This window comes from Anastrepha obliqua, chromosome 3 (genome assembly GCF_027943255.1).
Source record: "Anastrepha obliqua isolate idAnaObli1 chromosome 3, idAnaObli1_1.0, whole genome shotgun sequence".
NCBI classification, from domain to species: Eukaryota; Metazoa; Arthropoda; class Insecta; order Diptera; family Tephritidae; genus Anastrepha; species Anastrepha obliqua.
In genome coordinates, this window is record NC_072894.1 from 94,534,736 (window position 1) to 94,823,093 (window position 288,358).

A 288,358-nucleotide genomic window follows, 5' to 3' on the forward strand; every position below is an offset into this window, starting at 1 on the left:
ATGCTATTTATCAGACCCGCGTTAGTTATTCTTAGATCAGGCGAGCTGCTGCAATTGCTCACTACCCTGGTGGGGGCGCCGTCGTTCACAGTGCTGCCGGTTCTACGTTACCGGAATGACTCGGGTTTTTCCCGACCAAGGGCTGCTGCCCCCCAGCATAACTCTCATTGTCTATAAGTCTGTTTAATTCCAAAATTTAACAGCCAGCCGAAATTAAATTGTATTAAAATGAGTGTGGGTACATAAAGCTCAGTAGAGATCACACCGTACGTCCTTATCGATAGTAATACCATTTCAAGAAATGATATACACCTGGGTAATTATGGTCAGGACAAGTATATATATATATATATAGTAGGCAGAGGCGAGGTGGCAGTACACATCTGAATATCTGTCGATTGTTTCTATACAAAACTAGGCGAGAAGATAGTGCATTTTAGCTACGTTCACGCCATTTTATTCCACCTCCTCTGCAGAGAAGGAACATTCGCACAGCGATCAACCTTCCCCAGCACAAGAAAAGTTTTATGCTCAATGTTATCTTTAGGACCTCAAGCAAAATGTGAATCCATGGAGTTTTGTTTGTCAGAACTTTGAAAATCAACCGTTAAGCACTAATGAAATATTTATTGTTGCACTTCATGTGGAATACATTGAACATCTAATGCAAATGTTTATTTATAAAGGAAACTTACAATACATATACAGAGGACAAAAGAGGCTTCTAAAATTCTTTTCATTATGAAACATTTTTAAATACTTTTACGATAGAGAAATTCTTGGAAAACGTCAATTCAGAAATGAAAAGGATTTAACATAAACGTGCTACTCGTATATAAACAAAAAATATTCTTATATCCTTTTATTAGTTTTTCATTATTAATTTCTATAGAACTTGTTTTGTTATCGTCCTTTTTAATTCTTACATATTTATTTATACATCACGTGAATTTATCAATGCTTAACATCAAATACATTTTTATCTTTTATTAGTTTTATTCCAAAAAATGTATATATCTCACAATGACTGTGAATGCTCGTACCTAAACACTAGTTCCTACTACTGGATCTGCATAGCAAAATAATATTAAATTAGAAATTGCAACTTTCTATCCATTAAATCTATAAAATTTTCATACATTGTATTATGTACGTGAAGTATTGAAATAGATTATATTTCTGTTCTCATCTGAAAATATATTTTCATATAAATAAACAAATTTTCTCAGTGTATATTTGTTAATAAACATATATTGTTATCGGTTTCTAAAACCTTTTCGAGCTTTGTAATTTCACAAATTCTATCGAACAAAGCGCAAATATATGCATGTATGTATAATATAAACAGTATGTGCAGTTCGAAAGCATTGAAAATTGCATTTTACCGTTCAAAATGTATATTCCCCATACATTTAGACCAAATTCACATGTTACTAAACGAATTTGTGTGAGGAAAGAATACATATTACAATACCCTTGCGTATAAATCATTTACGTCTTAATGAAATTATTTACATAGTTTTCGTTTCCGGCGCACGCGGTACTACTTGGACTTTTTCCCCGTAACCGCATGCCGTTTCTGTTGAATTTTATCTTTGAGATTTTTTATTAGACTTTCAATGTCTTCCACATTGTACGCATATATAAGTTTGCATTGTTTAGCTTGGATGTTGCCATTGTTCAGGTTCTTCAATGCATGTTGCAAACAATACACATTTCCTTCCTCCGTTTTAATCATTGAGATGTACAAATTAGCTCGGCATAAGTCACACTCATTTTCAATAGATTTATGTGGTGGTTGCTGTTTTTTCGCCTTGGTACCTTTTTCATTGGCCACCTTCTCTGTAGATGTTACACCAGCAGCCTAAATTGAAACGAAATAGTGTAAATATTTGCAATATTATCAATTTATCATTAGCACATCCTAACAAACCTTAAGTTGTTCCCGAGCGGCCAATTCTTTTTCATATACCTCTTGCAGCATAGGAAGCATTTGTTGCAAGGTGTCAGATGTTACACGTTGATCATATCCCAAAGCAAAGAGCAACTGCTCTAAGGAGAACATGGCTGGTTCGCAGCTATCATGGATGTCCTTAAAAATTTTAAATATAATTATGAAATAAGAAAATCGAATGTGCTTTTTAAGTGCTTACTCTAAAGTCTTCTTTTGCCAGATCCAACCAGGATGTAGTCGCGAAATAAACGCTTTCAGAAACTACATAGCCAGTAGCCAAGCTAGAAGTGTAGGCACGAGGAAACACAACAATAAATTCGCCTGGCTTCTGTTCTATGCGACATAGCGACACTCCGCGATCAGTGAGCATGTGCGGTGGAACCATAACCGTGTCACAAGGCAGCCAAATAGTTTTATTTTGGCAATGTGTGGGAATGAGTGAAGTAAGTGCTGATCGGAAGTTAGCGCTCTGGTCGTCTGGAATGCCGTACCACAGTTTTGAGGCACCTGTGTGTAAGTACTCAATCCACGAGAGCCCGTGGGGATCGCGGTACCAGCAGCAAGCAGAAAACAGCATACCAACATGCAGAGTGGGTACAGTTACACCCATTACAGGGCCAAGCGAACGCAATACCGATCCTGGATTATTTGTGAGCACTTTAAGGTTCCATGGATGGCGCGCATAATTCGATCCTTTGCCCTTTGGACCAGGACTGGGGAAACCATAGCCCCAGCCGGAAGAATCGATAGAACCAGAGTGCACGCAAACGTGACTGTCACGTACAGCAACGTGACGCCAAAACTCAGCCTCTACCTCATTAACAATGGGTTCGGTATTCTTAAACCACAGAGCCATAGTATTGCGTGCAATGCGATAAAATTGACTAAGCGGCATACTGCGCCCTTTCACAATGCACTCCATTGACACACCATCCACCTCCTCCTCCGACTCCTCATCATCTTCCGAAGATACATCATCTTCCTCATTGGACACACTTTCAGTGTTTACAAATCGATCGGCATTTCGTCGAGCACGAGCTTCACGTTTCGCCCAATCTGCTTCAACCTCATCGAATAGCTTTTGACGCTCAGCCGGCGATAAGGTGTCGTAAGGAAGCAAGTACTTGCAGTATATATCATCAAGTTTCGTTACACGATCCTGTGCCAACTTCGGAATGCACATTTCTTCGGCAACGCGTGCCCATTTCTTTTTTTCTATCACCTCCTTTAAGCCACCTAGCTCTTGCACGGTATGATATAGGCGCGGTAGATCAACTTCCATACCTCCAATCCATGGTGGGTGATTCATCACTATGCTTTGCGTTGCTAGATATTTTTTAATTGCACTTAGCTCCTTGGCACTTGGACCCCAGCGATGGAGCATCTTATGTACGTATTGATTGTAAGCTGTGAAACGCATTTCATCCGATATACGGCATTCAGGTTTGAATGTTGGAGGAGGAATTATTTTGCAAATGCCGAATCGCGCTGCAATGGGAGTGATACGTTCAATAAAATCTATAGGGTCTGCGAATTCCTTTTCTGTTGGTCGGAAAATAGGCGCCTCTACCATCTGGGTGGGATCGTCGTGACGCGGGAAAGCGGTGTTATTTGACATTTTGATGGGTGTGTCATCCTTGAATTTCTTATTTGCACCATGAGCTGATGGACCGGGACCTGCCCCGCCCATTCGTGATTTTGCCGAACCTGAAAAAAGTGAAGAGTTCGAGTTGACACGGACTAATCCACTTCCCGCACTTGCGCTTGCAGCTGCTGCCGATGTTGATGGCTGATTTGTAGCATCTGCACCTCCTTTGAATCTTGGCTGGACAGTGCCGATTGGTACATTTTTCAAACTATTTGATGAAGATTTATCCACGTTTGATGTCGCTGTTGATGCTACAGCTGGGATTGCAGTATTGGATTTTTCACCTTTTTTTGAAATTTCTTCACCAGAGATATTTGCTCCCGATGTCGTGGACGACAATAGCGTTTGCGAAGTTGGTATCAAAGTTTTCATAATGTCGGATACATTCATAGACTCTGGTAGTGGTTTTGAATTTGAGCCCATTTGAGCTTTAGTCACCAATGTTGCGTGCATTATAACCTTTTGGTTTGGGCCGTCAGGACCCTCTCTACCTAACTTTACAGCGACACCTTGGATGCCTCCTTCGCCATCTCCACCGGTCCCAACACCTTGCAAAGGAATATAAAATGTATGGCCCTCAGAATCGGAATCGACGTCATTATTTACGATCTCTTGCTTCTTGACGCCTTTGGTTGACTTGGCAGAGGATGTTTTGCTGCTAACACCGGGTTTTTCAGAATCCAAACTTACTTTCACAAGTTTACAATTTTCTGATGGGCTCAGAGTTAAGGACACAGAACTGTTTTGTGATTTAGCAGCTGTTTCTTTGTTAACTTTCTCATTACTAGATGCAGCTACAGCGCGTTTCTTTCCCGGTGAAGCTTTACTAGTTGGAGTGTTTGGAACAGACTCTTCATTTTGCGAATCTCGCCCGCTTTGTCGTCTAAATGCTGGCGTTGAATGTATTTTCGTACCCTCCGCTTCATCATCATCTTTATCGAAAGAATAAATTGATTTCTCATTATCTGCGGAAAATGCACCGTATGAAAAGGGCGCCGATTTCTTGTGACTTGTCGTTGTTGTTTCTTTTAATTCAATTTGTTTTGGTTGGTTTTTCTGATTGTAAACAGGAGTTCGCTTTGGCGTTTTTGTAGTCGCCGAACTACTGATCGAAAGAGTATTCAATGCAGGTTTAACTAGAGTGACATTTTTCTCATCTGACGCAGGTATCACCGTTGTAGTTGTAGTGTTCTTTTTTCGATTTTGCTTCGGCGTTGGAGGAACGTCTGTAGATAATGGAGGAGTAGATGCAGGCAATTCCGGCTGTGCCAGCTTACCAACAGCAGTTATTTTGTGGACCGCACTGGAGGTCGTTGGAGCGTCTTTTTCCTTTTCAACTTTATTTTGCTTATTGTCCTTACCTGTAGTTTCGCTAATATTTTTTTCTTCTTTGAATTTTTTAACAGCAGTATTTTTTTTGTCTGTTTTTTCGGAACGTGTTGCCTTAGCGGGGGTTGCGGTCTCGCTTATTATGTTTGCATTTGAATTTGTTTTTACGTTTTTCTTTTGTGTTAGATTTATAGCTTGGCCACTTGTTCTATCATTATCAGATGGCATGTCCAATGGATTAACTGTATCCATTATTTTGCCATCATCCTTTCGGTTACCTGTTGCAATTACTGGCGTTGCCTTTAGAGAAGGACCTTTAGCAGACCAAGCACTTTCACTCTTACCTAAATCACGTGTGGCCTTCGATGATGAACTGAAAGAAGTACTTTCCTTGTCATCGCGCGTAGGTGGCGGTGTAGTAGCGAATAGATTTGGGCGTAAATTGTCGTCATAATCGTCGTCCAAATCATCTTGAATCTCATCCGGATTTGAGGAACACTCAATCAACCACTTTTGTATTTGTTCATGTGTCATGTTAACTTTCGCTTTACGCCGCTCTTTACTCGATAATTGGTCACCAATATAGCCTTCCGTGGGCACAACGGGTCCCAATACTGGTTTATGAATTGAACCGCACTTTCCCAAAGTACACTTTGTGTTGTCCGGTCCTGAACTTTGAGCTAAACTAACGCTAGCTATGCCAAATACCTTCCCAGATTCCTCTTTACTGGGCATCAGACTTGCTGTAAGAATGCTCCCAATTTCGTCTTTCAACGGATCTGCGGATGCAGCTGCTTGTCCAGCTGTAGCCGAGGTGGTTACACTGGTCGTTGCGGTAATTGCCACTGATGCGCCTGTACCGGGAATTGCCATTTTCGACGACAAAGATGAGCCGCCAAGTCCACCTTTCGCAACTGAAGATAATTCAAATTTTACTGGAGATGGTGAGGGAAAATTGTTTGTACGGGGTAAGGTTGTGCGATCAAATTTCGGTGTTAGAAAAGTTGGGTTTATTTTAGGCGACGGATATGCTTCAATTGGTGGTGGATAAGTTGTTGGTGCGGCTGGATATTTTAATGGTGACTGCGGTGGAAGGGGCACCTGCAAATGTGGTGGTAGTGTAGTACTACCTATGGGAGTTGGTGCTGTAGGAGACTTCGCCGTTGGAAATGGATGAGCAGCTGGGCGTACATGTGGTGCGTGGTAGTGCGGCGAAGCTGGTGGCATATATGATGGTGTTTTGTTGAAACTGGAATTCATTGTTAAATTAACATTTGGAGATGGAGGTGTAGCCGAAGGTATTGCATAAGTTGCCGGTACATTTAATATTTTGGATGTTGGAACTGGGGACTTCTTTTCAATTGTTTTAAACGGACTAGGTATCTGTGGAGTTGTACTCTGTGGCATTGCTGCATTTATCGGGGAAGCGCTGGCAACTGGTGTTGATGAATTGAGAGGAGGAGTAGAAATGGGTTTACTCGTTATTGGCAACATCATCAACTGATTTGGTGGCAGAATGTTTTGAGATGTACTGTCACATTTCCTTGAGTCTGAGTGGTCAGAATCTTTATCATTCGATTTTATATTAGCCTTAATTGCCAAAGGCTCGTCGTCGGAATCACTGAAATTTTTCTCGAGTTTGCGTTTAGTTTCGTTTACCTCTTTGTTCAACAAAAAATCCTCGTCGTCAGAATCAGCTTTACTGAGATCCGATTTCTGTTTATTACTTGGTGCACTTTCTACTGCCGTTGTTGATACTTTCGTAATTGCCCCCTTCTTCACAAGCATTCCTTCAATTTCTCGTTTAACCGGTGCTTGTTTATTTTGTTTGGGTGGGCGTCCGCGTCTTGCAGTCATTGGTTTTTCAACAGGAACTGTTAGTTCTGTTGATACTGGCTTTGGGGAGTCTCCTTTAAAGACAGGCCCACTGTTTCCAGCACTTGTACCAACCCCTGTTGCTGCATTCTTTTTTAATTCGTTTTCCATTTTTTCCATTTCTTTAACGTTTGGTCGGTCGGGAAAACTGTTCAATGATAAATCATCATCTTCATCTTCAGCCAGCTGAAGTTTATGCCCGATTATACCCATATAGATAGCAGCTGCCTCCTTTGTTTTTCGCGATGGCCGTTGAAATCTTGCTTGTGCACTTGTGGTGGTCTCATTTTCTTCTTCACCATTTACTGCGGAGATATCTGACTTAGATTTTTTGTTTATTAATTGGCGTGCAGGTGACTGTTTTTTCGGAGATGTTGGTGATACTCCTTTTTCTACCTCTGCCTCTATCTCCACCCCTTCATCCATTTTCTTTTTTGCTGTTCTGCCTCTGCCTCTACCTTTACTTTTAATAATTACTTGCTGTTTATCTTCGGGCGCTTCCTTTTCATTGCCATTGGAAATTGAAATTGCTTCAACTTCACCTTTTACTGCATCGATTTCCCCAGAAGCATATATTTGCTGTTCTGCCTTTAACTCCGTAGTTAGTTTCTGTGGAGTTATCTTTCTTGCTAACTTTCCTACACGGCCAACTTTCTTAGGTGTTCCCTTAGCGCCCTTTTTAAGTTTCATAGACTTTGCCAATGGCTGTTCGTCATCTGACGAAAAATCAAAGACATTTAACCTATCTTTATTTTGAGCATTCAAATCCTCACCTTCCTTTTTTTTACCTTTCTTGGTATTTTTGTTTGCGAGCTGCATTTTAGGAATATCTGCATTCTCAATTTTCGGATCATCCTCTACAGCTTTTTCACCTTCAGCATCTTCTGTGTGAATCACTTTTACAGGTTCAAAAAACGCACGCTGTCTTGTCATACGTCCTGACGGTTCAGGTGATGGTATAAATATTGGTGACTCTTTTTGTCTGGGTCTTTTTATTGATATTTTTTCTTTCGCCTTTGGCTTCTCATCTGGCTTCTGTGTTGTTTTAGTGGATTCTTTGGAATTCATTTCTTTTAATTCCTCTGGTACATCTTCTGTCGTAACATCTTTTCCTTTTTTGGTAGCTGAAGGTGGCCTGCCCTTTCGTGAACGACACGTTTCGCTTTCCTTCGAAGGTGTTTCCGATTTACGCTCCTGTATGGTGGGTGTTTTCGATTTTTTCCCATCTCCTTTTCGCACCAAAAATGACTCTTTTTCTTGTTCTTCCACCTTAGACGCATCATCTTTTGCAGAATAAAATTCATCGCACTCCTCATTTTCGTGCTCAGTTATTTGTTGAGTGTCCTTTGCAACACCACGATTTGATCGTCTCTTTGTATCCGGAGAATTATTGCACTTATCAGCGTCCGACGAATTGACGGGTTGTCGATCTGCTGGAGGACGACTACGACGATTACCCCCAGGAACTACTTCTGCACGTTTTCTTACAGCAAATGATTTAACATTATTATCAGCAATATCAGGTTTACTTTCTTGTTTGGTAGAAACTGCTGAGACTGGTTCATCTGCTTTGGTTTCCGTATTTTCGGATGCTGCTACTGCGGTTGATGTTGCATGTTTGGATGTCGAGGGCTTTGGTTCTTCCTTTTTTGATATGCTGCCCTTCGGTCGGCCTTTCTTGCCTTTTTTACCACCTTTGGCTGGTTTGGAGGCGGGTTTTTTGACTTTGCCCTCCGCTTCATTTGTCTTTCCTTGATTCAAAAAGTCTAAATGTGCTGGCAATGCAGGTGTTCCCCGAAAACATAAAAACGTTAGAAAGTCTTCCGTTTTTGGACGCTTGTTTGGTAAAATTTCAGTTGGAGGCTCACGGCTCTCTGAAGATGTGCTCGGTCCGGTATTTGAAGATGAAGATGCTGCAATTACAGAGCTGTATGACGATGTTGGTGCATTTTGGCCTTGGGCAAACTTCCGTTGGGCTTGAACTTTGGTCCTGTACAAGAAAGAAAAAAAATATACATAGGTTATTAAGAGGTATAGCACTATTTATTAATTTTAAAATAATAAAATTATCGACAACAACAGCTATTGCATATTTAGGTCCGTTTGTTTTGTCTACTGTCTATTAAAAAAAAAAAGAAGAAACTTATGCCATTGCTGTAGCGAAGTGGAATTTAAACAAAGATATGTGATTGGCTTTTGTATTAAATTTTGTAAATACTTTAGGGCATCCCTTAAAAAAACTTTAAAATGCTGAATATTTTTAATCCCATACACAAAATTATGATTGACACAAGCGAGTCAATTCTTAGTAATGGAGAAAGAACAGGTAGTTCACAGAATTACACCCAGGAAACATCGAAACACTACGAGATCTCCTAAAAAAAATTAAAGTAGTAGTAAGTTATCGATTCCTTAGACAACTATGAATCGCTTCTTGAGGGAGTCTTTAGGTCTGAGTAAGCTCAGTTCAAGAATTGTGCTTCACAAGCTGATAATGCACTATCTCATCGGCCAGGACCACTATCCTAAACAACTGCCCTGAAAAGGACATACGAGGGTCGTTTGAAAAGCCTGTGCAAATTCAGAGAGATGGCTCTAGTGACGCGTTAGTTTGATCAGTTAGTAGCATTTGCTGGAAGAACACACACAAAGTTACAGCCAGATCGGTATATTTCATTGTGTTTGGCATTCCTTTGAATCGAGGAAGGCGAATGATTTTGCTTTTCCATCACGACATCGCACCAATTCACGCCTTAGCAGTTGTGGTCGCAAAATTAATGGAAATAGAGTTCCAACTCGTTTGACATTCCCCCTATTCTCCAGAATTGGCTCCTTCGGACTATTTGAAATTTGAATAAATGGCTGGCGGAAAAAGATTTTATTCAAACGAGGAAAAATTCTTATTTGGAAAGGATCAATAAACTAGAACAGCGTTGGTCGAAGTTTATAAGCCTTAAAGGAGATTATGTCGAAAAATATAAAAGGTTTACCCTAAACAATTACAGCGCACGCTCGATAACGTGAACGCTCTAAAGCGTGAACACCCCAAAACGTGAACAGACATTTTTGTGCATTGACTACTCTAAAACGTGTACAAACCCAAAAAGCTCTAATAACATGAACAATAAACGTTATAATTATTTGAATGTAGTTTATATTGATCTCAAGTAATTCTGAAATTGGGGAGTCCCCTAATTATAAAATAGGCATTTTATTCATAATTGCATGTAAGGAGTAAAAAATCAAGTGATTTTAAAATGCGTAAACAACACGTTTTGTGGACCTGGAAATATTAGAAAAACACTGCGTTCTTCAGAGTTGCCCGAAATGGAGAGAGCTCTTTATCGTAGGTTTATCCAAATGCGAGATAAAAACTGGCCAGTAAGTGCTCTAATGTTGAAAGAAAAGGCAAAAACACTGCATGCTAAACTAAAAAAAAATGAAGCAAACGTCTTCTCTAGTGATGGATGGGTCCAAGGATTCAAGAAGAGGTACGGTATTCGTCTTCTTAAAATATGAGGCGAAAAACTGTCTTCGCAACCTCAGCTAGTGGATCCGTTTAAAGAAAAACTTAAAGCTAAAATGGCCGAATTGGAGTTGTGCAACGATCAGTTATATAATTCTGATGAGCCGGGGTTATTCTGGAGATTGGAGAAGAGAGCCCCAAGGTTAAAGTCTGAGAAGCAGCGTATCACGTTTTTATGCTGTTCAAACGCCACTGAATCAGACAAGCTTAAGCTTTTGGTAATTGGAAAGGCGAAGAATCCACGCTGCTTTAAAAACTTTCAGTGTCCCAACAACTATAAGAGCTCAAATCCGCCTGGATGACGTCGGCTATTTTCAAGCAACGGTTTCAGGAGTCATTTGATCCACAGGTGAATATTCCTTTTAAGTTTTGTCCGATTTTTAAGGTTAACTGGTTGTTGTTTAAGATTATATCGTTTTTTTTAAAGGAGAAAGCCTTACCAATTAAAGCTCGTTTCCACGACAGTCTGTTCTACGTTACCGAAACGACCCGGATTTATATCCGGTCAAGGACTGTCACTCCAGCAGCATTCCCCGTATGTAAGTATGGGGAATGTTTATGCTGTTACAACAACAACAACCAATTAAAGCTCTCCTTCTAATCGACAACGCTCCTTCTCACCCAAATGAGGCTGAACTGACAACGGAGAATGGGCAAATTTCGGCAATGTTTATGCCACCAAACGTTACTCCCCTTATTCAACCGATGAATCAGAATGCAATAAAAATCACTAAGTTGCATTACAGAAATAGCCTTCTAGCTTCAATAGCAGCAACAAAGTCTGATTTGCTTGAGTCGTTAAAAAAAAATTAACTTAAAAACAGCTATAAATCTTTTGGATACGGCTTGGTTTCGTGTTGGTGAAGCAACATTAGCTAAGTGCTGGAACAGTATTTTAAATATTGCTGTAAGCAATGATGATCCCAAAGATCCATTGGCGGTTTTAAAAGAAAAATGGGAAGCTGAACTTCGCACCTTGATGAGCAACACCATCGATCTCCTTAGTAGTTTAAATCCTGAGGTTCGTTCGTGTTCGCAGATATGCTCAAAGATATGTATGTGGTTATTGAAGAAACTTTTTTTTTAATATTAAAAATTTCAGATTGAATTCGCGTTACCAGCCATTCATGAATGGAACGAAGATATCGAGGAGGACAATGCAGATGACGATCATCAACGAGAGGACGAATCAGATGATGACAGCGTATCAGACCAACTGGAGAAAATGAATCCGACTGAAACAGTTGAAATTTCCAGCAAGGCGTTAATATGGGCTGGTCATGAAGACATCGATCAAAATGATATGAGTGTGCTAAGACGGTTAAGGAAGAAAGCTGTACTTCAAGTTTTAGAAAAACAGAAGATACAAAATAGATTACTGATTTTTTTAAATAAAACCATGTTATGACTTAATTTTCAATTAATATGTAGCGAAAACAAGAATAAAATGTGAGTTTAAAAATTCTCACACTCCCTTACAAAAGGTCGCATTTAAGAATGGCGAAGAAAATAAAAAAATTAATTAGTAAAAATGGTATCTATAAATGGTACAAAAGGATATTGCCAGTTCGGAAGTTTCGCTAATATGACACTATTATATTACCTAAGGTTATAACTCTAAAGAAAGTAAATATTTCATAGAAGGAACGGACCTATTCATAAATTTCGTTGACTAAAAACAAGCTGTGAACATAGCTACGCCTTACTTTACTATGATTTGCCCACGTAAGTTTAGAGTTTTGACCCCCAAGCCGCTATTAATCTTACATTCCTAACTATTTGACAAACTACCTCGGGCACGAAACACCAAATGATAGAAAATGTTGTTTGTAATAGCGGTCGCTCCTCGACAGGCAACGGCAAACCTCCGAGTGTATTTCTGACATGAAAAAAACTCTTCATGAGAAACCACCTGTCATCCGGAGGCTGTGATTAATTACATATTGCTAACTGAGCTCTTGTTGGTAACTTATGTATTTCTAAAGTAACCAAGTACTTCCCCAACCTATATTCGAAAGGCATCGGGCTCAAATTGTCAAAACGTCCATCTTTCACGTCCATTGCCCCAAAACGATGCTCTATGATACCCTGATGTCAGGATGTTTTCCATATTGTTTTGGTTATCGACTTACCGAGCAAGTTCTTATGCTTAAAAACCCTTTTGAAAATAAAATGAAAGGCTTTTATTATTGAACCATAATGAAACATGAATTTCCTCAATACTGAATATATTAAAATGGTTAAATGTCAAACCATTAATTTTTTCTCATAAAATGAAATTTACTTTTAATGTTAAGAACGGCGCTCTCCCGAAATATTTGAGTCATAATTCTTGTTATAGTAGCTCCACACAATTATTTAAAAGATAGGGATCATTTTAAGGGGGAGCCTCATGTAGAAGCCTCAAAAAATCCATTTTTTCTTTCGATAATCTGAAAATATAGTATCTTAAGAATATACTGTGAAATTTGCATGCCGAAATTCTCAATATTATAGCTTCTACACACCATTAACTACGTAGATAGCGGCCCGCACGCTCCTGTACCTCAAACTTTAAACTCAATTATCTCGAAACGACTTTTTAAAAACTACTCGTGTTATAACTCAAAAAGTTATCGACCGATGTGTTTGAAGTTTGGTGAGGCCTTTCTGTACATTACTATCGGAAGGATAAACCTAAAATTTCAGATATTTCGCGTTGATAATTTACTTACTTTACTTTAAAAATGCCAATAAAATAGCCCTAAATTCTAATTTTTTTTCAAAGGCTTATTTTATAATTAATTGTATACTTGTCTTTTAATTTTATAGTTTCATCCTTTCCGTTAATATGTTATAAAAAAACAACCAGTTTAATTTTTTTGTTTCAGATCGACCCTTTTTGGGTGTTTAGTCGAGCTCCTCCTCCTATTTGTGGCGTGCGCCTTGATGTTGTTCCGCAAATGCAGTTTCAAGCCGACTCCGAACGGCATATATTTTTATGAGGAGCTTTTCCATGGCATAGGGGCGACCGCTATTAGAAAAATGTTTTTCTTAATTTGGGTGTTTCACCGAGATTCGAACCTACGTTCTCTCTGTGAATTCCGAATGGTAGTCATACACCAACCCATTCGGCTAGGCGGCCGCCAAGATCGATAGATAGAAGTTTCCACGACAGTCGGTTCTACGTTACCGAAACGACCCGGATTTACATCCGGCCAAGGACTGTCCCTTCAGCAACATTCCCCGTATGTAAGCATGGGGAATGTTTATGCTGCTACAACAACAACAACAATTAAGAGTAATAAATAGAGCAGTTTGGGACCTCGCGCCGTAGGCAGCCGACAAGAAATGATCCTGAGCCGCCATTTTGGAAAAAAATGAAACAAATTTTTTTTGTACACTCGAAAGGGTAAATAAAGTTGTGTTAAAGCTTCAAAATAATATAATTATTTCATCATCTTTAAAAATATGTTTAAAAAATGACCGATTTTGAGGCTTCTGCATGAAGCTCCCCCCTTAAGCTTCGTTATTGCCAAACAGAAAATGTGGAGCAAGATCTGAATTAAAAAGATTTGAAAGTGTATAATCTAGACTGCTAGTAGATATAAATGTAACAACTAGATGGCACTCGTTTTATTGCATTCATCTCTTTTTCAGTTAGTACTAACCTTAAAAGGACAGCTTTTAAGATTTTATGATATTCTATTCATTAGTTCGAGAGTTATTGTGTTAAGAGCGACGCTATTTTTGTTATTTTCAAAACAATAGATCAACAAGAATTTCGTGTTTTAATTTTACACTGCTTCTTGATGAGGAAAATACCATTCAAGCGAATCAATGGCTTGAAAAGTGTTATGGGCACTCCGCTCCATTAGAAACGACAATAAAACGTGGTCGTAGAGATACCGAAGATGAGGCGGTAACACCAGAAAACATCAAAAAGATCCACACAATCGTTTTGAATGATCGCAAAGTGAAGTTGCGTGAGTTAGCTTACATGAGAAATCTCTGTTGAAAGAGGATGCCACGTTTGCTCACCTTTGACAAAAACAAGAACGTGTTGATGGTTCTTGATGTTGGCAAAACTACATGTATTGAACTTCGAATTGCTCCCACATTCACCGTATTCGCCAGATATGGTTCCCAACGACTACTAGCTGTCGCAGACTTAAACAAAATTGCTCGCCGGTAAGAAATTTCTCTCGAATAAAGAGGTTATCCCTGAAACTGAGGCCTATTTTGAGGAAAAAGATAAATCGTTCTACAAAATTAGCATTTATTCTTGATGGAAACTACGTTGACGAATAAAGTAAGTCTTGAACAAAAACAAAAAAAAAACGGTTTGTTTTTTGTTAGGTCCAGAACTTTTCAGCCCATGTGTTATAAAAGGTGGCCAGATTGGGCGTAGTTTTTCCAATAGGGGTTTTTTTGACAGATCACGCGTGAGAACTGTTAAACTAATATATATTTTTTTCAGTATTGATTGACATTTTATCTTGGAAAGACTCAACAGCTTTTACAAATCGTACGGTGTATTATATTACGAAAATCGACGCTTTGTGAAATGTGTTCATCGCGTGCCCAGGCCAGTTTATGGTGTTCAGCGGTGAGGCCCAATTTTGATTTAATGGCTACGTTAATAAGAAAAATTGCCATATTTGGGCTGAAGTGCAATACGAAGTCATTCAAGAAGAGCCATTACGTCCATTGAAAACAACCGTTTGGTGCGGCCTAAGGGCTGGAGGAAAGATCGGCCAATATTTCTCCAAAGACGAGGCTGACGCCAATGTACCTGTGAGTGGCGAAAGCTATCGCCCCATAATAAATGACTTTTTGATGCCGAAAATTGAAGCTCGTGATCTACACAACATTTGTATTTGTTTTCTACAAGATGACACTACTTGCCATCGTCTCGGGCCGGGGGATTGGTCACTAAGATCGTGTGATATCACACCTTTGGGCATTTATTTGTGGGGATATATAAAGTCTAAATGCCTCGTGGATAAAACAGCCTCGATTGAGGCATTTTAAGCCAACATTACTACTAAAGTTATTCACGACATACCGACTAAAGTCCTCCAACGAGTCATTCATAATTGATGATTGCGGATAAACGAAATACGGCGTAGTGGCGACCAACATTCGAAAATAAATGTCAAGAATGGTTCTAATAAACATTGCCCAATCAATTTGAATTTTTGTTGCTTTATTTCAAATTAAAAAATTTATCACCCTCTATATATAGATTGAAAATTTTAATTTACTTAATTTGTTTTTAAGTCTTAAAAAGGCGTTAATAAATACAAATATATAATATTATATAATCAAAATAATATGAAGATAAAGGGGTATAATTGCTTCATATAGACTATTATATATTTAAATGCATAATTCAATGGTAATCGTTACTGAAATTAAGTTATAACTAAAATTTTGAAATTTTTAGTATACAAAAATTCGGAAATATTGAACAATCTATGTTAATATGCAGAAAGAAATTATAAAAGAAAGTACAATCCAATTCTACGCTTTAAAAATTTAAAAGGTCATTTAATTTATTCTTGTGTCGTTAGTTCTTTACTAAGTACCTTCCTATAACATTTATGTAGTTGTTGGCGAGCTTTTAATAACAGAAGACACAGTGGTAGATTTAGATTTGTCTAAGTTAGGGAAGATTTAGTGTCTAACACGACAATCTCCAATGCGGCCATTTTTCTTTCGGAAAGTTAATACTATTTATAGAGTATAGTTAATTTGGCGCGGCCACCGCTGCCGAGAGAGTTTGTGTGTGTCTTCGATTCGGTAGAACTCGGGTTCGAAACCCACAATGGGCATGAAACAGCAAGTGCAAGAAAAGAGTATTAGCTATTCGGAAGGCAGTATTAATACATTTAATAATTTTGAAGAAACGAAAAGCAAATCATTGCTGATTATAGTTATTATTGAATATATAGTAATTTCTGTTAGCTCATAAGCCCATCAATTATTTTATTTAGTATAAAAAATATAATATAAAATAAACATCTAGATCGTATTTTTGAAACCATAGGGATTATATCAATCGTTTAAATTTCTCGGACTATCCCACCACTAATTTACACCTTGATATTTGGAATTTTATATCCATTACTTATTATGGAAAAATTGCCGAGGTGAAGAATGTAAAAAAGTTAAGAAGAAAATAGGCTAAAAGGGCACCATTATTAGCTTTATCAACGCTATTTGATATTTAAAATACTAAAACTATTTATCAATGCACATACTTACGATTAATTCCATTATTTCAAAAATAATATCTTTTTAAATTTATTAAACTAGTAACTTATGCCATATGTAGATCAATTTATGCATGCCCGTAAAATATATATCACTATTTCTTAAGCCATTATTATTTAAATATTCAAGGAATGACTTATGCCCTATGCCATTATATTGTATGTACATGCATATGTATACAAAATAATTCATGAACAGGTACATACACATGTACGTTATATATGTCCATCTACACATATAATATATTTGTAAATTAATCGCATTCTTTTTTTTACTATATTTGAGATAATTATCCACACACCCCTCAAAATTCTCTGTTTACCCTCTTTACATTACTAATTCGTAATAATACGTATTGATCTTCAACACCGGCCTTCTTGCAACTAAACACAATTCTTACCTTTTAGGCATTTCTGGTGACGACTCTACTGCTGTCGGTTGAGGTGGCGGTGACTCTTTGCGTTTCCGCTTGGAGTCTTTGGAGACGACCATATTTCATTCACCCCTTTCGCCTCTTCGCCCACTCCTAACTTTTCAATTCACACTTGAATTCACTTGAAAAATATCTGCGATGCTAATCAGCCGCTTCAAATATTAGTACAATCCGAGTTCTCGTTACCTTTTCTAAATAACACCTTCTTACAAGTTTTTTCAGTTTTTGTCAATTTTAATTTAATGTGTACAAATCGTATAAATTACTCCAATTTACACACACCACCACCGCAACTTCCCATTTTTTCCATTTGCAAAATTTTCATCGACGTCGTAACTAGAAAATTTAACTCCATTTTTCATTGCTTTCACTTCAAAAACTTGCTCATAGTAACTTGCATATAGTAACAAGCAGTTCACTTCAATAATTTTCAATATTTAGTACAATTTGTGCCACATTTTTGCCAGGAAAAATAATATTTCATAAATTCTTATTTTCTTCTCCGATTTGCAATCGCTTTGCGTTTTACCAATGCTTCCAAAACTGTTTGCTTTGTGTCATGGCGGACGAAATACAGAGGTGAATTTTGCAGCACTGCATTGTAGTTTAGAAGCATTTGTTGTACATGTACAAAATAAAACATCCTTTTCGCTTTCTTTGAAAGCAATGTGTTATTAAGTATATTATTACTAAATACTTTGTTATATTTCCATTTTTTTATCCATCTTCATATAGTAGAAAATAAGCGCCAAAATGCTTTTGGAAATAGACTTATCGTGACGGGCAGCATTGGAAAAGGGGTTGCTTTAGAAACATAAAATACACTTATATACTGAAACATATGTATAATAAATTATTTCGTTTGAATCGCCTTTGTCTATCCGTTTATACATCCAAATATATGCGAAACCCAATAATCAGCTGTCATATTTGTTTTGATTGCACCCTCAAAGCTGCAGTAATTTCTTCTCCTTCAAATTAAGAAGAAGTTCAATTTCCTCACTCCCATTATAATAAACATTTTTCTTGAAAAAAAAGCAATATAAATATTATTCAGAATTATGTTGAAATTATCTTTACGAACTTCAAAAACAATACAAAAATACCACAAATTTTGGTTAAGGAAATTATTTTATATAGTTTTATTTATAGAGTTACTATTTCCTTTATTGTAGAATTTATAAAAGATATATATGTTTTTATAAATTATAATGTTGTATGCCAATGTATGTGATTTACATAAAGAATTCTCAAATAAGTATCTGTTATATATCAGTGTATTTGCTATAATAATTCTATCGCTAAATAAAATATTGGAATAGTGGCAATTAAATTTGGGTGTACAAAATCGAAGCAAACAAAACTCATAATCCGATAAGAATTGCCACTCTTAAATTCTCCAAAATTATTTAAATGGAATTCCATGGTTTTCCTCAAAAAACCGTTCTCATATATACTCGTAGTCTATATAAACTCATCCTAAACAATGTATATTTAATGCTCTTGATCACCCGTGATTTCATACTTTATTTTTGTTTGGCAACGAGAAAAACACGGCAGCCCTGTTAATAGGTGCGCTGTGAATTGCATTTTTACCATTTGGCAGCTAAAAACATTGTGTGTCAAAACCCTCTGTTGAAAAGTTTTTAAGTACAACCAAAAGTCGGCTATTATTAATATAATTTTAATTGAGAAATAAAATGGCGGACGGTGCAGGCAGTTGGTGCTTAATTGAGAGTGATCCCGGGGTATTTACGGAACTGATTCGTGAATTTGGCAAGTTTATTTAGCATTGTTTTTAGATTTATTTAGTATGCTTTTTGTTCGGCTTAAAACTAAAATTAAGCAATTTTTTAGTGAAATGCAGCCTCCAAAAGTAGTGTAGAGTTATCTGGACTCGATATAGATAGGTATAGGTAATTGCACGAGTGCGGTCAAGCAATATAGTCCCGTTTTCACGGAATATTTTTCACAATTAAATAATATTAATTTATAATTTAAATGAAATAATTTTTCTTTAATTATTAAGCATAATGTTTGCTTCTTTGTAGGATGTGAAGGGGTGCAAGTAGAGGAAATTTGGAGCTTAGATCCTGACCTGTTTAAAGACCTCGAACCTATACATGGTTTGATTTTTCTATTCAAATGGGTCCCAGACGATGAACCCACTGGTTCAGTAGTGCGAGATAATCGGCTGGATAACGTATTTTTTGCAAAACAAGTTATCAATAATGCTTGCGCAACACAAGCTATTCTTAGCATTCTATTGAATTGTAATCACGAAGACATAAAGTTGGGCACAACTCTTACCGAATTCAAGGAATTTTCGCAATCCTTTGATCCTTTAAATAAAGGCTTAACCCTAAGCAATGCCCCGAAAATCCGCTCTGTTCACAATTCCTTTGCGCGGCAAACACTCTACGAACTAGACAGCAAAAATCAAAACAAAGATGATGATGTTTATCATTTTATTGGATATATACCTATAAATGGGCGTTTATATGAGCTGGATGGTTTGAAGGAGGGCCCAGTGGATTTAGGCGCTATATCATCCGATCAGAATTGGATCGACGTCGTTCGTCCTATAATTGAGAAGCGAATGCAAAAGTACAGCGAAGGAGAAATCCATTTTAATCTTATGGCGCTTGTATCTGATAGATTAAAGATTTATCAACAAAAAATAGACAAACTTTTGTCTACTGCTGACGACGCTATGGAGACCGACGATGATCGGCAGACTGAAATAGCTAAATTGCGTTCGAAAATTGAATATGAAGTCGAGAAAAGGAAACGTTATAAAGTATATAAAAATAATAGCTACAATTATACCAAACATTAATGTTTCCATTTCATTTGCAGATCGAGAACATTCGGCGTAAGCATAACTATTTACCATTTATAGTAGAATTACTGAAAATGTTGGGAGAACAAGGTCAGTTAATGCCTATCTATGAGAAGGCGAAAGAACGCGCTGTAGAGAGGGAAGCAGCCACCTCAAAAAGCAAATCTTAAACACTTGACTATTGACTACATTCACAAATCTTACGCATCGTTGTCATAGCATTTTCATTGCACTCAATACTATTAGTTATAACATTTGGTTATCTCCACTCATTTATATTCATCCCGTAAACGGATTGACTGCCATGGAAGAACAGAGGTGATTCCATTCCGGTTTGTTTAGATTTTGCAAAGGAAATAGCCGAATAAATCTAATTTGTGCTGTTGGTAAAAAAAATTGTTTTATTTAAAGTGAGCCTATCAGTAAAAATGATCGTTAATTTGGTGTTTTTAATTTATTACTCGTAATATATTTCAAATATTGGCATTGATATATATAATATATAATTTAATGTATATATAGTTAATCTTTATTACAATAAGTATACTATACAGATTTTATTCGGTTTTGTATTTATAATATGTAAGTATTGTATATAGGAATATTATGTTAATCAGTGATTTTGTCGGTTTCTAGGTTTTATTCATCCAAATTGTGGATTGACTTTCAAGGGTTTTGATTCTAGTTTGGTGTTGTATGCATATTTTGCTTTGGGTGCGAGTGTTTGATTTACTTATGTAGTCTTTGAATTTTCATTGAATATACATATCTATGTTAATATGTTTGACTGTAGAAAATTAAAAATTATAGCATTACTAGCACAATAAAACATAAGCACATCGGAAATCATTTACAACGCATTTATGTTTAAACAAAATAGATACTAGTTCACAGAATATTGACAAATTTATGTTGTTACCCTAAACAAATTTGGATTATACATATTTGCCTCTTCTTCTGAATGTATTTATTATATAATATATTCTCTTGAAGTTACAGAGGCAACCCTTATTTTCTGCAATATTTTTGATTTACTTTTAACATTTTTTTATTTATTGGTTCCTTATGATTAAATGTGAATTTTTATATTTTTTACGTACTTTTTAAGATACATATTGAATTTCTTTTACCGTTCTTTTGGTATTGTATAAGCTGTTTTTCTTAAATAGTGTTTCTATAATTAATTTTTCATTTCGCTCAATTTTTTTTGTATTTTCAAAAACAAATTTTGAAATTCGCTATCATAACTTCTAAATTTAGCACTTACGAATATTTTTTTTAATTTTGAATTAATATAATTGTTTGCATGTAATTTTGAAGACACAACAGTTTCGGGTCCAGTTCAAGGAAGTATAATTTCTTGTTATTTTGTTTAAATTTCTCTCTTTTACACCATCTTACATGCCGCCATACGTCCTTTAACCAATGTTATTGTTAAGTCTTAAAGCCATCGAGATGCGTAGTTTGTGCGGAGGATTGTTGAGCGGGAATTGTTTGCACCGGTTCACCACTTTCTCTATGAACTGTAATTGTATAAATGATTGTTTTTGTTTTGCTTGTTAACATTTCAATGATTCCTTAAATGATTCTATAGCATTTTGGAAGCACATCAAATTGGAATAGTCATGTTTGGAAAAAATTGATTTGTCTGATTAAATTGAATTGCCGAATTGGTCGAATAGTGATTTGGATTGTAAGATGGAAAGCAATTGTTTGGCGGCGGTATACCTGCAGCTTGCATGCGATTGTATAAGTTCTTCCTCTTCTTCTTTAAGATCAAATCTAAATTGTAGCCATCAGAGGTTGTTCTGTCAATTGTTATAAAATAGAATAATCAAGAGTATTAATATGTTATTACTCACATATACACACATACATATGTATGTAGATAACTTACTTTTCAATGCGATTCATTCCCAATAAATCCTTGAAGGATAGGTATATTTTGTTCAGTGTCAAACTCGGTAATCCCTGCCCCAAATATCGTACAAACTTGACCTGCTCACATTTGGGTAAACCACTCTCATGGAAGTCCAAAAAGGATCTATGATCGGAAATCTTATATTCCTGGAACAGTAAAAGGTGGACACAAAGATGACCATTAAATCATTTGTAGGTACAGTGGCGTACGTTCCAGAGGCAAATTTGTTAGTGCATGCTTAAACCTGGGTTTCAGTTAAACTATGAGTAAGTTTAAAAGCAAAATTTTGCTGGGATTAACTTAGATTAAAAATTAACCAGTTAAAGGCGCACTAAAAACTGGCCCAGGTGTATAGGCTGTAGTTAGTCGGGCTTGTGATTGTTGTATTCGCAGTTAACATTAATATTATATCTTTGTAATAATAATCAAAAACATTATAAGAGTGGAGGTAAATAATTTACCTATTAAAATTCAAAGATAAGAAGGTGTCCAAAAATTTGCGCAAGTGGCAACTTTAATAGGAAACAGGTCATTTGTTCATTCGTTGTAAATATTTTTTGATTTCTAATATCTACACTAAATACAGTACACTATATATTTCTATACTTCTGTTTTTTTTTCATTGCCACACTTTACTGCATAAGTTGAGAAAATTAAATTACGAAATCTTTAGTGAATTTCGCGAAATCTGTTTGTTATTTGGCTTCAAATAACAAATGCATTTAACAGCAGAGATACATATATTCTCATGGCAGTCGGTTCGACGTACCGGAATGACTCGGATTTTTCCTGACAAAAGGCTGCCACCCCAGTGAACTAGCCTTATCGCCACTGGGGCAGGTCCCTGCAGTAAAGTTGCTCCCAATCTCCTCAAGGCTGGCATTCAGACTAACCCTGGACCTGAAGTCTACTCCTGCTGCGTTGACCAAAGACGGCTCCACCTAGATCGTGTAGATGCAACCAGTGCACCGGGTGGTACCACCTGAAGACTTGCTCAAGCATAAGGAGTGATTCACACAGTATGAGCCACATGTTGCTTTTTTTTTTTTGTTTTTTTTTTTTTGTAGCAGCTTACTAAACCCTGTCGATGTAGTACCAGTCGTCTTCGTCTAACTCATTTAACGGTAGACCCAGGAAACGTGCTGTTGCGACAAGTTGAGAGGGGGGTGTTAGGTTAGACAGGGCTAGTTTACTGGGGCGGCAGCCCTTGGTCGGGAAAAACCCCGAGTCATTCCGGTAACGTAGAACCGACTGCCATGGGAATGGCATACTAAACATATGTTCGGCATATGAAGGCACCCCGCACGTCACTAACCACCTTTTCACATGCCCCATCAAACCCACTCATCTAACATCTCTCACCCTCTGGACCCAATCCGTCGAAGCAGCTAGTTTCCTGGGCTTACCGTTAGATGAGCTAGACGAAGACCGGTGATTACACTACACTGACAGGAGAAAGGTACTGCTACAACAACAACAACAACATCTCTTGGTCCCCCTTACAGTATATTCCATGTGTCAGACCAGAGTACCTCAGAACTTAAAATCAGTCAATGGTGGTGGCCTAGTGTTTATAGTCCATCACACTATGCAATACCGTTTTTTAATATCAAAGAGTAGCTATCCGGTCAGGTGCTGCCGAGCTCGAAATATTCAACACATATATACCACCTGTCCCCTGCTCCCCGGCTGAATATCATCCTAAATTTTGTGCGTGGGTAACTGCAGCAGCCCGCCTGGCCTAACAATTGCTAGCGCTGGCCTGATCAGGCGACCTGGCGACCTGACCATTTACCCATTATCGTCTCTATTGAAAAATCTGCTGACTTTGTTTCCGCGAACCACCGTTCCTACATTAACTTTAACAAAGCTAAATTGGCCTTCTTTGCGGAATTCACCCAGGACACCTTCGCTGCTCCTCCCATCCTCTCCAACGTGTGAATTGGTGAACGTGCATTCCGCAAGATAATCATCGTTGCAGCGGCTCGCTTCGCCCCATCCGGGAATACTTCCTAACCCAAGCAACCACTCTAGCAAACGAGCGTGACTACATACGCCAAGCTGAGCCCGGGGATCACCGAATTAGGAAATTCAATTTGAAGATTCGGCAACTGATTACCTAACATAAGCGGACCAAATGGGCGGAGCACCTGACGACCTGTAACTTCACCTTTGGTGTGAGTTATCTCTAGTCCACTGTAAGGTCCCTGTCGAACTCGACAAAGCACAACGACAGAGTTGCAATCACCTTTGGTAGTTGTCCTTTGTCGGACCCGAAGTGATGTGCGAGTTTCTTTAGCTGACAATCAATTTTGCGCCCTCCGGTCGATAGATCCAAGCCTCATGCCACCAGACCGCTGCACAAACTGCCAAACAACAGTTCGGCGCTTGCTGTCTTCAGCGATGAATATATTTTGTTTGTTAACAACGAATAAAAATATATAAGTATATTTTCTAAAGAACCAATACGCAACGTTTAATTTTTAGTCATATTTGTCTACTTTTACGGACAGAAACATTTTACTCTGTTTACACTGTGCGACAGTGATTTTATACTTTTATGGAGACCTAGTAAAACTTGTAGGTATAGTAAAACTAAGAAAAATGGTATAGGAGAAATTTCCAATACACCCCCAAAATCTCATTTTATGGCCATAAAACCGTTTTTCAGTAGGTTCATGTGAAGAATCACTCCTAACTTCGCCAATTTCCATCCGATTTCGAATTTGTTTTTTCATTCGACGCAAAATTAAATTCACTATAACAGTAGTGTACTAAAAAAAATTCTCAATAACGGATAATATCGTAAAAATTATGTCAAAGTTGAAAAAATTGAGAAAAAATAAAAAAATTCCAAATACTTCCGTCTACAGTCTCGTCAGTTGTCATTTCAGAAAAATTGTCAACACACTGTCAAAAAGGCTTGTTTTTGTTTTTTCGAACTTAAAAAAACAAATTCGAAATCGGATGGAAATTGGCGAAGTTAGGAGTGATTCTTCACATGAACCTACTGAAAAACGGTTTTATGGCCATAAAATGAGATTTTGGGGGTGTATTGGATATTTCTCCTATACCATTTTGTTAAATTTTTCTATAGCCACAAGTTGTGCTAGGTCTCCATAAAAGTATATTTAATTTTTTTTTTGTCACACAGTGTTATGTCAAGCATGCGCGGCTGGGAAATAATTAAGCAGGCAGAAAAAGTTTTTCGAAACAAAATTAAACAGTTAAAGGATTAAGACTTTTGTTTGAGATATTTTATGTAAACTAATTCAATGTGCCAGAAGTAAATATTCTTTTTATGAAGTTTCTTGAGTAATTTGCACAAAAAAACAACAAATTAAGCACTCAAAGCCCATTTTCCTAATATTTGCGATATCACTTGCTACTTGGCTGAAACTTGAAATTGAAAGGAGATTTGGTGGCTCCTAAAAACACTCAGGCTAAAGAGCCCATTGTATTTAAAGCTCTGGAAAGGGGATAAATAGTCAAGGAGGGAAGGAGAAAAGTATCAGAGAAAGAGATAGGAAAGATTAGAGACAGAGATAGAGATAGAGATAGTTAGTCCTGTGAGAATTTTCCAGATTCTTTGGCAAATCTGTAAATATACTCCAGTTTTAGAGAACGAATATTACTCAATCTCACGACATCGGAACCAAAAACTCGTAGCCGTGCTCTAGCAAAGGCAGGACACTCACAGAGAAAGTGCTCAGTGCTATCCGCCTCCTCCAAGCACGACAGGCACATTGGGTCCTCAATGATTCCAATGGTGGTCATATGCTGACCCCATCGATTGTGTCCTGTAATGATACCGACCATCAACCGAACGTCTTTCCTTTCAAATTTTAGTTTTCTGTTCGGACTTGTCACAAAACACTTTGCAGTTCTGCAGCGTTCTAGACCGGACCATCGCTCTTTATGTAGATTTCCTACATAATAGCTGATCCAATTCATGATTCCTGTGGAACTGATTCCGATTATTGGCTCTGGCCCTTGCGGGGGAAGCGCTAATACACGGTTGGCCAATTCATTTCGTTCCCTTGAACACCGGAGTGTCCTGGAACCCATATAAGCCTGTATAAGCCCACAAGCCTGTTTTGTCTGTTTGCGACAGAATTAAGCTTCTTCTTCCATTCTTGAACAATCTTTGAGGTTTGCTTCACGTTCTCAAGGGCTTTCAGTGCAGCCAGACTGCCATTGACAACTTCAATCTATTTCCCGCTTCATCTCCTCTCGATTAGCCATTCGGCTACTTTCAGGATGGCAAAAATTTTCGTTTGGAAAACAGTTGCCATTTCCCCCATAGTACATATAGTGATACTTATTACTATCGTTTAAGTACCATCCGTTGGGCCCATCGGTAAAGAAAATATCCGTCACACCTCCCTGCATGCATTCAGGATTGTTCCATTGATCACGCAATGGAAATGTGACATCAAATTTCCTTCCAAATGAAACTGTGGGTATCAGGTTGTCTTTAGGTGCCAAAAACAGTGGATACTGCTCAACTTAAAGATTTCTCTGTGTCACGAAGTTCCGTCTTCGTGCCAGAACCCATATTTATGGAGTCTACACATTGCTTTTATTGCTTCCTGTTGTATCTTAAGATCCAGGGTGAGCAAATCAAGCATAGCATTTAGGGCATCACCAGAGGTTGTAGCCATGGCACCCGTGATGCATAAACATACACTTCTTTGTAGCCTGTATAGTTCGCGGATTGTGCGTAACTGATGATTGGTCTGATAAGTGCTGTCTATATCCATAGGACACCAGGTTTTACCAAAGGCTCTACGGCATTGCTGAAAATTCCTCAATGCGCGATTCACCTTCAGTGAAACGTGTGTCTCTCAAGTCAGCTTCTTTTCCAAGATTACTCCTGGATATTTAACTTCATCGGAAAGACCAAGTGTCACACCTTTCAGTGTTGGAAGACTGAGTCTAGCCAATTTCCGTTTTCTCGTTAACAAGGCTATGGTTGTTTTGTTCGGATTAATGGAAAGACCTTGTCTCATGCACCAGCCATCGATTTTGTTCAGAATCCTCTGCACTTTCGTGCAAAGCCTCCTTAGGAATTTATCCGATGTTGGCGCACAGACATCGTCCGCATATGCTTGGACATGAAAACCGAGTTCCTGCATCTCCGCTAGTAGAGAGTCTACGACCAAGCACCACAGCAGGGGAGAAAGAACACCCCCTTGCGGACATCCTTGCTTAGCCCTGCCGGTGATTAGTTCGTCACTGTTCTCACCAGCGGTTAACAGCCTCTCAGAGAGCATAGAATATATCCATTTTACATTGGCTGGATTAACTCCGTGTCGTTCAGTAGAAGAACATACTGAGCCGAAAGTGGCGTTATCAAAAGCCCCCTCAATGTCCACGAACACGCCCATTGTGTATTCGTCAGATTCCAGCCCGACTTCAATCTTGCTAACAAGATCGGGTAAGGCTGATTCGCATGATTTTCCACTCTGGTAAGCGTGTTGATTTCTACTAAGTGGACTTCTCGGCAATACCCCCCCTCGAATATGTTTCTCCACCACTCGTTCTAGACTTTTGAACACGAACGATGTCAAACTGATTGGTCTAAAACTTTTTGCTAGGGAATAGTCGTCTTTTACTGGTTTCGGAAAAAATACTACTCTTACGCGTCGCCATTGGGATGGTATATAACCAAGTGCAAGACAGGCTGTGAAGATCTTTTTCAGGGCCTCAATTAGTCTGTCTCCTCTTTTTTTAAGTATTGCTGGATATATTCCGTCAGGTCCAGGGGACTCAAGGAAGACAAGAAAAACCTTATCGATTCTTTTGTCACTATCCGACTAGCAATATACCAGCTGTACCTAGAGGTTCCACCGTTGCCACCGTCATTGTTCATGCCACTCTCAGCTTCAGAGAGAGTTCAACTACCCGGAAAATGGGTTTCGAGTAGAGCATTAAACGTTTCCGATTTGGAAAGGGTGTATGAACCATCAGGTTTTCGAATGGAATCCAGCCTTACTGAGCGGTCTAAATGAAGAACCTTACAAAATCTCGCTGTTTCCCTCATTTCTTCGACGTTACTGCAGAAATTTCTATAGGATTCAAGTTTGGCTTGCCGTACTTTTTTCTTACATTCTCTCTGTGTAAGTCGATGATTGGCCCAGTCCTCTTCTGTTTTGGTCTTCAAGGCCTTATTAAGAAGTTTCCTGGACCGTGCACGAAGCTTCGACAGTTCAGGGTTCCACCAAGGAACCGCTTTCCCCTGTCTGCTTTGCCTGAGTGGGCACAGTTTCTCAAAGCAATTGATTAAAGTACCTTCTAATTTCTTAGTAGCATCTTCGGCCGCCGTAGCCGAATGGGTTGGTGCGTGATCTCCATTCAAAATTCACTGAGAGGTCGTTGGTTCGAATCTCGGTGAAAGCAAAATTAATAAAAATATTTTTCTAATAGCGGTCACCCCTCGGCAGGCCATGGCAAACCTCCGAGTGTATTTCTGCCATGAAAAAGCTCCTCATAAAAATATCTGCCGTTCGGAGTCGGCTTGAAACTGTAGGTCCCTCCATTTGTGGAACAACACCAAGACGCACACCACAAACAGGAGGAGGAGCTCGGCCAAACACCTAACAGAAGTGTACGCGCCAATTATTTATTTTTTTTTTTTTATCTTCAATCATTTCTACTGATTTCAGTTTTTTCAGGTTTGGTAATCGCTCTGTTACAAGCTCACCATATCTGTCCCAGTCCATATTTCGCGGATTCCTACCGGAAGGTATTGATATTGTATCAATTCCCAGTCGGAACTCGATAAGACGATGATCAGAAAGAGAGTCCTCTTCCAAAACTCGCCTTTGTACGTTTTGGATAAGTTTCTTTATGAGAGATAAGAGTTTGTTATCAATCAGCAGTTCGTTAATGTGTAGCAGGTTTGTTATCCAGCAACAAAAGTCTGGCGAATCACCATCTGACTTTATTCAAAAAGAAAAATATTTAAAATAGCAGATGTACAGAAAACCAGTAGAAAACATGCAAGTGCCACGATCAGCGTATAGTAGTTCTGGGAAATCCAGTATGAAATTGCCTATAACAAAATTCTTGAGAGCTTTGAATTATTCTCTCTCAAATAGAAACTTACAAGTTTCAATAAATGCTGATTGCCACGGTTGCATGTTAAGCAAAATACAACAGTTAAATAAAACTTTTGGTCGAAAGTTTTTTAGTAAGCATTATAATCAGTTCATAAGTTTACAATTCACATATAGTTTCCATGTGCCATAAAAATACCAACAAATATTTGCTTTCTGGCAGTATTTTGTCTGGAGGAAGATTGCTTTGGTATTCGCTATACAAACAGTGCTGTAAGGTCTCGTTTTATGCGGTAGAAACGTCCTACAGAAAAGTGAATATAAAAAATTCGCATTAAAGAAGACTTTACTTGCTTGACCCGGAGCCCGTTCTGCCCCACCCTTCTGCAGCCATCAAAGCCACGATTAGCAAACGGGTTACTCTAACCCACAAGTGAGCTTGGTAGGCTGAGAGAGGCTACAGATGAACAAAACTGATGTTACCTGTCATGTCCGACCGACTGTCGCACTTCCTCCTGTCTCTAAGCAGAGGGGAATGTAGGCGGGTGGTTGGACTGATGACGGGCCACTTTCTATGGGCAAAGCACATGGAAAAGGTGGGCAACTCAGACAGTGCACTCTCCAGCGTGTGGAGAGGAGGATGAGACGGCGGACCACTTTCAGTGGGTCTGTCCAGCCTTCGCTGTCACAAGATCTACTCAGATGTACTCAGATTTCTTCTAAAGAAAGTTAAAAAGGGAACCCGAGTGCAGTACAATGGAGTTAATTGTGGCTGAGTGCTATACTTGTTAGTCTGTCCAAAAATAAACATTATCATTAATCATTATCTCCATCTGATAATGCTTTGCACCGTTCGCAAGGTAGTTCCAACTCCTCTTCATCATCAGAATAGACTGGCAAAGGCGAAAAACTTTCACAAACTTTATTCTCGTGCTGTGTAGCTCTTTCTTTTCTGACAATACAACCGATAATTAAACTTTGCGATGATTGTCCAAGAAATTTTCATATAAAATACAAACCGCACAACTTCAAAATCGCATAAAAATAATCCGCATAAAACGAGACCTACAATATTTGGCTATTTGACATACGAAAATGAGTTCGGAACTATTATTAGTTCATACCTCTATGGTTTTTTCTCATATATTGTACACCCCGTTGCAAAATTATACAACAAAAACCATATAACGCAAAAACCATATAACAGGGTTGAAGTACAATTTTTTTTTTTTTAATTTCATTAAAACTTTCAACTTTCTGGGTATGCCCTTTTATAGCCCATTGAATTTAAGTATAACAAAATGTACATGAGTTTCATGTGACCACAAAATCTATTAACTTTTGAAAAATTTTTGATTGCTTATTGCCATTAGCTTTTACGGTTTCACGCTTCCAATTATTACTAAATGAACGGACTGCCCAAATTTAGATTGTGTACTCAGAAAACTTACAAGGAAGGTGAAATTGAGCAAGCAAAGTGACATTTCAGTTCATGCTGAATAATTTTTACTTGTAGTTTGCCTGCTAGAAAAACAGCGTAGTATCTGTGATAGCTGTTTTCAATCAAGTTTCTTTAGTAAATTGACGACGAAAAATGCTCACGGTCATCGTTCTAATACATTTCATGGCTATCGATATTTCACAAATTTCGCTGTCGAAAATGTACAAGAAGTAATCTCTTTGTTCCGATTCACTTCTTTTAAGATCAGCTCTCATAGCCTCCATGATAAAGTTTGCTGCATAAGAGTTTGCTCAACTATTGTGCTCAACTGTTTATGCTGCAGAATGTTGCATATGATCTACATACAGGGTGGCTGATGAAAGCCGCTACCAAAAAAAAATTGAATAACTTTTTTTCTTTTTAAGTTATCTGTTCCATTTTTGTTTTAATTTGCAGATTGATCTTTAAAATTTATTAAAATGGATAACTGGGACACGCAAACAAGAATTTGGATAGTCCGCCGCTATCACGCACTGGAGTCCGTAGTTTTGGTACAGAGAGAGTACAGGCGGATGTTTGGCGGCGATCCCCCGAGCAGATGGACCATAATGAGACTGGTGAATAATTTTGCTGAGCAAGGAACAGTCGCAAGAAGGCCTTATCATCGAAACCCACCAGTTCGGACGGGGGAAACGATCGCTGCTGTAGCTGCAGCTATACAAAGCAATCCAAGGGTTTCAACAAGAAGCTTATCTGCTCAACTTGGTGTCAGCCGACAATCTTTGCAAACAATAATGCACAAAGATTTAGACTTATTTCCCTACAAAATTCAAATGGTTAACAAACTGAATGCAGCAGACTTGCCGATTCGCTTGGAATTTTGCCAGAAGATCCTGCAAATGGTGGAAGAAGACCAAAACATGTTAAACTGCCTTTTCATGTCTGATGAGGCTCATTTCGATTTAAACGGCAATGTGAACAGACAAAATTGTCGAATATCCAGTATCCAGATACTCCACGAGACGGAATTGCATCCTCTTCGCGTGACAGTGTGATGTGCGGTTTCTTCACGCTGTATTGTCGGGCCTTATTTTTTTGAAGAAAATGGTCACACCGTTACGGTTACTGGAGACCGTTATTTGAAAATGCTGAAAGAATTTTTCTATCCAGAACTACGCCGAAAGAGAATTCCTTTCAACTCTGTGTGGTTTCAACAAGATGGGGCAACGTCTCACATAGCCCAGACTGTTATGACAGAGTTGCGACGAAAATTTCCCAATAAACTGATTTCAAGAAACTCCGAATTTCGTTGGCCCCCCAGGTCGCCTGACCTTACTGCACCTGACTTTTTCTTGTGAGGTTTATGTAAACAAGAAGTTTATAAAACAAAGCCAACAAATTTGGATGAACTAAAACAATCCATTCGGGCAACAATTGTGGCTATTCCTGTCGCAACTCTCAAAGCAGCAATGAACAACTTTTTACTAAGATGCCGCACTTGTGTCAACGAGCATGGGGGCATTTAAATTCAATTATTTTTAAAACTAGTTAAGCTACATTTAATAAAATTTAATGACCTTCAACTTGAAAAAAAAAATAAATGAATTCCATACACTAAAAAAAAAGTTATTTGAGTTTCTTAATGTAAATTCATCAGCCACCCTGTATTTCTCTCGCGTAAAAAATAAGGGGACGGGTGACAAGCAAAACAATGGTCTGGTAGGTCTTATTTGCCATACCTCTCGGAGATAGTTCATGTAACTTAAACTAACATGCTGCCATTATAAAAATTCCATCAGTCTTTCGCTACGTAAAATTTTGAAAGTCTTAATTAATAATCTTCATTAACGACTTCAAAAACGTAAGTATACCACTCCACTGCGAAACAGGCGTGTTTTTAGCAATAAAATATAAATATGTGTTACACTCAAATCAAATATAGGTCAAATAAATTTTTTTTTTAATTTTTTCTAAAAGCAGTGGTAAGCAAAACTGTTAACCTTCTTACTAAAAGCAACTAAATACCATTATAATATAATATTTGTTCTACCAACAATATCAACAACATTTATATACCAGAACGACGCTAGAACTCTCATTTTTTTAAACTGGTAAACAAAAAAAAAATGCATTCTTTAGCAAAAATATACCTACGTTTAATTTCATTTACAAGTATGTTTGAGAGTTTTACGCCACAGAACAATTTGGTCTGTTATGACTGAAATAGTGATGTTGCTCGAAGCAGAGTTATATCAAATAATTATTTTTTTAATCAATTTTTGATTGTCGTGTCGATCAGTGTATATTTCACGTGTTTGCAGATTAACAAAGAACAAATCAAATAATAAGGCCGTTTAAAAACTGTTCCCAATTAGACGTAATTTATACAGACTTTTTGAAAGCCTTTGACAAGGTGGGCCACTCAATACTTTTGTATAAGTTGGAATACAATGGGACTGGAGGAAATCTCTTGAAGTTCTTCGCCAGTTTCTTAAAAGGCAGGAGACTACTAGTGAAAATTGGACCCTTTGTGTCTAAAGTTATAGTCAATGCATGGTCTGGTATACCGCAAGAAACTCATTGCGGCCCTTTGCTGTTTACTATTTTTATAAATTACTTACCTAAACATTTCAAGTTTACAATGTTTAATGTTCGCGGACGATACAAATCTCTCCAATAGATAGTCAAAACTTACAGTCGGATCTCGATGCCTTTCAAAATTGGTGCTCATCAAACAATCTATTTCTGAACGTCAATAAATGTTTTATTTTAACATATACGAGTACCAGGAAGCCAAATTACTTTTCTGTTAACTACAAATTAACTGTATCCTAAGAAGAAGGTGGGAAATGAAAGATCTTGGTATTATTTTTGATACTAAACTTTGATTCACTAAAAATAATGAAAATAGATGGATATCTAAAGCATTTGCATTGGTTGGTTTCATCAGAAGAAATTCCACTGATTTTAAAAACACTCAAACGTTGAATCTCTCTATGTTGCCTTAGTGCGATTTCGCATTCATTAATATGGAACCCATACTATGAGGTTCATTCCAGAAAAATCGAAAATGTACAAAACATTTTCACAAAAATATTATCGTTTAAAATGGGCTGGCAAGATTATTCTGCCCCTTATATAAGTCGCCCTAAATTACTTGGCTTACAGTCATTAGGCGAATATACTTCTCAATAATCTTTGTCTATAATATCATTTATGGTAATATCGATTGTAAAGAGTTATTAAGCCAAATCAAAGCCATATTTCTTTTTATAGTCTAAGAAAACTAATCGTTTATTTAACATTTCTAATAATACCTCTAATTATGCATTTAATGAACTTCTTGTACGATCTGCGCGGTTGTATAACAGTTATTGTAACATCATCTATACTGTAAAGGTGAATGTCTGTACGTTGTCCGCGCATCACTACGAAACGACAACACCAAATGACGTAAAAATTTTTATACATTCATATTTTCACCCAATGAAGGTTAAAGGCATGTTTTTATGATGGAATTCCCTTCTCACAGCCCCCAGGCCCCGTCACCACTCTCATTCGGTTTGAGATAGAAAATTAATAAAAATAATTTTGCTTGATATTTTTCTGATTCGTTGTTTTGATTTTATTCAACGAGGCATAGCAACGAATGCCGGGTATTGTAATAAAGGGTGTTTTTTTTAGAGGTTAGGTTTTCAAGTTGGCACTACTTTTTTCGTAGATGGTCTTTTTGACAGCTGTCACTTGATTTATGCTCAGTTTGGTTTGCCATTTCATAATGAATAGACTTACACCTGAACAACGTTTGCAAATCGTGCAAATTTATTACGAAAATAATGGTTCGGTTCGCGCGACGCATCGAAGAAAATTTTGTTCAGCGATGAAGCTCACTTTTGGTTGAATGGGTATGTCAATAAGCAAAATTGTCACATTTGGAGTGAACATAATCCACAAGCCATTGCTGAGACGCCGTTACATCCTCAAAAAGTCACTGTTTGGTGTGCTCTATGGGCAGAGGGGATCATTGGCCCATATTTCTTTAAAAATGAAGCCGGTCATAATGTTACAGTCAATGGAGAGCGCTATAGAGCCATGATTAATGACTTTTTCGTGCCTGAATTGGACGATGTTGATGTGGACGACCTTTGGTTCCAACAAGACGGCGCTACATGCCATACAGCCAACGCAACAATCGATTTATTGAAGGAAACTTTTTGTGAGCGCATTATCTCGCGCCGTGGACCTGTGGCGTGGCCTCCAAGATCGTGCGATATAACACCGCTGGACTATTTCTTGTGGGGCTATGTGAAGTCGCTTGTCTACGCAGATAAGCCCGAGACGATTGACGTCTTGAAAGAGAATATTCGGCGCGTTATTGCTGACATACGGCCCCAATTGCTGCAAAAAGTGGTCGAAAATTGGGCCTCTCGGCTGGAATTTATTCGAGCCAGCCGCGGCGGCCACTTGCCCGAAATCATTTTTAAAACATAATGGCAAACCCTTATCTTTATAATAAAGCTAAATTCTTGGCCATAACATTAAATTATATACGTTTTATTTCATCTTGAAAACCTAACCTCTAAAAAATACACCCTTTATTATGGTTATTAATAAAAATTTATTTTCTTTGAAGTAATTGTAATTCTTTTATATATATATCCTTAATCCCTCAAAACTATTCCTACGCGAGCGGGGCCGCGGGTTAAAGCTAGTTAACTATAATGATAATATTGTGCAATTTAAGCTCAATCTGTTTACCATATTTAATTAAGTGAATTAGTCTGTAAGAACATTTTCTGTAGACTGAAATAAATAAATAAATAAATTACCCAAGACGTCGAAGAAAATGTTAGGGTTTTGAATTAGAAAAAGCATTCAACTAGAAAAATAGCTGAAAAACTAAATGTAAGTCGATAAATGGTGTTAAATGTGAAAAAAGACAAAATATTGACAGAGCTGTAAGCAATAGTGGTCGCCCTAGGAAGCTTACTGATGCAGATAATACAAGCATCTCCTTGATTATTATTGCAAAAAAAAAAAAATAGTGCACATTTTCCGCGAAGCTGTTGCTCGGCTAGAAGTTCAAGGGAGTACGGGGATAGTGCGACGTGCTTTGAATAAAATAGGTACGGTTGCCGCAGAAAAAGAGATATACAAGTATAAGTACATACATATGTATATGCGCTGGGTGAGTGGAATATCAAAGCAAGACTTCAGTTCCCTAAAGAACGGCAAAATTGGACTATAAATGGCTGGGAAAGGATTATACAGTTAGATGAGTTGAATATAAACTGGCACCAAACCGATGGTAAGGCATATTTTTGACATCCATCGCCTCCAAGAAAAACTTAAACGGTGACAGGTGAAGCAAACTGAGAAGCTAACGGCTGGAGTTTGATGAGTTCGGCCTGCTTCACGAGGAGACGAGTTGGCCCCCTATATACATACATATGTAGAATTAATAAAATCAGAAAATGTATATCCACATTCTGCAATCACATTTGCCTGACTTCCTGGACGAATGAGCCTATCCTGCTGAGGAAATTATCTTCCAGCAAGATGGCGGCGACCCGAAGCATACTGCGAAAATTGTCTTGGCTACAAAATTCAACTTATAAAAATTTTAAATGACCGACACAAAGTCCTAGTCTTAAGCGAATAGAACATCTGCGTGCATACATACCTACACACATAGCCCATAAAGTCTGCGTTTACCTTACGAGTATTTTTGTGTTGCTTAAAACTACAATATAAGTGTATTGTTCAAAACAAAAGTGATGAGATTCTTCACTTCATTATAAAATTGTGAATAGATAGAAACAGTTTTCGGAATATTGTCAAAGATATTGGGAGAACGTTTTTCTCTGTTCAACACGTATTGAAAAATTACAAGCAAACCGGGATTTTAACATCTAAGCTCAGGTGTGGGCGTCCAAGAACACTATCGATCCCAGAATTGCGCAGCATAATCAACATAGCAATGGTTAACTTTCGAATTACATAATCAAAAGCTGTCAAGTATGAGCATGAGTCAGTTGGAATTTGAATCGACGATGTATAAATAGGGGTGTTTGAACATTTTAAAAAGTAATTTGAAACAGAGTGATGAAAATTTTGGTCTAACAAGAACGTTTTGGTTCCAACAGGATAATGATCCAAAACACACCCAATGACTAAACCAACGAAGCTTCTGGATCGTTATTCGCTGCGCTGCGTCTATGTCGCCGTAAAGCTCATTGTTTCGTCACCTACGATACTCGTCGTCGCCAACATGCAATGGTCCAAATACTTCCGCAGAATCTTTCTTTCAAACACTTCACACCGTTCAAGTTTCTGCGCCATACGTTAGGACGGGCATGATGAGAGCCTTGTAAAGTGTTAGTTTTGTTCGTCGAGAGAAGACTTTACTACTCAATTGCCTACTTAGTCCAAAGTAGCACTTGTTGACAAGAGGAATTCTACGTTGGATTAGCAAAAGGTACATCCTTTTGTTCTCGTTCCCCACCAAACCTATTCGCTTTACTTCTTTATCCAATTTGGAAAAGCCCAGAGCCGGCGTTACTGGTATTGAGCAACGACATCTTACGTAGTCATATTAGTTTTGTGGGGACACCAAATTCAAACATCGCGGCATTTAGGTAACTTCTTTTCGTGCTTCGAATGCGGCCTTAAAATCGAAAAAAAATATCGTGTTTCGTTTCTTCTTTTATGAGTATTTGCCAAGACTTGGCGTATTGTGAATATCTAGTCGGTTGTAGATTTTTCAGGTCTACAGGGTTTGATTGAAAAGTAATGAGCCTTATTTTTTTAAGCAGTTTTATTAAACCTTTTGGCTTATACAACAAATATTCTTCAAAATAGGACCCTCGAGCGTCAATACACCGCTGGTAGCGGTCCTTCCACTGCAGGAAACATTTTTTAAACTCATCCGCCGGAATCGCGTTCAATTCGGCTGTCACAGTTTTTTGGATCGCCTCGATGGAGTCGAAACGCCTCCCCTTCAGCTTTCTTTTCAGGCGCGGGAACAAAGAAGAAGTTCGGCGGGGGCAGGTCTGGGCTGTAGGGAGGGTGGGTGAGCACGGGAATCTCCATCTTGGCCAATGCAGAGGTGCAGAGGAAGGTGGTGTGCGCCGGCGCATTGTCGTGATGAAGAGTTCAATTGTTGACGAGATCGGGCCGACCACGGTCGACGTGGCTTTTCAGCCGAAGGAGCACTTCTTCGTAAAATGCCGCGTTTACAGTGCTTCCTGCGCGCCTTCTTGGGTCGTGGCGACTGGCTCGTGTGCCACTCCGCACTCTCTCTCTTGCCCTCAGGATCGTACTCAAAGCACCAGGTTTCATCTCCTGTGATGCAATTGTCAAAAGTATTATCCTGTTCGTCACTTTCCAGTACTTCACGACTCTTTTCCACACGCAATTGCTTTTGTTCATCAGTCAAAACCTTTGGAACCAATTTGGCACACACTTTGCGCATTTCAAGTTTTCCGGTCACTATTTCCCGCACATTGTAATAACTTAAATTTAATTCTCCACTGATCTCACGTACACTAGAAGGACGGGCAATGTTCAAAAATTCACGAACTCGGTTCACACCTTCGTCTGTTTGCGTCGTCGAAGACCTTCCAGATCGCTGTTCGTCTTTGACGTCCTCCCGGCCTTCCTTGAACGACTTGTGCCACCGTTTTACCCGGGCACTGGACAGAGATTGGTCCCCGTAAGCCTCCTTGAGTAGCCCAATGGTTTCGGTACTCGTTTTGTTTAGCTTTACGCAAAATTTGATCGAGTAACGTTGCTCCAACGATCGCTGCATTTTCGCCACTGCAAAATCCTAACACACTTTTAAAACAGCTTTCACGCGCGGAGCGATGTTGACTGCACCGCTGTTGCCAGCGAACTGGGGCCGGTTTCTAGTGGAAGGGGAAGGGCCTACGATCATTTTCTCCCACCAGCCGATTCGGTTGATCGCTTGGCAGACGCTCCGCGCGGGAAGGCTCATTTCTTTTCAATCAAACTCTGTAAAGCCACTCTTATAAGGTCCAAACAGTTGGCTGATGGTGGGCTTCAGCCTTTCATACAATACGCTCGCTAGAAGCTTATACGCGATATTTAGAAGAAATTCCAATCGGCAGTCATGCTTTCATCCGACCATATTTTGCAGAGGAGCTATATTTGCAGGTTGCTACAATTACTTACCGTTATGCAAAAAATGAAGTGAAGAATCTCGTTATTTTGTTTGCTTTTGTAAACTAAGAATGCAATAGAGAAATAAATAAATATATGCTTTGAACTATAAATTTGTATTTGATTATATTTTTATAGTTGATTAAAAAACTTAAAAACATTTGCAAGATGAACGCAGACTTTATGGGATATGTGTATGTATGTGCGCAGTATCGCAATTCGCTATCAAACATGGAACAATTGTGGCGACACATGCAGACGGAGTGGACAAATAACCCCACTCAATTATTGAAAATTTGGTAGAAAGTATGTATGCCCAGAGGTGTCAAAGTGTTATTCCAAATAAAGGTTCATGACAAAGTATTGATATCTATACGAGATTTAGCTCTAAGCGTAAAAGTGTGAAGAATAAACTACCATTTCTTTGTTTACCAATTTAAAAAAGGAGAGTTCTAGCTATGTTTTGGCTTATAAATGCTGTTGATATTGTTTGTAGAACGTGGGAACCGGTCCATATTTTTTCTTATGTTGGTAGGACTGTAAGACAGACATCTGTCACTCTTTATCCGTTTTGATGCGTTTGAGAGATGCTGCACGTCACAAACGGCCGGAAATGTGGGCAAACAAATCTTGGATTTTGCATGATGATAACGCGCCATCGCATCGAGTCCAAATTGTGCTGGATTATTTGACCAAACACCAAGGAAATACCATCGTGCAAACACCGTATTCACCTAAGATAGCGCTGTGCGCCCTCTTTTTGTTTCCCAAGTTGGAGTTACCACTTCGTGGAAGAAGATTTCAGTCGATAAAGGAGATCAAAGAGAATGCGACGAAAGAGCTGAAGGCCATCCCTTCGCCGACCTACCAGCGGTGCATGGAGGACTGGGTTAAACGTTGGTACATGTGTGTTGCTTCCGACGTGTTGCTTCAGATAGAATAAATTAGCCTGAAATTTAACTCTGTTTTGTTTTATTTAAACATTCCCGGTACTTTCTGACCATAGGGTATAAGTATATACAAGTATGCATATACAGTATTTAGTCGCGTTCAAGAAACGTGTTGACGGTTTTGCTTCCCACTGTATGTAATCGTATGAATATGAACATATGGGTAGACATAAATATATGTGTTTATGTATATGTATACGGATATTTGGGATGCCTTCGTATGCTTCCTTCGTTTGCTCACATTGCAAAATTTGCTGAAGTTCTCGACGATTATATACTTTTCGTAAAAAGTTACTGTTTGATTACTCTGAATACCGAACTGTTTGAATATTTCCTGTTTTTTTGGCGGCAAACGCGTTATATGTGTACAGACCCCATCTTCAACTCTGTGCGTTTCATGCACATCGAAATTTTCGTAGATTATTAAATTTTCCAAAACTTTTGGCATGAGACATCTTGGTGGTAGCGATTCAAAATTACTTCCTACTCTAGAAGCACAGCTACTGTCCAGCGAACCGCTAGTATTCGGTCCAAAATCCATGCTATCGTTTGATTGCTGCTGAACCATGGTTTTTAGATCTACAAAAAAAAAAAAATTAGGACACTTAAAAGCTAGTTTTAATGAACTAGATAAATACAATAAATGAAATAGTGGAACGAGCATTTGTTTGGCAAAAAACTCTATTTTTTAATAGACTATGCAAAACATCTTACCCCAGTCGAGCATATTTCCTCGCAAGCAATGCGAGTGTGTACATATATACATACATATGTATACACATAAATACATATTCAGCACATAAACACGTATGCATGTATGTGCATACAAAAGTTCTCATAATTGATTGCATAGATAAAGAAATACGCTCTCATAGAGGCACAAGTGTGCCTGAATTTACACGGCAAGTTGGCGCGCGAAATGGATTTAGCGATCGTATTAGAGTCTCAGCGCTATGCTGCCGCGATGCCAACTATTTTTAGTTGCTGCAAGCAAGCTCGATCCGTCATAGTAATCCTCATATAAAGAAAATTATGAGAGCAAATACAAACAAAAAAAATTATAATATAAATTAAGAGACCAAAATCGCAGTTATATGTATGCACATGCACGTATTGTGCTCATGTGAGAGTAGATTTGATAAAATAAAATAATTCTATTAAGTTTATCCACCTAATTAAGTTTTGCAAATACAAGTGTTCACTTCAATGAAACGCATTTTTAGATTCAATGTTTTTTTCGACAAATAATATTTTGATTAAAAAAATTCTTATTAATCTCCTTTTGCTAATACATTTTACAAAAACAAAAAACACATGAATTCTAAACACATAAGAATAATCATTTTAGGACACACATTTAGCATGTTATTTGTATATGCATGTATAATATATAGATATGAACATGCAGTTGAAAACTTACATAAAACATGTGTACTTATGTAAAAATGCAAGTGCTTACACGGACTATACATTTTATAGCTAAGTAAATTTAAATAATCTCTTTCAACGGAATAACATGGCATATATATATGTTTATATATAGTATATTATGTGTGTATGGATGTAGTATGTATTTAACTTTATGTAGAAAAATATGTAAAAGTATAGTTAAAGTTCTAATTCTTCAAGGAGTATTGTAAAATTAATTTTATTTTAATTTTGTTCAATTACTGAGGAAAAGTCACAGAATAATATAGTTAAGTTTGATTTTTTGTCCATATACAGAGTGGCCCAGCTAACGTACGAAATTTAATTTAATTCGGTTGTAAATAAAAGATGCATACAATATTAGGTTCGCAACTAAGTTTCCCCAACTAAGGTCAATAGATGCCGCCAGCAGTGTGTGCTAGTCGATTCTAACATAACCTAAACGTCATAAACCAAGCTTAGACGTATGGTAAACAAACTGCTTCCACACATGAGTGATTTTGTTTTGGTATCATATACTTTTGGTTTTGTGAAAATGTCTGATTTTGTGCCGAATAATCGTCATTTGCGAGAAGTGTTGATTTTCCTCTTTCGTTCGAAAAAAACAGCGGCTAAAGCGCATCGAGAGCTACAAAAAGTTTATGGAGATGCTGCTTTAAGTGAAACAACGTGCCGAGATTGGTTCCGTCGCTCGGTGATTTTAATGTTGACGACCGTCCGCGTGAAGGAAGGTCAATAACCTTCGAAGACGCTGAATTGGAGCAATTGCTCAATGAGGATCCGTGTCAAACGCAAGAAGAGCTTGCTTCAGTATTAGGAGTTACCCGCCAATCCATTTCCACGCGATTGTGTGCTTTAGGAATGATTCAGAAACAGGGGACTTGGGTTCCTTATGAGTTAAAACCACGGGATGTTGAACGTCGTTTTTTCGCCTGTGAGCAACTGCTCCAGCGTCAAAAAAGGAAGGCTTTTCTTTATCGCATCGTGACAGGTGATGAAAAACGGAATGAAATGGGCAATACTTTCAATGATTCACTTGTAACCATTTTTTCAGAATAAAGTTGTATTTTCATAAAAAAAAAAACAACGAGAACTTAGTTGCGCACCTAATATATATTTTTTTATTAAAAATAGTAAACCTTGCAGCGTAGCCCATTCTGTTAAATTCGTTTTTCGGCACGTTTTTGCGAGTTTTGGCACTTACAGTGCTGAACAAAAGTTTAAAAAAGGATTAAAAGTTTCACATCATACGAACACAAAAGCGTGGAATATGGGAATATAACATAATAAAATGATTTCCTTTAAAACTGAATGAGAAACCATATAGTAGGGAAGACGTCATTGAATATTAATAGAGAAAATTATTCAAATTAAATTTTAAATAATTCGAAACATTAAAACTTTGCGATTTTTGGTTGGTCAAAAATATTCGGCAATTTGGAATAAATTGGGGGGTAAAAATACAACTCCTGAAGAAAACGAAATTATTGAAAATTTTTTTAAAGATTGAAAAAGCATTAAGGAGATATGTAAAAGTGTTTTGAGGCGCCAAAAAGCGGAAGAGCATTCAAACTTTCACTTGTCGACAAGAATTATTAGTTTTGTGGAAAAGAGCATAAAGCCAGTTCCTCACAAACAAAAAAAAAAAAAAAAAACACCAACCATTTCGGAAAGAAATATCATCGAGGTCATTTCATTCACATAGGCTTCTGAATAAAGCAGATTATAATGCAAGAATATGCCAAAGTGATCTAGCAGCCACTAAAATACAATAAAAAAAGAAGACTACTTGAATATTTTGAAGAAAAATTTAAATAAAAGTGCAACAGAATTGAGCTTAGGCAATAACTTATATTTGCATCACGACAATGATCCGAAACACGCCGCCGAAAAAGTGCGACTTTGGATATTATAAGTCGTTCCGCAAATAAAAACGCATCCCCAATCGCTTGACCTTAACTCAATCGAGGACTTATGGGACGAGCTTGAGAAAAAGGAAAGTATACTAATATATAACATCCAAAATCGACTAAAAGCTGTTATTCTAGAAGAATGGCGGAAAATACCGGCCGAAATACTACGCGTTGTTGTCAAATGTCCAATATTTTTGTCCAGACATAAAGTGAAGTGCTTCGATGTTTTCAATTATTTTAAAGATTTTTAACAAATAAAATCTACGAAACTGCTATGAAACTATTCGCTTAAAGTTTGTTTATTGTTTGGGTCTGTGGTTTTTTCGTAATCGTTTCTAGATTTTGTAAAAGCCTAACCATTAACTAAATTTACGACCCATCACGGATATTATTTTAGCTGTCAAAGTCAAAAAATCGATAGTTCAAATACTAAACGCTAGATGGACCACCCAGTACTTAACCTACGTGCACATTTGAAGGAAGATTTTAGCTTGGAAAAATAATAAAATAAAATTGGAAATAACGTAATACATATATTATATAATACATATTTTCTAATTCATATTTTACAGATTTAACGCTGCTATGGTTTTGATTAACTAATTTTCCAACTTATGCGATTACGAATTACATAAATGTTAATATCAAAATCATTTGGATAAACCTCTTGACATTGACATCGGGATGTGTAAAGGTTGCTGGTGTTGTTGTTGTTGCAGCTGATGGAAGTGACCCGGTGGAAGTTGTGGAGGAGGTGCTTGTAACAGTAACTGTGGATGTGATTGTGTTTGTGGTGTTTTTGGAAATTGTGATTGTAAAGGTTGCGGCTGTAACGGTTGTGATTGTAATGACTGTGATTGTAGCGGTTGTGGTTGTAACGGTTGTGATTGTAGCGGTTGTGGTTGTAACGGTTGTGATTGCAGCGGTTGTGGTTGTAACGGTTGTGATTGTGGCACGCATGGATTGCTTTTACTCGAAGCATTACCTAAAAATCCAAAAATTAAAAAAAAACAAGTGCATAAAAATTATAAAAATGTTCATCAAATGTGCTTATATGTGTATTATTTAGAATTTCTTTATGTACCGCGCTTTCCGACTTTTTCTGGAAAAAAAATATTATTTTATAAAATGGATGACTTTTGGGAACGAGGTTTTTCGATTCGATTTCGGATTTTTTATAATTTTAAAAATTGTCTGCAATACTCGTATTTTCGCTTTTTATGCTTGTGACAATACTATTCCTATTACACTATATTAGTTTACAGCCATTTTGCGCTATGTGTTTAATGTACGTATTTACTACTTGCTCGAGGGATACCATCTATCAATTTTTTTGTTTTTTTGAGAAAACAAAGATATATGTTGATATTTGTTATTGTATTGCATTGGACAGTGGCCTTTCGATTATGGGCTCCGAAGTCATTTACAAGACATATCGCACACATTCTTCGAAGGTGCCACAACTAAACACTTTACAAACCCGATTTTTTTTTAATATTTTACTATTCAAATCTTAATGTGCTGCAGTATATAGTAGCATCTCACAAGTAGCTCAAGCTAATTATCTGCAATGAACGGTGATCAGACTCCGCGAAAGCTCGCCCTATTGAAAGTCCCTTATATCCCTAGACTAACATATGAATTGTTGGACTTCGGCAATAATTCCAAATGTATTTTTCGAACAAGTTTCAGCCTCTAGTATGTGTGCATATCAAGAATGATAGAAACAAGATTACGCCCATCAGAGAGCTCGCGACGTCAAATTGGAAAAGAGAGAAGAGAAAAGGCGCACAACAATGTAGGAAGAAGAAATTACGATCGGCACCGCCTTATTATTATCCCCATTGTGTGTGTTGCAGCGATGTAACTATGTTACAAGGATGATAGATTACAAGGATTGGTCATTCGAAGCAAAATGGTGTGAGTAACTTCGGCTGCCACGTCACCGGGTAGTCAGCAGCAGAGTTCTACCACTCATTTCACTCGTATCCACAGACTCGTTCAATCAGAAATCGTGCAGTCGACAACGAAGTGTCATGAGTGATGGTTCCGTTGATTTTTTTCGAATATCATCAACACAATCTCAGTTTTTTCGTAATCAACCCGCTGTCATGACTCCGGTTACGTCAGTAAATTAGCAGATTCCTTGAAAATTGCAGAGCTGTTTAACGGGCCGATGGGGTGTGGCCAACCTTCTCAATTCTTTTCACCATGACTCTCTTATATTAAGAGTAATGATTGTTCGTTTAGTTGCTATGTAACAAAAAATTTGAACATTTTACATTTCCTATATTACAGTTGCCGCAAGTCTTGTTACTTTTTGGAAACAGAAAAGTATTTATGTCGAAGTGCTTTGTAGATAAACAATTATTCTCGTATTTCGTCGGGTTCAAAATCCAATAACATAGTTTCGATTCCATATGCATAGGCCTAAAATGCATTGCCTGCTTAGATATGACTTTCTTGATTTGGCTTTCGGTTTCTAATCCATTTGATTGACATTTTTCGTTCAATTTTAATTTTTATTAGATAAGCTCAGCTTTTACATGCATCTCAAAATAGAAACTGCCCATCAATATGCTTGCAGCATTACGTCATAAGTTTTGTTTGTTATACAACAATTTTCAATAATTATTGCAAATTATCCCAAACAGGCGTTCGTTAGCACTAACAAATTTGACACTAACCAAAAATTGCAAGAGCAAAGTGACAGTTCGATGCGAGAGAAGCATGGAAATATTTTCCCTAGTAGGAATTATCCATGGCGAAAATATAGGAACTAACAACAAATGATTGTAATTTATGTAAACAGATTGGTGTTTTTGAAATTTGGACTTCTGTGTGGTTTTTGGCTGCTTGCTGTGGTACTTTACAGTTTGAGATTTATAATCAAAAACGATAGCATGAGCAATTTAGCAACGGAAACTATTACCATTCCGAAATGTAAACTGGTAAACATTTAACGTCCAGTTTCATTTTTGCTTCTGTTGGTGTTCTATTTATTAAAAACAAACTAACTAACAGCACTAGCTGATTGCTCTCATTCTGTATGATTTTGTTACTGATTGCAAATATTGTGTTCGATAAAAATACCTATTTTGATATTCATGACTTTGTTTAAGCTTTTGATTTTTATTGCTATGGCTATTATTCTTATCGAACAAACCCACAACTGTCAATTCAAGTCATTTTTGCGAAGTCATAAGTGTGAGCACATTACATGTATACTTTGGTATATAGCCTAAACATTTTTTCGAGATGAATTTTTCAAGACAATGCAAGCAATCGGAATACGACCAACGCCAAAACGATTAATGTACCTTCTGCTCAAATATGAACGAGACGGTATCAATAAAACGGTCCGCGGATGACATATGGCAAAAATAAATTTTTTTTTTTTGGTAGGACTGTTATAAGCTTACATAGCGAATTTCAGCGTGATATGTCATATAGTTTGTTTTCTGTGCTACTGTAAACAAGTCAAGCTCGAGTGTGTTCTTCGAATTTAACGATGGAAATTCAAGTTGAACAAAGAATTTGTTTGAAATTTTTTTATTCCAACAAAATTTCGGCTTCAGACGCCTTAGAAATGTGGCAGACAACCTATGGGGACTCTGCTCTATCGCGTGCACGTGTTTTCCAGTGGTACAAATCGTTCAAAGAGGGCCGTACATCGGTTGGAAACTTGCCTCATGAACGTCGTCCAGCAACATCAGTAAACGACGAAAACATCGGAAAAGTAAAGGAAATTGTGCTTGAAAATCGCACAAATCGCAAAATCGGTTAACGCTGAATATTATTTAGACGTTTTAAAGCGTTTGCGCGAGAACATTCGTCTTAAAAGGAAGGAATTGTGGGACAACAAGTCATGGTTCTTGCATCACGATAATGCACCAGCTCACACATCACGTCTTGTTCGCGATTATTTGAACAAAAATAATGTTAATATCGTTCCGCAAGCACCGTATTCGCCTGATATGGCTTCATGTGACTTTTTCCTGTTTCCCAAACTCAAGTTGCCGCTCCGTGGAAAACATTTTGAGACAATTGAAGTCATAAAAGAGAATTCGAAGAACACACTCGAGCTTGACTTGTTTACAGTAGCACAGAAAACAAACTATATAACATATCACGCTGAAATTTGCCATGTAAGCTTATAACAGTCCTACCAAAAAACAAAAAATTTATTTTTGCCATATGTCATCCGCGGACCGTTTTATTGATACCGTCTCGTGCATATTTGAGTAGAAGGTACATATGTATGCCGTTTTGCATAAAAAAAACGTAAAACTTTAAGGTGGCACTCCTTGTAAATTTCATATGACACATTTTACTTTTCACTTTCTAACTCACGAGTTGGATAAAACTTTTATATTTTATTATATGTACATGTACCTATGTACATGTACAGTGTCTCTTAGCGATTTTTTTATTATTTGTAAACCAGTGTTATTAGGTAATGTTTCTATTAGGCTTTCAAAATGTCATCCCAATTAGGAATTTTAAGCAGATGGTGAATAAAAAATAAAACGCAATGATTTTAACAAACAAACATTAAATAAAAGTTAATAACTTAATGAACAAAGATTGCAGAAAAAGCTAAAAAGAATATTTTCTATTTAATATATAAGTATATGTATGTGTGCACTTCGAAATTGTATATTATATAGTATATGAGGCTAATAGATATGTGAAATTACATAGATTAAATTTATTTATGTAAATGCACATGCTTTAAAAACGTATTTATATGTACATTAAGGCGGTCCTTAATAGGGCTTCAAATCCTAATTATTTTTTTATTTTAGCAAAGACCCTCGGATTTTTCCGTCTACTTTTTATTTGAGCTATATGACAGTGTGTAACAAAATTATAGAATGTTTATCCTCAACGCAAAGATATTCCAACTTAATAAATCATCATTATAACATAAAATTTGTATAAGCAATCAAAACAGTTTTTATTTTATTTTCTTCTTTATTAATCGTACTATGTTAAACAAAAAAAAAACTCTTATCAATTCTCTTTGTTATAAACAAAATGGCGCAATTTAGATTTGATTTCTCTCATTAGGCGTTGGACATTAGTTTTGGTTACGATATCTGTCGCTCTCTGTCAATTCGTTTTAAACTGCTGCTCATTTTTAATTTCTGTTTTAGATTTTATTAATTTTCTCTCAACAATTGCCCAATATTTTTCAATGCGTCGCAATTGTGGACAGTTTAGTGAGTTGTGATCCCTTTGAACAATATTTACCATACCACTTGGTTTCCATTCCAGTTCATAGCAATGCGGTTATAATGACACGATACTAAATCGGGCCGGAGCAGAACTGAGTCCGTATGTTGTTTTATGAATGGTAGCAAACGTTTTCGCAAATACTCCTTCATATAAATTTCTTGATAGTGCCCTTGGTAATGAACGTTTTGCCTTTCATACCACACAGGCAGATGGCTTGCCAAACCAAATATTTTTCCAACATTTTTAGCTTAAAGACACCTGCAACTCATTCTCCTTTCGTTGCAGTATAAAACTCAGTGGCCTGAATCTGCTTAAAGTAAGCTTAATGTATAGTACATATGTATGTTTTATCGTCCATAACCACACAGCCATATTTATGGATGTCTTCACTGTTTAATTTTCTGCACTCTTATTTGGTTTATCATTTCGATTGGGTGCCATAATCTTTTTATATGATCGTAAACCTTCACTTTTCCGCACTTTTTGAACGTAACCTTTCCACCTATAGACTTGTTTTGCAGTATCTCGAAGTGGAAGGCATCGTCTTTTTCGAAATAATGACACCACTACAAATCCATTTTTCTTCCACTTTCAGGCTTTCGTTCAACCGACAAGGTTTCATTAAACTTTTTAACACATAACTTACCGCACTTTTCGGATTATTTAAAGTTTTTGGATGATTAAGTTTGTGCTTCTAGATTTTACGTTTTACTTATTGTACTTTCAGGCCCTCTTTTAACGTAAATCATAGAATTTTTTTCAACCAAATAAAAATGATCATAAGCCATAAAATGTCAAATTGCCTTAATAAAAACACTAGCGACATATTGTGATCCAAACAAAAAATTTGTTAATTTTTAACAGAGCAGCAGTCCCATTTCCAATACTTTCGCTCCAATTTCCGGGTTAGCTCCATAAAATATGTAGTTGCCAATAATTTTTGGGGAATGCTGGTGGGATGATACTATTTGGACGGAAATAAATCCAAGACTCTGAACCAACTCAAACAAAAATTAGACGGGCTTTTTGTGCAAAAGTTAAAGTTTGAAAATAAAGACCACCTTAGTGTAATCACAATTCACTACTACAATTCATCCTTCGAACTAACCTGCTGTAGTATTCGATAGGAATCGTTTCGTTTTGTCCAGTATATAAGGCAGATTGTAACCATCTTTTGTGTATCTGTGCGATAAAAAAATTAAATTTCAAGCATTAAAGCTGTGTCTTACATGAAGATTTATTGTTTTTAATCAAAATCATTTCATTGCTATTAATCATGTGAATACTTACATTTCTGTTCGTTTGGTGCAGAAAAGATTTTTGAAATTACTATAAATGCAAAAAAGCGTAAAGGTTGGTAGTCCTTGCCCCAAATAACGAGCAAATTTAATTTGGTCTGCCTTGTTTAAGCCACTTTGATTGAGTGAAAGAAATGGCCGATGGTCCTGAATGTCATATTCCTTGAAGAGATGAAAGAAAATAGAAATTAGGATTTAGTACTGGTACTTAAATGCGTACAGATTAACCCTAGCTTGTAAGATGTATAGCGGAGGTTTTTCATAGTAGTTTTTTCCTTCGAAAAAAAAAAAAAAAAAAAAAAAAAAAGAAAAAATCGGTTAAAAAACCAAACCTGTGATAAATATACAAATATAATGATGTAGAATTAAGATTTATATCATATTCTGTAAATTGTGCGATAACATAAATTTTGTAACGTTTTCTACTTAATAAACTCTTATCTCTATCTCTAAGGATTTAGTATATTATATTTTTGACATTATAACTATAAAATAAACTCGATAATAACACAGGCCTGCGAAATTTAACTTTTTTCAGTTTCTAGAATGGCTGTACTTGTTTCTTGTAATTTTTTATGCGCTGAAAACGAATCTGACCTTCAAAATGCTCCATCACGTCAGGATTTTTGGTAAATGAAGCCTAAAAGGTCAAAAATGGCCATTTTAGCCATTTTTGATAATTTTTTTTGGGATAGAAAATTTTTTTTTTCAATTTTCGACGAAAAGGTCGCATAGTACAACTCTTTAGCTTTAAAACCCATTTTTTTAAATTATTGTACGATTTTTTAAAAAAAAGTTATGACATTTTGAAATTAACAGTTTCAGTTACGTATACGTTGGGTATAACGTCTATTGGCGTAACTGAAACTGTTAATTTCAAAATGTCATAACTTTTTTTAAAAAAATCGTACAATAATTTTAAAAAATGGGTTTTAAAGCTAAAGAGTTGTACTATGCGACCTTTTCGTCGAAAATTGAAAAAACAAAATTTCTATCCCAAAAAAAATTATCAAAAATGGCTAAAATGGCCATTTTTTGACCTTTTAGGCTTCATTTACCAAAAATCCTGACGTGATGGAGCATTTTGAAGGTCAGATTCGTTTTCAGCGCATAAAAACCTACAAGAAACAAGTACAGCCATTCTAGAAACTCACCCTCGCAGGACTGTGTAATCATCCTATCATTGAGTCCATCGTAGTAAAGTTACCAATACAACTCTCCTGTGGACTCGAAAGAAGTGCTGCCAAACTTAAATAACAAATTTTGATACTTCGGTATTAACTGGCAAGACGTAAACAAACTAGCTTTAGCCTAAAAAATTATTTCTTTAGCGTTATTTTGCAATTATTTTCCTTTTCTTGCATATAAAATGAGTTCTATTGCATGTGGGGTAATAATATTTTTGAATGAAGAAAGGCGAAAATTTAGAATACTTCATACAGTGGAAAAAATTGAGCATTTGATTCTTTTAAAAACAATACTTGGTTGCTAAAATATATATGTATGTATGTATAGTTTCAAAAGTTTTAAATTACAGATTTGTTAAAAACTTGTAATTGAACAAATTATCCTCTATACAAATTGCTTTGTGTAGAGGATAATTCAAGTGTTGCGAATTCGTCGTCAATGAATGAGATTCATAGTGAGATTTGGTGTTAGGACTCTTTCTAGAAGGCGGCTACCAGCAAGATGTTAATAATTATGATATACTAATTGACCGGCCCCAGAGGGTCGGGGGAAAAATACATCTGCGGTAAGGCATGCCTGTCGTAAGAGGCGACTAAAATTTGGCAGGAGAGGAAGGGGTCGGCTCGAAAGACCTCACATACCCCGAGTATCTACAGGGGCAGGGCTGAAAAGCTCATCAGGATCGAGACCAGTAAGATCCTGATTACGGTATACTGGAAAATATTATTAGATCAGGAAGTTTATGGGCTGGTGAAAGTAGTATTCTATCACCTCAGTACTGGAGGGTGACACCGCACCGAAATGGCTGATAGGCTAATGCTACAATCGCCTCCGTCCCGTGAAAACTCTGGCAAGCCTTCGGGTACGTTCCTTACACGTCACCATTAAGTCGGTGGTGCAGGCTCAGTTGAGAAATCCTGACTAGTCCGTGTCCTGTCCTGTCGACCAGATGTGATGCTCGACGTTTACAATGCATGCATTACTCAAAGCATCTTCCCTAAGCTGTGGAAAATACAGAAACTGATGCTGATCAGTAAGGGTAGGAGTGACCCTGCGCAACCGTCAGCTTGGCGTCCGCTTTGCATGCTGGACAGCGCCGGGAAATTGTTTGAGAAACTCATACAGCGTAGACTTACAGAGTCTATTGAGAGAGCAGGAGGATTGTTAGCAAGGCAATACGGTTTCCGACGCGGGAAATCAACCCTTGGCGCAATAGAGGAGGTACTAAGCAGCGCTCAATGCAGACGCCACTACCCGAACTGCATCACCGTGCTGGCAACGCTTGATGTACGAAACGCCTTTAACAGCCTACGATGGACAGACATTATAAAGGCACTACGAGAAAGGTTTCGAATACCTGCATAAATGCTACGGATTTCCGAGAGCTACTTGAGCGAGCGCGATCTGCTATACGACACACCAGATGGTCAGAAAACAAAAGCGATAAGGTCTGGAGCAGCTCAAGCATATATTATTGGCCCCGATCTCTGGAATCTAAGCTACGATGCGATATTGAGCATAGAAATGCCAGAAGATACACATTTAGTCGGAGTAGATTAATGCTAAGTAGATTAATGGCAAACATCGGTGGGCCAACACAGAGCAAAAGAAACCTAAGTATGGCGGCCACAAGCTCAATTCTCCTCTACGGCAGCGAAATATGGGGAATTGTGCTAAACTGCAAAGCCAAGCGCAAAGCACTGGAGGCTGTGCAACGAACAGCGGCACTCAGAGTTGCCTCAGCCTACCGCACTGTCTCAGACGCTGCAATTTTCGATGGGCCGATGGGACACTGAACCGAACGGCAGATGGATGGCGAAACTTTTTCCATCAATTGACAAATGGGTCCAAAGGAACTTCGAAGAAGTGAATTACTTTTTAACTCAGTTCCCCTCGAGCCACGGATACTTCCGGAGTTACCTATACCGTATGGGCAAGGTAACCGATTTCAAGGTCATATACTGCGAAGCACCGAGCGATGACACTGAGCACACGTTTTTTAGTTGTGACAGATGGCTCGCGGAAAGAAATGCTCTGAGAGAGCAGATTGGCGACATCGCACCGAGCAACATAATCAGCAAAATGCTCGAACGTGGGGACAGCTGGAACGCGGTAATGAAATAGATCGAGAACGTACTACGAAAAAAAAGATTGACCTCGACACAGTGCAACAAAGTGAAGCCGCCCAGATAGAGACACAAGAAGACGAGCTTATAGCATGAAAGCTGGCTACAAATATAGCGGACCTAGACGTGGGGGAATAGAATTAGTCCTTTATGGATGTCGTTCTGGGCCCTCCCGAAGTAATATAGAAAGCAGTTCCGGGAAGGGTGTCTCCCCAGAAGGAGAGGAGAGATCGTTTTAGTGACCACACCACACGACGCAGTAGACGACGGTCGCTGTAAGTGCGAAGGCATTTTAAACCCTACACCACCCATCAAAAAAAAAATGTACTAATGGCCGATCAACATTTTGTGCAATTTTGAAACATGTTTTGAATACATGGCAGTTACAACTAACACCTATGGATTAAGCAAAATACAGTTTTTCGGGTTTAATATTATAGGTGGACGAAACACACAAAATAATTTCATCTGCGGAAGATAATATTCTGACCTATAACTGTAAAGGCTATTTCAGCATTATTTATCATACGGATAAAGAACAAATCTCCATACTCCACCGTGTGAAACTTTCAATAACAAAACACATCAATCGCATAATCAAATAATATGCAGAGTTCTCGAGTAAGCCATCCGATATGCTTAAGAACATTAAAATTCAAGTAATTTCTGTTTCTAAAGTAATTTGCAGAATAGTTACAGTGCAGTTTTACGCATTTTGTCCTATAACCAAATTAATCAAAAAATTACCTAAATATTAATGCCCTTAAGTATCTAGGACGTCTTTCACGGTAACCCTGTATAGGGTCCGGCACTTGAAGTGCAACCAACTTCAGACCGCTCGCGCAGTTGATACACGGGCATCAGCTGTCTGTTAGTTGGCTAAATGGCAGTCCAAAATCAGTAAAATCAGTAATGGATTTCATATGTAATAGTGTGATTACACTATATTTGGCTGGAACATCCCAACCAGGGATTGTTCGTGAGCTTGAGCAACTTAAAGTAAATAAAGTTTTTATTTATCGCACCATTACTCGTTACGATAATACTGGTAGCATCCCGTCATAGAGGCGGTCATCAAAAGACTGCAACGTCACTTGAAATGGTTCAAAAAGTGAAGAAGCGAGTTGAGCGAAATCCCCGACGAAGTGACAATCAAATGGCGAAAGAACTGAAAATATCTGACCATAGCATCCGCCGTATACTGAAAAATGATTTCAAAGTCAAGTCTTACAAGATCCAAAAGGTGCATGATGTCACACCAAGGCAGTAAAGAGTCAGACTTAGAGCGTTCGGATGAGAATTTGAGTAATCGATTGGCCACCAGGAGGCTACACCCAGCTCAGGTAATGGTTTGAGCCGCTGTAACCTTAGATGGGCGCTCTCCAATCGTTTTCATCGAGCTTGGCGTCAATATAAATGCGAAGTATTATCAGGAAAGTATTCTGGAGGTTGCTTTGAAGCCGTGGGCAGACAATCATTTCGGTGGCAGAACATGGACGCTTCAACAGGACTCGGCATCATCTCATAAAGTTAGAGTGAACCAAGAATGGCTAAGAAACAACGTTCCAAACTTCATAACGTCCACACAATGACTCTCCAGACGCGAATCCGATGGATTATTATCTTTGAGCCATTTTGGAAAGCAAGGTCCGAACTAAAAGGTCACACGTCTCGAGGTGCTGAAAAGAGCCATTGTTCACGAGTGGGCCAAAATATCTGCAAGTCACATTCGGGCAGCTTACGATTTGTTTCTGGACCGTAAAGTAAATTGATTCTTTTGATTTTGTAATATTTTCACACATTTTTTACGTTGAATTAAATAAAAGTAATTTTCCAAACTAAATTTATGGTCTTTTTAATTGGTTACACTTCGAATACCGCACCCTGTATATACCTGTGTTATATAATTGGCGCTCACATCCTTTGTTAGACGTTTAGCCGATCTCCTTTTCCAAAGTGTGGTGGACGGTCGTCTTGAAATTGTTCCACAAATAAACGATAAATGCAAAACAATAAATAAAATAAAATAAAATTAATATACGTCGTTTAAAAAGAAGTAGAAATCAATTTTTCCAAACAATACTGAAGACGTAAACTTAACTTATGTTACGTAAGAACTTAAAGAACTCACTTAATTTTTCCATATGTGTATCTTCTCAGATTCGTTGAGCTCAACAAATAATCGTAACAAAAATAGTGCCTACCTCATGTAACTCGATCCTAACTCTAAGCCTGGTCTCCTGCTTTCCTTCAGCTAAACAATACTTTTAACCTCTTGCGCTATTTGGACGTGTATAGCACGACCAACGAAATTTGGTTTCAAAATATAAAAGACGTGTCACGCACGTCTTCAGAGCTTTCTGAGCTTCCTGTGTAAAAAATAGCCAATCTTTTATTAAACATAATATATAAATATGATACAAGAGGTTAAAAGACACACATTTATGGTAAACATGTCTTTCATAATTGGCCTGGACTAATAATACATACAGGGTTGGCCATATTAAACTGACCCATGTGATTATTAAAAAAATATGGAAAAAGAAACATTTTTTTGTGTTTCATTGTGAAAAACATTTAATTTAGTTCAAGGAGATTCGTTTACATCACTTTTTGAATATGATATCGCGCAAGTGGTTGCCCTTAGCACGTATTTGGATATGTACAGGGTTGGCCATCTTAAACTGACCCATGTGATTATTAAAAAAATATGGAAAAAGAAACATTTTTTTGTGTTTCATTGTGAAAAACATTTAATTTAGTTCAAGGAGATTCGTTTACATCACTTTTTGAATATGATATCGCGCAAGTGGTTGCCCTTAGCACGTATTTGGATATGTACAGGGTTGGCCATCTTAAACCGACCCATGTGATTATTAAAAAAATATGGAAAAAGAAAAATTTTTTTGTGTTTCATTGTGAAAAACATTTAATTTAGTTCAAGGAGATTCGTTTACATCACTTTTTGAATATGATATCGCGCAAGTGGTCGCCCTTAGCTCGTATAGCGTAATGTGCCCGTTTTTCGGCGTTTTCCATAGTTTTGGCCAGCGTCTCGGCCGATATGGCGGCTATTTCCCGTCGGATATTGGCCTTAAGTGCGCCTAGTGTCTTTGGCTTGTTGACGTAAACCTTAGATTTCAAATTACAGTAAAAAGTTATAGGGTTACTCAATGGGTCAGTTTAATATGGCCAACCCTGTACATAGGAGAATAAGGGAAGATCCCACAGGGAAGAGTTTAATTTGCTCCGATACATACGAATTCGCATGTAAAAAAATATTCACTCAAGGGAGAGAAGTATGCATGTACAGGGTGGCTGATGAAAGCCGCTACCAAAAAAAAATTGAATAACTTTTTTTCTGTTTAAGTTATCTGTTTCATTTTTGTTTTAATTTGCAGATTAATCTTTAAAATTTATTAAAGTGGATAACTGGGACACGCAAACAAGAATTTGGATAGTCCGCCGCTATCACGCACTGGAGTCCGTAGTTTTGGTACAGAGAGAGTACAGGCGGATGTTTGGCGGCGATCCCCCGAGCAGATGGACCATAATGAGAATGGTGAATAATTTTGCTGAGCAAGGAACAGTCGCAAGAAGGCCTTATTATCGAAACCCACCAGTTCGGACGGAGGAAACGATCGCTGCTGTAGCTGCAGCTATACAAAGCAATCCAAGGGATTCAACAAGAAGCTTATCTGCTCAACTTGGTGTTAGCCGACAGTCTTTGCAAACAATAATGCACAAAGATTTAGACTTATTTCCCTACAAAATTCAAATGGTTAACAAACTGAATGCAGCAGACTTGCCGATTCGCTTGGAATTTTGCCAGAAGATCCTGCAAATGGTGGAAGAAGACCAAAACATGTTAAACTGCCTTTTCATGTCTGATGAGGTCCATTTCGATTTAAACGGCAATGTGAACAAACAAAATTGTCGAACATGGAGTACTTCTAACCCACAGATACTCCACGAGACGGAATTGCATCCTCTTCGCGTGACAGTGTGGTGTGCGGTTTCTTCACGCTGTATTGTCGGGCCTTATTTTTTTGAAGAAAATGGTCACACCGTTACGGTTACTGGAGACCGTTATTTGAAAATGCTGAAAGAATTTTTCTATCCAGAACTACGCCGAAAGAGAATTCCTTTCAACTCTGTGTGGTTTCAACAAGATGGGGCAACGTCTCACATAGCCCAGACTGTTATGACAGAGTTGCGACGAAAATTTCCCAATAAACTGATTTCAAGAAACTCCGAATTTCGTTGGCCCCCCAGGTCGCCTGACCTTACTGCACCTGACTTTTTCTTGTGGGGTTTATGTAAACAAGAAGTTTATAAAACAAAGCCAACAAATTTGGATGAACTAAAACAATCCATTCGGGCAACAATTGCGGCTATTCCTGTCGCAACTCTCAAAGCAAGTGAACAACTTTTTACTAAGATGTCGCACTTGTGTCAACGAGCATGGGGGGCATTTAAATTCAATTATTTTTAAAACTACAATAGTTAAGCTACATTTTATAAAATTTAATGACCTTCAACTTGAAAAAAAAAAATAAATGAATTCCATACACTAAAAAAAAAGTTATTTGAGTTTCTTAATGTAGCAAAATTCATCAGCCACCCTGTATTTGGATATCGAACGATTTACTTCCATCATTTTGTAACAATTAACCCTCCGTTGGGCTTCTGGGTCTGACCAGACTGGCTTTTTCGACTTTGGAAGTGAATTCAACATATTTCTATTATAGCTAACGATTTGAGCTTCCACATAGCATCCTAAAATATAATTTTCTACCAATTTATGGATATAACCTTTTAAGAAAGGTGTCCAAGGGTGGGTTAAAATTTTGACGAACTTGTGTACACAGATAAGTTAAAATTATCTGGCCAATGCCTACCCTCACTTTTCGTATATGGGAGAAAATCTTGCACTTTAGTTTACACGTTTAAAACGCAAAATTTTAAGAAAAAACAAGGAAACGTACGAATTTGCTGAGAACAAAACACGAAAATTTTACCAGTTATGCCGCGAGAAAAGAAAACCATATTAGATGTATGTACATATGTAAGTAAGCATCATTTTTTTATATCCGTAAATGTTTTGTATTATATCTGCAATTTACAATCTCTTAAGGGTAACATTGTTGGCATGTTTCGTTGAGATCTCTCAATTGTTATTCAAGAGCACAGATAACCGTGAAGTGAACAAAGCTATGTTACCACTAGTGGTGTTAGTGTGTCACAGCGGCACTACTATCTGCATTCCTTTGGCAAAACTTGAAAATCAAACTCAAAAGGACTGGTATAGAACTAGTCGTCTTTTGGGAATATTCCCCCATCTTATACATACATAATACATAAGTACATATGGCATGTGCTCATACTTAGACACAAATTCATTCACAGGTAAATAGAAATATATAACATATATATATATATCTATATATTTACATCAAGGATAGCAGTCCCGTGAGCCCGGGCTAAATTAACTCATTCAGTCGAACTGCGTAATCTCTTGACGTTTACAATTAGCTGAAACGAATTTCCCCTTTTCGCCCTGCTAAAAACTATGAGTGTGCATTATTGCCAACTTAAGAACTACGGTAGGCTTCTTACGAAACCGGATTGGAGTCAAAGCCCAGATAAATCGTACTTCTCTGTTCTTACGTACACATTTTATGCAATAATAAAATATTTTTTTTTTTGTGCGATTGCTTATGTTTTTTTATTAAGTAGAATAAATACGTTTAGAGGTTATTTCGAAGGTGGAGGTCAATATTTTTTGTTAATTTTTGTTTAATGTTTTTCTACATTAATTTTCCTTTATTATGTATGCGTTCCTGCTATATTTATAAAATGCATTCCTTTGTCTGCATTAAAAATATTTTATTTTTAAAATCAGTTTATCTTAAATTTCAATGCTTTCATTTATTGAATTTTTATTCATATTAAAAAAGTTATATTTCAAGGTGAATTTTGGAGTTAGTTTAAAATAGTCCCGAAATCCCGGTATCAAAATTACCCGCTAATGTTTACATCCCTAATGTACATACAATATAAAATTTAAATGAGTAAAAGCATTGAGTTCAAGGAAGACTGCTTACATACACACATGCGTTATGCCCAGTGCACATATCCCCTGATACTGGCGTCGTAAAATAGTTCATATATTATATAATATTATGTATACATACATATGTTTTGATAAAGCAAGGTTAGTAATATCATTTTTGTGTTTCCAACTTTGACAGATTTCAACACAGCATTACTGTCAATTTGTAGTATTTTCCTACAAATGGAACCCACCATAAAAGTGGGTTCTGAACGCTGAAAGAGTTTTGCATCACACATATAATATGCAGAGAGATAAACGAATTAAAATCAATGCTTGCGCATTTGTAGTAGTAAATTTGATTATCTTGTAATAAGTAGACGAACAAATCTGCGTTCATTCGACCGGTCCATTTAAAACAATACTTGCCATACTTGGTACCATGCGATCTGACGGCCTATATAGTATAAAATCCGACTTAAGATTCTCAGCAATTCGAATTTTGTGACTCACCAGACCATAGGAAATCTTGGTTCGTTTGTTTACTGTAGACTTTTTGTTTACTGTTCTTTTCAAAAATCGATTACCGTAAATTGATATACCACCTCGGTACTGAATATTTAAATTAAACTGCACGATTCTGATTGGATTTATGCTATGGAAACACTTCTTATGATGACGATCTGACATTTGTAGAGAGTATTTGTAGAGAAACATCAAGACGCACGCGGCATTTGAAGAAGCGACTCAGCGTAGTTATGCTAAGGACAGTGTGCGCTTTAATGTTAGTTTATTATTTAAGTACTTTTATTTTTCAATGTAGTAGAAGTAAAGTAGGTAAAAGAAATATAACAAGATTGATTGAAGTTATTTGAGAAAAATTTGCATATTTCGTTAGTTGAGCTATAACCGTCGATAATCTGAGCGAGTTAGAACGTTTGATGATACAACAAAATTTAGAGTAATTTTGTGAGGGTGAAATGAAACTTACTGATGTAAGAAAATTCTGAGCAGCAAATAGTCTGAAAGCAAGTTTTTGTTTTCTGCAACATTTTAACCCTTTAGCGAACTGATCACTGTACTCTGTTAGATACATATTCATTTATAATTAAAAAGTAACTTATCGACGTAAGCGAAAAGATTTGAGGTTTTTTATAGCACGAGTATTTTCATACTAAATTTTTGACAGCCAAATGAAATCGAAAATCTCAATTAATTGCCATGCCTGAACGCACCATTAGTCATATTAATGGCTCCCCTCACAACTTTCGTATGACTTCGCTTTGTTTAAAATAATATATAATATTTTACTTTTTTAGTTAAACTTTTAATTTTTTATGAGGTTTAGCGCTTTGTAAGTCTTACCTTCAGGTATTTTTAAGTCGAGTTATAATAAAAATGTATTCTAAATAGCATAAACTCATGACATACAATACATTTTTTGCCGTCCGCGCTATCAGAGGTTTTTCTAAAATTCAGCTTTTATTAAAATTATACATACTTTGTAGAAACAGATTTTAAATCTTCCTTATTATAAAAGAGTTTTAATTCAATCCAAAAATTCATATACTAGGTATAGGTATGCATGTATAAGTATAAAGCCGATTTTCCGAAATAAGAGAGTGTTGGGTACAAAAAAAAAAAACTGGAAAAGCTAAATGTGTCTAATATATCATATGAATTGCTGCAAAAAGATACGAAATATGTATTTCAGAAAACTTTTAATGAAGCTATTACGCTGGCAAGTTAGCAAGCAGCAAGTAGTCAGTTCGCTTTTAAAGGGTTGATTCCACGAAGTTTGTATGGGCTTGGTTGCTTTCGGATGTGTGAGATTAGGTAGGCTGAGATCACACCACCCTTGACACCCACTGTTTATATCTCTCTTTCCCGTAAATTGTAAATTTATCGTATAAGTGCATGCATACATATACGACCATATATGTATATAACCAGAGGTACTTATGTTTGAATAAATATATTCATGTATGTACATATGCACACATGCGTTCATGTGTGCACTTATGGATATGTGTGTATTTTAGGTTTTGATTATGTTAAAAATCAATAGAGCAGAGTGAGGGCAGAGTTAGGTTGGAACGACCGAGATGAGTGGGTTGAGATCGGCTTTTAGATAAAATGCATAGAATGTCTAGAGTATACGAATTCATGTAGAAATCCAAACCACATGCATACATTCATGTTATACTTGTATGTATAGAAGTACGAGAGCATATAACTAGGATAACGTATAAACATACGAGCAGAAACATACATACGTACGAAAGTCTATAGCTATTTAGGTATGTGCATATAATTTCGATAAGTTGTCTGCTTTTGTGTATCTGCGGCAAGTGAATGTGGAGTTTTATGCGTATGTAGCTGGAAAGCTCTAAAATTCTTGAGGCCTTACAGCACAAACTAACTAACCAAACAACCCACCTTCGATTTGACATGCATAGTTGGCGGAAGTTTAAGACGGTTGTGGTGGCATTAACTGCCTGCCTACAATAACTTTTCACCGACACACCTACAAATCAACATTCGCAATCGCACTCATATTTCCCGAAACTGATTTTCACTTTGTTCACGAGCACGAGTAACCCCTCACCATCTGTCTGAGCATCTCCGTTTGGTCGCCAGTGTCGTGTGTTTGGGGTGCATGTCTGCACATATGTATACATATGTAGGTGTGGCTGTGTAGATTATGTTGTGTTGCTATGGACGTGTGAACGGACGAGCAGTCAAGTGTTGATTCTATAGTTCGCAATCGCGCACAATTTCGGCTGTTGATTATGATTACTGTGCATATACGCATATAGTAACTATGGTTCATGTACATACACACATACATCTGTACGTGCTGAGATGGTCACAGGAAGAGAGAAAAAAGGAGATGGGGGCGCTATCAACGAGCAGCAGCACTCACGCGCATAGTATTTTGGTAATTTAAACCCTTTGAATATTTAAATACGCTGTAATGGGGTGACTGTGATAGCGTAATATTTTGAAACAGAAGTTTAAATGCTAAAATTCTGCATGCAATACGTAAATATACACGTTGAAAATATGTATGCATTTTCAATGCTATAAATTTATGAAACTTATGTACAGTAAAACCTGTAAAGTAGAACAACGTTATAGATTGGGCACACGAATAAATTAGCAATAATATTTTGCACCAAAGAAAAACAGACTTGTTTGTCTACGATATACAGAATGCAGAGGTGTGGCCAAAATCAGACCGTTAACCGGTTCTTAGCGATTTGTAAGGAATCAACTGGTTTACTGACGTAACCGGGTTTTTTGACAGCGGTTTGTTTACGAAAAAATTGAAATTGTGTTGGTGATATATGAAAAAAATCAACAAAACCATCAGTCATGTTACTTCGTTGCGGACTGAACAACGACTGCAATGCAGGAATAGCTTCGGAAAACAAAAAAAAATTATAGTTATTGAATGAAGGGTCTACTATAGGTTGATGAGGTACGAACGATGTGAAAATATATTTAAATAAAATAACAACGGCGTGAGATAAGAGATTGGTTCTGTCTTTCTTTTAAAGCTACATCCCATCAGTTTTGTAGGGTGTAGCACATTCTAGAAACAGACGTCTCATTTTCGCTGGCAGTTTTTCCAGCAGTCAGCATTAGCATATGTGGACGGTGACGATGTATCCTTTCTCATTTCGAAAGAAATATGATTCGACGATGCTGTCGCATCATAAGCCGCAGCTAATCTTTGTGCATGCTTCGCTGAGCACTTGAAGATTAGCATTAAGGACACTTTTGCTTGTTGATATAGCCGTTGAGCCAAAAATGGACCTCATGCGGAAAGAATCTTTGCCAAAATCCGGATTTCCGTATTTACAACTAAGTCGGAATTTTGATAACAATTTTTAAGTATTTTTTAGTAAAGTGATGGATGATAACATGGCAAATCTTACTGGAAATGTTGACAACTGAACTTCGTTCGTAACTTTTTAGTAAAATTAAATTTGTGATGGTTGCTAATTTTCAGAATCAAACAAGCTTAGAGTTATAGCTTGAAACGTTAGACGGATGGACGGAAATTTAGTTTTTTAATATATTCATATAAAAAGTGAGCGTAGTTTTTTTTAAATCTCAATAGTTTTTATGCCGGATCTGCGTCCTAAGTTTGGGTGAGTTTTATTACATAGGTACATACGTTATCGATATTTACTCAAAAATTGGTGTGGTACCGCCCATTTCGTTTTTCTTTCTTTCATTTTCTTTCATCGTTTCACTTTTACCGGATTATAGTCATTTCGATTTGTTATTACAGAAATCAGGTTTTTCTTTTTTGAAATTTACCGTGGGTGTGCATCGATTTCGTCCATTTTCAATACCTTTAACAATGGGTACCAAGTTTCATTGAAATCTACAATATTAATTTTTGCTCGAGTTATTGAGATGCAGAGATCGGCACGTAAGTAAAGTTAGTAATGAATGCTGCTTAAATATTCAATATTTTAAATCTTTCAAAAAATTTGGATAAGCATTTCAAACTTTATAATTAGAATATTCAGAAAATTTAAAGCATGCAGTTTTATAGCCCATTAAATTTCGGCGATTTTGTGAAATAGTTCAAAAATCGCGTTGTTTTTTTTAATTTTTGTCGGTGACAGGGTTGGATGTTCTCTGCCCTATAAAAGAAATATCGAGCATTTGTTATATGTAGAAAATGCACAAGGCAAGTTCACAACAAAGTTCGACACAAAGTTTGAAACTTGGATTTACATATGTAAATATATGGATTTTGTAGGAGGATTTTCAAGAAAAACTATTAAAATTAAATAAGAAATAAATAAAATGCGGATATTTGTAAAAAATATAGTTATTAAACGCGCTGCATATGGAAATGTTTGCATACTTCATATAAGAAAAGAACAAGAAAATCTCAACCCTCCCATGGTGGAGTTATAAACAAGGTGAAGTCCAAAATAAACAAGACTGGCGCAATAAAAATGTTTTTGATGGCGCCATATTTTTAATGAGTTAGAGCGTTGGAAGTTACATACCTAGCTGATTTCCAGTGAAAGCTTGGTCACATTCGGTTCAGTGGAAGCGAAGTTATTGCGTCTAAAGTGTCAGTATGTTTGTGTCATCGATACAAAAATGAGTTCAAACAAAGAGCTAATATCAAATTTTGTTTTAAAATCGGTAAAACGTTTACTGAAGCATTTGAATTGATGAAATAAGTTTGTGGCGATGATTGCCCAAAATCAGTAATCACCGAAATTGCTCGTAAATTTATCAAAAATTAACCGAAATCATCGTTGAAATTCATGGAATCGGAGTTGAGTATCTCCAAGACAAGAGTTGAATATCTCCAGACTTTTCAATTGATCATTTGGGCTTACGAAAGGTCACGTTTCATTCCACACAAGTTAACTGAGGACCAAAAATTGCTCAGAATTCAACATTCGCAAGACCTCATTGAAGAGGCGAGAAAAGACGAGAATTTTCTTTACAACATTGTAACTGGTAATGAAACGTGGTGTTTCCTACATGAACCTGAAACTATGCGACAAAGTGCCGAATGGAAGACCTCAGACGAGCCATCACTCAAAAAATCGCATTTGAAGAAGTCAAAAATTAAGTCGATGCTCATTTGTTTTTACAATTCCAAGGGAATTGTTCACAAGGAGTTCGTGCCACCGGCCAAACCGTCAAAGCAATTTTCTATCTTGGCGTTTTGAAGCATTTGTTGCATCGCATTATAGTTGTATAATTTCACATATTTAAAAGTAATGAAATTATAAACCCATGTAATAATTTTACCAACGTAAAAAATTGAGTTCCCATAGAGAGAAGCAATCACCGACGCAGATAAGGACAACTTTTGCACGTAAAGACTCTTCAGAGTTGGAAGCATTCATATTCTCAAGGACATTAGATTACCAGGTTTGGCCTTCAGTTATGGTGAAAAACGAAATTGAGCGAATAACTTCGGCTGTCACATCTCCGGGTAGAATTCTGCCCCTCATTTCACACGTATTCACACACTCGTCCAATCAGTCGTTGTTCAGACGTTATCTATGCTTCGGACGGCAACGAAGTAACATGAGCATTGGCTGGGTTAATTTTTTCGTATACCACAAACCCAATCTCTGTTTTTCCGTAAACAAATCGCTGCCATGGCGGTTACGTCAGCCAGTCGGCTGATTCCTTCAAAATCACCGAGAGCCCGGATAATGGCTTTAAGTAAAACCTAAAACCTACTAAATGGCGAAATTAGCAAAACGAATTTTGCTTTATACAAGTGATTCTTCAATATTTTACGAAGGGTGCATCCTCGTGCATCATCAAAATCATGAAATAAATATAAAGAAAATCGATAAAGTGATTACGACAAAAGCAAGGCATACGCTTAATGTCTATAATAAATAAATTTAAATTGGTCAATGTAAGAGATTTATTCAAAAAAATTATTCGATTATACCTATTGTTCTTTAAGCGCTTATTTAAAGATTTTATGCGGAAATCCTTTCTCATTTGAAAATTAGTTTTTTAGTAATAATAATTTCTCGGAAAAGTTTGTAGAGCCAGAAAATATTTCGCAATTAAACACTTGAATAATCTCCTCCAATAAATGAAAAATTAAGCTCACATACCCTAGAATGATTGACTTAGACTTTATTCACAAATAAGTGACATTTTAAAGATTTCACTGATTTTTTCAAAAAAATTCAAACAGAAAATTCAAAAAAAAAAAAAAACACTTAGCAAGTAATTAGTATTTTGCAGACAATAACAAAACTGCCGCTCCATTGCTGATCTGTTTGTAAACTTTAGTTGTCTAGTACACAAGTGTCAAAAATGATCGATTATAAATCTTCGGATAGGGTGATTAAGTTTGCCCTACCTTGTGTATGTACATGCCTTCAAAGAAGCAACACATGAATCATAAAGAATAAAGCCAACTTTATAAAATATGTATAAAGCAGCCGAATAACACAAAATTAACTGAAAAAGCTGCCTTAGTACTTCACCGCCATGAACTCTTCCACAGATTTTGTATGTACTGGATATACATAATAAAATAGAACGACTTATTTCCAGTTTTATGTAGCCAGTACATTTTCGCACAACCTGTATACACAGAAAAATTAAAATCAACTGACAACACTCATCTTCATTTATATAGGGTAGAAAATAATGTACTTCTGGGTTTATAAATAAAGATAAATATAATATAAATATATATAAAAAAATATAAATAAATAAATAAATTCTTCCAAACTAATAACGAAATTTAAAAAATTTGTCGAAAATAATTAGGAAAACCACAAATTGAAAAAATTGTTTTTCCTGATTGGAAAATTTGGAGTTCAGAACTGCTTTGCTGCCTACAAAGCTTTCTGTACTGCTAATTCGTCTTAAAGGCAACTCAAAGGTATGTACCGTCGTATTCAGTGAGGCGCGGTTTCGAAATCCATTGTGAGAATGAAACACTAAACGCCTCCTATTTGTGGCATGTGTGGTGATGTGATCGATTCGGATCATTTCCTTGTTGCAGCCAAGCTCCTGCTCTCAGAGAGTATTGCCCAACAAACCGGCATGCCCGAGCAATGGAGTAAGATTTCTCGTTCTCTACATACCGCCGCCGAAGAAGAAATCGGATTCCGGCGAGCCCGAAAAAACAGTTGGTACGACGGGGAACGTCATGATGCCGCTGAAAGAAAAGATGCTGCCTATAGAGCCACGCTGCGATCGGGCGCAACGCGAGCCATGTGGGATCGCTACAGAGAGCTAAGAAAAGAAGAGTGCGAAATAAGTGAGTGCGAGGAGCTTGAGATGCTGGCCAATAAGAACAACGCCCGAAAATTCTACCAGAAAGTTCGGCGGCTTACAGAAAGTTTCAAGACCGGAGCGTTTTCCTGTAAGAAGAAAGACGGCGATCTGGTGGCTGACTTCCAGGGCATTCTTAAATTATGGAGGGAACACTTCTCGAATCAAAGAACAACAAAGTCGTGGGCGCCGACGGACTGCCGGCTGAGCTATTCAAACATGGCGGCGAGGAACTGGTAAGGTGCATGCATTAGCTTCTATGCAAAATATGGTCGGATGAAAGCATGCCTGCCGATTGGAATTTAAGTGTGCTCTGCCCAATCCATAAGAAGGGCGATCCTGCAATTTGTGCCAATTACCGCGGGATTAGTCTTCTAAATATCGCCTATAAGGTTCTAGCGAGCGTATTGTGTGAAAGGCTGAAGCCCACCGTCAATCAACTGATTGGACCTTATCAGTGTGGCTTCAGACCTGGAAAGTCTACCATTGACCAAATGTTCACAATTCGCCAAATCTTGGAAAAGACCCATGAAAGGAGAATCGACATGCACCATCTTTTCGTCGACTTCAAAGCTGCATTGGACAGAACGAAAAGGAGTTTCCTGTATGCCGCGATGTTTGAATTTGGTATCCCCGCAAAACGAATACGGCTATGCAAGATGACGTTGCTCAACGCCAGCAGGGCCGTCAGAATTGGGAAGGACCTCTCCGAACCGTTTGAAACCAAACGAGGTTTCAGACAGGGTGACTCCCTGTCATGTGACTCCTTTAACCTGATGTTGGAGAGGATCGTACGAGCCGCAGAACTTAATCGCTCAGGCACAATTTTTTATAAGAGCGTACAATTGTTGGCGTATGCCGATGATATTGACATCATCGACCTTAACAACCGCGCTGTTAGTTCTACCTTCCCAAACTGGATAAAGAGGCAAAGCGAATGGGTCTGGTGATGAACGAGGGCAAAACGAAGTACCTCCTGTCATCAAACAAACAGTCGGCTCACTCGCGTATCGGCACCCACGTCACTGTTGACAGTTATGATTTCGAGGTTGTAAAGGACTTCGTATAATTAGGAACCAGCATTAACACCGATAACAATGTCAGCCTTGAAATCCAACGTAGAATCTCTCTTGCCAACAAATGCTACTTTGGACTAAGTAGGCAATTGAGTAGTAAAGTCCTCTCTCGACGAACAAAACTAACATTCTACAAGACTCTCATCATGCCCGTCCTAACGTATGGCGCAGAAGCGTGGACGATGACAACATCGGATGAAGCGAAGCTTGGAGTGTTTGAGGAAAAGATTATGCGTACAATTTTTGGACCTTTGCACGTTGGCAACGGCGAATATCGCAGGTGTTGGAACGATGAGCTGTATGAGCTTTATGACGACATAGACATAGAGCAGCGAATAAAGATCCAGCGGCTACGTTGGCTGGGTCATGTCGTCCGAATGGAGGGACGTTTTCTTCATTTTGGGGTTTCACGGAGATTCGAACCTATGCCTTCCGAATAGTAGCCACGCACCAAGTATTCGGCTACGGCGGCTATTAAGTTGGAGAAAAAGAAATCCATTATTTTCTAGGTATCATAGACGGGGAACAACATTATTTATTTAATTAATTTTTAATTTTTCATTGTTGACACATTTGGTCTTTAAATTTTACTCTTCACCATTGCGCAGTGCGATTACTCTGTGCTCACCAACACACTCGCAAAGCTTATTTTTCATGACTTCTGTTCTAAACGTTTGTGATACCGGGCAAAATGAATGTGCAGGACGAACTGTCATAGGAAAGATAATGACAAAAGAATAAAACGTTTTTGTTATTATTTATTTTAGAAAACCCTTAAAAAATGATATGAAATAGGTAAGGAATATCAGTCCATATTACTGCGGTAAGAGAAAGAATTGTCTGCGGTAACAGAATGGAGTATTCTATTGATTAAGGGATATGATTCCGAGCCTTCATATGCCAACTTGCCACCTGCCAACTTTTTCATTTTTTCAGAGATGAGGAGTCGCTATTCCGAATTTTTTTTTAAAAAGTTTAAAATATATTTATTAATTATAAAACTTCGCTATTTTAAGTTACAAGTAAAGAACAGCACCGTTTCCCTAAAAAAAAGAAAATTGAGGCTCGAATTAAGTAAAACTAACCTTTGGCTTTCGGTAAAAAAAAAAAAAATATTTTTTTAGAGCAAATTGTCGTCTGCAGCGCTTTGTTGTTGAAATATAAATACATATATAAATTTTCCGATAAAACAAGATTTTCAAATATATTATGAATTATAATAACCTTAGTTAAATGCGTGCTAAATTTTTCTCGAATCATATTTCAGTACAATAAGCAATTACGGTCATAAACAAAACGTAATTTTTACGGTTTTCCTGGAGGTTTAATAGGGATCCCAGAAGGTTGCGACTTTCATAGTTAGACCGGTGGTCTCATTTAGTCCAAAAGGGACACCGAGAGGCTTAGAGGATACCAATATGGTAGACGAGCAGACGACTGCAAATAAATTAGAATTATTTTTCGTACTTGCAAATGAATGAGCTGATATATCTAGTTTAGGGTTTACAAATATGTCTTTGTATTAAATATCTGGACAATAGTGAACTCTAAGTCAACGATTTTTTTTAATTCTTTCTGCTTGAAGATTTAACCGGCGGTAACAGGGTTATGATGGTGCAGCTGCGATGAGTGGGACTTTTAAAGGTGTTTTAAACTTATATATTAAAAAACTTTCGAAAGTTGTATATGCTCACTGTGACGTTGGTACAAAAATAGAGGAACCTATTCCGACTCCGAACGGTGGATGGATTTTTATGAGGAGTTTTTTCATGGCAGAAGCAATTCTAAGTTCAATTCCTGTAGTTTTGCCATTGTTTCCAATAGTCAAATACTCATGCAATATAAAGTTAACACGTTCTTTTGATGTCTTTACGATGTCAGCTAACTTACGCAACTTTACTTTTCGATCTTTGAAAACGATTTTGTGGATTTTATTGATGTTTTCTGGTGTTACCGCCTCATTTGTGCATCATCGCTCTACGACTTCGTTTGAAGTGAGCAAACCATTTTAATATAATATTATTGTTTCTGATGGAGCGGAGTCTCCATAACACTTTTCAAGTCATTGCTTCGCTTGAACGGTACTTTCCTCATCAAGAAGCAGTGTAAAATTAAAACACGAAATTCTTGTTGATCCATTGTTTTGAAAATAACAAAAGTAGCGTCAGTCTTTGCACAATAACTTACGAACTAATGAATAGAATATCATGACATTTTAACAGCTGTCTGAAAAAGAGATGAATACAGTAAAACTAGTGCCGGCCCATACTAGTGCTTTTCAGCCCATGTATTATTTCGTGCTTGTTGCCCGGTGTTTCGAACCTTGACACTTCCGAATGGTAGTTACGCCCCTACTCATTCGGCTACGGCAGCCGCTATATGTGTACATCCATCCATATACAAGGTGTGTTCAAAAAGTATCGCGAATTTTGTGTTTTTTCAAAATTTTTTTATTTATTCATAAACATCTATTTTGTCCTCTTCAAAGTAATCCCCACGAGATATTATCCACTTGTGCTAACGTTTTTTCCAATCTTCGAAGCACTTTAAAAAATCATTTTTTTTTATCTTGCTCAGCTCCTCCTTCGATGCCGTCTTTATATCGTCAATCGTAGTGTAGCGTCGTTCTTTCATGGACCTTCGGAAACAAGAAAAAGTCACAGAGGGCCAGATCTAGGGAATACGGTGGTTGCGGCATCATTAGTCTGTTGTTCTTGGCCAAAAAGTCGAGCAAAAGCAAGGGGCGTTATCGTGATGCAAGAGCCAATTTCTGTTCTTCCGCAAATCCGGGCGTTTTTGGCGGATTGCTTCGCGCAAATTGCGCATAACTTGCAGGTAATATTCCTCATTGACCCTTTTACCCTATGGCAAGAACTCATGGTGCACAACGCCCCTGCAATCGAAGAAAACAGTAAGCAAAACTTTTACATTCGACCGAACTTGGTGCTCTTTTTTTGGTCTTGGTTCGTGCGGCAGCTTCCATTGAGATGATTGAGCTTTGGTTTCCACGTCATAACCATAAACCTACGATTCGTCACTAGTTATGACCCTCTGGAGCAAATATGGGTTGTCGCGGACAGAGTCCAACATCACATTAGCAATGTTCATGCAATGCTGCTTTTGATCGAAATTGAGCAGTTTTGGTACGAATTTTGCGGCGACCCGTCTCATGCCTAAATCATTAAAAAAATCGAAAATCGAGCCAATCGATATGCCTAGGTCCTCAGCAACTTCTCTAACGGCGATTCGACGATTGGCCAATACCATTTTCTTCACTTCATCAAGTTTTTCGCCTGTTGTTGAAGTGCTCGGGCGTCCGGCACGCTTTTCGTCGTTCACATCTTCTCGGCCGTCTAAGAACATTTTGTGCCACCGATAAACGTTGCTTTGGTCCAAAGTAGCTCGTTTCGTTTTTCAGACAAAATTTGATATAGGTTCTTTGATCCATCTTTTTGAATAGGTAAAAATCGAAGATGAAAGGAGAGAAAAGTTACAGAAAAAGTGGGTAAATATGTATATACAAATTTCGAGTAGGATCGAAACTGTAGCCGCTCCACATATGAGGCAATACCAAAACATTTTCGAGATAGCAATGAAGGATACAGAAGGCCGCAGGAATGTAAACTAAATAGTATTGGTTCCAAATTCATTAGAATGCCACCAATTAAGAACCAGTGGAATTATCTGCAGGGTATCAAGAGGACAACTAACGCTCTGCTGCATATGACCATAATATGTTTAGTATATACATATATACATACGTAAAAGTATGTGTACTTAACACATACCTAATCACATTCTTATGTACATATATCAATATATACCTACGTATATATTGACATACACTATCATTCGCAACAACAGAGCGTACGTAACCATCAGTATGCACACATACATATATATAAGTATTTATTACATACATACATATCACTATTTTAAAATTATCATAAGCGTGTGTGAGTAAATTGCGTATGTTGTATATGCGTTTGTTTGCTTTCAAGCATAGTTCAAAAATTAGACTTGAAGGGCGTTCGAGAGGAGCTTAAAGGTATAGACCTGGCCAAGTGGGTGGTAGGAATGCGAATAAGACATTACGGACGCAGACGGACTGTCATTTCTCTTACTTGCTTTCACAACCAAACTGGGATTATAATAGGTGCGCATTCATACCTACATATTTACGTATGCTTATACTTATATACGATGTAAAAGCATGTGTGTGTATATGTGTGTCATTTCGGCCTTACGTCTGCCACATGAATATTTAGTTTAATTTTGGGGTTGGTTCAACACAGCAATTTATCTATTTGCCCCGTGCATGAGTACTTGGGAGCTTTTAAACAGCACACATGTACCCATGCAGCATATCAGGATTGGTGAATAGTTTGATTTGGTCACTGGGTAGCTAAATGGAAGTGCTATGCTGATAATCTATGGGTGTTAATGGGTGGTCGCGATGAGAAAGTGTGTGCTGGACGAAGGACATACGAATATGAACATCGTTGAGGGTTTAAAAATTTGTAATGATTCCTCTCACTTCAGCCTCAAAACTTTTACAAATGAGGTTACTATACAAACATACATATGTACATATATAATTACACCACTGTCCCACCCCAAAGAATACTTGCTACTTTTAAGCAACAACAATAAAAAGCCACAAACTCGTATGTGAAATAAAATAGTTTAACGTACATACATATATGCTTGTACATATGTACATATTTATATATTTCCATATATTCTACGTGAATATCATATTAGTGACTGTCGATATTATTACTACCGTTATGGAAGTGAGGTTAGGTAGAAGGTTGGAGCTCTTGTAACAGTTGTTGTTACAATTTGCATAGGAATATTTTATGTATGTATACATATGTATGTGTATTAGTAAAAATTCATATTTCACTATATGCACAGAAATATGTGCATACATCCTTGTATAAATGTTACAGCTGGTTGGGAAGTTTTGAATTTGTATGCTCAGGATGCGCGCTCACCCATACATATGTATAATATATGCATATGCACATATGTATGTATATGCATATATTAACTATTAACATGTCTACTAGAAGCCCCATAGGCCATGAAGGTACATACATATGTACATATGTTATGACTTGTATATGTTGAGAGAGTCAAGCCGAATGTTACCCATCCTATCCCTGTGCAAAACCATATTAATAAAATAAATATGTATGTATATGTGTAAATATTTTAAATTGGAAATTGTAAAAACTAGCATATCTATTTACATAGACGCTCATTTACATAGGAATATGTAGCAAGCATATATTCGATATATTAAAATTAAATAATCATATATGTGTACATATGTAAGCAAACTTGGCGCAGGTACAGTAACCACCATTAATACAGGCAAATATACATAAATATATAATACATTCATATATACATATATACATACATGTATGTATGTTTATTGCATAAATGCTGAATATATCTCTCTATAGTATAAAAATATGAATTCTTCTTATCCTTTTTCGACCGAACACAATGGCTTAAAATACCTCAACGAGATGAAAGGCTGACTGGAAAAATGCCAGAGAGACAAAGAGCGCACGAAACCTTATGAAAATATTTGTTATTTGCAGACCGTAGAAGCAGCTGAGGATACTCCAGTCCATCAGTAAAGAAGTTATTTTTGTGATTTTTCTCATGGAACCTGAAGCCAATTAGGAACATCGAGTAAAATCCATACCTACTTAACTTGCATTAGGCTTAATTAAAGTAGAGGACTATTCTCTCTTTCTTCAGTCTTCTTTTTCTACAGTTGTTTGTCGGCAATCGAATGGGTCAAGGCTTAGTTTCAATGTGTGGGTGCACCCTTGTAGGCACCCTTGTTTTCGTTGACCACTCATAGGTACTGAATCGGATGCTTTTCCACGGGGCATCATACATATGACATGACCAAACCAACTTAGTCTTTGTATTTGTATTCGTTTTACATTGGTCATGCCATTATAATTATCGCACTTCAGTCCAACTTCTCCTCGGTTTCGAAAAAAAAAATTATATATATACATATATAAGAGTTGCCACACAGGACGATTCTTTTACAATTGAAATAGCCCATAATATAAGTTTTGCCAGTTAGCCTGAACTTCATGAGTGTGCTGAGTCTCTGTAACTTAGAGGAAGCTTCAGCGGCATAAATGGGTATAATTTATGCGTACCATTGCAGGAGGGCAATGCTAAGCCTCTGTGTGTACTATTAAAACGTTTCTCATAAAAAACCATCTACTGTGTGGAGGTGGGATGAAACTCCCTCCATTTGTAGGACAATATCAAGAGACACAGCAAATAGGACCCAAAAAAGGTGTAAGCGCCAATTACATGTATGCTATTATATTTTTTATTGCTAAATATGTAGTAAGCAGATAAACAATTAGCCGAAATTTAATCATAAGCATGTAAAATAAGTGCTCACCTGACAAAACTTGATAAAGTTTTCGACGACTATTGATTTGTCTGCCAGCGTCATTTGCCCGGTAAAACGTACTCCCAGTTGCTTTAAATTCTCCTTTTTCTTCGCTGGCAATTTATTCATGTGCTGAAAGATACCTTCCTCTACTTTGTGCGATGGATGCACATCGAAGTTGTCTTTGATGGTAAAGGCAGCCAGGGGCTTGGGTGCACTAGCCGCAGAACCTGACTGCAGCATTGTAAAGTCAGAACTGCCTGTAGCAGCGCCTTCAGAAGAAGTATTCGAGTTGGAGGCATTTAGGTGCGAGTTGGGGAAGGGCAAATTCGATACCTCTAGAGAAGACTCATTCGAGTTGGAGCTATTAGTGGCCGTAATATGGTGCATATCGAAGATGGTGTGCTTTGAATCATGATCGAATACATCCAATGTAGTGGCATCGAGACTATTGGAAGCGCGCGACACGGAGGACAACAAAGCGGCTGCTTTACGTGAAGAGCGTGATTTGTGTGTCGTACTGCTATCCAAGTCGATCAAACTGGACGCCGATGATTGTGATTGACCAGCTTGCACTGTTGCATGGCTACCGGCGTCACTTTGACCTTCGCTGTTGTAATCGTTAGAGTGACGCAGGTACTTTAGGAATTCAAAGGAACCATCAAAGTGTTGTGCTGCTCCTGGGCTAGCGGCGATAGGCGTACCTGGCTGATTATTGCTATGCAACTGCGGTAGTGTGTGTGGTGTGCCGGGTGACGCGGTGACCATTGGATTTGCAGTTACGGCACTAGACCAACGTTGTGGAGTAGTGGGATAGCTTTGCGTCGCAGGTGTCGACAGCCCGTGTGGAAGGTGTGGTGTAGCGAGGTGATTCTGATGAAAGGCATTGGTAGCGAGGCTGCCGGTTGGGTGAGGCGCATGACCGCCATAAGGATGTTGAGCATGTGGATGCGAATGTGGCACATGAGAAGGATGCGTGTGATGTGTTACATGCAAATGGGAGCCATGTTGCAGCTGTTGGATGCCTGGCTGTGCCAAATTAGGAGCGGTCGCAGGCGTTATCGCTGACGCATTTGACGCTTCAGATGAATTTTGGGCACAATTACCGACGGCAGTCGTTTGGCTCGCACCGTTAAATAGTTCTCCGCCACTTTGCACCCCCGTCGTGTTGGCGCCAGCACTTACGTTATTGTTGTTGACGCTGTTACTAACACCATTGTAATACTGTTGTTGCTGTGACGCTGACGCCTGCTGAGCTGATGGTGGTGGCAGCGGTGGCGTGCTTGAACCCGCACTCGAGCCAAATACTTGAAAATCCTCGAAGGACGAAAACTTGAGTTCGCCATTGCTTAAATACTTCGCAAACTCGGATGAATCGTTGAGGGAATTAAGGAAGAAAGAACTAAAATTATTGGATATGCAAGACATCTTTTCTTATTTCAAACGAAGACACTTTACGTGTGCGTCGATACTACACGGATTTGCTCTCCTGCTCGCTTTGCAACCCTTCGCGCGTTGCTAGTCTCGTGAGTTGATGTGACGTGTTTGCACGCTGTGTGGTACTCAGTTGTTTAGTTAGTTTACAGTTGGCTTAGTATTGTATTGTTGACGTTGTGGGGGACACGAGTGTTTGGGGAATTGAACGTTTATGCGCTTTCGCGGCGGAAGAAGGAAGGTTGTGTGTTAACGTGTTAATAATACTGTTAATAATTCCACCGACCTTGACGATTTCAACAACTAAGCGTGGTAGTTGTTTCTATTTTAGTTATTGAAATTTTAAAGCTTCTTTTCATTGTAGGAAATCAATATTTCACTATTCTTCTTGTATTTGCTTTATGTAAATTTGTTTGCTTTATTTCTTTAAATTACTTAATTTCTAATTACATTATTCGATTATGAGTGTGTTTTTGTTCTTATTTTATTTTTTGTTTGACTGGTTAAATTGGTTTACAAAAATGGCACATAATTTCTGGATCTTCCTTTTTTAGGAAGCTCGTAGACTTTTTTTTTTAATTATAGACCCTTAAGGGTTTCATACGATTTTAGACTTGCCTTACACAGATCGTTTCTCTCACTCTCGTCATATATTGTCTTATTGCTTGGTAATTAATTAACTTATATTGTAACAACACTTTGCATGTTTTATGCGTATACGCAACACGTACATACATACACATGTACATACAAACACTAATACAAACACAAATACCCCATACGTCGCATTATTTCGATTTTACTTTTTGAATTAACTACACATGTATGCTTGTATATCTGATTGTGTTTTTGTTTCCTTTGCCCCGCCTTGGTCGCCTTGGTCTAGCGTTTGGTTTGAGTACACGCTTTGCTTATTCAATATTCAATTGCACTTTCTTGTGCAGATATTTCTATCCACTACTGCTGCTCTATCTATTTTCGCTCAATTTTCTTTGCTTTTCTCTGTGACTGGGTTCGGTTCGGTTTGGTTTTCTTTTAAATATTAAAAATTATGAATTTTCTTTCGACACTCTTCTCTTTACGAAAATTGCTTTGCCTCGACATTCCGACGCGCGTCAGTTGTGCATGTATGTGGCTATGCCTAGCTGCTATCGCTATTTCCACTAGACTGATGCGTCTGTTGGTCGTCCGACCGCGGCCAGGCGTGCAAGTAGCAGACAAATAGGTAAGCAGTCAGGCAGGCGAGCAGCGTGTTTTAGGCGGATTTTCACTTTAATTTTCTTAGTTTTCTTTCCGTTTGCTTGGCACTTTAGTTATTGTTTGCCTTACAACTTTGTGCTGCGTTAATGTTTCCTTTTTAATTTCTTTAAAATTTCTGTGGTGGTTGTCGTATTTTATTACATTCCTTTTTACTAGCTGTGTACAGATAACTTTTTATATTCTCGCTTTTGTAAATATTCATGCACATGTATCTATGTTATCTAGCTTTTCTTCTAATTTTGTATAGGCTGCGAGCTAGCCAAACCTGCCTATGCTTTGCATTTCTATCTCTAGATTGTCATTTAATATTTTAGCGCTCAGTGTCACAGCTGCAACTTATGTATATACATATGCATACTCCTACCGCTCCAGATAGTGGAATTGAAATTCTTCGGAAGAGTTTTATTTCCTTCAATTTCAGTAAAAATCGTCTATCAGTATTGCTACAATAGCATGTAGTTTATACTGCTGAGGTCCGTGTCACATGTATGTATGTACATAATGGATGTTGTTCGCTTTTCTTACGTTTCCCAAATAGTTACTTTCCTGCACGTTTTTATTACTTTAGCCGTTTACCTGCTAGCCACTGTCGACCTGCTATACTGCACATCTAGTATGGGTACAAGTTTTCTCTAATAATTTTGCAGTGCTTTTTTTTTCTTGTTAACCACTGAACACTGAATCAATCGAAATCGAAACGAAAAATTATTTCAAGTCACTTTTGAACTAACGTCGTCACGCACCGAACCACACCGATCTCAAACTAAATGTGAATTTGTCTGGATTTACTAAAGGAAGCAGTTAGCAATTGGCAGGCAGCGACAGTTTTGAGGATTTTGATTTCTCATTTCACACTCACTTGCTCACTCATATACGAGTTTTCTTCTACCTCCAGATCTACTCCTCTTTTTTACCGTCGGCTTCCTCTTCCTTCGTCGTGATTGCGCGTAACAGGCAGGCAGGCAAACAAGCAGTCAGGGCAGCAGGCAAGTTAACGATAGCAACACTCGCTTACGAAGTAAGACGTTTGTCTGTCCTCCTGTGTGTCTATCGGTGCTCACAATTTGATATTTGGGTAGGCGAGTCCACACACTGTATCGAATAGAAAATACACGCAAAATTCGTAGATTTTACAAGATGTTTTGTTGCGTTTTTACAGCACCATGTCGTATAGGTTGCTTATTCTGTTATCCGTACATAGCTAGGTATGTACAGATATTGTATGACTTTTACAAAATTCTGTAGTATGAGTGATTCGCAGAGTAAAGGAAAACGTGCTACGATTATGACGGAGGCAGCGATGTCGACTTTGTGCCAGGCCACCACATACTCACAGATCTCGCCGGCCGCAAAGGGGTGTTGCTCAAATAAATTTATTTTAAAATTTTAACCCTTAAACGTCGTATACCGTCATACCGGCCGTCACTGTGCTGAACAAAGACTGACACTGGGTAACGTAACGCCAATTTCAAACGCTTCGAGTATGGCATAGACAGCAAAATGTGTCCCAGCAATGTTAGCAGCTCATCGTGCTCTCACAGTAATGCTCATCGCTGTGGTGGTAGTAGTCGGTATGATTATTGCCCTCATTATTGTTTTTGGGCATGGGGCTATGTGAGAACATGTATGGTAGGTTGTTCATGGGGGGCATCAGTGCTTTGGTGGCTATCGCCTTTTTATGCTATTTGGCTCTCTGCCTTTGTCGCCGCTCTGTTGTGACTTGTTTCTGCATTTATTTCATATATTCGAATGGAGCTCAAAACAATGCCGCTCTTATTTTTCGTCCACTCTCTGTCAACATTATTAAAACATTAAGCTGCCTCTGGCGCTCGCGTTCATTCACTGTTTTGTTATGGCTTTCGTAAGGTATATGGTATATCGTTATTATTGTGATGGGTGTACGTTTTAAGTATTTTGAATAGGAATGTCCGCGGCGGTAAAGCAGAATGATTTGCCTTTTCTAAGCAGATAACAGGAAGAGAGTTGCCATTTCACCTTGTAGTATCCGAGCGCTGCAATAATACCAAGAAAAGGGCAATTTTACTTTTCAATAATTTATTTGTACGTATGTACATATATAAACTGTTTGCTAACGTGCTATTTATATTCACATTTGGGTAAGAGAATAAGATTAAAGTATATTTTATATAAGTGGGAATAAATGATATTATAAGGGGTGTTCTTTCGACTTTTTCTTTTGCCAAGTTAGAACTCATCATATAAGCTATATTCATCATGTGAATTGATTGTACACTATAAAGCAGATGCGGCTCATGTTAGAAGGACGGGTGTTCGAGTGGGTGGTCGAGGTAGCCATATAAACTATATTGTCTGTAGGCACTACATACCATACACTTTGCAAACTAAAGTATTGGTCATTTTATTGCGTGTTTAGTACTTTATTTGAAAAAGGACATAACCTTTAAAATAGTAATGCCCAAAATTTCGTATGGCCGAGCGAGTCTCATACATTGAAAAAATTATATTTCTGTGTAAATGCGTGTGATTTCATGCACATTTTTCATTCAAATCAGAGTAACCCAGTAAGAGCTTAGGATGTTTCAACATCCCTTTAAAAACTATTAGATTTATTACCTGCTCGATCTAAACAATATCTGTAGTAATGTTGTAATACAAAAGTACGACAATTACAAGTACGACAGTCATGATAGCAGTTACGACTGCTGGGTGTATCTGTTCAAATATTGTTTTTATAATTCACTTGAAACTTTTGGTGAGTAGTATACACTATACTTATGTATATATATATTCCTATGCTCGCCTATACTCGCCTGTGTAAAATAATTTCTTATGAGTGAGCATAGGCGTGCAATAATTTGGAAAATTAATGCCTACGACTTTTACAAAAACAAAACGACCAAGCGGGTATACGCTTTGGGCATTAGTGCTCTAAAAAGACCTTTAGAATATGTGCATTTATTGTTTTTCAGCAATGGCGAACGCAGTACCATCTGATAATGTTTTTTCTGGAAAAGTGTTTCTAAAAATCTTTATGTTGTCACACGGGGCGAATGGTGGCACCGTTTTGCTGAAAACACAGATTCTCCAATTTTAACTCACTCGGTACCAGTATTAAGAACTCATTAAACATAGTTTTCTACCACTCGGCAATGAAGGTTATTTAGTTTTCATTGCCGTCTTCAAAAAACCATGGTTCGGTCTATTTTAATAGATAAAATGGGTCTCATGGAGAACACGAGGAATGTCGACTGTTCTAAACTAAGTATTTGATTTGTTTGTATGTTCAGAGAGATTGAACATAAAAACAATTTTTCATGTTCTGTTAGTTTTTTAAATCTGACGCACAATAAATTTCGAAACTATCATCTGTCAAAAGCAAAAATCCATTAACCGCCAAATGAAGAAGTTTTAGTATCTCCAAATAGAGTGATACTTTTTGGGCCCGTGTAATATAGTAAATAATCTTATTTTAATTTATTATAAAAAATGTTTATTATTTATTTATTACAACACTAGTAAAGGATCTTATTTTATTAACAAAAAATATTTGTTAGTTTATTATTTGTTAGTTACAACAATAGTAAAGGACTGATTGATTAAAGAAGACTGAACAATGATGTTATCAATTCAAAGACTTTTATTAAAAGAAAATGTCATTCTTAGCATTTTCGTTATGACTGGGAACTAATTATTTTGGTAAACAATTCTAGTGAATTCTGATGAATTGTTTACTACTTTTACAAAATCATTGTTAACAACGGAAACGTAAAAAAATTGAACTTGCAAAGAAAATGGCAATGCTGTTCCACTGAATTGTTTACCAATTAAAATAAATTTAATAAGAATTATAAAAGTGCAACTTAATGAATTTTTGCGTGTGAACCAAAAAAAAAAAAAAATATGTTGGCGCGTGTACGAAAAATTAGGGAGGCGTTTATTTATTTATAAGAAAAAAATAGGGTTGTACTATATTATATTGGTTGGTGTTATTATAGAGATTAGGTGTCACTATAACATAATATCTCTTTAAATGCCATTAAAACTATATCGCTTTTGAAAGGTGGTTTTTCGAAGTTATCTACGAGAGTAAATAAAAGAAATTTGAATAGCGCATCTTGTGTAGCTTGCTGAAAAGCAAAACATATGCAATATAAACATAACAATATTTACATATGCATGTACACGAATTTTTTAGTGGGTTGGTACCAAGATTGATTAAACACCAAATTTGGACATCCGAAGCAAAATTGTTTTAGGGAATTTGACAGCACAATTATGTTTGCTCAAAATCGGTAAGTCTAATCAAAATCGGTAAGTATTTTTCCAAACTATAACCATTTTTTACACTTGAAAAGCGATGTTAGGAGCTTTAGACATTAGTGTGGTATAATCATGATAGATTGGTGCAAACGTCGTTCAAAGGTGTTTAGATGTACTTTAATTTGTCGTGTATGAGAGATTCAGTTGTATGCCGACTCCGAATATGACTATGAGAAATTAGCCCAATATTCTCAGATAAGCAGATTAGCAAATATTCTTGTCATTGCCTGTCGAGAAGCGACCGATTTATCCTATTTAATTTCTGCACTGAAGATGCAAGACCCATGAATAAGGGCCGCACGGCCTATTTACTCTGGTTGCCATCGGACTAAGCGTATTGTACCCTAATTCCCAGAAGGTCATGCCAGGTACCAAAATATATTATATCCGGATAGTAATTCTATTGCTCAGAATTGTCCTGGCTCTTGAAGATAAAGATACGGCTAAGCATTGTTTTCGCGACTTCAATAAAAGTGGTAGTAGCAGTGCAAAAGCAAGACTTACTTGGATCCAGGCACATTCATTAAAGGTGGTGGCACTAGACCAAAAAAAATATATTAAAGAATAAACTCGCTTTATTTCATTCTGTGCTGATAGCCACATGGACATAACGAAAGAAAAAAAAGCTGATTTACCCATATCACCTTTAATAGATTCGCCTTGACTTGTATTTTATTTTTGAAATTTGATGCTTTGAATGCCCAAATCAGATAATTACTTTACACGAACTCCACGAATTTCAATCAGAATATAAAGAAAAGAGATCACTTTGGCATTCAATAAAATAAAAATAAAAATCTTTTACAATTTTTTTTAATATACCACGTTTCTATATATGGATTAAAAAGTAGAAAATAATTTAATTACAATCCTAGACTTATGGAATTAGTCTTGATTTTAAAATTTTAATAATAGTCATTGTGCACAATTTAGTGATATTTGAAATGAAAAACGTGGGGCGTATGTAATAGGCTTGACTTGATATGAAAAGTGATTTATACCCTAACCCAATAGTTTAAAATCGAAATCACATTGGTAGTTGCACAGTAGACCGTTTAGGTCTAAGGCTGTGCGCGAGTTCATCTAGCTTCGAAGTTCCATGTTAGCTTTGAAGCAAAATACCATCCACCACGCAATTCTATCTTGGCTGTTTTATGTTCGAAATAAATTTGATTTTCTGGCCAGCAAAATTTTTGTAGCTATTTTAACCCGATTGCCAAGGGAAAGTTGCATTCAGATTATAACAGTATTAAGGTGTTATATAAAGCTTACGGATTATAGTCAACTTACGGTGTTATATAAAGCTTACGGATTTAACCTTCGGTACATACACTGTTGGGGTGCGAGTCACCCCACAAGATTTTTGATGGGTTTTGGTTTGTGTATTTCTAACATCTGGAAATGTACCGTTAGCTGTATTTTGGTAATGCCGATTTACTCTTCGAAATTAATGCGGTAAGTTCTCAGTAGTTGGTGCGCACCGAATTTATGCAGATCTAAAAAGAGTATTGGGTGAAATTTACCAAAGTGTGAAATTCGCGTACTTGTTTTTGCATATACTGCCAGCGTCAAAGGAAAGTGTACACCACATATTTGTAAGTTTTGACTATTTATTTATTTTGTTTTTAATTTAATTTTATAGAAAAATATAGTTCATACTACTACAAAAACCATACAATACAGCTAGCTAAATATCTGATAATACTAACTAGTTTCTTATGAATTCACTAACTAATTTTTATTAATTTGTTATTAGTACTGTTTTTTAGTTTATAAAGTTTTTTGAAGTCCAAGATAGTTTTCCGATATATTTTTTTTAGAACGCAAAGCGTATTTCTGATAAACATTTCTTATAATATTATCTTTGAATAAATAAAATTAAATAATCCATTTTAAATGTATTTTACTTAAATACTTACAAAGAAAAGTGTAAACTAAAACTTTAGTTCTGTTTGTGGAAAATGTTTATGAATTGGGATGAAACTTACCCCAGAGTGTCGCTTGCGTTAAAAAATCAGGTGTGCCTACCGAAGGTTAAAAGTGTTTTTAAGGTATTAAATGCTATAAATGATAGCAACAGAGTAAGTTGACTTAAAACTTTATCAACACAGATACAAATATACATCCATAAACATGACATTGTACACTTGTTGTAGGTGTCGATTTTTACGAGTATATACTTATTATTCTACTTACAATTGAGCTATTTTTTTTACTTTCTTTGTTTAGGCAAGCTGCAAAATATTCTTGATAAATAGTTGCAGACGATCAGATGGACGCCACATAATTCAGAACCGGACGGCCAATTGCCTTAAATGCCGCTAGCAACATTTCTTTGTTTTTGCCCTAAATAATACCGGTGATTTGAGAGCCTTGTTGTGGTTTTGGACTTTAGAGAAAATTGAGGTTTATGCGCCAAGAAGGAGTACAAACTATAAATGTTAATGTGCAGTAGCATGAGATTATTGGTAGTCGGTACTCTTGATCTCTTCCGTTCAGGTGTTGAATACGGTCGTCGAGAATTTAGTAGGCGAAAGTTGGAGATTTTTGCATGAAGAATCAAACTAGTCTGGATATATACGGTGATTTTTTAGCTATTATCTTTTTAAACAGTTGTTTTAAACAGCTGACGTTTGGTCTATAATTTAACCATGAATCGTTTACAAACGAACAACGCTTGCAAATCATTGAATTTTATTATAAAAATGCGTGTTCTGTTAAGAAAGTTTATTGCGCGCTTCTTCCATTGTATGGTCAGTTTAATCGACCCACTGAAGCGGCTATTTGAGCTATTCTGATTAAATTTAGAATCAAATTTATATTATTGGACATCAAACCACCAACACGCTTATGTAGAGTGCGAACTGAAGAAAATATCGCAGCTGTATCGGCCAGTGTTAATGATGACCATCAATTATCGATTCGTCGCCGTTCGCAGCAATTGGGCCTCTGTTACTCAACAACGTGGAAAATTTTGCGAAAGGATTTAGATGTGAAACCTTTCAAAATAGAGCTGGTGCAAGAACTGAAACCGAACGACCTACCGCAACGCAGAATGTTTGGTGAATGGGCTCTTGGAAAGTTGGTCAAAGATCCACTTTTTTATCAAAAAATTGTGTTCAGCGACGAAGCTCATTTTTGGATCAATGGGTACGTAAATAAGCAGAATCACCGATTATGGAGTGAAGATCAGCCAGAAGAAATGCAAGAGCTACCAATGAATCCAGAAAAGGTCACAGTTTGGTGCGGTTTATGAGCTGGAGGTATCATTGGACCGTACTTCTTCAAAGATGCTGCGAATCGTAACGTAACTGTGAATGGTGAGCGCTACCGTGAAATGATATCCAACGGTTTTTTGCTCAAAATGCGAGAGCTTGACTTGCATGACGTATGATTTCAGCAAGACGGTGCCACATGCCACACAGCACGCGTAACAATGGACTTGTTGAGAGGCGAGTTTGGTGAACATTTTATTTCACCGGGACCTGTCAATTGCCCACCCAGCTATGTTAAAGCTCATGTCTATTCAGACAAGCCTGCTTCAATTAACGCATTGGAAGACAACATGAAAGCATTTATATGTGAGATACCGGCCGAAACATTGGAAAGAGTATGCCAAAATTGGACTAAGCGGATGGACCAATTGAAGCGCAGTCGCGGTCAACATTTGCGTGAAATAATCTTCAAACATTAAATTATGTGGACTGTACTATCGATTTAAATAAAAATGGCATGCATTTTTCTGAATTTTACGTATGTTTTTTTGAAAAACTTTCATATAGCTCTTAAAGAATCACCCTTTATATTGGTTCACTTTTGAACACAAGCCATTGATGTCATTGCCGGACGCCAATATTGAACAGTCGTCAGCGTAAGAGATGTGGTAGTTCAGAAAGCTTCGAGATATAGGAGCTGAAAAGCAAAGAAGAAGACACACCACCCTGTGGCACCTCTTGCTTCATCTTCTTTTGTTTCGACTTTTCGGCTCGTGCATATGGCGTTAACCACTGTAGGGGTGTTGTTCTTTTTACGGAAGCCATGCTGATATGAATCTGGTCGGGAGTAGGCAACTCCCGTTGGACCCATATTTTTTTAAACCAGCATGTTAATACCATCGGGATCAATGCCTTTAGAGCTTTTGCTCTCCTGATGGCCACTTGTACCTCATCGCTGGAGAAAGCAAGGGATGAACTCTGTTGTTTGCTAGGTTGTGTAACCGTCTGGTAACACGACATTTCAATCTATCAACTGAAGGATGCAATATGAATTGTCAGCTATAAAGCGCTCGCATCGCTTCAGGTTCGACGAAATACACATGTAAAACCACCAAATATGATTGCCAAGCTATCAATGCGCTGCGTCGGACTTGACAGGGACCTTATGGTTGACTAAAGGTAAAGTTACAGGCCTTTAAGAGCCCTATCCCTTTAGTCCGCTTTTGCTGATTTACCAGGTTCGACTTGGTTTATTGCGCTGAATGTTGAATCGCCTATTTACTACGATCAACGTTGTCCCCTGTGATCGATTAGTAGGTTTAGGACCCAAGGATTGTGATGCACGTTGAAGCTACCAACTACCAATCGGTTTTCACCTGTGATAAGCGCACCAACGTCGGGGCAATATCCGGCCGATCAGCGGATGACATTAGATATTATGATATTATGATGGCGAAGATATTGCCCCGGCGGTCGATAAGAGCGTTTCGATTAATTGAGTTAATCTGGAAGGCAGTTAGCAAACACTTTTGTTTTGCTTTTAGGGGAAAAGGCTTTAACTATATCCATGTATTATTCAATTTACAGTCTAACTTTTGAAGATTTTTCGGGGCCACTGGCGACTCATTTGCTTTTTAATTCTCTTGAATCACTCTGCAGATACATTTCTGATCGAACTTTGAATGTTTTTGAACACAATAGATGTCGAAAACTTGTATATTCCAAGAAGAAACCTTCGAATTTAGACACCAGCAGAAGATTTTGTATAATTCTGATTAGAATTCAACTTTTTTCGGTAATAAAACCGGTAATTTAATATTTTTGCATACCAGGCTCGATAATAAATTCTTTGAAATGCAAACAAATTTTCTTTTTAATAGCAATCACATTTTGGCTTTGCTTTTTACAATTTCTATAATAAAACACAAACATTTTATATTCTGAAAGTAACTTCTGCTCAAATATGAACGAGACGTTATCAATAAAACGGTCCGCGGATGACATATGGCAAAAATAAATTTTTTGTTTTTTGGTAGGACTGTTATAAGCTTACATGGCAAATTTCAGCGTGATATGTCACATACAACACAAATCGCAAGGGTGTTAATAAATTGTTTTTAAAGGCAAAGAGTACAGCACAGTAGGACGTTTGAGCCCACACTAACGGGGTTAAGGCTCTTAATGCTTACTTTCGATTGATTTAAATATTCTTTTTTTTATAAATTGATATAACAAATATTTTGCGATCATAATTAACCGTTATTAATTTTATCTGATAACAGTTGCAATTTTTTATTAGGCGCCTGTATGTATGTACAATTTTGTGTATGTATATACATATATACAGGGTGGCGCACGAATCGTGCTACAAAAACAAAACGTAATAACTTTTTTCTGTGTGAGTAATCGGCTTTTTTTTTATTTTGCAGATTAGTATTTAGATTTACAAAAAATGGAGGCTTGGGATACCGAAAAGAGGATTTGGATAGTGCAGCGGTACCATGCTTTGCAGTCCATCATTTCCGTCCAAAGGGAATTTAGGCGGGAGTTTGGCGGCACTCCCCCGAGCAGATGGACCATTATGAGGCTGGTGAACATGTTTGCTGAATCTGGAAGCATCGCACGCAGACCGTACCATCAAGATCCCCATGTTCGGGACGCAGCCACAATCGCGGCTGTAGCATCGTCAATTCAGGCAAATCCAAGAGTTTCGACTCGTATCTTGTCGGCGCAAATTGGAGTTAGCAGACGGTCATTGCAGCGGATAGTTCATGATGACTTAAACTTGTTTCCGTACAAAGTTCAAATCACAAGCAAATTAAACCCTCTGGATTTGCCTATTCGCCTGGAATTTTGCCAAAAAATTATTGAAATGGCCGAAGAAGACAACAACTTCATAAATTGCTTGTTTATGTCTGATGAGGCCCATTTTGATCTAAACGGCAATGTAAACAAGCAAAATTGCCGTATATGGAGTCAATCAAATCCGCAAATACTCCATGAGATGGAACTGCACCCAGAACGAGTCACAGTGTGGTGCGCAGTTTCATCAAGGTGCATTGTCGGGCCATACTTCTTCGAAGAAAACGGTGTAACAGCGACTGTAAATGGGGACCGTTATTTAAACATGTTGAAGGAGTTTTTTTATCCAGAACTGCGGCGAAGACGTATCCCTTTTAACAGCATTTGGTTCCAGCAAGATGGAGCAACTGCACATATAGCCAGACCGGTTATGGAGGAGCTCCAACGAAAATTTAGAAATAAATTGATATCCAGAAATTCCACTTTCCGCTGGCCCCCAAGGTCACCTGACCTCACTGCACCAGATTTTTTTTTATGGGGTTATCTCAAACAAGAGGTGTATAAAACAAAACCAAGTAATTTGACTGAATTGAAGCAGTCCATCACAACAATAATTGAGGCGATCCCGACTTCAACCCTTCAGTGCGCAATGAACAATTTTCTCATCAGGTGTCGCATATGCGTGAATGAGCATGGAGGTCATTTACGTTCTCTTATTTTCAAAACTAATTAGTTACATAAAATAAAATTGAATTATCTATACAATAAAAAAACAAAAAGTTAAATACATTGATTAGAAAAAAAGTTATTACGTTTTTTTTTTGTAGCACGATTCGTGCGCCACCCTGTACATGCATACCTATTTATAAAATTATTAATGGGCTTATGTACACACCTGCGTAGGCATCTATTTATTTACATGTTTTTAAAACATGTAGGTACATAAAGTTACACACAGTTACACATATGTAATATTCAAGTAGTTAAATGCAAATAAAAGGAAGTAAATAAATTCCTTCGCACTTTCCATCCAACGCCCCATTAAGCGTTACCGTCAACCCTTGCCATATTGAGCCTCAAATTGCGGTTTTCACACATTCAAACTTTACCTTTTCCGCTTTAGTTAGATTGTTTTGTACTTCTCGATTATCTTTTATCGTCATTCATATGCACGTTTTCACCATCCATACTGGTCACTAATGTTGTTCTCATTCATTCTTATTTATTGTTCACTTAGGCAAGCATTTAAGCATATGTAATTTTTCAATTAATTTTAATTATAAACTTAATTAGGAAATATATGAAAATGTATACAAATGGGGAAAAGCTCTTTCTGTTTCACGCACTTCTGGTATATTCCAACACATGAGAGAAAGTGATGGCAGATAGCAAATAAAAATAAATACACTTTGTTTAAAATCAAAATTAATTCACACACGCCGTTGCCGTTGATGTTGTCGTCTACCGTCGTCCGACAAATCTTTAGCGCAGAGCTTCTACCGCAACTGAATGGAATTCATCCGAAAGTAAAACCAATGAGTGAAAAGAGTGGCGGCGTAGAGAAATCTGGTCTCAGTTGGCCGAATATTTTGCACCTCTCAGATACTCGTACATTGTTAAAGTCGCATGCGCTTCAGGGAGATTATTTGTGCCGGTAGCAACATTGCAATACAGAGAGAATATAGCAGAAAGAGCACTTAACAGATTGGTAAAGCGCTAGCTAGTTCTCTTTTTATAAACGGTCACATTCCATAAAAGCACAATTTTTATACCCGTGCACTTTTGCACAATGGTATAACAGTTATATGTAATAGCATTAAGGAGCCGCGATAGAAATAGACATTCGTATACATGCATACCAAAACGCTCAGAATGATGAGGGGAGTCGATTAAGCCATACCTGTCCGTCTGTGCGCACGATAACTCGAGAAAAAATTAATATATTTCAATGAAACTAGGTACACTCTTTGCTTTTTTCCTAAGGTAGTTTGATGTTGAAAATGGGTGGAAATGGTCAATAACCACACCTGCCTCCCATATAACGGTAATTTTGAAAGAAGAAATAAAGTTATATCTCTGTTATAAATATAACGAAATTACATTGTCACATCCATGACCCACACCCACTTTTTATATGGTATGTTAAGATACAATTTCGGTCCATCCGTTTGATGTTGCAAGCTATAAATCTCATCTATGACACAAGACAGCCAACCCAATTTTGTTTTTAAATGCGCAGGAATATACAAGTATAAAGTTCTGTCCGGGCGGGACTTAGACTTTCTTACTTGTTAATTCGTTTTTTTGTTTTTGTTTTTCTGGTGGATGAGGTAGGGTTCAAAATGCTTTCGCACTTACAGCGACTGTCGTCCACCTCGTCGAATGGTGTAGCCACTATAACAATCCCTCCACCTCTTCTGGGGCAAAGTCCTAGTCAAAACTCCTATATAAAAAGATGCAAAAGAGATATTCTGCATTCATATGTATTTCGAATAGTCATTCAGTATGAAATGTGCTCGCTCGGACATAAAGTAATCATGTAAAAATATTTTTTAAGAACTTTTGTTTCAATAAGTGAGTGATAAGAAAACCTCTATTTTTATTTAGTATTATTAACATTTCATCATGCAAAATCAGTGTTTATTAAAAACTGTTCACAGTAAAGTTATGATGATTACTTCTGCCTCTGTAGTTCTTGAAAAAAAAAACCAAGAAAATGTATAATCACACACTTTTCCCTCAAAAAACAGGAGAATCCAGCTGTCTTGGAATCATGCTAAACAAGTTTTTCCCTTAAAAGTGTATGAAACAATTCATGCATGAAAAAGTTTTACGAGGAGCGCGTTTCTATATCTATTCTCGATTTTACGTCAAAATGACGTCACCGATCCCAGTTGTGCTTCTCTAAAAAATTAATCGAATTGATCGACAACTGTGGCAGATAATTGACGTGTTCCATTCCATTTCAGTGCAAATACTAGATTGAAAGGATTCCGAATGAATAGATAGATCACAAGGTTTGGTCATCCGAAGTAAAATTGTAAGAATAATTTCATGCTTACTTTTCTTTATGTTGCCACAAAGAATTGTTGACTCCGTTCCACATATTCCAATCGATTCGATGTGACGTCATTATAATCGACAATTTTATCGATTTCGTACAGAAATGGGCTGAAGATCACTTAGTAATAGGGCGGTCACAATGGGTCCGTTCCGTTCGTTGTGACCACACATTTGACTGACGTGACGTATAAATCGTGCCGTGGAATGTGAAATATTGCTGCATACAAAACAGATTTTCTTGTCGTGAAAGCAAATATTGAATTTCCTTGTATATAAACAAGTTTTTAAAGAGGATTTTAATAGAATTTATGGTTGTTGTTGTTGTTGTAGCATAAACATTCCCCATACATACTTACATACGGGGAATGTTGCTGGAGTGACAGTCCTTGGCCGGATATAAATCCGGGTCGTTTCGGTAACGTAGAACCGACTGTCGTGGAAACGGTCGGAATTTATGGTAGTCGTAGACGGTGAGTGCAACCACAACTTTAAAATCGGGACGCACATTCATTTTTTAGGAGCTTTTATGAAGCCTCGCATTTTTTACATTCTTTCAAGCTTTAATCGAAAAGATAAGAATGCATTTGAATCTGCTCATTTTATTTAAATTCCATTCATTTTCTGCATTTAATTTGATATAATCGTAGTAAAAAACACCACAGATACATATGGCGTACGGCACGTATGTGGCACCTTCGACTCAAATACCTATAATATAGTTTGCAGTCAGAACGGACTCATTGTGAAGAGGTGGTTTACGTTTAGGCTTTAGAATGTGAAAATCAATTTGCCTTGGGTTTAATTGAAGAATGATAGAATAGAAGATTTCCTAAGACTTACTTTGACGTCAGAATCAAAACAATATGAATAGAAGGTAAAGAAGTGTCAAAATTCCATACAAATACAAGAATGATATAAATGAGAAACAAATTTGTGCAAATTTGTGTAAAGTTTATTAGTTTATTATGAAAATTCAATTCGGTTACCGAGAATATATGTAACCAGAAGTACCTCGAAGTTGCCTAAGTGAAAAATATATGATCCTAAATATCTAAATATAAGCGAAATGGTTTCAATTATAATTTTTATTGTGCACGCATGTGGTTAAAAAACATAATAATAAATAATAAAATCTCAATACCAATTTTGGTAAATACGTATAAGATCTTGATCGCCCTCAGAAACTAATACACCTCCTCAATTTTTTGTTCTTGAATTATTGTTACTACAACAGGCAACTGCATACTTTCCGCATTTTAAAAATCACCTTTCTCTGATTTAAAAACTCACTTCAAAAAGCGTACGCGTTTTAAATGTTTATTTCTTGTTATAGCTATCTGACTGTCAAACTTGAAGCAAGAGATGTAGTCATTATACAAAAATACAAGTAAAAACACTTTTCTTTTTCATATTTTTGACCAAGGGTGCCTAGTGTGAGTTTGACATGCAGCCAAGTGTGGGATGGCATGGGTGCTTGGTCTTTTCGTTTGAGCGTATTGCCCCGGTTGTTATACCCAATTAAAATTTTTATGGTAACATTAAAAATAATAGAATATCTATAAATGCAAAAAAATATCTTTGACTTGAAAAAGTTACAATAATAAATATTTTTAATATATTTCTTAGCTATAATGTTGCGCTTTTATTGAGAAATTTTTGAATCTTCACTTAATTTTTTAGACATTTTAATACGATTTTCTATGAAATTTAATAATTTGTATGTATATATACGCATATGTATATTTTATTTCAGCTGTAGGCCTTTTTTGACAACCAGCTAAAAGTGTTTTTACTCATGGATCTGTGCAATGTATGTAGCGAACTTTAAGGGCGCAATCTGTTATTCTATCATTCTTAGGCTCAACTTAAGTTTGGTTTGTAAAATAGGCTTATTGTCGTTAAAGTGGAAAAATGTACCATGTGGCATCATCGGGACCAGCTGATGAATCATGAAATACACACAAAAAAGGCACATGTGTTCAAAACAACGTGTGTGGGAAGCTTAGGGATTTCGACAAAACTTATCCATTTATAAATAAAAGTACAGAAATTTGGAATGAAATTCGTTATTGAGAGTATAAGCAAATCTTCTGGGCGGCTGGGTCACTTAGTACAAAATGAAACAGAGAGGCTATTTCGTACACCTATGTTATTACAAACCACTAAAGTGAGGAAGGAGGAGATTCATATGCAATATAGAATTTTAACTGATGTTTTTATGTAGGGTGGAAGCATTCCATATCTAACGCCCGAAGTATTTGAATATATTACCAAGGAGATACCAGCGTTACAGTTTTCATTATCAACAATCGATCATATGACGGATTCACTCAAATTGTTCAATGGTTCCTTCGCCAGGTATGTTGGTTATCCAGAATGTTTGTCTCTGTTGATGATTCGGAACCCGTGTGAGTTCACACCTAGCGGACATAACGATAAAGACACGGTACCGCTTTTTACAAGACGTGGGAAGGAAACGTGTACTGCAAACAGATATATGGATATTATAGAAATTATAAAACCCGATATATATCAAGGCTTTTGTGACGCAGATACAAATTTGGATAGTGCCAAAAAGCGTTTAGTAAAGTGCATCGATAGAACAGCACAGTTTATGGATATATGTTATGAGCGGCATCAAAATTCAAACATATTAGAAAAGTGCACATTATTTGGTAATTATTTTTTATTTCAGAAAAATACTGTTGCTTAATGAATTTATGTTTATAATTTTAGTACCAATTGTTGGGGGGTACAGCATGTTTGCTCGTTCAAATTCCATTAATCATGCCAAATCAAAAGGAGGCAACGCAGCCGGGGGCTATATATTTGAGGGCTTTCATAACTACGGGCTTAGTGCCACAGAGGTAGGCGCTACTGAGTTAACATCTGTGATGACACATTGTTTAAAGGAACTACCTGTTGATAAACCAAAAATGATGCCTGGAGCGTATACACCGCCAGTAATATTGGAATTAATATCCTTGGGAGTGGATATTTTTGATACATCATATGCCTACTGTGCTGCATCCAATTATAAATTGTTAACATTTAGCTTTAATTTAACAGATGCTGAAAATGCAAACATGGAGCCATTCTTGGACATAACTACAGATAGGTAGTAAAGTTTTCTTTTAAATTAAATTTAGTTACCTTATTATTTTAATATTTACAGTTTAAAAGAGGATTTTACACCAGTATTAGTGAATTGTTGCTGCTTGACCTGCAAAAAGCATACACGAGCGTACTTATATCACCTGTACAAAACAAAAGAGTTGCTCGGACCAATCTTAATTATGATGTAAAGTAGTATTAATATAAAAAGTAGTTTTAATATATATTAACTATTCTATTTTCTTATTTTCAGACATAATTTGCATCATTTGTTGCAATTTTTCAATGTTATACGTACATGCATTGGCGAGGATAAATTACCTGACCTAATACAACTTATTAAGTTACAAGGACGCGACGCTGCGGTCGATTATAGTATTAAACCAAACTCCAAAGCGATTAATATAAGTGATAAAGACAAAAATTTTGCAATTGCTAAAAACGGATTATAGTTAATTAACAATATATTATTACAAAAAAAAAAAATAATAATAATATATATTTATATGGGTACAATTTTTACTTGTACATCACATAAAAGGTTTTGAACAAAACTCTTGACTTTTAACTATGCTGATGATAAGTGGTAAGTTTCAATTTTCGGTGAGAACAATGTTTTTTTTTAAGTAAATATAATATTAAATTACCAACTTATAAACACAAGCCTGTCTGCTACCTTGGATTTGTTATTGTGCGAAATACTCGTAAATTTCCTTGTACACATTTCCAGTTTCATCTTTAATTTTTGTTATCACCTGTTGCTCCGTAAGACTTTCAAACAAATGTTCATCTGCAACAAGGGAAATAATTAAGGAAAATGTGCTTGGATACAAAGAATCGTGAATCTCATATTCTATACCTCCGACCGTCACGTAGCCGGATATTTCACAAAACCCAATATTGCAGACATTTAGGTCCTTCACGTAACAAAAGGATTTCCGTGCAAACACAAACACTTTTAAGGTGTCTTTATCTTGCTCATTTCGCGTAGGGGTTAGAAATAGGTTATGTGGAATGTTATGATCACAGAGCCATACTATAAAGTTGTAAAGCTTTTGCAATTGTACAACAAAAGCCTCGTCGTCAGTAGATTTTTTAAATATAAAGCATACGGCTTCTGTCGGCATATTTTCGCTTAAACGGTAAATATGTGTACCTTTCAAAACTTGCAATTCCTGCGAATTAGATAACATATTATTCAATTTAAACGAATTCGTTTAAGTATCTAATAACAAATGCTTTACCGCCTTGTCCACGTATAGATCTGCAGTAATGTACAAGAGATGTAAATGCAGGTGATTAACAGATGCCAATGCACCGGGACTATTGTAACCAATTCGGAATGCCTTTTTTTCGTCTGCTATGTTAAGCAAAAATGATATACTAAATTTCAAAGCTAATGGAGTAAGACACTGAGGTTGTCCTGCTGCAACATCTGGACATATCAACGTATGGAACTGAGTTAGCGGACTTTTATTGATTATTAAAGAAATGTCCGTGTTTTCATATGGTATTTTCATTATCAGTTCCAGTGGATTAATTTTTTTGAAATTAAATAGATCTTCATTAAATGTTTGTCTCAATTTGGCAATGGTCTGAGGCACACGACGAAGCCGGGTTCTTTCTGGGTTATACTGAAATCAGTCATTAGTATACCGGATATAATTGTTTTTAATACTTACTTCCATGTAAATGAAATTGTTTCCGGGCAAGAACCTAGATTTTGTAACATTTAAATTATATCCGAAAACCTTAGGTGTATTTTGTAACAATAACCATTTGTGCTTTAATTCATTCAAATATTCTGTTGCATTGGTTTTTAAAGACATATTTAATTGCAAAAATCTTTTTAAGTACGAGTGGATTACAAACAGTTTATAAATTGCCAAAAATTGTGCTTTATTTACATTTGCGAGTATACAGCTGTTCAATTAAAGCGTTGCCATACTCGTTGGGGATAGATTAATATATGAAGGAGTGGTGTTAGAATTCTGTACCGCAAAGTATCGAAAAGCTACAAATAATCATTTTGCGAGACATAAATAAAGTATTTTCTCAAATATATCGGCAATGGAGCATTATTTATTGATTTTCTCCGAATATGAATGTAACCAGAGTAGCGCTGGTAGTTAAAGTTGTAGCTGTCTACAGATGCTTGCTTGTTGCGGTGAAGCCATTCATCGACAGGAAACGGGCTGTTTCAGCAAGATCCGGATCGTTCTCATTACAGTCGGTTCTAGGTTACCGGAATGACTATAACGGCTAGAAGTCTTCCCTAAACATTTCGTCTACTTATGTGTAAGAAATTTGAAATTTGTACATACAAGGGACAATGCAAAATATTTCTGTGAGCCGCTGTATATTTTGGAAAAGAACATAATTTCGTGTAATGGCAAAACAAGATGCGCTGAACTGAGCCGCGAATCGTACTTTAGAATGCTCTGCGTAAAATAATTTATGAGAATTGTTGTTTTTCATATGAATCTTTATATGCACGTATGCTCAAGACTGTTTTCATACATATATGTACGAGTATACAAACCATAATTCAATTATTAAAGGTTTGCTCACTTGTGACATTCGATTTTTGACGCTCCTTCTAAAAGGTTGCGTTCAAGAAGACTGAAGAAAGTGCATAAAATTAAATTAATTTTGGTAAAAGTGGTAGCAAAAAAGTGTTTTTTTTTGACGTGATAACGTCTTATAATTCGATTTAGCCGGCTGCACGCACGAAAAAATGTGTCGTTACCTTGCTCATTTGCCGTTACCTTGCTCATTGTCGTTACCTTGAATGAACTGCAAGCGAAAGCGCGGAACGAACGACAAAGCAAACAAAGCAAACGAACGGCAACGTTCGACATCTTGTTCTCTCCTACTTAAGTGAGCGTATATATGTATGTATGTATATGCGCATATATACATATATAAATTCACGTATTTGTATTTGCATATGCCTTCTTATTGATTATTATTAATTTGATTTACTTGAAGAATTTAAAATAAAACCAAGTTTGTTAATAATACCTGTTGTTTTAATGTTATTATTATTAATTTTTTTATTATATATGAAGGAAAAAATGTATGGTAATATTTACTATATACCTTATAAGATATGTTGTATACTAATATATGTATATAAACATGCATATACATATACAATTTCGCGCAATTTTCAAAAAGAACAAATCTATATGCTAAGATGCATACAAGTCATATGGACATATTCCGTACGCAAGCAAATGTAAGCTAATGTGCTTGAACTGCAAGCGAGAGCGCGGAACGAACGACAAAGAGCACAATCGGCCCCCGCGTTCGGCAACGTTCGACATCTGGCTCTGTCCTACTTGAGTGAGCATACATATGTATGTATGTATATGTATGTATATGCGCATTTGTATATAAATTCACATACTTGTATTTGCATATGCCTTCTTCCTGTGTGCATGTTAATGAACCATTTCTCTGTTGAGAATAGGACGATGATAGCAAAAGTAGGAAATGAAAGGGAGTGTTTCGAGTGTAAAGTGTCTTGAAAAAGTCAAATCGATGATGTTGCCTCTTAGTGTTGTTGACTTATTAACGTCTGATGCACAATCGAAATTGAAGATATCTTTCATGAATTTGATAAATATTTCGTCATTTTCCACGTTTGTGTAAATGTAACTTGACCTATTCCATTGCAATTCCATTTACCTCCTCCTCTATATCCATACAAAATATCTATCAAACAAATAAAATTAAAATTTTGTTTTGAAAATTGCAACCATTCCATCAATATTTTCTTATGACGTTGTCACGTTAAACTATCGTCAGTAAACCGACTTTACAGACAACCTCTTTTTTACTTAAATGAAAGCAAGGTGTGAACGGCCTGAAAAATAAATGTAAATTAATATTTGAAAATAAATAACATATTTTATGGAAATTTGCAAATGTATTTCATATACGAGTATGCACATATTGATATGTATAAATAAATACACATGCCCCACAGAGTCTTCGTTCACCCTACAATAACTTTTTAGTGAATGAAACACACAGCTTGATTTTATAATTTTTATAAATTTGTATATATTTATATGTTTATTATATGTTTAAGTTTCAAAAACAAAAATAAATTTCAAGATTCCTCACATAAGTTTTTAGATAACGGTGAATAATGGCTGTAACAAGTAAATAAAGCGACCATAAAGTCTGCGTTCAGTCTTAAAATCTAATACAAAAACATGATATGCTATTTGCAAAAATTAAATCTAATATTTAGTTGGGTATCCACGTTGCTTCAGGACTTCAGTCAGCCTATTTGGCATTGAACTTAGTAGTTTCGCTGTTTCCTCTGCTGTTATCTTCCTCCATTCTGCCTGCATGACACTCCACAAAACCTCTTTACTAGTAATCACTTGCTGACGAATTCTTTTTTCCAATAGATTCCACAGATGCTCGATGGGGTTAAGATCTGGGGACTGTGGCGGTGTTTTAAGCTGTTTTGGGACGTTGTACAAGAGCCAAAGCTTAACGATCTCGCCTGTGTGCTAGTTGAAACCAAAATGTTCTTGATAAGCCGAGATTTTCTGCACGTTGTTTTAAATTCCGTTTTAGTATGTTCAAGTATCCCCATTTATCCATCGTCGAATCAATAAATTCTAACTGACCCATCCCATTTGCCGCCATGCAGCCCCAAACCATAACCCCGCCACCTCCGTGCTTAACCGTGCCAACAAGATTTTGCTTTTCAAGAGCAGTTCCAGGTTTTCGCCAAACAATTTGACTGCCTTTTATTCCAAATATACAAAATTTACTTTTGTCTGAAAATATTAGTTTTTTCCAGAACTCGGGAGGCTTATTTATGTACTCATTAGCAAACTGAATGCGTTTACGTATGTTCACAAGAGAAATGAAAGGCTTTCTTCGGGCGACTCTACCATGGTATCCAGTTTAACGTAGAACTTTTCTGGCAGTTTCAGCGCAAATACTTTTTTTTAATGTTTGATTTATGTTTTCAACTAATTTTGAGGATGTAATCCGGGGGTTAACCTTTGCCAAGTTGATTATAGAACGCTCTTCCCGGGTCGATAATTTTTTCGGACACCCTGACCCGGGCTTAGGTGTAAAAATTCCAGTTTGCCGAAAATTTGTCACAACTCGCTGAATAGAGGAATACGTTCTCCCAATAGATTTTCCAATATTTCGGACACTTTTTCCGTCTTTCCACATTTTTATAATTATTTTCCTCTCAGAAACCCTTATTTCTTTTCTCTTTCCTTCCATGTTCTTTAATTAGCTCCATTTATAAATAAAATGTTCAACTAAGCTTTGTTAACATTCAGTCGAAGTAATGCGCAATCAAAAATTAATATAAACAAGGAAAAATATCTTAAAATTATCGGTATCATTAAAACAAGCAGGCTGAACGCAGACTTTTTGGTGCCACATTTACATGTTGCTGCAACTATTTTCCCGTTATCTAAAAAGTGAAGTGGGGAAGCTTGTTTTTTTGTTTTGCCCTTGAAAGCTGGGAATGTAGTGAATAAACAAATTGTAAAGATTTCAATTTAATCATATATTCTATTTTGTTTTTAATAAATTTAAGAAGGCTATTCGGGTGAACGTAGACTTTGTGGGACATGTGTATATGGTATACATATACAGAAGCTATTAGCTATCGCCGAGTGTTATATTAAAAATAAAAGGTTTAACATAATCCAAGAATTATATTTTCTGAATAATTTTTTAAATTTACATAGATTGAGAAGTTTCGCCAATATAAAGCGAATAAGTTATCTTAGCTTTTGCTTTTGAATTATTTCATATAATTAATATTTACCATATTCGATTATTCTTGCCTGTACTCATTTAAATTATTTATTTTTACTTTTTGAATTGCGGGATGTGATCAATTACTATACTTATTGCTAAATATACCATTGTTGATAATTTATGTATTTTTAAATTGACTTTTCCCATCGGTCACGGATGGTCAAAAGTCTACCTTTCGCACGCATTGGCGCATAAAAATCCTAGGTGATGTCCTAATTTAAGTGGTATGTAAGGACGCATTTCATGTCATACTGGTCCTGGACATACCGATGCAAACCCCCGAATGAGTTATTGCTTATAAGCACATCATTTTGAAAACGAAAGAGGGATCCCAGTCTACTGGCATGCCTGCCAATCAGGCAATGCCCTATTAGGACCACAAGAAGATTTCTGATGTTCTTCCAGTTCAGTTTCCACAGTCGGTTTGTGCGGGCCGTGTTCCATTCTGGCCACGTCATTCTACTTGTTTCACAGGTCAGGGACTGGGTTCATAGCCTATTGGCAGCTCTGATAGTGTGTTTGTCTATAAACATTTTACAAGTTGGTATAGGTATGTTCGCTTTGTCTGGTTGGATCGGTAATGTGGTACCCAAACTCGCTAGTTCATCTGCTTTGCAGTTGCCTTCTATGTCTTTGTGACCCGGCACCCAGAGCAGGTTTATTACAAATTACTGTGATAGTTTTGTCAAAACGTCGATACATTCTTTTACTGTCTTCGAGTTAATATTAGGCTATTGTAAAGCTTTCAGGGCCGATGGGCTATCTGAATATATATTTATATCTCTTGTGGTGAGAACACTTTTATTTACAGTGATCCGTTAACCGGAATGAGGTGTTGGCATTCATTTCCTCAGAGTGAAGGCCTCTGCCTACTTGTTCATTTAGCTTGGAACTATCAGTATAGATTATAATATATATAAATCCGCTTCTATTGTCCATTACCCCACTGTCCCAATCTTCTCCCGTTGGGAAAGTTGTGGTAAAGGATATGTTTACATGCAGCTTTTAGAACAGGTATCCTGTGTTTTTAGCGGCCGCCGTAGCCGAATGGGTTGGTGCGTGAATACCATTCGGAATTCACAGAGAGGTCGTTGGTTCGAATCTCGGTGAAAGCAAAATTAATAAAAAGATTTTTCTAATAGCGGTCGCCCCTCGGCAGGCAATGGCAAACCTCCGAGTGTATTTCTGCCATGAAAAAGCTCCTCATAAAAATATCTGCCGTTCGGAGTCGGCTTGAAACTGTAGGTCCCTCCATTTGTGGAACAACATCAAGACGCACACCACAAATAGGAGGAGGAGCTCGGCCAAACACCTAACAGAAGTGTACGCGCCAATTATTTATTTATTTATTTTTTTTTATCCTGTGTTTTTTGGTGAACATGATTAGTTCTGTTTTATTGGGATTTACCCCAAGACCCTTCGATATAGCCTTCCGGCTTACATCGTTCAAAGCATTTTGCATTATATTGCAGATGGTATCTGGGAATTTTCCTCTTATTAATATTGCAACATCATCTGCGTAGGGCGTAGGCTACTACGTGTATCCTCCTTTCCTTTAGATTCTTTAGCAATTGATTCATTGCCAGGATCCACAGCAGAGGAGAAAGCGCCCTCTATGTCTAGGAAGGCTACCAGAGAATACTCCTTATTCTCTATTGATTTTTCTATCTCTGTAACTAGTGAATTTAGTGCTGTTTCCACATACATATATAAGTAAAGAAATAAAAGATACCACAATTTTTTATGTTAAATTTTTTTTTTATCTTTATGTGAATATTTGTGCAGCTGTGCATACGTATGTATGTATATACAAGGAATTGGAACTGAATATGGAATGAGATGAAAAATACACGAATATTTAGGCATGAATATAGAATGGCTCAGGTTCATTGTGATTCTCTTCCAGCTCTTGTTTCTTTTGGAAGTAAGGATTGTGTTTCGGATCCGAGTTTAAACTGCAAGAAAATATAAAAATACACAAATAAATAATGATATAAACTAATGCATTTTTAAGGCATGCGGCTGCTAATTTGAAGTGTTATTTTGTGCAACCTCATTGGTAAACTTACTGATAGTAGTTGATAGCTTCTTCGCACTTAACGTTGTACCACCAATCGCAAGCAAATTCCTTCTGATTGAAAATGGTGCCGTTGGTGCAAAGAAATGATGCGCCTTGATGACCCTCCCGACCGTCGTGGCAAACATGATAGGCCTGACAGCCGGTCTCAACATTTGCATACATTCCGGGAACAGCTGGTACATTGGCACAATGGAAATTCGTGTGGGGCACTTCATGGTAAATGGGATAATCCACGCCAGGTGCACCGGGTATTTTCGAAAGATCTTGTTTTTCTTCTCTGCGATGTTCTTCAGTTGGGGGATGAAACAGATGACCGTAGGTCTAAAAACGTGAATGATAAATTAATGAATAATACAAAGAAAATTAATGAATAATAAGGAATAAGTCAACGAATTTAATTGACTCGTATAATAATTGTAAAATCAATTTAATTCAAAATTAAAATCAATTTTTAACATAGTGTATATTTGCATATACAGTCTGTGTCAGCAGAAAGGAACCGCGATTATTCATGAAGTATATAAGATATATATTTAAATTTTTTTTAAATAAAAGTATGTGCAAAACTACGAATCGCAATTACTCAATAAGCTGTATAGTTTCCATCGTTGCCGAATATAACCTGACATCTTCTCGGCATGCTTTGAAGCTTTTCTGCGTAGCTCGTCGACAAAGAGGACCAGATTTTGCGTACTTGACGCACGAGTTGCTTTAAATCGTGGACTATCTTTTCGACAAGATGTGTTTTCATAACTCCCCACACATTTACAATGGGGTTGGCGTCTGGGGACTGGAAGGCCAGTCCATTACTGTGACGCCATTTTCGTGTTTTGTTGTTTCTCAATGTATTTTTTTGAGAGTTGTGGTTTTGGCGATGTGGGACGGTAGGATATGTTCGCCTCCTTCAGTCGTCGTTCGATGGTGTTGATACTCACATCTATTCCCTTTTTTAGCAAGAATTGTGTGTGCTTGACGTAGTCGCAAAGAAGGTTCCCGCTTATAAAATTTGGACGAACACTTTATCGTGCTTTTTTGTCGTCACTCGCTTCAAGCCGCCCTCGGAAAAGTCATCAACATTTTTGTACACTTTTTACCGCTGATTCCACATCACAACAAACTTTTTTGATAATTTCGGCCCTTTCGAATGCGTGCAATACCGCCTCGAAACGCTTCGTGTACTTCTCACTCATATTTGTTTTGTTGCGTTTACGGGAATGTTTCGAACGACACTAACCTGAGTTAGCACTGGCGTCGTAGCCCTTGAGGGGGACTATTACGCAGCAAAAAGCAGAGCGAAATATATCTTGAAGTTACAAGAAAAAATCGGTTCTTTTCTTCTGACACAGACTGTATATATGTACTTATATGTACAGTCACATTTGTATAAATAAATAGTTGTAAATAGTTTATATAATATATATATATAACAGGTGGCGCTAAAGTAATCCTCCTACCAGAAAATGCTATACATTTTGCGATTGGCCCCTAATGTCAGTTCTGTTTTGACATCTGTGTAGTAAACACATGCGAAATACACGTTAATAAACAATGTTACGCTACACTGCTCCAGAACGCGGAATATTGCTGACTATTTATTTGATCAATAATCGGTCGGTGACTTTGGCACAACGTGAATTTCGTCGCAGATATCCTCGCCGTCCAACGCCTACTGGTGAAACACTGCGACGTTCAGCCGCTCGCCTCGAAGAGACTGGCACAACACGAGATATTGTCAGGCGTGGCAGACCCCGGAGTAGCCGTTCTGCAGAGAATATTGCTGCTGTAGCCGAGGATGTCATGGAAGCGCCGTCGACATCGACCAGACGACGTGCCACGCAAATGGGTATCACTCGACGGTCTTTACAGCGAATTTTGGTACAAGATTTGAAGATGTTTCCGTACAAAGTCCAGACGGTGCATCAGCTGTTAGCTGCTGACCGCCAATCGCGTCTAACATACGCTCAAGCCATTCTTAATCACCACCAAGAGGAAGATGATTTTTCATCAAAAATAATCATGAGTGATGAGGCCCATTTCCATCTTAGCGGGTACGTAAATAAGCAAAATTTACGCTTCTGGGGCACTGAAAATCCGCGTGTAACCCACGAAGAGCCATAACCCCCGCTCAAAGTCACTGTATGGAGTGCTGTTTTCGCTGGAGGAGTCATCGGACCTTTTTTCTTCGAAGACGTCGCGGGCCAAACGGTTACTGTGAATGGTGAGCGCTACAGAGCAATGATCAACGAGTTATTTTTGCCGCAACTTGATGGATTGGGATTGGAAAACATGTGGTTCCAACAGGACGGTGCAACGGCACACACTGCACGGGCCACAACCGATATGCTGAAGGATGCATTTCCCGGGCGCCTAATCTCCCGTTTTGGCGATTTGCACTGGCCAGCAAGATCGCCTGATTTGACCGCTTCAGACTTCTTTTTGTGGGGCTTTTTGAAGTCGCGGGTTTATGTCAACAAGCCTCAGACTCTTGCAGCTCTTAAAGACAATATCCGTCAAGAATGTGGGGACCTATCGCCGGAAGTTTTGACCAAAGTGTTGGAAAATGCCATAAATAGGGCTCAAATGGCAATCAACTGTGGCGGCGGCCATTTACATGACATCATATTCTCGAATTGATGTAAAAAAAATTAAAAGACCAAATAAAAATAATCCACAAGAAGAATCAAAGTTTTTCATTTTTTTTTTTAAATTACAGCCAAAAAACATCGCAAGGTTACTTTTGCGCCACCTTGTACATTGTACTCGTATCTTTTCAATGGCATTGTTCAATGGTTTGAAAACTGTTTTTGGCCTTTTCTCGGACTTTATATTGTAAATATTTTTATATCGAAGATTTAATTCCACTTTAATTCTTAAAACCTTCTTGAAAGTCAAAACTGGAGGTGTTGTTGAAAAAAGTGTTTGAAGCCATGGAATATATCTTTATGTTTTAAAAGTGTAATAGCAGCGCGGGTAGCAAAATTCAAACTTAGAGTTCCGTTATAAAAAAATTTAAATGCTGTTAAAAAAGCATAACCTTGTGCAATTTGTTAGTTTTATGAGAAATTTTGAAATAAATTTTTAGTTTTTTAGAAATTTTTACAGAATGAGTTCCGCGTATGAAAAACGATTTGAAGCAGTGTTCCTATGTGCATGCCCTAAAGGTCAAAAATTGTCACGTGTATCTGCAGTAAAATATTTGAAGAGGTCGAAGACGTTCATAAATAAATGGGTGTAGGGCTATATGGAATTTAAAAGCGTTGATGACTTCCCCGGACGAGGTAAAAAAAAAAAAAACAAATACCTCTCTAAAGTAAGATCAGGGGATCATTGATTTGTTGGTGGCAAATCGTTGCATGAAGTTGAAGCAGGTTTAAGGTAGAGTGGTGTTAACGTATGCGAAGACACGTTTTGAGAACGTTTTCGTGCACAAGACCTAAAATTCCGAAACATTGGAAAATATGTGTTTCATGAATATATTTTTCTTTTGGGCGAATAGTTGCACACGTCAGTTCTGATGCATTGCTGATATTCGACAACTTCAACGAACTGTTAAGTAACCAGTTAAGGTTAATCATTATTACCGCCAGCTCTGAGGATGCTTGGAGGAGCTAGCCAACCTTGCACTTTGCAAGAAGACAATGATCTCAAGCATTGAATCCGAAGGTGTGCACAGTGGAAACAGCGAAATGGGATTGAAATTTTGGATAGGCCTTCACAGTCGCTTGATGTCAACCCTATTGAAAATGTTTGTGCAATAATTAAGCAAAAACTCGAAGGAAAAAAATATGGAGATTCAAATAGTTATCAAGGCAAATGCGACGGATTTGGAGCCGATTATCTCTACATTTTGCGTTGCACAATGTATGATTCGAAGATGTGAAGTAATTATAGCTGACGGTGGCGACTATGTATTTTAGTGAATATATAATAGATATAATATTATAGCCTATATAATGCATTTTATTAGAATCTAATTGGTCAAATAGTTTCTAACTGTAGTTGCTAACACGTGCGTCGATGCCTAGCGGAGTAATCAGTGATTGAGAAGCGAAAGCATTGCATCCTGCTTCGTCGTTGGTGTAAAAAGGCAAACTGAGAATTTGCAATTAGCCGGTACTGCATTATATTAATTGGAGTATAATTTTTTAACCCTAAATGCACCTTTGGTGCACGCATGTTTTGCATCTCGTTTGACTGTCGGCCCATACAGGCCAATGTCCTTGCTGATCAAGCCTTACATCTCTGGGCGAAACGTGTTGAGCTGCTCCGTTTCTCTTTTTGTTTTTATTCATATTTTCTATATCGCTTGTTCTTTTTACTATACTTACTGCTTTATGTAATATTTACATCAATTCTTTGCAATTTATAATCCAATTTAGATCTACCTTCTCAGATTTAATTAATTAATGTACCAACAATGCCACAGAATACAATATACCCCACCCATATGCCACTTACACTCCGTAACCAGGAAGGGCCGTTCAACGGTAAGGTATTATTTTCTACGCATCATATCTTCTTGCAAGTACAATTAAAGTAGAATTTATTCTGCGAAATTCGTTATCAGAGTAACAAGTTTATTGTCTCTCCAAGCCACTTTAGCTATACTAACACCCATTATGACTACCTGTTCCACAGATGAACAGCCTACTTCTTTTTTTAAACATTTTTTCATCAGGTGGTTTGTAGTACGATTTTTTCTTATGATGCGTAAAGTTGAAATTCCAGGAATAGTCATCTCACACCAGACGAACTATCATGTTAGATGAAATACCTAATTGAAGCTCTCCATCTGCGCATATATTCTTTTATTTTTATTTGTAATTGGCGCGTATAGGTTGGTGCGGGACTACCATTCGGAAGTGCACGTGAATTTACTTTTGCAAAATCGTTTTTACTAATTTCACCATTTTGGCTGGTGCTTTTTACCTAAAGCCAATAAATTGCTTTTAACTCGTAGTTGGATCTTTTATGTTTGTGTGAATAAAATTGTTTAACCATCATCATTTCCTCTAACCCCTCTGTATCAAGGTCGATTTTTTGCTAAATTCATAATTCATGTTTTCCACCATTCCCTATCTCCTTCAAAACGATGTGGCGCCTTGATGTTTTAGGCCTTACACTTTTTCGGCAGCCTTGGGGATTCCAGTCAAGTGCATAGCGACAGATTTTCCCGGGAGGTTTCCGTAAAGTATGCCTAATCCAACACCATTTTCGCCTTTTTATGATTGTGGCGCCTGGTTCGATGTTACAGCGTTGGTAAAATGACGAGTTAGGCATAGTGTTGATCCAGTAAATTTTGAGAATACGTCGCGTTTCTCTACTTATAAAGGCTACTTATATAGGTCGTTAAGTTTTCCTTGCATATCACAGTGATTCGTTGAGAATAAAGTTATATATGTTATCAGCATAATCGGAACCTTCGAGGTGCTCCGGGAAAGTCCAAAAAAAGTGTAGGCGACATTAGGCAGCCTTGTTTGACGTCTGTGTTGCTGTTGCTTGGGTGGCATTTTAAAGTCTGCAAGAGATCGATGCAAGATCGATCGGCTTTAAAGCAAGTTTCCTGCTTGCGAACAACTGCATCTAGTGCTTGATTGCTGCGATTGAGGATTATTATTGACAAAAATTGTTTACGTTGGCATAATTATTCCATGAATGTAGACTATTTTTCTACAAATAATTTAACATTTGCTGTAAAATCTTTGTTTATTTTTAGTGCTTGTTTTTCAGTATTAAATATAAGCCCAATCCAAGGATGATAGAATGCAAGGTTGCGTCTTCCCCATTCGCTGTGTTGTCAGGTTTCCTGAATAAACCAACAAAGGGAAGGGGAATTACTTGTTTCTGAAGAGGAAGAGTGGGCGAAAACAATGAAACTACCAAAAACAAAAAAATTATACACACACACGTTCCGGCGTCATCTGCATAAAAACGAGAAAAAATTGCATTTGGAGGTTTTGTATTAATTTGTTAATTGTATAAATGTTAATGTGAATGTTGTTAATTATATTAATTTGTTTGTGCTTTCACAATTTAACGGCACTTCGTTTTCAATAGTTTGTTCAGTTTAAATTTGAAAAAATCACAATATTACCAAGCCATTCACTGAGTTTTCACAAACATGCACAATAATTTCTCCTACTTTGGTTTGTTTTGGCCGTTTCTTTTGTATTGGAAAGGCGGCAGCCTTGTCAAAATTCGGAAATATAAAGTAACTGTTTTGGGAAGACACCACCTTCAGTATTCAATTCGTCTTGAGCCTAATCCAAAAGGTTTGTTAGCTCATATCTAATTTGAATAAAAAAATTATTACCTATGCTTAAAAGCTATTATTATTATTATCACTATGAGGGCATTTAACACTGCGACCTGAACAATGAATTCCTAATGGATTCAGAGTATTTCTCTTTGGCTTTTGGCTTAATTCTTTTTCATAGGGTGGAATAAAAGTAATATGTAATAATAATTATTTATTTAAAAAAAAATTCAAGTAATCACCACTTTAATAGCCAAAAATGGTAAGCATATTTTATACTTCTGCACTTTACCCCTTTTAGAAAATCTAAGAGGCACACACTATCGATATTACTCTCTCTTATTACTTTACCTGTATAATTCCACCATTTGTTAAACTACCTTCCAAAAATTATTGTATCATGCTTCTTTATCTACATATATTGTACCAAAAATGTTGGTGAAATTCATTTATGAAATTGTTAAAGCTCAGAAAAATGGACTCGGTCAAGAATTAATGTTCTAGAGAAATAAGAATGATAACTAGCAAAGCCACTGAGCTTTATGAATTCTCTACGAAGACGGAATTCTTTCTATTTAATTTTCCCCTCCGGAGTGCCATATATGTATGTGTAAGTATATATGTAGTAGTATTTGCCTAGGACGCCTACGGCACATGGCTTAAGCTTTTTCATTCCATAAACACACTCGGAGGTTTGCCATTGTCCACTTTTTCTATCAATTGGTGTTTCATGCCCGGGGGTTTCGAACCTGTACACTTGCCAAAGAACGATGCTATTAAAAACCCTTTTTTGGAGTTTCATGGGTTTCTCAACCATTGAGTGGCTTGGGTATGCTTTAAAATAAGGAAATTGGATGTTGTGCGAATTGGAGTTGAACGAAGTATGCTCACGTATTAATGATCGATCAAAGCAGGAAAGAGTTTATACCGTATTGTAGTTTGCGATAAGAAAAAATGAACATTAATATTGACGGCAAACATTCAAATCTCGAAATTCATGCTATGTGCATATGTTGTTAGGCAATATATTATACGAGTATGTATGTAAGGCTATTTATTGCACCTTATGTCTTCCACATGTTCCAAACGATGTCGCATGGTTCGCTTTAACGGCATGTCCGTAGATTAGTTTGGATCACTTCAATGTTTGCACTTCGGCCTCATGATCTTTTGTACCCTCCACTCGTTACAGTGCCGCATTCAGATCCAGTTCCCTCATTAAACTCCGTTCTTACGAAAATACTAAAATTTGGATCAACTGTGAACCAGTTCTATGCATTAGGAATATGCAGAATCTGTGTTCTATAGAGAGATAAGAAAAAGATGTGGCTAGCTAGCTTTGCTCACAGCAGGCCCGTGCGCACGGGGGGGATTTACAGGGTTCAAACATGATATGAATCGATATGAAAAAAAAGCTATTTGTCTTTACTCAAATAGTAATAAATGTATAGTATATGTTCAATTACTTCTATAAAATCTGATAATAGCTAATGACATAGATCGATTAGATGTACAGAATAAAGCATGAGAACATTGATGAGTTATTATAAAGCATATTGTAATAAATTAGTTTCAATCTTTTTTTTCATTATTATTTATCCTTATCACCAACCAATGATTCATCATATCCAAAACTGTGACTTTAGTGTGTACTGTGTCATAAATTTATAAACACAAAGAAAGTTATATCAGACTGCAACAAAAGCTGGAACCCCCCATAAATCTGAGGGTCTGCGCACGGGCCTGGCTCACAGTAAAGCTTCAAACTTGTATTTGTAAACTCAATACATAAACAAGGTGGAGCAAAATTTATTACTCCATCGAAATGGCGTTGATTGTCAATCATATTTGACACTTATGAGCTAGACAGCTCAATATACAAACAGATAAGCAATGGAGTGTTATACGGTCCAAATAAAGGTTTTCGTCACTCAAATTATTTTTTTATTTAGCAAAAAAGTTATTCAAACACAAACTTATGATTAATTTTGCATCATTTAAAAAAATTATATAATTTTGATTTACATTTATTTTGCAATACACATAAATATTTGCATTTATGATTTGCAATGTTTGCTACTACTTTTTCGTTTTCATCTCAAATCTTCTATGTAAACTATTTTCCAATATTTAATTACAGTTTAACTCTACACTTTCGCTTTTGATTATCGCTTAGTATGGAGAAATTCGCGTGCCATATTCTCATATGAATTGCATAAGCGTTTGCAAAAGAAAGAGCTCAAACGTGTGCCCCCCGATGTTAGTAAATAGGCATCTAGACGATCCATTTGCCCCATTCACTATTTCACTATTTGGTGGTCACTTGGCCAGGCATTTGCAGTTGATTTTGCAGACCGGTTCCGCTGCACTGCACAACATATGTATGTATTTTCCGAATCGTTGTAATTATCCACATATCGACGAAAAATTCAAATACATATTTTTAGATCTTTCTGCATGCGTTACGCCACATCGAAATGGTTCGCTTTTTTAAACCGCTTAATTTTTGGGTCAAAAGTGAACGCTACCTTTGCTGGCCATTTAACAAGCTTAACTCACATATGTTCACATAGGTACATACTTATGCCAGTGCACTTGTAAGTTATTGATTGACATATTAACCGCAAAGGCGAAGTGTATTGAAGTGAGCTACTAACTTTTTAAGCAAGTATTGTTTGGTAACTCGAAAATATGTATATGTATACCATAAGTATTTTCATGTAAATATGTTGATTGAATTATTATCTTAAATATGTATGTATGTATATTACTATTTACCTCCACTTGCACCGCTATTGAAGCCGCAATACAAACAAGCGCAAGAAGTAAGCTGCTGCACAATGCCACACTTTTCGTATTCATCTTGAAAATATATATTTTGTTAATATTTGCAAAGAGTTTAAATTTGTTTGATCACGCCTAATTAGGGTTTCTTATAGTATGTTTTAAAATTCCCACCGTCTTCGAGTAGCTTTAAATTGGTACTGATTGATAATATTTATAACTCCTCTAGTTGTGGCTCCAATTGAAGAAAAACTCAGCGAATAAAGTTTGTAAGTTCAGTAGTCATTGCAGTAAAAATCCGTTAGAGACACAAATATTTGCAGAGCATAAATATGTGTGAGTGTGAAAGCTTCGCAACTTTAAGTCACCTTTTAACGTGCAGCTTCAGTGCATGTAACACCCATACATATACAGTCGACGTAAAGCTTTATTTGATAAGCTCCTTGCTATAGAGCGAAATACACTACACAAGCGGCTGATCAAACCTATTTTTCCTCATTTCCACTTACAAGCAGGGCTCGTTCAACACAAAATTTTAGTTTACTTCCGGTGAGGGGTGACACAATAGCGGCTGTACCACGACATTCGCTATTTTTCTTTCACTAAATTTTTACTTCAAATTGTGTTAAAAAGAGCGTTAAGCTGCTATTAGTAGTGTACAATGCCATGACCGTAACCATAACCATAGCCGCAACATTGCAGCATTCGTCGGTTAGTCATGCCGTAACCATAAATTGCTGATATTGAAGTAGAACTAATGACAACATTTGTATTTTGCATCAAAAGACGGATTAATTTTCCACTAAGTCAATCAATATTTCGTCGTTAATTTCTAATATTTAAATTTTTATCGCAAATGTCAAAACAAAAGTAAAGTACAGTAGATTCTGTTTTTATGCGGTATATACCTTCCGCAAGAAACAGCATAAAAAAAGCTACCAGTTCTATAGTAAAACTATAGATACGTTTCAAAAGTGCTAAGAACCGCATAAATTTGAAATAATGTAATAAAATCGCATAAAAAAGGGTACTAGTCCCATACTATAACTATAGATACGTTCCATAGACCGCATGAATCTGAAATAATTAAATAAAATCGCATAAACAAAAAATTGTATTTTTGAAAATTATATCTTTATTTAAGAAACGTCAGAATCGAAAAATAAATTTACATCGTCAGAAATAGAATCAGACAATACCCGCATTTTGCGCATTCGTTTAGGATTTGGCGTAAAATCACTTCCGTCACTTGAGGAAATGTACACGTCTGATCAGGATGGTGATGCAGGCGGTTCCATACTTGTAGGGTTAGCATTTCTGATGTAATCTGTGATGAGTTTTTGCTTAGCTGGTTTAGAATCTTGTTTATATGTACAATTCCCGATAGGTTGACATGCATTTTTTAATTTTTTAAAAAAACCGCACTATTTCAAAACTGCATAAAAAACCGCATAAAAACAGAATCTACTGTATTTCACAGCTATTTACGGTTACGGAGGAAAACCAAAATTCAGTAGATACATATAGTATGGCTATAGTTAAGGTTATGGCATTATGGTGCGGCACCTAACACAAGGACTGAAAAGTCCCATGCCTAAGATATAGATGGTACGAGTTGTATTGTATTCACCTCTTTTTCAGTTAGTACTTACCTTAGAAAGACAGCTGTTAAAATTTCATGATATTCTATTCATTAGTTTTGTTATTTTCAAAACAATTGATAAACAAGAATTTCGTGTTTTAATTTCAGACTGCTTCTTGATGGGGGAAAATACTGTTCAAGCAAAGTAATGGCTTGAAAAGTGTTATGGGGACTCCGCTCCATCAGAAACAACAATACAACGACGGTTTGCAGACCTCAAACGTGGTCGTAGAGGCATGGATGATGCACAACGCAGTGGATGCCCAAATGAGGCAATAACACCAGAAAATATCAAAAAAATCTACAAAATTGTTTTGAATTATCGAAAAGTTAAGTTGCGTGAGTTAGCTGACATCGTAATGACATCAAAAGAACGTTTTGACTTGCTTGCCGATAATAAATTTTGCTCGAGTGAAGAGGTTATCGTTGAAACGGAGGCAAGAGATAAATCGTTCTACAAAAGTGGTACTGAAATGTTTCAGCGGTGCTGGAAGATTGCGTTGTTCTTGACGGAAATTACGTTGATGAATAAATCTAATTTTGACCAAAAAAACGTGTTTTATTTGTTAGACCCGGGACTTCAGCACCTGTATTATAATTGTTTACAGTGATGCTCATATGTTTGATCAAAACAGCTGATTGCTATGGATAAGGTAGGGCATCACTAATTGCAGCTTTGGTGAGCCTTGGAGTAATTTTCGAACAAAAAAAATTTAATAACCATATCAATTATATAACGTGATTGTCCTACTCTGTACTAGGTTTCGTAATGTCTCCAAATTGTCTGCTCGGTATACCTTTAAGATTTTCTTTACATCATTTATCTTATTGCATCATCTTTTGGCCACATCATATAATAAATACGCTGTTTTTATATGAAGATCATCAATTCGCCAACTATGGGATTAAACTTATTTCTTAAATACGTTCTTATTCGCTATATTGCTTACCTTACTTTAAATCTTTTGGAATAATAAAAATTAGGCACCTCCGATTTGCTACTTCTCTGCTCGCTCTCTCTTTCGGCCATTCGCTACTTGCTAACGCTTGGTGAAAAGAAGAGGCCTAATGAATATATATACATATAGTATATATATATATATACATACATATAGGTATTTATATAATATTTACTTGTATGTCTGGCCCCGTTTCTCATCCCATGGCCTTTTTGATGTTGTTCTGTCAAGGTTATAATAGAGTTTATGTAAGCCAATAACTTATGAGAATGATATACCGAAATTTTATCAAATTCTTGATAGTGCGCCTGCAGGTATGCGGCGACATTTTATACATAATATTAACTTCCAGAAAGATTTTACTGCACTTATTATTATTTCCATTGCATTTGTGGATGCCTGTGAGAATGCGTGCACATTAGAGGTTTCAACCCCGGCAACCTGGCATCTCGATTTTTTTAACGAATATCCCGGAATAGTTGATACGAACTCGCGAATAAAATTATTTTTATTTTTTTAACAAAATATTGGAAAGGTTTGGAATAAAAGCTTATTGAAACAAAAATTTTTTTAACAAAATATTGGAAAGGTTTGGAATAAAAGCTTATTGAAACAAAAAATTTTTGTCGCACAGAAACCCAGTGTGCGTGTGCTACATTGCCAACATTCAACCAATTTTATCTAACCTTCTATAGCTTTTCCGAGAACGCTACACAAATCCGGAAACCCAATGAATGCTGCAAAATTATAAAGGGTGATCAATTTAGAGGTATCGGATTTTAAATTGAAATAAAACAACGAAAATTCAAATTGTTGGGCAATCTTTATTATTTTTGTGTAAAACCATTCCATGACATTTATTTTTTTAAGATAATCCCTTTCAAATGTTGGCCGCAACTGCGCCGTAATTCGGTCATCCAATTTTGAGTGACTCGCTGGAGGAATTAGTGTATATCGGACTGTTTATCCAGTTGAATTTTTAAATAGCCTAAAGGTTTCAAGACTACAATCACATTAAAAACCAAATCACATTAAAAATTCGAACTCCGAATATTTCTATTATAAGAAATTAAAACTTCAAAGGTGCCATTGATTTGGGTATTATTGAAGCAACTATTTTGAATTGATAGCGCCAATTTTAATTCTCGGAATTCCAATTATTCCAACAACTTACCAATTCAAATTCAAGCGACTTAAAATTTCCGATTAGTTCGTGTTTTTCAGCGAAAATTAATAAGTCACAAGGGCAGCCTTTTAAAAAGGCGTTCGGGATCTGCATCTGAGTGCTTCCCCACGGCCAATTATACGTTGGTTATTCCAAAGTAACTCAGACAATTTATAAGCTACCGATAATAAAACTAAGAATATAGTGTACAGAGAGCGCAAGGTGAGTTCATAAAAATTGATGGCACTAGACCAACAACAACGTTTTGCACATTAGAATGTCTTGGCAAAAGAAAGTAGAAAAGAAAAAGAAAAGCACGAATTTTATTGAACAACTGACATGCAGTTGGAGGTAGCAGCATTTGGCGACACTGCGAATGGAACGGCTCTTCGTTATTTCATTTTGTGCTGACATTCTAATGTGCACGGCGAAAGAAACAACAAATACAAATCCGCTGCTACTGACACCATCCTTAATAGATTCTTCTTGTAGAAACTCTTCAAAAAAATATAAAGAATAGAAATTGTTTGCCTTTTGTCTCAAGAATTTATTGTGGGAAATTGTTTTGCCATAAAAAGTTCCCCACAAAAAACCATTTGCCGTAAGCAGTCGGCTTAAAATTGTATGCTCCTCCATTTGTATGTAAGCATCACGACGTACACCACCAATAGTAAGGAGGAGGTCGGCCAAACACTCAATAAAGGATGAACGCCAATTAAATAAAGGATTTTCCAATAAGAGATGTTATTTTGATATTCAAAGAAAAATGCTATTTCTTAATATAAATGATCGAATGTTTATTTCATTATAAAGAGGAAGGTATGCCGTTAATAGTGGAAAATAACATCAAGCAAGTGACCACCACGACCACGCTTAATGGACAATATCCTTTTCATGAAATTTTCTATAACCGAATTGCAAAGTGGCTGCTCTATGTCCCCGATAGCCTCACAAATTCCATTTTAGAGGTCTTGAATCGACCCTGGGCTGTTGACGTAGACCTTCTCCCTCACGTGACCCCAAAGAAAAAAGTCACAAGGTGTTAAATCACAAGATCTCGGTAGCCAATTGTTATCACCTCTTCGAGAGTTAACACGGTCCGGAAACTTTTCTCGTAAAAGATCAATAGTTTCGTTGCTTGTGTGGCCGTAGCGCCGCCCTGTTGAAAATAAACGTTGTCCAGATCAATACCATCCAATTCCGGCCATAAAAAATCGTTAATCACATCTAATCTAAATAGCACCTCTTATTGGAAAACCTTTTTTATGTTTCTATAAGTGTTTTAATTAATATATTTCACTTTATATGGCGGTGAAGCCGCGGGCACAAGCTAGTAATTTTATAAAATGGCTTTGATGAAAATTTGTCCATTTGACCATTAAATCAATGGATCTTCCTTGAATTATACCCAGTTCAATGCAAGGGAAAGTGAAAATATACTATTTACCAGGGCATATCAAGCGAGCGTTGATATAACTTCAACTCGAGTATAATCAGATTTCATGTACTTACACAGCTTTGTAGCTCTTTAGGCCGAGTTCATACAGCGCAACCTTTGCTGCTTCAATTAATAACTTGTGGAAGATGGGAGGACGGTCAACATGCTTTGTGCTCTCTTGCTTCTCAAATTTGTTGTTGGCTGTAAACTAAAACCATTGCAAACAACGGAGTTGCCGTGTGTGAAAAAGAGAATTCGCAAAGTTTAAGCAACAAAAGTTTCCCTGCATGAATGGGCCTATGTTTCAATCATACAATTTTTTACATTCTATTCGGGTTGGCGTAATAAAAGTGGGAGTAAATCTAAATTTGAAATATTTCATTTCATTGGTATCTGCATTTGTTATCTAGTTTTTGGATAAGCGTATTTTTAGTAATGAGCATACCTACATACATATGTGAGTCCACCTAACCTTACCTGCGCTGTTATTTGAATACTAGTTTTCATTCATTCAGCTAAACTTGATTGACGGAGACTGCAGCATCTCATCAGCGTACCTACGCGTATAAACAAAAGGCCGCTGTAAGCAATTGGTTTCACCCCTTTTAAGATTTCGTTGCCAATCACAAGCCACAGTTCTTTTTTATTTATAATTCATTTATTATTTTTAACACAAAACATTATCATTAATCTAAATAAGAGGGTCATATTACTTGTATAATGAAAAAAATAAAATAAATTGGTTTTTATTATATTAATGAAACTGTTAACTATGCATCGGCTATTAGCATTCATACCCATGTACAAGCATACATACGTATGAACCATTATATACAAAATGCTGTGGCATGCATGCATACATACATATGTTTATGCATATATGTATGTATGTAGTATAGGTAGGTGTACGAGATTATTTACTTATATATAATAGTACTGCTGTTATTACAGTTTAAGTGGAGAGCTTCGTAAAAACTCTTAGATTTTATGTTTGGAACTGAAGATTGCATCTCCACCTTTGATGGCCGCACTATTTTCATGCAAATTGAAATTGTTAAAAAGCTCATCAAAGTCACTGAATAGCTAAAATAAAAGTTAAAGTTTGCTAAGTCACATGACGTAAGTCACATTAGCTGCAGGCAGTAATAACTCACATATGCAGAAGCGCTCACGTCAGGCACATAATAATCCACTTTGCTTCCGCTCCCTGGCAACGCTGCTGAAGATGTAGGCGCTATAGGAGTGTTAATAATGTTGAAATTTTGATATGATTGCGTCCTAAATGGATTGCTGTGGCCTTTCTTCTGTCTGGGTGTTATATCCAGGTATTCCGCTGAAAAATTAAATTATTATGGCAGTGAAAATGTAGTGTGAGTCAAGTTTAGGGGTACGTGTGATGAAATACTTTTCTTTTTGGGCTGTAACTTGACTTGATTGAGTTGTGTGTTATGCAATTGCAGTTGTCTGTATGTAGGGTAGGCAGTTTTTGATGGCGATGCATCATTTAATCGCCCGTGTATTTGCGGATAAAGATAGGTGGTTTCAATGGACGGTGTGTCATGGTGGCGATATCTGCCTTCGCTGGGAGTGTAACGGCCGTCTGAGCTGAGTGCTATTTGGAATACCACTCTGGGGTTTTTGTTGTAATATTGATACACCTTTGGGTAATGAAATAATATTATACATTAGGTAAAAATTACATACATAAACAATATAATTTTTTTAATTTTTTCAAAATTTAAATTTGTTGGAGTTTGCTGTTGCCACTCAAAAAGGGCGTAAGCACCAATTAATTAAAAAAGGAGCAACACTATTTTTTCAGAGAGTCAGGTTTGTCAATAAAAATTAAACATAAGGCTGTTGGCTTTACCTTTTTTATTCCAACACGAGGGGAGCATACTATTTTTATAAAAAATGTGAATGATTAGTAATTTGAATATTGCATTCAATCCCAGTAATACAGGGTCCGCCATATAACTTAACGGAGTTAAAAATGCTATAAAAAAGAAACTACTCAATATTTTTCCAAACTGTTTTTTTTATTTTGAAGCACAATCCTTCCGGTTAATGATGGAATACAACTTCATTCATATGGCTGCCTCGGCTAGCCATGCACCATCCCATACGATCGGTCCAATTTTTCAACACATTTTCAATTTATGCGACTGTATTTCAGCTATGACATCGCGTATGTTGGTCTTCAGTGCATCAATTGTTGCTGGTTTGTTGGCATAACACTGGTCTTTGACGGCACCCCAAAGATAATAATCCAACGGCGTCAAATCGCAGCTCCGAGGCGGCCAAACGAGGCGGTAACGCACATACGCTTCATTCGGTGCTTTTCTTCCTCCCTTTGCCGTACGTAATTTTCGTACACATTCTGCAACATTACCATGATTTTCAAAGTAATGTCGCAATATTTCCCAGCATTTTCGTTCAGCGGAGAATAAAACTAATTTTTTGTCAAATCAGATGACGGCTAAGTGTTACCATTCTTCAAATAATACCTAGTTCAAATCCGTAACGATAGATGGCGGACCCTATATATTGCCTGTCTTCGTGCGATAAATCTAAATTGAGCTAATGAGCACTTAAGATAGTCTCTCAAATTAAATTAAAAGATTTTTTAAACTTATTTTTAGCTTTTTTGCTGACAATATTTAATTTAGCAATTTTTACATGCATACATATGTCGATATGTACTCGTATGTATCTATGCTTACATGCCTCAAATTTCTGGAGCTTTTGATTTAGTAATCGCAATCTCAATTGTGAAAAATAAATCCGTATGTATGATATGTATGTACTTTTCATTCAGAACATACTTTTTTTCGTTTTTTGGCAGCTTCAAGTGACTAAACTGTTAGCTAAAAGATATTATGAAGTTTAGATGTGTTTACTTGTGGATTGCGTTGCTCTGTTACGACTCCATCTGGTACAGAGATGCCTTCCTTCTGTAAGCGATTCAAGAAAAGACGATCAGTTTCGAATGCTGTATCTGGAATTTTACCACCCGCGTGAGGTAACACCTGCTCACGGTATATTTGCCTTTTCTGAAAATAGAAAATTTCAAATTCATTTATTTTCATTTTGTATCTCAACAATATTTGTATCATACAAAAAATTACACACATTTTGTGAAATTTTGCCTATTCCTTTCCATGTGTTCTGCAGCTGTATGGCATATTAAAAACCATTTTAACGCGATTTTTTTTACAGTATATTCAGGTGGACAGTTCATCGGTGGACAGTTCAGCGAAGAACAAACAAAACATGTTTTTGGCTCTAGTATAGGTATAATATGAGGGTTTGTATTTCTACAGGGTGGGCCATGTAAAATTTGCTTTTTGAATCGGCTATAAAAAAAAAATAATAATCAATATTTTTCCAAACTTTTTTTTTATTTTGAAGATTGAACATTGTCATTTGTGAATGAAAAATAATATCGTTCAAATGACTGCCTCGACTGGCTTTACAGTAGGCCATTCGATCAACCCAATTTTTAAGCACATTTTCGATTGTTTGGGCTCCAATTTCATGAATGGCAACTTCGATTTCGTGTTTTAAAGCATCAATCGTCTCTGGATGTTTCGCATAGCATTTGTTCTTAATGGCTCCCCACAAAAAATAGTCCAACGGGCTTAAATCACAGCTCCGAGGCGGCCAATTGATATCGGAATATCGGCTGATTATTCGGTTTTCAAAAACGGTAGCCAAAAACTCGTTGAGCATGTCACGGTAATGCTCGCCATTTACTGGATCCGCGGCTCCTCGCTTATTTTCGAAAAAAATGGCCCGATGATGCCGCTAGACCAAAAACCGCACCAAAGAGTAACTCGTTGTGGATGCATTTGCTTCTCTACAGTAACATGTGGATTTTCTGAGCCCCAAATCCGACAATTTTGCTTAGTGACGTAGCCACCGATGTGAAAATCAGAAAAGAAGAACAAGACTCACCACTTTGGAAATAAGTTTTCAATATTTCCCAATTTTGTTCAAGCGTATAGCGTCCCATTTCGTAAATGTTAAACCTTTAAGTAAATTATTTGACATGTCATTTGTGTTACCATTCTCAAAAAAATAGGTGGTTCAAAAAGCAAACGCTATATGGCCCAGCCTGTATTTCTGGCTTTGGGCACTTCTAGTATTAACAAGCGCCATCTGACTTTCCCATTGGAAAGTATGACATGTTTTCCCACAAACGCAGTAAAAACGTTTTGATGTGCGAGCCATATTAGTGTTATTTACAGTGGTTGTAAAAATTATCTCGGCAAAAAATTTTAATTTTCGTGCGATTATTTTTCACAGTGTTCCTCGTGGAATCGACAAAAATTCATCAATGAATCATTATACGGCGAGCAATCACCATCCTTTGGCCCCGTAAAAAACTGTTACACTGTGTTTTTTTTGGTGGCTGTTTTTAGTGCACCGACGATTCCTGGTAAGATCATTCAAAATCAGTTCTTGTGCCACAAAATATCGTCATGCTACATACCGTGAGATTGAGGCATTCTCCGGCATTAGTATGACGAGCAACAATAAGATTTCGCAAGATCACCTTGTAGTGAAAGAGGTGTGTTAGCGTTGGATTCCACACTATGTAAAAACGCCCTGGAAAAACGACTTCGAAAATTGATTCAAACAAATTCAAAAGTGTATTAATCCTCATGGAGAATATTTTGAAAAACAGTAAAACCCTTTTCAACCAGCAAACTCATTTTTCCATTTTTAGGCCAGAAATATAATTAGCAACCCTTATATTAATGTAAAATAATTGATAAATGATTTGTTAATTGTTTTGAAACACATTTGTTTCTAGAAATACTCATTTAAAATATCGCAATTATGTGAATTGCGGCGAAATATATTCGAGATTCGATTTTTTACAGCATTTGATTGAGAGAGTAAAAAGATTCGAATTAAATTTTTTACAAAGCACAGTTTGACGGATCTCATTTGTAAGATGGTTAAAATGGCACTTCAGAATTGAAATGAATACAAGATGTGTATATATTCTCTGAAAAAGGAGGGCATATCTACTATAATAAGACATATGTATCTACTAGCAGATATTAGCAAGCTACACTGTGGCATCCTAGGAACTTTTATTTCTAGCCTTACTATGCCGCTGTTGTTAGCGGCAGCCACTTCAACCTAAATTAAATTGATATCTCTTCTACCCACCTATTAATACTGAACGTTTTGATATTGGAAATCTACCTATGCATAAACGCTTATGACATCATCTATACAAATACATAGTTAAACGTAAAACGAATTTTAAATGCATTTTACGGCACATAATTTTATGAATGTCGGTACAAGGCTATCGGTTTGCGATTCATTCTTGTTGATGTCATTCAGCGTTTCTTCGGTGGTTTTATGAGAAGCTTCTTCATGATAATTCAGAGTGTGCCATCTACCGAATTGGTCGCCATTGGAAACGAAATTCATATGATTTTAACAGTGATACGTCACGCGTAAGTAAACTTAGCTACCGCGGACACATCAAAATAAATTGCATGAGTGTAGTGAATTTGGTGATGGACCATAACAATTTTTTACTGCTAATTTCTTTAGTTTTATAGTCTAACAGCGGCGTTACCAGTTTTCGTGTTTTGTTCACGTAATTTGTGTGAAGCTCTGATTTTCTTCTTCTGTTCGAAAAAAAACTGCTGCTGAGGCTTAATTATTTCTCTTATACATACATATCGCACTTGTTACGTTAAAGCGTAACAACTCAAAAAGAAAAAGAAAAGAGTAACCACTCAAAAATTTGTTATTTTAGCGCAACTACTAAACAAATAAGAATGAAACAGCCGTTATATTGTTTTTAATGATATTTTCGTGCAATTACATATTTTTTTCCTTGTAATACCTATATTATTAATATTTACGGAAACAGTTTTTCGTCTCTACTGAAAATGTTCAGATTTTCGTTAAAGCGTAACAAGTGCGATATATTTACAGTGCGACTGCCGTTCTGTCATGTTGCAATTGTACAAGCATATTCGTCATTAATTTCAACTCTTTTACCAGAGAATGTTAATGCAGAGAATGTTGCATTAACATTCTCTGCTTTTACTTTCCGGCAAAGTGTGAAAATTTTCAAACATGCATGCAACTCATGCGGGTGTGAATCGCGCAATTACCGGCAATGCTAAAAATCACCAATGCCAACAAAAGCAAAGCTCCACCAGATAGTTGTGTGCTATTACGTGCATCCTGTTTTAGAGCTTCCAATGATTTTTTATGTGCCATCGTACATTCATTCCAAATAATGATTTAGCAATTTTGTAGTACTTTTCCCATTCCTGAGTCTTATCTGATTAATTTGAAGGTCAAGTGTACGTAGTTTTATATTTCTAAACCGAATAAATGTGGATCAAATCGACCCAAATTTGGGGAATTCGTTTTAGAGGTATGGTTCCTTCGGCAAAGTTTCTTATTTTGATCCCTAGAATACGATTTTCACAGAGCAATGAGCGATTTTTAAATCGACCCGCCCTAATATATATATTTGTTTAGAACGTCGAGATATTGAAAATTGTTCAGCAACACCTTGCGCTTCTTAACAGAACATTCAGTTTTTGTTCTGCCAGTCTATTGATCTGGGCAACGTTTATTTTCAACAAGACGGCGCTATGTGCCATACAAGCAACGAAACCATTAATCTTTTACGGGAAAAGTTTCCGGACCGTGTTATCTCCCAAAGAGATGATCACAATTGGCCGCCGAGATATTGTGATTTCACACATTGTGACTTTTTTTTTGGGGGGCCACGTGAAGGAGAAGGTCTACGCCAACAGCCCAGGGTCGATTCAAGACCTCAAAAATGGAATTTGTGAGGCTATCGAGGACATAGCGCAGCCACTTTGCAATTCGGTTATGGAAAATTTCATGAGGATATTGTCCAGTAAGCGTGGTCGTGGTGGTCATTTGGCTCATTTTCCACTATTAACGTCGTACCTTCTTTATAATGAAAGAAACACCCGATCATTTATATTAGAAAATAGCATTTTTCTTTGGATATCAAAATAACACCTCTGTTTGGAAAACCCTATATCAAAGCTGATTTAAAAAAAGGTACCGTCTAGGAATTATTCACTACTGGTTTCTAGGCGTCACTTTTCAAATATCCTTTCTTCACATATTCTTCAAAAAGCGCAACAGTCGTTTTTTATAGGTAATTAGAAATATCAGGTGCGGCCAAGCCTTTTATCGCCTTAATGTTTCCTACCACCAGCAGTGACCGCATCAAATATTTTCACGAATTTATTCGCACATGAACGAAGCCGTTATTTCTAAAGGTTTAGATATGAAACATATCGTTAATATGACATGAAGAAGTAGGGTGGAGCGAGACATGGAAATTATTTTACTTCATATAACACATGGCGACATTTTTAAACAATTCATAATCATAACTGTAATTTTGACAAAGCTAATACGAATAAGTTATGAAAGGTATTAAAATGTATACACATAAAGAAATCTGAAAGAAGCACATCTGCGGCAGCACTGATTGTACCTATACATATCACATAAATTAAAAATCAAAAGAATTCCATCTCATGTCATCGCATAATCAATTGCATGCAAGCTTCACGTTCTCACTATGTACTAGGTTGTTCAATATGTTTGCCGTTCGATAAAAAAACACAATTTTATGGTTTAAAATGCACTTTATTAGTCGGTATAGTATTCTTGAGTATCAATACTCTTGTTCCAATGAGATTCCAATTTATGAATTCCGTCGCTCAAATGTGAATCTGGAATGGCTGCAAAATATGCTTCTATTATGACCTCATCACTTGATGAAAAACACTTTCCACGTGTGCATTTTTTAGGTCTGGGAGCGGATGAAAGTCGCAAGGGGCCAAATCTGGTGAATACGGTGGATGCTGAAACAATTCGAGCCTTAATTCATGGATTTCAGCCATTGTCAAAATGTTGTTGTGACATGGTGCATTGCCTTGATTGAAAATACTTTTTTTTTGGGTCTTTTTCAGGAATTTTTTCATTCAGCTGGTCTAAAAGGTTACAATAATATTCAGAATTCATTGTTTTACCAGTTTACAAGTAATCCACAAACAAAATCTCTTTCGCATCCGAAAAACCTGTTGCTAAGACTTTCTTGGCCGATTTTCTGGACCGAACTCGTTTCGGAGCGGAAGAACCAGGTTCACAGCACTCTTTAGCCTCTTATTTTGATTTAGGATCGTGGTGATAGGCACAAGTCTCATCCATAGTGATGAATCGATGCTCAAGATCCCAATTATCCATTCAAAAACGCTCTAAATGTTGTTGAGAAAGTCGCATTCGAATGTGTTTTTGTTCCATTAACGAATGCAACATCCATTTTGTACACTGCTTTCTGAAACCCAATACCTCAGTAAAAGTATTGCTTACACTGCCCAATGAGTTGCCTAAGGCTAAATCTCTTTCAGTCACTCAACGATTTTCCAATACGATATCCTGTATTTTTTCTGCGATTTCTGGTGTTATTGCTATTTTTGGACGTCCTCGACGGGGATCGTAATCAAGGTTTGTACGACCACGTTTAAATTCTGCAACTCTTATTTCTACTGTACTTTTTCTTCATTTTGAATCTCGGTGAAAGATCAAAATGAAGAAAAAGTTTTTTTCTCCTAGCGGTCGCTCCTCGACAGGCAATGGCAAACCTCCAAGTGTATTTCTGCCATGAAAAAGCTTCTATAAAAAATATCTGCCGTTCCGAGTCGGCTTGAAACTGTAGGTCCATTTGTGGAATAACATCAAGACGCACACCACAAACAGGAGGAGGAGCTCGGCCAAACACCATAAAAGTCCTTATACACTTTCAACATTCGTTCATAAATTTCCTTTGTTTTTAAATCTTACAATCATCGCACGATATGTACTTGATTTTTTCCATTGTAGAAAATATAGTGACACGTCGATACTAAATGGCTTTTAAACAACGAATGAATTTGCAGATTGAAATGAAACTTCACATACGTTCATATGAAGAGCGTACCAACATAACAAAATAAAAACAACCTAGGGCTTTCTTAACACACCGCAAAACTTATTGAACAACCTAGTACTCATAAAGGTTCTCACGTCAAGCTACGTAGCTACTTAGCATACGCGTAATCAACCATTAATTCACTGCTCCATGTCTGCGTCACTGTAAAACTTATACAGCTCATACAATTCCATTATCTGCAATACTCGCCGCCGTAATCAATACGAATGAATGGAGCACTGACTTTTCGACAGCCTCTTCATATGTAATTCTTCATGCCTAAGGTATTTCATGCTTAGTCAAACTGGCATCTTCATAAACAATATCATATACTTGCTTAATGATTTCTGTTGTTGTTAAACTTTAGACGCCCACGATATGCAATTCTGTGAATACATATTGAAATAAGTGTCGCTTTCAATGCTTTTAAAACAACCTGTGCATGTAGAGAATAGTCAGCCAGTGGCTAAATTATAGTGGATGGACGACAAGGCTTAACAAATTTAATAACTGCCTGAGAAATGAGAAACAGTTATAAATGATTTCTCTTACTCCAGCCTTAAGAAACTTAGAAAGCTGTTGATTTCGAATTCTTACGCAAATTGAGAACGGTGAGAGAACCATGATACCCATGATTAATTTCTTTTTAATTCATTAAGCATTGAAAAATTTGTATGAGATATTAATTTTTTGTATAAATTTATTTAAAAACTGCATATATATACTATTATGTTTTAAAATTATTAGGTCCACTCTAATTATTTATTTATTTACATTAGATCTACAGTACAATGAACTTTACAGACTGAATTAAAAATAAGAACTAAACGAGAAATGCACAATTAAATATAAAACTAGTTTAGGAATTAAATTAAGAATCTTAATGAAATCCGATTTAGTCAAAGAAAAGTCTAGTTGATGTGAATCTGTGAATGCATTAAATTCCCGAAGAACTCGAGAAATCGAGAAATCGATATGTTTACCATAAATGTGTGTCTTTCAAAAGAATTGTAATATTAGGGAGAAAAGGAGACCAGGTTTAGAGTTAGAATCGAGGTAGGTGGTAAAAAACAGGAATTACTGTTTGTTAAGAGCATTTATTGAGCTCAATGAAACTGTGAAGGAAAACATGGGAAAAATTGCGTGCGCTTATTTATTTTTCATGAGACTGCATATGAAAGCTGATTTGACAGCTTGAGCAAACATTTATAAGTTCTCTCATAAATTAAGTTAAGTTTACGTCTACAGTCATTATGCTATTAAACGAATACCGAAAATCTTATATAAAATTAAACTAATATATTTCGGAGGCTATCAATTCAATTTATAATTAAATCGCATTATGTTGAAAATATTAAAATTTTTATAATATTTCATTTATGATACTCAATTATATTAAATACATCATCACCTCCTTCTTATTTGCAAATGTTGTTGCATGCAACTTAGGATCAATAAATATGATCAGAGTATCGGATCGAGCATTCGTCAATAGTACCTCGTCAGTATATATATATTCGTTTTAGAGGTATGGTTCCTTCGGCAAAGTTTCTTATTTTGATCCCTAGAATATGATTTTCACAGAGCAATGGGCGATTTTTTGCCTCTCCACAAATCGACCCGGCCTAATATATAGGTATATATATATAATTGGCGCGTACACTTGTATTTTGTGTTTGGCCGAGCTCTTCCTCCTATTTGTGGCCTGCGTCTTGATGTTGTTCCACAAATGGAGGGACCTACAGTTTCAAGCCGACTCCGAACGGAAATATTTTTTATGAGGAGCTTTTTCATGGCAGAAATACACTAGACGTTTGCCATTGCATGCCAAAGGGCGACCGCTATTAGAAAAAACTTTTTCTTCATTTTGGTGCTTCACCGATATTCGAATCTACGTTCTCTCTGAAATCCGAATGGTAGTCGGCTACGGCGGCCGCCAATATTTCCTTAAAATATTCAATATTTAAGCACGACCGCATTCACCTCTCTAAATTAAATCATTTTGAAATGTTTGGGATTGTTCTTGCCAGGATATAAATCCGAGTCGTTTCGCTAACGTATAACCAACTGTCGTAGGAAATACCGGTACTCGCCAAAATTGCGTTAAGTTTTTTCAAGGGACATCTATCAATTTCTTTTTCTTAAGAAGAAATTACCAAATTGGAAATCACACACTTTAGTAAACTGCTCATCCATTCAAACTTTGCTTAGTTACTGCACGCGGGAAAAATTTAGTAAAATGTAACATGGTTCGAAAAAAAGTGGTAAGGGAGGGATAGACGGCTTTATCTCCATCTTAAAACTGAAAACGGTACCCTCCCGAGGCTTATAGTTTTTAAGTAATTTATTGTTAAAGTGGTGTAGTTTTGCGAAAAGTGAAATAAAAACGATGTTCGCAGGCAGACACGTTCAGAGTGTAAATGTGCAATATTTTTTGCTATAACTTAGAATTGTGGACAATTTTCGAAACTACTACTTTCGTCGACTAGAAAGTTTTTTTTTAATTTTTAGAATTTTTGCTTAGACATTTTTTTTGCGTAAGAGGCCTTCGGCCGCATTTCAAAAAATAACCCTCATTAGTTCAACTCCGACTACACAATCCACAATATTTTTGCATATAACTCCTTTCCACATTAAAACCACTTTTCCACATTTCCACATAATAAACGCGTGATACGGACACAACATAAACGTAATATTAACTTTGGGTATCACCCTTGCAATAGCTCACTAAAGATAATTATACTGAAAATATTTAGAACTTTTTAATTCACCTAATAGCTCTACAATTTGACTTACTTTCGGAATTCGATCTACAGCAACTGCAATGGTTACAAGCAAAGTAACCAATAATGCAAGCAAATATATTTGGGACTTCCCCATATTTTCGCGAATTGCTTTTTTTTCTATATGTTCAAGCGTAGATAAATTTGAATGAGCAATTGATTGGATATTAATTTCTATGACTGAAAACAAATTGGTTTTTAAATGAAACGTTTCACTCCAAAATATTATTGAACACCTTTTGGCTTTTTGTCAATTATAAGGTACACTTAGAGGTTAAATCGTTTGTACCCACAAGAGTTTTCAAACAACAGTTAATAATAATTCAAAATTTATTTTCAACGGAAGGTGGCTTAGCTACTTCAGCTTTTGTAGCATAAAATAGCGATAAAACCCAAAAATTCTTGCATTAGACACTTGCAACTGCAACCGATGAAACCACTTATTATTTTACACCCCCTAAGCCACTCAAATGATTTTCATGCTAATTATTTTTGTAAATATATAGCCGATAATTGCGAAGTTATTAAATAGTAAGTTATTGATACTTGATGGCTGAATATAAAATCGTAAATTTATGCAGACAAATTTTTTTGTTATAATTTATGTATTTTTTTTTACAGCAGCAATAATGCAAAAACCTGAATTCAACACTTTAAAAACAATAAAAAAAACAATGTGTATGTCTTTCTAGGTGTAATTCGAGTACTTTGCAAACGGAATTCTTAAGCTCACAGCAGTGCTTGCGATTTCGTATTAAAATGATGTGTTCGCGACGACGAATTGCTACAGAATAACATTTAACAATTTATTTTGCTCGACAGCGAAGACGCGCTCAAAGTTTACATCTGCATCTGCAGCCATAGCTATTATCTAAGTGAAGCAGTTGTAGCCATGGTTATGCCTGAAGCGTGTTGGTGTTGCAGCTCATCTGATACCAAATCGTTGATGGTACGGAGGGCTTGATGACTACTTGACTAGTCATAAACACACACATACATATCTGCATATTATGTACAGGTACTTGGCTGTTTGGTTGGTAGTTGTAAAATTTGAAAGGGACGTTTCATCGGCTCAAAATAGAGTAGCCTGGGAGCAGCAGACAAACGGCGTACCAATCGCTAGACCGACCAACCGAGCTTTGGTTTGCAAGTTAGTGCAAAGTTTTATTGGTGAATGGTGCAAATTTTTCTTCGAACATTTAATTATTATCATAGCTATGTAAAACAATGAGTTCGAATGGAGTGTACGTGCCATCGCCTGTACTGCTACAAATTAACCGAACCCACACTATTGAAAACAGTACGCCCCAGCACGTCCACGTTGATTTACCAATGCGGAATCAACTATAGAAATTTAGTTTTGTATTAGATAAAATGATGTTTTCTTTCACCAAAAATCACAAGACAACACCTGAAGATATTTTGTGGTGTTCGCTAGCCTTTCAGGCAAATTATAATAATTAATCTTGTTATTTGCATTATTGAGTTGTGTAATCAGCATTTTTGATTGCTGAAGTTAACAATGCCAATCCCAGCATGAGGCATTTTTTTTACATAAATTCGCTATACCGCCAACCGCAATAGAGGTATTAGAAGCAAAGAAGGCGAAGCTTCTTTATTTTATATACAAAGAGATGCACATATATATATAGTTAAATTAATATATACAACGAATGTACTTATCCATTGCATATACATACACAAGTATACATATTTAATGCTTCAGGTCGATTTCAAATGATCTGGTTCGCTGCAATGCTTACTGTACTTGAAACTTGGTCACGAGACTACAGTGTACCACCTTCAGACTGCGCTATTATATGTATGTATAATCATTGTGACATTCAATGAGCTCCGCGTACATATAATTGTAAGAGTATGTACTAACTGGTCCATTGAAAGTGAACGTCATGGCAGTTTGTCGCTTAAGTCTTTCATAAATTTTATGAATATTGCGATAATTGCGTTTGAAGCTGTGTTCGATTACAAGAACAAAAGTATTTGTATGAAGCTGTTTCGGTAAAACTACTCAGCATTTCTAATGTTTGCAAATCATTTGATTTTCACATTTCACAGTAATTCAAATATTTTACTAAAATGACTCTCAAACTGAAAAGTTAATTTGGAAAAACATGGCAATGTTCAACTATTAGCTTAAGGGGTTACATGGGTTTCGTTGGTTCAAAAAATCGGTTTATTTTTTTTTGTGCTTATTAATTTCTACAACTTCTCAGGAATATTTTCCAAAATTTTCAAGTCGATCCGAATAATAAATTCGGAGATACAGCCTTTGGAATGTGTGCGTTACAAGCCACTTTTATTGTTACTCAGAACTTTAAACGCGTTTTTCTGGGAACCGTGTTTTCAAAGTCGGTTGTCAAATGTTCTCGAAAACTACTCAACCGATGTTGATGAAATTTTACACAGGTGTTTGAAATACAATTTACTCGTGCTTGAACGAAGAATTTTGTTTTTTTTTCAATTACAACTATTTAAAAAAAAAAAAAAATGTCAAGCAAATTTGACCGAGATTTTAATTTTTTTGCAAAAATGTCTGCCAAAATTCCAATTTTTACTTTTTTTTCTTTCCTTGGTTCAAGCACGAGTTTATGGTCTTAACTAAAGCACTTATTTTTGTTTTTTCATTTTTGATGAGCCTGTCAGGAGTTATGCTGACAACACGGACGCACCTTTTTTCGAGGGGTCACCGAAAATGACGTCACAATGGAGGAGTTTTAATTTTTTTTTTGGAAAATTTCAGAAATTATTCTTTAAATATGTATCTATAAGACAGAAAAAAGTTTGAATTAAATAAATATTTTTTTACATAGAAAAAAAATATTGAAAATAGGCCTGTTTTACTCGACGAAACCCATGTAACCCCTTAATTACAAAAGAAATGGATGAAATAGACTAAATTAGTTTCGGTTACCAAAGGCAGCATCACAGGTTCATTATACTTTTTATGATATAGCAATTTTGCTTGCTACTGCGCCTTCCTTAATCAAATTAGTGTCTACCATCTGACTTTATATCTTTTGTGCCCCCTTGAACGATTTAGAGTACCGAATATATATGTATTAATCCTACTTCCGAGAGGAACTTTAGTATGAAATCATTGGTATTCATTGTGGCGTACGTTATTAGAAGGTTTTTCTTTTGCGTTTGTGCATCAAAGCTCAAGCAAGAATGATAGAAAATAAGATTGTGTCATCTCGACGCCGTGATGTCAGAACAGAAACAAAACAAAGAATAAGCGAAAGCAAGGAAAACATCATTTATAGGCTTTTGCAATTTAGCACATCGCACATCATTTTTATTATATTGAAAATCGAAATATTCGCCGATCGACTACCGCACAAGCAACTTTTTATACAAAGATTTGTTTATTTTCCATACTCACGTCACTACTGCTGTCAAGTTTACTAAGAACGCTATTTTGTTCTTGGGATGGCACCACTTTTATACTCTCTATGCTCAAGTAAGTGTGTATGTTCTACATCGTGATGCTCAAGTGTGAGCCTTGCAGTTTCTTTCACTATTTTTCAGACTCTCACGGATCAATTTCCAGTGTATTGAAAACTTTAGCTTAGAATATCTTGTCAGAGCTAATATGATAATACTTAAGTTCTTCCTGGATAAACTCATGCAATCCTTATAGGGTTCTCGGTTAAGAGAACTCAGAAATGATTTTGAGTGCTTTTAACCAAATAGATTGTCTCAGTTTATTTCTTAAGGAGTGTGAGGATAGTGTTCTCTTGCGTAAGTCACACATGGGTCTTGGACCTATGCTTAGCAATCACATTTCCATATAAATTTGTACATTCCCATACTTAAATAATCCAAAGTTGGCACTTAATGGTGCTTTGAAATAGATTAACAGACAATATACATAATTTTTCCTTTTTCCCCGTTAATCTTGCAGCTTCTTTCGGTAACATCCTCTATTATGCAATGCCTCATCGGAATTGGGTGACAATAGATATATACTAGGGTGGTCCAAAAATGCATGGGAAAAAATTTATATTAAAATTTTTATGCTGCCGCCCCCCATAATGGTAAAGAATGAAAAATAAAAAGACCCGTATTTTTTTTTTTTAATCAGACCATATTTAATGGTACCCGCCGGGGCTTTGAAATATCCCATGTATTTTGCATGGGAAAAAAATACTTTTTCGTAGATTTCATGTAAAAACCTGGAAAATGAATATATTTTAACCGGATAACTCAGTTTCTCTTCATAATTGGTCAGGGAATAACAACCAATTATGAAATAATTAATTTTTTTGTATTAACTATTTTTTATAGAACCCCAAAAAGCCCCCATAAAACGAAAATCTAAGAAAAAATCGAAAAACAATATTTTATATTACTTTTATGAAAATAGTTAATACAAAAAAAATTAATTATTTCATAATTGGTTGTTATTCCCTGACCAATTATGAAGAGAAACTGAGTTATCCGGTTAAAATATATTCATTTTCCAGGTTTTTACATGAAATCTACGAAAAAGTATTTTTTTCCCATGCAAAATACATGGGATATTTCAAAGCCCCGGCGGCACCATTAAATATGGTCTGATTAAAAAAAAAAAAAATACGGGTCTTTTTATTTTTCATTCTTTACTATTTTGGGGGGCGGCAGCATACAAATTTTTTTGGACCACCCTAATATATACATACCATATACCTTCCTTTTTCAGAGAATACATATCTCTTAAAAGTCGTATGGGAAAGTAAGTAAAAGATGTTCCACAAAATATTATGATTCTTGAATTTTTTTCATCATTTGGACGATTATTCCCATAAAAAATACGAATTTTGCGATAAACTGTTCTTAAAGATTAACAATTTTTATAATAAGTTTCAATAATTTTAACGCATTATCAAAGATCGCATAAAAAAGGTACCGCCTAGGAGTTATTCGCTACTAACATCTAGGTGTCTCTTTTAAAATAACCTTTATTGCTCTACTTGTTGCGCTTGGTGCCTAGCAAATGAGCAGCACGTGAAGCGTAAAAGCAAATGCGTACTGAAGAGCAATCCAAAGAGATGAGCAATCCTGGTGAGCCTTGGAGGTGAAGCTTTTTTTATATGTGTTTATATTGACATATTTAATTTTTAGATTAATAAGACTGAAATATTTTTTTTCAGTGGCTATAAGTCTCCTTCCTCTAAGTCGAATGGGTTACATCGTTACTTATAAGTTTTGGCATTCTTAAAAATCGTGAATCATATTTAATGCCGAAGTGTCTCTAAATTTTTTCAAAAAATATAGTAGTACTTTCTCACTCTTTTATTTTATTAAAATCCCAACTTAAATGCTCCAAACATATATATACTACTGTGGGCAAAAAGTAAGGTAAATTTGGTTGTAAAATGAAAAATCTTTATTTATTCTTGTAAATCAATTTCATCCCCTTCAAAATAATCCTCTTTCGATGAAATACACTTATAGTATGCCAACGATTTTTCCAATCCCCGAAACATGCCAAATAGTCCATTTCCGGTACAGCCATCGGAACCTTCTTCGATTCAGCTTTTATCTTCTCAATCGACTCGAAACGCGCTCCCCGGCGTGGCCTCTTGAGTTTTGGGAATAGCCAGAAGTCACACGGAGCCAAATCAGGCGAATACGGTGGTTGTGGAACGATCTGCGTGGAATTTTTGGCGAAATGGTCACGAAGAACGAGTGCAGTGTGAGACGGTGCATTATCGTGATGCAAAAACCAAGAGTTATCGGCCCATAATTCTGATCTTTTTAGACGAATTGCTTCACGTAAACGACGCATAACGCTCAAATAATATTCCTTATTAACAGTTTGGCCAGGTGGAAGGAATTCATAGTGCACCACACCACGAAAATCGAAAAAAACTGTCATCATGACCTTTATTTTTGAACGACTTTGACGTGCTCTTTTCGGTCTGACCTCGCCTTTAGCACGGTATTCGCTTGATTCGTCGGTTGTTTCAGGGTCTCATCTCCCGTAATGATGCATTTGAGCTTGTCCCGATAGTCCGACGACTTTTTTCCAAGAAATTGAGAGTTTTCGGTACCTAAAGAGATTTGACTTTTCGTAGGCCCAAATGGTATTTCAAAATGGTTTTCACAGATCCTTCTGATATTCCGATCATATCAGTAAGGTCTTTAACAGTCAACCGACGATTTTTGAGCTCTAACTCCTTCGCTTTATCGACGTGTTGGTCATCTGTTGACGTCGATGGTCGTCCGGAGCGCTTCAAGTCATCAACACGTTCCCGACCCTCTTTGAAGTCTTTGTACCACTTATAAACATTTTTCTGTGACATGGTCGAATCACCAAATGCCTTCTGCAACATGCTAAACGTTTCCGCAGCCGAAATTTCACTCCGCTAACAAAATTTGATGGCACTTCTGTGCTAAATCAAATCAGACATTGTAAAAATCGAAAAATGCACTCTTTGGTAAACACAAGCATAAATATATTACTAATAATGACATTCACATGAAAGTTGGCCCAGATGTTATTAACAGTGCTGCCAACTCATGAAAAAAATAACTAGAGCGAAATTTTAATCCAGCAAAGTTTGACAAATAAATTCACCTTTCTTTTTGCCCACAGGTATATAGGTATATTTATTTATTTTAATTAATAATAATCTAGATATGCAATATTTCTTAAAGATTAAGAAAAATAGATGAATGCTAAACAATTATGTGTTATTTTAACAATTATTATTATATATATATATATATAATTGACGCGTACACCCGAGATTCGAACCGACGTTCTCTCTGTGAATTCCGAATGGTAGTAACGCACCAACCCATTCGGCTACGGCGGCCGATTAAAATAATTTTAATTTATGTAAAAATATAACATTTCTTACAGTTTACAGAGAAAGAATATTAGAGAATAATTACTTAGAATCTGGTTAACCAATTCATTTAGTATCATTTTCAATTAGTATTTTGTGAAAGAGAAAAAACTTTTTCTTAATTTTGATCTTTCACCGAGATCCGAACTTACGTTCTGTCTCTAAATTCCGAATGGTAGTCACGTACCAACTCATTCGGCCGCCGATTTAGAATAAGAGGCATAAAAACGCTTGCTCTATACGCTTGAAGATCTATAGAATTTGCTGTATTTGCAATCACTCAGAATATCTTTATATCATCAGCATACAACATAAAATAGCAGATTTGGTGACAGCTTCACCTCACATTAACTTTAGAGCTGGCTCTAAGCAAAAATATGACTCTAACTCGACTATGAGTAATATAAATTACACTTTTAGTTAAATTATGTATTTATATATACATTATAAATTACATATGTACCGTGAAATCGAGGTTATAATGAGCACCGGCTTAACTGAACTCCTCGATCGAGTGAACACCAAATAACTTTCATGGAGTACTCTGTAAAGCGAACAAATAATTTCTTCTGTACGGAGTAGAGTGAAAAAACATAAAGAATTTAATAAAAAACATCCTTTAACGGTCTCAGAAGCAATTACAACCTTTGATAAGGCCAACAAGTGAACCGAAGGAAACACGATTAGAACTTGATAATTGTTTCCTTTTGATACATACTTTTGAGATGAATCTGTAAAGAAACATCTTAAAGGAAAAAAGAAACAGACAAATATGAAAGACTTTTTTGGAAAAACATTATGTATTAAAAATTATATATTATATTACTAATTATGTTAAATTATAAAAATATTGAATTGAACATTATTTGATATTGATTTTAATTAAAATGCATTTATTTAATGAATGAAGTAACTTAAAGGTTGTTTAAAATCCTGATTTGAATTCTATGAACAATCTTGGATGAGTAAATCCGCCAAGCACGAATTAGTTCACCCTACTCGGATTGTACTGTATATAATTGACACGTACGTTAGGTGTTTGGCTAAGTGACTCCTACAATTTTTGGTGGCACTTGATACTATTCCACATATGCAATACCCTGTAGGTCACAGTTTTACGATTTGGTTTTAAATGGCAAGCTTTTTCATGCTTCACTATGGAGTAAAAGGAATACATATATACCTATATACATATATATGTACCTATATATATTTTTTTAATGTCACAAATGCGATCGGAGGTGTACTTTTCTATCATTTAATATTTCATGTTAATAGTTCTCTTCTAATTAAATTAGGCTCTAACTTAATTAGTGCCGGCTTACACTTCATTATGATTATGCGGCCATGATATTTTAGGTGGAAATTCAGGAGGGAATTTTTGGTCACACAGTCCGAAAATTCAGCCTGCACAACGAAACATCCGGTAACGGACAGAGGCTGATCGACTGCGCCGGGGCCCGAAACATGGTAGTCTGCAGCACCAGATTGCAGCATAAAAAGATACACCAAGCTACCTGGCTATCTCCTGATCGAAAAACGAGGAACCAGATGGATCATGTTGTGATAGATGGAAGACACGCTTCTAGTGAATTAGATGTACGTGCGATCCGAGGACCCAACATCGACGCAACAGGGTGACTCGCTGTCGTGTGACTTCTTTAGTCTGATGTTGGAGAGCATCGTACGAGCCGCAGAACTCAATCGTTCAGGCGCAATATTTTATATGAGCGTACAATTGTTGGCGTATGCCGATGATATTGACATTCACAGTTACGTTACTATTCGCAGCATCTTTGAAGCAGTCCATAAACCGTACCAAACTGTGACCTTTTCTGGATACATTGGTAGCTCTTGCAATTCTTCTGGCTGATCTTCACTCCAAAATCGACAATTCTGCTTATTTACGTACCCATTGATCCAAAAATGAGCTTCGTCGCTGAAAACATTTTTTCGTTAAAAAAGTGGATCTTTGGCCAACTTTCCAAGAGTCCATTCACCAAAAATTCTGCGTTGCGGTAGGTCGTTCATATAAAGAAGACGGCAACCATGAGTGCATTTAGGTTAAATGAAGCGGGTCGCTGGAAAGGAAAAACTTATGGTCACGCTAGTCTATTATCGCGACAAACTCAGTTAACCTCGGTGAGGACTGACTACATCGTCCCGATGGTAACGTTCCATAGGAACTTTGCCACACTCTTTCCATCTAAAAAAGAATGGAATAAGGAATTCTCTCTAAACAACTTCGATACCACAGTCTATAGAGATGGCAGTAAAATGGATTGTGGTGTCGGAGCTGGTATATATTCTCATAGACTTGGAATTGAAAAATCTGTGCGTCTCCCTAATACCAGCAGCGTCTTCCAAGCGGAAGTACTAGCAATTGGGGAAGCCTGTAGGTTACTAATCGCAGATTTCTCTTTTAAGGGCAATATCGCTATTCTTTCGGATAGCCAAGCCGCAATCCAGGCGCTGGACGCGACTATAACAACCTCTAAAGTGGTGGAGCAAAGTAGGAATAGCCTCACCAACTTGAGTGAAAACCATAGAGTAACCTTAGTTTGGGTCCCGGGACACCGAAACATAGAAGGTATAGCGCTCTTGCAGTACCAGTATTCACTCCACTAGTTGAAATCAAGAATGCAATTTCCCTAAAATACCTTCGAATTGCAGATTGTAGATGGAGAGACCAGACGAAATGCAAAATCAGCAGAACGTTATGGCCCACCTACAACCTCAAGCAATCGTCGACATTAATAAACATGAAACGACGGGACACCTGTAGACTTACGGCAGTCATAACTGGCTTCAGGTCTATCGGAGAACAAGCCGCCAAAATGGGCATCCCTCACAACACATACTGTCACAGTTGTAAACAACCGGAGAAAAAAGAAACAATCTTCCATTTCCTCTGTGAATGCCCTGCCCTATGGAGGGGCAGAATGTTAACCCTGGGCAAACCGCTGTTCGAGAGTCTCGAGCAACTGTCTGGCTTAGACGTCAACAACCTAATAAGGTTCCTAAACCGCACAGACTGGATATAGTCCTGCTGCAAATAACTGTTAAACAATTTGGTAACGAGGATGTGGCAACAAAATGGTGCGGAAGCGCTAGTTGGATTCTGGCTGAATCACCACTCTAACCAACCAACCAACCAGGTCGTTCGACTTCAATTATTGCACCAGCTGTATTTTGAAAGGCTTCACATCTAAATCCTTTCGCAAAATTTTCCACGTTGTTGAGTAACAGAGGCCCAATCGCTGCGAACGGCGACGAATCGACAATTGATTGTCATCATTAACACTGGCCGATACAGCTGCGATATTTTCTTCAGTTCGCACTCTACCTAAGCGTGTTGGTGGTTTGATGTCCAATAATGTAAATTTGGTTCTAAATTTAGTCACAATAGTTGCATGCTGCAAGTTATACCAGGTGCATAGAAGTGGAAACAAGAGACGACAAACAATGTTGATAGCTGCATTGCCTTTATCTTTTGTCTGTGATTTTATTCAAGATGTTGTGGATTGTACCTACCGTCTGGAGCGAATCTGTCGTAATACCCCATCTAGAGCATGCATCTGCATGCAAGAAGTGCACCCATCATGAACGCTCTGATAGAATTCAATACTATGTATCTGCAAAATTCAATTAAACTTCTTAATTTGTAAGCCTGTAAGACAATTTCTTTTGTTGACTAATTTGAACTTCAATAAATAAATCAATAAATTACAACTACATATGTATGTATACCTATGTATGCATGTAGTATAAAAACTATTTAATGTTAATTGATTATTTTCAATTTACCGCATTTTACTTTTTAATTATGTGGTATAATTAATAATAATTGCTTTTGCTGTCCCAAGTGGAAGCTTCGAGCCGATGTAATACTTCGCACGGTCTCTTGAGTTGTCGGAGGAGCTTTAGCGCTCATTGTTCCAAAATTGCCGAAATACGTTGTTTGCGATCCTACTTACTGACACGAGCAAGTTGTTTAAAATTAAAATTAAAGTGAAGTGTTTTGAAAGCTGGTCTTTTGTGTTGCTCTTTTCATGTACGTTTTTTTTTTCTACTTATTTATAGCGTTCATTTGTTAGCCTATTCCATCTTACGCTTACTGTTATTCAATAAAGCAAATACAAGAGTCATTTTATTTATTTATTTATTGACCTCTTGCTAATTGTACAATACTACTACACAATTATATTTACCTCTGTATCTGTATCTTCCAAAAGCAAAGAAAATTGGTGGTGTGACGGCAACTGTCATAATTGTCAAAACCTTACAATCGAATTCAATGCCAAAATAAAATGTAGATCAATGTCAAGTATATGACAAGTAACTGAATAAAATAGAAAAAAAAAATTTAAATAATTGTTTCAAGTAATATATTAACGTAGAAAGTCTCTTCCGCGCTCTTTAACTAAGATACATACTATAGCCTCTAACGAGAGTCTACTTGGACATAAGGTGACATAATATAAGCTATGAGTTGAATTAAAATTAAAAACGTGTAGACGATTATACTGCGGTGACGATTATACTCCTTCGATTCGGGTAGATAGCGAAGGCAAGGGTGCTTAACAGCGCAATGGGAGGATTTAATGCTTCCGCATTCTGCCTGTGCTACCTATGAGAAATCGGTGCACCTTCGCAAAGGAGAAGTAGGCATTTTGTTTTCGATGTAAACGAATATGAAACCATTTTTCTATGCCCTATTAAATTATGTTACTTAATAATTTTTATGCATAAAAAAGCTAAACTACAAGCTCATTGATGAGTGCGCGAATGATCGAAAGACACCGCAATCTCTATGCCTGAATGCCGCAAAAGAATTATTTTGAGTTATTACTGCTTGTAATCGTCGATTTTGATTTAATTGTCCAATAATTTTTACGCGATTTCCTTCACACTAATTACTACCCATATTACACTAATAATTAGCCATATTCAATAACTACTTCACAGATACAAATCGCTAATCAGTTGCAGTGATTTGCACTTCACAATTGAAATTTCTGCCAGAAACTGGAGTTGGAAATTCTTCAGTGCAACTTTTGTAGTCCAGCAAGCATGTTTATCTGCAAATACTTGTATCTTATAATCATAGCAACTTTTACCATAAAGTGGATTGGAAAATGTGCCAACATAGCACCACATTGGCACCTCACAACACACCATCAAACTGCCACGCTGGAAGAAGCTATAAAACAATATTTTGAAAAGAAAGCCAATGTCTTGCATGTGCGCGTTCATTTACGGCGGCCAGGACCTGCGAAATATGTGATCTTGCATCATCTAACAGATGTTTTACGGAATTCCACATATCTTACTTTTCGTATTACCATTGGCGATAAGTATCTTCGAAGTAATAAAGATTTTTTACACAATTTGTGGTACGTGGACTCCTACGAAGCATTGGAGTGAGTTTAACAACAGATATTATAAAATAATTATTGTATATCTGTGAATTTTTGACAAAATTTATTCGATTTCAGCAGTTTCGCCTTTTAAATCTGTAATAAGTGATCTTTCACTAATACAACTTGAAATTTTATTATCTGTTAATTCATTTTTTAAATTAGATATTTCATTAAAACCCTGAAGACAGGAAGTCGATTTGGCTGATTTTTCAAAAGGCCAAAGATAAGCACATAAGATCATGGACGAAAGCAGAAATACTTTAGGAGAACTAGTTTTAAAATAAGCGAAATGTATAAATTTACGCGGAAGCGTCTCTTTTAAGCGGGCACTTAAGGGGTAACACCACTGTACACGCGTAAAATAAACACGATTTTTAAAGAATTTTTTTGTATAGAAAGGAAGGTAAAACAATCACTCTGATTTGGGAAGTTATTACTTATATACTAAAATATAAAACTACAAAGTTTGTTCGAAAAATTTTACAAAATGGCGGCATTGGAGACATTTTTGTAATGTGGTTTCGCTTGAAGGAGCTCCGCGGCACGCAGCACAGAAGGTGCAAATTTTAATCTGGAACAAAGAAACATTTTTTTTCTGAATCTAGATAAGAATAGCTAGAGAAACAGGTAGGGGATTTAAAAAATATTTATTTTTGTGGAATTAGCAAGCATTTGAAGGAAAAAACTCTATTTTGGACTAAAAAAACGGCACTTAAATAATTATAACAATCGTTTAAATTAATCTATCGAAAATCCCCTACGTTGTTCTCTTAAGAAGGTTGTTATACAGACGTAGTGAAAAACCTGATTAAAAATATTTAAAATTGTTTGAGTTATGCTGCGTGCCAATTTCAGAAAACGTGTTTTGAGGTAACAGTCACTAACGCTTGGTTAAAAGCTTCAAATATTTATGAAATAAACTTCGGTAACGTATAAAACTTTTTGTTTTGTATTTTAAAAGGTTCAAAGAATTTTTTAAGCTTATAAAAAAAAATAATTTTTTTGAAATTTCTACAGTGGTGTTACCCCTTAAGGGACTGAAGTCCTTATCTTGATCTTTTTGTTGTTGTAACAGCATAAGTTTTTGGGAAATGCTGCTAAAGTGATAATCATTGCCCGGCTATAAAATAGGAATCGTGCCGTTGGCATGGAGCCGACTGTCGTGAGAAGTTTGTCACTCACGGTGTGGTGATTGACCAATTTTAAAAAAGCAGTGTGCTTCGTACTAAGTTCAATACTTCTACCAAACTTCTTTAATGTATTAGTATCTCCTCCACTATTTGCGTTAATGCATGTAAAGGCGAATGGACGGATGGACGGAAATTAAAACTTTAGTTGGTGAATATGAATTGAGTATAAAACCGAAAAAATCACTGTTTCGTGTGGATTTATGTCAAGCGGTTTCATTTGCCCTTATTTCTTCGAAGATGTGCAAGGAGCTGCGCTTTGGCTGCCATCCATAAGTGATCCACTAAAATGAGCGCCATACAGCAGAGCCGCGGCAGCTATTAAACCCCAAATTATTTTTTAAACTTAATGCCCTCGAATGCATCATGCCCCAGGTTTCGAAGAAGGCCCTATTTCTCAAACTGTTTATTAGTTAATTAATATCTGGGATTGATCGACTCCAAGGTCTACATAAAGTACATAAAGACACATGCCTGTCCCTAAAATCGATAGCTAGAAGTAAATATAGTCAGTTGACTAATTAATATAAAGTCGTACGGGTATTTCAAGAGACGTGCCTAGATGTTATTCTAAATTAAACATGTAAAAATTTAGATTATTTCAGGTTTCACTATTTTTATTCAACATACGACTCTTTCAAATTATCATTATTATTATTTTTTTATATTATCCAATTATTTATTGCGATCTGTGTAATAATATTTAACAATATTTATACTTAAAACTACGAGATATGCATGGAAAGCCACCATTCATCAATTTTTGCTTTCTAGCAGAGATCTTTTGTTGATTTCCTCTTCAATTTGTTAAAGGAAATGGGATGGGTGATGCATTTGCGGTCATCCTGAGAGTTTTCGATTGGAATCTTTGGAGTATTTCAATGTCTGAGTTAGCTGCGAGGCCGCAGAATTTTATGCCATATGTCCATACTGCTTTTAGGATAGCTGAGTACAGTGAGAGTTAATTTTTGAGGGAATTGCAATTTAGCAGCCAATAAATACTTCGAAGTTTGATTTCTAGTGCCTTGCGATTAGTAAAAATATGGGTTTTCCATGTAAGCTTGACTGATGCATTCCGAGATATTTTGTCATTTGGGGTATGATTGTGTTATTGAGTTTAACGTGTGAGCAAGTACGATATTTCGGTTGAGCGTAAATGTGACTTGAACAGATTTTGTCTCATTTAATTTTATTTTTCAATCTTAGAGCCATTCAGTTATTTCATCAAGTTCTTTTTTGAGTTTAAGAGAAGCCATATCAGGGAGTCATCTGCAAAAGATCCGACGATAGTTTCCTCTGTAAATAATTGGTAGATCGTGAGTGTAAAGCAAGTACCTGTATAAGATGCGACCCATAATACTGCCTTTCGGGCAACTAAGCTTCCGCGAGCTGAGATTGTTCTTCGTTTTGTTTTACTAAAAACTACCGATTTTTTAGGTAGGACTTAATGATCATTTTTATTTGTGCAACTTTTCATTGGGTAGGAACAAAACGAGTTAATATTGCGGTATTGCATATTTGCGTGAGAAAAGATATTCCTTCTGCTGGGAATTGTTTGAATACTTCTCCAGTGATCAGATTACATTCGGGGGTTTTCTTGGTTTTAAGCCTTTTCATCGCTTCTTTCACTTCGTTTTTTGAAATTTTTTTATGGGTGGTTCCATCTGGTGGCTGAGCTCCAGGATATCTTTAACTTTTTGAGCAGTACTTAGCGAGGATTCGATATTAAGTGGAAAATAGTATCATTACATGGCCACTATGAGCACGGCAACAGGTAAAGAACCAGTTTCTTGAAATTTTTTTACCCAACCTTTGAATTGTCGAATCATTCGGATGATTATTTCCACCAAAGTATTACGAATTTTGCGATTTGTTGTTCTTAAAGATCGATCATTTTCATAACAAGTTTCAGTAATTTTAACACGTCAAAGTCAAATACACTACTGACATCTATTTGTTACTTTTCAAAGACCTTTATAAGCGAGTAATATATCAATACTAGTGCTTTTTGACAGTTATGCACTATAATTAATTGCATATATATTCATATATAATATATATACATATATATAATTGGCGCGTACACCCTTGTTTGGGAGTTATGTGGCGTGAGTCTTGATGTTGTTCCACAAATGGAGGGACCTACAGTTTCAAGCCGACTCCGAATGGCAGATATTTTTTATGAGAAGCTTTTTCATGGCAGAAATACACTCGGAGGTTTTCCATTGCCTGCCGAGGTGCGACCGCTATTAGAAAAAACTTTTTCTTAGTTTTGGTGTTTCACCAAGATTCGAACCTACGTTCTCTCTGAATTCCAAATGGTAGTCACGCACTAACCCATTCAGCTACGGTGGCCGCATATATACATATATACATACATACACATACACATATACATTCTAAAATAATGTTATTTATGTGAATTGCCTTGATATAGTATTTGGCCAGAATAGTCCGAAGAGTTGATGTTTTATGTCGACCAATCTGTCATCTATCGGAAAAGTCACACAGTTGATTTGCATTCAACTTAGTAAGAAAGTTTTCGATGAGAGCATAACCTAACTTCACTTCTCATTAATGTGATCTTGTAAGAGTAATAGGATATCTATGAAGAAATTTGCTACCTTGTGGACTGAACAGCGAGGAATCGAACTGAAGCAGTATTTGCAAAATACCGACCGATATACCTACGAATATTCATCCACTATTGCATCGACTACTACGACTAAAAGTACTTTCACATATGCAGTAATTAGCAATAAATCCACAAAATTAATCTACCCGTTCACATATGACAGATTGCCTGCAAAATTGCCACTCAGCTGTCAATACTTTAGCGAAAGGTTTTTCTTCATAGAAATTATTTTGGTGGAATATTTCGGTGTTTTTGGTTTGGTTATTACTCGTATTAACGGTATGAAGAAAAGACAAGGAGAAGGAATAGCTAATTCAGTTGCGCAATCGGCTGCTAATAATAAACAGTTTGAGAAAATCCGGTTTAAAAAAATTATGGCAGCAATACGCATTCGAAATTCGATATTACATTTTATAATAAGTAATAAGAGGACAAACGGATTTTTTTCTGTCATATGAATGCATAGCTAATAATACCTAACAAACTTTTTATTAGAATTATGTCTACAAAACCGTTTTCTATATTATTTAGTTTTTACTTTGACGTTTCTCTTTACATTAGTAAAAATAATTATCTATAATACAGAAAACACAGACAATCTAGGATTATTTTATAATCTCAGATTTCGGGAGAGAAATTTTGTATGGATAATCTCACTTTTTATTTACGGATTGAAAGTTAAGTACGAAAAAGTAGATAATCGACTTGCCTTCTACTCAAATATGAACGAGACGTTATCAATAAAACGGTCCGCGGATGACATATGGCAAAAATAAATTTTTTGTTTTTTGGTAGGACTGTTATAAGCTTACATGGCAAATTTCAGCGTGATATGTCACATAGTTTGTTTTCTGTGCTACTGTAAACAAGTCAAGCTCGAGTGTGTTTGATAACGTCTCGTTCATATTTGAGCAGAAGGTATATGTAAACGTATTATAAAAATTTAGGTAAGCGCTCCTGAAGTTATTAATATCGGTTCAGAATTTCCATAGTTGTATTGTATACAATTGCCAAATATTGCTCCTTCGTGCATGATGAAAATGTAAAACTTTAATGCCGGTTTGATATTGCTAAATAATATAAAAAAGTAATGAATTTAAATACTGATAAATGTTTTTCCGAGAGTTTTCCATGCTACAAGAATAATAACAACAAATTTACTTGTTTTACTTAATTATTTTTTTTTCACTTCAGCGATGTTTTACCTTACAAAAAGGAACATTTCGGCAGCAGTCCAGGTGTTTATGCCATCTACTTGGTACAGCATAAGGAGACAGACATTATCAAAGATATTCGAAAGATTCTAGCAAAAATGTTTTCGCTCCATATTATCGACGTAATAGTTATAACGCTTAACATCCAAGGTGAAGGCTTTTCGGTATATTCTTTCGAGATTTTTAGCGAAAAACACTGTCGCAATGTGAAACCAGTTGTGGTAAACCATTTTATTGCTGGACATTTCAACGAATCTGACCTATTTCCAAACAAATTAAAAAATTTTCACAATTGTCCTATACGGGTTATATCAAAAAATGTGCCGCCATTTTTTTCACATCAGAAACAAAACGCTGACGGTCCCATTATACTCAAGGGCGTGGAAGCTAAACTATTGGAGACAATCGCTGAACATTTGCAATTTCGAATAGAATCATATATAGCGGAATCTTGTACGACCGGTGATGTTTACCTAAATGGCACCATGACAGGTCCATATTATCTATTGGATAATAATGAAGTTGACATACTAATGGGATACTTTTTCTGCACTGCCCAACGTGTTCTCTTTTTTGAGGAGAGTTTTTCGTATTTTTCTTCTGCCATGGTTGTCATTGTGAAGCACCATGCACCCAAACCAAATCTTATCTGGATGCTTGATCCTTTTAAACTGAACACATGGTTGGCTCTACTGACAATGACTACAGCCGCAACTATTCTCATGTATGTTGCACGTCGACGTTATCACCACGGCAATTGGTTAGACATAATTGGCAGCATATTCGGAGAGCCACGCGTTGTATTAACAACAAATAATTTGACGCGCTTGTGTATTGCACTTTGGTATAGCAGTTTAGTGATCCTAAGCAGCGTTTACCAAGCAAAATTATTTGACTCATATAACCAACCGGAACCCAATGTGCCGCGCACCTTAAATGACTTACAGGAGAATAACTTTACGTTCTTAGTGCGGAAGCATGCGGACATGAAAAACTGGCTGCCTGACCTTAAATGGCCTCAACGTCGTGTACGGTTTATCAATTCGTCGGAACACAATCTTGTATTTGAGAAATTAAAAGATTCTACCGGCAATGTGGCTACTATAAGTACTGTTGCGCAAATTCAATACTTTGAACACAAACACGAATTACGGAATGCTTTTGACCAAGTTCCCGAAACTGTACGGCTATGCGAGATTTGTGCATACTTTCAGCATCATTCGTATTTAGTCAAACCTTTCAACAATGTCATATTGATGATACGTAGTAGTGGACTGATTTCGAGATGGTACGGAAAAGATATTGCTGGTGCAAGCGGAATGTGGAATACGCAACCTAAAAGCACTCCCAAGCAACTGGATATGGAAAAATTTACAATGGTTTTTTTTCTATTCACATGCGGACAATTGTTGGCTTTTATTGTATTCGTTCTGGAAATGATAAGTGGCAAAGTCAAATGTCAAAAATAAATAGAAATAGAATATGTACATTGAATGTTTGTGTAAAATCAAATAACATAGTTATCATTTATCAATGAAGTTAGGAAAAATACATGGTTTGTTCGCTTATTAATACTCATAAAACTATGGTTGCTTATATACACACCATAATTGTAAATGAATAAAATCTATTATTGCAATTTTAAATCACATACATTTTGATTTTCAACTGATATACTTATTCTTCTCCACATATGTACAAAGTGGGTGATCTAACTTTTGAAATTCGAAGAAAGATTTTTTTCATTGCATTCATTTGTTTTTATTTGAAATCCATATGTTTAATTATTCATTATAGCAATTATGGTTAATTATGAAGCAATATTTCATTCAAAAAATCTCCACGTCTGGCCTTGCACTATGCAATGCAATGAACCTAATTTTTCTATTATATAGGTCAATATATATCGATGACTGCACCAATTTTGTTTTTGAGAACGCCAACTGTTACTGGATGATTCGCATAATATTTATCTACATTTATTAATTTTATTGACGTGATAACGTCTTATAATTCGATTTAGCCGGCTGCAATTTCGCACAATTTTCAAAAAGAACAAATCTATATGTAAAGATGCATACAAATCATACGGACATATCAAATATACGAATCTATTCCGTATGCAAGCAAATGTAAGCTAATGTGCTTGAACTACAAGCGAGAGCGCGGAACGAACGACAAAGAGCACAATCGGCCCCCGCGTTCGGCAACGTTCGACATCTGGCTCTCTCCTACTTGAGTGAGCATATATATGTATGTATATGCGCATATGTAGGTATATAAATTCACATACTTGTATTTGCATATGCCTTCTTCCTGTGTGCATGGTAATGAATCATTTCTCTGTTGAGAATAGGACGATGATAGAAAAAGTAGGAAATGAAAGGGAGTGTTTCGAGTTTAAAGTGTCTTGAAAAAGGCAAATCGATGATGGTGCCTCTTAGTGTTGTTGACTTATTAACGTCTGATGCACAATCGAAATTGAAGATATCTTTCATGAATTTGATAAGTGTTTCGTCATTTTTCACGTTTGTGTAAATGTAACTTGACCAATTCCATTTACCTCCTCCTCTATACCCATATAAAATATCTATCAAACAAATAAAATTAAAATTTTGTTTTGAAAATTGCAACCATTCCATCAATATTTTCTTATGACGTTGTCACGTTAAACTATCGTCAGTAAACCGACTTTACAGACAACCTGTTTTTTTTTGCTTTGTTTTCTTTACGAACTACCGAAAACTCAGTTCTAAGTGTTTCCCAATAATCGGGCGCCTCCGATACGTCACTTCTCTGCTCACTATGTTTGAGCTCTGCTCGCTTGGCGTACAATTTGCATGTGAAAGCAACAGTAAAGCTATCGAGCTAGATTCGCAGCTAGCAGGTATGGTTATACCTCATAAAACTTGTATAACTCATTTTTAACTAATAAATGTAATTTTAGGCAACTCTATTACAGCGCTTCCAATACATGCTTATTTATGCCAGTTGCTTCATCTATTCGCCACTTGCTTACGCTTGGCGAATCGAAATCGCCTTATGTCATTTATGAAAGCTATTTTTCAATGCCGCCTAAAATATCTATTCAACTCCTACCAGTTGCGGCACGGCTTTAGATTAAATGCCCAATTTTGCAGGCTTTGAAATGCCATAACCATAACCATATAAATCAACTATTACAATCAACCATATTAGACGACCCCTGAATGCATAATTATTGAGAACGTCAAGATATCGATGTTAATGTTGCTGTTTAGCAACACTTTGCGCTGCAGCAAAAATCATAAACAGTGACGAAGACAATAGGCCTCTTCTATTCGCCATTTTCCCGCTTGCTATCTCTATGCTCGATTAACTTGACGAAAAATTTGCATGCGAAAGCAACAACAAAGTTATCCAGTAAGATTCGCCACTAGCGAGTATGGATATAGCTCATTAGGCCGCACTGCCTTACCTTGTAAATGTGAAGTTAGTGAATACCCCATGCCTGCATGCGTTCACTTTATCGAGCGACTATCGTAAGACGAAATTTTCATTATTGCACTTCATGTTAAAATATACGAGAACTAACTAGTAGCTGCTTCTGAAATAAGCTAGAAGTGACAGCTGGTATAACCTAACCCAACCTTCTATATATGTACAATCTATACTAATATTATAAAGAGGAAAACTTTGTTTGTTTGTTTGTTTGTAACGAATAGGCTCAAAAACTACTGGACCGATTTTAAAAATTCTTTCACCATTCGAAAACTACATTATCCACGAGTAATATGGATTACATTTTATTTTGGAAAAAAATAGGGTTCCATAAGATATTTGGTTTTTTCGGACACAAACTGAAAAAAATCTTATTTATAAAATAAAGTCAACTTTTTGTGTGTGTTCGCTAATCGGCCGTGTCTGCACCGAATTAAACCAAACTTACACACATTGTTAAGAAGGTATTGAAGATGGTTTTCGTATAGTTTGGATACCTATTGGTGGATAGGGCTCGAGATATAGGTCAAAACGTGGACCCGGGTAACCTTCGGATGTGTATGTACAATATGGGTATCAAATGGAAGCTGTTGGTGAATGCTTTAGTTCAGAGTATTTCCATCCACTCCGTGACTAGGGTCTCGAAATAGAGACCAAAACGTGGACCCTAGAATGTGTTTGTACAATATGGATATCAAATGAAAGCTGTTGATAAGTGCTTTAATACGGGGTAATTTTCATACCTATTGATGACTAGGGTCTCGAAATATATGCCAAAACGTGGACCCGCCGTGTCTTTGCACCGAATTAAACCAAACTTACGCACATTGTTAAGTAAGTATTGAAAATGGGTTTCGTAAAGTTTGGTTGTAATTCGGAGCACTGGCAACGGGTACAGTGTTCTTTTGAACCAGCCATAATGTCGCTTACTTTTTTAACGCTTGGGGCGGAACTGAACTGTCAAATTGACAGTGTGAGTTACAATATGTCAATATTGCAAGTGCAACTTGTAAAAATTGTTTGTGCATTTTTTTGGAGTGGATTTTGGAACAGTGAATAATTTCTTACGAAATTTGAGAATTTAATGTGAAATCCGAATGAAATTATGTGTTCGTGCTCCAATGCTTAATAAAACATATAAATTGAAAAGAAAAATTCATGGATGATCAGGAAAAAAGACGATTGTTTCTTAGTTATTCATATGCGTTGATTTGAAATTTAAAAACAATCTTCTTTTTTCCTGATTTTCAATTTATTTTATTTTATTTTATAAAGGTTTACATAACAATAAAATTATTATACAAACTAAAAGTAGTGCAGCGCTAGCATCGGAGGCTTTCGGCTGGATTTTCAATTTATATTTTATATTTACTCAAAAACAAATAGAAAAACAAAAAATATTGTTTATGCCAAAGCGCTTGAATAAAGAAAAAAGAAATAAATAGTATGAAAACCATATATTTTCTGTTCTAAACCATATATATTCTATTTTAGTGTGCCCAGCGAAGGGGGCCGGGTTTGCTAGTATATATATATATATATATATGTAATTGGCGCTTATACCCTTTTTGGGTGTTTGACCGAACTACTCATCCTATTTGTGGCGTACGTCTTGATGTTGTTCCACCTATAGTTTTAAGCCGACTTCGAACGGCAATGGAGCTTTTTCATGGCAGAAATACCCTCAAAGGTTTACCATTGCAGAGGGGCGGCCGCTATTAGAAAAACACTTTTTCTATCATTTTTGTATTTCATGCACGGATATTCGAACCTTTGCATTTCCGAATGGTAATCACTCGCCAATCCATTCCGCTACGGTGAGTACCTTACGTTAAAAAAGCTCTGTTAAAACAGAAATGTTAAGTGCAGGCCGCGAATTTGACTGTTAAAACATATGGCTTACCGAATCTCTTGCCATCACTCTTAACTTATCACCATTTCGTAGTTTGACAGCTCACTTTTCATTTTACCGCGCCATTTATATGAGCAAATACAGCGACCCGATTTTTTTGATGGCAGTTTAAGGGGTTAGGGGTAGTCAGAATTTTCAAAAAATTGGATTGTTTTTGCACTTTCTTAAAGTATAATATATTCAAAATATTGTGTGGAAATTTGAAGTGAATCCGACAAATGCTTTGGAGTTATACAACAATTAACAAAGGGCGCTCAGGCGCTCCGGAGCGTTCGAGAGCAAGTAGCTGGCAGCAGCAAAACTTTAAATGCGTTTTTCTCAAAACAATGTTTTTAGAACTGGTGATCACTGTAACTTAAAAACCGCTTGGTAGATTTCAATAAAATGTATGCTGCTTTTGAAAAACATAAACAACTCGTGCCTGATCGAAGGATCTTTTTTTTCAAAATTTCGATTTTTTTAACTATTAATTGTCCGTTTTTTCTCGAAAATCTGAAAAATATTTTTTGAGGCCGCCATATAGTTAATTTTGGAAACAAGAGCTTCGATCAGGCACAAGATTATCTATTAATAAAACACAATTCTCTTGTCCGATTGATTTTAAATGAATCTCCAAGGACCTGTAATGATCACCGCAAGAGATTTCTGACTTGTACAATAACTTGTACAATTATTAATTCCTTTTTTTTTTGAAATTTTGCTAAAGTCCAGTTGAACCATGATGTATTAATGGTATGTTTTTATTTTTGTAAAATAAAGGAATTGACTAGCAATCGGGCTTCTGACTACCCCTAACCCCTTAAAAATGAAATGTTAAAGCAGCAAGTTGCCCACATAAGAAAATGGGACAAAGTTAAAAAAGAAATTTTACAAACCTTAAGAGACATTTAGTAGAAGGTATAGATGTGGAGTAACACTTAATTGCATACATACATACATATAAATATATGTACGAGTACTTGTGGCAACCGATTCCTTTCTGCCAATCAAATAGTTTACGTTCAGAAACGGCGCACAACGCAGTGAGCAATTTTCTAACGAAAATAATTAAACAAGCAATTGCAAATTTAAACATCCGTTTAGCATCTTCTTTATAGGCCTTTATTAAAAAATGCATCAAAAATAATATTAATTTTTTTTGGAATTTCGTTGTTTTATATACATACATATACATGCGTGTAAATACATATGCACATATGGTAGTTATGTAGTTTTGTAGACAAATGTGTGTGTCCGGTATGCAAATGTACAAATTGACCATATAAATTCAATGTCAAGTATAAATCTTCATTGACATTTAACGCATTTGCGAGTATTTATAAATGCAACCATATTCATGATAAAATTGAGCTCACACATTTTTCGCTCACTTAGAGCTGCTTGACAATGGAATTATGCATAAAAATATCTGTTTTATACTCTTTGCTCATACAACCTAAAGCAATATACCATACAAATGTACTCGTATGTACATAATATTTGTATTTAATATTTAAAAATGTTTGCTTGATTTTTATTATTATTCTTGATACAATATTTTAATAAAACGTATTCTGAGTGATTTAGAATGGATGGCTTACTGATATCTGAATACTATGTAGATAAATTTTACAAAAGCAAAAACTATAAAAATACAATCGTTTGAAGTACTACTAATTTAGTTGACTCAAAAAAACACAACTTTCAAACAATAATTGAAATTGAATAGACAACTAGATTGTACCTAGTTACATATTGGCATATCAATATACACATAACTTTGTTGATGAATGAGCTAGCAGGAAATTAAAACTAGGTGCTCTAAAATTAAAGATTTTTATATCTCTGTAATTAGGAAATAGGATGAATTATTAAACAGTTATTGGAATTGTTAACTACATTTACACACACAGTGCAATTACAAAAAGCGTTGTGGCGCTATAGCTTAGAGTATATATTTACATATATCACTAAAACAACAGTGTATGGAGAGACATATAGTTCTATTTGAATCTTAATAAAAATTTATAAAGAGGCACTTTTTTTAATACACGTTTCTGTTGCCTTTCTAATCTAAAAAAAAAACAGCTATACTTAATTTTCTCAGCTTAAACTATTCATATACATTTTATTATTTTATGTTGCATGTATGTAGAGACTCTAGAAACATAAATATGTATACATCATATACTTTTACTTAATACTAACTAAAACTTCAGTTAAATTATCCAACGGTATAGCGACAAGAGCGTGTTGAAGTGCGAATTCATATATCAAAGCGCTCTTAATGTTTCGATACTTTTGCTCAATACCTGTGAGCAGTAGTAATGTTATAAGCTTCTATGTGCTGCTTTCGCTTGCTGCATCCGTTGTTGTGTATATTTTCATAATGTCGTTTATTGCACTCATAGAACCAAAAATAAGTGCTGCGATACCGCAAAATCCAATGACCACATTTTTCCACAGAATCCAATTAAAAGCACCAAAGCCGGTATCCCAATGTGTGATGAGTTCAATGAGTACCTAAATAGATATAAATAGATATGTATTTGGTAAATTTAACACGTACAACATTTTAAGGGTATAATAAATGGATACTACGATATTAAATACGTTTGGGTAAATACTTACAGGGAATATAAGTCCTAGTATGGAGAAGCAGAAGGCACCGATTAGCCCCATGAATGGGGCAATGGTTGGCACTGAAACGGCCAATACAACGGCGGCGGTGACGAGTACGGTTCTGCAATTAAATAGACGCTCGATTTATTGTGCTCGAAATATAATTGTAGGACTAGTTTATGTGCTGAGTTGCTACACACTGCATGAATAAAATTGTATATTTCAACAACTTGAATGATGTAAACATACCTCATAACATAATTTACAAGTACGGGACGTTTTGTGCATCTATCCTTGATACTGTCCCAAACAATCTCAAGGCATACATAGAATTGCAGACCGAATGTACAGTACACAGCCAAGGCGATCAGCACTTTGACAGCTTGCGCAGGCCTAAAAGAAAATATATGTAAGTATGTCAGTACGTATGCAAGTATGCAAATGGTTGTCATCTATGTGTTGATATACAGGGTGGACCATATAGCGTTTGCTTTTTGAACCACCTATTTTTTTGAGAATTGTAACACAAATGACATGTCAAATGTGTTTATAATTTACTTAAGGGGGGGTAACGTTTTTAAATTTTTTTTTTGCATTTTTTTTATTTGATTTTTTAAATGAAGAACCTTTCAAGAATATTTTGTGAAAATTTTAGATGGATCGGAGCAAAACTTACAAAGATACAGCCATGTAAGTGTTGCTACCTACCTGGCTCAACCGCGTTTAGCGTTAGCCTTAAAGCGTTTTTCCCACAACTTACGTTTTCAAAGTCGGTGCCCCTCATAACTTTGAAACTACTGCACCGATCCTTTTGAAATTTTGAACACTTTTTCTGTAGATGTTTTACAAGGTAACGCCGAAGAGTTTTTTTCGAATTTGTTGATACTTTTGTTTTACGGTAACTAATTCACCGATTTTTTACGCGAAAATCGTGTTTTTGACTTTAACGTGTTCCCAAAAATCGAAAAAATTTTAATTTCAAAAAACCTCTCGGCGTTACCCGGAGAAAACGATTATCTAACGAAATAACTTTGGTTTTTTGATTTCAGATGATTTAACACCGAGTTATGAGGGGCACCGCAAAACAATTTTTTTTGAGATGCGTCCGAATAATTTCTGCCATTGCCGTATTTTTAAATATTTTTGGATGAAAATTTCACAAAATATTCTTCAAATGCTATAGTTTTATATAGTAAAAGATTTGACGAATAAATTTTAACTGTGTTATCAAAAAAAAATCATAAAAATGTGCCTTTTTTCCATGAATTAACGTTAGAAAATCCACACGCTCACATGCTCAAGAAGTTGTTTCCAAAAATTGAAGAGGATGACATTTGGTTTCAACAGGAGGGTGCAACTTGTCACACTGCCAAAGTTACACTCGAACTTTTGGCTACCGTTTTTGAAAACCGAATAATCAGCTGAAATTCCGATATCAATTGGCCGCCTCGGAGCTGTGATTTAAGCCCGTTGGACTATTTTTTGTGGGGAGCCGTTAAGGACAAATGCTATGGGAACCATCCAAAGACGATTGATGCTTTAAAACACGAAATCAAAGTTGCTATTCATGAAATTGGAGCCGAAACAATAGAAAATGTGCTTAAAAATTGGGTTGATCGAATGGCCTACTGTAAAGCCAGTCGTGGCAGTCATTTGAACGATATTATTTTTCATTCATAAATGACAATATTCAATCTTCAAAAAAAAACAAAAAGTTTGAAAAACTATTAATTAGTTTTTTTTATAGCCGATTCAAAAAGCAAATTTTACATGGCCCACCCTATACTTATATATATATAAATAAATATGTATTTAAAGCGTACTAGACTCACCATTCATGCACCGGTAGATTCAGTGTAATACTCTCTTCTGTACTTGTACCATAACGTAGGTAGCCGAGGAAGCCGAGTGCCATGTAGATCAAAGTAACACCAGACATGCCCTGACTTAGTACACCGCAGATGCCGAGGAAATGGCGCGGTTTTTCCATGTTATTCTCCAGCGGCATTACAACACCGATTGCCTCCATAGCGAATATGGTGATGGCAAAGAAAGCTGGCAGTGTGGAGACTTTCGCGAACTCCCTCGTCGTCACTGGCGGTAAATCACTAACTAAATAATAGAAGGTGATGCCCAATCCAAGGCCCATGAAAATATTAGCCACCATGGAGACGGGGGCAAGATACTTCAGATTTGGTATCCACGAGAGTAGAATTAAAGGAATCAACAATGCCGAGATGAGTAGGCGAAGTGAAACCTGATAACCCAACCAGTGGCCCATGACCTTCAAAAGGAACAAATTACATATGTATTACATAATTATACGAGTATTATATTAAAAATACTTTATATACAATGAAATATGTTAGTATTTGAATACATACATATGTACGTAAATAAGGCGCGTTTGCTGAAAGAGCGTCATACGTAATAAAAAATAAAAATTTAAAAACTGTCTTTCTACTTACTATTCCAATCTAAGTTAAAATAAAAGAGTTATTTCTTTCATGCAGATATTGTTATAAGATCGCGTCTTGAATTTTTTACATAAATTAAAAGAAATGCAGAAATCGCCAAAATTTTATACTCGCCCACGCTTATGCACAAGGGTATTACTATTTTTTGTATGTAAAAGCGTAAAGAAGTCGAGATAGGTATATCGCACATATGTATGTGCATACATATATGTATATACCAAAATGCTCAGAATGATGAGAGGAGTTGATTTAAGAAATCAAAAGCAAAAATTACTGTATTTCATTGAAATTCGATATACAAATTACTCTTTGTCCAATGCAGATTGATGTTGGAAATGGGCGAAATCGGTCAATAAACATAGTCATTTCCTATAAGGGTAACTTTTACAAAAGAGAAAACCCTAAAATCTATGTTATAAACGAAGCATAGCATTGAATAGAAACCAAGCCCACTCTGTATATTTTAAAACTAAATTTCCGTCCGTCCGTTTAATGTTACACGCTGTAACTCTCATTGTCTCGGAGTTTTTTGATTCCAAAAATTAATTTTCCCAAATAAAATTATACTAAAATGTGCACGGGTTCTTTTTTTACGCGGAGGAAGCATCGAAAGCCTTTACCACGTCTGCGTTGGACCTTAACTTGAACTATACCTTCTACTGTCTAAGTACCGACCCCCTCTCTTAAATCACATACTTATTTACCTACTTTTCCCATACAGTCCGTCAAAAGTTGCAGGCTTTTTAATCTTCCCACTGTTTTGTTTATTTTCATGTGCGCGGGTATACTTTATATATGTAGTTCGACCCAGACTAAGTTCAGCTCACTTACTTATTTTTTTATGATTATGATTAAGTGAATTTGAGATTATTTTAGCAAATGAGTGATATGTACGTACATATGCATGTGTATTTAAAAATACATAAATGTTATGGACTTTCGGCAAAACCTTGAATTCGACTTAACCTTTTTCTACCTGCCTTGTATTAAATTACTGGTATTTATTTCAATATTTTAAGCATTAACTATTCACAGCTGTAACTTTAGAACTCAACTGAATAAAAGCTGAAAGAAAATATAAAATTTTGTAATAAAAAATCCGAATCTAGTAACTCAAGGTAAAAACTGCTAAGTCAAATATATTGTTTCACTCAAAGTCTCCGTATATGTTAACGCAGTTAAGTACCTGTTCGAAGTTCTTGGCCACGATTACTGTGTACACGGAACAGGTACCGAAATAGGTCAAAAAGAGTCCGAAAAGTATGGAAAATTTGGCGACTGGCGCAAAGCCACGTGCCCATTTTGGCCCATTCTGGAAAGCCACCTCAGCAACTTCGGCGAAGCTCATCTGCGTGCGGCGCGATTTGTAGTAGAGTTTGTGTGCGCATTTCACCTGTAAATGTAAGTGAGCTATATAATATAATATAATATAATATAAACACATACGCATGGTGATACAAATTGATAAATATAATGATGATGATTGATGGTATAATTCAGCAATTTCTTATAATTTCTCTTTTCAATCGCAAACAGACATGTGCAACACGCATTAGCTTCGCTTCACTTTGTATTTATGTTTGTATGTGAATCTGCAATACATACCAGCACATAACTGCAGTGTGTACAGATGAATGCAGTGAAGATGGTAGCAAAAATGCCAAGCACAATGCCCGAGTACATGAACGCGATAGGCATGGACAGGATGCCAGTGCCCAAAGAGGCCTTCAGCAAATGCGTGAGTGTTTCGTTATCACTAAAAAACACAAAATAATTAATCAATGTAATGAATAATTATAGCTTGAAAATGCTATGGCACTCACGTTGTTGGATTTGGTACCTTGCGAGCCGCAAAGGGATCGAAATCTGAAGACGCCAGCGCCTGTTCGACATCTTTACGGGGCTGAATTTTATATCTGAAAAAAAAAAAAAATTAAATATTAGTAAAAGCTTTCCTTATACGATTATTAAGATATAATAAATACTAAGTAGAACTAAAACATAGCAATCAAGGTTACCACCTCTGCTCAAGCGTTGGTACTTCCGCTTTTTTCGTATCACACATTTTTTAATTGCACACAATTTAATAATACTAAACTGAATGTTTATGCTTTTATCACGAAACTCCTACTAAGTCTGCTCTACGAAAGATATCAGTTAATTCGTTGGTTGGCTATGCGCTTCTGCTTCTGTCATTTGTGATGTTGGTTCCGTTTTACCAAATCAATCACTCGAATGCAACTGCACAAGCAGAATAAAAACACACCACCTTAAGCTATTGTTTTATAGTGAAATTCAGTAGCTGCAGTTTGGGCTTCGACTTGTTTACGGTTGCGCTATGTAGTTCTTATATGTATATATGTATGTGCTTGCGGCTACGGCTTCAAAAATGCGCAACATCTGCAAGAAAATCGCGCTAATTACGCTCAACTACCGACTGACGTCGAATTGCATTGCCCACTATTGTGGAGGGTGTCGGCGGCCGATGGCGGGTTTTGTAGCAGTAACTCGCTTCAGCTCGAATTCAATATGGTCAAATACCATGATGATCAAAATGATACCATTATGTACTGACTGACGCGCGGGAAAGTGAATTCAAAACAACAATAAAGAAGAGAAACATAAAAAGACGTATATTATACACCTTTGCTGCGAATATAATTATGTTGGGTGGATAGACGCTGACGGTGGAAATTGAGAAGTTAGCGAAACATATTTGGTATTGTCTGTTCATTGGCCTTACTTGAATGACTGTTCGAATTGCATCAGCCGCTTCGCTTACAAGTGCATCTTCCAGCTTAGCTCAAATCAGCACAAAACAATTACCTTCTTGGCAACTAGAAATGCTGCAGTACAAATTTGTTATTGTGTGTGTGTTACAGAAATTGGCGCTACGTAGTTTATGAGTGATAAGAAATAAGCATACTTTTAGGAGCGCACGACAAAATAACAGTTGTTGCGAAAATGTAAGCCAGTTATCAGTATAAATAGAATCAAATCGCTAAGCGAACTCAACCCTCGAATGATATTCGTCGTAAAAATTCGCTCAGTAAAACAGAACGAAAACGAAATTCGAAATTGTTATTGTCTGTTTCGTTTACAGGGTATGCAATTTTTTATTTGATTGACTTTTAAAATACATGCATTAGCATTTTATTTTGCCACTGAGTAACAGAAGAACGCTTCACGTATTCAAATAATTAGATAGTGACAATTTTTGCTAGCCTTTTTCGAGTTTTTGAACATTGCTCACCTACGACGAATGGACTTTTCCTTAAATTACTTCTGTTGTAGCTGCAGGCCAGAAAAAGAGTTGACAGCGTCTAGCGTTTCACTGATTTTCTTTGCTATACACATTTTTGCAAGAATTCAGAGCATCAGTAATCATTGTAGGCAACAAAAATGAACTGGTTCAAGTGGTACCTGAACATGCTAACTGGTGAGAGACCTTTCCATACCCGGGGAGAATAACTCAAAGTAGCATTTCTTTCACATAACGGAATTAGCTAAAAAATATGACTTGTCAGTTTAGTTTTAAAAAAATTGTGTTTCAAAGCATGTGAGCTTAATGATTTTAACATAAATTGAGTGGGAAGTGAAGAGTTGATGGCAATATGTTAGTAGTCGTAGCATTGCTCAGAGCAAAAGATCGAGCACAAAACGGTTTTAAACTATTTGCGAAAAAATTGTACGCAAAAATAATGGATTTCTTTTTCCCCAACCTAATTTTTAAAAATTGTTCTCAAAACCGTCGGGTTATAAGTATGTAACTGCCGGGGCAATTAATATTAATCACATTTTTTAATCAGTTTTGAAATTTGGAACTAACATTATAATGTCAAAGATTTCACAGAAGCCTTAAACAATAATGTGTTGGTCGTGTGACAAATAAATTTCAGTACAAAAAAAAAATTTCAGTACATACATTTAAATATAAAAAAAAGACAAAATGGGAAAATTTGTTCCGGTATTGTTTTTCAATTTATGGGAATAGCTTCGAAATCACATCACCGATGCTGGAAAAATATTTGCCAATAACGAAGATTTTGGGGCCGATAAAAAAATATATATTTCATATCTGTTTTTATTTATATATTTTTAGAATATATGGTATATATGGCCCCTATTATGAGTTATATTCGATCTTCGATATTCGTTGGTTGTCGAAGATCGAAAATCGAATGTCAATTTGGTATTATGAGCGGTGCAGCCCTGTCGAAATTTTCGTTGTATACCGAATTTAGAGTCGAATGCAATTTTGCTTTCGATTGTGTTGCGTATTGTGGGTAAACTTGTTAAAATGTAAGTTGTTTGCGATTATTTATGGTTTTATAGTAACCAAATAATAAGTATATACTAATTTTGTTAATTTTATGCAGGTCGAAAGTCGTGAGTACCAAACAGCAATTAGAAAGGCTGGTTGCATTAATGGAAGAGAATCCACAATTCGCAAAAGGGATTTGCACCAAAGTTCAAGCAGCAAAAAAATGGGAGGAATTTACAACGGAGCTGAATTGCTTGGGACCACCAGTTAGAACGGCAGCAAAATGGATTAAGGTTAATAATGTTTTTTTTTGTGATGTTTATAGAAATACATTTTTATTTTCCCTTGGCAGGTATGGGCTGAAATACGTAGAGGAACTGAAATACATATTTTTTTCGAATGACGAATAATTGAATAAAGAAAATTTATGACAAAAATAAAACAGAAACTGTGGCGTAAAGGTTTCTAGATTTATTTTTCTATAATATTCTAAGAATTTCATTTCTTATGCTGTATTTGCTATAAAAATGTGCTTTTCTTTGTTGCAGATCAGCCTCTGTACTACTAAATTGTATCCATCTTTGGCAAATATAATTTTCCAGGACATCTATTATTTCCGATAGCACAACAGACACAGTGGGTTGAGCAAGTCCTAGCATACCTTCATTACCAATACTCAATTGGTACGATCCCTGAGCATAAAATCGCAGAACTGTGGCTAGCTTTAAAATATTTTTCTGTACTGGACAGTAGGTTCATAAACGCCTCTTTAGATGATCTAAAGTTCTTTAAAAATCTGTAAGGAAATTTCTGTAATATTAAGTACGTCAACACATTTTGAAAATTCTAAACGTACTCAGTGGAAGCCATTTCTAGGGGGTTGGATGCGCCCCTCAACTGTTTTCTACTTCTAGCTAGTTCCGCTAATCTTTCATCGTCCGATAAATCGTCGAACCACAACTCCGTTGTACTCATTTTCACAAAAAATACTTTTTTTAACTTTTAAAAATGTTGTTAGCAAAGAATTTCAATACAATCGGTTTTTCTTTTATTTTGATTTGCTGTATCAGCTGAGAAAAAATTATCTATTGTAAATGCGTCGAGCGATCGAAATTCACAATAGTCCTATTCTTCAACGAATGAGCACCATAATACCAAATGAAAATTCGTTCGATCAGCACTTTCGACTACAGTCGAAGATCGAATGTTGCTCATAATAAGGGCCTATATTTTTTTTACGATACAAATACATTTAAATATCTGAGTAGGGTATTGAATTTACCATAAAGAAGAATTTATCCGAAATATATATCCAAAAGGGTCCGCGATGAATTTGGTATAAGGTGCATAGAATTTGGAGAGAGTTTTTGTATAAAGTTCGTAGAGATATGGTATCAGTTCCCTAGTTCAACTCCTGACAAATCTACGCTTGGGAGATCATTATGAATTGAATTGTCATTAAATGTGTTTTGTTGATCAATGGATTTTGCATTTAAAAAAAATTGCATAAAAAATATTAGAAATATAATACAACAGCTCTCTAAAATAGCAGAGGTTTATAAACATCAGTGCTAGTATATATATATAAATGCATTGTTATATTATATCATTCTACTTATGAAAATAAACCGCATCGGCATGCACAGTGCTTACAATTTGATTGATGTACATCGATAATTGGATCACATGACCTTAACTTTAATCTTTTTATCCACGATTTCAAGTTTAGTATACATACGAGTATTTAATTGCTTGCAAGAGATAGTTTTCAAAGCCTAAGGAATCGTTACAATAAGTTGTAGATTACACAATGAGAGTAGTTAATTAGCTTTGCTGTCCTACGAATGACGCCAAATATGGCAAATATTTGTTTGTATGAAAACTCTTTTCGTCGCAGGTTGTCTATTGCCCGCCGAGGGTCGACGAATGTTAGAAAAACTTTTTGATATATGAATGGGATTACGCCTGCAGTTGGATTGTCATGCACAAATACACTAGACTAGGTTGGCTACTGAGTGAAAAATGACCGAGATAATAAATTGCGGTGCCTAATCATCTCAATTTCAATGATTACATCAGTCGCTGACGCTTCCACTAATACTTGTAATTATTTTAATTGCAGTTGAAGGTATTGAATTTTCATACATATGCATGTATGAATTTACTTACACACAGTTTAATCTGTTTATAGATTTTAATACTCGTAGATGCATGAAATATCCACATTCGTATGTGGATTTTTGCAAATACAATTTATTTGACTTTAATATAACATAAATAAAAAAAATAGGCTCTTAAGCCGCAGATATGAATGTTTCATAGTTTAAATAACCCATTAAAAGGTGCAGAAGGCAACTTACTGATCGATTACACTGTGCGAGAAAAATCAACTTTTTTGTTATCCAGAAAAAAATGCATAAGCAATTTAATTGTATACAATAATGCTACGTTAATTGAGTATTCCATTTTTTCATCAATTTTATTTTTGAATAAGCTTACAAGTTTCAAAGGACTACATTTTCAAGAAATTGTTTTAAGTACTTATACTCTATGATATTTATTTATTTATATTATATGTATGGGATGGATTATTTTTACAATGATTGACCTTAAGAATAGTTTACATAATTAAATCGTAGATAAAAGAATTAACAATAAAATCAAAATTAAACTTACAGCGAGGAAAAAGGAAAAAAAGATAAAAATAGTAGTTTTGAAGTAGGGATTAATTGGAATTGATTGAAATAATGAGAAATCATTTGAGTATACTCAGCAATATTCGGCAAAGTAGCGAAGCATTTTATGTGTGAAGCGAAAGCGGTCTTTTATACACCAAAGACGGACCGATAACACAAAGTATTGACGTTCAGTCACCAAACAACTGTATTTCATCGGGACTAAGCTAGGCGGCCGCCGTAGCCGAATGGGTTGGTGCGCGACTACCATTTTGAATTCACAGAGAGAACGTCGGTTCGAATCTTGGTGAAAACACGAAAATTAAAAGAAACAGAAAAACATTTTTCTAATAGCGGTCGCCCCTCGGCAGGCAATGGCAAACCTCCGAGTGTATTTCTGCCATGAAAAAGCTCCTCATAAAATATCTGCCGTTCGGAGTCGGCTTGAAATTGTAGGTCCCTCCATTTGTGGAGCAAGATCAAGACGCACACCACAAATACGAGGAGGAGCTCGGCCAAACACCCAAAAAAGGTATATGCGCCAATTATATATAAGTTTAACGAACGGCAAGATTTCAAAACCATAAGTCGATCTTTGAGGTATCTGGGTTTCTGAGTATTTATGATCTTCTGGAGTAACACTAAACATTAATGTGGATATCAAACGAAAGAGGATATATTCAGCTATTCAAAAACATTGTATGTCACTCTCGCCAGGACAAATATAGATTTTTTATATGGTTAGTTGCATATGAATATTTTATTTTATGGGAGGAAAGTCCAACTATCTTTTATCGTAAGAAGGACGAATTTAAAAAGTAAACCAAAAATTGTGTTTATTACAATAGTTACAATAGCTGTGTTGCAAGGGTCAATGATAGGGATCCGAATAAAAATTTTGCATGCAAATGAAACAACAACGAAGTGCTTCTTATAGAAATCTGGTTCACTTTATGTTCGTTTCGTGTTTCGTCATTAGTTTGGCAACACTGCCTTTTGTATTTGATTACACTGGCAAGTGAATATAAAATGAAGTAAATTAGAAAAGCTTTTATTTCAGAAATAAATTTAATGTTCAATGAAATTTTTTGCAAAAAAATTTAATCATACGCTATTAGGCACAAGCTCTTATATCGAACTGATAACATATCAATTGATTAGCTCTTGAAATGCGTCAATTTTCTGTTGAATTGTCGTTTTCTTGGAATGTCCGTTATCTTCAACGCTGTCATCCTCCAAACAGCAAATGTTGTGTAGAATAAATCCGCCTTTATTTATTTTAATGATTCGAGTCCAAATCTGTATTTTCTTTGAAATTAAGTAATCGCCTGAATTTTATTTTAAGCATCCCGAATACATTTTCGACAACAATACTTGCGGAGGAGTGCAAGAAATGGCTTATATTTTTTCTTCTTATTTATGTATATCAAATCTACCGACATCCGTAAAAATGATCCGCATCGTTCTAGTGGGAATTGATCAGTGAGTTAGATAAAACAAGGAAACATTCTCAATGTCATAGAGTGAGTATAAGTAATCAAACCTCTTTATTGAAAATTTGGTCCTTGGAAACTTTAAAGCCCATAAAAAAATTGAATTGATGAGAAAATAAAAAACTGAGTGTGCAGCATAATTATATCTATAAAATTTCTAGTGCATATGAAATTTTTCCTGGATAATTTATACTGTGACACGCTGTTACGATAAAAAATGGTGTCACTAATGTGGTAGAATATGACAATATAATGTTAGAAAAAACTCCTGGTGACGCTCAAGCATGCATGTCCTGCAGCTTATATGTGTGCGTTTCGGGTGCATGACGCTAATATCTAAAATTTTTGATTTTCATCATGCAAAAGCCGACAACAAGTATGTGTGACACGAAGCAAGTACGAGTGTCACCCGATACACACACATATAAGACTGCTGGACATGCATGCTTGAGCGTCACCAGGAGCTAAAACAGTAAAAGATGGCACTCAGGAAGAAATAAGGTCGATGTATGCATTTCTTGCCCGAATGACTGTCCTACAGAAGTGGAGCTTCAAAGCACTTAATCGTCAAATTGGTATTTTTGTTTTTTCCAAAAATCAAAAAGAGCTTCGAGGAAAAAATATTGCTGATGAGGAAGTAAGAGCGCTATTTCTGCCACTTCGAAGGTCTAGTCAAAAGGTATTTTTTAGTGTAATACAATAATATAAATAAACTTTATGAATTATCTGAGAACGAAAATATATCGAAAAGAAAAAAAACTAATACTAATAAAGGAAATAATAAAAATAAAAGAACTTGTTTACCTCACCTATTCTGCTTTTTGATACAGACATACAGGGTTGGCCATATTAAACTGACCCATGTGATTATTAAAAAAATATGGAAAAAGAAACATTTTTTTGTGTTTCATTGTGAAAAACATTTAATTTAGTTCAAGGAGATTCGTTTACATCACTTTTTGAATATGATATCGCGCAAGTGTTAAGATGTTAAGTAAAGTTAATAGACTTCAGAAAGTAGCGCGAAGTGGAAACTTTCTAAATAAATTTCTAGATTAAGAAACTATATTAAATACTTAAATAAAGACAGTTTATGAAAGATATATTAATTAAAAAAAATATTAATCTTATTAATTAAAATGAAACAGTATTTTTTATTTTTATTAACTAACTAATTATTTTGCTTTTATTTACTTTTTCCAAACATAATTTAGAGAATGTGGATATTCATAAATACTTTCATACAGAAGACGTGACTTAGCGTCATTATGAAGGTTATTAGATCTTACAGTGAAACTTTTAGATAAAATGAGTTTTACAAAGTGCAAAAAATTTTGCGCCCAAAAAAACAAATTACACAAAAAATATATTTGTTTGTTTACACAAGGTTCAATCATATGCCTTCAGCCAAGGCGAATCTATTAAAGGTGATATAAGTAGACCAGCTGATTTATTTTTTTTCTTTCGCCATGTACATTAGGAAAGGATGCCGGCACAATATGAAATAAGGAAAATCCCAACAAAATGTTTTTATTGGTCTAGTGTCATCACTTTTAATCAGTCCTCCTTTCAAATTACACACATTCTGAAAATATTTCTCCAGCACAAAATGAGCGACCTGTCATTTTGTACTCTAATCTTTAAGTTATGGATAATTGTCTGCCTAGTTGGGTCTATTATTTTTGCGAAGAAGAGAAAAAATATCAAATTTCAAAGCAACAGGGTGTTTACATAAGATGATTGCCCAGGCGATTAGTTGAAACAAAAATTGAATGATACGTTGAATGTGAAAAAGTGCCAACTTGTTGACACAAGACGAATTTTAAGGGTTAAAATACGAAATGCTAACACTTGGCATAATCTTCTTACCATTTCAAAAACTTTTCAATATTGATTTTATTCTATTTATAATGTATGCATTACATTAACAGCAATTTCAAACGACGCCACTGGCTACGATCTCATTTTCAAAATGGACTCACACATACCCATACATACTACAGAACGTATACAAACCCAGGGTCGCTCGAAGAAAAAGTTGCATAGTTCAAACTTGGTCGGGGACCAATTTTATGGAAAGCAGTTAGTTGAGAGGCTGTTTACACCAGGCGATTGTTGCTTTCAACAAAAATCGAACGTAAAATCGCTTCATGTAAAAACACTCTATAAGCAAGTTAGCGCACAAGATTTTGGTAAAAATATTTTCAACAAAATGTTGAATAAAAATATATTTATATTGATTGTTTTTCAGGAAAATATGAATACACTTTTCTGTTTCGCTTCCATATTTTTAACAACAAAATATTAATTTAAGTGTAAAAATGTCGAAAATACCAAACCATCATCAACAAAATACAAGTAAAACAACAGTTTATTACCACTGACTATATGAACGCAATTTAAACGAGGGAATGCCTATTGTAAGCGTACATTTATCCTCTAACTAACATGAATGAAGTAAATCCTATAGCGCACGGTCTAAAAATGGACTAGGAGCTATCCCGAATCTTCGCCTTAGAATCATCTTGCAGTGAGGATAATCCTCACTAAACTCTCGAGCATCGTTCGTCCATACTTTTTCAAAACTTAATATACAGCTATCGTCACCTTATGTAGTGGCTCACGCACACATAAATAAATATGTAGATCAGCGACTAGTTTTTGCAGCTGTAGTGGCGTATCGGCTTATGTTGATCAACCATCTACTATTAAAAAACTTAAACTTAAGCTCAAATTGGTAGTAATTACCAAAAAAAAAAAAAATCAACGCAATTCGGTTTTTTATTCCGGTTTTTCGTAAAACAAAATCACGTGCGCTTGTCACAAAATAAAATTGCGTGTGATAGATAAATATATATGTATATGCACAGTGCATATGACGGTCGATTTCGTGCTAACCGCTGGCCGCTCTATGACAAATAAGTAAGTAAGGTTAAATTCGGTTCGGGCCGAACTTTATATGCACGCGCACAATTTAATGAAACTTAATTGGGCTAGCTGTTAATTTTTATTTGATTCCATAGAACATAAGGGCCTGTAAAATCAGACGGGGGGACGTAAATTTAGGATTAATATAAAAAATGGGTGTTGATTTCGATGGGTGTGGTGTTCGATCTCAATAATAATTATGTTGGATCTAAATGAGATGAGTAGCAATGCGTGTACCAGGTTTGGGCGAGTTTTTGTAAGCCATTATCGAAATACACTCATTTACCCAAAAGTGTAATTTTATTTATAGCAGATGTATCATTTTCCCCCTTTTTTTAACTACCGCTATATGGAAGGTGGGCGAAGCTTATTCACCGATTTTGCCCATAAATGCGTACCTATCTTGAGCAAAGAGTAAGATGTGTACTGAATTTAGTTACGTAGTTTACGGACGGACAGACGGATAGCAATGGCTAAATCGACTTCTCTGAGCATTATGGAATATACATACATATGCACATATACATACGTCTCTATCCATTTCGATTCCTTAATACTGTTCGGCCGCCGTAGCCGAATGGGTTGGTGTGTGACTACCATTCGGAATTTACAGAGAGAACGTAGGTTCGAATCTCGGTGAAACACCAAAATTAAGAAAAACATTTTTCTAATAGCGGTCGCCCCTCGGCAGGCAATGGCAAACCTCCGATTGTATTTCTGCCATGTAAAAGCTCTTCATAAAAATATCTGCCGTTCGGAGTCGGCTTGAAACTGTAGGTCCCTCCATTTGTAGAACACTTTCAAGACGCTCACCACAAACAGGAGGAGGAGCTCGGCTAAACCCGCAGAAAGGCTGTACGCGCCAATTATACATATATATATATATAATACTGTTACATACAACCGTTATGTGCACAAAATTATAATACTCTTGGGCACAATTACAGGCGTCTTTAAAAACGTGTTGAGTTTGCAGTTGAATGTAGCAACACCTATTAAAATTTGTCGACTTTGCTTTAAAAAGTGATCGAATTCATAAAACAACACCAATTAGAAGCGCTGACATAAAAAGCAAAAAGAATGTAAAGTAATTTAATAAACCAACGCTGAAAGAGAATATTTTCAAATGCCTTAGTTGATAAAAATTAATTTAAACAAATTGCTACATTCATATTTGCATACATACTCGTATATATGCTTCAATTATGTAATTAAACTAATGAAATAAAATTACTCACTTTGTAGTGCCATCGCCGGGCAGGAATTGTTCCATTTCTTGTGGAGCTTGCTTACCACCGCTGTCCTATAGTTTAGAGAAATTCAGAAAACAATTATATGTAGACATTAAAAAATTAATAAATTTAAAAGAACTTACCGCTATGTTAACCATTTTGACGTTGTGTTGTAGTTTTACTCAAAAACTGCAGAAAACAATTTCACTACCAGGAAGTGAGTAGCCTCAATATGGGTTTTCTCTTTAAATTCGCTTCAGTTTTATTCTGTAATCAATGGAAATTTAAAATTTAAATTATTCATCATATAAATTTAAAATAAAGTGAAATCGGGATAAATTCGCAAACTCGTTACAGGTAAGTTGAAAATTGTGGTAATTCGTAAACAATAAATACAAATTTTTCGTACTAATACTTATGCAAATACTTTTAATATTTTTGATTAATTTATTATTTAATAATAGTGGAAAAGATGGCATAAGGCTCTTTATTTTACTTTCAAAAACTGTATATACGGGAAATAAATAATAATTTATCAGAGTTGCAAGTAATAAGAGAGCTCAAAATCGATAATTGTTTTGCGAACCCTAAAACCGCATTGGAAATTGATGGAAATATTACCACCCTTATTAATTTCCTAGAAAAATTATTAAAAACTAAATTTTTAGATCGCAGATAAGTCGGAAATAACGACACAATACAGAGTAATGCGTGAATGCAAAGTGGGCATCCGAAAGGTGCGGCACTTAGTTTGTTGGATGACGGGTGAAATTCACGATAGCGACGAAGACGAAATGACTAACATGCTCCCCCGTACCTCACTGCAAGAGTTCTAAAACCAACTAAACCAACCGGAAATGTAAAATAGTAAATTCGATTTTCATTAATTTATGATGGACATTTAAATCAAGTTTGATTAATCAACTGTGACTAAAAGTTACATCAAGTGTGATTTGATTACTTCATTGTTGACTACAAAGAAGCATTGGAGTGAGTAGTATAAATATAATAAATTCATAGAGGAAGATGCAAAATCACTCATATAAAAATTTGTCCCTGAACTTTGTCACATTGGCATTAAGAATATGTGATGAAGGGCTGGTAAGGCGATGTATCATCTACTTAGCACAATTAAGGCTATTGAATATTTGTTCCAAGACACGGATACATGTGTACTCTCACCAATTCATAAACAGGATGATCCCACCCTTGGCGCGAATTATCGCAATATAAACCTTCACAATATCGTTTATAATGATCATCTGCCAATTCACTAGTTCTTATCAATATGGTTTTTGAAAGGGTTTCTGTTGACCTCAAAGTCTATTTTAAAATAAAAGAGGCTATCCAAACGTACAATCTAAATTTGATATTCCTGCGAAAGTTCTGCGACCGTGGCACACGTAGATAATATTGACTTGAGAAGATAGTAGAAGGACTGAAAAATGAATAAGGTGGAATGGAACAATACGGTGGCGTGACCATGCACCCATATACATATTGTACGATAATGTTCCGGTGAAAATATACTTCGTTTCGGCATCCTTGGGAAGACAACGAAGCAAGGGCGCCCGCGTACACAACTGAAGAGCTAAGTTCAATATGCACTTTATATAAATAACTTCCGCATCTTTGTGAAAAAAAGGGGCTTTCGATGAAATTTTTTAATTACGGCCCAAACCGGCAAAATGTTGTGGATTCACAAAGAAGATATAAAATTTAAAAATTCAATTGCAACTTTCAACTAATAAAAATCTTTACTGTTTGGGTATACTTAAATATTTTACTCACTATGCCTAGACTTTACTCGTCAGATTATTAAATATGTATTGTAGTTACACATAGCACTTTATTTATTACCGCGCGCGAGCACTGAATGAGGTGGAACTAAATGTACGCGCTGAACTGAATCTCCGCTTTGAATAAGGTATGGAAATCGTTCATGTTATATTTTAGCATATTTTATTTGCAAAGATTTCTATACTTATCGAAAACGGGTAGGTATAGAAATACGTACACACGAATACAGGCCCGGCAGTTCGCGTTCACTCGGTGTGGGTAGTTCGTCTATCCAAAACTGAAACCCTCAGACAGTGAGACTAATAAATCATGAACCACGATTTCTATTTTATGTATTTTATTTTGTAGCAAAAGCTACATACATTCCTTTTGAAGCATTTGGTTACAAATGAAGAATGAGCATTTGATTTAGTACAGCATTTAAGTCCATTTTTTTCACATTTACCCTATGATCAAAAAGTACCGGGAATGTTTAAGTAAAACAAAACAGAGTTAAATTTCAGCCAAATTTATTTTATCTTCTTCATAATATGACCCGTCTGAAGCAACACACACGCGTCAACGTTTAACCAGTCCTCCATGCACCTCTGGTAGGCCAACGAAGGGACGGCCTTCAGCTCCTTCGTCACATTCTCTTTGATCTCCTCTATCAACTTGGGAAACAAAAAGAAGTCGTACGGGGCCGTATCATGTGAATACGGTGCTTGCACGATGGTATTTACTTTGTGTTTGGTCAAATAATCCAGCACAATTTGGGCTTGGTGCGATGGCGCGTTATCATCAACCCAGAGTTGGTTGCCCCTATTTCCGGCCGTTTGCGACGTACAGCATCTCTCAAACGATTCAGAACGGATAAATAGTGACAGATGTGTGTCTTACAGTCCTACCAACATAAGATAAAAATATGGACCGGTTCCCACGTGCGCGGCTCGTTTATATTCAAAATTCCCAGTACTTTTTGATCATAGTGTATCTGAGTAAACATGTAAAAATATTATGTGATATAAACGATTTTGTAACACAGTTGCCCTCAGATACATCTTAAGACGCCAAAGTGCCAAAAACTCCACTTATTCGAATATAGCGACCATGGTATCGTCATTAGCAATCGCACGAAATGCCCACATTCTGGAATAAGGTCTGCATGCTACGTACAATTTTTTAAGGTAGCCAACGACCTCTTTCACCGAATTTACTTCTTCGTTATGCGTCTTCAATAACCTCATGAGTATTTGCTTATGGCTCAGTATTTCTTAGAATCGAAGACTTTATAGAAGTTTATTTCAGTGTGGGCATCGTTGGAATCTCCCACAGCGAATCGTTAAGTTGTTTTCAAAGCAATTTTTATGCAGCACTGTTAATAGGTTTAATACTTTGAAATACTGGTTTTCATAATATTTATACCATCATAACATTCACTACCTCCTGGATCATGAAGTTACCTAATTTTAGCCAAAATTTGTTTGAGGTATGTGAAAACCCTCAAAATATAAATTAAGTGAAGATCAATCACTGAGTTAAATTGAAGTATTTTATGCTTGCTAAAAGATACCATTAAAATGTTTGCAACTAATAAAAATACTACCTACCTTTAAATCATAATTTTATTTGTATTTGCTGTGTGGATAATTACCCATCCACAAAATTCCGTGTGGATACTCATCATACGCACATTATTTGCCAAGCCTGTACATATACATATTTACTACATGTGCAAGTGTGCACTTGTACCATTAGAGCAACGCACAAGTGTCGAACTGGTGTGCTAGAAAGTGGATTTCGAACCAAGACTAGATACCGTTCCTTCCATATGTGTAAGCTTCTGATGAGCTTTACAGGGCGTAGACCTAGGAAGTGTCAATTGTCCCATGATGCATCACTTTTTTCACTTTTTCGATAGTTCGAAACTAATACTAAATTCGTTCGAGAATTAATTTCGAAAGCATATGCATATGTATGTATATACATATATGAACATATGTATGTAAGTATCGATGCTAAAGTGGCTGCTACAGTCACAATATTCGATAAAACTGAGTGTAGATAAGTGTACAATTCAGGTTCAATTCTTGGGATATATTTACAAAACAATGTTTAGTATTTTTTCTTAAATGTTTGTACACTAATTTATAACTTTAATAATGTAAATGTAAATTTTATTAGATCTTCTTTCTAGTTCGACTTAAAGCAGCAAATTACTGTATAAGAATCTGTGGTCATCACATGAGGACTCGAGCAAGGTGCCATGGTGAAAATAATTCAGAAGATGTAGCCAACATCAGACCGTTAACCGGATCTCAGTGAATTTGAAGGAATCAGCTGATTTGCTTACGTCACATGGGATATGACAACGGTTTGTTTACAATAGACGTCGGCAAAAACTGAGATTGTGTTAGTGACATTAAAAAAATCAGCGCAGATATTTCTCATGTTATTTCATTGCCGTTTGAACAATGACTGATTGATTGGACGTGTGAAATGAGCCGTCAGAATTCTGCTGTCGAAACCCCGATGGAGTGGCAGCCGAGCTTACTCCCACAATTGTTCTTCGAATAGCCAAACCTTATAATTTATCATCCTTGAAAGTATGTCGTTAGTTTGAGTTTACTTCCCGCTATTCGCTAAGAAGCGAAGTGCTTCACAATTGTCGAAATTGCCATAATTCTGAACCACAATTTTAGTTCACTTGCTCTGGTTTTTGCTGCTGGGAATAATACAGCGCATTCGCACGTTAGTATAGTTGTTAAATGCATCGCATTGAAAAGTGACAACATGAACCTCCATATTTAAATTGCCGGATTTTGCCGACAAATTAATAAAATTAAAAGTTGGATTGGACGCGTTGTTTTAATTAGTGTAAACAATTGTTTTGCGGCGTAATTTATTTTGATGGATAATGTCTACGGATAATTTAAATCTAATACATATGTATGTATATAAGTGCAAATGGAGTACTTGTCGAAGTACCATATGTAGGTATATGGACAGCTTTCATACGTATTAAGGGCGCGATGCGTACCGGCCCGACCGTTGCGATGAAGATTGAGCTCGAGCTCATACCGTTACATAGCTATGGAAGGTTTTGACAAAGAAAAAGTGATATCATCAAAGAATATGAAATCTTTGAGCCTACCCTCAGAGATGGTACCACTAGGATCGAATATTTAGGACTGGAGGACAACTACTCTGGAAAGAAAAAAAAAGAAAGAGTGTGCCCTGCACTGTTATACAGATGACTCGAAAATAACCGAAAGCATGGCCGCTAGAATATTTGGTCACAAGACGTGTCTGTCAGCGCCGATAGATAGTTTTCCATGTATCTTTCAGGCGGAAGATACCCAGCTCCATCATAGTTTTATTGAGAGAAGTGAGGTATTGTGAAGAATACAGTTCAATGACAAATCTCCGAGATCTACCATTTGAAAAAAAAACATCAACAAGCGCACCAGGAATCGGACCCCCCTACACTTATCGCAGGATGTAGGCGCCAATTATCCTCGCATACTTTACCTATATACATATGCACTAATTATACAATATATGGCAATTTTTTTTTTTTTTTTGTTGCCAATGACTACCGGCAGTATTCCCCAAACATTTACGCGGAATGCTTATACTGTTACAGCAGCAAAAACAAATCAAAAACCAATATCACGAACACTATATTATTCGTTATGAACGTCACTTTGCCAAAATTAGTTGCTGCTAAGTGATAGACTGGAGAAAAAAAAAGTTTTGATATAACATTTGACTGAATTATTATAAGTGGGCAGTGTTTTCATAGGAAAAATAGGTCAAAGAAAATAATTATTTTACTTTTTGTGTGATGACGTATAGGCGGATTTCTGAATGAGTACTCGTATTCAGCACAGTAGACCAATATTAAAGCAACATATGTATAAAATATAACATAATAAATGCCTTCTTTTCTAGATGCAATGGGGCTTTTCAATACAAACATAATATAACTCAGAGAAATGATCAAGAATCTTCACTTCTTTGAAACTTTGACTTTTTGAAAGGTTGCAACCCAAGCACATTTACCAACTAAATTTTGCTGAGAGAATGTTAATGGCGTGAATTCAACTGATTTGTTTAATATTGAACTGAATCACTTACGGGTGAGCTGTTTTCGGTATTCGGCCAGTGGGGACTCTCACTGTCATAGAAAAATTCAATAGTTAATATGTTGACACAAGTTCATCCACCTGGAAGGAAGATTATTACGATCCAATGATTACGATATGATGAACTGCTGCAACAATAACAATGCTACGATCCAAAAAAGTGCGACCGCCGATTCAGAATTTTGGTAGAAATGTTGTACGACGTTTTGACTTTACCCGATCATACAAAACTTGGTTGTTCTTTGCTGTATGTTTTGTAAAATTTAAGCTTAAGAGCACAACAATCGGTAAAGGTATCCGTTAGTAAGAAGAATCTTCCAGTTTTTGTATTTAATACACTGAAAAGTGGGAAGAAGTGCTATAACCACGTACATTTTCGTAAAAAAAAGTTTTAAGACGAACGGAAATTCAATCTACAATGTGATTTTTATCCGATCTCAATAATATTTACGGCGGTTCTAATTAAACTGGGGTGTAATGCGTGCACCAAAGTTTGAGCGATTTGTATTAAGTCGTTATCGAGATAGACCTATTTACCCAAAAGTGGGCATGGCACCGCCCGTTTTACAAAATAAAATATAATGTTTCATTCTTTTTTGAAAATTAAATTTATACATATTTAAGGTGGGCGTGTTTTTGACCGATTTTGGCCATTTTCAATACAAAAATACAATGCACAAAGTGCCAATACTTGCACCAAGTTTCATTGAAATATATTAAATTGTTCTCGAGTTATCGCTCGCACCGACGGATGGATAGACGATCTGAGAGATAGGCCTCTCAGCATTGTGAGCATGTTGGTGTACATATATACATATGTTTACATCTGTCTAGCTTTCCTTATACGGCTACATACAACCGTTATGTCAATCAAATTAAAATACCCTTGTACAAAAGTGCGCGTGGATATAAAAATGAAACCTTGGAATTTCCAATCGTCGAATCACACTGATTTAAACTATATTAATAGGGATTGGTAAAGTTTTGTCGACAAGTCAACTATTCATATAGGTAATGTATTTGCGAAATATAATAAAAAAATATTGTAGATATCTGCTCTACGAACGTGCGGGAATCGCATTAAAATTCTTATCAATTTATGTATGTGAAGGTCAAATAATAACATTAAGCGATAAGTTCCCATACGTTCGCAATTTAATTAGTTAGCACTGTCAAGGAAATGTAAACGTAATGGAACAAAGTTCAAATAAATATTTTGTATTATAAAATTGTATGCCTATATCGGCTGTTAATCTAGATTTTTCCTACTATTCATATTTTTTTGTACTTGGCGAAAAGCTTGTATTTTGCCTTGAAAGCTACTCAAATCCTTGAGTCAGATTTGAGAAATTCAATATGGCGGATACAAAATGGCGGACGTATTTTTTGAAAACTTGTTGGATACTCACCAAGTTTGATATTAGGGAGTTTTTGGTATCCAACAAGTTTTCAAAAAATATGTCCGCCATTTTGTATCCGCCATTTTGAATTTTTCAAATCTGACCCAAAATTCGTAATCAGCGACCCCAAAAACTCCCTAATATCAAACTTGGTGAGTATCCAACAATTTTTCAAAAAATATGTCCGCCATTTTGTATCCGCCATATTGAATTTCTCAAATCTGACCTCAGATTCGTAATCAGCAACCCCAAAAACCTAATAGTATCATGTCCCATCTTTATACATTATGTACTTTGTTGAAAAATGAATTTTTTCCTGAAAATAGACGATTTTTTCAATTTGTTTATCTGTAATTGTTTATAAATTCACGCAAAACAATTTTCTTAGTTTCAGTTACATTCTTTGATATATGGATTATCATATAAATAAATTTTCTCGGTCCCATTTTCATAAATATCAAATCTGTAGAGAAAAGTTGAGAAAAAAGAAGGTGGGAACCTGGCTTCCCACCATGCTCGTAAGGGTTAACGAATGCGACCAGGTGGTTTTAAGTCAATGTTAGGTGGGGAAAGCAAGTAAGTGTTTCTCGATTATCGACCTCGCTTAACGCCATTTTCCACTTGTGTTCAGCAAAAAATAGAGATCTCCATTGCTCGACAATGCATATATTTATGTAAATGTAAATGTAATGCATTGGTATGTGTATTTATATAATTAATACTTATCATTGTATGTTAATTAGGGGTGGGACTATTCGAATAAAAATTATTCGAATAATAAAATCTTTTATTCGAGAGGTATTCGTAATTCGAATAATATTTATTCGAATTTTTTATTCGTTTATTCGAATAATGCTATTCGAATATCTCACTATTCGAATACCTTACTATTCGAATACCTTACTATTCGAATACCTTACTATTCGAATACATCACTATTCGAATACTTCACTATTCGAATATTTTTGGTAAATATTTATTTAGATTAGCGGACTACTAATCGGTTTATGAACAAGTGCATGCACCATGAGGCCAATGTAATTTTTATATTTTTAAAAGCATTTTCTCCCTGATGTAAATGAATATATAGTGAGGTATTCGAATAGTAAGGTATTCGAATAATGAACTATTCGAATTATTTGAAACGAATAGTATTATTCGTTTTATTCGAATAATGTTTATTCGAATATTATTCGAAAATAATCCCACCCCTAATGTTAATAAATATTAATATTTATAATTGTATAAATATTATTCTACGCATGTACTCGTATGCACATTTTATATGTTTGTATATTTGTTTATTTGTTATTTCGTTGCATCTTTACTTAGTTTTATAGTCATTTATATATGTGCATACACCTACATAGAATCTCCGCCCGTACTCGTCAGCAGTGACAGGATTTTTTCAGAAAAGTGATTTTACGTTTTTTCGTACTTTTAATGGATATTCTCTCGCTAGTCACAAAGCACATAATGTGATAAACAGAGTTACAGCAACAACTGCAAATAATTATTACAACACATTTAATCGCATGAAATTGCACAGAATTGCGGCGGGGACGGATTTCCGCAATTTTACCACGGAAAAATATGTACGTATTTAGATACACTTCTATTTTCCTCGCCGGGTTGATGAATCAGGTCTGCTTTTCTGATCACTTAATGACAATTGTTTATATAAAAGGAAAATCAGGCCAATAATATTTATTCAATTCGCACAAGAAAACCCGAAAAATATCAATAATTAAAAAATAAATTGTTTTTTGTAACAATGAGCTTGAACGAGTTGCTGATAGAGGAAGTGCGAAAATACAAATGTATCTACGATGGATCTCTGAAAGAATACCGAAACGTGCAGACGAAAGGCCAAATTTGGGAGGAGATTTTGTACATGGTAAATGCAAGTTGTAAGTATTCTGAAGTGTTCATTGTTTTGTTCATTGTGTACATAATTAAGATGAACTTTGGTTTATTATACAATTAAAAGTTGTAACTGATAACGCGGATGTGTGAAAAAGTGTTTATGCAAAAATATCAATGGCAACATTGCGTCGCTACAACCAAACACAAACTCACACCAACCGATGTATTGTGTAAATATGTAACTAAAAGAAGGCAGTTGTTCTCTACGGGATAAGTTTTGCTCAATTTTCTGTTCTCTACGGGTTGCGGTAAGGGACTACGATTCGTCGGTTAGAGGGCGCACGATAAGACTCGTCAATGAAAAGATAAAATTTTGTATTAGGATAAAGTTCATCGAGAAAGCAGTTATCTCTGAGATTATTAGCTTAGGACTGTCTTAAAAAATATTTAAAATTAAATGCCAGAAAATGGGTATTTTAGATAGCTTTAATCAAGTAATGTTTTGGGTAGGGTTGCCACTTAATGTGAAATATGCTATTTTCATTTAATTAGTTATAAAAATTAAGATGTGATATGGTAACATATGTATGTACTTATGCACATACATACATGCATACATAAGCACAAATGAAATTTGTTGAAAATATTATAGTTTCTAATTCTAGTAAAATTTTGAACAGGAACACACCATATTTTTATTATTTATTTCGTTAGATTTCATAAATAAAAAAAGTTAACCTCAAACACACTTATTATTTATATAAATACATATGAACATTGTAAAATGGTATTTATTACATACAAGTAGAATAATCAAACGATTATTTATTTATTTGCACTATATTCGGTGGCATAGTGGATTTTAGAAATTTGATTTTCGGGTCGACTTTTTCTATTCAATTGGAAACTCTAGTTAAACCAGGTTTACTAATCGGAGTTTATATTTCAATTGAGTGTAAAATGATTTTTAATTAGTGTTCAGCGCTACGTGAAGTGCACTAACCTGTCTTTTTTTAATCTAGATAGAGCAACAGCTGATGTTTGTTTACACATTCGATTCCATTGCTTGAATACTTTTAATACAAAATAAAGCGTTATAAACAAATTTATAAAAATATGCGTGAAAATCAATAACTTTTAAACAAGTGAAGTAAGCTTTGTGCTGGATTTTATAGAATCAATTTTGTTTTTGGTTAAATAGATGTATGCATGCACAATACATGACTCTCTCTTTTTTCCTCACTTTTGTAATATAAAATATTTCGCTGATTTCAGCGTCACTATAGTCAAATTCTTGAGAGGAATTCGTTCAGTTGAACTTTTTGTCACCAAAGCCGTCTAAAGAGTTGATTGTTAAACTCAATTTAATCCAGACTGACTGGCCATTTAATCAGAATTTAAACTACATTTAAAAGGTATGTATTGGGCCCTAGGGAATATAATTTGTGCTTAGCGAGGAGTTTAGGTTATCGAACCCTTGATTTGGGAGGCGTTTTTTCAACAGGGTGATGTGGGGCGTAGAGAATACTTTGATTGAGCTGCAATGCAGGCAGTTGGGTTTGAGTTTATCAGTAAGCATCTATGAGTCAATTTTCAAGAAGACTGCATAAGATCTTAAAATCTCTTGATATCTAGGCTGGTTATTGTGCTGTATTTATAAGTTAATAAATATTTTTTATTCGTGCTTTTGTAGGATTAATTCCTTTTAATATTTTTTGGTTAAGTTCCATACTGATTGTTGATATACAGTAATGGAAAAATGTCCAAAAAGTGTATTGCAAAATGAGTTACAGTTTTATTTTAAATCTAATCACAATAAATTAAAAAAAAATCAATTCTTTAGTATTAAATAAAAGTGACGAGGAAAAAAGCAAAAACAGTACAAATTTAATTAGTACAACTATCAACACCTCCGAACTATGTATACAAAAATTTTACTACCACAGATTTTCTCTATATGTAGAACTATAAGTATTACGCATGCATGTAGCATGTATATGTAATCATTTCTATACTATCTATATATATATTATATAAATGCATTTTTATTTCGAACATGTTTGTAAAATAATGTGTATGCATAATTTAGCGGTTGGAAACCACATATGTATGTACATACATTTGTACTATTACACAATTCGCAATGCCATCGCACGAAACTCTAAGAAGCGTGCCAAGTTTAATTTGCATAAATGCACATACAGGATGGGCCATATAGCGTTTGCTTTTTGAACCACCTATTTTTTTGAGAATGGTAACACAAATGACATGTCAAATGTGTTCATAATTTACTTAAACGTTTAACATTTACGAAATGGGACGTTATACGCTTGAACAAAATTGGGAAATATTGAAAACCTATTTCCAAAGTGGTGAGTCTTCTTCTTCTTCCGCGGTTACAGTAAATGGCGAGCATTACCGTGACATGCCCAACGAGTTTTTGTTTCCAAAATGACATGGACGACATTTGGTTTCAACAGGACGGTGCAACTTGTCACACTGCCAAAGTTACACTCGAACTTTTGGCTACCGTTTTTGAAAACCGAATAATCAGCCAGTCGTGGCAGTCATTTGAACGATATTATTTTCCATTCATAAATGACAATGTTAAATCTTCAAAATAAAAAAAAAAGTTTGAAAAAATATTGATTAGTTTTTTTTTATAGCCGATTCAAAAAGCAAATTTTACATGGCCCACCCTATACATACATATCTATTTAACATCGCCATAGCCGAGTGGGTTTGTTTACTTGTTGGTTGGTTCCGAATTCGGTGCGTCCAAATATTTTCTAATAATCGCCACTTCTCGACAAGCCTTGGCAAACCTCCGAATGCATTTCTGCCATTTAAAAAGTTCTCATAAAAACCATCTCCTGCCGTTCGTTGGTGGCATATACATATGTATGACAACATCTAGACGCAGTCCACGAATTGGAGAAAATGCTCAAACAAACACCCAACAAAGGATGCATACGCAAGTACCAGAATTACTTCTATTTTTTTAGAGGCCTCTTAGAAGAAGGTGTTCGGTTGCGACAAAATAAATCATAATATATATGTATGTACTTTCTCACAAATACTAAAATACTGTGAACTTAACAGCGCTAACAGTAAGAAACAAAAAAGAAATTTGAACTGAGTGGGATCGTTCATTTGTCGCTCGATAGCAACAAAATGCAGCTCATAATAGAATTAATTCGTGCTATTTTAATGCGATGTGCGAAACATGTGAATTCATGATGTCACAAAGCTGATATGTATATGTATGTATGTTGTGTATCGCATACTACTCGTACATTACCCGCCATCTTCAACACGTTGAGGTGAAGAAGTAGAGAAGAGAAGGCAAGAGATTTGAGTGCGAGGAATTTGAATTTGCGAATTTTTGAGAGAAAATTTAAAGGGAAAAAATATCGCAGTGTTAAATAACTATAGAATTATTACTTACTGACAAGTTTTGACAATTTATTTATTTCTTATTACATTTGACTTACACTTTGTGCACATTAAAAAAAAATTAACAAATTTTTACTAAAATTTTAAATTGCAATATCAAATTTTTAGAAATATTGTGGGCATGTAGTTTTATAGTCCATCGAATTGTAGAATAATAAAGTGCATGCTTGAAGTGCTTCAAAGCTCTCCTTGATGCTTTACATTGTGTTGGGCGTTTTCTTCCAATAAAAAAAATGGAGAAAAGGCATAAGACCGCCAGCAAAAACAATTGTCAAAAACCGACGAGTTTTTTAAACCACTTTAAAAACATTATGGGCTATACTTGAATTTTTTCAATTGCTTAATAGAAATTTTTCAAAAAATTCCGATTAAAAAGTTAAAAATTTTTTAGGAATATTTCTGGACTTTTTTTTAATTTTGCACAAAATTCGAAGGAGTATATGCACATAAATTATTTGTTATGTGTTAGGTCGAATTTCTAGAGTTTAACATGGTCCTGCAAATATTGCGCCCTACAATTGCATGCCCTCTCCAAACGGTGGATGTTTCTTTTGAGAAACTTTCTCATGGCTAAGATACACTCGCGGGTTAGTCATTGCGTGCAGAGCTGCTAGCGCTATTAGAAAAATACACGTTATATTATTTGGTTTTTCATGTCCGCAGAGAGCATCGAACTCGGCACAAAACGATTGCTAGTCGCATACAAATCAACTCAACTACGTCCACCGCTACATACATATTTACATAGAATAGTATGAGCTAAAAATAGTTTTATAGCTACTGACTAATGCACTGCCGAGGAATTCGTTTGATTTGCGCTATCTTAATTTGGCACAGCAGTAAAGACGAAAAAAGAAATGAGTACAAATATGCATAGATGAATATGTTAAAAAATGAAATAGTGCCAGGAAAATAAAAATAAAAGTACAAATAAAAAACGTAAATAGTTGCCGACTTCATTCATAAAAAAGTATAAAAGCAAAATTAAATTTGTTATACGCAAAAATGTTTCTCTTGCATACATGTTTATGTGCGTAGTATGTATGTAAATAAATGTTGTATTAAATACAGGAGGTTCTGTTTTTATGCGGTAGATACGTTCCGCAAGAAACAGCATAAAAAAAACAGCATAATAAAAGATACGTTTCAAATGCTAAAACCGCATAAATCTGAAATAATGTAATAAAATCGCATAAAAAAGGGCACTAGTCCCATATTATAACTATAGATACGTTCCATAGACCTCATGAATCTGTGATGAGTTTTTGCTTAGCTGCTTTAGAATTTTGTTTATACATATGTACAATTCCCGATAGGTCGAAATGCATTTTGTAATTTAAAAAAAAACCGCACTATTTCAAAACCGCATAAAAAAAAGACGCATGAAAACAGAACCTACTGTATAAGCGTTTTAAATATAAACGCGTTAATTATAAAATAAAATTACTTTTATGGCGGTAAAACCATATCGACAATACAGTGGTAAATAGCTACCAGGTCGTCCAAAGTTAATTGGTCTTTAATTACTGATTAGATTGCAAAGGCATTCAGGTACGCGTACATTATCTTCATTCATAAATAAGCCTTATCGTATGGCAATACTTCAAAGTGTTCGTGAATGCAGCGCCAAACCTGTTTCTGCACTTATCTGGACATATTATGCATACATATACATATGTATGCGATGATAACCGAAACCGAATATATTTTTGTGTGTATACAATTCGGTACAGCTCGGGTTCGAAACCCACTGAGGCATGAAACACCAAAATATAGAAAATTTTTTTTCTAAATAATAGCGATCGCACGTCTGCAAGCAGTGGCAAAGCTACGAGTGCATTTCTGCTATGAAAAAGCTTTTCATAAAGAACCATCTGCGGTTTGGATGCGGCATAGAACTGTAGATTACTCGATTTATGCGACACAACAAGCGATGTAACGCGAACTAACGATAACTTTCGCTTCTTAGTTAAGTGCTTAGAGCAACTCGAATTGTAGGCACCTATGCTAACAGTGTTGGAAATAAATTAACGGCGAACTTTCTGATGAACATTTTTGTGGAACATTTTAACCCTCCATCTACCGTAAAAACTAAATATTCTTCAAAATTAAAAAAAAGGATCAAAATTACCCACACGGTAAAAAATATTTCCAGAAGAATGTGTACCATTAAATTTTTTTACGGACTCTTGCAGACAACTTTAACGGTAAATGAGAAGTTAGGTTCATAATTATTATACCGCATTCGTACCGTTTTGCGTTCCATTTTGGCGCGCAAAAAATGGGGAATAAATACATTTTTGTTCGTATTTCATTAAAAAAACAAACTTGTTTTCGGAGGGCCCTTTACATCTTTTGGCTACCGCTCACAATTTTCTTAACTATTTTTAAATCCATAAGTGGCAAGTAAAAACACACTTAAAATTTATTGCGGATACGTGTGTATGTATTTTATGGCATTGAGTACTTGAAATACAAGTGAAAATCAAACCATTTTGATCCACTTTCAAAATGCACTCGAAACTTATGCTACCAGTGGGATGTATTTATGGTAGATAGATTAGATTAAAATATGTCCAAAAGGGGTATTCGCAGTCGAGTGACAAAAGTATGCAATTGCATATAGCAGCTTGCCTATAATTATTAGGCACCCCATCACTTATAAAAGGTCCGCCATATAACTTTACTAAAAACTATAAACTACTCAATATTTTTCCAACCTGTTTTTTTTTTTTTTGAAGTACAATCCTTCCGGTTAATGATGGAACACAACTTCATCCAATTGGACTTTGTACGGCGTCATACCAAGGTCTTTACGCAAAATTCGTCTCAATGATCCGAAATGTCCAATTGTTGAGAACGACGGTGAACTGATGTTCCTGGTGATTCACGAACACTCTCGGCCACAGAAGCAATATTTTCGGGTGTACGCACGGTTTTTGGTCGGTCACGCGTTGGTTTGTCAATAAGCAACCCAGTTTCTCTTACTTTTTTCGCAAAGTAACTCACATACGCTTCATTCGGTGCTTTTCTTCTTCCCATTGCCGTACGTAATTTTCGTACAAATTCTGCAACATTACCATGATTTTCAAAGTAATGTCGCAATATTTCCCAGCGTTCTTTGAGCGTATACACAACCATTTTCGTTCAGCGGAAGAATAAAACTAATTTTCTGTCAAATCAGATGACAGCTAAGTGTTACCATTCTTCGAAAAATACCTAGTTCAAATCCGTAACGATAGATGGCGGCCCCTATATATGACTTGTAGACATAATTTTACAAGCTATTTATTTGTTTCTTATTTAATGTTTTTTATTTGGATTTAATGTTTTTTTCACTTGGATTTATTTGGTTTTTGTGTGAGAATGAAAAATTTTTCATTAAAAAATTGTTAAAAAGAAATAAGAATAAAATAAATGGTTAGAACTTGTCAATAAGCCCCTGTACTATTGTATAGTTATTGAACGCACTGCAGATTTAAATTACTTATATTTTGGTGGTTTTGTGAGCGACCTTCATTAAATTGCCGTTGTAAAATCATTGGAAATAAACTTTTTATTAAGTTTTTCTCTGTTTTCACGCCTTCAAGCAGTGATTGATAACGATGGTGGACCTACTAAATAAAAGAAAGCGAAATAATTTATTTTTTGTAAATTTATGAATAAATATGAATTCCGAAAAAAACTAGGTAAATGAACAGTTTTTCAATTATTGTATACTTTCTGGTAAATAAGAAAATATGCTGCTGTATATAGATTTAAGTTCTTTACTGTATATACATATTAGTATTATAGGTATAAATATGTGTGTAGGTATATACATACTTATATGTTCATTTTGTGTTGCTGAGTTTTTTTCTACGAATTAATTCAGTTGATTCAAATGCCAAACAGAGGTGCTAATCATACCATTCATGTACATTTGTATATGCATGCAATGGATTTTTGGTATTGCTAATTTGTCATACTATGGCACATGAAAATGCGTGTATTTTGTTGGTGTATATCATATGTAATACTATGATAATTTGCTATGCAATGGTGCAGACCATTTGCACCGAATTGCGAGTACCACTATGGATTGTGATCAGACACATGAACAAACACCTGACCAAAAACATCAACATGACTCGTTGACTATTATTGTAATGGTAGCGTTTCGATTGTTGATGATGACATCAAAAATTATCAAAATTAATCACTAGTATGTAAGTACATTCATTTTTTTTAACTTTCTCATGCCAGAAATTAATTAATTAATCGCCAGAACATAAGCTTGATTATGTATATATGCAATATTTTACTTAAAACCATACATTCTCATAAAATATTAATTTTACTGGCAACTATTTTCTATATACACACATACACACATACATATACATATTTGATAGCGGTTAAAAGGCATCATACATACATATGTATACCCGCAAAAAGTAATCATTTATCTTTTGTGTTTTTGAAAGGTTAATGACTGTCAACAGCATTTGAATAAATTGACGATTTTTGGACATCAGCCCTGCAGGAAAACTGATTTCTTACTAAATGATTATCTTATTATTCAATGCGACAATAGTAACCCAAGTGCTTGAAGGACGTTCATATTTTGTAAACACGCACTATGTTACAAGAAACGTGATACATTTATTAAACTTTTGTAATTTGTTGGAAATAAAATTATTTAAATTCAATTGCTACATGTAAACGTGCATATGTTACATAATCACGGCTAATTTATTGTTGTAACAGCATACGTTTTTGTGGAATGCTGCTGATGTAACAGTTCGATCGATTTGGTTAATTTTTTTCTTATGTTCGTAATTTTCAGAACATCGTTTGTATGCAACAATTCTGTTCGAATCGAAATTTACTTATATTGTATATCCGCGCTCATTTTAATATAGTAAAAAATAATTTAGACTGGCTCATAAAATTTTGGAGTTATAATTTTTCACAACAGACGGACGGAAGGAAATTTAGTTTTAATATTTAAAAAGTCGGCGTCGTTTTTATCCGATCTCAATATTGCTTAAGTCGAATCTAAATGAGATGGAAAGTATTATGTATCCAATTTTTAATAACTCGTATTCAGTATACACGCATTAACCCAAAAGTAGGCGCGACACATCCCATTTTTTCAAAAATTTCCATGCGTCGTTTTTCTTTGAACCAAAATCATTATTTGTACCGAATTTGAGTAATTTTTCTTCATTTATGACAGAGATATCATGTTTTCTTCTTTCAAGAAAATTACCTTTATATTGTAGTTGGTCGTGGTTATTTGCCGCTTTCGTCAATTTTTTATACCTAACAAAGAATAATACTTGTATCAAGTTTCATTGAAATATATTGATTTTTGCACGAGTTATTATGCGTATGGAGATGGCTAAATCGACTCCTCCCATTATTCTGAGCACTTGGGTATGTAGTATGTATGTCCATGTACTATATGTCTCTTCTATATCGACTTCTTTATGGGTCGTATGTAACAGACCGTTATGTGAACACCATTATAATAGCCTTGTGCACAAATGTGCGGGTATAAAAATTCACGCACTAAAAATCATTTGTATGACCCGATTTTACTCACATTTGCAATAGATAGTGGTAATACCAAGAAAAACAATTTTACATTGGGGCACATTTATACAGCTCATTTCAGCAATCAGGAATGTTTTTAGATGCCATTGTTACTGGTTAGTGCTCGCGAACATAATTCCTTGGAATGTGTACGAACTGTCCGCGGTGAGTTGGGGTAAAGGATTTTTTTTTAACCCTAATCGCATGTCGTTCCATTTGGCCTTAATCCCATGTCGATGAGTCGTTCGTGTCCGCGCTTATTTCTACTATATAACGCCAACAGACAGTTAGAAAAAATTCATAAGGTATTTTTTATGCTTTAACTAAACATATCCGAAGAGATTTTTGAAAGTTTTTTATTTTAATAATATTTTATCATAAACAAATGGTATGAAACATGCACCGTGCAGTAGTTTCATAAAAAAATCATGATTTCTCAACGAATCGGCCGGACACGAACGACCCATCAACATGGGATTGGGGTTAACTTAAGCTTTTTAACAGTATAGTCTCCACTTTGATTTGAGATCAGAAGATATTACACTCCGTGCACTTTGAAGTGCCAGGAACAGCATAAAACCGCTGATATCTACTCCTTGATGAAACCATTGTTCAATCAATTGTATATTTTTTAATATTGATCATCTTTCACTTAAATGAGGGTAATGAAAAAGACTGAACGTTCAGTTCTTACTGACTGACTTTGTTCGCACAATATTAACAATTATTGTTGATGCACAATCAAGACGCATATTTACTAAGTTTCAGGTTCGCACCATTATTTGTATTTGTATATTTATAGTATAACCCTTGTATAAGCCCTTTGTGCGCCTGTTAGACTTTGGCGAAATGAACTATTGCAACTGTAGACCAGAAAACACCCGTTACAAAAATATATGAAGTCGATTTTCCCTACAGGGATGTTCGTAAGACAGAAATTCGAGCTGATAGTATTTAAAAACTTCAACCGTGAACTAGAGGCGCACACAAGCAAAGAAAGAAGAAAAAGACAAATGGTATGTACGAGTATATGTAAGCATAGTATGGACACATGTATGTATGTATACAAATTGGATACCAATTTCGCATTTAAGGTGCCGAGAAATGAGAACACAATGTTGCGTCAGCCAATTTTCTTCGTGTAAAGTTTTTTGACACGCTTTTAGTGAGAGTATAGCCTAGTAAATATTGTATACATGCATCAAATGCGTGTAGGTATGTATGTGTTTACTATTTTTATGGCTTACGTTGCGCTTTTCGACTGTCATTGTGAAACACATCCATACACTTGTAGCCATTAAACCATTAAAACCCATCGTATATAAATATAGGTAATATAATGGTTATGAATATTATTTAATTAATTTTTTCCTTTTATTTTCAATGAAGAAAATCTCTTCGATTTCAAGAAGAATTGTCATTGCCTGCCAGTGTGAGGACTATCAGAAAAACTATCGAACCGCGGCAAGTCTAGTAATATGTACATAGTTACGCACAAAACCACCCGGCAATAGCGCCCAGCAAAACATTAGTATGAAATAAGTATTTTTAGAATACCTCCATTTCAAAACTTTAAATCACTTTTCAAAAGTCATTAGAAACAAATTTGTGTAAATGTAGTAATGCAGACAATTTATTTTTACTAGTCATGTACTAGAGATAACAGCATTTTGTTATAAAACAGATTCTCAAACACGTGTCTGAGAAATAGATTTTTAGGAGTCCAAACTTCAAAGTCCGCAGCTGTATACATACTTGCATACATATGTACGAGTATGTGTATGTAAGAATTACTCACAGTCGAAAACAAAATTGAGTTGCTAATCTTTTTCAATTACTTATTAAAACTTATAAAATTGCTAAAAATATATTTACAGATTTTTATTTTTTGGCACGTACATACATTTACACTCATATGTCAATCACCGACGTTGAATGTCAATAGCCTCTTGCATAGCCTTGATTTGACTTCTCGGAATATACAGAAGTTAAATTCTTTAATTTTCTAGCGGCTCCAACGAAATCTCCTCGATTTCAAGAAAACATACATACATGCATATGTACATAAATATATGTAATTCGTAATAGAATAAAGAAAAAAAATTGTATTGTATGTGTGCACGTATTGTGTGCATGTACATATGTATATGTATGTGTGTGTCGACAATTTCCGCTGCACAGGCATTTTTGGCACAATTAGTTATTTGCTGTCTCGCAATATCAGAATTGAAATTGAAAGTTCAATTCAATAAGCCGACAATCAATGTTAATTAATTGTAAAAACGATAACAATAAGTCGGTTGGAAGAATAAATTCAGAAACTTTCAATGTCTGCATTACACAGTACATACGCATGTTGCGGCCGAAAAAAAAACGGAACAGTAATTCCACGCTGATTACCAGTGACGAATGCAATGTGTACCGCAAGAATTTATTTACACCATACTGTGTACGCCATACTTTGTACGCCATACTGTGTTATATCCTCTTAATTGGGGACCTGGTAAACGATCGTAGGGCGCAACTCTTGGCAGAGCTGATAGACGATTCGATGTTCAGCACTGCAAGCGAGGATGCTCCCACCAAGATAATGAGTAGCTACAGCATTTCGCCTTACCTCACAATTGCTAGCGCTGGCCTGATTAATCGCTGGCACATTTATCGCCTCGATCAATAAAACCGCTGAATTTATTTCCTCAAATCATCGTACCCATATTAACTTTAATAGAACTGATTGGGTCGGCTTCGCGGAATTCACTAAGAACGTCTGGGAGTCACTTTCATTGCGCTTAAAACAGCGATCGTCACTTAGGCTCATAAATGCAACAAAATTCCTCAGATACCTGGTAGCACTTAGGGCAAAAAAAAGAAACATTGTTCGCATATTGCCAACATATGCCAAAATACTTCACTCAGGACGACCAGAGGGATGCCTCCTGATGACCCCGATACAACAAGCAAGTTACTGTGGTAAGCACTCTAGTAGGCACTTACTGGAGGCATCTAAATCATTTCACTGACAAGATCCAAGACTATACACTAGAGTGGACCGAAAAAAAATTTGTTTAGGATCAAATTCTAATAGTGCGGAAAAGTTGCACTGTTAGACTAATAAAGTGTGTGCCAAATTTCAGCCCAATCGAACGATATCTTCTGTCGCCAGCAGAGGCCTCAAATATTAAAATTTCAGTCGATATCCTGAAAAATTTTATTTTTTCAGAATATTTTTTTTCTCTATGCATGCATTCCGGAGCACATTTCATACCAAAAATAAGTACTATAAACTAATTAGACATAAATTTATCCAAGATTAAGCACCTGTGCACTATAAAATAACAGGTCAGTCCATAAGTTCGTGCGTTTTTTAAAGGTGGTTTTAAAATTAATAAAAAAGATGTTTAAAGTACTCGTATTTATATACATATATACATATATAATTTGCGCGCACACCCTTTTTGGGTGTTTGGCCGAGCTCCTCCTCCTATTTGTGATGTGCGTCTTGATGTTGTTCCACAAATGGAGGGACCTACAGTTTCAAGCCGACTCCGAACGGCAGATATTTTTGTGAGGAGCTTTTTCATGGCAGAAATACACTCGGAGGTTTGCCATTGCCTGCCGAGGGGTGACCGATATTAGAAAAATGTTTTTCTTAATTTTGGTGTTTCACCGAGATTCGAACCAACGTGCTCTTTGTGAATTCCGAATGGTAATCACGCACCAACCCATTCGGCTACGGAGGCCGCCGAAGTATTTAGTAATCAATAAATTTTCCTTCATTATTTACAATGTCTTTCCAACGTTTAGACAAATTTTTAATTCCCTGCTCAAAAAATTGTTTGTCCTTGGAGCCAAACTACGCTTCGATAACTCTTTTTATAGCTTCTTTTGAGGAGTATTTCTTGTTACTCATATGGGATTGAAGTCCACGGAAAAGGTGATAATCACAAGGTGCAATATCTGGAGAGTATGGTGAATGCGGCATTAGCTCCGATCCGAGCTCGTTCAGCTTGCCTAATGCTTGCCTTGCGGTATAAGGTCTTGGGTTGTCGTGGTGAAACAAAACTTTGCGTCTATTCACTAAAGACGGTCGATTTTTGTTAAGTGCCTCATTCAGGTTTGATAGCTGATGGGAATAATAATCTGCAGTTATCGTCTGGTTTGGTTCCAGAAGTTCATAATAAACAATACCGGCCATATCCCATCAAATAGACAGGAGAATCTTCTTGGGGTGAAGGCCATCTCTAGGGGTCGGTTCTGGTGTTTCATCTTTATCTAACCATTGGCGTTTGCGAATAGGATTATTATAAAGGACCCATTTTTCAAGCCATTGCAGCAGCTGAGACCACACATTCACTATCTGCTGAATGTTGAGGACGGAAAGTCTATGCGGAACCCATTTTCCCAGCTTTAAAACCTTTCTCAACTGAACCAGGTGCCTGTGAACTGTTCCATACGATGAATTTAACCTCTGAGCTATCATATCGACTGTCAAATTTGGCTCAGCTTTCACGAGTTCGAGAAAGGCGTCGGAGTTAAAGACTTCAGGACGACCAGCGCGCGGGGCATCCTCCACGTCGCAGTTACCACTTCGGAATTTTGAAAACCACAATCCTTACACTCACTTTTTGAAAAGAGTTGCATTTTTACCACTTTTATAAAAAAAAAAAATACAAAATATGGCTCTTATACGCGTTCGAAGATTTCAATTTATTTTTTCTCTATTCGCGATTTTGCTCTATCCGCGATTAAAATCACTTGTTGGATGCACAAGATATCAAAGAAAATATAAACAGTTCCGTTATATTCAGCGAATAATTTTTTGTATGCAAAGATCGTACAAAAGTGAAATTATGGGTAGAATAAGCACGAACTTCTGGACTGGCCTGATAATAATAAAACGTTATTGATTGTGCAGCTTTTTGCCCTCCCACCACGTGGAGGTTGCTGCACTTTGGGTTCCCATTTTTTTATTTTTAATTATTTTCTTTTGTTTTGTTTTTTTTAATTCAATTTTTTTTTTATTTTTATTTATTTTTTATTTTTATTTATTTTTTAATTTTAATTATTTTTTATTTTATTTTATTTTTTTTTTTAACTGGTTTTGTTCTTTTTTTCATGTATGAATGAATAAAAGGTATTTAAAGAAAACACTGCGGTTTTTAAGCTTAAAGCAATAATTCATTTCATGTTTACCAAAGTATTTTCTTTTTGTCCATATTTTGTAATATTAATAAAAAATTATAAAATAAAAAATATTTCAACAAACTCTGCGTTTTTTAAACGTAAAGCAATAGTTCATTTCAGAGGGAGTATTGTGCTTTGTTGTCAAACTGAGGCATAGTTTGACGGGATACTAAAGTACACCATCCCGAGCTTCACTTCCGCATACTTGAAGCGATGCTTCAGTAACGAGTTTCACGACAGAATTTTTTATTAGTAATTTGCTTGGTCATCTCATCGCGGCGTCGTTATCTTTCTATAAATTTCTTTGTTTCAGGTATGTCCACTATTCCGATACGGCCTATGCGAGCACCTCTTTGGTCTGGCAGAAAAGCTTGCTCTTTTTGAGGGACTTCTTTTTCTCTTGCACATGAGCAAGTTGTAAAATTTTGACACTTACAAGCTGAAATATTAAAAAGTCGGGAAGCATTCGCCTTAAAGTCATCAACACGTTTTTTCAAACCAGGACTTCTATGTGTAGAATACAAACTCTTTTTAATTTCTCTGTACTTTTTATGAAACTCATTTATCATGTATATTACGCATGAATGTGAAACTGTGGGAATAGAAGCCTTGTTATAAATACAAATGATTTTCTTGGCAACTAAAACGGGCGATTAAACGTTTGTCTTAGGGAAAATTTGGTTAATGCTATTGACGTCATATAAACTTTTAATATAAGATTATAATTAAATGCTTTTATGCGAAACAATACCTTTCGAACAAAGCGGAAGAAAAAATAGACAAAGTAATTGCTGTAACTTCAATTCAACTCGCAGTACAAGGACGAGCTACTGTGAACTCCATAAATGTATTGCTTGATCAAGCAAACAGAGTGGAGTGTAGTGAATTAAATTGTTTCGGTGGGCCTTCTCATATAAAATTTGTATTTAACATATACCGATATGATAACAAATAGTATTTTCAAAAAAGTTAAAATTGTTCAGAATTTAAACTGAAATTTCAAAGTTTGAGGACAAGTTCAACTAATTTTACGGTTTATATTACATATAGCACTTAATTGTTTTATCAGATTTATACTTTTTTTCTCTAATTTAATAGATTATATACTAGTCTTTAATAGTGCGAAGAAACATTTAAAAAAAGTCATGAAATACTGAAGAAAAATGCAAACAACCCACGTCACTTACGGGACACATCAAGTCAACCAACATTCGAAATCGTTATAGTTTTATTCAGATTTCAGCGAATATATTACAGGTGCATAAAAAGTGTCTTCGAAGGAAATTATAACTAAGAAGCAAGCTTGCTACTAGCGAAAAAAATATTAATTAAAACACATATTTATAATTCAAAAACAGTTTTTTATATTTGTCACGTACAGACAAGTCGCGTCACGTACGGGACATAGTTCAACTTAAATCTATAATATATGTAAAAATCAATAGGTAAATACAGCTTTGTCTTGGGAAAGGCAATGTTTTCTGCACTCCACAACTTTCTACTCAGTTTTAATAAAATGGAAGTTGGAAACTCCAGTTATCGCTTTGGCATTGTCCCACGGCGATGCACTTTCATAAATTTCAGAGGATGGCACATAAATCACACGGGTTTTTGTGACTAATTGAGAAGCTAAATCAGAAAAGTCCTTGGCTGATTGGACAACAACATGTTCATTTTGGCTCATCATTTTCTCTCTTACCAGTCTTTTGATATTTCCGCCAACTCCATCTATCAACCTTTTCCAATATAATAAATAAATAATATTTCCAATAAAAGGGCCTTTTGTACTTTTCACTCAACATTGATGTTAGTTTAACCATATAACGGTTCTTAAATTCCGATGAAGGGCCGTCACTCCAAATAATTTCCGCTGAAAGTAAGTCCTCATTTTCTTTATGCATCAAGTCAAACAACTTATTGATGAAAACAAAAACTGTATCCTTGTCTTTCGAATTTGCATCTGAGCATATACGAGTAAGATATGTTTGGCAATTGCCTTTGTAGAACACTTGTTCGTGACCAGAGTGCGCTTTGAACTTCATTCTGGTATTCATAGCCAAAAGACATCGCAAAATCAACTTGAAGGATTCGCACAGTTTCATTGTGTTGGTCTTTTTGAAATTCGCCGGCTTGAACTCGTTTTAAATTAACATGCTTCATTATAATATGGATATAATCAATCAATTTTTCTTTAAGTTCACCTGAACTTGTTTCGTGGTTTACTAAACGTAGTTTATTTTCTGAGTTTTTTCCCATTCCTTCCATACACAGATTGTACTTAAATCCATAGAAATTAAATTTTTTTGCCATCAGAACAAGTATCACATTCATTTTTCCAGCACTTCGAATCCAAAGAAGGATCACATAAAATCATAGTCCACCAGTCGTTACAATAATTTTGTTTCAAACCTTTCAATTTGAATATAAAATTTTCATGAGTTAGACATTTGCACTGGTCTGAAGGTGTGTCTTTCATTAGCAAAACGTTTTTCGGTCTTAGACTACAAAACTTTGAAAATTCAATTTCGATATTAGGAAAAAATTCTTTAAAAATTAAAAAGGCTTCTCGTAGGTACAAAGTCAAATAATGCTTTTGACACTTCTTCTTAATGCCGTTTTCCAAACAACGATGAAATCATTTGCGCCTGGGCAGGTATACACAATATCCGGACGATAGTAAAATGCTTTCACATCGTCATAACGTGTACCGTCACCTGATGTGCTAATGTTTGGGCTTTCTGCTAGAGCAATGTTCATTTTACGCGCTAGTTCTGTAACAACTGCTTTTTTCTTTGTTGATGATTGAGGCAGTGCTTTTAGAGACTTTTGAACAGCTTTAGATAAAGTCTGTTTCGACTTGTACGGAGATTCAGTACTTACAGGAGAATCAGTAGGATTTTTAAGTTCAACCCGCTTTTTTGCCCTTTGCAATCTCTTCTTATCCCTTTCCTTAAGTGAAATTGCTTTTAACTCACCTTCAGAAAGATTTTCTGCTTTTCGTTTACGAAGCTCACGCAATCTTTTAGTCTCATTACCGGTAAAGTTTGGATCTTTCTCTTTTTGCTTTTCTCGAAATTTTCGCATGCGGCTAGCACTGGTTGATGCTTGCTGGTCGCTCATTTTTGCGTTATTGAGATTTGCAGTACAAAAAAGGGCTTTGTTTATTACAAACGCCAGTAAAAGTTGAAGATGTCAGATAACTTATTCTTCGGCGTCACGTACAGACACTTTATTATCACCAAGAATATATTGTAAGCAAAGCGATTTCAAACAAAATTGTTTCACCAGTTTTTAGACCGCTAAAAGTTAGCTTTTAACAGAAAAATTCAATTTGTATAGTCGACTTGTTTTACAATTATTAATAGAAAAAGAAATTAAGCGCCACGTATGGGACATCGAAACTTACCTTTCCGTTATGATTAATTTCTGATGAAAAAAACACTTAACCAAAAAAATGAGTATGCAGTTAAATACAGCGGACCATACACTATAACTAAGAACAGAAATCTAGTTTCTATCTGATAAACAATAGCGGCAGCGACCTCGCAAAAAGTTGTGTAAAGACTAATGAAAAAAATCCGACTTGTTGTTACTCTCAATAAATAACAGTATTTACAAAAAATGAGACATACTCACTACAACTTTTGTAAATTATTTTAGATGAGAACATAATCTCACTATGTACGTGCAATAATATATAAAAAATGCATATTTGTAAAACAGTTCAGAGTTCCACTTTTTCATGGAATGCTCCAACAGTGCAACTTTTCCTCACTATTAGAATACGATCCTAAAAAAATTTTTTTTTCGGCCCACTCTACTATACACGGCAACCACTGCAACTCTCAGTATACAAACGGGCAATGAGCACCATTCACCGGGGGCTCTTCCCTTTTTATGAACTTTCGCTCTCCGAACGTCGATATTGGAGTTCAAATACCACCCCTAGCAGGGGAAGAGCTTCAGTTGCTTCGTGAGACCCGTGTTGCTCTGGCACAATTACGTTGAAGATATTGTAGCACCTACTTATCCAGAATCGCTCCTGACCACCTATTCACATGTTTCTTTAAACCCACTCAAACCAACTCCTCTCTCCCTCCGAACTCACCCCGACGAAACAGCATGTTTTCGGAACCTACCGTTAAATAAGATTGACGACGACGACCAATGACTTTACTGTGCTGCTACAACAGCAACAACAAGTAAGTAGATAAGTACAAGTAAGTAAAAAAGTAAGGATAAAAGGTCGTTAGACCAATCAAGAATATGTACATATGTATGTAGGTATGTGGACAGACTCTCGTATTCATTTACATACATATTAATTGAGAGTGAGAGTAGTCATCGCCGTCCATATACTTTTTTTCGCTTTACTTTGCCACAAAACGTGACCGTTTAATAACCAACGAATGCTCTTCACCAACGACACAACAACACAACTCAAGCAGCAACGCGAGTGCTTTCGCTTCTCTTAAAACCGTCATGTGTTTTGCCGGCTAATTCTAATTCTCTTTGGGTGCTCCTAATGCCACGCCAACAAATGAGTAAATAAGTATAAGTTCTTGTACATGCATATAAACCCAAAGTCAAGTCAATCGTAAAGTTGGTCAGCCAGTTTGCACATATTACGTACAAATTTATTTGACTGCATACGTATATGTACGTATTTATGTATGTATTAACATATTCATAGACGCCGTCAAACACGTGCTGCAATATGAGCGACACTCGATTCGATTCTTGACGCTTATGTCTAGGCGGCCCATTAACGGGCAGAAGAACTGAAACCATTGAGTTAATAAACGTGCAAATGGATACTTATATATACATATACGTAGGTACATATGTACATATATGCATGCATGTATGTATAAGAGTGATCAATACTAAGCAAACACAACATATGTACCACACATGCTAACAATAAGTAGGTAATTTTAAGAAGTGTAGGATGCGATTCTTTATTATAAACTTGTATATTTTTAGCACTAGTGCACTGGGCTATTATAATTTTGTTCATATAACAGTTGTTTGTAACAGGCGAATGGAATCAAGTTAATTATAGACACACATAGTATATACATATATTCACGTTCCCGAAATTAAAACATTCGTCTTTGATGTTACTTCAAGAACTGGCTTTATTTCTTAACATAATAAGCAACAACTACATATGTGTCTTATTTACCATGTTCTTATATTTATATTTGATCTATTGTAACATTGCATTTACACTTAACAGTTTTACTTCTGTTAACTTAACATTATGTATTTAGCTACCATAATATGAGTACGAGGCTTACAATTAGCGAGGCTCTCACTACATACTTCACTATATGCACATCAAACTTTTCAGAATTCTGAAAGGAGCTGATTTAGCAAGTCAGTATGTTCATTCACTTTTGTAGCCGACAATTCATACATTGAGTTTCATAAAGGGCAGTAATGTGCAACTTGATTACTGATCTTGAGTCATGATGTATATCATAACTTAGTGCCAATCTCCCAAATTAAATCCTTCTAGTGGTAAAACTGTGAACCCCAACCAGAGGCCGACTACCTCGCAAAGTGAGAACCCCCAGTGGAAGGAAAAGGAACAAAAGAAGTAGATGATCTGGCTCTCCCAGAGGGGACTGGTCTAAGGCCCCAAATAACTGATACCATCAAAACATACCGATGCAAGCAACGAATTAAGGATTGCGATTTACGTTTTGCTATTTGGAATATACGAACAAAGCTACAATCCGGAAAGTTATCCGGAATAGCGGATGAGTGTATGAAATACAAATTTGACTTAGCAGCTCTACAAGAAATACGCTTTGCGTAACATGGTGAGATTAGAAAAACAGCCTATTCAATTTTCTTCAATGGCCCAAACAAACAAGGACAGCTTGGTGTGAGCTTTTTCATAAATAAAATATTTAGAGAAAGTATAACTGCCTTCAAACCAATTAGTGAAATACTTTGCTTTATGAGACTCAAAGGAAAATTTCAAAACATAACAATTGTAGCTGCGTTTGCGCTTACCGATATCTCATCAGACTATTTGCAAAAAACACTTTATATGCAAAATATGAGTGGAGGCAATAGTCTGCACAAGGCTGTAGAGTTAATGATGATTATGATGAATTGATACATTGGAAATAGGGGCAAACTATACAGTAATAACACCCTACGTCCATATACCCTAGGTACATATAACGGTAATTTTCGAAAGTGGAAATATGCGAAGTTTCTGTAACTGTCAAAAAAAAAGTTAAAAAAGATAATATCACTCAAAACCCATTTTTTCGTTTTAAGTTTGGAAAATCTACACCACTTCATCACACTCTACGAAATATGTGTACGCGTATACAAGTGAAAAAAGTGAAAACAGTATGATATCATATCCAATAGAAGCTTTGAACAGGGTCTATCACATTACAAGGACCCAGCGAGTGCTTCTCATTAGAAAGTTTTTGCATTAACCTGTTTGCTAGTAAACCTATACTAAACTCAAAGTGATTCAAGATTAAGTGTGACTTTTTCGGATAATCATGAAGCATTAAGAGCCCTAGACTTAACAAGAACGTTTATTCTGTCTCTAGTAATGCAAAGCCGAAAGATTGCTACAAGGGTGCTTCAAAGGTATAATGTTGCTTTGATTTAGGCGTTGGCACAAGGGAAGTTAATGAAATGCTCCCGGAACGGCTCGGGTTTGGATGTTTCAAAGGCAGATGGGATTTTCAATCCGATTAGATTTATAAGAATCGGATCTGTAAGCATCGGCAAAATATATTTAATCACAGGTGAAATGGCTTACAATTCAGCAGACTCTGCAGAAGCACATATGAAGGAAATGTTAACAACTCTTTTCTTTGGGCATTGAATATTTGGTATTCATTCAACCTTATTAGCAATGGAGTACAGGGACGGAATAAACATTTGCAGTTATTCAGATTTGTGTGCGAATATATTGAATTTTCTGCGTAAACCTCGCTCCGACAGCCTGACAAAGCTAAATTATGTCAGCTCTTTGATTTTTTTTTGATACGAATTACATACAACTAAGACGATTTGCCACTCTGCCCACTTTCAATTGTTTTCTGCCTTTTGAAGTTTAAATTCTTGCCAGTTGTTGCAGCAAAATGGTTCATTTTTCGTATTGCTAATTAGAGGCGTAAAACACTCGCCACATCAACCAATTTAGCTGACATATGTAGCTAAAACTTAGGTATCATTAAAGTAGTAAAAGTACATGCAACCACTACAAGCGCGAAAACGTGGTTGGCATATCTAACATATGTACATACATACATTCAAATATTAATATGGTTCAATAAAAAAATTCATTGAAAACTCTTTAATTGGATTACGGCATTTGCGTGCGAATGTTTTGCACGTGCGACAAAAGAAAATATGTATGTCTAGTAGCAACCGCCTACCCCTGTACCCATTCCACTCCGTTCCAAACCACTGGTAATATTCGTTTGGTGATGAGCCAAGCTTTACAAATTTTGATAGTCTTTGTGTCGACTGTGTGGTGAATGTGTTTATTATCGGAATTAAAGAATAGCCGATTGTGCTTGTGTTTGCGAGTATATTCACTTTAGTTCTCAGATTCGATCCCAACTACTAACATTAAACATAGAATTTTTTATCAAACAGCAGTCGATGCTCGGCAGACAACGAAGGTATTTCTGCTGAAGAAAGCTTCTGCTGTCGAACGGCAGGATGAGGTATAAAACTTTAGCTTCCAACATTTGTAGGAAGACATTAAGAAATATAGATCAAATTTTAAGAGAAACTAGAACCTAGGATCTCGGAAAAAACTTAATATTATTAAATATTGGCACAGCTGACAAAAGTTTACTTCCTTTGCGGGACCAAACCTGTATTTTTTAACGACTGTTCAAGTATTAAGCATTCAAAATCTAAGTTGTATAAGATCTATTAAACGAAAACGAAAGAGTATCCACTCAAAACCAATTTCGATTATGGCATAGCATCTTCTAAACATGCTTTCTACAAGAGTTTTGCCGTATTTTCTATTCGTAATTTCGAATTTCTTAAACAAACTGTTGCCTTTTGTGCGAAAGTTGTAGAAAATGTTGAGTCAAAACATTTTCGATCGGTTTTGTATCGAATGATTTTGATGGACAATCTAAAGTGATGAGGAAGTTAATATTTCCACGTATTTGGACAATATTATATCTTCCATTCACAGTATTTTTTACAATTGTTTTTATATTACAAAAATAAAAAAAAGGGTTTTGTATATATAATTTATTTTTGTTAAAGAGATAATATTCGTAAATGTGTATGTTTTATATTTTTGATTTCTCATGTAGTACTAAAACTAAAAGAATATTAAAGGCACATATGCCACAGTTGGTTATTATAATTATAAACAGTGTACAGTTAAAAGCAAAATAAAGTAAGAAAAACTTTATTAAAATAAAAAGGTGTTTGTGGTAATTAAAAAATAGTTGAATTGACTGTTCCCATTAATTGCTTGTTAGTGTAGAAAATAAATTTAGTATATTAGGGTGGTTCTGATCTTTCTTATTAAAATTCCTAAATTTAACTGCCATCCTAGCGGTCAACGTGTGACTCTAAGTCCACCAGAAAAGAACAACCAATAAATTTCAGACTAGCTTTAAGAATTGTAGACCCGCACATATCGATCAAATAATTTAAAGTTTACGCTGGTTGACAAGCTGAAATTTTACACTAAAGAAATTCTTTTGCTGTTTTTGGTTTGTTCCGTTCAGTTGTGAGTTACAGGTTGTTAACAATGGAAGTGAACAAAGAGAAAATTCGGTACATTTTATAGTTTTTCTTTGGTGAAGGCGAAAATGCAAGCCAGACCGCTGAAATTGTGAATGGTACCGATACGTGCAATTCTGGTTTCGTCGATTCCTTTCAGTCATTTTGGTCGTCGTCAAAAATGTCGATAAAATCATAGAAATAATCGAAGTTGGCCGAAATGTTAGTAGTCGGAGCATTGCCCAGGAGCTAAAGATCGGCCATAAAACAGTTTTAAACCATTTGGGCGAAATAAAAAATAAAAATAATGCATTTCTTTCCTTAATACTTTTCATATTTTTATTAAAATATACATGTTTTTACAGATAAGTCAACTTCTTTCACTGAAAATCATAAGGCAAGAATTTTTTTTATTACTAAACCTTTTTTCCTTGCTCCAACTAGTTTCAGGTGATTTATCCAAAATGTTAGTAAATATGGCAAAGCTAGCACAGTAAATATGAAATAATAAAGATTTTTTTTTAACTTTTCTTAAAATATATTAACAAATATTCATTTTTTTGTTTTTTTCAAATAGGGCCGGAAAAAATCTTAAAACTTTATTAAGCGTTGAGTTAAAAATAAAAGGTTTAAACCGCTTAAAAATTATGACCCGTAAGGTAATTTGAACCTCAATTTCCAGGTTTTCCTCACTGTGCCTGCCGTTCTTGTTGTTGGTATGCCGGCTATAGATTAGAAAAAGACAATAATTTGTTCACTTTAGAACTGTTCCTTAAGTATATGCACAGAATATCCTTAAGTATATGCCCAGATTTGACACAGAAAATAAAACTTGCTCAATGTGTAATTTAGGCGAGCTTGAAAACATAGCACATTTCCTGGCGCGCTGCCCAATATTAAGAGATTACAGAAGTCTTTTTCGGAAAATTTACCTTAAATGATTCACAGCTGATTGAGATTCTCAATGGGGAAAATGATCATTGGGATAAACTTTTGCGTTTCATTAAATATGCCTCTAGATACACAGATTACTTAGTAAAAGAGTTTAATTGGTTTTAAAAACCCGTAAACCGAATAATTGTTTTGTACGAAAAATAAACCGACAGACGGCTCATGCCATTGTTGTTAAATTATTGTAAATATTTATTTTTTTCTTAATATTACAATAAGTAAATTTCAAATGTTGTATATTTTACAAGCATCAAAACTCGGTGGCAAATATTCAAACTTTTCTATATTACAAGGAAGGAAAGGTCTATAATACTTTAAAGGCTCCTAATAGCGTAGGCGTCCGATGCTAAATCATATTTTCCAAATTTGTTTGTAAAATATGCTATATAAATAAATAAATAAATATTCATCAACTATTCATTTGAGTCCCATCTAATAGTTGAGTCAGTGCGCATAATACACGTTATTACATCACATTACATTATATTATTTTGACCGTTTGCCCACAATAGCTGCCTAGGGAATAGAACATATGAAGCATATTTTTATTTAAATACGGATTAAAAAATAATTCAACAAAACAAGCGTGAAAGCCCGTATAGAGTTTACGGAAGGCCAGAGAAATGGGTATATCAGCAGTATAAATATCAGGAAGAGGCCAAAAGAGCGCAAAAGAATGTCTTAGGGCAAACGGGGTTCAGGTTATGCGTCAACCTCCCATAGAAAACTTGTGAAACGATATCAAAAAAAGTGTTGCTGCATGGCTCATTTCATAAAGCTTTGAAGGCTTTTCATGCTTACGGTCAAAAATAATCTTGTATTATGAAAATTACTCCTATTTTTGTATGGAACTAGTTTTTAATTTGTTTACTTAAATTGAAATTTTAATTTTTGTTTACATTTCATTGAAATATGTGAACTGTGGCAACAATTTTTAAAGAAAACCATTCTTTTATTGAAAATTCAAAATTGCATTTTTATGCCAGCACTCCTATTATTTTGTGAACAGGTGTATGTATGTATTATTGTTTTATTATTGCGGTTAATTGGTAACCGAATAACTACTGAGCTAATTTTTGTGCCCAATTGTATTATAATTTTGTTCACATAACGGAAAAATTTTGACAAATCAGCGGTGTCACTCCCACTTTTGGGTAAATGCAAGTATCTCAAGTCGTACTATCCCTCTCCATCACTCAATTCCGATATAAATATTAATGAGGTCGGATAAAAGTAACGCCCACTTTTTATGTGCTAAGACTAAATTTCCGTTCGTCCGTCTGAGAGCTGTAACTCTCATTGTCTATAAGTTTGTTTGATTCTAAAAATTAAGAGCTAGCACAAATTAGGTTCTACTAAAATGTGCGCAAGTGCATAAAAATCGGTTCGAAACAAACTTAGCCTTCCTTATATGTTTTTCTTTGATTATACATTCAACCACCCTAAGGCGTTCGATTGCATATGTATATTTTATAATACATAACGATAAAAATGTATTTTAACATGAAAATTTCACCTGTTCAAATAACCAGAAAATGCAATGTTTAAAGGGACACAATTGCAGAGTGTTTAAAAATAATAAAGTGCACTCATTTTATTTTTGTTTGTATGAATGATGTCAAACCCCTGTTCGTATATATTATAAAATATATGTATGTATGTATTTGCAATTGTTTGGGTAAATAGTTAATAGGTTTATGTGCATGTATACATACATATATGTACATATGTACATATATTTTGAAATCGATTATTTTTTACATAAATATCATTTATGGCTTTTAAATCCCCACATGCGTGTATGGCGCCGGAAATACAGAGGTGTGTGCTTACTGCATGTGCTCAGACATACAGGTTCTCTTATCATATTTTCGCAAAAAACAAATAGATAGTGGTTTCATTTGTGGTCGACATTTCTTCATTTACGAATTTCAAGGAAACATGCACATGAATGCTTAACAACATTTTTAGCTGATGGCAAAACCTTGAAAATATTTCGAAGAAATTCGCGAACAATGAATAGTTTCTACAATGAGCCGCCGCTGACTAAAAATAAAATAAAAATTTCGTAATTCTATTAAAGTAAACTATGTATGTTAGGTGGCATTCGTTATGGGTTGTTTGGAAATTTGACTTGCATGAAGTCAAGAGACATATTTGTGAATGTTCGTACGAGAAATAAAAATAGAAAATGACTACGTCACGAACACAAGCAAAAAGGGGCAGATGCTATTGAAGGGAGGTTTGTAATGAGTGTCTTATGTAAGTACGAGTACATATGTATATATATACATATGTATAGACCAACATGAAAACTTAAGATATTAAATATTTTAAATAAATTTTATTACACAATCTCAATACACAAAATTTGCGGAAATAAACAAATCAATATTTTCCACATAATTAATAGCAAATTTTTAATGGGATGAGCTACAAAACCGCCAGCCAACAAGTCTACAAAAAATTTATTTAAAATCTTTTTTAGCTTGGCAATCCAATTTATGCTATTTTTGTTAGAAGTTGTTTTTGTTTGAAATATATTATAACAAAACAATGATTAGTTAATGGCATCGGAAAGCAACAACATCTAGATCCCATAAAATGATAATTTTTAAAATCACAAAAATAAAATTATAGTGAAAGTACATACATACATATCACTCAATTGCTGCAAAAGTGTCGTAATTCAAAAAATCAAAAGGTCGAGGAAAACGGTTTCCAGTAAAAGTAAAGATATACCTATCTAATGAGCTATTGTCAAGTATAACGCCATGAATTTTTTACACAGCATAAAATAAGTGCTTACGGTAATTTCTGCAAACTTTTTCTATTTATTTTTTTTATGAAAATTGAGGCAGCATCGTTAAGACTATTTTGCCTTTTGCCATACATTAACTGGTTGGAACTTTCAAAATTCAAAATCAAATATTTTTGTGCAACGCAAACTTAAAATTAACTACGTATAAATAAAATCAAAATAAGCTTATCAAAAAGAAAGAAAATATTTTTTGGATTACAAGACACTTGAAGCTAATGCGCCACATGCACATACATTGTTTGAATGTATAAATATAATTGTATCTGCATACACACACCAAAATATTCAGAATATTATGAGCAATAGATTTAGCCATGCCTGCTTGTCAGTTCGTCTGTACGAAAAATAACTCAAGGAAAAAAAGTATTTTGGCACACATTGCTCTTGGCATACTATAAGGTAGGTTTGCTATTTAAAATGGGGGAAATAGGTCAATAGCCGAGCGCACCTTACATATACATATATGTATGTATAGCGGCTATTTTCATAGATGAAAACACAATTGTTTTTTATACGACAATTCTTAAGTGAAATTAAATGATACCTAATTAGGAAATTTGGTATGATTCATAAAAACATAGAAAAGTGGAACTTACATTAAGCAATAAATTAAATATTACAATTCTAGCACGAAATAGTGCACTTGGTCCCACTGAGCATATATTTGAGAATTAGTTAATGGCATCGAAAAGCAACAACGTCTAGATCCCATAAAATGGTAATTTTTAAAATCACAAAAAAAAAGTATATTTAATATATTTATATTTCAGATGGCAAAACAAAAAACAATAATTTAAACTTCAAACAAGTCGGGATTTAATACTCATAGAGACTTTATCCTACAATAAATTGGTGGTTCTAGATTCTTGAATAGCCGATAGCCCTGGTAGCTAGTGCTGTAAATATATTACTTTATAATTTTAATTATAATTTAATAAATAAATAATAATAGATTCTTGAATTGCACAATTGCCAATTTATATTCCGTACCTGATTTTTCGACGTTTTAGTTCAGGCTTGGCTGATCCATATACTCTAAACCTGTTATATACCTCTCTTATGCTTTTGAATATAGAATATGCTTTCTTTATTTGGAGGCCATATCAAGCATGTCATATTAGTGGGCTTGAACGAGTCCGGAAAGTCTTTGTCCGTTATGCTTTGCGCTCTTTCATTTCACTGATCCAATTCCACCCTTTAAAGGTCGGCTTGCTTATTAATCTTAAATCAGTAGATAGTAGAAGGACTACTCTCTACCGCACTTTCGTTACTCGAAAAAATGAATTTTAATATGCTTTAGCTAAGCTAACGATATCATGATATTTTCTGATTACAAACGGTTAGAACTAATTATGCTTCTAATGTTGCGATTTCTAGAACTTTGTGAGAATTTAATTCGTTTTCACATCATATTCGCCCAGATTTTTCTTCCACAAAATACTACTTGAAAATAATACTAAATAAATTGTTTAACCAGATTCTAAGTACTCTCTAACATTCTTTCTCTGCAAGCTGGAAGAAATGTTACATTGTAAAAATAAAACATAATTGTTTAGCCATAATTTGTTTTTCATAGTCTGTAAGAAAAACTGCATTTATAAATTATTAACAATTAAAATAAATATTGTACATTAAATTTGTTTTCAAAATATATATAAAATGGATGCTATTTGATGCAATAAACAATTGTGTTTTCTCCACAAAACATGTTCATTCCGCTGGTATGGTATTTTATCTCGCCAATGTTATCTACTTTTCGTATAACAACCACAGGTTGGTTCAATACCTCCATTTATTCATCTTATACTCGTAAAATAAAGTACCGAAATGCTAACGTATGTAATGTACTTACATAAGAATAATATTATGTTAACTTCGCTAAGAGTGCTCCAATTCGAATGCAAAAGAATTTTTAATTTTAAAGCTTAGCTACCCGGGATGGTTAATTTTAGCATAATTCGAAAGAGTCTATAAAAGGTGCAATCAAAACGGCGCTTCAGTGCTACTCAGGGAGTGCCAGACTGGCATTTCAACCATTTCACCATAAAAGGGGCATGGCAATATGCAAAAATGTGGTAAAAAATCATCAATTGTTGCTATCGATTGAAATTATTTTTCGTTGTAGATAAACTTTGAAATATTTACTTTCGTTCCGCATCAGTAAAATTAGTTAATTATTTTATAATAGAACCAAAATTTTTGAAACAAAAGTAAACTTTTTTCACAAAAACTCTGCTTTTTATGTTTGCTGTGTGCCACATGTGTCGAGCTGCATTCAGCGAAATTATCGTAAGCAAGCAAAGCAATGGTGGGAAAATGTGCGCTAATGTGTCTACTAATTTGTTTTGCTGCTTACTGTTTTCTCTTTTTGCGTTTATCGATGCCATGCAATATTGTTTTTGCATGTCTATTCTTTTGACTGTGTTTTGCTTTTTAGCATTATTATATATTTTCGCAAAAAAGTTCTGTGTGCTGATTTATTGTTTTGTGTTCCTAAAAGCAAACACTTTTCATCACATTAAAAAGCAGTAAGGTGAATTAATTTAAATTAATGAAGAAGTCTTTTTAGAGAAATTTCGAAATTTTGACCAAAAAAAGTCAAAAAAATTTTTTAAATCAATTTTTAGTTGATTTGGCCAGTTTTTTAGATTTTCTGTTATACACGTAACGATTCCTTATGATTTAACCTTTATTTAAAATTAAAAAAAAATTTTATGGTGTCTATAATAGTTCTCCAGATATTGCGATTTTAGTGGAAGCGCGCACCGTGAAGTTCGCGGTTACGCAGCGCGGGAGTAGAAAAACGCGCACAGACCTGCAGCAGTCTGCTCCAGTCACTTCATACAGGAACACATAACGCAGCGCGAACCGTACGTGCGTACGCGAACCGTGCGTGCGCGCTTCCACTAAAATCGCAATATCTCGAGAACTATTATAGACACCATAAAATTTTTTTTTTTCAAAATAAAGGGTAAATCATAAGGAATCGTTACGTGTATAACAGAAAATCTAAAAAACTGGCCAAATCAACTAAAAATTGATTCAAAAAATTTTTTTGTTTTTTTTTTGGTCAAAATTTCGAAATTTTTTTTTTAACATAATACTAATTTAAACTACTTATTTGTTTCTATATTGTCTGTAAATTGCATTGAAATCCATCCAACGGTTCAAGAAATATTGGTTTTTGAAAAAAACACGGTCCCGATTTTCAACATGGCGTAGATGACTCAATTTTGAAAATTTTTCAAAATCCTTTTAGGCTCGAATGTATCTTACCTAGAACTAATATTTCCCAAAGTTTCAAAGAAATCGAAAGACCACTTGCAAATCTCACATTTTCTGACGGAGTCTTACCCAGATATAAAGTCAGTCCAAGAACTGTTGCGTCAGACTAAGTATATGCATATGTATTTAATGTAACTACGCTAATTTCTCCAATATTATATGGCGAGTTTTCTGTAAATTAGGAAAATTATTCTTATATTGTATGATTTTGAGTTGTTCTCTGCAGTATATGTAGGACTTTGGAACTGAGGTAAAAGACTTTTGAGTCATCTTCGATTCCAAACTTACGATCTCGAAACACATTGACTATATTGTGTCTAAAGCTTTTGCAATGTTAGGAGAGAAACATCAGACAGTTTAGAGATCTATATACTTTGAAGTCACCGTATATTTCCGTAGTCAAGGGTCACCAGTGTCCTTTTACGAAGTTTAATTTAACGCGTTCAAAAAATATCTACCAAGATCGCTTTGTGTAAGTTACCATGGCAAAGTTTCCTTCCCTCTTATGTTGGGACGCGCATGTTACTCGGTTTGCAGTCATAATGATAAATGATAATGAACCAGTTGCTAGCTGTTTGAGGCTTTGTAATACTCAGACAAAAGTCACATCGACGTTGATTTCAATATTATTAAGTTGAAAATTAATTTATTTTTGTTATTTAATTATTTAGTTTAAATAGTTTTAACAAGTCTGTAAGAAATGAATTTTTTAAACCTTACTTAAAAAATAAATAAATAAAAAAATTAGGAAATTAAAAAAATTCTTTTTTGTTGTTATTTTGACAAAGTACTAATATTTAAAATATTAGTGTATGTGCATACACAATTTACGGTTTGTAAAGCAAATACTGTGTTTCTTAAGAAATTTTCGCCAACGCAATTTCTTTTGCCTAATTAATATTACACGTGAAATTCTCAAAAGAAATATGTGTATATATGTATGTGTGTATGCATGAAAAGTTGGCGAAAAAAGTATGGCGCTAAGTACACAAGCAAGTGTAATGAGACATATGTAAGTAGCTAATATGAATGGCATACATATATGCATATACGTACATATGTATAACATATGTATATTATATATAATATATACATTATATATGCATGTACATAAATTTATAGCATTTACAGACCGTATGCTAAAGCTTTTGATGCACATTTTATATTTTACGGTCAGCTGCAATTCCCATTAAGCAAAATATTCACACACATATATATACATACTATACATATATGTATATGCGAAATGGATTTATAGTAAAAATTATGGGAATTTGTGATTATGCATATTGTGATCATGCATGTGTTCATAATAAAATGCGCAGCAGGGATATTTTTAAATTTGGCCACTAAAGCTTTAACGAAATTTCTTTATTATAAAGATCAAAATACGAAGGAAACTATTCGGATAATGGCTACATAATTTTCTACAAAATACGAACGTATGTATATACACATAATACAATATTAATAACCATCACATCAATGCCATGTGCCAGTTCAGTATCGTTGAAAAATTAAATATCGTTGCCTTCTCAAATGGACCTATTGAAATAAGTCCCGCATAGTGACGCTTTTTACCCTCAGACCACAATAAAAGCAAAGGATGTGTGTGAATTTGTATCACTGATCGATACTAATTGACACTGATGCTGAACTAAGACGACACGGATGTGTGTGGAAAAATCTTAAAACTATCCGCAAAATTATAAGCCATGCAGAGAGGGCATAAAACCGTCGGCTACTCCAACCACACACATCATGGAAAGTATGTACGTATGCAGTATAATTGCATACAGCATACGTTGCATTCAGCATACTTACATACATGCCGTTCCCACGACAGTCGGTTCTACGTAACCGGAACGACCCGGATTTATATCCGGCCAAAGACTGTCACTTCAGCACCATTCCTCGTATATGCTCAAGGAATTTTTATGCTGCTACAACAACAACAACATATGTATGTATGCCAAGGACTGTCGCGCTTTTTCGGCACCCTGGTTGGAAATTTTCATTTCATTTATTTTAAAACGTAGCAAATATTTTGCTATTATAGTGGATTTGAAAACTGATATGAAAATTCATTTAGGTTAAATTAGGTTAACGTGTTCGCTCAAACACAGAAGTCATATAGAGGATTTTAAACCTTATGTGTAATGAATTCTTTCGCATGGAAGAATGCAGAACCAAAACAGCTGAGTCAATGAAAAGGACTATTTATCAATTGGAAAACTAAATTACATAAAAAAATAGAGACCTGATATAAACAAAATATAAATTTATTTATTTTTTTTTCATTTTTCTATGTAGGAATGCAAAGTTATCAAAATTAGATATAAATTAAAGAAAAAGAGTCCGGTGATCTGCAGAGGCAATTAGCATTAAAATTAACTATGCGCCTTAATTACCTCCTGTAAGTGGCAAGATCTACTCAGATTTCTTCGGAGGTCGAGTAGATTTAAAGAAAATTAAAAAGGGAACCCGAGTGCAGTACTTAATTGTGTCTGAGTGCTGTACTTGCTAGTCTGTCCCGACAAGAAAAAAATACCTATGATATTCAAAATCTACTTAAACGAATTTCGCAAGAAAGGTCGGAATATCATTGTTTAACTGCATATTATACACCATGAATGTTATAATAGTCAAGATGGTCCATGTAATTTTTTTTTTTTAATTTTCAGGCTAGTTTCTATATTCCCGAAAATTTCGGAACCCAGAAAATGCCATTTTAAGATCCTAACGAATGGAAGGCTTGAATAAATAAAGGGTGATCAGATTGAAGGTACTTTTTCCAATAGGGCTTTTTTACAGATCACTCATGACTATTGCCAAACTAAATACATAATTTTTTTCAATACTCATTGACATTTCATCATGGAAAGACTTACGCCTCAATAACGTTCAATCGTACATTTGTATTACGAAAATCGACGCTCTGTGAAAAGTGTTCATCGCGCGCTCAGACCAACTTGTGGTGTCCAGCGATGAAGCCAATTATTATCGGTAGCTTAATAGCTACGTCAATAAGCAAAATTGCCGTATTTGAGCTGAAGAGCACCTCGAAGCGTTTGATGTGGCCTATGGGCTGGAGGAATCATCGGCCCACATTTCTTCAAAGACGAGGCCCATGATCTCCAGAAGATTTGGTTCCAACAAAACGCTGCTACATGCCATACAGCCCGTGAAAGAATGGATTTACTGTGTCGTCGTTTTAATGAGCAATTCATTTCTCGTCTCGGACCAGTGGATTTGTCTCAACATCGTGTGATATCACACCTTTGAACTTTTATTTGTGGGTGTATGTAAAATCTATATGATTTTCGTATAAACCAGCTTCGATTGAGGCATTGGAAGTGAACATTACTAAAGTTATTCACGAGATACCGACCGAAGTCCTCCAGCGAGTCATTGTGGACGTAAAAATTGATGTTTACGGATGGCCGATTTACAGCGCAGTTGCGGTCAATATTGTAAGGAATTACCTTTAAAAAATATTTATATATATATATATATATATATAAATAGCTATACACAAAAATAATTTCCCAATAAATTTGAATTGTTGTTGTTTATTTTAATTTAAAATCCAATACCACTAAATTGATCACCCTTTACATACATATTAGAGAAGCGTTCATTTTTGTTTTTGTTTTTCGTCAACTTCTTCAGTTTTTCACAGTAAAACCAGACCCCTTTCGCAATAGGAATTATGAAACAAATTACATAAAAATGCGAAAAGATTTACCGAAAAGCCGAAGTTCTAGGTATATACTTTTTAACCTTCAAATGTATGTACAAAAACATTACAGCAAAATGTAAAAACACAATAAATATGTACATATACTTATATGTATTCATATAAAATACATAAGTAATCACACTATCATTTGCTCAATAAATCATTGAATAATATTTGGTTTATTACTATCATTAGAATATTGTTAGATAAGATTAAAAAAAATATGAATCACGGTCATCAATACGATGACGTCATAATGATATTCAATTCATACAAGTATATACATATAAACCTAGTATATAGATAATATATACGTACAATACTAGTATATAGATAATATTCACAATATTCATACAAACATCCACACGAGGTGTGGCTACTAAATAACGACACTGATGCAGGCACAGAAGAAAGACACACGCGTTAAACGCCAGCGGCAGTCAGCTGTTTAGCAAGAACACTCACTTCTCTTTCGAATCAACTACCACTTACTTCTATAAACAAATCAGTATATTCATTACATTCTAGCTCTTTTTTCGCCGGAAAAATGGTAAATGTAACAATGAAAGAAATAATTGTTGTGAATTTTCAGGACATTTGTCACGGGTTGTACTCCTATGTCAAAAACGAATGAAAATATCGAAAAAAAGTCGGTTCAGAGAATACTAAGTATTAATCAACATTTGAACCGCCATGTCCTTGCTGAACAAGGCAAAAGTTGAAAAAAGCGACTCGAATTGTTAAAGAATAAGCCATGAGTTCTCCACCAAGACAAAGCGCAGGCTCATTCCACATTGTCTGTTAAGAGGTTTCTAGCCAAGAAAAGCATGCCAGTTAGTCTTAGACCACGGTACTTTTTCCACGGAGCTTATGGCTCCAAGCTTCTGCTTCCCAAGGTGAGTGAAATTCGTATTAGAAGAACCAAGATTTAAGTAACTGTGAAAGAGGAAGTGACACGCATCCTGCAGAAGGTATCAGCATTGTTTCACACTTGCAGCACTTTTAATGGAAGACTTGCATGTAACGTTCTGGGGATAGAGATGGGTGTATATTTAACGTGATAATAAATGTGCCGTATGCGAATGGACACAAACGTTCCTGCCCGAAAATAATTATTTTCAGAACCTGCTGGTGGCAACAGAAAATGAGGAAAGGCCTCCTTTGCCGTTGAACTCATTCAAAATCCCTTGGGCGGTTAGCGCGCTAATCAAGAAGAAGAACAATTAATAAATATGCATAAATGTATGTAATCAAAACACAATTTTTTACAGCGTTAGTATCTTTATTTAATAGCCTTACCGCGTTTGTTCATATGTGAGATTATAGAAAAGTATAAGGGAGAATATACATAGTTAACACCTTCGCACACCCTGTGCTGAGTGTAAGTTTAATTTTCACACCTACGCGAATTTTCAAATTCAAATTAGTGCGCGTTAAGTCAGTTGTCACTCATTTATGCCCTATAAGTAAGGCTCTCTCGCGAAAGTCGCATCCATTAGCATTATCATATATATGCAAATTAAAGTTGCAATCGCGGTTGTCGTATTTGACAAATTTTTGGTTTAATATAATCGTGCATTTACATATTTAAACTGCGCATGCAAAATATATGTATAAGGGGTATTCATTTCAACGCTTAAATGCCTCGCAAGCCACGTAAGCGTCGTAACCTTAAGAACTCGTAAAATAGCTGTCAAAATTGATACAAGAAGTGGTTTACACAAATTGCGTGCGAAGACAGAAAGCAAACCTGTCTACTGGAATGACCGAAATATTATATTTCCCGAGTTGCGTTCATGTAACAGTTTAGAACTTTAAATTTAATTGCTTCGCAAATTTAAACGTTTCGATGAATACCCCTAATATTATTCGCATAAATTTCTATTATTTTCACAACGCATTAAAATAACTTTTGTATCTACAGATAAGTACTTATGTACGAATTGTATGTAAAATACTAGGCAATTTAGAATGCACAGTCTTTGTGTCTAACTGGCCAGAATTGCAAGAGTCAACAACTAAATACTACAACCCTATATTTTTCAAGGTCCGTATACATTGATCGATTAGGGTTTGAGACACACATTTGTGTGGCACATACACAACTGTGAGCAAGTCAAACACTTACGTCATAAGGTGGGGTCGTAGTGCTACGACCAAAAGTTTATCTACATCTCTATTCCTTCAAAAACACAAACTGATATGTGCATTCATACATATGAACATTATGTATATACTCTTATTCTATTTGCGTTTTTGCTCGTCATCCTACAGGTATATATGTAAGTATGCATATTGTCATACAAATACGGCTTAAATGCATGTATGTATATATGTATATTTAAATAGTAGAGCAATGTGTACAGTCTTCTGCAGTAAGTTTAAGGTCACCTGAGTTGAAGTCAAAAATACTAAATTTAGTAAAACAAAATTTGTGTGTTCTTTCAGCTTTTTTAAATAAGTATTCAATTGTGAAGAATACTACCATGAGAAACCAGAATCAGTAATTTATTTATGTCTTTCTCACGCACCGCTGACTTAACGTGATACCATTGCATAGCTGATGCAAAAACAAATTTTAAAACTTGTATGGCCAATAAAAATGTATGCATTGCTTGGTGATTGGACGAAAGTATATTTCGGCTTGTACATATGATTGTCGTTGGTGTTGTTGTAATAACATAAAACATACATTTTTGGCGAATGTTGCTGAAGTGACAGATTCTAGACCGAAGTTAAATCCAGGTGGTCTACGCTATAATGCGATGCGAAAGGAAATTTAGTCTATTGTATAGCAATATTGCTTTTAATTATAGATACATATATCTTTTATAGAAAAAAACTTTAAAAAACTTAATCACATCGTCAACGTTCTGTTTGAATTCAGACCACAAATTGTTTTTGTAATACAATTTTCTTTCGCATAGCGATTGCTATTCGCTGCTCATTACTGAGCCTACATTTGACTGTTACTGTTACTGTTGCTACTCGAAATTCTGTTAATATTTCAAGCAATTTAGTCATTTCCATTCCCCAGAGAATTTAATCGTGTTTATGAAAGAAATAACTGTAAAATAAAGGAAAAATTATCATACTGGTTGGTTGGTTGGTTAGAGTGGTGATTCATCCAGAATCCAACTAGCGCTTCCACACCATTTTGTTGCCACATCCTCGTTACCAAATTGTTTAACAGTTATTTGTAGCAGGACTATATCCAGTCTGTGCGGTTTAGGAACCTTATTAGGTTGTTGACGTCTACGCCAGACAGTTGCTCGAGACTCTCGAACAGCGGTTTGCCCAGGGTTAACATTCTGTCCTTCCATAGGGCAGTGATAGTATGTGTTGTGAGGGATGCCCATATTGGCGGCTTGTTCCCCGATAGACCAGAAGCCAGTTATGACTGCCGTAAGTCTGCAGGTGTCCCGTCGTTTCATGTTTATTAATGTCAACGATCGCTTGAGGTTGTAGGCGGGCCATAACGTTCTGCTGATTTTGCAGACTGACATTAATTCAAAAATATTTCCTTAAACTTTTGCTCTGTGCTAAAATCGTCAAGTATCGATTATTTTTAATTCGAGAATACACATAACATTTGCAAGCGTTTAGTAAGTGAAGTAGTATTGCAATTTCAATTCCAAATTAGAGTAAGTCTTAAACGTTTGCCCATAACTGTATTTGTCAAAGTATCAACCCATGTACGGCTGCATTGCGTGGGTAAAATATAAATCTTCACTCTATTTTGCAAGTGCAAATCAATACAGAAAAACGGAAATATCAAATGAATAATCCTAAAAAATGTATGTAATAAATTTATAGCAAATCGAACTTGTCAGAGGTATCTGCCTGAATATAAGCCCACTAAAAAAGTAGAATTTGTGATTTGTTAAATACTTTATGTTTTTTGAGCAGAGAAATATACTTGTATAAGTGTAGGAATTTAAATTTATTAACTTATTATACAAGGTGGCGCAAAACTAATCACACTATCGGAAGATTTATAATTTTAATTTATTTCATATTTGACCCTTGTGAACTAGACAGCTACAGTATACAAACAGACAAGCAATGGAGCATGCAAAGGTCAGAGTAAAGATTTCCATCACTCAAAATCAAAGTTTTTAGTTAGTAAAACAGTTATTCAAAAACAAAATTGTATGAATAATTTTGTGCCACTTTGTAATTGAAATTTTTACCAGTTCCCATAGAAATAAAACAAATTTCAAAACCAAACTTTATGCTTCTATTTACTTCCACTATAAATGTCGGTTTTCACAAAAAAATAAAGCCATTTTTTAAAAACATTATGAAGCATAGGCTTTGAAAAGTAGTTGCTTGAACTCAAATACAGGGGAAAATTTCATCAATATGTATATTCGATTAAAAACGAATTTATAAAAACTTAACTGCACCTATTCATAGCCTTAAAGTTTTAAAAATAAATATTTGTTTTGTTAAACTAAATTTATTATTTGTTTTTGGTTTAAAAATAAAAATTTAAATAAGCTAAAGATCAATTCACTGATTGTTTGTTTATCAATGTTTTATAGAAGGATGAGATAGCATTAATTTATTTAAGTGAACTACACGACCTTTCTAACTATGACGTCAGCTCACACGGAAAAAGCTAGCAATTTGTTTTTGTCGTGATTTATTTGCAGTTCGCAAAAATTAAGAATTTTTTTTGTCCCTATTTGGTAGTCCAATTTGCAACTGGACACTTCATTTCAACAGTTATGAAAATTCGGCAATTTACTTATAAATTAATCAACTAGCTTTTAACCAATTCATTTCTCAGCACTTCTTCGAAGCACAGAACTTTTTTTCAAATGCTTAGGTTGGCCAAGAGAAACTCTAACATTAAGCTTTAGAAATCTTAAACACCTCAAAGAAGTGTAAATCGCATAACTGTACATGAGTTTTTGGACAGCGAATTAGAAGTTAAAAAAGTAGTTTTATTTTTTACAGAGTCTCCAAATCAAAGAGCGTAATCGATTGTTTTTGGATTTGTTAAATATTCATTTTTTCTGGCATATTTATTATTTAATTTGCAACTGTAATTTCGCCGCGAATTATTCATTTCAAACACAAATGGAGGAGTGCAAATTCATAACATTGACTTCATTCCCAAATTTTGCCTGTCTGTTCAATCTTATGCAAACGCGCCACTTTCTCAATAAAAATTGTCCAAGGCTTTAAATGTGCTCGTATTTCTGGTTGGTTTTGTGAGCAACATAAAGTACTGCTATTTTGTCATAGTAAATTACACGGTCGAGTAAAGTATTTTCTACAACACATATAGAATTCTGTGTTGGTCCATTCTGTTTTTGAGTAACTTTTTTGTTAAATGAAAAAATAATTTTAAATGACGCAAATCTTTATTTTTTCGTTAAGCGCTTCATTTCTTCTCTGATTATATAGCTTTCTAGTTCGCAAGGGTCAACTATAATTGACGTACAACGCCATTTGCATTATAAGTCTGCCGATAAAGTGATGAATTGTGTGCCACCTTGTACAACATATTGACAAAATACCTTTATATTTAACTACCACTGCAAGCGCATAAACCTCTGACAGTCTTACTACTACCTATACATGGTTAATGGTTAATGGTTAATGGTAGTAAAGGGTTAAGGTATGGGCCTTTAGCACTGCGACCATATCGATCTATTGTGCACCCTATGATGTCTATTGACTGTTAAGTATGCTTATGAATTGTACCAGCTCCTTCTGAGGGAGTGATCTTCATCTATAAGCATGAACTTGTTTAAAAACTTTTTCCTTCTATGCGTCAACCCCGGACATTCGAGGATGAGGTGTTCTATAGACTCCTCATCTTCGCAGCAAAATCTGCAGGTGCTGGTGTTAGTTATGCCTAATTCATTTGTTGCAGGTGAAGTGACCCGTGAGGGCGCCTGTGAGAGTGCGAATGCTCTTTTTGTTTAACGTGAGGGCCCTATTAGCTCTTTTAGCGTTGAAACTTAAGAACTTTTTGGAGTGTGTAAGACCCTCTACGTTGTTCCAATGCTGATTTTTTAGAGTTTTGGCCCAGTATTTTACCTTTTGTTTTAGGCTGTTTTTGTTAAATCCAAACATGGGACTAGCTCCGATGAAATTTACATCTGCCCCTTTTTTGGCTTGAAAGTCTGCCTTTTCGTTGCCGTTATATCCCTCATGTCCTGGTACCCAAATTAATGAATCATTGTTTTTGGATGCCAGGTTATTGAGTGCCTTGTGGCATTCTAAAAGAGTTTTTGAGTTGTAGGTATAGCTATCTAAAGCTTTCAGAACTGATTGGCTGTCCGAGAGTATTGTAATCTTTACTCTCTTGGGGTTTCTACGTTGCATGCTTCCAGTATTGCGTATAATTCCGCTTGGAAGTTGGTGGTGTCCCTGGTGAGAGTGAATGATTTGTGGATTCTGTGCCCCACTACTCCTGCTCCTACACCATAAAGTGTTTCTGATCCATCAGTGCACCATTTTTGTGAATCATCATTCATCCATTTTGGGTTTGTTTTCTACTCGTTCCTCTCAAGAAAGGTAACTGTGAAACAGCCCAACTCTCAATGTGGTCTGAAACTTGAGCCATGCTTATGGTGTTTTTGACTTTATTTAGGATACTTAGGTGACCGGTGAGTTTGCCTAATTTGAAATTTTCTTTCATGTGTAGCATGAGTGCTTGCGTAGCTGCTTCCTTTTGGATTACTATATGAAGTGGTGGGAGATTGTGGAGTGTTTCCATGCCAGCTGTTGGGGTAGTTCTCATAGCCCCTGTGATGCATAGACAAGCAAGCCTCTGTACTTTTCCCATTTTGGTTACCGCTGTTTTTTGAATAGATTTGCTCCACCATACAGTATGATTGGTCTAACCATTTGGGTGCATATCCAGAGGGCCATACTAGGGCTTAGGCCCCAGAATCTCCCTAGTATTTGTTTGTTTGTCCACAAAAATTTCGTGGCTTTTTTATTATATTATTTATATTTATTTATTATTAAACAAACGCCAATTGGCAATATACATGCAAATAAAAAAGAGAGTTCAGAATCAGAGTTTATAGAAGGCTGGTAAGAAATACAATGATAAAGATTTTGGGACAGAAGGTTCTTGAGAAAAATCGGGTTATTACTATAGGAAGATATTTTTGGCATTTCGCAGAAAAGTATCGTAGGTTCCACCATAGAAATCGAGAACACCATGAAACGAGTTGACGCTGATGGCTATTCTGTTGCACGGGCCGTGATCGACGTAGCTTTTGTAGGTAGCGACTGTTTTCAGTAGACGACTATTCCTAAGAGCGAGACCAGCCGGGGCAAGCTTGAAGGAGCTGCGTACTTCCGGGGCATCAATAATACCATTTACTATATTACTTTATAGAAGAACGCCAGATCAGTTATGCGACGGCGAGACCGCAGACTGTTGAGGTTGTACCGAATGTAGATATCTCTGTAGCTGAAACGGTTGATGATGAATGCCGGATGGCTAAGGTCTTGCAGAGCTTGGGGTGCACTCTTTCAATTTTAGTAATGCCTACTTCAGTGTATGGAGACCAGATAATGGATCCGTACTCCAGTATTGGAAGAACTAGAGTTTTGAAAAGACAAATCAGGGAGTAGGGGTTCTCGAAGTTCTTACTATTCCTAGTTATAAATCCGAGTATCTTAAAAGCTCTATGAGTTATTCCGTCTATGTACTTGTGGAAAGTTAGTTTGGTGTCAATCGTGACACCAAGGTCTTTGATGTCATCCACCTCCCTTATTTTATCACCATTGAGTGTGTACACTGCAGGTAAGGGAGTGCGCGATCTCGAGAAGGACATCACAGCACACTTTTTAAAGTTGAGATCCAGTTTGTTCCGTGTGGACCAGTCAGAGAGATTATCGACGTGCTGTTGTAGTAGATGACTATCCAGCACACTAGTGATAGATCGATAAACTTTAAGATCGTCCGCAAAGAGTAGGTATTCCGAGTTGAAGTCGTTACCAATATCATTCACGAATATGCTGAAAAGAATCGGACCGAGGTGAGAACCTTGTGGAACACCAGAGTTAGCCGCATATTCATTGGATAGGTGGCCATCCACTTTGACCTGCAGGTGTCTACCAGCTAGATATGACCTAAGCCAGTCTAATGCTTTGTCGCAGACGCCATATTTCCTGAGCTTGCTTAGCAAGATGTCATGGTCAACTCGATCGAACGCTTTACTGAAGTCAGTATAGATGCTACGAACACAGGTGTTGGTATTCAGTGAGTTGAGTAGATAGTTGGTGTAGGCGAAAAGGTTAGTTGACGTTGAACGGCTACCAATAAAACCATGCTGTCATGTGGTGATGATTGGACCAAAAGCAGCAGAGAGTTGCGGTAAGATCAGCTTTTCAAAAAGTATAGCCAAGGCTGATTGAATGCAGATTGGCCGATATGTGACTCCCAAGTGAGTTTTTTATCTAAGGTTAAGCCTAGATACATGACCTCTTCCTTTAGTTCTATCACTGTTTCATTTATTTATTTATTTTCAATATAGGAAATTCCAACTTTCTTTTTCTTGTGAAGGGGATAATTGTGAATTTGTTATGGTTGATCGACAGCCCCTCCTTTTTACACCATTCCCATGTTGCGTTCAAGGCATTTTGCATTAAGTCTGTTAGTGTCCTTTCATGATTGCCTTTCATTATAACAGATATGTCATCTGCATAAGCTATGGTTATAAATCCCTTATTGTTTAGGTGCTGCACCAAGTCATCAACTAGTAGGGAGCATAGCAGTGGAGAAAGAGCATACTTATACTTATACATACATATATGTAAAATATATTCTTCACGACATAATTGGTGTTCTTAAGTATTGCGTGCACAGCTTATTCCAAAAACGAAAAATTAAGACAATCTCCATTAATTTCGAAAGCGTCTCTAGATTCTGGCACTGCTATGGAGTCGTCAATAAATATTAAATCTATTACAATACAATGCGTAGACATCAACCTGAAGCATTGCAAAGGTTCTATCTCCAACTATTTCCGCTATTACCACGCAAACAGTTCCTCAGTTTCTTTATGTTCATTCATTTACCTAACCCGGGGGCATGTTTTAAAATGAACAAACACTTACTACTAAGTTTACATAAATAAGACAATAGAAACCCTACCCTAGAAAGAAAAACGACAGGTAATCAGTTATAATACATAGTTATAGCAAGTTTACATATGTAGGTATGTCTGTCCATACATATATTTGTATTTGAATAAGTATATAAATGTAACAGAAAAAGAAAATTCACACATATATGTGTGTATATGGTTGCTTGGTTATCTAGCAGTGGTGGTGCATGTGCATTAATAAACTTTAGCTTTGCCTAAGCAACAGTGCACGCTTTTAAATTTTTCTTATTTTCGAACTAATTTTGGTTTGCTAAAATGCTTCTAAATATATTTTACTGTGAAAGTATTTAATAAGGTAATTGTGAATAATATTTTATCAACGAAAACCCTCCTTGCCGCTTAGCACAAGAAACCTATTGTAATTTAAGCTAAATTCATTGCAAGCCTCGTAAAAGTCTGTTAACATTCATAACAGCAATGATTGATCTAACCAATAACATTGGGTGCAGTACTTTCGCAATGTTAATGTACATTTATGTACAATGTAATTTTAGAACATACGCAAATGCAAGAGAAATGAAAAAGGCAAAAAGAAGACAAAATGTATACATACATACATACCTACATTAGGCTCTATGCTTTTCTACCACGTCGGCTCTGTAGGTGGTTATACAACGTGCGAGAAATAGTAACAAATGAGACATTGTTTACATACACTTGTAATTGCAAGTCCCGAGTTTTGTGCTTGTTTAAGTTATGCCTGATGTCAATGCCAACGTAGCATCAAACATTTGGTAGGTAATGCGATTGTGGTTATGTAGCTACTTTCACAATTTCGATGCTTAAATTATTTTCAATATCTTATACATATGTATATACATACATACACAAGGTGGAGCAAAATTACATTTAGAATTTTTGCAAATGGCGTCGCACGTCAATCATATTTGACATTTGATCTAGACTAGAAAGCTGCAGTATACAAACAGACAAACAGTGGAGCGGGTAAAGCTCACAATAAAGATTTCTATCACTCAAAATAACTTTGTATATAATACAAAAAGTTATTCAAGTTGTAATAAAACAAAAAGTTGTTCAACAACAAAATTGGAGGTTTGATTATTAATTGTTTATCATTATATATCTAAATGCCAAAAATAAATATAAATAATACATCTCTAAAACTGTCACCCACCGATTCGGTTCAACTGTGCATATTTACTTTTTGATATTCGTTGACGTCAAATACACCCATCGACTTCTTCGTCATTCAAGATACTTAATAAAATACGCTGCTCGCGTGATAAAGTACAAATAAAAACACTTTTCTTTAAAAGAATTGTTGTTTAAAGGTTAGAAGAATAACTCAAAAAAGAATTAGTCAAAAACGAGTTCTACTGTTAAATACCCATACACTGTACTCGTCCCACTTTTTAAAACATTTTTGGGCCAAATGACACAAAATAGAGAGAAAAAAATAAATAAAAATAACAAATGCACACAATATAAACTCAATACGTACATATATACATATGTGTATGTGTATTAGTGCGTTTATGTGCAGTTCATACATACATACATATCCTAATGTGGCTCTCAGTGCGCCAAACGAAAGTGATACATCACAAGAGAAGTGTTTCATCACCATAATGCATATGCTCGTAAACATACAAATTTACTGGTATCCTGCAGAAAAAATGTAAGCGAAGTTATCTAAGACCACTATGAACTGGTTCTAATTTATCTAATAAAAGTATATTTCAGAACTAAACATGAAGAGCTCATCAAAGATAAAACTGCATTATTTAAAAACTGCTACATTCATACGCACATATGAGGAATAATGGTAAAGTAGATTCAATTATACATTTTAATGAGCCTTTATAAGCAAAATATACGTTTTAGATGTGATTTTATGTTGATAAACACTTTAAAGTATTTGAATCTGAAGCTGAATTTAGTTTTACGAAGATCTTAGCGATTTTCCGAAATAAAATATAATATAATAATTTCTGTGAACACAATTTATTTTATACTTCAAAGACTACTTCCAAAAAGAGTGTTAAAAAAATGCTGAAACAATGTACAAAATGTTTACGGATCACGACAGAGATATTGAAAGTAATAGCAGACCGGGTTCAGACTGGCCTACGCTGCCGATTTGTTTTACAACATTAAAAAATTCACATGCGCTTGGTTTGCCTCTCGAGAGACTTCCTTTTCATACACTTAGAGAATATATGATATTTTGTCGTTTGATATCCTCTAGAAAAATTCTGGTAATTCAGGTAATTTCACCACACTAAAAATCAATTAAAATTAATTTGAAGCAATTGCTGTCTTTGCTTGCTTTAACTTATGTTTTAGTACAAAATATGTATTTGTAAACTAGTACGGACTTTTCATGTAGAGAAAATGAAAAAGAATGTATTTTCTTTACATACTTCTAAAATGGACAATCTAAAGATCTATAATTTGTTAAACAGAGCTTTCAATGAAAACCAATAATTCAATTAAATCGTAAAACGTGGAGAGAACTACCTCAGGATCAGGAAAAGACTATATATATATTTGTGCGAAAAGGAATGAGCAACCTAATTCAAGGAGTTTCAGATGTATTTCGATATTTTAGCTTAACAACTCCAGGCCAAAGATCCACAGCACACGACATAGAACATAAAGTCATGGCTTTAATATAATATAATATTTTGAAATGGATAAACACATTATCATAGTCTCTGCGTATAAATCTGCCAGCAAATATTGGGGAAAACATTAATTCGAGAAAGCATAATTTACAATAAGTTAGGGTATCTATGAACTCTACGGAGCAGTGTTTAAAGCGATGTCGTGAACGTCAAATGGAATAAATCGAATGTCACCATTAATAACTGCATGGACCGTACTTTTATAATTCTCCATGCAAAAAAAATTTTCCATATAAAATTTGAGCTCTATTTAATTTTATTGCATGTTTTTTATATGTACAAATCCGATTCATTTTTCTGCTGGGAATGCATACATTAATGTCGAGGAGCACAAGTGAGTTACACTGTTCATATGTCTCTCCTGTTAACGTCAAAATCGGCAACAAAATGCTATCGCGGTAAAGAAGTAGCACAATGCAAACCATATATAAAGCAGCTTTAGTTTATTGGCCGAATTAAATTTAAGGCTTTTGTTAAGAAATTCAATTGATTTATTTTCACAAAAATTAAAACATTTTTCTCACACATAGTACAAGGAGTGCAAAAGTCCAATATCTCAATGCTATAGTAAAGATGCTACTTATACATACATACAAATATGTATTGTGAATTGTCATTTTCGTAAAGGCGACTCGTTTGTCGCCGATTTACATAATAATGCATTCAACTTACATTTGCTTAGCTCCTTTCTCACAGTTCTCACAGCCAAAGACGAGTATGTATTTATTTTCCTATTATTTCTTGGCGGTTTACTTTTCAATTTTAGTAAATTTATTATAAAACGCAAATATCATAATCCACTTTTCACTTTCTTAACTTCCGCTGACTTTTAAATTTTAAGTACAAGGGTGCAAATTGAGCGCTCTTTCTTCTTTTGTTTTAATGAAAACAATAAATATTGAGATTTTTGCAGCACATAAAACGGTTTCAGATGCAGGAAATCAAGTAATTATTATATAATAATAAAAACTACAAAAATGGAAACGAAAAAGGATTTTGCGGTTTTGCAATCAGTAAAATTTAGAAAACGCGGAGAATGTGCTATTTAAAGTGATCCAACACACATATAATTCTCTTCAAAATTTGCCACCAACTGAGTGTGCCGGGCCAGCACATGTCGCTTAAATACGCGCTAGCAAGCGAACAGTATGCACATGGGAAGCGCGCAGTCTGCTCTGTAGCTTAGCATAGTACTTCACGTGAAGATTTGCCACGCATATTCATATGTATTTACTGGTGCCAAGAACATTGAATGTAATCTCCCACCGTGGCAGAAAATTCTCACCAGAAACGATTCCACTCTCTCTCTCTCTCTCTCTCTCGCTATAGTATTCGTGAAACTTTTTTAAATTCCTTGCTCTATACTTTCCAATTTTTTGAATAAAGAGACATGATTGTTGGAATCTCCCGGCAACATGTGGCCATAACCAGAGTTGAAATATGTCAGTATACATAAGCCCACAATTTGGTGGCGGTAAAAAATCCAACCGTTTCTGCTAAATTTGTATGTATGTATATACATGCTTGCCCTTCATCAAGTACATACACGAATTGAATTAATTTTCAAGTTATATTTTGCACCATTCAGAGTGCATTGCAACCAAAAAAACTCAAATTTTCAAAATTGATCTATTCGCTTTTCAATCCATGGGGCAGATCATGCATAAATATCATATATTCTATTACTTGGTTCTGAGCGGACACAAGCCAAGTCCTCTATGACGTAGCAGCCAAAGTTACCCGCATAATTTTGCCACGGATGGTCAAATCTTGTAAACTATCACTGTTCAATCAATTAATTTATTGAATAGTATAAATACCTATATGTAAATGTTGCCAACCCTGAATATGTTAACAGCTGTGAAAACAAAGATAGATTTATTTATTTACTTACTTAATGTAACAATAGTTCGCCTACAGACAATTCTATGCTTAAACTACGAGAATCAATGTAACACTTAAATTATTATTCCATAATTTAGAAATATGATATTCTTATAGATTGAATGTATGTGATAAAATTCGCAAAAAGCATTTTAGCGTAACTACTTCTAACTTGTTTCAAGATTAGCTTACATCTAGCACTATTGGGTCCATAAAACTCGAGGTCGGAGGTCGAAGTGAACAAATACCTTTGTATGCACTCAAGTCTTTTAATGTGGAAATCAAAATAAGGTCTCCAAATGAATACCGCTTATTCAAGTTTGGATCGAGCTTAGGACGTACACAAGGTCTTCAGGATATACGGATCACTAAAGAGAGAGTCATAAGTGACCAGTGTTTCCTCAAAAGAAAGTTGGAATTTTTTGTTTTATTAAAAAATTTAAGTTTTTTGGCAAAAATAAAGCTAAAAATATTTTCCAACCTTAGATTATGTTAAAAAAAACTCTAGCAAACAGAGCTATCAGATGAAGACCGCAATTTTTATTTCATAGCGCCATTTGCATTAAAAACATGAATTTTTGAACGGATTTACTAATATTGTTTTCTTGTTACCTCCGTGTCTGCCAATGTTTTCAATTGCTCAATGAGAAAACGGAATAGAGTTAAACAAAAATTTGACAGCCACATTTAGAAGAAAGTGTAGATGTGAGTTAAGGAGATTTTCGAAATCATTCAAGTATAACTGTAGGAGTTAAGATGACGAAATCATCAACCATTCAACGTCAGCAAACAGGTATCCTTAATTCCAGTAAGAATCCTTTCGTGCTCCTAATTTACCTTTTCTATTTACTCCCCCAAATCCTGTGAGAGCGAATTCCACAAAATTGCACTCTCAGCGCTCTTACAGTCATTGATATTGTGTGCACGTGGTCGATGGTTGATGATGAAATTTAAAAGATGAATTGCATTTTTGCAAATTTAAACTCCCACAACCAAAAACAAAAGCAAAAACAAAAAAGATATATGAACATATAGCATTGTCAAATGTTCTATGCAAGTAAATTAATTAAAGTTCCCCAATTTATGTGCATGTGTGCACCTGTATGTATGTGTGTGTGTGTGTGTGTGTGTGTGTGTATGTAGTACATTCATACAATAGTAATGACCTATTATAACAAGATACCATGTCTTACAACAACGTAAACATTGCGATTGATTTCTCGATTTTCAATAAGTTAATAAACTGCAAGTGTAGGTATGTATGTATAGATGGGCACACAGTCAGATTGTATCGTGGTAATCGTACGTTGCTTCTCTGTCGTGCAAGCACCGCAACGAGCAACGTTTTGCTCATGTATGATATATGTATGTGTATACATACATGTGTATGTGCATGCGTATATAATATCCGGGTAGAGAACCTGGCTAGTTCTGAACTTATGAGTTCACAATCTTTGGTAGTCACCACTAGACTCGCTCCAATCGACTTTGCTTATAATCAGTTGTAATGTTAACGTATCCTAAGAGGAAGTCAATTGCCCTCCCTCTGCATTACCATTTGTCAGCCACTTCGCTGGTACTGGCAAGTCACTAATAGACTGCCAAACTCGCTACTGTCATTGCACGCTATATTTTACTAGATCTAATAAACCAGCTACCTTGCTAATGGGTTAGCTAGGCTAGGCACCAATTATACAATTTTAGTATTTCATTTTTACAATATCATCTTTATTATCATATTTATAGTATACGCCCACTGGTGCCCAAGAAAATCATAAGACTGTCTACATAATGGTTGTATATAACAGGATAAAATGCAGCAGAATCAGGAGAGGAGGAGTCTATTTAGCCATGTCTGTCCGTTAATATATTTTCATGAAGTTTGGTCCCAGGGAGGTTGGCATTGAAATCATTAACCACGGGTAATTTCAAAAAAAGCAAATAACGGACTATATCTGTTATAAATAATGCATAATTACTTAAATTTGTTGCATATAATGAAACCAAAAAAAATATATACGGCGCATGAAAACTCTTTAAAAATCTATGGTGCCACGCCCACTTTTGGGTAAATGCATGTATTTCGATAACGACTTAATAAAACTCGTAAAAACTTGGTAAACGTATTACTCCCTACCTCTTTTAGATTCAATATAAATATTTGTTAATGTAATGTAATGTAAAGTTTGTTAATGTAAAATATCTTTCTATTTTCGAGACATACATAATAATGTATGGACCGTTGGAAAGTGTTTAGAAAATTCCAGCTAAACGTTCAACTGCTGAATACACAAATAAAACCTATGTACAACCATCTGTAGTGAACGCAGTAGAATAGTTGATTCGTTTCAACGACAAAGTGCTTTGCTTTTTTGTTATTATTTCGCTTGAATGCGTGCAACATTCTGATCGAAATTTTGCCATTGAAACCACCAAATTTCAAAAACATAATATGTGCAACAAAAAAAGCCCATATACTTTTAGTTTTTGTTTTAGTCCTATCACCTTGTAGCGATTCGCCTGGAATAAAACGAAACGTCCAACTGTTGAATGCACAAATAAAACGAAACAAAATGGAGCAACTGCAAGTAAATGTAAAATATAATCTATTGCGGGTGTTTGTTTGCAGGTCGAATGTAAAAGAATGCAGCAACTGTTACTATATTACCTACTTACATCGAGAGTAATACAATAGCAATTGCCACTTGTGATATTGGTGGTGGGATGTATATGTATACATACATCCATACAAATGCACATGTTTTCTCCCCATATGCTTGCGTATATGAGAGAGCGTTTGGAATACCTTTGCTAATAGAACAACTCTTCGCAAATTACTCTTCTTCAGGGTTTTGTACTCTTGCGCAATTTCACAATGCATCATACTATCATATACATATGTACATATGCATACTATTTTAGAAGCGTCATCATGACTTTTTATTTTATTTATGAATGCGTATATAATATTATGTATATAATATTTTGCTATATTTGATTTACTTATTTACATGATATATAATTATTAATAATTATATTACGAAACTGAAGGCACTATCTGCTAAGATTATCGGACTGGGCTGCTATATATTTTTAACAGGTATGTGACATATAAATAATTAACATATTTCCAATAATTTATAGCTACTGTTTGTTCAAATCCCCTTATTTGTTTCTGGCTCACAACAAAGCGAAATACATTGCCACTTACAGTTACTAACACACAAATTGGTACATCTCATATGTGTACAGTACTATCTCGATAATCCGGACACCCTTAATGTTAGGGGTCGTCCGGATTATGGGGGTGCCCGGATTATAGATGATTTTTTTTCAACTAAACGTTGTTTTTTTGAAATGAACATAACGCAATTAAATTTTTTTTTTCAACTAAACGTTGTTTTTTTGAAATGAACATAACGCATTTCAGATATATGTACATACATAAATAGTTTTATTAAATACAGTACAATCATACTTACATAATAATATGTACATCTGTACATAATCACACATTTTTTTTATTTAGTATGTACTATTTCAAAAAAATTATTAATATTGGTCTGCTGCGAGTTCGCCAGCAACATTTTATCTGCAGTTTTATCTGCAGTCTTAAAACTAAAATATCCATAGCCGAAGCGTCAATTTGTTCTGCCCATTGTATAGCCTTGGTAAAAATATTTTTTGCTTCACCGCTACTTATAGTATTTACCGCTTCAACTATGGTTCAATCAGAATCAGCTTCTTCTATATTATTATTTTCCTAATAATAATGTCCACTCAATTCAGTTTGTCACTAAAGAATAAACACAACGCGTGATTTATGCTGTTGTATTTCGTATACATATACCATATTGTTGTTAAAGTACCGCTATTTTACGAAAAACTCACAAAGCAAACTAAAAATTGAAATACATATGTATGTACATATTGCGAAGCAAATTTGAAAAATATCCGGATTATAGAGTAAAAAATGTTAAACTGTCCGAATTTAGCAGTTGTCCGGATTATAGATGTGACCGGACTACCGTGTGTCCGGATTATCGAGATAGTACTGTATATACAAACAATATATTTTTATCTTAAGTTTCACGAAAGCTTTAACTGTTGAATTTAAAAATTAAAATTTCACATCACCTAAAAAATAGTCCCAACAACAATCCTGTTTTAGTTGGAACTAATATCGTCAAAATATCATTACTTTTTGAGATTAATTTAAAGTTCATAAATTTATTTGTCATATATTTTCATATATTACTAATTATCTATATTTTTTCTAAATTTATCAAAAAAAATTAGAGAGCAAAAAATACGAGTAGGTATGTCATACAATCCGTGAACTTTTTTCTTTATTGGTGTAGTACGAGTAACCGCCTAAGTTTTTTTATTGGAAGTTAAACCGAGGAATACTTTTAGTTAAGCTGTTGGTATACCACACTCACTAACAAGTTGTCCTAATTATTTACCATGGCATCGTGCGCCTGATTACACAGATTTACAAATAATTAATACTTTTTTACCCAAAACCAGATCATCCAGTTCACTTGTCACAATCGACCCTGGTTTTCCTAGTAACAATTTGTTTAATTTGTTTTGGACCTTTGCACAGATTTTGTAAAGATGTTAATATTATATTATATATAGATTTAAAATTCGAATATATTACCCTAACCAAATTGTTACTAGGAACACCAACTAATGATATCACAAAAATCGATTCTGTGTTCGCCACTTGTTAAATTTTACTTAGGTATGATTAACGCAAAAATTAGTATTTTTATTTTCATGCGAATAACTTTTATATTTGTTAGTGGGCTTTTTTCAATTATAACTCAATTTTTTTCTAAATATACAATATTAGGTTTAAGAAATAATATAAAAACAATTATTCCAAAAAAAATGTTCCTATACTTGCTGTTTTCTTTTGCATCCGATTGCGTTGATTTTTGACACTTTTTTTTCATATGATGTTGAGAATTTTCTTTACTTACTTCCGTAAATTCGGTTTAAAAGTCAACGCAATTTTGTTGTTTATTCAAATTTACACACCATCACACTTACTAAAATTGTATGGGCTCTAACATGATTCAATTATACAAGGTTAAGTAAAGTTTGACAACTGATTTCGGATGCTACTTAATCCATTGATGCAATTTGGAAGCAAGGGAAAAAAGGGCATAAGTTTATCCCCTTTCTGAAAATGTAGTAAAAAATTGAAAAAGGTCGTTGTAAGCCATAGAATAATTTTATGTTATTTTATAAGTGGTACCTAATTATTTATATTTTTAACTTAACTATTCCCATGGATTTGTGTCATATATGTATGTATTTTGACCATGCATCGGATTGGAATCTATATGTGCCATTTGTAAACCTACACTGAAGTAATAAATAAAACAACTTGAGAATAGTGGAAACTCTTAACGAGGAAAAACCACTTTGATTTCGTCACGTCCGCTAATCATACATTTGATTTTTTAACGAGATTACCTGCAAAGTTAGAAGTATAAAATCTGTGTTAAAAAAAGATAAATTTATATACAGTCACTCACATTCAAAGTCAGGCAGATGCATACGAAAACTTCTAGACATAATATCTATGTTTTGATGAAAGAAAACACGTTCTACCTTTTTCTGTTTTTTCACAAAAATTGTTTTATTTAAAAACAACAAAAAAAAATATATTCCAAGTTGCTTTATAAAATGTTAATGTATAAAAAACTGAAAAAGGCCACTTCTCTGTCTCACATTTAAAGTCGGGCAAACCATGTTTTGCAAATGTGCATACCGTTATTTCTAAATTTTCTATACTTGTATTAAAAGTTATTGTTCATTGTTGCCTTGTCAATCATTGGGTGAGTTTATAAAAGTATTTTGCAAAATGCCGCGTAATGGTAAACAGTCTACATTGGAGGAACGCAAAATAGTAATTCAACTGCACTTAGACGGAAAATCTGAGCGAGCAATATCGAAATTGATAAAAAAAAGCAAGTCAACAGTGCACGATATTATTGCTAGATACAATGAAAATGGTTTCATTGCAAATAAGCATCGTGGAACCCGTCCAAAGAAGCTTTCCTCCAAAGATGAGAGCATGGTGCTAAGGGAAGTGAAGAAAAATCCATTCATTTCTGCTCCAAAATTAACTTCGATGGTTAAAGAAGCTTCTGGGGTGGAGGCAAATCCCGAAACAATAAGAAGACTTCTTCGAAAAAATGATTTTCACGGCCGAGTTGCGCGGAAGAAGCCCCTAATAAGCAAGAAAAACCAAAATGACCGGCCTGTTTTTGCTCGCCAATATATGGCTAAGGATTTCGATTTTTGGAGCACTGTAAGTGGGGGAAAAAATAACAATTTCATGATTTTAATATTCATTCTTTAGGTATTATTTACTGACGAAAGTAAATTTAATTTATTTGGATGTGATGGAAGGGGTAAAGTGTGGCGCAAACCGAACAAGGAGCTGGAAGGCAAGAATTTAAGAAAAACGGTTAAACACGGTGGTGGATTTGTAATGGTTTGGGGATGCATGGCGGCGTCAGGAGTTGGAAAATTGCATTTCATTGATGGAATAATGAATAAACACGTTTATTTAACAATTTTGAAACAAAATTTGAAAGAAAGCGTGAGAAAACTAGGCATCGAGGGTAGTTTTCAATTCTACCAGGACAACGATCCCAAACATTCCTCATATGACGTCAAGAGCTGGTTGTTATATAACTGTCCAAAGGTAATAAAAACCCCTGCACAAAGTCCCGACCTCAATGCCATTGAGCATTTGTGGGATGAATTAGGTCGCCGGATGCAGGAAAGGCAGTGTACATCAATTCAACTCTTGAAAATTGCTCTGCAGGAAGAATGGAATAAAATAAGCCCTGATGTTTGCAAAAAGTTAGTGGAATCGATGCCAAGCCGGCTACAAGCTGTTGAAAAGCAAAAAGGTGGGGCAACGAAGTATTAATTTTGCGTTGTGTACAAATTTTTTCACACCTGTGTATATACATAAATTTTAAGCAGTTATTAACAAAAAATCAGATTGATAATCTGCAACGAAAGACTTACCTAAATGTGGCTATGTAGCAGCTATTAATCAATGTAATTTTCACAGAACTTTCAATAGAATTGAAAGATGCGAAAGTCTAAGCAAAATGGAATAGGCAAAACAATATTGCCTGCTAACTTTTTCAGCAAAAATTTTAATTTCTACGCTTTTGAGTACATTTTCTTTAGAATTTGCTCTGAAATAAAAAGTAGCTTTTCCAAGAGGACAACACGGATTTATTAAGTAGCTTCAAGATGGCTAACACAGGGTGAAAATTAGGCTACTTACATCACCTTTAATTATTGCTTCATGGGGCTCTAATAAGTGCATACCCAGAAATTGTCTTAAGATTCTTATTGAAACGCTGAATACTTTCAGGACAATTTTTTGGAATTTGTTAATTTTATGTGAATTTCTTGCAAAGTTTAGATCTTGGATTTTGAAGTTTTTGTTATACAATAAACTATGTTTTTATAAAAAATAATTTACGATGCAAATTTTGCTTGAAAAGTCTTAGGATTATTTTAGCAAGATAAAGTGACTTAATTATGTAAACACAAGTGTAAATCGAAATGTGCAAACAATTTTGTTTATAATCTTTCTAAATAAAAAATTAAGTACGGAAGAAAGAATTAAACTTAATTACTTTTAATTTGAAATACCACTTGTTTCGTTCGTTTAACGTGTTCACGAGATATTTGAAATTTGTATGACCTCTCTCTTTTTTAATCAAATCCCGTTATTTTGTGATATCTAGAAAACTGGATAGCAGTAATAAAAAATATGTAGATTTTCGGATACAGTTACTAATTTTATACATGAATGGCCTGATTATTGATGTTCTTTTGGTATTGGGTGGTGCGTGACTTCTTCTCTTTTTAATTGGCGCAATAATCGCTTACGCGATTTTGGCCGAGTTTAACAAAGCGTGCGAGTCGTTTCTTTCTGGTGCTAACCGGCGCCAGTTGGACACACCAAGTGAAATCAAGTCCTTCTCCACCTGATCTTCCCAATGCAAAGGAGGCCTTCCTCTTTCTCTGCTACCACCAGCTGGCACCGCATCGAATACTTTCAGAGTCGGAGCGTTTGTATCCATTCGGACGATCTTTATTCGCTGCGCTATTTCTATGTCGTCGTAAAGCTCATATAGCTCATCGTTCCATCGCTTGCGATATTCGCCGTTGCCAACGTGCAAAGGTCCAAAAATCTTCCGTATAATCTTTCTCTTAAGCACTCCAAGCGTCGCTTCATCGGATGTTGTCATCGTCCAAGCTTCTGCGCCATACGTTAAGACGGGCATGATGAGGGCCTTGTAGAGTGTTAGTTTTGTCGAGAGAGAGGACTTTACTGCTCAGTTGCCTACTTAGTCCAAAGTAGCACTTGTTGGCAAGAGAGATTCTACGTTGGATTTCAAGGCTGACATTGTTATCGGTGTTAATGCTGGTTCCTAAATATACGAAGTCTTTTACAACCTCGTAATTATAACTGTCAACAGAGACGTGGGTGCCGATACGCGAGTGCGCCGACTGTCTGTTTGAAGACAGGAGGTACTTCGTTTTGTCCTCGTTCACCACCAGACCCATTCGCTTTGCTTCTTTATCCAGTTTGGAGAAGGCAGATTTTGTTGTAATAGAAGCCCCGTCAGTGTAGGGTACACCACCGGTCGTCTTCGTCTGGCTCATCTAAAGGTAGGTCCAGGAAACATGCTGTTTCGACGGGTTGGGCCCAGAGGGAGAGGTGTGTTAAGTGAGTAGGTTTTAGCGGGCATGTGAAGAAGTGGTTAGTGTCGTGCGGGTTATCTTCACACTCCGGACATATGTTTGGTATGTCGGGGTCAATTCTGGATAAGTAGGAGTTTAATCTGGTACAGTATCCAGAACATAGTTGTGCCAGTGTTACGCGTGTCTCATAGGGAAGCTGGAGCTCTTCATTTGCAATAGGTGGTGGTTGGTTTCCGATTACGACATTCACAGGGCGCGAGCTTAAGAAGGTAGTGACGGTCTCCCGGTGCTGAATGTCGTTAATTGACTGTCTAAATACTGTCTGGTCCAGGAGATTTCGGTCAGTTTTGTTCTGGATCTCGTCGGCATAGTTTAAAAGGTGTCTCCTGACGCGCCTAGGAGGCGACTCTGGCTCAAACAGGTATCTGCAAGGGTGAAACCTACGGTAGGGGAGCATTTGTGCCTCGTTGTGAAGGTGCTGAATAGGGGACATCAGGAGACAACCGGTCGCTGTCCGAATGGCAGTATTTTGGCATGTCTGTAGCTTTATCTACTGCGTGTCACTAGTTCCAGGCGACCAGACAGGCGCAGCATAGTTTATTGCCAATTGCTTAAAATGTCGATAGCAACAGTTCTTTGTCCTTGCCCCAAGCTCTTCGTGTGTCATCCACTTTTACCCTTTGTCCAGGTGGTAAAGAGGGTCGCCGTGGATTTAGCGGGAGAAAGTTAGAGATTCCTCGCAGTGAAAAAGCGAGAAAGGTCGGTGAGGTAGCTGTTCACTTTGGAGCACAGACCATCGATGTCATTGCCCTACGCCATTATCGTGCAGTCGTCAGCGTATGAGACCAGGAGACTCCCTCTGGTGGTTGGGGGAGCTTCGAGATGTAGAAGTTAAACAGCAAGGGTGAAAGGACACCACTCGCGGTGCACCTTGCTTAGTCTTCCTGTGCTTTGATATTTGGTCTCGAAAGATCACTGACAAGTGACGACCGCTCAGGTAGTTTGCGGGCCACCTCTGGAGTGCCGACTGATAAATATCATCTAGTAGCGTGGCGTGGCTGACTGTCCCGAAAGCCTTTTTTAGATCCAACGCTACTAGGACAGTCCTCTCGCAGGGGCGGTTTTGGTTAAGCCCGCGATTTCTCTGGGTGTTTATGGCGGTGAGTGCAGTGGTGGTGCTATGCACTCGTCGGAAATCGTGCTGATGTGGGGGTGGAGCCAGGTGTTTCGTGAAGAGTGGGAGTAGGAGGGCTTCAAGTGTCTTCACTACTGGTTAAAGGAGAGTTATCGGATGATAAGATTCTCCTTGATTGGCGGGTTTCCCTGCTTTCCACTTGCCAGTGATGATGAGAGTGGTCAAGGACAAATTGAAAACCTTTGTGAGAAATCCTACTCCCAAGTGTCCCAGGTGGTTCAACATCAGCGCGTTCAGTCCGACAGGGTTAATGGCTTTTGAGGATTTTGATTTGTTGATGGACCCCTGTACCTCATCACGGGAGAAAGCAAGTGGCGCACTGTCGTTCGCTAGTTTGTGCAGCCTTCTAGAGGCACGACGCTTGGCCCTGTCGACCGGAGGATGCAGTATAAAAAGTCGGCTAAAATAGCTCGCGCATCTCTTCGGGCCCGACGAAGTGCAACCGTTTAAGATGATAGCCACCTTGTCGTTGTGCTTCGCCGGGCTCGACAGGGACCTAACGGTGGACCAGAACTTACTCGCACCAGTGGTGAGGTTGCAGGTCTTCAGGTGCTCAATCCATTTAGTCCTCTTATGTTGATCTACCAGTTGCCGGATCTCCAAATTGAGATCCTTTGAGCGGGAATCCCCGGGATTGACCTGGCGTAGGTGGTCACGCTCGTTTCCCAAGCTGGCTGCTTCGGCTGAGAAATTTGGACGAATGTGCTTGAGCCCTCCAGCAGGGATGAACCTAGCTGCAGCAGCTGTGAGCACCTTGCGGAATGCGCGTTCGCCTGCGCGCACATCGGTGGGGATGAGAAGAGCGGTGTGGGTGTCTCCTGTGAATTCCGCGAAGCCGGCCCAATTAGCTTTTTAAAGTTAAAATAGGACCGGTGATTCGCGGAAACGAAGTCGGCAGGTCTCTCAATCGAGACGATAATGGGCAAGTGGTCTGATGCAAACGATAGCATAAGTCGCCACGTTATGTTATTCATTCACAGTGCTGAATGTCGAATCGCCTACTTGCTCTGCTAATAGCTGTCCCCTACGATCATTTGGCAGGCTTGAATGCCAAAGATCGTGATGCACATTGTAGTCACCTACAACCAATCGGTTGTCACCTCTGATGAACGCACCTATATCAGGGTGATATCCTGCCGGGCAGCAGGTGACAGGGGGTATGTATACATTATATATTTCAGGCTCGGCATCGCCTGTCCCGACAGCTATACCTTCACATTCTAAGGTGCTGCCCTGCGGTCGATGTCTTCATCAACAAGACGATATTGCACTGTGTGGTGGACTATAAACGCTATGCCACCACCACCGCGATCATGTCTGTGAACGTTATAGCCATCCCTGGTGATCAGAGAGGACCTAGCGTGCAGCTTGGTTTTCTGGACCGAAGCTATTGGGGTACTGTGTCGGCTTATAAAGTCAGGTATTCCGGTCTGACACACGGAACAGACTGTGCGGGGGACTAGGAGCTGTTGGTTTGTACCCGCACTGGGGTTGGAGCAGGAGGAAAGGGAATAGGCTATGTCGGAGGAGTTTTGTTGCTCCGATAGGCTCCTTACCGTGGAGGTATGGGTTGTGGCGGCGGTTGGTGGTGCCGGCCTATCTGGGGGAGTAGTAGCCGTTAAGGCATCAGACGCCTGCTGGCGGGAGCAACACGAAGCCACCTACCGTGTGGTTTATATAATAAGATTATATATAGATTTTTATCAGCAAAAACTACCAATTGGCTTAAATTGTACTTTCTCACAACAAAACTAATTTTCTCCATGCCAACAACATTCAATTATAGTTATATATGTATATCAGAAAGAATACTGAACATACAATTACATTTTCAAATTTGTTAATAAATATTTAGATGCACTTGCATGTATATTTTATTATGTAACTGCATACATATCTGCTTAATTAATTATATAAATATTCTAAATCCAATTATTTCCCTTCTTAGTAATTCTGAAGGTCCACGCGAACTTCAATCCATTCTTGTCAATATGGTTCTTTGGTGGGAAGACAATATGCAGTATCTTTCCATTTGTGGTCCACTACGAGAAATATCACATATAGTACATACATTGAAAATATAGTAAAGAAAAGTATGCGTTAATTCCATGTTTTAATTTAATTACATTGATTTGTATATTCTCCATTCCCAAGAGGGTAACATTCATATCGCCTTGATTGGTGTCAGTCATAACGTCATCATAGCCAAACAACAGAACACTCGACTTGGTATCTTTGGCGACAGTACCAATTGGATACAAATCTATTTCATTGGTATCGTAGGGATATTCCAGAACGATCGCATAAACTATAGAAGATGAATTACTTGGATCCAATTTTTGTGTGTACCACACATTAGGCGTAATGCTGTCGTTTTGGTATATCCATGGCTTACTGCCATAAATTGCCTCACCATTAACGCTTAGCCATTTACCCATATCACGTAAGCGTTCTTCAAATATTGGTAATATTGTGCCATATTTCGTTGGTCCCACATTGATGAGCGCATTGCCATTACAGCTAACGGTTTTAACAATTTCTGTTATAAAATATTAACAAATTTTAGACTCGGTATGTGCTTCATATATGTGCATATGTGCAATATGTGCATATTACCAGAGATGAGCTCCTCTGACGTCATGAAATCATTGAGACTAACATCGAAACGTTGTCCCCAGCTGCTTTTGTCCAAAGTAAAAGCATTTTCCCATTTGTGTACCTGCACAACGCCGGGATTATAACGATCTTGACAATTGTAAAAATCGCCATGGTGACATGCAGTGCCAAAACCCCAACGATCATTGGTAACAATTGTGTCACGCACCGGGCTATCGTTGTACAACCTAGAGATACAATTTTTATTGAGAGATGAAATATCAGCCAATTTCCTACAATAAAAATTACCAAGCAATAAATTCTTCTGATTTCCAGTATTTAGCCGGTGCCTCCCAATCACCATCTGACCATAAGATTTCAGGCAGATATTCATTTACTAATTCAATTTGCTCTGGACGCATTTTTCTGTTGACATAATCTTGCTCCAAAAATATATGCAATTTATCCTTAATATATAAACGATTAAACCATTCGAAAAGTGAATAATATAGACCAAATTTGAGTGAGGTCTCTTTGCGAATCGCCGTTGAAAGCTCACCTGAAAACGACATTAAAGGAAAATTAATTACGAAAATATGCAGGAAAGTAGGTAACTTCAGAAAGGATTACGTATGGGTATGCGGTGGCAGATAACGTTGTTTCAATGGTTATTTATCAGAAAGGATGTGAAATGGGTAAATAGGCATGACCCCGTAGCCGGAAGGATTGGTGCGTGACTATTATTCCGAAGTTCACAGGCTCCAAAAACCAATTTGATAGAAAACGTTGTTTCTAATAGCGGTCGCTCCTCGGCAGATAATGGTAACGCTCTGAGGTCCTCATAAAAAACCATTTGCCGTTCGGAGGCAACGTACAACAGTAAATCCCTTCATTTATAGAACAACATTAAGATGAACAGCACAAATAGAAGTAAGAGCTCGGCCAAACACCCAAAAAAGCTGTCGCGCCACTTATAATTGTGGTAAAAAAAAAATCCAATAAGTTTTGCGCAAATGGTTTAAAACTGTTTTATGGTCCATCTTTAACTTCTTTACCATGCTACGACTACTATTATCCCGGTCAACTTCGATTATTTCTGTAATTTTATCAACATTTTCGACATTATCGAAATTTTCTTTAAATCAAAAATGCCTGAACGAAACCAAAATTGCACGTAATTAACTGTATTGGTATCGGCACCATAAACGCCATTCACAATTTCAGCGGCCTGGTCTTCGTCTTTATCAAAGGGAAACTGTAAAATGTACCGAATTTTTTCTTTGTTGACTTACATTGTGTGTTACCCTCTAACCCACAACTGAATGGCACAAACAAGAAACAGCAAAAGAATTTTTTGGCAACAAGCATAAACTTTTTTATACACTGGACATCTGAACGGTCCTACAACTCAGCAACTAGCATCGAATAGGTCTAAATGTTACGAAAACAGAATGTGAACTCATATATTTCGAGGAGTTTTTAAGATTGAGAGATTCAAACATTTAAAAATTGTCTAGAGACCTATAAACTATTACAGTGCGACTACCAAGAAGCGTTTAGCCTTTCTTAGAGAATCTGAATCCTTTTCGTGGTACTCAAATTTGATCTTATCTTATCTAATAAAAAACTTACGAATAATGTCTCGCTTCGGTCCAATATCCATTGAATTCCAGCTGAAAGACGCTGTAGATGGCCAGAGCGTGTAACCGTCATGATGTTTGCTGGTTAGTACTACATATCTAAAATGTTAATAAAAGCTTAGTTTTGTTTTATCTATACTTATGTATTTATAAAAATGCAAGCAAATGAATATTAATAATTCAAAAATTTAAAACATTTCCAATGATCTGCCAAGTATGTAGTATATTAAGTATCGTAAAAAAAAAAAAAAATACTTTAAAAAATGTTCTTGTGCATAGCCTGAGTAGATAAATCTGCTTATAAAAATTGAAATCTTGAATGACCAAATTAAATCATTAAACTGTAGCTAAAATGTGAACATTTTCAAATTTATTTTAGTTTGAGTTGAAATGGCCAGAAAAGAAATCACCACAGACAGGCAAGGCTATCTATTGATCTTATGTGACGCGAAAAGTAAGAAAAAATTTAATAGAACCTTCAAAACAATTTTAAATAAAAACGAGAGCAAAAAAATTCAGTTTGTGATCCATTTTATGTTGGTTTATTTAATTTAAAAAAAAAATTGGAATCGATTATTTCTATCGCTGCGACACTTTAAAAACAAATAATTTTGATCGGAATTGGAATTTATATATATATTTATCCTGTCTTTAAAATATATTTTTTATTAGAATATATGAAATACTTCATTAAAAAAGCACACAAATTATAAACATTCTTTTAGCTCACTTTTTGTCACACTAATACAATTTAGCACAAAAAGCTAAACACTAAAAATTGAAAAACAATTTATCTTACCTTGCTCCACTGTCGCGAAAGAGAAGCGCCCACTTTGTAGCATTGAACAAATCAGCAGTAAATTCATGAGCGAATTCTTGATAAGAGAAATTCGGCTTGTAGTTGCTTTTCATAAAGGTCAAATAGTTTGGATATTGTAAATCTGGAAAATAACTTGGAAATTAAACAACTCTATCGGTGTATCTATTTTAGGGGGTTTCAAAATCACTCACTTAACCAATCCTCCCAAAACCATTCAGAACCAAAACTGGGCACTGAATACACGCCCCAATGTATAAAGATGCCAATTTTCGCCTCATCATACCAGCTGGGCAATGGACGCTTATCGAGACTATCCCATTTCGGTTCATAACGTTCCGAGGCTGCTGTGTTGATAACCATCAGGCAAACTAAAGATACACTTAGTAGCCGGCTGGCCATTGCTTATTAATTGATAATACTCGTAGAACAACAAAAACAAAGCTGAGCTATCGAAATCAAATGTTATAAAAGCTGATCGCGAAGATAAGCATCCGCTATTAAAATAAGCGGACATAAACAAACGTCGCAATGCGGTAATAAAATCTAGACTTGCTCGCTGGAAGATCGACTTGACACTGCGAGCGCGACGACGCTGTTTAAACTAGCGATTGATTTGACGCGTTGAAAAGCACACTGACAAAAAATGCCATGAGCTGAAATGTTGGAAAGTGAGAATTTGAAAATTGACTATTAACACGTTCCCTGTCCGCTGAGCCACATATGGTTCAGTAAACGTGCGCCTGATATGCACTGATACGTTCCTGAGCCATATGTGCGTCAGGGGGTACATGAACCAAATGTGTTTCATGAACGTGCAGAAGCAAAAATGTCCCTCTACGCTCATGGACCATATGTGTTTCAGGTAGAAATACCCTACATCCGTTTTTGTTTTTTTTTAATTATTATTATTACTAAAGCTATCCTATGACTACAAAAAAAAAAAACAAATTATTCAAAAAACCCTGTTGGACTTGTCGGTCAATTTTGCATTTTTGTATTGGGAAAGTAAACACAGATGGAACATTCCATGAAAAAGTGGAACTCTGAACTGTTTTACAAATATGCATTTTTTATATATTATTGCACGTACATAGTGAGATTATGCTCTCATCTAAAATAATTTACAAAAGTTGTAGTGAGTATGTCTCATTTTTTGTAAATACCGTTATTTATTGAGAGTAACAACACGTCGGATTTTTTCATTAGTCTTTACACAACTTTTTGCGAGGTTGCTGCCGCTATTGTTTATCAGATAGAAACTAGATTTCTGTTCTTAGTTATAGTGTATGGTCCGCTGTATTTAACTGCATACTCATTTTTTTGGTCAAGTGTTTTTTTGATCAGAAATTAATCATAACGGAAAGGTAAGTTTCGATGTCCCATACGTGACGCTTAATTCCTTTTTCTATTAATAATTGTAAAACAAGTCGACTATACAAATTGAATTTTTCTGTTAAAAGCTAACTTTTAGCGGTCTAAAAACTGGTGAAACAATTTTGTTTGAAATCGCTTTGCTTACAATATATTCTTGGTGATAATAAAGTGTCTGTACGTGACGCCGAAGAATAAGTTATCTGACATCTTCAACTTTTACTGGCGTTTGTAATAAACAAAGCCCTTTTTTGTACTGCAAATCTCAATAACGCAAAAATGAGCGACCAGCAAGCATCAACCAGTGCTAGCCGCATGCGAAAATTTCGAGAAAAGCAAAAAGAGAAAGATCCAAACTTTACCGGTAATGAGACTAAAAGATTGCGTGAGCTTCGCAAACGAAAAACAGAAAATCTTTCTGAAGGTGAGTTAAAAGCAATTTCACTTAAGGAAAGGGATAAGAAGAGATTGCAAAGGGCAAAAAAGCGGGTTGAACTTGAAAATCCTACTAATTCTCCTGTAAGTACTGAATCTCCATACAAGTCGAATCAGATTTTAAGAAAAAGCTGTTCAAAAGTCTCTAAAAGCACTGCCTCAATCATCAACAAAGAAAAAAGCGGTTGTTACAGAACTAGCGCGTAAAATGAACATTGCTCTAGCAGAAAGCCCAAACATTAGCACATCAGGTGACGGTACACGTTATGACGATGTGAAAGCATTTTACTATCGTCCGGATATTGTGTATACCTGCCCAGGCAGGAAATATTTTGCTACATCGCATGGAAAAGGTGTGATAGACTGAGATGGCGGAAATATCAAAAGACCGGTAAGAGAGAAAATGATGAGCCAAAATGAACATGTTGTTGTCCAATCAGCCAAGGACTTTTCTGATTTAGCTTCTCAGTTAGTCACAAAAACCCGTGTGATTTATGTGCCATCCTCTGAAATTTATTAAAGGATTAAAAGTGCATCGCCATGGGACAATGCCAAATCGAGAACTGGAGTTTCCAAGTTCCATTTTATTAAAACTGAGGAGAAAGTTGTGGAGTGTAGAAAACATTGCTTTCCCAAGACAAAAATGTATTTACCTATTGATTTTTACATATATTATAGATTTAAATTGAACTATGTCCCGTACGGGACGCGACTTGTCTGTACGTGCCAAATATAAAAAAATGTTTTTGAATTATAAATATGTGTTTTAATTAATATTTTTTTTCGCTAGTAGCAAGCTTGATTCTTAGTTATAATTTCCTTCGAAGACACTTTTTATGCACCTGTAATATATTCGCTGAAATCTGAATAAAACTATAACGATTTCGAATGTTGGTTGACTTGATGTGCCCCGTACGTGACGTGGGTTGTTTGCATTTTTCTTCAGTATTTCATGACTTTTTTTAAATGTTTCTTCACACCATTAAAGACTAGTATATAATCTATTAAATTAGAGAAAAAAAGTATAGATCTGATAAAACAATTAAGTGCTATATGTAATATAAACCGTAAAATTAGTTGAACTTGTCTGTACCTAGCAGTGGAATGCACCAGATGCATACATATGTATGAGTATCCCAATAGGAAGCTGCGAGAATATATGTATATGTACATATGTATCTTGGGTAAAGAATAATTAAACCGCTAACCAAAACTAGTCTTATGTGCTTCAACAAATTACTTCACTCAAGCGTAACGTCCATTTCCCAAAAGCGAATGCAGTTCCCGTGATCATTTTGCGTACTTGTCGTATGATATTTTTCAAACGCAAAAAATGCATGTTCTATCCAGAAAACAAGTGGAATATTGCTGGTCATTTCTTTTTGTTTTCTGAGTTTGCCTAATTCTCCCAGCTGCTCCGCACTTTTCGGAGCTTACGTAGTGAACCTATGCTGATCATGGAAAATTGAAGCCGTATCTTGAATTGTGCTATGAAACAAAAGGAAAATGGAAAACAGTCTCTAAAATGGGGGATCTCTCAGTAGCAGGTTTGAGATGTATTTTAGGGCCAACTTTTGTCCCGAAAAAACTTGTTTCAGGTCCGTTTTTTCTATTGTAGGAAAAAGTTTAATCGGCAAGCAATAGTGTTCGCTCTTTAGATCAGTATTGTTTCATAATGTGTACGAGTATGAATGTAAACATATTATTTTTTATCGAAATAAAACACTATCAACCTGTTCTTTCGGCGTTAGTTTTCATCCTCTCATATAAAATTTTAAATACTTACCTACATATTTTTCCTTAAGAAGTATGTATTAAAACGAAAATGCAATGGCTAATAAAATTGGTCAGCAAAATTAAGTATCTTGGCCTTGTCCTGGATGCCAAGCTTAACTGGAAAGGCATGCTGACGCAATCTTGTCCAAAGCAACAAAGCTCTTATGATCGGCAAACGTCTAGCAGGAAAATCTTGGAGCTGTAGCCCAAGAATCCTGAGATGGATGTACATCGTGATAATAAGAGCAATGTTGACATATTGAGCGGTCGCTTGAGCAGCACTAACTAAACTTCTGCGCTTAGCATGCGTGTGCATCATGGGAGCGATACCGACCTGCTCTACAGCTGCGATGGAGGTGATGCTTGAGCTGACACCGCTCCACATAGTTATTCAATAATCAGCCTAGCGTACCATGGAAGGCAAAGGAGGTTTAAAAAACTCATAAACTTCCAAAGATAAACTGAGAATGCTCACGTGCATTCTCACAGGTCACTGCAGACTGCGAAGTCATCTGCCTATGATCGGGATTTGGTCGACTCTTGTCGTTTCCATGACCAATTTCAGGGGGCTCCAATGTACCTTCTCCTGGAATGCAGCGCTATAACGCGGAGAAGGTTGGGACATCTTGGCCAAACGCAGCCAGAGGAAGGGCACATACACTCAATCCAACCCAGCTCTATCCTGAGTTTACTAAGGGAACTGGGTCTGGATGAGGTACTGCAATGAGTAGAGAGCGCAATAGGCGATGAGGTCGAAGTGCAAACCTCTTATAGATTGTAATCCAATCTACTAAAATTAAACTGATTTCATGATAATTTTGAATATTTTCATATTTACTCATGTTTTCATTTCAAGCGAACGATATTAAGCTTTAGCAAAAATGGTAATATACATGCCTCACAAAGGGTTAATTTGTTTGTTTACGTTTTTTTGTCATATAAGTCAGGTATGAGAGAGAGAGTTCGACTGGTTTGTAACTTCTACCTTGTTGAATGTGCCTTGCGTGAACCGCTAACTCGCTCTCAAGGAATTTGACGGAATAATGCACTACTTCTCATATTTTACAGCTATGTTGTTGTTGTTGTTGCAGTACCTTTGCCCTGTCAGTGCATCGTAATCACCTTTCGCCTTCGTCTAGCTCATCTAACGGTAGGCACAGGAAACTAGCTGCTTCGACAGGTTGGGTCCAGAGGGAGAGGGGTTTTAGATGAGTGGGTTTAATGGGGCATGTGAAAAGGTGGTTAGTGTCGTACGGGGTGCCTTCACATGTTGGACATATGTTTAGTATGTCGGGGTCGATTCTGGATAGGTAGGGGTTTAACCCGCTACAATATCCAGAACGTAATTGTGCCAAGGTTACGCGGGGCTCTCGGGGTAGTTGGAGCTCTTCGTCTGCGATTGGTGGGGGTTGGACTCCGATAACGGCATTCGGGGGTCGGGAGGTTAAGAAGGTGGTGAGAGTCTCCCGATGAATGTCGTTTATGGCCTGTCTGTTTGTTTGTTTTGTCAGAGATCTCGTCCGCGTAGTTGAGGAAATGCCTCCTGATGTGCCTGGGAGGTGGCTCAGGCTCGAGCAGGTGTCTGCTTGGGTGAAGCCTGCGGTAACACCCTAGCAGAAACTGCTTTCTGAGCAGTTTGTTATGCTCCTTAACAGGCAGCATTTGGGCCTCATTATGCAGATGTTGTATAGGTGACATCAGAAGGCATCCTGTCACGGTCCTTAAAGCAGTGTTTTGGCAGTGTTTGGAATTTGTGTATCATAACATTCACCTTGATTTGTAGCTTGACCTCCTTTGTCCAGGTGGTGAAAAGGGTCGCCGTGGATTTAGTGGAGGAGAGTTGTAAATTCCTCGCAGTAAAGAAGCGAGAAAGGCTGGCGAGGTAGTCGTTTACCTTGGAGCGGCCACCAATGTCATTGCCCGACGCCATTATCGTGCAGTCGTCGTGAAGTAGCTGAACGTTACAAATGACTGGATCTTTCACCCTTTTCAACTGATAAGCTGATAAGGCGAAAAATGATATACTTAGCTAATCGCATTGGCATTGAAAATAATTCGATCATCTGCTACTCTTTACGATCTTCTAGTACTCTCCAAAGTATAAGCTTTTTACTATAAATCGAAAAGCTTAAAATAGATGGCCATATATAATTGGTGCTCACATTCTTTATCGATTGTTTGGCCGAGCTCCTCCTCCTATTTGTGGTGTGCGCCTTAATGTTATTCCACAATTAGGGAGACATACAATTTTAAGTCGACTCCGAATGGCAGATGGTTTTTTAATGAGGAGTTTTCTCATGACAGAAATAAATTCGGAGGTTTGCCATTGCCTGCCAAGGGGCAATTCTGGATGGATAGGAGTTTAGTCTGCTATGGAATCCAGAACGTAATTGTGCCAAAGTAGAGACCCGGGTAGCTGAAGCTCTTCATCTGCTGGCTGGACTCCTATTACGACATTCAGAGATCGGGAGTTTAGGAAAGTGGGAAGTGTCTGCCGATGAATGTCATTGAGCGTTGTCTAAACACTGTCCGGTCCAGTAGTTGTCCATTAGTTTTCTCCTGGATCTCGTCGGAATAGTTGAAGAGATACCTCCTGGCATGCCTGAGAGACGGCTTAGGTTCTAGCAGGTGTCTACAGCGGTTAAACCTACGGTAGTACCCTAGTAGAAACTGTTTGCTGAGCATTATGTTGTGCTCCTGCCTCATTATGTAGGTGTTGTAGAGGGGACATCAAGAGGCATCCCGTGGCTGTCCTGATAGCAATGTTTTACCATGTCTGAAGCTTTATCCACAGCGAATCACTAATGCCAGGCAACCAGAAATATTTGTCTTTGCCCCAAGTGCTGCCGGCTAATGATTTGAGAACCTTGTTGCAGTTTTGGACCTTAGTGGTAATTGCGGTTGCCTGCACTGAGAAGGAGGGCAAACTGTTGAAGTTAGCACCGAATATTTTGGGGTTGTTAACGGTCGGTATTGATGTGCCATCGACTTTCCCATTGGCATTGTCCCATTGTATATACCTATCACCACAATTATTTTAAGCATTTTTCCGCCTTTCTATTCTTTGATGCTGAATGGAACTCCGCAAAGAAAGGCTATGTCCCCATCGATATTATTGCGCCAGTCTCTCCATTTAAACGACCTCCATATTTAACAAAGTATCTCTGACGCCGATTTGTATGGATAAGGCATAAAACCACACTCGGTATGAATGAGAAATAGTGTGGGAAAATTCTTTAAAGCTGTAGAAAGTGGCATTTCCGATGGTTCATACAAGTAGTACCAAATCCTAGAAAAGTTGCCTAGCCTAGAACGTTTAGGTAGGACTTTTGTTCGATAATCGTTTTACATTCAAAATTCAGCTATGTTATATCCTTTCAAATGTTTACAGTAATTAAGAGCATTTTTGCGCCGCTATTCAAAGGATTTAGAAGATCCGAATACCAGGAAATTTCTATAAAACTCTTTAGTGCGTTCAAAACTCGACAATGCCTCTATTATATGAAATCCAATCTATAATTGACAGGCCCTTAGATGTGAAATGATGCTATATATGTTCATTCCATTTGCACTCCAATCGATAAAATTTGAAGAGCCACTTTGTTTGGTCCAATTGACTGTTCTGAACGTCTCGTACAGATTCGTTTTAATGTACCCAGCAAAACTCTTCGTGTGCAAAATCCTTTGTATCTCCATGTGCTAGCTATCTTTCTCATACACTTATAATCAATTAGAGCATTTCATTCATTCGGGCCGATGTTTGTCCGAATGATATGTAGGAGTAGTGCTGACATTTTTTTTTTCGTGGTGGATGGCGTTGTTGGCGAAGTATTTCGAAAATATTGTTTATGACCCGTTTTAGTTCTTACTCGCTGGGCCATTTACCCTGTAACAAAAATAAAAGTATTTGTGGGCATAATAACAGTAAAATATACACTTTTTGAAGTTCTCTTTAGTAGTTTTTTCGATTTTGCTGATATTTTCCATACCTTTTAGCGGTCGTCGGAACCGAATTGGTTTGTGCATAAAACTTATGTGGTTTGTTCATGAAGAAAAATTGTAATTTGCATATATTTTCACTTTTTTCTTGTAAAAATCAAGGTCTTTAAAAAACGTATGTTTTTAATTGTAGTCGGAGATCTTTTCTATCAGACTTTTAGTTTTTCAATGGTCCATAGTTTTTCAATTGTGGGGAATCCACGTTTTCCTAAAACCAGAAAAGTTTGGTTTTAATTTAACTTTAAATTGTGGGATCTGAGTTTCCATCATTGGTTGATGATGTACATGATGAGTACATTAATGCGAAGTTTTTACACATGAAATCAAAAATAACAAAATCGTTTTTCATCCCGAGACAGTCGAATCTATGTTGCCGGAATGACTCGGACTTATATCGGGCCGAGGATTGTCACCCCAACTACACATGCACATTCCTCAAAAGCTCATATCGAATGTTTCACGCTGTTATAACAATAACAATAACATAGATCGTTTTTCAAGTTGATACTAAAATGCAAATTTTATTTAATTTCTTATATGTAGATAAAAAAATGTAATCTCTCTTGAAGTAAGTTAATTATGAAATGCTTTTCTTTCCTGATGAGCATTTTCTTCGTATTATAAAAGTAAATTATGTATAAAGTCTTGATCAAAGTTTATTAATAGTAATATTAATTAATATAATAATAAAATAATTAATATACAATAATAATATTATTATTAATACACTTTGGTCAAGATATTAGTTTTTACATTATTAAAAAAATCCGTGATTGCGATACATGTAATGAGAAAAATATTCTTTTGATGCAACTAACGCAACAAAATATTATATGTAAATATGTATAATATGTGTATATGTATGTAAACTAATATATAATATTATAGAGTAAAATATACAAAAAAAACTTATTACAATCAATCAACAAGTTAACATAATTAAAAGAAAGCTATGTGTGTGGGAAATTCTTTGAGAATTCCTAGTGGCTATGGAATTAATAAACTGAATGAGTGGTCGAAAAATATTTGACAGCTTTGCTTGTGTTGAATTTTTAATTTTTGTAATCTCTTGCATATTTATGTATGTTGTCTGTTGCTTTTAGTCTATTGCTTAGGATTTCTGTATGAGTGTATTAGTTTCTTTTGCTAATCTGGAACTATTGAAGTTTATTTCGTAAATATTATTGTAATAATATAATTGAAGTTGTGTAGCTTTATATTTATGTAGTCTGCAGCTCTGTGATTTAAGTAGTTTAGTTAACATCTGTGTGCATATGCTCAAGAGGTTTGCTTATAATGTATTAGGTGTTGTAATGTGTTTTGTTTCGAGTAAATTCATAATGAAAACTAATTTTACGATTGAATTTATTGGCAGTGTAAAAGCCTTAATTAATATTTACTGAAAGCACTTCACTTTCAAGTTATATCCCCTATTCAAAATAAAGTTCTTAACTTCGATATTTAGAATGATCTTTGGTTGCACGCGCGGTAATCTCAGGTAAATTCTTAATTACAAAGCGTGTGTACATGCATTCATTACTGCTCCTCTTCTCTTTCACAATTAGCTCAACAATTCGGTATGAGCTGGTGTTGTTTATATATATCCCTCGCTTTTTTTCAAAATATCTTTGTATTTGAAGCTCGCTTTTTGGCTTACGGCTTCAAGTAAATGAACCGTCAGTGTTCCTGTGGAGGTGTGCGAAATTCCGAAATCCAGTCGGTGACACGAAGACGAAAGATTTCCGTTTTAGTCAATATCCAGTCACGATATTGATGAGGAATAAACTCAACCAATTTATCGGCAATCTCAGGATTCTTGAACATAATTAAATATATAATTAAAACGTTTATTGCGAGTAGAAAAAAAAATGACAAAACAGTTGTAAGAGCTGTGTTGGATTTTGAGACGGACTTTTTCGTTGGCCCATTAGAATTCTTTCTTGACTTTGTTGTCTTATTATTAATATTTATTGGTGCAATATTCCCTTCATTGTTTATATCATTGTTGGTTGTTTTTGATTTCTTTGGTTTTGATTTAGCTTTCTTAGCTGCAGATTTTTTTGATTTTTGGTTTTCGAGTGGTTTCTCTTCGGTGCCAACATCTTCGGCAGCAACAGCGTTGCTTGTTAACGCCTCAAGTTTGTACTGCTCCTTAGTCTCTTCAGCTTCAGTTTGCATCCGAGCCAAGAATTTTACCTGTCAATAACCTGAATGAAATAAAGACGCATTTAACTGAACTATAAACTCACAGTGTTCCTGGCTGAATCCCGGCATTCGTTTGTGGTCAAGCAAAAACCCACTACTTTTGCTAACGCTGGTATGAGAGGATTCCCTTTCAAATCCAGATATCGTAAGTTTGTTAAATTGCCAAAACTTAATGGCAGATGTTCCAGTTTATTATCATACAAGTCTAAATGCCGCAAATTTCGAAGTAATCCAAATTCTTCTGGTAAATATCGGATTTGATTTTTACTCAAGTCGAGTTTAATGAGTCGTGTAAGTGTGACGAAATTTTTCTAGAATGCAATCAATAATGACAATAGTTTAAAAATATATATGTACTAACGAAACTATGGGTAAATACAAAGTAACTCGGGGCTTTATCCGAACAAGAGCTTTTATCATATCAATTTAACCCTGCTTATTTCGATGAACCACATCTCTGATCCGTGCTGACATCGAGTCCAACCACAAGCATCAAGAGTACAACTGCTGAGTGTGCCAAAGAAGGTTCCTACTTCATTGAGGCGCAATCAATGTAACGAATGAAGCCATCTCTGGCCTAAACACACATACACATACACACATACTGAGTGAACCCTATGGTATATAGGTTTGTATTGCTCCAGCCAACAGACATATACAGCTTCCAGAGCAACATTCTCTCGCAATGCGAAAGCACTTTTCCAAAATATTCACTAAAGGACCTCCATGGTGGCACCAGGTATATTAACAACTGCAGCCCAAGAGACGAAATTGCCCCGTGTGTGTGTTAATTAGCGCTACTGGTTAAAAATTGCTTGGTAAGTATTGCAAGCGACACAACAGTGTCGCAAATAACCTAGGCATTACTATCCAGAATATCCCGAAGGCGTTATTTTGGCCGACAATTTATACTACATACTTTGGTTCAGCATTCTTTAGAATGGTCAAGCGTTGTGGTACGAAAAGGCTACACACATTGCCAATCAGTGCGCCACTTGCTTTCACCAGCGAAAGTGCAGGTGGCTATCGGGAAGGGGAAGCCTTCAAACCCATTGATTCCGTCGGAATAAGCAGGCTCACTCTAAATCACTTAAATTCAACGGAAATAGATTATTTCACCAAGGTTCTCAACGCGAACTGAAGCCGGCAACCACGGAGAACTATGCTGCGCCTGTCTGGTCGCCTGGAACTAGTGATTCGCAGTGGACAAAGCTACAGACCTGTCAAAATACCGCCATTCGGACAGCGACCGGGTGCCTCCTGATGTCACCCATCCAACACCTTCATAACGAGGCACAAATGCTCCCAGTTGTGGAGCACAACAAATTGCTCAGCAAGCAGTTCCTGCTCGGATGCTACCGTAGGTCTCATCCCTGCAGACACCTGCTTGAGCCCGAACCGCCTCCCAGGCGCGTCAGGAGACACCTCCTAGACTACGCTGGCGAAATCCAGGACAAGACCGGCCGTAACCTACTGGACCGGACAGTATTTAGACAGTCTATAAACGACATTCACCGGGAGACCGTTACCACCTTCTTGAACTCCCGTCCTGTGAATGCCGTAATCGGAGTCCAACCACCACCTATTGCAGATGAAGAGCTCCAGCTTCCCCGTGAGACCCGTGTAATACTGGCACAACTACGTTCTGGATACTGTAGCAGGTTAAGCTCCTACATATCCAGAATCGACCCCGACATACCAAACACATGTCGGGCATGTGAAGGTACCCCACACGACACTAACCACCTCTTCACATGCCCCCTTAAACCGACTCATCTAACCCCACTCTCCCTCTGGACCCAACCTGTCGAAACAGCATGTTTCCTGGGCCTACCCCTAGATGAGCTAGACGAAGACGAACGATGATATGCCTACACTGACAGGGCTACCTATGCTGTTAACAATAACAACAACAACTGACGTACAAACCGTTTTAAATAAGGTGCTAAAACAAAAAAAATAAAATCAGAGTTAGTGGCCCACAATATGTTTGAAAAGGATGTACTCGACAAGGAAGGACCAGTATTTTGAAACTAAAATTACAAATGATTAAAGCTATCGTAGATGTTTAAATAATTAAATCGTTTCTAGCTACATTTGTCTATGTAGATCAACATACTCCCAATGAGGTTATACAGTTACTCGACAGATCCAACACAGTAACCCGCTTAAAGGAAGCCTGAAAAAGAAAAAGTGAGAAAGTTAATACTTTGTTCAATACAAAAGGGATCTCACATTTAATTTGCAAGTTGTATGAATGTGGCACACAAGGAATCAAAAAACACAAACAAACGGTAGGGCTAATAACAAAGCACCCTTAAATTCGAACGGAAAGCTACTCACTGACACAAACAAGCACAAGGGTGAGTCCTTCAACTCGTACTAAATCGAGCCATCTACATACTAACATATTTGTATGTGTACTAAGGAAAGTGTGGGGTTAAAGATGAAAGTGAAATTTTTAAGTATCTCATGGATTTTTCACCAAATATCATTCCAATAAATTTCCATGATGTTATTTATATAGAATGTACAGTGAAAACAACTTGCAAATCAACGTTTCAACGTACTTACTATTTCTCGTACAGGAATCTCATTGATTCCACTCAAACTCAAATCACAAACGTTCTCATCTACCCGCTCCTTTACATTTACTTTCACTTTCTCGATTTTCGGCATTTTAGTTTTTATGAATCTTAAGGTTTTCGAATAAAACTTTATGCCTCCCAATACACACTTTTCCTTGCTGCCCAGTATAGATTTAGTTTTCAAATATGTTTGCAAATTTTCATCCACAAATTGGAAATATTGACGTGTTTTCTTGAGCCACTACTAATGAAGTTTAAGGTCAAGGATTTGGTATTGTTATGACTACAGCAAGCCGGCAGCGCTATCTCTGGCGCTGCCTGATTCGGAAAATTTCAAATTTCAAAACTACTTTATATTTAAATGTTTTAATGGCAACACAGTAATGAAGGAAAAACTTAATGAAAGTGTTTAATAAATTGAAATGAACAAAATATTTCAAAAATACTTATATAATTTATATGGACAAGAACTGTCACTTCAGAAGCACTCTCAAACATGTTTGGGGAATATTTGAGGATTTTGCAACAACATCACAACACGCTATGTGGGATATTTATTCTGTATTGTAGTTAAAGAAAATGAGAACCGAAAGTTATATGCATATGTAGCTGATATTATAATTTGTCATACAATAAATAATTCATATAATTATACTTACATTTTGAATTGAATAGATGAAAATGAAATAAAACAATATCTGGTAAGCAGAAGAAGAAAAAGTAAAAAATTATATTAAAGCACTTCACAAATGTTAGCTGCATTGCAGTTGTTGTTGTTGTTGTAAGAACATGAACATTCCCCGTAAAAGTTTCGGGAATGCTGTTGGCATGAATACCTTGGCCGGATATGAATACGGATAGTTTCCACGACTATCGGTTCTACGTTACCGAAACGACCCGGATTTATATCCGGTCAAGGACTGTCACTCCAGCAGCATTCCCCGTATGTAAGTATGGGGAATGTTTATGCTGCTACAACAACAACAACAACAACGGATCGTACCGGTAACGCAGCAATTGCATTGCTATTTTATATTTCGCTTTATAAAATACAAAAACAAATATAATAAATACGAATAACGGTCTATATGAATACAATGATGGATTGTGGCCATGAATGAATTATAAGAGATCACAGCACTTTGGCGATTGCTATTTATATACAACAAACAGCTGGTCTGCTATTGTTTGGTCTGCTATTGTTTGTGTTCTGTTAAAAATTGATGAAAAATTCTAAAAAGTACTGAGTTAAGTGCTTTAAATTAATAAAATGTTTTCAATATATGTACATATGTAATTCAGTGTTCTATAACTCATTCAAATAATGCAAATTCTTTTCCGGATAAAAGTTAAATGAGTGCAGCCTCTGTGAAAATTGTCATGCATGCAAGGCATTTACATATTCCATACAAATTAACAAATCGTTTAAAATATAATTTTGAGTGATTGCATCAATTAAACTTATTAAATACATATATTTCAATGTTTTTCATTCCATTTAAATTAGTTTTTTCGCAATACGCGTTATTTGGAATTGCAATTCGTCGAATTTTTTTACACATATGTATCTTCTTATATCCGTCACTCATGAAATTGGTCGTAATCTTATCTCTTTGAACCACGGATTACGGTTAAGTTGTTTTCTTTTCACGAATATTAATAAAATCATGTGGCAGGGCTGATAAACGAAATAACAGCTGTTTTATTGAATATTCCATCAAAGAAAAATTTATGTTTGAAAATCGAAAGCCGAATAATGTTTATGTTCTTTAACGAACCAGATGTTGACTTCGATGAAGAAACCTTAAACGTAGACATTTGCGGTATAGTAACAACATTCTAGATTGCCAAAAAATGAGTAAGCATTCAATTGGCTTGTACGCATGTATTTAAAATAAAACTTAATTTTCGGTAAAAGGTTTATCAAGAAATTTAGAGTTAGCAAAGAGGTTTTCAAACAGATTGCGATCGCACCTAAAATGCAAAAATGACGTAGACGCACCGTTGTAAAGGAGATGACGAAACTAGCTTGCTTCATGAGATCGCTTGCGGAAAACTATTAAAAGAATATAGAGGAAAACTACACTACTTGTGTGGCACAACCATAGAGGTCACGAATTATTACCGAGTGCTTAGATGTGTATTTGAAAATTACTTCTGTAACAAATGGATAAATTTGGAGATGACAGTGAAGGAGGAAAATAAAAGGAAGGAGGATTTTTACAGAAAAACTAAGATACTGTTGTTGTTGTTGTTGTAGCAGCATAAACATTCCCCGTGCATATACGAGGAATACTGCTGAAGTGACAGTCCTTGGCCGGATATAAATCCGGGTCGTTCCGGTTACGTAGAACCAACTGTCGTGGGAACGAAAACTAAGATACTGGGTGTAATTGGTTGCGTTGGCTGTACACATATTAGTATACAATGTCCGAAAACCGAGGCGAAATATCTATACAAGAACAATATAGGAATTTACAGTATAAATGCTCTATTATCTAAAGATGTTTGCAGTCATGAACAAATTTCCGTTATTTCAGATTTGTGATGCCAACTTAGTTGTAAGATATGTCGATGCCAGACATCCCGGTGAAAGCGAAGATTCCTTCGTTCGGGAAATAATCGCGGCAAATGAGTATGACTCTGGAAAGAGACATTTTTGGCTTATAGGTAAATGTTTTTCGAAAGTATACTTGCACACGTTCATATTTCAATGTTCTGATTTTCCTTTCAGGCGACTCAGGTTTTCAACTGCAACCATATCGAAAGCCCTTTAGAAAGTTGCGAAGTTAGTTACAATGAAATCCTAGTTAAAGCGCATCGAATTATAGAGAAATGTTTTTAAGTCATAAAAAGTAGATTTCGTTGCATTTCAGGTGACCGAAACTTGCACTACTTGCCAGGAAAAACAACGAAATTAATTAACGCTTGTTGTGCGACTCATAATGCTTGCGTATTTTATAAAGTGTAAAACCCTTAAGGTCGCCTATTGATGGAATGTATGTTAATGTAAGTGTAGGCATAGTATAAGATACACCCAATAATGTAAACGTAGAGTAATGCTAAGAAGAGATGTAGTATTAAGTAAAATAAGGCAACCCTAAATGACAAATGGAAGAAAGAATAAAATGGAAGTCACTTCCGCTTGGACCGTAAAAATAGCCAGTCGTTTTATTTCTATCAGAATTTAATCGTGAGCCATCCGGCTTTAAAATATCTGGAAATACCCTCAATTTACAAAAGATGATTTATTATTAAATGAGTTGAAACATGCCGATTTTGAAGACACAAATTTGCACAGAAATGAGGACTGCGACTTGGAAATGGATATATCAGAAGAAGCTAATGACGTAAGACAAAGGTTGGCAAAGTGTTTAAGGGAGCATACTGAGTTCATACCAATGTAAATCGGCTACATAGTTCATAGAACTCGTAAAATGTTTAAACAGTTGAATGAGTTGATTTTTTTCATTCAACATACTTTCTAAAGATGTCACAATAGCCTTTTCTGTACTTTTTTAAAATTTAATTGTGGTGGTCACCTATATACAGGTAAGGTGAAAGAGCCGATAAAAACTTGTAATTAAGCTTTGATTCTTTAATTTCCATTTCAATTTTTTACGCTTAATAAATTATGCTAAAATAAATAAAGTTAAAAATGTTTTTCCAGTTCCTTGAATGATCCAGTTTTTATTATATTTTCGTCCAAAATTAATATTAACATAATACACTTACAACCACAATAGTACAACAGAAACGCTCATAAGCGGCTGTGTATTTGTTGTTGTTTTTCCCATACAGGCATTTCGTATGCGAGGAAACCATTACTCACATAAAATGTCATAACTCAGGAACGGCTGCGCCGATTTCAATCAAACTTCACACAAACCACCTCCTTAAAGATAGAAAAGAACTCTAAAATTTTTGTGTCAATCGTTTCGGCGGTTCTTGAGTTATAAGATTATCAAGGAAATGTAACTTCTTTTTATATATGTAGATGTATATGTATATATGTAGATGTATATGTAGATATATTTAAAGTTTTACGAATATGTTCTTAGTTTAAGGATTGCTCTGTAAATACAAATCATTTCCATTCAAAAAAATTGAAACATTTTCCAACAAAAATATTAAAAATCAATAAAAAACAAAGATATTAAATATAAAATGAAACAAAAGTTCAGCTTATAATTCGGCCATCGTTTCTAAAGCAACTGCTTGACGTTCAATAGTTAGTGTTTGTTTCGTCATTAATGCTAACTGTTGTTCCATCAACTGTTCTTGCCTTTCTATAGCTTTCTATACTTTGTCTGCTCATCACTTCAGCCATATCCTGTGTTATTTTCACATATTTGGTCTGGTTTTGCAATTGTCGTCGAAATAGGTGATTACTCTGAAATTCGGACTTCCTCTTTTGACCTCTCGCTGGGCTGCCAGGAATGGGAGATCGAGATCTTCGAGTAGATTGTGAAGATAATGCTGTTAAAGGCGGGATATCGGAGTTAGTCAAAGTATCTGTTTCTATCCTATTCACAGAAACTGCCGGCACACCAAACGTTTCACCCTCTGGCTTTGCTGTTTCAAACCGAGATATATAATTCGTCAATACGCATTTGATTTTAACGTAACTGTTTACGTACTTAGGCCCGGAACAGAATCGCAGCGTGACAGCGGGTTAACGGGTGCTGATTAGCTGATCTACTTGCGTCAGAAAATTCTTCGGTTAAACACAAATGCGACGGGGCGGAAAACGCAATTGCGACATTTCGTGGCTACAATAAAATTAATTTTCTTGTGAAATCTTTCGTTTGCTATATTTGTGAACCAACTCGTTGAAGGCCATTGTTAGAAAAAAAACATCTGTTTAAATTATTGATAATTTGCAGGGTTTCTTGTGAAAATTATCAGCGGTTATCCGTTAACCCGTTACCCGCTATGCACTGAAAATTTTCATTTACTTGGGATGGGTAGTTTATGGATTTTCTCTTTTTTTTACTCACCGTTATCGAGATAAGAGTGAGGAAAAAGAGCAATATTGTGATCCGCTTTTTTGTTTCGCATGTTAGCAGTATGAAAATCGCAACGAAATAATGGTTTATGTATTTGTGTACAGTGTGTGTGCTAAGGACTAGGCAGAAATCGTTGGGAATTATGCCCTATTTACGGCCAGCTTTAAATAATGAGGGAATACAGAAGGATGTGCGGTCTCTGATAGCAGTATTGTCAACTTGACTTGATTGAGTTTTGAAGTTCCAAAACCTAGAATACCTTTTTTTAATTAAAGAATTATTTTTTTCATAACAGTTTCATATTGCAAAAGTAAAAAATTACATACATATAATATGTCATATAATTCGATAATACAAAATTGATTCCTTCATAAAAATTCTGTAGATTCTGCGGTAGGCCATTGTATTAAATTAAAATTCGTAATTCCGCCACCAAGCTTTGGCTATTTCAATGTTTTTCATATTTTTAACTATCTATGAGGAAAGGATATACTATTGCATGAGTTGTGACAAATCACAATAAAAGGATTATTATGCGCAGTTCACTTTCTAAGTGACTGCATAAGTTATGGAGTATAAATCAAGGTTTGTTTGTTGTTGCCTTATTTGTTTTGTATTAGAAACGTTTAACAAGAATACATTTACTTATTACGGCAGGAATCCTTAACCGACGCAGAAGTGAAATTGAACGCACAATTACTGTTTTTTCCTCCCCGAACCTTATTTCATTGGAATATGCAAAATTACAGCCAACAGAAAGCAATAGAGCATTAATTGACGTGTGGATATTCTTCTACTTTCAACGTCCATTTATCTTGCATTTTTCGATTCGGCGCCTTTTCTGCCACTGCTGATTACTCATTTTACCGCGAGTATTTTTTTTTTTTTTTTAATTTGAACACCACTCAACAAATATTTTAAGATATCTTTCTGTTTGTTTAAAATAAGAAAAACACTTTATTAAACATTGTCCTACTTCTTTCAAGAATTATTTGTTGACTTAAATAAAATAGAACTGTTTAATCTTCTTCCTCTTCAGCAACAGCAACACTGCCACCTTGGTTCTTCTTCAAGTTCTTCCTCTTCACGCGACCTGGGCGGCCACCACCGAAGGGTGATTTCAACGAGAAGTCAATGTGCTTCTGCGAGTCCAAACGCACAACAAACGATGGGATGTTTACCACTTGTCTGCGAACTCTGTATTTGTAAATAAAAAAAATATTTGTAAGTGCTCGCATAATAAACATATACTTAAATGCTGAAAAATAAAAACGTTCAGTTGTATAACTTACGCGGGGAAAAGTTTGCACAATGCATTAAACAATATAAGCAAACTAATTTTAAAAGACGTTAGGAGCCGGTACAGGCCAAACTGTTCGACTCCCAAGTGGTCTTACTGAACATAATTTGTTTAAATTCTCAGAGTCCAATGACCAAGACAGTTGTATACTGCCGCTGATATTTACCGAATGTGTCTTTGACGGATAAGAACACGTGCATGATGGATTGACTTGGCCAATCCCAATTTGAAGACCTGAGTTTGCAAGCGACGCTCCAAGAAGTCCTCAATTTTCAGACCCAAAACGTAATCGAGCTTCATGCGCGACTCATCCAATACGCCAATGCGTACCAAGCGACGCAGCAAAGCATTACCTATAAAAAAAACAAAAAAAAAAAAAAAACCAATATTATTTAGTGGTATTCTCATGGTATAGAACATACTGTGGTACATTTTGGCTTCAGTTAGTCAAATATGTATATCGTCAATATTAATTTCAGACAAGAAGTGTCAGATAATTAAGTATATCATCAGATTAATATTAACTATAACTTTTCTTGTAATACAATAATTTACCTTGGAACAACCTCTTTTCGTCTTTTTCATCTAGAGTCAATAACTCACGAGCAGCTTTACGGATTTTGGCCAAAGCATATTTCACGCGCCAAACCTCACGCTTATTGCGCAAACCATATTCACCAATGATTTTTAACTCCTGATCTAGACGTGCCTTTTCATAAGGGCGACGTGGTGTCACATAAGTCTTCGAGAAGACAGACGGTATGCGTCCGTTAACCATTTTTCAACCGAGTGCTACAATAGAAAGTATACACGTTGATTAGAAAATCGCAAAATATACAAAACATCTCGACGGATACATGAAAACTGATTTATCCAATGCCAAATTGAGCTCTTCAAGATAATGAATTACAAATATTTCAAGTAAAAGCTTTAATTAAAAACTTTATTTTATAATACAATAACTGGCAAAAAATTTACGTACCTTCGGCACGACGATCAGAAAAAGAAAGAAATATACGAAACTTCGAGTTAATAGCAGCTGTCAATTTGACATTTTAGATGAGTAGTAGATTAGTAATGAACTGTGGAACGTGTAAATTGGTAATAGAACATGAATGAATTATGGTAATAGAGCAGCGATATAAAAAATGTAGGGTTGCCCACAAGCTTAATTTAGGTTAATGTATAAAAGTGCGTTCATATATGCTTTAATTACCAATAAATCCACAAAATTAATCTTCTCGTTCATATATGGCAGATTACCTGCAAAATTGGCAACCAGCTGTCAATACTGTTGTGAAAGGTTTTTCTTCATAGAAATTATTTTGGTTGTTGCTGTTGTTATAGCATTAGGTAGGTAGGTGAAATGGTTGAAGTGCACCTGGCACTCCTCAAGTAGCACTAAAGCGCCGTTTTGATACCATTATGAGACCTCCAACTGGCAGATATCTACAGCCAGCCAGAGCTGTTGATATAATGGAGAAGATTGATGGGACTTAGGTTGGCGCACTGCCCCAGACTGTCGAAGAAAGGTGCTCCTAGTGACCTTAGTCTTCTAGCTGCCAAACCCGGACGTTTACAGAGAAAATGCTCTACAGTCTCCTTCTCTGAAAGGTCCTCACAGCTTCTGCTCCTCACACCGATCGTCCAGTGACCGGTAGACACAGTTACGAGTTTGGAAATTGAATTGGCGAGGAGTCTGAGTCGTTGGTATATCGTATTGGGGCCAAAGCACATGAAGAAATTGAGCTCCTTCTTTTCTGCGCTTTCCTGAGAAATAATTTATGCATATCCCCTTTAACAACTGTCGAGGGGTAGGAAGTCTCTGATGCCAATTCAGTCCCCTTCCTGGCAAGCTCATCAGCAATTTCATTTCCCTCTATGTTCCCAAGAGATTTGATCTCTTCTTTACAGGAGTTTACTAATTTCGTTCTGCACCATGGCGTCGTCAGAGCTTTAATCGCGGCTTGACTATCGGAGAAAATGTTAATATCTCCCTCGCTCCCGCGTTCCTTAAGCATTTTGTATGCCTGCCAGATTGCAAAGACTTCTGCTTGAAAAACACTAGCAGTGTTCGGCAGTTTAAAGGAGATAGGTAAATTGGCTGATTTACAGAAAACCCCTGCTACGACTCCCGATTCCATCTTGGAACCGTCAGTGAAGACAAAGGCGCAAGCTTCGGTGCAGATTTCCCCTCGATCCAATCCTGCCTATTTGGAAAGATTGCTCTAGCACGACCCTCAAACTCTAGTTTGCGGATAGAGAGATCTGTTCGAAGTTCGGAGAAATACGGTGTTAACTGCCCGAAAATGCTACCATGTCCTTTGAGAGATTGTCTCCAGAGGCCAACCTCCTTTAACCTGATTGCACTTTGAGCTGGATGGAAATGTCGGAAAAGTCGATGGGAAGTAAGTGCAAAAAGACATTCAGGGCAGCACTGGGGCAAGTTTTACATGCATGCAGTCCTTTACACCCTCCCCAGTTTAATGATATTATAGCCCTTCCGAAGAGCTTCCCAGCAAACCAGGCATCCATACGATAAAATTGGCAAAACCACGGCGTTGTACATCCACAGCACGACCTGTGGCTTGAGTCCCCATTTTTTACCGAACATAGATTTGCAGGAGTAGAAGGCTAAACTGGCCTTCTTTACCCGATTTTTAATGTGAGGCTTCCAATGGAGTTTGGAGTAAAGTATCACTCCAAGAAACCAAACTTCCGATGAGAGCGGGAGAACGTGGTTGTTTAATTTGGGAAGTCGAAAGCGTGGAGGTTTATATTTTCTGGTAAATAGCACCAGCTCCGTTTTGTCAGAGCTGTCTCGGAGGCCACAAGTGGCAGCCCTGCGACTGAGTACAGCCTTGACCTTTCCGAAATCTCAGCCATGACTGAGGGAAACGGTCCCGATGTCATCAGGACCAAGGCATTGGCGTATGCTACTACCTTAACCCCACCCTTATTTAGCATTATCAGAACTTCGTCATTTACAATTAGCCAAAGTAGGGGCGAAAGGACACCTCCCTGAGTAGTCCCCCTGTGAACGAATCTAGTGACTTTAGCCACTCTTGCGACCGCATTAATTTCCCTGCAGCCAAGCAGGGAAGAGATCCAGAGACAGATAGGTCTTTCCAGCTCTAGTCTATCTAACGCAGTGATAATTGACTCCACCCTGATGTTATTAAAAGCCCCTTCGATATCTATGAAGGCCGCCAAAGTGAATTGTTTGCCTTCCAGAGATTTTTCCACAGTCCCTACGACCTCGTGTAAGGCTGATTCCGTGGATTTCCTTTTCAGGTAAGCGTGTTGCGCTGGAGATAATTTGGATTCAATGTGCTCTCGAATATGATAATCAATCAATCTTTCAAACACTTTTAGGATAAATGAGGTAAGACTTATAGGCCTTAAGTCCTTGGCCGAGTCGAGACCCCTCGAAAAACTTTATTAATATATGAATAATACACTTTGTACTCATTCGTAATCGAAAAAAAGGAATCAGCTTTGTCTGCTTCGCATTCGTGTTTACGGGTTTTTACGTCTCCAATCGGGTCATGAAGAGAATTGACATTAGAGGAGAGAAAAATTGTTGTGCAAATACATAAAAATGGAAAATCATACTCATAAATCGGGAAAACGAACATCAGGAGTAAAGCAACAGTGCAAAAGGTAATACAAAGATTCAAAAAGGAGAAAAGGATCGAAAATAAGCAGAGATTAGGCCGCCCTAGGAAGCTAACTGAGAGAGATGAACGCCTTATCAGGAGAACAATAGATATAATCCTTTGGGAAGTGCTCGGAATATAGCTACCATATTGCAAACATCTCTAAACACCCTTGTTTCATCGGACACACTGTGAAGGTAAATCAAGAGAAATGGATATAAGGCATGTATTGCTAGAAAAAAGCCCCTTGTCAGTGATACTAATAGAAATAAAAGGCTGGAATTTGATAGAACTTATAAACTCAAAGACAAATATATTTAAAAATCCTTCCAGAAAACTTGTTACAAAGCGCTGAAAAAAGGGGTTGTCTGGTGGATTTTATTTCCATAGTGAATATGTGGCTAATACACAAAGTACCTCATATGTTATCAACGCCTCCACAGAACCCAGATATGAACCCTATAGAGCATTTATGGGATCATTTGCAAAAACGATTAAGGAAACACCACATAACTTCCAAAAATTAACTTAAAAGCTTGCTCCAAGCTGAATGGCAAAATATAAATTCGGATTATACAAAAAACTTGAGTTACTCAATGCCTGACTGACTAAAAGAGGTTATTCGATTACGAGTACCTATATCCTGCTAGATATGAAATGTAGTTTTTCTCAAATTGTTATTAAACTTTTTCATACATAGGTATGTAAATACTTTATTGCAAGAGTATCAACATTTTTGCCGACGGAATTTTCAGATTTTCTATGGTTTTTTCTTCTTATTTGAGCATGAGATAGATTATATTTTCTTAAATTTCACACGCGAACAATTGGATTTATTTTATTTTTAATAAAATATTAAAATACTCAAAAGCTTTCGTGATATGTTTTATAAAACATCAGGGGGTATCAGGACTTCTGCTGTGCACTGTATGTTTATGTTTTAAAAATCTATCTTTGAGATTGCGAATAAATGAATCTAAGTATGCTGTAGACAGTAATATTCGATAAGGAGCCATAACGTTTAGTGCTTGTTTTCTTTATATATATATATTATACATATATATACTTATATATAATATTTATACAAAGAAGTGTACGAGCCAATTGTATATACATATATATTGACATATATAGGGTCCGCCATATAACTTTACGTAATTAAAAATGCTATAAAAAAGAAATTACTCAATATTTTTCCAAACTGTTTTTTTTTTATATTGAAGTACAATCCTTCCGGTAATGATGGAACACAACTTCATTCATATGGCTGCCTCGGTACCTTTGTACGGAGTCATACCAAGGTCTTTACGCAAAATTCGTCTCAATGATCCGAAATGTCCAATTGTTGAGAATGACGGTGAACTGATGTTCTTGGTGATTCACGAACACTATCGGCCACAGCAGCAATATTTTCGGGTGTACGCACGGTTTTTGGTCGGTCACGCGTTGGTTTGTCAATAAGCAACCCAGTTTCTCTTACTTTTTTCGAAAAGTAACGCACATACGCTTCATTCGGTTCTTTTCTTCTTCCCATTGCCGTACGTAATTTTCGTACACATTCTGCAACATTACCATGATTTTCAAAGTAATGCCGCAATATTTCTCAGCGTTCTTTGAGCGTATACACAACCATTTTCGTTCAGCGGTAGAATAAAACTAATTTTCTGTCAAATCAGATGACAGCTAAGTGTTACCATTCTTCAAATAATACCTAGTTCAAATCCGTAACGATAGATGGCGGGCCTGTATATACAATATATATTGTATATACAATTGGCTCGTACACCCTTTCTGGATTTAGTCGACACTTTTTCATGGCAGATCAGTCGGAGGTTTGCTATTGGCTGCCGAGGGGCGACCGCTATTAGAAAACACTTTTTCTTCATTTTGGTGTTTCACCGATATTCGAACCTACGTTCTCTCTGAATTCCGAATGCTAGTCACGCACCAACCCATTCCGCTACGGCGGCTGTAATACCACTATTTAAACTTCCTTGCCAGCATTATTTTTAATTTGTTAAATTCATCTTCGGCATTACTTGCTACTTTCTTGGAATATGATAGTTGTAGCATATGAGCGAAGTGTTCTGTGAAATAATTATAATACTTTTACACTTAGCAGCCCTACCAACGGAAATAAGATTCAAAACAGAGAAGCGCTTAACGGTTGCAGCGTGAAGCACGTTGCTTCCAAACGCTGTGATTGGTTGACTTCACAGCGTCGCGAGAGAAGGAAACAGTATCTCTCAGATACTATAATACTTTGCAAAAACACAGGGTGTTTCCGAAGCGATTATTTTACAGTGGCGGCAGTTTTTGTTATGGCCAGCGCTATTTGTATACAAAAACAGGTTTTCAAATATATTTTATCCGAAATCTTTTTGTATTGTCATGAGCACAATACACCCAGTGCCCTGCGCTTGCACCAGCAAACCAAACAAACAAATACCACAGTTTATTTATGTTCGCATTCTCATCGTGCACAGGCGGGGTGGGGGTGTGAGGTGGTGGGTGATGTTAACAGCATGCGAAGCGAATGGTCGTATGAACGAGCGTGAAACGAATGGCCAAAAACAGCTGCCGGCTGCAGGCACAAACAGAAAGCGGTAGGAAGCCAATGCCAAAGCTAAATACAACAATTGTGATAGCCGCAGCTTCGGCGACAGCGACAGCGCCAACGCCAACTTTAGTTGAGTGCTAGTCAGTTGTTGTTCGGTGGTCTTACCAACTGGAACTCTCCATCTATGTGGAAGTTTTATCGCTCGGTCACTTGACTAGAAATCGAATTTAATAATTATTTACGAGTTTTCGTACCGTTATTTTCATATCATTTCGAATAAATCGATTTACGTATTCTATACTGAGCATTTGTTTCACTACGATAATAAAACGAATTTTAAAATTAATTATCCAATAGCCAACAGGCAACAAAAAAAATTTGTTACGCGCGAGTGGCATTTTCAGCTCATGTCGTACAATATAGGAGCTGGGTGAATAAAGAATTCTTATTGGGTGCTGCGCTGTGTGGTAAATACATCTGTATATGTGTGTTTGTGTGTGCTTTAGTACTTCTGTGCGTTTGTACTAAATCTAGTTGCAAGTGCTGCAAGTTCTTCACGAGTAGCAAGTATGTGTACATTATATAGTAGTCAGTCGTGTTGCCAGCGTTCCGGTTCTAGTTAAAGAACGAAAGTGAAGACGCGATTCATCAACGTTGTACCACGCCATTGTCCATTAGTTTGTGTGGCTGTGCAAGTTCATCGGCCAGACGTTCGGATGTCATCACTAAATTCATAATTTCTCATTTAAGTTTTGTGCAGTGATCTAGAAACATTATCGTAATAAATTTACGTTGCCCCCACTTTAAAAAATACAATTTTGTATTTGGTGAGCAAAAACAACAATATAATAGGTATTTCCGGTTTTACTATATTTGTGCATATAAACAAAAAACGGGCATCATCAGCAGTTGTAGTTCCGAAAAATTTGCCAAACGGCAGAAGTGGCTCATATGCTTTAAAACAACGCAAAGTTAACAAAAAACCACAAAAAAGTAATATGCAGAAAGTTTTTCTCGGTCGGTGTGTCGTTGCTATTTAGTGTTTAGTGTTTCCAAGAATTGGCAGTTAATTTAAAAATTAAGAGGTGAGCCAAAACACCAAGAGAATGAATAGATAAACTGAGCAGTACAAAACAGTTTAAAAAACAAAACGAAAAGTGTGTATCAACAACAAGTGTAAAAGCAAAAGAGATAAGTGTAGAAAAAATGCAAATTAAAAAAATGCCGGTGGCGAGTGTGTGAATTATTTATGCGAACAAGTTTCCAGCCACATACTAGAAGCGCAGAAAAATATTGAAAGTCAACATTACCGCATGTACGATATTTAAATCAGGTACTCTCTCACACACATACAAGTAAGCATTTTGTATATATGTATGTATGTATCATCATGTGTGCGAATACCAAAAACAAAATTATACAAGCCTAATTGACTCCGTAGTTTATTCGGCGGATTGTATTATTTGGAATAATTAAGGTTGTAAAAAATTGTTTAGATATCTACACAGGTTGTATTTGACCCGCTTCCGGAAATTCACAAGTTACTGTATCCGACTGTGCCGGTTGTTCTGTCTTCGAGCCGATTTTCTCTGATCAAAGCCTAAAGAAAATTAAAGAGAAGTGTCTAAATTCGAGCGAAACCGACGTTTTTATTGCAATTGCTGTGTTTACAGTTAGTTGTAAAATGGGTTAAACAATTTTTACGTTAACATTTTATAATATATTTTGTAACGAACGAACAGTGAGCCAGCAATATCACGTCTCATTCTAAAATTATGACAAAACTATATTGGAGTGGCCAGATCTATTTTATTTGAAGCAATTGAGCTATTTGGTTTGGTTTATTTTCATATTGTGAAGCATCTACGAGTGCATGAAATATTTACAATATTAAATTGAAATGAAGCGGTATCAATCATACCAATAACAGTGTGCTAGTTCAAAACTTAAGCCAATTTTCAAAAAAAGCAAAAAAAAAAAATTACTTAAATTTTCATCATTCTTCTTCATTTCTTTTGAAAATTATTTGATATGAATAATATTATGTACATATGTACATACTACTGTGGGCAAAAAGTAAGGTGAATTTATTTGTCAAACTTCGCGGGATTAAAATTTCGCTCTAGTTATTTTTTTCATGAGTTAGCAGCACTGTTAATAACATCTGGGCCAACTTTCATGTGAATGTCATTATCAGTAATATATTTACGCTTGTGTTTACCAAACGACCAAGAGTGCATTTTTCGATTTTAACAATGTCTGATTTGATTGAGCAGAGAAGTGCCATCAAATTTTGTTTGCGGAATGAAATTTCGGCTGCGGAAACGTTTAGCATGTTGCAGAAGGCATTTGTTGATTCGATCATGTCGCAGAAAAATGTTTATAAGTGGTGCAAAGACTTCAAAGAGGGTCAAGAACGTGTTGATGACTTGGAGCGCTCCGGACGACCATCGACGTCAACAGATGACCAACACGTCAATAAAGTGAAGAAGTTAGTGATCAAAAATCATCGGTTGACTGTTAAAGACCTTACTGATATGATCGGAATATCCGAAGGATCTGTGAAAACCATTCTGAAAGACCATTTGGGCCTACGAAAAGTCAAATCTCGTTTGGTACCGAAAACTCTCAATTTCTTGGAAAAAAGTCGTCGCGTTGATGTGTGTGAAACAATGCTTTCTATCTATCAGGACAAGCTCAAATGCATCATTGCGGGAGATGAGACTTGGATTTATGCTTACGACCCTGAAACAACCCACCAATCAAGCGAATATGGGGCTAAAGGCGAGGCCAGACCGAAAAGAGCACGTCAAAGTCGTTCAAAAATAAAGGTCATGATGACAGTTTTTTTCGATTTTCGTGGTGTGGTGCACTATGAATTCCTTCCACCTAGCCAAACTGTTAATAAGGAATATTGTTTGAGCGTTATGCGTCGTTTACGTGAAGCAATTCGTCTAAAAAGACCAGAATTATAGGCCAACAACTCTTGGTTTTTGCATCACGAGAATGCACCGTCTCACATTGCACTCGTTCTTCGTGACCATTTCGCCAAAAATTCCACGCATATCGTTCCGCAACCACCGTATTCGCCCGATTTGGGTCCGTGTGACCTCTGGCTATTCCCAAAACTCAAGAAACCACTCCGGGGAACGCGTTTCGAGTCGATTGAGGAGATAAAAGCTGAATTGAAGAAGATGCTGATGGCTATACCGGAAATGGACTATTTGGCATGTTTCGGGGATTGGAAAAATCGTTGGCATAAGTGTATTTCATCGAAAGGGGATTATTTTGAAGGGGATGAAATTGATTTACAAGAATAAATAAAGATTTTTCATTTTACAACCAAATTCACCTTACTTTTTGCCCACAGTATATGCACCAAAGGCCGTTAAAATACCTTGCGCGAGTTATTAGTTACCTGGGTAAACGGATGGGTGGAAATCAAAAATTTGTTTTTTGTTTGCTAAATTAAAAAGGAACTACTTTTGATAATAATATTTCAATAACATTTACAAAGACGAGAAGTGGGGATTTTATTTTTTTTTTAATTATATCCTATACATTGTGACCGGCCACTCGCTGGAGAAGTGATACAGGGGTGCCATTAACCTCGCGAACGATATTTTCATGCGATGGTAGTTCATAGTTGTTTTTTTCATAGACTTTACTTTTGAGATACTCCCACAGAAAAAAGTCACCTTAGGACTTTGAAGTGGCTGTTGATGTTTTAGTAGTGGGTTTTGTGTTTAATAACGGCAATTTTAATTATTTACACTTCCATTTAAAAGCAAATGGGCTTATCACTCCAAAATATAGTGTTTACTTTAGGAAATCGCCGACGTTAGCGACTGGATTTGTTGCCCGGAACCTTCGCCTCCATGATCTTCCTCCAAATCTTCACTTGAGGCATCACGTAAACGTCGAATATTGCAAGGTGAACAAAATCTGCGACGAACAGTTGCACACGAATCATTGGCCTTGAAATACGCTTGGATTGGGAACGCAGGTTGTCCACCCGTCCACTGCGATATTTTGACTAAACAACCCACAGGAACAACGAAGCTAACGCGGTCCCTTTCTTGTTCATGCACTCAGCGGTTAGGCAGAAGAACTTAAAACCTAATTCAGTCACCGAACATCCTGTACATATGCACATTTACTCGAAAGTGGACGTTAATTTTTACAAAATTTTGTTTTAACAACCGCGCTGTTAGTTCTGCCTTTTCTAAGCTAGATAAAGAAGCAAAGCGAATAGGTCTGGTGGTGAACGAGGATAAGACGAAGTACCTCTTGTCATCAAACAAACAGTCGGCGCAATAGCGTATCAATACCTGCGTCACGGCTGACAGTTATGATTTGAAGTAGACCGAGACTTCGTTTATTTAGCAACGAGCAACCACTGATAATATCATACTTATAATATCAATCTTGAAATCCAACGTAAAATCTCTCTTGCAAACAAGTTCTACTCTGGATTAAGTAGGCAATTGAGTAATAAGTCATCTCTCGACGAACAAAACTAATACTTTAAAAGGCTCCCATCATGCCCGTCCTATCTTATGGCACAGAAACTTGGATGATGAGTCGCTTGTGTGTTTGAGGTAAAGATGCTGCAGAAGATATTTGGATGGCGAGTATCGCAGACGATGCAACAATGAGTTGGATGACCTTTACGGCGACATAAACATAGATCAGGTTGGTCATACCATCCGAATGGATACAAACGCTCTGAAGGTATTCGAAACGGTACCAGCCGCAGGAGGTTTCGCTTGGTGTGTCCAACTGTCGCCGGTTAGCACGACAAAGAAACGTCTGGCGCGCTTGGTTAAACTTGGTCAAAATCGCTTAAGCGGTTATCGAGAAGAATAGGAAAAATTGGGGACTTCCATGGAAAAAGTAAAGCAGATTTTAGGTAGTCTTGCAAAAGGTGGAAAACACTTCTTTTCAAATTAAAAATCGAAATGAAAAAATTTTGTAAGCTATGCTCGGCCGACGCAAAGTCGTGTGGTTGCGATAGAGAACCGACCATATATGGTATTTTCGCTTTATCATCTAGGAAAAGTTGTTTCTGATAATTGTTGCCACTTCGCTTCTGAAGACTGCCGTTCGAAGGCGGTACCGGAGGCGATTTCCAATTATTATAATACATTAATATTGTTGTACTATTAGGGAAGCTGAATGGAAGCTTATGTGGAATATGTACAAGGATAATAGATTACAAGGTTTGACCATCCGAAACAAAATTGTGGTAGTAACTTTGGCTGCCACGTTATCAAGGATTTGGTAACATAATTCTACTCCCTCAATTTACACGTAGTTACAGACTCCTCCAATCAGTCGTTGTGCAGATGGCAACGAAGTAACTTGATCTCACCAACCCAATCTCAGTTTTTTCGCAAACTAACCACTGTCATAACCACGCTGAGAGCCGGTTGACGGAGTGATGTATACGAGGGGTGCCTTTTATATGTCGGGTTAGAGAACAAAAACAAATTTTAATCATCGAAAATCACTTTATTGTTTTTCAAAATATTCTCCATGAAGATCTATACACTTTTGCATGCGTTTGAACCAATTGTCGAAGCACTTTTGCCACTCTGAATGAGGTACCTCCAAAACATGCATTCTGAATGCCGCAACCGCTTCTTCAGGTGTCGAAAAACGTTGACCTCTCAGTTTGTTTTTTACGTACGAGATAAAAAGAAGTCATTCGGTGCCAAGTCAGGACTATACGGCGGATGACCCATTAATTCGATGTTTTGGGTGCTCAAAAATGCAGTTGTTTGAGCCGATGTGTGAGAGCTCGCATTGTCCTGGTGAAGAGTGATCCGTCTTTGGCGATTGGTTTTCCTAATTTCTTGGAACACAACTGGCAAACAAATGGTTGTGTACCACTCAAAATTTACTGTTCTGCGTTGTTCTAGTGGTACGGTTGCGACATGTCCAGTTTTTCCGAAAAAACAGGCGACCATTTGCTTGGAAGTGCTTCGTGCGCGAACAACTTTTGTTGGATTTGGCTCATCTTGAAACATCCATACAGTCAACTGCTGTTTACTTTCGGGCTCATACGCATAAATCCATGATTCATCACCTGTCACGAAGTCATAGACGTGTTTCGAAGCCCCGCGATCGTATTTTTTGAGCATTTCCTTCGACCAATCGACACGAGCCTTTTTTTGAGCGTTTGACAAATTGTGTGGGATCCAACGCGAACAAATTTTTTTGACAGTCAAATGTTTATGCAATATTGAATGTATGCTGGTCCCCCTAATGCCTAAGATTGTCTCAATCTCCCGATAGGTCACATGACGATCTTGCAATATCAGTTCGCGCACAGCATCAATGGTTTTCGGAGCAACAACTGATTTTGGACGACCTTCACGAAATTCGTCTTGGAGTGAACTACGACCACGATTGAATTCACCATACCATCGATAAACACTGGTCCTTGATGGAGCTTCATCGCCAAAAAATGAATTAAGTTCATCCATGCAATGTTGCTGAGTTAATCCACGTCGAAAGTTGTAAAAAATAATCGCACGAAAATGTTCACGATTTAATTCAATTTTTGGACCGAGATGAATCTTTTAAGTTACTGTAAACAACACAAATAGCGCTGGTATTTCAAAACGTGCTGAGTACGTAAAAGCCAAAAAATGTCAAACTTTGCGATACAGCTGTCAGTTGCCAGATTGCAACACCAGAGTTGGCAAATCCCGAAATATAAAAGGCACCCCTCGTATATGCATTCCAGAGCTCCTTTTTCCATCGTTTATTAGGCATATAACGGTTTGAGCAAACTTAGAAACTCCGCAAAAATATAAGATAATATTTTCTCCGAATTCGTTTTGTATTGAAGTTATATTTGCGACATTTTAATTCGGTATTAGTTTTTGTTAATTATTTACTTTGAATGAAAATTAAAGTTTCGAAAGGTTCCGTTAGTTGTTCAAATGGTTTAAATATTTATACCATATGGATCTCAAGCAATATGTTAAAACTTTTGGTGGTTACGGTTTTTTGCCGAAAGCCCATTTTTTTGTATTTTTTTTTTAAATATCTAGTTAGGTAAGGGGTATAAGAGTATAGTAGAAGACAGAGAGAAACCATTTTTGTTTAAGCCCTTACAATCTAAAAATAAAGTGTATCACTCCGCAGAAGAGTTTACTTTTCCTGAAATTTCTTAATTTTTTTTTTTTTAATAAAATTAAGATTCAAACCCTGGACACGCCAAATAGTGTTTTTTCGAGGTGCAGGCGCAGGATTGATGAATCACCTGTGAAGTAAGCTCGCCTCAAATTCGATATTTTGGCTGTTTGATAGAAGAAAAGAGATAAACCTGAACGCTCTGTGAATAATTTCTATTAAACAATGATTTTAGAAAAAAATACGATTAAACAATATAGGATTAAGGCTGACGATGTTTATATCATCACTTATTTTTAGTGATTGAAAATGTTTAGTACATTAGTATCGATCCTTTTAAGAATAGGGAATTTAGAAAAGAATATTAGCAGCATTTTTTTATACTTTCAATCAGAAGAATTTCATATTTCAAAAGTAAATGACTTTGATTGTGGAAATTTTCCATAAAGCCGGTAACAGAGTTTTTTCAAATATGTACCTATATGTTGAGAGAACAAAACACTCCAGAAATACAACGATCCAAATTAAAAATAATAAAATATTAAAAAAATTAAATCAAGTAAATTAAAGTTTAACAAATTGAGCATTGCAGTTTGGAAAATGGGATAGGAGCGAGTTAATTGGTAGCTAATATCACTTTATTACTTCTGATCTCTTTGAAACCCTGTAAGACAACACAGAGTACGGTTACAAGTACTTGCATAATGAAACCACATCTTTCTTTAAATATTAAAAAAATGCGTTCATGTTTCTTTTTCAAAATCACGCATTTTATTAAAAACCTAGCACAGCTTCACTGAAAGAATCTTGCATCTCTTCAAGAATTAAGGATCTTGGCGTTATTTTTGATATTAAATTTTCATTCATCAGTCATATTAATTTTGTTGTTTCAAAGGCATATGCTATGTTTGGTTTTTTTACGGCGTAATAGCACTGAATTTACCGATCCGTACACCATAAAACTGCTTTATACCTCTTTTTGTTCGCTCGCATTTGAAATATGCTGCAATAATCTAACGCCTTTTCCACCATTTTCACATTGATAGAATAGAGAGCGTGCAGCAGGTGCTTCTAAAGTTTGCCTTACCTTCATTGGGTTTCTCGCATCCTATGTCTTCGTATATTGCATGTTTAGCTCAATTGAAAACGCTCGACAAAAGAAGGTCAATATTATCTTTAACTTTTATTTTTTGCATTAATAAGGAGTTGATGACTGTCAGTACCTTTTAGAAAGAATAAATAAGTACGAAATTATTGTTTCATAGGCTAAATATACAATAAATAAATTAATAAATAATATATATTATATACCCACACATATGTGTGTTTGGTACTTGATACTGATTACTTCTGTATATACTGAGTAAAGATACCATTTTAATTTAAATTAAATAGTATTGAGTAATGACTAACACCAAGTCTCATTGCAAGTAGTGTGGTAAGTGTTGATGTTCAGAAATTTATTTCCCGGTTTCCCCGGTATCTAGATCTTGCCATCGGTGCGTCGCAAGCTCTTTCTAATCGCACGGATATTTATTCTGCCATTTCCATTGCTGATTTGCGGGAGATGAAAGTGTCTGTCCATACTTTTCCAAAAGCCACTGCGTTAACATCTGTTTGCTTCCATCATTTCTTGACTGTCTTAGATGCAGTACTCGGCATTGCAGTGTGTACGTCCATTACAATAAATATCCAGGTGGTCGATATGAGTAGAAATTGACTCGTCCAATTTCCATTTTGTGCGATTCGCTGTGGTACGATCAGCAAATGCTAGGCCAATTATAGAGCGCCCTCTAGTGCAATCAAGCGTACGAGTATATACTCCCGGAGTGTTGAGCAATACGAGGTCCATTGCTGCAACCATTTCTTCTATAATTTCCCCCTTGCGTTTGTATACGTGCTGCCCCAACCTCTTGACCATGCGTTGAAGTCACCCGCAATTAGAATAGGTCGCTTACCCCTAAATTCTAGCTCTAGTGCCGCCATCATCGAAGTAAAGTTTTCAATTGACCATCTTGGAGGTGCATAACAGTTCACAAAGAGAATGTCGTTCCACGTGAACCCCTTACAAGGTGTGGACATCCTGTTCTGAGGAACTTTGTCGTTTACCGCCCAGATTACTGCTTGTTCTTCGGTGTCTGCTATCCAGCTGTGAGCGTTCACCATAGGAAACTATATAAAGAGAGCAATCCGCTTCTCATTCTAATCTGTGGGCACATATGTACGTATCAAGGTGTAGATCATACAGAAGGTGGTGCCTTCCAAAAACCGCTACCTTATGTTTGGCGAAATTGACAATTGATGGGGTCACTACAGAAAATAAACAAACCTTTGTGAGAAAGTGTATGTACGTTGGCTTTCCACTCACTTACGCTTATTGTTCTTCTTCTTGTTGTTTGTTTATTTTATGTATTGACCTCACGCGGCTCTTGGGAAGGCGCAATCTTGTATTCTATCATTCTTGGGCCCATGCGATAATTTCGCCCATGAATACTTTGTCAAATACGACAAAATCAACAGTAAATTTTAGAATTTTAGCTATCAAATTTTACCAGGTGAAGCGTAATGGAATGAAGGGCAAAGTTGCGTAAAAAAATCAATCTCATAACATACGATTATTTCATGCAAAGCGATCGATATATGAATGCATGCATGTACACATTATAATTATCAAATCATGCGCAGTTTGAATATGGCCAAAAAATAAAAACTGTTTTCAAAGCTCACATTGACTTAAGGAATGAAAAACTTAGAAATATAGTAAAATTATTTTATACAATAATACATACGTAGACTATGAAAATGAAAGTCGTTGACGCTCATGCGAGAAGCATCCTCGTTGTGCATATGCACACACATATACATACATAGGTACATATGTATGTGTATACACGTAATTGTTTGTATTGCTGTGGTGTTCATCTACATGGCTTCGATGGCATCAGGCGAAATGGCGTTCTACATTCTACGTATTCTATTTATATTACCTAGTAGGTATATCTGAAAAAAGGTGAATATTTGTTTATAAATATATACTCAGGTGCGAATTTACGTTTGTTCATTTGTTTAGCCCTCCTGCGATATATCATTTGCTCAGCCGTCCCCATATTACATCTGCTCAATGTCAGTATTCGCAGTGATTTCAAATATGACGACTTACCATTATTTAATTTGAAAAGAAATCTACTATATAAAGATACTTGTTTATATGCATTTTGAGAAATACATACACATGCTTGAGTATGTATGCATGTACTGTCATACGCATCAACATATTCATTTCCATTACGATAAAATACAAATTTAATGTATATTCCCTGCAGTAAAACCTACTAGTTCTACATTAACTTCCTACCTGTTTGCTTTGTAGCTGAAAAAGTTCGTCGCCTATCTTTTTTCAATACTAAAAAGTGGTATTTTCAACATGCCGTTGCACTACAAATATCAACAATCAGGCCTTGCATCAATGTTATGCCATTTAAGGGGGGGGGTAGGGTCACAAAATCGAAATTTTTTTTCTTCACTCATCTTATAGTAAATCATTTCAAGAATGTTGTGTCAAAATTTTAAGTGGATCGGAGCAGAACTCTCAAAGTTATAGCCTTTGTAGGCACTCTACCTCGAGCATTACGTCATACTTTAACTGAAAAATTCGACTTTTTTAGTTTCAGATGATTCTACGACGAATGCCGATTGGCACCGCAGAGCACCTTTCGAAAAACATATCTCCAAAAAAACTCTGTCATGGGCTTATTTGTCAATATTTTATTATTAATATTTTTTAAAAACTTATTGAAAAGATGTACAATAACATGCAACTGATTTTATTAAAGTATCTTAAGCCATATTTCTGTAAAAAATTCAAAAAAAAGTGTTTTTTTTTTAGCGCTAAACCCTACCACCCCCTTAACAAAGTAAGAAATCCATGCATCAGCATTAGAATAGTTAATGAATTAGTCCATAATGGACCAAAAAAAAAAAACGGATGATTTAATCAATATTTATATTTTTCTAATTCGCATTCTTAAGGTTTGAAGCATTTGAAATAGAATAATAATTGCCTTGCATATACTCGTATGTATCGTGGTCCTTATACAACTGGTATAATTCTATCCACTCTTGGATTTGGGTGATATCTTCCGTCAAATACCAGTCCATAAACTAAAATGTTTACTGAATAGTTTGACTTTTCACTGCAGTGTTTTCATTTATAAGGCATTGTAAAAGCTAAAGATGCCTTGCATACATACATACATACATACATATATATGTGCACATGTAGAAGATATACCATATATAAAATGACAAAATAGAGGAGTATACAGATTGTAGACAGCTGCATTTTCGAGACAAAAAATTAAAAACAGGCCTAAAAGAAATGACGGCATAACAACAAGTTGGTGTATTTATCTGAATAAGTATACATATGTGCATGCATAGGTGTGTGTATACCTAGAGATCGGTGCTCATATGTAGCATATTTGTAGGCCTTCTCGAAGGGAGTGAAGACGTATGATTGTAGTCCCTGCAGGGAAATATAGTGTGATGTGCTTAACCTGTAAAAATATGTTTGCAAATTAGGAAGCATAGGAATCTGGCGGTCGGGATGTGGCATTGGTGCTGTCCCGTAAATAGAGCGATGATTGTGTCTCATAAAATCTACCAAACCATCTAGGATGGCTATGTGAACCTGTACACTCACATTAAGTTTAAAGGTGGCCATTGATTCCTTCTGGGAAATCCTTGCACATGCTTAACAAACCTAACATACCCTATGATCAGAAAGTACCGGAGGGAATGTTTAAATAAAACAAAACATGGTTAAATTTCAGCTCAAGCACACATACGACCTGTTAGTAACTGTAATGCTGTGCCATCTATTTTTAAAATATTTGTGGTATTCAATAAGAATCTAAGTGTTGTTTATGCACCAATGGTGCCTGCCTGTTATTACTTATATTATATAATTTGCACCTACACCCTTTTTGGGTCTTTGGCTGAGCTCCTCCTACTACTTTTCGTGTACGCCTTGATGTTGTACCACAAATGGAGAGCCCTACAGTTTTAAGCCGACTCGGAACAGCAGATATTTTTAAGAGGAGCTTTTTCATGCAGAAATACACTCGGAGGTTTGCTAAGTCCCACCGAGGGGCGTTCTCTATTAGAAAATACTTTCTATTATTTTAGTGTTTCATGTACGGAGAATCGAACCTACGCACTCCTGAATGGTAGTCACGCTCCAATGCAATCTCTTCCGGCGTCTACCTGTAAGAGAAAATAAAAACTTGTCTCTTCTTCGCGTCCTTTTGGTTTAGGCAGTTTGTGGCCACTACTACATTACTTGTGCAGGGGTCGGAAGGCGGAAATATGTTTCTCTCCCTCGCTCTGGGCAAAATACTCCGTTTACGGCTCTTCTGTTGAGTTTCAAGCTTCCTGTGTAAGTGTTTATACCGTTGTGTAAGTGGTGTGATCACCTGTACCAATCCTATCGGTATGGTATAATACATTTAAAAACATTTCTTTGTGAATACCCCTGTTTGTATACAATTTGAACATAATATATCAGAGTCTTTCCTAGCTAGTGTTCTATCCTAGACACAGGAGAGATTACAGAAGGCGTAGCCAACATAAATCTGTTAACCGGCTCTTAGTAATTTTGAAAAAATCAGCTGATTAGCTGACGTAACAGGGGAAGTGACAGCAGTTTGTTTACAAGAGAGTTTGGCAAAAACTGGTTGCAAGGTCTCATTGAAACAATGATGGAATTCAACTAACCTCACTTTACACTTATTGTTTTCATTTCATTCGCCTCTCTCTCCGTCAAATCGTCTGTGACATAACAGCCAAAACTCAACCAATTTCGCTTCGAATGACCAAACCAAGGGAATCTATTAAATGTGATATCAGTAGACCAACTGATTTTTTTTGTCGCCGTGTCCATTAAAAGATGTCAGTACCACTCGCACCATTATTGAATGCTTCTAGCTACAACGGCATGCCAGTTGTTCAACATAGTTCGTCATATTCTTTTTCTTTTCCAATTTTTTTTCTCGTGACATTTTAATGCATAAAAGGTTATTGTTGACATAGTGCCACTACCCTTGATAAATTCGCTCAGGGCCAAACCTTGTAATCTATCATCCTTGCTAACGATAGGCTAAGGAAACGAACTGTTTAACCGACTATTATCAGAGAAAGAGAGGGCTGTTAGATGAAAAAGAGTTTGTATCGTGAAAACTTTCTTCGCGTGCAGAATATATAATATGTTACATATGTATGTCGAGATCTGTTCTACATATAAGTAAATAGAACATTGAATACGCTACAAAGAGTTTAATCGAAGCGGCGAATTGAGATTTTTTCCGCAATATTATCTAATACTCAATTATGATACTCATGAGGCGACAGTTCAAAGTCTTGATGCACTCCCATTGAATACGGTGTAAGACCTATCGATAGTGTGTCCGGCACAGGGATTGTTGTATTTTTTAACATTATCAGTTAATTTAAGGAATTGCCTTCCAAATAGTCGGAAAGGGAGTTTGGTTACCAATAAGTATCAACTACATAATATGATCCCCATGGTAGCATCCCAGCATTAGCGATACCTTAGGTAAGAATGGACTTCGTGGAGTAGCACGAATTAGTTCGGCAAAGCAGCTATTGCTCTTTTCACTTAATAGCGTACAGTAGGTTCTGTTTTTATGCGGCTTTTTTTTATGCGGTTTTGAAATAGTGCGGTTTTTTTTTTTAATTACAAAATGCATGTCGACCTATCGGGAATTGTACATATAAATAAGATTCAGAAATGCTAACCCTACAAGTATGGAATCGCCTGCATAACTATCTAGATCAGACGTGTACATTTCCTAAAGTGACGAAAGTGATTTTACGCCAAATCCTAAACGAACGCGCAACATGTGGGTATTGTCTCATTCTATTTCTGATTTAAATTTATTTTTCGATTCTGACCTTTCTTAAATAATGATATAATTTTCAAAAATACAATTTTTTGTTTATGCGATTTTATTACATTATTTCAGATTTATGCGGTTCTTAGCACTTTTGAAACCTATCTATAGTTTTACTATAGAACTAGTAGCTTTTTTTATGCTGTTTTTTTATGCTGTTTCTTGAGGAACGTATCTACGGCATAAAAACAGAACCTACTGTATTTTTAAAAACTAAAAAAAGTGATCAATACCTATCGTTCTTATAGTATATTTAATATGTTAACGTCAAACTGATTGATGGCGATAGATATTGCCTACCTTTAAACTGGAAAGCATGATTTTTAGCAGAAATAGTTCCGGGTTTCCTACAGGGAATATCCATATCACGTCATTGATTTGTTAGTATTTCTATACTTGTACATACACCGTCATTATGGGAATTGTGGATAAATAAGTATATACGCATACATATATACAACAGTCAGAGGGTAGTGGATCATTAATATTAGTTTATATTGTCCATTCATCTTCTTGGGAAGTGTATACATACATATCTATTCATCAGACATATTATTACACATATTGATATGTATATAAATTTGTACATATGTATTTCTGAACATATGTATTTGTGTACATATGTATGTGCATAGATATTTCTAAAATGGCATAAATCATGAAAAATTTAATGAACGTGAAACTTATGCCTCTAATTGCTAATCACTTACGTATCGGTTATCGGCCTTTATACCTACATACTTGTATTTATGCTTGGATTTGTGGCAAACAACATTGCGAACAAGTTAGCCAATTATTTACATACATATGTACATACAATATATTCCGCTAAAAATCCAAGTATCTTCATAGTTTCAAGGTCAACTTTGCCGGTAAGATTTGAAAAGTTAACAAATCAGTTTTGCATGCACACATACACACACACACGCACACGTGCACGCCTATAATACATCTTCTACATTACCGATTATTTATTTATCGCATTTACTTTGCTCCAAAAAATTCTACTATAGTACTACAGCATGACAAGTCCGTTCTCGGCTGTCTGCGCTCCAACCTGATCTGTTCGTTGCTCATTCCACCATTTTCCTTATTCACATGCACGTCCATTATGGGTGCCTCTTCGCGTTTGATTTGTATATACCATATGTATGTTTGTATGTATAATTTCATAGTACGTTGTATGGTCTCCTTCGTTGTTTTTACCACTCTTATTGTGTGTATATTTTAGTAAATTCTTCTGAGCTTTTTTCGATTTGCAGTTGGCTCATGTATTTTCTTATTTAAAAATAGCAGAGTTGAAGCGCCTATTTGTGTGGATATCTACTATATGAGTATCTGTTGACGCATATTTCTCTTTGAGTACCTCTTTATTGCGTTCCATGCAATATTTGAGATTTTTTTTAATTAATGTATGTTTACTAAGGTGGGCCATCTTTGTCGGGAGCCAATAATTTCATTACTTATCCTGTCGAGATTACAGGGTGAACGATATGAAGTGTTACCAACTTCACACTGCTTGTATATGTAAAACAGCTCATGACATCATGACGTCAAAATTGTTCTAATTACAGTTCAATATATTGTTTATAAGCCATCAAAAGCATTTGCGTCTCACTTTTGTTGAATTTTGTTTTTCTGTGATGGAATTCAAAAGTAATATTGTGATTGCGTTATATTGGAAAATCACAACCAGCCATTGTTTGTGAGCTCAGACACCTCAAAGTGAATAAAATGTTTGTGTATCGCACTATAAAACGTTACAATGATACTGATAGCATTGTAAAACGCTATGGAGGTGGACCAAAAAAAACCGTAACAACGCCAGAAATGGTTCTGAAAGTGAAGGCTCGACTTGAGCGAAATCCACGTCGAAGAGGAAGAAAAATGGCCAAAGAACTGAAAATATCGCAAGACAGCATTCGACGTATATTGAAAAATGAGCTCAAGGTCAAGACTTACAAGTTCCAAAAAGCACAATTGAGCAGTTCATAAACACTCAAAACGATTGTGTTTACTTGACTGAACGCTCATATGAGAATTTGAGCCTACGGATGGCCACTCGAAGGAATTTCCCATCGCAAGTAATGGTTTGGGCCGCAGTGACCGCTGATGGACGCTCTCCAATCGTTTTTATCGAGCCTGGTGTCAAAGTGAATGCGACTTAATTATTATCGGGAAAATGTTTTAGAAGCTGGTTTAGAGCCGTGGACACGCAAACATTTCGGTCGTAGACCATGGACGTTCCAACAGGACTCGGCACCGTCTCATAAAGCTCGTGTGAACCAAGAATGGTTAAAAAATCATGTTCCACACTTCATTTCGTCCAATGGCTTTCGAATTCGCCAGACGCAAATCCGATAGACTATTCCATCTGATCCATTTTGGAGAGCAAGGTGAGGACTAAAAAATATGCCAGTATGGATGCGCTGAAAAAAAAGATTATACGAGAATGGGCCAAAATACCTCAAGATCACATTCGTGCAGTATGCAACTCATTTTTTGACCGTTTGAAGGCTATAGTCAAGGCAAAAGGTGGTCATATCGAGCTAAACTGAATATATGTTAAAATTATAATCATTTTTGAACAATTTTGTCTTTGAAATCAATAAAAACTAATTTTACACAAAAAAGTTATGATGCTTTGAATAGGTAACACTTCTTATCGTTCACCCTGTATATCCATTAAAAATAAGGCCTGTGAAATATCATTGCTGCAGCACATGACAAATAAAAACAAAAATAGACACAAAGTTTGATGCATTTATGTAATGCTTTGGATAAATTTTCTTGAGGCTGAAGTCAAAGTTTGGATGAAATATTAATAATAGACGCGTTGTATTTGACCATCATCCTAAGTTATTATCTTATTTTGTATGGAATCCATAGCCAGCATAATTATATGGGTTTGTGAAAATCTGCCTTGGTTGGATAAAGGATGCCATCAAATGGAATACTAAAAAATACAAATTTTCTCTTTATGACACACTAAAACAGTCTAACACACCAACAAAACAAAAGCAAGGCAAATAAAGAGTGATTTTTTAAGAGCTATAGGAAAGTTTTTCAAAAAAACAAACGTAGAATTCAGAAAAATTCATGAAATTTTTATTTAGGTAAATCGGTAGTACAGTCCATATAATTTAATGTTTGAAGATTATTTCATGCAAATGTTGACCGCGACTGCGCTTCAAATGGTCCATCCGCTTAGTCCAATTTCGGCATACTCTTTCCAATGTTTCGGCCGGTATCTCACATAAAAATGCTTTAATGTTGTCTTCAAATGCGTTAATTGAAGCAGGCTTGTCTGAATAGCCCCACAAAAAATAATCTAAAGACGTTATATCGCACGATCTGGGTGGCCAATTGACAGGTCCCGAACGTGAAATAAAATGTTCACCGAACTCGACTCTCAACAAGTCCATTGTTACGCGTGCTGTGTGGCATGTGGCACCGTCTTGCTGAAACCACATGTCATGCAAGTTAAGCTCTTACATTTTGGGCAAAAAAAAGTTGGATATCATTTCACGGTAGCGCTCACCATTCACAGTTACGTTACGATTCGCAGCATCTTTGAAGAAGTACGACCCAATGATATCTCCAGCCCATAAACCGCACCAAACTATGACCTTTTCTGGATACATTGGTAGCTCTTGCAATTCTTCTGGCTGATCTTCACTTCAAAATCGACTATTCTGCTTATTTACGTACCCATTGATCCAAAAATGAACTTCGTCGCTGAACACAATTTTTCGATAAAAAGTAGATCTTAAACTTTCTTCACAGAACATGCATTTTAATAATAAAATTCAATGATTTGCAAGCGTTGTTCGTTTGGAAGACGATTCATGGTTAAATTACAGACCAAACTGAAGATGTTTGACAGTGAAACAAAACACGAAACGTGCGTCATCTGTTTAAACCAACTGTTTAAGAAGATAATAGCTAAAAAATAACTCTTTATATACGATATTTATTTATAAATTAAGCCTTACTTTTTTAATCACATCAACTGAAGTTTAATATATACTTTATATGTTTTTTTTTGTTACTGGTTCAAATGATTATTCGTTACTCGAATTATTAAATAATTAAAAATTATTCCTTATTCGAAGCAAAAGATACCGATTTTTCCAATATAGAGTCTGTTATAATAGAAGAAACTCTTTCGGTGCCTGATTTGAGTGAGGTAGAGTTCATAAAATGCCAATGATTAATTTTTTACATCCACGGAAGATGAGGAAGAGAAGATCTCGCACCTTCTGTGCCAATGTCCCGCCCTATCCAGACGTAGGTTTACTATTCTAGGTACACAGTTTTTTAATGAATTCGCAGATCTCAGTTCTGCAGAAATCAGGGATATCTAAAATTTTTGAAAAGTACACACTCGCTTTAGGATAGATGGGAACAAGTTCCCCATGCGACATGACAATGGGCTGAGAACAGAACAATTGCTTCAACCTAACCTATAGTGAAGATTTAGACCTACGGCTATGTTGGAAATACTTCATGACATAAGAATGCAGTTTGACAATGGAGACTTAACTTTTCTGTGCCTTCTTGATTTTTCGAAAGTAATTGGCCTTTTTTCTAGAAAGTTTAAATACTACCTTGGATTATCTTATGATCACTTACCTTGCGGGAAGAACTTAAAACGTGATGCACAAAGTTGCCTCATCCAAAACTTGTATTGCTATATTCAGTGCACCGCAAGTTTCCGTGCTTCGCCCCTTTTTGTTCAGTCTTTTTTTAAGTGATGCATTTTCTGTGTGTCAGTACGTCAATGTCCATAGCAATGCTGACGACATTTTGTATTTTTCTAGCCGTGTTGGTCTTGTTGAGGACTTGTGTTATAAAAGAAATAATGGCTTCTATACGATTTCGTAATTAGCCGCAACAAGCTACTGATGAACTTCACCAAATTTGTGATATTTACCTATACCCGCTATATCCGCAGGCGTAGCGAAAAAATGAGAGCCCAGATGTCTGAATCTTTGCCAGACGAGAGTAGGGCAGCTGAGAAGAAGGTTTGAGATGATTCCACCTCGCCCTCAAGACAGCTTCTGCAGAACGAACTTGAGGCAATCCCAAGTCTAACAGCATGAACACCTAACGGACAATGTTCGGTAAGGATACCCACAAAATTCGAGAGCTGGGGCTCTTAGGAGTTCCCTCGAGCGTCCCCGATCTATTCGTGGCCAAAAGGATCTCGCGACCTTGCACGTTTGCGCACTAGCCCAGCGCTCGCTGAGTTGACTCGAGGCCCATCCTCCCAGGAGCAGACCACAGGTCCTTAAGGGAACCCCAATCCTCTCATTTCGCGACGAAACCGTCTCCAAAGTTCCCTGTCTAGCCAGCTCATCAGCCCAGCAGTTAGCCTCTACCCCGCTGTGACCGGGAAACCAAATGAGCGTGAAGTCGAAGTATTCGGATGCAGTCGAGAGACATTCCCCGACCAATCTCGAACGGACAAACAACGAGCCCAAGTAAATATTTACTTCCTTAAGGGTAATTACCGAGGTAAGCAACCAATCCTTAATTGCGGATACCTCCGCTAGGAAAGCACTACAGTGGTCCGGAAGCCTCAATTTAAGTGTGATGGGAAGCTCCTTACAGAATACTCACCCTCCAACCCTTCCGTCCAACTTCGAGCCAACCGTGAACATGTTTACCATGCCTTGCCGCCGTTTAAAGGCTTCAACAGCTTTTTCAGGAGTTGAAGCATATTTACCTCACATTTTATTTTAGATGTTCGTGAGCAACAGGAACGGAGACACGGGCTGTAAGATCTATTAATTCGATGGTGATGATTCGATAATTTGATGACCTATTAACTCGCCCTTTGGGTGCTCAAAAACTCGGCTGTGTGAGTCGATACCTGATAGCTTGCATTGTCATAGCGAATAATGGTTCTGGGATTAGTTTTCTTTAATTCTCACTGGCAAATGAATTGTTGTTATCTACCATTGAGAATTGACTGTTTTAAGTTTCGCCCGTGGTATACCATAGTTGCGACATGATCAGGTTTTCAGAAAAAACAGGTGATTTCTCGCTTTGAGGTGCTTCTTCTGCGAATAACTTTTGTTGGATTAAGCTCGTGTTGTAATACCCCTACTGTCGATTGCTGTTTTGTTTCCAGTTCATGTGCATAGATCATATATACGTCACCTTTTGCGATATCATAGACCCGCCTTGAACAGCCGCGGCCAAATTTTTTCAACATTTCTTTACACCAATCAACACGAGCCCCCTTTTTTGGCAATTGTCAAATTATGCGGTATCCAACGAGAACAAATCTTCTTGACGACCAAATGTTCATTCAATATTGAATGTACATATGTATGTATGCCTAAGAATGCCTCTATGTCGCAGCGCACTTTTGTCACATGACGTTCTTGCGCTATCAGTTGACGCACATCATCGATTGTTGCAGACACAACAATTGTGCCTTCACGAAATTCATTTAGCAAAGATCGACGGCCACGTTGGAGCTCGTTGTACCTGCTTTTCACCATATCTAAGTGTGGTGCTTAAACACCAAATGTCGAAGTGAGCTAATCAATGCACTCCTGTCCCTATAATCCACGTTGAAAATCGCAATAAATTCATCGTAAGAAACTTTTCACGAGTCAATTCCATTTTTCGGGCGAGATTAAAAAGAACAAATAAAGCTCGTAAGTGAAAACGTTATACGAGTATATAAGGTTATGCTAAAAAATACCATCGAGTTATAGTATGTAGTGTTGCAAAGGTGCAAAATATAAACGACAACACTCTCGCATATACATATGTATGTATCTTTCTTTATCTGTGAATGTGCCCATCAAAGAAAGATTTTAATTAATCACTAGTTCAATGAAGTAAAGGACGAAATCTTTTAAACTTACAAATAATATTAAGCAATCAACGACTTTTAGGGTTTCGTGGGGAATTAAGAATGTGACGTTGTAAATAAATTCCCTGGTCTTTCAATGATTCCGTGTACACAGAATCTCTGTAAATTAGGTAGTCGTACTCAATCAATTGAGCGAGGCTTGGTTTATCTCTGTTTATTCACAAACGAAAATGAAATTATTTCAAGCTAATATCCATACTTATGTATATATATGTGTGTGTGTACGAGTATGTATTAGCACTATTAAATATGTACTTGCATTGTTGGAACGAAGTGCTCAGCATTGCAGAATAATGGTTTCCTTTTTATCACTCGCTTCGCATTATTTTTATACCCGCTCCCACTTGAACACATGGATAATGTAATTTTGCTCACATAACGCTTGTATGTAACAGCATAAAGGAATCGAGATAGATATAGACATATACATATATACCAAAATTCTTAGAATGATGACAGGAGTCGATTTAACCATGTCTGTCCGTCCGTCCGTTCGTGCGATAACTCGAGTAAAAATTAGTGTACTTGTGTAACAAGATCGGTCAATAGCCATGCGCAATGCTCAACAAAGGGGAAATAGTGATATCTATGTTATAAATGAAGAAAAGTTACTCAAATGTGCTAAAAATTATACCAAAAGAAAAAAAGATATACGATAAAATGTAAATTTTGGAAAATGTGAGGAGCCGCATTAATTTTTAGGGTACATACCTGTATCTCGATAATGAATTAATAAAGCCCGCTCAAACTTGGTGCACATATTGCTCGCTACCTCATTTAGATCCGACATACATAAGTATTATTGAGATCGGATAATAATCACGCCCACTTTTTATATGTTGCGTCTAAATCTCCGCCCGCCCGTCTGTTGTTACTAACAGCAACTCTTATTGTTCATGAGTTTGATTGATTTTAAAAATTAGCAGTCAAACCAAAATTAAGTTGCCAACTAAAATGTACGCAGGTATATAAAGCTCGGTTCGGCGCGAATTTGCTGCTTCCTTACTTGTTCCAGCTACATTTATGCAGTCCAGGTACTACTGTGGCGTGCATAGAAGTAAATACATATTTTTGTATATATAATCCATTCTTCGTGTTTTTGTTTTGTTGATGCGTTTATGCCATTTAATTTTCATTTCGTTGCTAGTTATACATGTATTAGTGAACTTAACCAACCGGTTTTTAACCTGCGTATATGTGTCTATAAATGCGTCCAATTTTTCTATCCTTGTTTCTTTGTCCTTTTCGCAAGACTTGATTTTGATATTAAACTAAAGTCATTGGATTCGCCAGAAAAAAGCAAAATGACTGAAGATTATCACACACATACACATGAAGGTACATATATGTATGGGTAGGGTGGTTCAAATAGTAGCTTCTTTTTATAAATAAAAAATAAATGAACAGAAATATAATTTTTCCCATTCAAATATTGCCATTATTTATGGAACACGATTTCATTCAGACAGCTGCCTCTGTTGGCTTCACAGTAGCGCATGTGTTTGGCCGAGCTCCTCCTTAATACTTATATTTCCACAAACAGACCTACGGTTTTGAGCCGACTGAGAAAAGCAGATGGTCTTTTATGAGGAGGTTTTTGGGTTTTTCATGGCAGAAATACGCTAGGAGGCTTGCCATTATCTGAAGAAAAACCTTTTCTGTTATTTGGCGGCCTACCGCCTGCCCACAATATTGGTCCAAAATTGAATATGATACAAAATTGCATACACAGTATTTTTATATAAATTTCAACTGAAAGGATGACATTTTTTGTTTGTGTTGTAGTTTTTTATTTAGATCTATAAAAAATAAAAAATAAAAAAGAAGCAAATAGTCAACATTTTTCAAAATGTTGTCCTGCTTTTATTATGAACCCTGGTAGATCGGTTGTAAAGATTTTATTATAATAATAAAATTATCATTTTTGTTAACAGATGTTCTTAAATTTTGTTATTAGGAAATACATTCTGTCAAAAAAGTACCGGAAATTGTTCAATAAAACGCAAAATAATTATTTAATCATCAAAATTTATATTGTCGCTTCAAAATAGGCTCCATTCGAAGCAATACACATATGCCAATGATTAGTCCAGTCATCAAAACACCTTTTAAACGCGTTTAAAGAGATCTTTTCAGCTTCTTCAGCAAATTCTCCTTAATGGTGTCTATCGACTCAAAGCGGCGGCCGCGGAGTGGCAATTCAAGTTTTTTTTGGAAAAAGTTAGAGGGGGCTCAATCCGGTAAATACGATGATATGTCTTGTTCGATAATATATCTTGAGTTTTTAGTCAAAAAAGTGTTCACAATGTGAGCCTTGTGAGATGGTGCGTTATCATTGTGCAACATCCATGAGTTTTCTTTCCAAAAATTAGGCCGTTTCCTACGCACATTCTCTCTCAAACGTTGCATAACTTCCAAATAATATTCTTTATTGCGGTAGAACCATTTGGAACGAATTCCGAGTGCACAACACCATGATAATCAAAGAAAACGAGTAGCACGACTTTCGACTCATGTGGATAGCGCCATTTAGCCGCCTGTTGATTGGCTTGCATGTCAAACTCATATACCCACGTCTCGTTGGGCTTGAATTCACTTTCTCAAGCAAGTCATCAGCCACCTCTTTCCATTGAATTTTTTCAAAGAAATTCAACTTTGCCCTTCTCGGCGCTTTAACCCTTTAACCATTCGGAACACGAAATCCTGTTAAAAAAAAAAAATTAAGACAAATTCTTTGTTCGATATTTTTATCCATAGTGAAAATCGCAGAGCACACCTGCGGTTGACTGATATAATTAAATGGCAAAAACAAGCTAATTGACAGATCACGCTCAAACTCTGCGATACTATAGAGGACAGTTGGACCAATATTCCAGCAAAAACAATGTAGACATATGTGTAACGCGCGTTCTTTAAATGAACAATTCATCCGGAGTTTTTTCGACAGAATGTATATTCAATTGGCGGTCTCGGTAGTCTAGCGCAACTGCACTAGCCTATCATCCCAGAGGTTGTGGGTTCGAGTCCCACGTAAAGCACGGTCTTCGCACTCTTCCAAATTTAAGTACTTTCCCTGTTTCTAAGGTAGGTAGGTTAGGTGGCAAGAGTACCCCAGGTACGCGAAAAAACTTAGGGAAGAGAAAACCGTCTCAGGCCATCCAGTGCTGTTGATGTAGTGGAGGAGAATTTCTTTACGCCATCCCCAAAGGGCAAGCTAAGGAATCTCAAGCGCCTAGCCGCCAGAGCCGCACATTTTTTAGAGAAAGAGACTGTTGAGCACTTTC

The 288,358-nt window shown here is 36.1% G+C and overlaps 12 protein-coding genes, 1 long non-coding RNA gene and 1 pseudogene across 19 annotated transcripts; 4 read left to right on the forward strand and 10 right to left on the reverse strand.

Moving 5' to 3' along the window:
* Positions 1-607: 607 nt before the first annotated feature.
* On the reverse strand, positions 608-17,577 carry LOC129240099 (serine-rich adhesin for platelets). Of its 2 annotated transcripts, XM_054875606.1 has the most exons (5): positions 16,991-17,577; positions 7,580-8,796; positions 2,154-7,522; positions 1,934-2,092; positions 608-1,864 (listed from the first exon to the last, which is right to left on the reverse strand). In XM_054875606.1, exons 1-5 carry the CDS (start codon positions 17,080-17,082, stop codon positions 1,544-1,546), a joined length of 7,158 nt encoding a protein of 2,385 aa, XP_054731581.1. In that variant the 5' UTR covers positions 17,083-17,577; the 3' UTR covers positions 608-1,543. The 2 variants fall into 2 exon arrangements, with proteins under 2 accessions (XP_054731581.1, XP_054731580.1); XM_054875605.1 differs by having other exon boundaries at positions 2,154-8,796.
* A 1,027-nt stretch (positions 17,578-18,604) lies between these two features.
* LOC129243090 (ubiquitin carboxyl-terminal hydrolase isozyme L5) lies at positions 18,605-20,714 on the forward strand. The gene is made up of 3 exons (XM_054880206.1): positions 18,605-18,799; positions 19,075-19,823; positions 19,883-20,714. Exons 1-3 carry the CDS (start codon positions 18,724-18,726, stop codon positions 20,033-20,035), a joined length of 978 nt encoding a protein of 325 aa, XP_054736181.1. The 5' UTR covers positions 18,605-18,723; the 3' UTR covers positions 20,036-20,714.
* A 99-nt stretch (positions 20,715-20,813) lies between these two features.
* LOC129243089 (homeobox protein slou) lies at positions 20,814-88,500 on the reverse strand. 4 transcript variants are annotated; one of them, XM_054880204.1, is made up of 9 exons: positions 88,361-88,500; positions 88,124-88,246; positions 74,011-78,707; positions 49,292-49,461; positions 49,110-49,183; positions 39,661-39,998; positions 21,763-21,932; positions 21,594-21,673; positions 20,814-21,388 (listed from the first exon to the last, which is right to left on the reverse strand). In XM_054880204.1, exons 3-9 carry the CDS (start codon positions 75,427-75,429, stop codon positions 21,300-21,302), a joined length of 2,340 nt encoding a protein of 779 aa, XP_054736179.1. In that variant the 5' UTR covers positions 75,430-78,707; positions 88,124-88,246; positions 88,361-88,500; the 3' UTR covers positions 20,814-21,299. The 4 variants fall into 4 exon arrangements, with proteins under 4 accessions (XP_054736179.1, XP_054736177.1, XP_054736178.1 ...); XM_054880202.1 differs by having other exon boundaries at positions 21,296-21,673; XM_054880203.1 differs by lacking the exon at positions 88,124-88,246 and having other exon boundaries at positions 21,296-21,673.
* Positions 88,501-92,051: 3,551 nt separating this feature from the next.
* On the forward strand, positions 92,052-93,693 carry LOC129241156 (queuine tRNA-ribosyltransferase accessory subunit 2). Its single transcript, XM_054877345.1, has 5 exons — positions 92,052-92,244; positions 92,302-92,752; positions 92,814-93,195; positions 93,253-93,378; positions 93,445-93,693. Exons 1-5 carry the CDS (start codon positions 92,134-92,136, stop codon positions 93,641-93,643), a joined length of 1,269 nt encoding a protein of 422 aa, XP_054733320.1. The 5' UTR covers positions 92,052-92,133; the 3' UTR covers positions 93,644-93,693.
* LOC129241157 (GDP-D-glucose phosphorylase 1) lies at positions 93,622-95,072 on the reverse strand. Of its 2 annotated transcripts, none has more exons than XM_054877346.1 (4): positions 94,874-95,072; positions 94,436-94,825; positions 94,051-94,366; positions 93,622-93,981 (listed from the first exon to the last, which is right to left on the reverse strand). In XM_054877346.1, the coding sequence occupies exons 1-4, from the start codon at positions 95,018-95,020 to the stop codon at positions 93,878-93,880; spliced, it is 957 nt and encodes a 318-aa protein (XP_054733321.1). In that variant the 5' UTR covers positions 95,021-95,072; the 3' UTR covers positions 93,622-93,877. The 2 variants fall into 2 exon arrangements, with proteins under 2 accessions (XP_054733321.1, XP_054733322.1); XM_054877347.1 differs by having other exon boundaries at positions 94,436-94,811; positions 94,874-95,034.
* Positions 95,073-100,804: 5,732 nt separating this feature from the next.
* On the reverse strand, positions 100,805-127,904 carry LOC129242117 (uncharacterized). The gene is made up of 8 exons (XM_054878676.1): positions 127,142-127,904; positions 118,233-118,385; positions 116,738-116,990; positions 116,487-116,665; positions 116,314-116,415; positions 110,123-110,239; positions 101,078-101,409; positions 100,805-100,963 (listed from the first exon to the last, which is right to left on the reverse strand). The coding sequence occupies exons 1-8, from the start codon at positions 127,223-127,225 to the stop codon at positions 100,867-100,869; spliced, it is 1,317 nt and encodes a 438-aa protein (XP_054734651.1). The 5' UTR covers positions 127,226-127,904; the 3' UTR covers positions 100,805-100,866.
* An 11,154-nt stretch (positions 127,905-139,058) lies between these two features.
* On the forward strand, positions 139,059-145,913 carry LOC129242118 (uncharacterized). Its single transcript, XM_054878677.1, has 3 exons — positions 139,059-139,408; positions 144,425-144,665; positions 144,789-145,913. Exons 1-3 carry the CDS (start codon positions 139,059-139,061, stop codon positions 145,911-145,913), a joined length of 1,716 nt encoding a protein of 571 aa, XP_054734652.1.
* A 5,001-nt stretch (positions 145,914-150,914) lies between these two features.
* On the reverse strand, positions 150,915-223,367 carry LOC129240518 (proton-coupled amino acid transporter-like protein pathetic). Of its 2 annotated transcripts, XM_054876373.1 has the most exons (10): positions 222,936-223,367; positions 167,650-167,773; positions 167,513-167,577; positions 156,738-156,830; positions 156,520-156,670; positions 156,101-156,307; positions 154,270-154,721; positions 152,687-152,830; positions 152,447-152,558; positions 150,915-152,338 (listed from the first exon to the last, which is right to left on the reverse strand). In XM_054876373.1, exons 2-10 carry the CDS (start codon positions 167,662-167,664, stop codon positions 152,156-152,158), a joined length of 1,422 nt encoding a protein of 473 aa, XP_054732348.1. In that variant the 5' UTR covers positions 167,665-167,773; positions 222,936-223,367; the 3' UTR covers positions 150,915-152,155. The 2 variants fall into 2 exon arrangements, with proteins under 2 accessions (XP_054732348.1, XP_054732349.1); XM_054876374.1 differs by lacking the exons at positions 167,513-167,577; positions 167,650-167,773; positions 222,936-223,367 and adding an exon at positions 156,936-157,172.
* LOC129242119 (uncharacterized) lies at positions 193,500-194,414 on the reverse strand. Its single transcript, XM_054878678.1, has 2 exons — positions 194,326-194,414; positions 193,500-194,229 (listed from the first exon to the last, which is right to left on the reverse strand). The coding sequence occupies exon 2, from the start codon at positions 194,037-194,039 to the stop codon at positions 193,500-193,502; it is 540 nt and encodes a 179-aa protein (XP_054734653.1). The 5' UTR covers positions 194,040-194,229; positions 194,326-194,414.
* Positions 223,368-235,933: 12,566 nt separating the features above from the next.
* On the reverse strand, positions 235,934-239,765 carry LOC129240735 (putative alpha-L-fucosidase). Its single transcript, XM_054876705.1, has 7 exons — positions 239,352-239,765; positions 239,140-239,281; positions 238,333-238,439; positions 237,010-237,259; positions 236,722-236,948; positions 236,232-236,644; positions 235,934-236,147 (listed from the first exon to the last, which is right to left on the reverse strand). Exons 1-7 carry the CDS (start codon positions 239,557-239,559, stop codon positions 236,028-236,030), a joined length of 1,467 nt encoding a protein of 488 aa, XP_054732680.1. The 5' UTR covers positions 239,560-239,765; the 3' UTR covers positions 235,934-236,027.
* A 7,716-nt stretch (positions 239,766-247,481) lies between these two features.
* LOC129240736 (leucine-rich repeat-containing protein 59) lies at positions 247,482-251,816 on the reverse strand. Its single transcript, XM_054876706.1, has 4 exons — positions 251,521-251,816; positions 251,066-251,125; positions 248,991-249,257; positions 247,482-248,937 (listed from the first exon to the last, which is right to left on the reverse strand). The coding sequence occupies exons 1-4, from the start codon at positions 251,623-251,625 to the stop codon at positions 248,419-248,421; spliced, it is 951 nt and encodes a 316-aa protein (XP_054732681.1). The 5' UTR covers positions 251,626-251,816; the 3' UTR covers positions 247,482-248,418.
* Positions 251,817-253,277: 1,461 nt separating this feature from the next.
* On the forward strand, positions 253,278-254,166 carry LOC129241556 (uncharacterized). The gene is made up of 3 exons (XR_008582145.1): positions 253,278-253,392; positions 253,453-254,014; positions 254,075-254,166. It is a non-coding gene; the product is annotated as an uncharacterized LOC129241556 (long non-coding RNA).
* A 1,349-nt stretch (positions 254,167-255,515) lies between these two features.
* LOC129242122 (uncharacterized) lies at positions 255,516-256,595 on the reverse strand (annotated as a pseudogene).
* Positions 256,596-257,470: 875 nt separating this feature from the next.
* Positions 257,471-258,902, reverse strand: LOC129242286 (40S ribosomal protein S9). Its single transcript, XM_054878854.1, has 4 exons — positions 258,826-258,902; positions 258,399-258,635; positions 258,010-258,196; positions 257,471-257,740 (listed from the first exon to the last, which is right to left on the reverse strand). The coding sequence occupies exons 2-4, from the start codon at positions 258,619-258,621 to the stop codon at positions 257,563-257,565; spliced, it is 588 nt and encodes a 195-aa protein (XP_054734829.1). The 5' UTR covers positions 258,622-258,635; positions 258,826-258,902; the 3' UTR covers positions 257,471-257,562.
* Positions 258,903-288,358: the final 29,456 nt, after the last annotated feature.

Excerpts from the sequence above, each read along its gene's own strand:
- LOC129241156 (XM_054877345.1), top strand. The coding sequence starts at position 92,134 with ATGAAATTCGTTATTGAGAGTATAAGCAAATCTTCTGGGCGGCTGGGT. Across the intron at positions 92,245-92,301 it reads TGTTATTACAAACCACTAAA|GGTGGAAGCATTCCATATCT; the intron begins GTGAGGAAGGAG and ends GTTTTTATGTAG. Across the intron at positions 93,379-93,444 it reads GGACCAATCTTAATTATGAT|ACATAATTTGCATCATTTGT; the intron begins GTAAAGTAGTAT and ends TCTTATTTTCAG.
- LOC129240736 (XM_054876706.1), bottom strand. The coding sequence starts at position 251,625 with ATGCCGAAAATCGAGAAAGTGAAAGTAAATGTAAAGGAGCGGGTAGAT. Across the intron at positions 251,126-251,520 it reads AGATTCCTGTACGAGAAATA|GCTTCCTTTAAGCGGGTTAC; the intron begins GTAAGTACGTTG and ends TTTCTTTTTCAG. Across the intron at positions 249,258-251,065 it reads ACTGTATAACCTCATTGGGA|AAAAATTTCGTCACACTTAC; the intron begins GTATGTTGATCT and ends ATTGCATTCTAG.
- LOC129243089 (XM_054880203.1), bottom strand. The coding sequence starts at position 75,429 with ATGTCTTGCATATCCAATAATTTTAGTTCTTTCTTCCTTAATTCCCTC. Across the intron at positions 49,462-74,010 it reads ACTTTATCAAGTTTTGTCAG|GAATATGACATTCAGGACCA; the intron begins GTGAGCACTTAT and ends CATCTCTTCAAG. Across the intron at positions 49,184-49,291 it reads TGCACCAAACGAACAGAAAT|ATACACAAAAGATGGTTACA; the intron begins GTAAGTATTCAC and ends TTTATCGCACAG.
- LOC129242286 (XM_054878854.1), bottom strand. The coding sequence starts at position 258,621 with ATGGTTAACGGACGCATACCGTCTGTCTTCTCGAAGACTTATGTGACA. Across the intron at positions 258,197-258,398 it reads CGAAAAGAGGTTGTTCCAAG|GTAATGCTTTGCTGCGTCGC; the intron begins GTAAATTATTGT and ends TTTTTTTTATAG. Across the intron at positions 257,741-258,009 it reads ATCCGTCAAAGACACATTCG|AGTTCGCAGACAAGTGGTAA; the intron begins GTAAATATCAGC and ends TTACAAATACAG.
- LOC129243090 (XM_054880206.1), top strand. The coding sequence starts at position 18,724 with ATGGCGGACGGTGCAGGCAGTTGGTGCTTAATTGAGAGTGATCCCGGG. Across the intron at positions 18,800-19,074 it reads GGAACTGATTCGTGAATTTG|GATGTGAAGGGGTGCAAGTA; the intron begins GCAAGTTTATTT and ends GCTTCTTTGTAG. Across the intron at positions 19,824-19,882 it reads AGAAAAGGAAACGTTATAAA|ATCGAGAACATTCGGCGTAA; the intron begins GTATATAAAAAT and ends TTTCATTTGCAG.
- LOC129240518 (XM_054876373.1), bottom strand. Across the intron at positions 156,831-167,512 it reads CCCGGCGATGGCACTACAAA|ATATAAAATTCAGCCCCGTA; the intron begins GTGAGTAATTTT and ends TTTTTTTTTCAG. Across the intron at positions 156,308-156,519 it reads CACACTGCAGTTATGTGCTG|GTGAAATGCGCACACAAACT; the intron begins GTATGTATTGCA and ends TTACATTTACAG.
- LOC129240735 (XM_054876705.1), bottom strand. The coding sequence starts at position 239,559 with ATGGCCAGCCGGCTACTAAGTGTATCTTTAGTTTGCCTGATGGTTATC. Across the intron at positions 236,949-237,009 it reads TCAGAAGAATTTATTGCTTG|GTTGTACAACGATAGCCCGG; the intron begins GTAATTTTTATT and ends TTGTATCTCTAG. Across the intron at positions 236,645-236,721 it reads GTCAGAGGAGCTCATCTCTG|AAATTGTTAAAACCGTTAGC; the intron begins GTAATATGCACA and ends ATTTTATAACAG.
- LOC129241157 (XM_054877346.1), bottom strand. The coding sequence starts at position 95,020 with ATGTCTTTAAAAACCAATGCAACAGAATATTTGAATGAATTAAAGCAC. Across the intron at positions 94,367-94,435 it reads ATCTATACGTGGACAAGGCG|GAATTGCAAGTTTTGAAAGG; the intron begins GTAAAGCATTTG and ends TCTAATTCGCAG. Across the intron at positions 93,982-94,050 it reads CGGCTACGTGACGGTCGGAG|ATGAACATTTGTTTGAAAGT; the intron begins GTATAGAATATG and ends CCCTTGTTGCAG.
- LOC129242119 (XM_054878678.1), bottom strand. The coding sequence starts at position 194,039 with ATGAGCGACCAGCAAGCATCAACCAGTGCTAGCCGCATGCGAAAATTT.
- LOC129242117 (XM_054878676.1), bottom strand. The coding sequence starts at position 127,225 with ATGGGGAAGTCCCAAATATATTTGCTTGCATTATTGGTTACTTTGCTT. Across the intron at positions 116,416-116,486 it reads ACGTGAGCGCTTCTGCATAT|CTATTCAGTGACTTTGATGA; the intron begins GTGAGTTATTAC and ends CTTTTATTTTAG. Across the intron at positions 100,964-101,077 it reads GAAGCTATCAACTACTATCA|TTTAAACTCGGATCCGAAAC; the intron begins GTAAGTTTACCA and ends ATTTTCTTGCAG.
- LOC129240099 (XM_054875605.1), bottom strand. The coding sequence starts at position 17,082 with ATGGTCGTCTCCAAAGACTCCAAGCGGAAACGCAAAGAGTCACCGCCA. Across the intron at positions 2,093-2,153 it reads TGGCAAAAGAAGACTTTAGA|GACATCCATGATAGCTGCGA; the intron begins GTAAGCACTTAA and ends AAAATTTTTAAG. Across the intron at positions 1,865-1,933 it reads CCGCTCGGGAACAACTTAAG|GCTGCTGGTGTAACATCTAC; the intron begins GTTTGTTAGGAT and ends GTTTCAATTTAG.
- LOC129242118 (XM_054878677.1), top strand. The coding sequence starts at position 139,059 with ATGTTTATCTGCAAATACTTGTATCTTATAATCATAGCAACTTTTACC. Across the intron at positions 139,409-144,424 it reads GACTCCTACGAAGCATTGGA|CGATGTTTTACCTTACAAAA; the intron begins GTGAGTTTAACA and ends TTTTCACTTCAG. Across the intron at positions 144,666-144,788 it reads GCAATGTGAAACCAGTTGTG|AAACAAAACGCTGACGGTCC; the intron begins GTAAACCATTTT and ends TTTTCACATCAG.